Source organism: Plecotus auritus (genome assembly GCF_963455305.1).
Source record: "Plecotus auritus genome assembly, chromosome: 15".
In the NCBI taxonomy this organism is placed as follows: Eukaryota; Metazoa; Chordata; class Mammalia; order Chiroptera; family Vespertilionidae; genus Plecotus; species Plecotus auritus.
In genome coordinates, this window is record NC_137781.1 from 12712675 (window position 1) to 12961966 (window position 249292).

Sequence of the window (249292 nt, forward strand, 5' to 3'; positions counted from 1 at the left end):
ATTCTAATCAAGGTCAAGTACCTTGGTTGCAGGCTCCTCCCCAGCCCAGGCCCTGGGGCTCGTTCAGGAGGCAACCAATCAATGTGTTTCTCTCACATTGGTGCTTCTCTGTCTTTCCCTCTCTTTTCCACTCTCTAAAAATCAATGGGGAGCCCTAACCGGTTTGGCTCAGTGGATAGAGCGTTGGCCTGTGGACTGAAGGGTCCCAGGTTCGATTCCGGTCAAGGGCATGTAACTTGGTTGCGGGCACATCCCCAGTAGGAGGTGTGCAGGAGGCAGCTGATCGATGTTTCTGACTATCTCTCTCCCTTCCTCTTTGTAAAAAATATCAATAAAATATATTTTAAAAAAATCAATGGAGAAATATCCTCAGGTGAGGATTTAAAATAAATAAATAAATAAATAAATAAATACACATCTTACAAAGTTTTCAATAAACAGGATGAAGTCTAATTCCAGGCATTGGTAGGGTAATTGATCCTCATGGCAGTTTCCCGTCCCTAGTGGTCTTTAGCCATCTGGGGGCGGGTCTGGGGGAAGCGATGTGGAATGGACCCAGGAGAAGGTGGTGAGCTAAGGGGCTGGGGCTCAGCAGTTATTCTAGGCATTTGACATCCGCTCGCCCATTTAATCCCTGTGAGGTGACATCCCTAATCCTAGATTTACAAGGAGGAAAGCTGCTCAGAGAGGACAACCCGAGGGCTGGGCTTCAGACCTCAGGATGCAGGCGCTCTCCCCCTTTCGGCTGCTTCCAGCTACTTCCACAGGGAGGAGTAGGAAACTGAGGGCCAGGGGCATGTCTTTGAATGCTAACCCCTAGGTGGAGAAGAAAGTGAAGCCAGGAGGGAGAACGGTTGTTTAAAGGACTGGCTTAGCCCTAGCCGGTTTGGCTCAGTGGATAGAGCATCGGCCTACAGACTGAAGGGTCCCCGGTTCAATTCCGGTCAAGGGCGCATGCCCGGGTTGATCCCCAGAAGGGGGCGTACCAGAGGCAGCCAATCAATGGTTCTGATCATTGATGTTTCTATCTCTCTTTCCCTTTCCCTTCCTCTCTGAAATCCATAAAAATATACGGCGGGGGGGGCGGGGGGAGCGGCCAGCGGGGGAGGACCGGCTTAGGTGGAAGAGGTGTAGAATCCGACAAGGTTTTGATTTTAGATGAACAAAGCTGTGTGGTACCATGCATTTTCATGTCTCTGGTAAACTGGTGAGGTGGGCTGGGGGGCTGAGGAGTCCCCTGGGAATGGACTGTGGCAGAGGGGTGGGGGGCTGGGCACAGGCTGGCATCTGTTCCTTTGGCTCCCTTAGCCCCACTGATCTCATGACTAAGTCCTAGGAATAAGAACTGCAGCCAACATTCAACTGTGACTCTGAGCCATGTGGGGGTCAAGCCGATCAGTTTGGGGGTCCCCACAACCAAGGGGAATGGACTAGAGGAGTGGAGGTATGTTGTGTGCCACAGAGCTTCGAGGTGCCCACATGGCTGGCATAAAGGGGGTTCCCCTCCTCCAGCAGGACTGGCGCCATTGAGCTCCTGAGACACCTCCAAGTGATGGGATTCTGCCCGGGGGCCTGAGAGTCCTGGTGAGCTGGTGGGTAACATATGGGTTACTTTAATCAGTGTTCTCTCTCTCTCTCTCTCTCTCTCTCTCTCTATATATATATATATATATATATATATATATATATTTACTGATTTCAGAGAGGAAGGGAGAGGGAGAGAGATAGAAACATCAACGATAAGAGAGAATCATTGATCGGCTGCCTCCTGCACGCCCCCTACTGGGGATCAAGCCTGCAATGTGGCATGAGCCCCCCACGGGGAATCAAATAGTGACTTCCTGGTTCATAGGTGGATGCTCCAGCAGGCCAAGGTGAACGCTTTTGTGTCCACTGTCGCTGAGGCCTGGGGACTGGTTTCACACGGTAGAGAAGTATTCAGGGACCTCAAAGTGCAGGTTACCGCCAGGCCAGGGAAGAGGAGGCGGTGGAGTGGAATTGATGTCAAGGGGTTGAAGCTGAGATGGGGGCTGTGACTTCTGGAGTGTCCCGGGCTGGGTTCCTGAGTGTGAAAAAGTGTGCGTGTGCGGGGTTGCTCTCTGCGACTCCAGAAGCTGGCAGGTGATGTCTACCTTTGCTGTCTGCTCCTGTGTAGTTCTCAGCCTTAGGTCTCTAAGTCCAGGGCCCCAAATGGCCCATTTCAATGGGGAAGAGTAGGAAACTGGGTGCCAGGGGCACAGTGTTTGATTGCTAACCCCTGGACTCCCAAATCAGTCAATGCTGCTATCCGGCAGTTCTCTGGGAACAGAGAGGGTAACTGACCAGCTTGGGATGGCACAGGGCGGCCGAAGGACAGTGAGGTGGGGGCGGGGAAAAGCAGCCGCACCGCCCACATGAGGGCAGGGCTCAAGGATTTCCAAGGGGAGCCAGGGCGCCTGCGAGGGGAGGGCCCAGAGGTTGCAGCCGCCTGGAGCCCCAGGGGAGGCAAGGTCAGTGGAAATCATCAAGGCCAGACTTGTCGGGAAGGCGGGGAGGGGAGGACAGAGGGCGCAGGGTCCACTGCTGTGCACTCTGGTGGTTCAAAGCGTTTTCTTCATGAATTCCTCTTTATTTTATTTTATGTTTTTAAATCCTCACCCAAGGCTATTTTTCCATTGGTTTTTAGAGAGAGTGTGAGAGAGGGATAGACAGAGATATATCGATGTGTTGATTGGTTGCCTCCTGCAGGAGCCCTGACCAGGGCCCCAGGCTGGGGAGGAGCCTGCAATCCAGGTGCATGCCCTTGACCAGAATCGAACCCGGGACCCTTTGGTCCGCAGGCGGAGGTTCTATCCACTGAGCCAAACCTGCTGGGGCAATTCCTCTTTATTTAAGAGTCCAGATTCTGCCTGGAAAAATTACCTTCGAAAACCTGCCCAGAACAAAGGTAGAAAACACTCTACAATGTAGGTGGAATAAGGGGTGATAAGTAAAAATCTCCGGAATTTTTCCAGACCTCTTCCTTGATCAGCTGCTGCTTTGATAAGGCCCAGAGGCATAACCATGACTATTGTTCAAAGTGCTTAAACCTGATAATGGAGTCACGGCGCTGGTGGTTCCGGCAGCCAGTAATGAACGTGAATGGCACAGGCTGCTCTTGGGATCCTGGGCCTCCCTGCTGTGCCACTGTCGGGGAACCACAGCTGTTGGGGAACCACCTGGTGCACACCTCGCACCTCAGCTGGAAGATTGAGGCTCGAGGGGCCCTGGGCTGCGGATCTTAGGGGTCCCCGGAGCCTGAGCCACCACCAGAGACCCAGCCCCTGAGCTGTGAGCAGCCTCCGGGTCCAGGGCTACGTTAGGAAAGGCGAGGACTTTAGGGGTGGGAAGGTGAGGGAGTGGGGAGGGTGGGGGGGCAGGGGCCAGCCCTGCGGGGGTCTTTGTGGACCCACAGTCGCAGGGAGGGCAGGGGTGGGTCCAAGGTGGGCCCGCTCTGGGGTGCCACGCCATGGACACTCAGGGTTGCAGCCCTCCAGGCACAGGTTCAGTGACTCGCCCAAGGTCACTCAGCAAGTTGGTCAAGGGGTGTATGAGGGTACAGTCTGCTCAGCCTTGGGCAAACTACGGCCCGCGGGCCGGATCCGGCTGTTCTATCCGGTTCTCTTGCTCTCCCCTCCGCTCCTTTACTTTGAATTTATATTAGTTCACACAAACACTCCATCCATGCTTTTGTTCCGGCCCTCCGGTCCAGTTTAAGAACCCATTGTGGCCCTCGAGTCAAAAAGTTTGCCCACTCAGTCTTCACAGGTCTCTCCCTGCACAGCAGAGGCCTGGCTCTGCTCCCTCAAGCAGGAAGCCCTTGGAGTCTCCAGCGCCTGGAGTGACCAGTCCTTTGGTTAAAATGCGAGGAGGAAGAGGGAGTGGGATGGGGGGAGGGGGGACTGGCCTGCCGCTAACGCTAACTAGATTCTAAGGTGCAGCAGCCTCCCCGTGGCAGGTGCAGCCTGGCATGGTGCTCCAGGACTTGGCTTTAGGGGTCGTATGGCACCCTCATGGCCCTCTCATGGCCCCCCCTCCCCAAACGGGGATCCTTCCAGGGCCTCTCTGACTCAGAGGTAGCGGCCTGATTGAGGTCATGCAGCTGCGAAGGTGCAGAGCTGGGATCTGAACCCCTGCTGGTCTGTGTGCCAGGCTCCAAACATTCGAGTTTTGCGTGAGGAAAGGTTTATGGATGGAGAAGGCGCCAAGAATATGGGAGCCCTAGGAGTTCCTCCAGTCCCCCTTAAAGTACAGACCGGGCTCAGGCTTCTTTCAGATCCCGGCAAGGGGAGAATGGGAGGGGCGGTTTGGTAAAACTCAAAGGAACAAGATGGAGTCAGAGAGACGGACTAGTCTCCCGGTTGCAATCAGGGTTTCGGTGGCTCGAGGTCACCGCCCTCCGCGCCGCTGATGTCCTTGGGCAAGTCCCTTCCCCGCTCCCCGCAGCGCCCGCGCCCGCCCCTGCCCCTTGGGCCGCGCATGCGCAGGGCGGCGCGCGGGAGGAGGCGGCGGCGCGGCGGCGGCGCCCCAGGTGCTGTGCCCAGACGCCGGCTCCGGAGGCTGCCGCTCGGCGCTGGGCGTGGCGCTGCCTCCAAACCCGCCGGAGCCCGCGGCTCCCGGGGGCGCGTCGTTTCTGCGGTTCTCGACGGCGCGGCCCGGGCCGCCTGGATCCGCGCTCCCTGCCTCTCAGCGGGCGGCCGCCCGACGGGCTCCCCTCAGCCCCGGCCCTCAGGGCGGGCGCCGCGAGGCCGCCGGGGCGGTTCTTTCGGGGCCGGTGGCCCGGCGGTCGGAGCAGCGAGGTGTCGGGCGCCGCGGGACTCCCGGCGGGGAGAACGCGAATCTCCTCCCCGGAATTTCCCGGAAGCGCGGCCGGCGAGTGGGCGATGTGAGGGCGGCCGGGCGCCTGGGGAGGGCATGTTCGGCGGGGCGTCCGCGGCGCCCCCGCCCCAGCGCCCTCTCTGCGCCGCCGCTGCCGCCCCGTGATAAAAGCGGCGGCCGCGCTTCCTGACGTGAGACCCGCGCTGCCGCCGTCCGCCCGCCCGCGCGCCCAGGCGGCGATGACACGGCGCTGGCGGTGGCCGCGAGGCGCCGGGCGGGCCGTTTGCTGACCGTTTGCTGACCGGAGAGCGGCCGCCGCCAGCGTGTCCGCGGCGCCCCGCCAGCATGGGCTGCGCCCCGAGCATCCACATTTCCGAGACCCAGACCGTGTACCCGGGCGCCCGGGAGGCCGAGGACGCGGAGGGCCCCGCGGTGCTGCTGCCCCCGCCGGGCGGGCCGGGCGCCCTGCTCCGTCCGGAGCCCGAAGCCTTGGCCGCGACCAGCGGCGCCCTCCCCGCGGAGCCCCCCCAGCCTCGCGACTCGAAGGTAAGGGCGCCGGGCGGGCGGGAACTCTCCCTCCGGGCCGGGCGGGGCCGGCCCTGGGTGACTGACGGACGCCCGCAGCCCGTCTTGCCGGGTAGCGACCCGGTCCCGGGCCCTAATGAAGGGTGTTGTGGGGTGAGGACGCGTCCGAGCCGTGGCGGAGGTTTTGGGGAGACACCAGACGTCCCGACCCCGGGGTCCTCTGTGAACTTCTCGAAGGCGCTTGAGGCCGTTCCCTCCCTCGGAGCGGGACGGGGAGCGGGAGCCCCCGGAGCCTTGTCGGAGTGAACTTTGTTCTCGGTGGAGGGAAGGGAAGAGAAGGGAAGGGAAGGGAAGGGAAGGGAAGGGAAGGGAAGGGAAGGGGGGCGCCGCGCGGCCCGCGCGCTGCCCCGCCGTCCTGCTTTGCGCTCCGCGCGCTGCTGTCTGTCCTTTGCGTGGGGACCATTACCCTGTGACAACACCAGTTTTGCTTCGCCGCGCGTGCGTTTGAGGTTCACGTCTCTTAGCATACATGCGTGTAAAGTGCATGGGATTACAGAATCCGACCAGGAACGCAGTTTTTGAAACATCAGAACAAAGTTAATTTTCTGAATTGAGCAATCTGACTGGTGGAACACATTTTGACTTTTTTTTTTTTAATTGCATGTCTTCTCCAACCTGTATTGCCTTGGCTATGTTTTGTCAAAGTTTCTGGGCCTTAATCTTTGCTAAGTTTGTTTTGTTTTAAGAATGATCTTTAAAAAAAAAAAAAGGGAAAAAATAAAGTTCAGTAGGGCACGCAGCAGCAGTTTTCCAGGGCTCTGACTTGAAATATTACAGCTGGAATGTATGCGTTGTTGATGTTTTACTAAACGAGAGAAGACAAATTGGTGCGTATGGCCACAGGTGGTTGAGAGCATCCCTCTCACCGCAGCTGCTCGAGTCATTTGCAAACTTAACCTGCTTTTCTTTTTAACTGAGGACTGCGAGGCCTCCTGAGCGTGAGAGCTATAGTTCGGCTCGCTTTCTGTCTTAAGTTTGTATCAATAGTCATGATACTTTTTTTTTTCTATAACATAGGTGGAAGTGATTTTCCCCACCCCCCTCCCGTACATCACGTGAGAATCACCTTTTTCTCATTATCAGAAGGTGTGCGCTCTTTCGGTAGATTCTTCAAAGACACACACCAGCAGTGGTTTAGACTGTTGACCCGAGCTGCTCTGAATATCCGCATAATGCTTATACATTAAGCCTACCTAACTGGCTTTTTTTTTTTTTTTTTTTTTTTTTTTTTTTTTAAGCATTACACAAGTGAAGTTGAATCTGGAAACTTTTAACAGCTTTCAAGTGTTTCAAGGAGTCTGATATTGGTTTATCTTGCATTTAACTAATATTAAGCTTTTAGGTCATTACAGTAGCCTTTTTAGAAAGAGGCCTTTTTGTGGTGGTGTGGATGTCTTTAAATTCCCCTGGTGTCTTATAAGCATCTCCAGTGCAGCAACTTACTCATCTGTTATACAGTGTCCCGATGTTTCCTGAGTTCCCAAGAGTCTTAAATTTTCTGTCCTACTGTCAGACCATTGTCTTGATTTGGGTCCCACAAAAGTAATCTTAATCCAGCGGCATGCATATAGTAGGTGCTAAATAAATGTTGACCGAGTTTGTATGTGGGTTTTTTTTTTATTGGTAACTGAATGATGAAACATTTTCAGTCACTGGAATTGATTCTGTAAAACCTCCAACATAGGGTTTAAGACTATATTATATTATTATATCCAGAGGAGGGGTCAAATGATAAGTAACAACATCACAACCACAGAAATAATAGTCTCATGCTTGTGACTCACGAACTGTACGTGTTGATACCACATCTCAGTTACAGGTATTTATAATTAGACATTTCCGGTAGTAGGGCAGAGGTAAATATTGGCCTTTTTTTTTTCAATATTGTTTCTGTAAGGGAATATATTAAATACACTCTGGAAATATAAAAATGCATGCTTAGAGAAGATAAACTGCCAGCAATTTAGCAAAATCATTATTTTACAATTAATTTGAATTCTTTTTATTAACATATCAAGATCCAATTTCTGTTCATTAAAATTTTTATTCTTAAAAATACAGTAAGTCAGCATATTGTTGAATGATTTTCAGTAAGAAATTCATTGGGGGAAGTTTTTATATTCATATAGCAGTTCATCAGCATGCTTGGGAGAGTGATAATTAATTGCATTTTCAGATTAATTATTAAGCAGTGTATCCTCTATATTATAGTGTATCCCACATGTGTTTCCTAAAGCAAATTGTGTACTCTTAATAAGTATTAAATAAAAAAATGGTTCATGGTCAAATAAGTTTGGGACATACTGGCTCAGACTAAGTTCTGCAGAATTCTTTCATGCAGGATTTGTCATAAAAGTGAGTTTTCAAAAACACACTGTGAATCCCCAAATCATTTAGAGCATGCAACATTCCCCAAACTTGTTTTGATTATGGTGCCCTACTGTTGAGGTGTATCTTAGGCAGGCCGTGTATTCAAAGTACAAGGAATATACTTAACAGTAAAGCTCAATAAACGTAATATGCTCCTTAATGATTCCAAAGGTACTTTAGGATCTTGCAATACACTAGGCTGGGTCATCTTTATGAACTTCATTTAAATATAACTAAAAATACTCTATGTCTGTTGATTCATTTCGGGAGTTACAGTCTATGTGGTTACAGATGATGAATGCTGTGTTCAGTTTTGTTTTTAATTGGGGTCAGCATTAACTAACATTTCAGTGTTTTCGTGTCAGTCTGTGGATTTCCTCTGTTTCCCCTTTCCTTAGCTAGGACTTGAGTTGCCCTTAAAGGAGCTGAGTGTGGGGCACGAGTGTCAGAGGAGACCCTATGCTCACCCTCCCTCCCTTTTAGCAAACACCCAAAGCACTGCCAGTGATTGATACCCCCCGCCCACTCTGTGTCACTAGTCAGCTGTGTGGGTGGCAGTCACGTCTGTTTCGTTCACTGCTGTACCCCAAAACCTCTGACAGGTCTTCACAACCATTTGCTGAAGTGGAGACTTGTGTGCACCAGGCTGTAGAAGTGGAAAATCCACCCAGTCCATAAAAAAGGAGAAATAGAAACCAGCGTTAACCAGAGTGGAGGCTGTAGACTTTGGATTTGATTCTGAGGAAATCTCTGGTTATTTGTACAATCTGTTTTCACCTTGGTGAGCAGAGTAGATTTCCCTATAGAGATTTAAGGGTTAGTATAGTTGGATGAACAGGGCACAACAGGTGACAGATAATAGCATAGCCACACACTAACCTGGGGTCACTGCCTCCAGCACTTGGAATCCTCTCAGATGGATTTCTGTTTTGGCCATGTCGAAACAGAGTCTTTACTTCTGTCATTGTCTTTTCCTCACCTCCTGTTCTCTCTCTTTTTCCCCACCAGCTTCCCCATCTTCCTCCCTGCCAGCCCCACCTTCCTCCACAAAGCTGGCCAAACTAACCATCTTAGTCAACCAACGTTGAGTAGTTTCTCAGTGTTTCTTGGCTATGGAATAAAATTTATTTCCTGCTCTTAATATACCAAGTGGATTAATCAAATCTTTATATTTCCCTAAACTAAAGCAGATGTCTCTTTTTGTGTGACCTGACTGATTTTCCCCCCACTAGAGGTCATTGATCCTTGGTAGATTATATGGAAGTAAAGAAAATTTCCCTCTGAAAACGTAATTGAGAAAAGGAGACACCCTTCTGTTTCTGAAATAAGTGACTGCAATTTATCTCTGGAGCTCGTGGGCTGTGAGTTCTCTCATTATTGTGCACTTATACCTTTCGGTATGCAGACTCTTATTTTTTTGCCAGGCCTAGTTATAGAGATTTGGCTTTTTATATTTTCTTCAATACCTATTCTATGTATACAAAAATCTGCATTTGTACTACATATTATTTTAGTGCTTGATATTACCACCATAATTTTAACTGTGGCTTTTAAGATAGATGTTACAAATGTCACAACTCTATTTTTTATTTTTTATATATTTTATTGTTTTTTTACAGAGAGGAAGGGAGAGGGATAGAGAGCTAGAAACATTGATGAGAGAGAAACATCAGTCAGCCGCCTCCTGCACACCCCCTACTGGGGATGTGCCCGCAACCAAGGTACATGCCCTTGACCGTAATCGAACCCGGGACCCTTCAGTCCGCAGGCCGATGCTCTATCCACTGAGCCAAACGGGTTAGGGCTGAATGTTACAACTCTTATCAGCTCAGACCTGCCCTGGCTGGCCTTGCCCCTCTCCTTGCTGAAGGGGACCACAGGCCCCTTTGGCACAAGTGTCCCCTATAAAGTATCTATGACACTGGTTTTCCCTTGGATGGCTTGCCCATTTGGCTTGGGTTCTTCCGTAGAGAAGGTTCCTGATGTGAGGCCACAGGGTGAGGCAGACATCTCAGAATAACCCAAAATGCCTTAAAGGACCAAATATTTAAAAAAAATTTTTTTTTAAAAGATCAAAGAACAGAGAGAGAGGTTGCTTAGGACTTGAGTAATGCCCTGGTCTTTTCCAAGGTCAGTGACTTCAGCCTGGTTTCTCAGTGCACTAAGACAGGGGGAGGCATTGGGCTCTGAAGTTCTTAGGCGCAGACTATTCGTATTAGTAATACCCACCATTTCTTGGATGCCTTCTCTGTTGCAGGCGCTGTGCTGCACGCCTTACAGATGTTGCCTCGTTTAATCCTTGCCGCCCTGTGAGGTGGCTGCTACCACTTCCCTTGTGCAGACCCACAGCTGATGCTGGAAACTCGCCCAAGGCCATAGCCTTAAGCTGAGATTCAAATCCATTGTTCTCTCACCCCCTGGGTTGTTGCTCTCTTTAACTACCTGTCTCCACTACATCTCCCATTCTCTGGCTGGCTGTGAGGCTGCAGATGTCAAAGGTCACCTGGGTTTTAAGCAGGTGTCCTCAATCTACATTGTGGGGATTTTGTTAAGTCTTGACTTCCTGGGGAACTTGGTTCCAGCCCTACATTAGGTTCCCATGTTTGTGGAAGTCGAAGCTGTATTCAGCCGTGTGCCAGTAGAGAGAAAAAGATAGAAACATGGATCTTCTGCCTCCTGCTTGCTCCCCACCAGGTATCCAGTCCGAAACCCGGAAATGGGCCCCAACCAGAAATTGAACTGGTGACCTCTTGGTGCATGGGTCGACACTCAACCACGGAGCCACACCAGCTGGGCTATGTTGTACGTTTTTTTAACAAAAAGCCAATATATCCTAAGCCAGTGATTAATCTGGGGTGGATAGTAAAGTTTTGCCTCTAAAATTTTGGCCATATTAGGGTTGAGCATTCTTCCTGGGTCCCCGCCGCCTTCTCTCTCTGTTCTGCTCTGGTGAGAAGTGTGGTTGAATATGTTGTCAGAGAGCTGCTTTGACACGTTTTTCTTTGTTTCTTTTGACACGTTTTATATGGCAGTTTCTCAGCTGCAGGCATCATTTGCAGTTTGCTCATCCACACAGACAGGAAGGATGTTATAAATTTCCCCAAACTTGGAGGGTGGCCCTGAAGAACCCAAGGAGGGGTGCTTGCCAGTGCTTGTATTCTGTACGGCTGGAAATAAACCTTTTGTGTGTTCGATCCATGCTCGTTTGGTGTCTCTGGTCTCCCCCTTTCATGGCGCGCTAATGAGTACAGCAGCCACTTCAGTTTTTCTCACTCCGCTCCTGGGACAACCCCAAGGGCTGGTGGCACGTCAGTGTCCACTTTGTCTTCAAATGTTTGGAGTTGATGGCAGCCCCCCACAGAGATGTGTTTGTAAGGATGCAGGTGAAGGAAGAGCCAGAGACAAAGGGTTAGGTCCAGGTCCATCAGGTGTTGGTTGTGGGAGGTTTGCCCACTTCTGACCCTAAGTTTTCTCGAGCATAAAATGGGACTAGAATACCTGGGTCCTGGTGAGGATCACTTGGAATAACCTGTGTGAAAGTGTATTGTAAACCCCAAGGCACTGTCACATATAAGGATTGGTCCTTTCTTTCACTTATCTTTCTCAAAGGCAAACTTGGCTCAAGTACATTTGCTTATTTTTAAAGAAATTTAAATTCTTTATTGTTTAAAGTATATTAGCTTATTTTTTTTAAAGCAGATCTCTTCCTTTTTAAAATATATTTTTGTTTTGTGGCTAAGTTGGCTAGTTCAGTTCCCAGTCCAGGCACATGCCTAGATTGCAGGCTTGATAACTGGTAGGGGATGTGCAGGAGACAGCAGATCCATCTTGGGCTCTCACATCGATGTTTCTCTCTCTGCCCCTGCCCTCCCCTCCCTCTGAAAATCAATAAAATGTGTTTTGTCTTTTCCCTAATATTTTATTGTGAGAAATTTCAAACATACAGCAAAGTTGAATTACCTAGCTACCACCTGAATTATGCAGCTAGCAGTTTCCTATATTTGCTTTATCACATCTCTCCATTCCTTAGTCCATCCAGCAGTCTGTTTTATTTTTGGATGCATTTTAAAGTAAATTCACACATCAATATACTTAACCCCGAAACACTTTATTATGCATATCACTTAGAGTTCAAATTTTGTTTGTTTGTTTCTCTTTTTTTTTGACAAAGGTATACATCTGTTTAATTCAAATTTGGCAAGGTAATACAATATTACCATTATTCCAGAAAGTTCTCTGTGCTTCTCCCCCATTCCTACTCCCACCCAGTGGCAAACACTGTTCTGATTTTTTCCATTATAAATTTTATTTGCCTATTCTAGGCTTCACATAAGTAGAATATTCAAGTATGTATTTGGTGTAAGGCTTCTTTCACTCAGCGTAGTGTTTTTGAGATTCATCTATGTTGCATGAATCAGTAGGTTTTTTTTTTCTTCTTGCTTAGTAGTCTTTTGTATGAGTAGGTCACATTTCACTTATCCATTCTCTTATTGATGGACACTAGGGCTGTTTCTATTTCTGTGCACTATCCTATATAATAAAAGGCTAATATACAAATTGGCCGAACAGCAGAATGACAGGTCGCTATGATGTGCACTGACCACCAGTGGGCAGACGCTCAATGCAGGAGCTTCCCCCTGGTGGTCAGTGTGCCAGAAGCCAGGCTCACGGCTGCCGAGTGAGCAGCAGTGGCGGGAGCCTCTCCTGCCTCCGCAGCAGCACTAAGGATGTCCGACTGCTGGCTGCTGGCTTAGGCCCGCTCCTTGGGGGTATCGGGCCTATGCCATCAGTCAGACATCCCCTGAGGCCTCCCAGACTGCGAGAGGGTGCAGGCTGGGCTGAGGGACCCTCTCCAAGTGCACGAATTTCGTGCACTGGGCCTCTAGTTAAGAATAAAGCTGCTATGAATATTCTTCTATGTATTATTTTGTGGACATATGCTTTCATTTCCCTTGGGTAAGTACTATGAAGTGGAATTGCTGGGTATAGGATATCTATCTGTTTAGTGTTTTAAGAAATTGCTTAAACTTTTTCCAAGATGGTGGTACAATTTCACACTCCTGCCAACAATGTATAATAAAGTTCTGTTGCTCTACATTCTTGCCCCCATTTGTTGTTACCAGTCTTTTAACTTTAGCCATTCTGGTGGGTGTGTGATGGTATCTCATGGTTTTGATTTGCATTTCCTTAATGGCTAATAATTTTGAGTACTTTTTATGTGCTTATTGACCATTTATATAACTTCCTTTTGAAATTTTAATTTTAACACTTTTTTTATTAAAAGGAAATATAAGTATTGTCATGACCTCTGGGTACGGAAGGACTTATTAAACAAGTTACACAAACTATTTACCAGAAATAAAAGGGTTCATAAATTCAGCTACCTTAGAATAAAGAACTTCTCATCAAAAGAGAGTGAAAATGAAGGAAAGCCATGTACAGGAAGAAGAAATTTGCAACACATAATACCAATAAAATATGAGAATCCAGACTATACATATAACTCCTATAAGTCAATAAGAAAAAGACAGTCCATTTGAAAAATAGGCAAAGACTTGAACAGGCATGTCATTAAAGAGGAAGCCAGATGGCTAATAAATGTATGCAAAGATGTTCATCCTCACTGGGGAAATCCAGATGAAAACCACAGTGAGGTAACATTTTACACCCACCAAATTGGCAGACATTAAAAAGCCTGACAGTGTTTTGAGGAACTCTTTAGCACTGTCGGTAGAAATGTCAGTCAGTGCTACCACTTGGGAAACCACTGTCATTATCAAGTTGAGTTGAGCATATGACCTAGCAGTGTCACTCTTAGGAGCTTTTACACAAATGAACTGAAAACATGTACAAGAATGTTCATAGCAGCATTCCTTTTATTTATTTAAAAATTTTATTGATTTCAGAGGGAGAGGGAGAGGGAGAGAAACATCAATGATGAGAGAGAATCATTGATTGGCATGTACTACCAGACATTGAGCCTGCAACCTAGGCAGGTGCTCTGACCGGATTTGAACCGTGACCTCCTGGTTCATAAGTTGACACTCAACCAATAAGCCACACAGACTGGGCAACAGCATTGTTTTTAATAAGCAAACTTTTAAAAAATACATGTTTTTATCGATTTCACAGAGAGGAAGGGAGAGGGAGAGAGAGACAGAAACATCAATGATGAGAGAAAATCAGCTGTCTCCCCTCTTCCCCCACCGGGGATCAAGCCCATAACCGATGTGCCCCAATTGGGAACTGAACCTCAACCCTCCAAGCCACATTGGCTGGGCAAGCAAACTTTTTGATTAAACCCAAATGTCCATCAACCACGTAAATAAGTTGTGATATGCTTGAACAGTGGACTGATTAGTTTACAGCTTTGAAAATGAATGGGTTGTAGCCACAGGTATCAACACGGATCAATTTCAAAAACTTAATATTGAGAGAAGTTATATAAGAATTTATGAAGCAAAATTTTATTTAAATTTTTAAAATCGTTTTATCTTTTTCATTTTTATTTTTTGTTTTTTCCTTTTATTTAAATTTTAATAGCTAAACTATATTATGTGGGGTATCTATAATATACACATAGATATTAAAGCTATAAAGAAAAAAATTACAAAATTCAGTTAGGTAAAGAAACTTTATTTCAGGGACTAAAATGATTAGCAGGTTAATTTGAGTGCCTAGTATAGAGAGTATAGGAGGCTATACCAGGCCTTGCCTATACTCCTCTCTGGGAAGGTGTGGCAGGCCTCCGCCCTGGAAGTGATGGTAGTGCCACTGGAATGGATGGGTGCTCAGAGAACAGCCAGGAGCTTAGTCTGGATTGGTCATAAGGTATAGAGACAGGACGGGAGGGAGGACTTTGACCTGGGCTAAGAAGGCTGGGGGGGACCTGGATAGGTAGACTAGTGTGAGGGTGGAGGGGTGGCTGCTTTGCAGACTGGGAGGGGCTGACCAGGAATAGGATGGAGGGCCTGAAAGCCAGGTTGAGGCGTTTGAAGTCCCTCCTGTAAACCTTAGCTCCCAAAGGCTTTTTCACTTTCATCAGGGTGAACGTATTTTATAAAGATTAAGTTTCAGAGGAAATTGCAGCGCTTGGAGTGAGGAAGAGCTCAAGGTGGGCCCTACTGTAGGCACGAGGTGTGACCAGGCACAACTGATGTCGTGGGGTGGCTTGGGAAAGGAGGGGATGAGGGAAGGAAAGCTGGCAGGCTAGAGGCAGACTGGATGGGGGTGAGGGATGCGGTAACTGGAGGGCGACTAGGAGGTTGGGTTTTACCAGCAGAGGAGGACTGATAGATAGCATGCCACAATTTGTGCAGGGCTTCATGGTTTACCAAGCGCTATTTTTATACAGCGTCTCATTTGATGTTCCCCAAACTCCTGTGACGTAGGAAGGAGGGATTTTATTTTCCCTCTTGAAGACCTACAGAAGCAGAAATTTAAGGAGATCAAATGACTTGCCCCAGTTTGTGGTGACCGCTTCCAGAAACAGGTTCACTGTAATAGCATAGGGCAGAAGCCAGAGGAGAGAGGTTAGGGAGTTCTTTAAAAAGCCTTTCTGGTCTCTTGGTTCTGGAATCATTTTATAAAAGTAAACTTTTATTTTTCCCTTATTAAGACAGTAATGTTCATTGTGGGAAACTTGAAAAATACAGAAAGGAACAAGGATCACTTCAATTGCACAATTACTTAAGTTGCATATTTGGGAGAGAGCGTCCCATAAAATGGTGGTATGCTTCCTTCCTCCATGTAGATTATTTTATTTTATTTTTATGTATTTATTTTTTAAAATACATTTTATTGATTTTTACAGAGAGGAAGGGAGAGGGATAGAGAGTTGGAAACATAGATGAGAGAGAAATATCAATCAGCTGCCTCCTGCACACCTCCCACTGGGGATGTGCCTGCAACCAAGGTACATGCCCTTGACCGGAATCGAACCTGGGACCTTTCAGTCCGCAGGCCAACGCTCTATCCACTGAGCCAAACCGGTTAGGGCCATGTAGATTATTTTAAATAACTGTAATTCAAAATGATTTTAAAAATTGTTTTGTTCATTAGTTCTAGGAAACACTTAGCTGTTATTTCCTCAAATGTTCCCTTTTCCATTTCCTCATTTTCTGTCTTTTGTAGCTCCCTCCAAATGATAGGGTTTTTTGTTTGTTTGTTTGTTTAATATATTTTTATTGATTTCAGAGAGGAAGGGAGAAGGAGAGATAGAAACAGCAATGATGAGAGAGAATCATTAATCGGCTGCCTCCTGCACACCCCCCACTGGGGATCAGGCCCGCAACACAGGCATGTGCCCTTGAGCAGAATTGAACCCAGGACCCTTCAGTCCTCAGGCCAACGCTCTATCCACTGAGCCAAACTGGCTAGAGCCAAATGATAGGGTTTTGACACATCTGGGTCTGCCCTCCATGTCTCTGCACTGTCCTCTTCCCATCTCTGCACCACAATGTGGAAGGATTTTTTAGTCCACTCTTCCAGCTACTGACTCATTCCTCAAGGTCTGCACAGCCCTCGAGCCCACTGAGTTTTAAAATTGGGCAGTTTTTGTGTTCAAGATTTATGGTTCTCTTTATAACTTACACTAGAGGCCCGTTGCACAAAATTCATGCATGGGGGGGGATGTCCCTCAGCCCAGCCTGCACCCTCTCCAATCTGGGACCCCTTGAGGGCAGTTGGACATCCCTCTCACAATCTAGGACTGCTGGCTCCCAACCGCTCACCTGTCTGCCTGCCTGATTGCCCCTAATGGCTTCTGCCTGCCAGCCTGATCATCCCCTAAACACTCCCCTGCCACCTTGATCGATGCCTAACTGTTCCCCTGCTGGCCCGGTCACCCCTAACTGCCCTCCCCTGCTGGCCCGGTCACCCCTAACTGCCCTCCCCTGCAGGCCCGGTCACCCCTAACTGCCCTCCCCTGCATGCCTGGTCGCCCCCAACTGCCCTCCCCGGCATGCCTGGTCGCCCCCAACTGCCCTCCCTTGCAGGCCTGGTCCCCCCCAACTGCCCTCCCCTGCAGGCCATCTTTGACCACATGGGGGTGGCTATCTTGTATGTTGGAGCGATGGTCAATTTGCATATTACCTATTTATTATATAGGATGTTTTTTTTGGTTGTAGCATACTACTCCCTTATCTCTTTGAGGATATAAATTATACACATTTGGAAGTCCTATTCTGATTGCTGTTTATTGAAAACATTTTTTGTGAAATAAGAAATGCAGTCAGAAAAATGTAAAGCTTGATAAGATTTTACACATGGGTGTAACTGTCACCCAGATCGAGATAAAACATGGCTAGCACTCCAAAAGTTTGCCTCATGACTGTTCACTATTTTCCAGTATTTTTAACATTTTTAAAGAAAAATCTCAAATATACAGCATTCCCAGAAGAATTTTATATTAGCATTTTACTGTACTTGCTTTATCATCCATCTATCTAATCCTGCCACCTCCTTTTTCTTTTATGCATTTTAAAGTAATTATAATCATCAGTACACCTCCCCTTCAGTATTAATAGCATGAATGTCATTAATTAAGGTTCATTATTGGTTTAGATTTTTTTCTTTTGTAGTTTATGTACAATAAAATGCACAAATATTTATTGTACATTTGCTGAGTCTTGACAAATCCATACATTTGCCTGTGTAATCAAAACCTCTCTCAAGTTATAGAACATTGTCATCACCCAGAAAGTTCCCTCGTGCCACTTCCCAGGCCGTTTCTCCCCACCATCCCTGCAACTGTCCTTCTAATTATTTTCAAAAATGCAAAACAAGCCTGGCTGGCGTGGCTCCGTGGTTGAGTGTTGACCTATGACCCAGGAGGACACGGATTGATTCCCGGTCAGGGCACATGCCCAGGTTGCGGGCTCGATCCCGAGTGGGGGCGTGCAGGAGGCAGCCAAATGATGATTCTCTCTCATCATTGATGTCTCGCTCTCTCTCCCTCTCCCTTCCTCTCTGAAAGCAATAAAAATATATATATTTTTAAAAACAAAACAAGAGAATGACTTAATAAGCAATGATATATGAAATCAAATTGTATATTATCACCACATAAAATATGTGCATATGAAAAAAACACGAAGGTAATACACACCAAAAATGATAACAGTTGTACATTTGTGTTAATTTTTTCCCATTGTAGATTAGCTTTGTTTGTTTGTTCTAGGACTTCATATAAGTAGAGTTATATACTATGTACAGTACTCTTTTTTTAATTTTTTAAAAAATATATTATTGATTTTTTTTTTTTTTTTTTTTTTTTTTTTTTACAGAGAGGAAGGGAGAGGGATAGAGAGTTAGAAACATCGATGAGAGAGAAACATCAGTCAGCTGCCTCCTGCACACCCCCCACTGGGGATGTGCCCATAACCAGGGTACATGTCCTTGACCGGAATCGAACCTGGGACCCTTCAGTCCGCAGGCCGACGCTCTATCCACTGAGCCAAACCGGTTAGGCTACAGTACTCTTTTTATGTAACAATTCTTTCACTCAGCATTATGTGTTTTGAGATTTATCTGTTTGATATATCAGTAGTTCCTAGTATTCTATTAACTTTTGAAAGCTCATGGTAGATACTGTTAAAATGGCCCCCAGTGTTTTGGTGGCCTCGTAGTCTCGCTTCTCCATCACACAGAGAGCTCCTGTTCGGTAAGTTCTGTGATAGGGAGGGCACTCGTTCTTTATTGGATCAATGAAGTGTTCCTTCCTTCATTCAGCACACATTCACTTAGTGCTCACCGTGGACCAGGAGCTGCACTTGGCTTTTGTAAGGAATGTGGAGATGTAAGGTTAGCCTTCTTGCCCTGGCCGGTTTGGCTCAGTGGATAGAGCGTCGGCCTGTGGACTGAAGAGTCCTGGGTTCAGTTCCAGTCAAGGGCACGTACCTGGGTTGCAGGTTCCCTGGCCCTGGTCAGGGCACGTGCAGGAGGCAGCCAATCAATGTGTTTCTCTCACATCGATGTTTCTCTCTGTCTCTCCCTCTTCCTTCCATTCTCTCTCAAAATCAGTGGGAAAAATATCCTCAGTGAGGATTAACAACAAAAAGATTAGCCTTCTTTTTGGATGATGCACTCATTGGAGAGAAGACTTGTCTCTAATTGCCCTGTCCCCCGATTGTCCAGGGCCTGTTCAGAAATCTGAACATACCATTGACTGTGGTACAAAGAGGGCAGGGGAATTGGAGTCAGAAGGCTTGGGTTCGAAATCTGGCTTTGGTACTTGTTTAACTGTGAGCTGGGCAAATCACTGGTCTGAGAGCCCGGGTTCCTTGGATGTAAGATGAGCATGTACACGAGAAGGTATGGGAAGAGCCCATAGAAGTGTCAGACTTCCCTTGTTTTCCTGTGGTTATTAATCAGAATTGTTTTCTCACCACCGGGTCGTTAGAGAAGGAAGCTCTGTTCAGTAATCGTTCAGTGCGGCTAAATACACTGATAATGGAAAAATAAACAGGGGTGTACTGCTTTGCTGGCCTGTAAACCAGAAAACAGTTATCGGCGCCAACGCTGTGTTTGCCTTGAGAGGCCAAGAATGTTTCTGCCGTGTAGGTCAGCCCCGATCCCACAGTGACGCTTGGGTCATGGCGTGGTTTTGGTGTAGGCTCAGTTGTTCCTGGGGCTGGCTCTGCTACAGTGAGAGTTCGGTTTCTGTGCTGTTTCTGCCCGAGAACAGTGATGTAGGCCGGCTGGAGGCGGTCTGCTGGTCAGGGCTGCTATGGACTGAACTCGTGCTCCAGGGTGCAGGCACTGGCCCGCTGGAGCAGCATGCGGTCCCACACCAGGCTCCTTCCCACCAGGTTGCTTTGGAGTGAGCAGTGTCTAAATAATCAGGGGTCCTCAAACTTTTTAAACAGGGGGCCAGTTCACTGTCCCTCAGACTGTTGGAGGGCCAGACTATAGTTAAAAAAAAAACTATGAACAAATTCCTATGCGCACTGCGGGCCCGGGACTAGTCGGCTGCTAAGCAGGACAGGCAGCGGCACCCGGCGGGCTGGATAAATGTCCTCGGCGGGCTGCATGTGGCCGGCGGGCTGCATGTGGCCGGCGGGCTGCATGTGGCCGGCGGGCTGCATGTGGCCCGCGGGCTGTAGTTTGAGGACGCCTGGAATGATGGCGTGAGGGCTTTGCCCCTGTCCTCCGTGTTCTTAGCCTTTGCTAAGAACAGCCGGATTGCTAAAGTGATCTACCTCATTATTATTTCTCCCTCGTGAGGACATTTTTTGGAATTTCTACCCCACCTAAGCTATTCTTTTGAAGAACATATGTTTAGACCTAATTTAAAAAATATATATACACACACACACACACACACACACATATATATATATATATATATATATATATATATATATATATATATTTTATTTTCAGGGAGAAAGGGAGAGGGAGAGAGAGAGAGAAACATCCATGATGAGAGAGAATCTGCTATTGGTTGCCTCCTGCACACCCCCGACTGGGGATCGAGCACACCACCTGAGCAGTGCTCCAACCGAGAATTAAAACATGACCTCCTGGTTCATAGGTCGATACTCAACCACCGAGCCAGGCCAGACCTCATATTTTAGTTTCTAGACAATCAGACCCCATATACAGGAGGTCCAGATTTGCTGCTCTAGCAGCAGAGTTTCAAAGAGGAGGAGCAGAGTGATCAGATGTCAATCCAGCTGTGCCATTTCCTGCTCAAAGCCCTCTGCAGCTCCCCATCGGCAAATCCAGACTCCTTCCCTTGACCTTCAGCGCCCAGACTGATGTGGCTCCTGGCCCTCTCCGGCTTTCGCCCATGCCTTACACACCAAACGCCTCCAGTACCCACACGTCAGGGACTTGATGCCCTCCTGGACTTTTGACTGGGCAGTTTCCTCACAAGCGCTTAGCTGAGAATGTCTCCCCAGCGTAATCAGCAGAATTAGAAAAAGAGCCTGGGTGAAGGTGGGGCTCTGAGGAGGAAGTAGGTAACTGCTGGAGGAAGTATTTTATGTGTGGAACAGATGCCCTCAGATTTTTGTGTTTGTGGAATTCATTCCATTAAAAAACAGATTAAGATAGGATGCTGGGTTCAAACTGTCAAGGTCATGCCTGCTCGGAGGATAGAGAGGTCCCTGTGGGCTGCTCTGGGACAGCGTTGACCCTCCCGGCTGTTCACTGTGGCCCTGAGGCCCCAAGGCGTTGAAGGACTTCCTTCCTTCCGCAGAGAATGGATATCCTAGGGACCAGAGGAGCGAGCTGGTGGCTGGTACAGCTTCTCCTTGCTGAGCGCCTGGAGGGAGTCTGACTGCACAGAGAGGTTACCCAGTACGAACGGAAGGGCTTCTGGGTTTGGTGGTGCCCCGCTGAGTGCGGGTTGTGTGGGACAAGCAGGCTTTCCTATGATCACCTGGACACCTATGTTCAGCTGGCTTGTTACACTGAAACCCACAAAAACATGGTCACTAACCTAGAAATCTAAGATCGCTGTAACAAACAAATGACCAGGTGTTCGATGTTTACCACATACCAGGTACTGTTCTAAGCTACTTCCATGTATTACTAACTGAACCCCTAAGAAAACGCAGTGGGCTTGGTATTACCTAACGGCTCACCTTTAGCAATGAGAAGACTGAGCCAGTGGGAGGTGAATTTGCCCAAGGTGTCCTAGCCAGTAGCCTGGTTTCTGAGTTCGCACTAGATTTTGCTATTTCTGTCGTTTTCATTTTACTTTTTGAGACTCATAAGATGCCATGAATGGTTTTGTTTGTTTGTTTGTTTTGAGACAGTTCCCCTGATTATATTGGTCAGGATGCTTTTGACTGCATGTGACAGCAACCTCATCTAGCTGAGGCCAAAAGGGAAATCTGTGGGCCACTACAGCCGGCCTTACGTAACCAGACCAGGGAAGGACAGGGGCACCCAGCCTCTGGGACAAACGAGACCAGGACTCTTTCTCCATCTTCCTCTCGCACTTGCTGTCATCTCCCATTTTCTTGGGCTGATTTTTTTTCTGCTCAGCAGGAAACAGGCCCAACAACAACAGCTCCCATTTCACAGCTTCATCAGTGGAGAATCTCTCCTTTCATCCCCACGTGAAAGTCCTGGGAAGGACCAAGACGGGCCTAGCTTAGGACACCTGCTCGCCCCAGCAGCCAGTGGTGGCTTCTGTGATGGGGGGCCAATGGTGGCTTCTGTGATGGGGGGCCAATGGTGGCTTCTGTGATGGGGGGCCAATGGTGGCTTCTGTGATGGGGGGCCAATGGTGGCTTCTGTGATGGGGGGGCCAATGGTGGCTTCTGTAATGGGGGGCCAATGGTGGCTTCTGTGATGGGGGGCCAATGGTGGCTTCTGTGATGGGGGGCCAATGGTGGCTTCTGTGATGGGGGCCAATGGTGGCTTCTGTGATGGGGGCCAATGGTGGCTTCTGTAATGGGGGGCCAATGGTGGCTCCTGTGATGGGGGGCCAATGGTGGCTTCTGTGATGGGGGCCAATGATGGCTTCTGTGATGGGGGCCAATGGTGGCTTCTGTAATGGGGGGCAGTGGTGGCTTCTGTGATGGGGGGCCAATGGTGGCTCCTGTGATGGGGGGCAGTGGTGGCTTCTGTGATGGGGGGGCAGTGGTGGCTTCTGTGATGGGGGGTTTGGATGGGGAGGAGCAGCTCTCAGAGGAAGGGAAGGTGCTGGGCACAGAACAGCCGATGCTCCTGCCCTGGGGTTCAGCCCAAGCCCCTGACGCTTTTCATCTTAAGAATTTATACCACTTTTATGTGTAATGAGGGTTGATCTTAATTCTGATTGTGAGACAGTTTGTGTTCTGCGTTATCAGAGGAACTTTCCATTATGTTTGCTAAGAGAAGAAAATTTCAACCAGTTTTGACATAGAAAGGGCTTCCCAGTGGCCCCTCCCCCTGTGCATTCTGCTTACGGCTATTTAATGACTATTGCGCATTACTTCTCTTCTTATCCGTTGCTTTCAGGGTTATTACTTGTTTTCAATTCTGTTTTTGCATTCCAGTGGTAAGATCATCGCATCCTGTGTTTTGGAATTTCTTTTCATCAGCTAACTGTATCTTGGGCAAGCCACCCAACCTTGTGGGCCTTAATCTCTTCACCTGTTAGGATAGGCCAACTGTCGTAACACACCCAAAGGTATATGGAAGTCTCAGCCTTGAAAAACGTTTCTCAGTCATGTCACATTGAAAGGGTGTTCCCGATTAGTGGAGGACTCTTCTCGAGGTGGCGATTCAGGGTCTGAGGCTCCTTCCATCTGTGGCTGCCAAGGTCACCGAGCATGTCTGCGCGGACAAGCTGGCAGGAGGGGTAAGAGCACGAAGGGTCGTGGGTCACACTGACGTGGTCCATGTCAGTTTGTTCCGTTGGTCCCTCGGCCACACGTAGTTTCACTGAAGTCTGGGAAATGGATCTGTGTGCGCCCCGGGAGAAGAGGAACTGGGCTGGACAGCCCGCCCTGTCTGCCACACCTCTTTGGTACTATTTTAATTCTTCCCCTTTTCCCTCTCCCTTGCACAGCATTTGTGAAGGTTGGTCCCTGACATTGTCTCAGTAACAGATACATAACCCAGGCCTGAGTCAGGCGTGGCATTCCTCTGGTCCCAGTTACTAGTCCTGTTGAATCTCGCCTGAAGCTCACAAGATCTCACTCTGGGCTTCGCATCTACATGAGTCAATAAACCCACCTTATGGCTTAGTAATTTGAGGTACAAATTTTTTAAAATATATTTTTATTGATTTAAGAGGGGAAGGGAGAGGGAGAGAGAGATAAAACATCAATGATGAGAGAGAATCATTGATCAGCTGCCTCCTGCATGCCCCCCACTGGGGAGCAAGCCTGCAACCCAAGCATGTGCCCTTGACCAGAATTGAACCTGGGACCCTTCAGTCCACAGGCCGACACTCTATCCATTGAGCCAAACCAGCTAGGGCTTGAGGTCAAATTTTTAAAATTTGCAACCAAAAGCATCCGGATTGATATAGCTTATGAAATGGAAGAGGATCAGGGAGAGAGGAAGGGTAGGGTCTGGATCTCAAAGTCCTGCTTCCTGCTGCTGCCGCTGCCACATCTGTGAATGCTTCTTTGAATACTCGAACCCCAAGCAGGGTCTGAGTTGATGTGATCCTAGTTTGACTTCCAGTTTCCTAGAATTACAGCTGGGATAACGTTCTTCTGTCCTTAGACAATGATTTGTCTTTGGATTGAGTGATAGTTTCATTGAAGAATAAATAACGACATTTTATTTGTCTTTCACCAAAATGAACGGAACATAGTTCATATGCTTTCTTTTCTCACATGTTTTTTTAGCAGCTTCTCTAAAGTTTGCCTTTACATCGGGAAAATATATGAAGTAAATATACACACTGCAGAATGCATTTGGCTTATACTTGGGGGTTATCTCTATTTATGTAGGAATTCTGTATTTCTTGATTTGGAATGTTCCAAGCCCTTTTGTAACTTGAACAGTTTGTCAAATTTGTTGATTTTGTAGCACCTCCATCTGGAAAAATTGCCAGAGCAGTTAGTGGCCCAGAGAAGTGTCAGAAGCCAGGTGATCTTTTCTGTGTTGTGACACTGAAATGCAGGTGAATTATGTCTGTCTGAGTGTAGTCTGAGTCTATTTGCAGAATTCCATCCTCAGTCTGCTGATACCTATAGCGGCCTGCCTGGCTCCCTGTCGCTGCCTTTCTCCTGACACCTTGGCCCCACCAAACCCTCTCCTAAGTGTGTTACCCGCGCGCCCCCCCCCCCCCCCCCCCATTCAGTTGGACTTGATTCTAGTTCCACGCTCTGGGACTCAGTCCTGTTTCTAATGATGGGGCCTTGTTGGTGTGCACACAGTCTCACCTTAAATTCTTACACCCTATCCTGGCTACCTGTCAGCGCCTTGCTTTCCCCTTTTCCTGACTCCAGAAATCCTGCCCCCTGACACGGGTTTCCTCCCACTGCTGATGTGTCTGCCTGAATCCTTTCCTACCCCCTTCACCCCTCCCGCCCCCACTCCTCCTGCCCTTGCTTGCCGAACCATCTGCCTTTTGCTAAAAGTCCCTGAAGCAGTGGCTGGCAGCATGGTTCGCTGGGGGTACGGTGGCAGCCTCTCTCCCCAGTGTCGGAGTAGCCAGGCACCCATTCCACCTTAGAGAGCCTGTGGGGCTGCGCAGCCCTCTCCTTCCAGGTCAGCCTGCCTGTCCCCAGGGCTCCTGTTCTGATAATGGGCACACGGGAGAGGCAGGCGTGGAGTCAGTCCTGTTGAGAGGAAAAGGAAGGAAGTGTTCTTCACCCAACTTCTGCCCCCTTTTCCTCATTCTTCCTGGGGTGTGTGTGTGGTTGTGGTAATGCTTTGTTGCTTAGGGCAGGGAGAAGGGTGGGAGAGTCGCAGAGTAATTTTTACTTTGTGACCAGGGAGGAAGTCTAAAAGCCAATCTGGAGACCACATTCTAGCTCTCGTCTCTCTGCCTTCTCATTTAACACTATGGATGTAAAAACCAGGCCTTTTTTCTTTTCTTTTCTTTTTTAAAATATAATTTTATTGATTTCAGAGAGGAAGGGACAGGGAGAGAGAGATAGAAACATCAATGATGAGAGAGAATCATTGATCAGCTGCCTCCTGCACGCCCCCTACTAGGGATTGAGCCCGCAACCAGGGCATGTGCCCTTGATTGGAATCAAACCTGAGACCCTTCAGTCTGCAGGCTGATGTTCTATCTACTGAGCCAAACCGGCTAGGGCAGGCCTTTCTTTTTTTTTAAAAAAAAATATATATATTTTATTGATTTTTTACAGAGAGGAAGGGAGAGGGATAGAGAGAGTTAGAAACATTGATGAGAGAGAAACATTGATCAGCTACCTCCTGCACACCTCCTACTGGGGATGTGCTCATAACCAAGGTACATGCCCTTGACTGGAATCGAACCTGGGACCCTTCAGTCCGCAGGCCGGCACTCTATCCACTGAGCCAAACCGGTTAGGCCCTTTTTTCTTTTGAAAGTGACTGTTAGAAAGTCTTTTTTGGCTGCAGGTGATGTAGAATGTTTTATAATCAGGCCAACAAGAAACTATACCTGTACATTTGTTTTCTATGACCTGGGAATAAGGATGTTACAGATCTCTTTTTGTAATGGAATTTGTTGTCCTAAGAGCTTACCCATTGTAAAATTTAGGCATTTTGAGTGACAGATGATAAAATTCGTCTAAAGGAGTATATTTGGGGGTTTCAGGGTGGAGAGGGATCCTTACCATTGTTTTTACGTGGCCAGTTTTCATCAGAAGTTTAGATTTTCTCCAGACAGTGGTGGGTTATCTTGTCTGTTATTACAAAAACCAGCCAAACAAAAAACAGATGTCATATGCTGTTGGTAGGAATGTGAATTAGTAAGGTTATTTTGGAAAACTTTGGCAGTATCTGCTAAAGTTGAACATACGCATATTTTGTCTCCCACCCATTCTGCTCCTTGGATATATACCCAGTAGAGGTGTGTACATATGTTGGCCACAGTCACATCCTAGAATGTTTAGAGCAGCATTATTCATAAGAGTGAAAAACTAGAATTCCAAAGTCCACTCAAAGGAAAAGAAGTTGTGATAAAAGTATACAATGAAATGCTCTGGAAATGGCAGTGGAAATGAAAGAACTATTGTTATATGCAACAGCATGGGTGAATTTCCCAAGTAAAGTGTTGAATGAAAGAAGCCAGACAAAAATGATCCCATACTCCTACGTGATTTGATCTACGCCAAGTTCAGGCCAAGGTTGGTGCTGGGAGCTGTGATGGCCCTGGCCTTTTGGAAAGAACACGAGGGCTTCTGAGTCTGGTAATGCTGTTTCTTGACCGGGATGGTAGTTAGACGGGTGAGTTTACTTCGTGCACTTCACCAAGCTACACACTTAGGATTTATATACTTTTTTCCGTATGTTAACTTCCAATAAAAATGTGTGTTAGAAACCTCAGCATGTATCCTGCTTGAGCCAGGATTTTCATGAATGTCCTCTTGGTCTCTGGACGTGGCATGTGCCTTTCCCTGGGTCTAAAATGTCTACTTGCTTCTCACTCAGTTCCTACTCATGCTGTGGGTCTCCCCTGAGGAGCTGTTTCCCTCTTGCCCCACACATGCAGGGTCCAGTTTCCTCTTACGTGCTCCTTCAGCACCATGTCCTGGAGCCCAGCATGGATTTTACATGTCTGTGTGTGCATTTGATGGCCTGTCCTGATATGTGTACGGTCCAGGAGAGGGGCGGGGCCTTCCTTTGCCAGCCATGTGTCTATACCTCCTGGTATTTGTCAAATGATTGAACCGGGTGGGCTGACTTCGCAGGGAGCAGCCTTTTTTCTCCACCCTTCTTCAACTTTTAGTTCAGGGAAGCGTGAGCTTGCAGGGGTCATGAGGTGGAAGCCTCCATGAAGATGATGGGACATTTTGGAGAATATACATAGTGACTTTAATAGCCTTAAGGTGTGACCTGTAGGAAAACTTCCCAGCTGGAAGAGCGAGGCAGTGTTAGTTAATCGGTCAGTGTCCCTTAGCCTAGTACTGTGTTCTGTGCCCACTAGTTACATTCTTGAGAACAAACAGTTTATATGTGACTTAATTTGTTCTGCCTTTTCTCATGACAATTCTAAGGTCAAGCCTATTTTAAGCCTGAGAAATATGCCCTGGAAGTTAGCTCCAGAGTCCCTACTTCCTTTTTCTTTCCTCAGCATGGAGATCTTGGCTAAACCCTCTCTCCCCTGCCCATGAAACTCTTCTCAGAAATAGCTCTGAAAGTAATGTATATATCTTCTAAATTCACTTTCTCTGCACTTCCGTTGTTCTTTTTCACCTAGATACAGGAAAATGGCATGTTCTCATTTGCCATTCTAACCTGACAGAATGAAGTGAAAAGTGGTCAGGAGCCATAGCTGGTTTTAGAGCCTTGGCCTGTGAACTGAAAGGTCCTGGGTTTGATTCCCAGTCAGGGCACATGCCTGGGGTTGTGGACTCGATCCCCAGTAGGGGGCGTGCAGGAGGCAATCAATTATTCTCTCTCCTCATTGATGTTTCTATCTCTCTCTACCTCTCCCTTCCTCTCTGAAACCAATAAAATATATTTAAAAAAAGAGTGGCCAGGAGATGGGCTTTGGAGCCAGACAGTGTGGTTCGAGCCCTAGCCCTTGACCTTTGGCAAGTCACATAACCTCTGTGGGCACCGGGCCTCTAGTTTTACAAGGCAGGAGAGGCTCCCGCCACCTCTGCTGAGCTCGCCAGCCGTGAGCCGGCTGAGTGGCGCACCCCCTGTGGGAGCGCACTGACCACCAGGGGGCAACTCCTGCATTGAGCGTCTGCCCCCTGGTGGCCAGTGCACGTCATAGCGACCCGCTGTTCCACCGTTTGGTCGATTTGCATATTAGCCTTTTATTATATAGGATGGGTGTAGTTGTTAATTTGATTAAATTGTGAATATAAACAACCTGTTCGGTGCCTAAAAATTATAAACACTCAATGAATGTAGATATAGTAATTATCTATAATGGGAGGTTCAATTTTGTTACTAGAAAAATAATGGCTTTAATATATAGTATTTATTATACTCTAAAAAGTATTTAGGGCTTTTTTTTAAAGAATATATTTGGAAGTTAATTTTGGTGACTTAAACGATTATACAATACCCAGTTATACAATTTACCCATGGGAACAAGGAAGGAAATAGAGCATCATTATATTGGTTTGTATAACCCTTCACCTCCCCCCATTAACTTGAAAACAGCAGAGTGGTGGAGAATTTTGGAGAATCTGAAACCATTTCCTGAAGAACAGCCCCATCCAGAGTTGCACAGAAATCTGGGATGTGAACTGGAGCTTTGAGCTCCTGTCATTTTGCCTTCCTTCAGCAATTTCTGGTTGCTTAGCATTCACGGTGACGCTAAATGACACTGCATTTGTTGGTGGGAAAAGGGGAAGCAGAGAATTGTTTTGCACAAGATGGTAGATGGTATTGACACACAAAATTTACAGATTTAGACCTTAGCAACTTTGGTCCTGAAGGGAGATGGAGAAATTACAAGGTCAGAAGGGCTTTGAGATGTGGAAAGAAAAGAGTTTCTGTATCCTGCCTCTACCACTGTGTAACTTGAGCCAGTTGGTAATTTCTCTGAGCATCAATTTTCTCATTTGCAAAATAGGAATAATACATTCTACTTTAAAGATTTTTAAATAGGATTAGCTGAGATATCATATAATGACTTTTTTATAGAGACAGTGAGATATACATAAAAGAGTGAGTTTTTATTAGCTCTTCCTCTCCATTTTAACCTCTTGTCTGTTCTGACAGAAATAAATGAATTCTATTTAACAGATTCTCTAATTAGTTGGCTTATTATTTTGAAATGTTTTATTGTGGAGAATTTATAATATGTGTAAAAGTAGAGAGCACAGTGTTACATTGGTTGCAGAACAAATTATCCCCAAATTCTGTGGGTCAGGAATTAGAGAGTAGCTTGGCTTGGTAGTTCTGGTCCACAGTCTCTCACAGCCAGGTGTTAGCTGGGGCCACAGCCACCCAAAGGCTTCACAGGATTTCCTTTCCAGGTGGTTCCCTCACCTGGCTGGTCAGGTGAATGCTGGATGCCTTGGGGTGGGGCTCAGCTCCTCGCCATGTGCACCGTCTTCACAGGGCTGCTCAGGTATCCTCATGACGTGGGTGCGGCTTCCCCCAGAGCCACCCAGTAGGCCGAGACAGAAGCTACAGTGTTGATCTAGTCTGGAACTTGTATATGGTCAGTCCCACCATATTCTGTTGGTCACTTAGGTCAGTCCTGATTCAGTGAAGAAGAAGACCACATAGATCTTGTGGTGACCATCACATCTTTAATTCGTTCAAAGTTGCAAACAGTAATATTCCAATTCTATCACTCCTTTTTCATTTGGATATTATCTCCAGTGCAATGGTAAAAAGTAGAGATGATAGTATTAAATTAAAAAAAATTTAATTGATTTTAGAGGGAGATGAAGGGGGAGAGAGAGAGAGAGAGAGAAAGAGAAACATCGATTTGTTGTTTCTTGCATTCATTAGTTGATTCTTGTTTGTGTCCTGACTGGGGATGGAATCCACAACCTTGGCGTATTGAAATGACACTCTAACCAACTGAGCTGCCTGGCCAGCGTGAGAAGATAGTGTTTTGTTTTTATTAGGCCCGGTGCATGAAATTTGTGCACAGGTAGGGCCCCTAGGCCTGGCCAGCGATCAGTACCGATTGGGGCCTTCCGGCTGCTGGCCAGGGCCTTCCTTCCGGCTGCTGATCGGGGCCTTCTTTCATTCTGCGCCACTCGCTGGTGGTCAGTGCATGTCATAGCGAGCAATCGAACTCCCTGTCTCAGTCGAATTCCTGAAGGGACGCTTTGCATATTAGCCTTATATATATCGATAGCATCTAGCATCTTATTTCTAACTCTGGCAGGAAAGTTGTCATTTTTCTCCATCAAGATTTAGTAGACTTTTACATTCACTAAAACAGTGGTTGCCAACGGGTGGTCCGTGAGGTCTGAAAGGTTGGCAACCGCTGCACTGAAAGGAACAGTGGAAGGAGATTATGTAGAGAAAGTGTTTGGTTTGTTTTTTTGTTGTTGTTTTTTTTTTTGCTTTTTTTTTCAAAGTATGAGTGAGATATACTCAATATTTGGTAGTAAATGTGATTATACTACTCCCAACTCTATAGTATATTTTTCTCATTTTCTCAGTAGTCGATGAAATTAGTTATTTTTTACTACTTGCCAAGGAAAATAATATATTTAAGTGATAAATATATTGGAGGACTGTTACTATGTATGTAATTCTGATTTTGAAAGTAATTGCATAGGAAAATAAGATGAAAGGAGGTTTAAAAATGAGCCCCCAGAGACTTCACCGTCTTGTTACTGCCTTCTCAACACCTAGTCTCAGGGTTTGCTGTGGTGGGGACAGAAGATACTGGAAGGCTCGAACACCATCAATTAAACACTTCAGAGACACATGTCACTTCCACCCATTCTAGTCAATGACTTAACTACAGGGGGTGGGAAGGGTAGTCGTGCTGTGCCAAGAAAGAAAGGACGGGTGTGGGTGGGGAAACATTAAAAGTCCTTGCCACTCCCTGGCCGGCATGGCTCAGTGATTGAGCATCAACCTATGAACCAGAAGGTCACGGTTCGATTCCTCCGGTCAGGGTACATGCTCAGGTTGCGGGCTCAATGTCAGTGTGGGGTGTGCAGGGGTGATGATTCTTTCTCATCATTGATGTTTCTCTCTCTCTCTTCTCTCCCCCCCCCCCCCCGCTTTCATTTCTGAAATAAATTTAAAAAAACACAAAAAAAGAGCTCTTATGTCGGGGAAATTTGTGATGGATGATATTAAGAGCTCATTTTTAAATTTTATTAGTTGTTATAATGGAATTGTGGTTGGGGAGAAAAGTCTGCACACACACACACACTAGTATTTAGGGGTGAAAAATGTCAATTTGCTTTGGAACACTATAGCAAAAAAAGGGATGAATGTAGCAAGTATGTTAGAATTATAGTGATTATTGAATCTGGGTGATGGGCATATGGAGATTCTTTATACTTTTTTCTATTTTGTGTATGTTTGAAAATGTTCATAATAAAGATTTTGAAGGGCCTTGGGCCTTTGGAGTCCCTTTGGCGGGGATTCTCCTCTTAGCTCCTTTGTCCTGGCACTCTGAAAGGGCCGCGGTGGTCCACACCACGGATGGAGCCACCCTTACCGTTAGGAATGAGTCCAAGAAGGAGGCTCATTATTGCCCCTTATTTAAATGTCTCTGGGCATTTGCAGATAACACATATTCTCTCACAGGTACAAGGTTCTATTTCAGTTAAATCAAGCTCATTAACCTTCCAGATCCTGTGTCTGTTTGTTTGGAGGGGCCTAGTTTGCCAAAGAAGGAAAGAGGCATTTTCAAGTCTTCAACCACAGCTTTGGTTTGGGACGATTTCTCTCTGTGCCTCCCACAATCCTGGGCTTTAAAAGAAAAGGAAAACTCTTTTTATTTTTAAAATATATTTTATTGATTTTTTTACAGAGAGGAAGGGAAAGGGATAGAGAGTTAGAAACATCGATGAGAGAGAAACATCGATGAGCTGCCTCCTGCACACCCCCTACTGGGTATATGCCCTTGACCGGAATCGAACCTGGGACCCTTCAGTCTGCAGGCCGACGCTCTATCCACTGAGCCAAACCAGTCAGGGTGGAAAACTCTTTTTAAATGCTGAAATAATTTCAGACTTACAGAAAAGTTGAAAAAAGTAGAGTACAAAGAATTCCCATCTTACTGTGGGCTTTCATCATTATTCTCTATCCATATTGTTGTTTGTGAGACCATTTGAAAGTCAGTTGCAGACATGATGCCCCTTTACCCTTAAATACTTCAGTGTGTATTTCCTAAAAACTGAAAATTTCTATAATCAATACAATGATCAAAGTCATGAAATTCATATTGCTACAGTACTGTTATCTAAGCCATAGACCTTATTCAAACATAACCAATTATCCCACTAATTTCCTTTATAACAAAAAAATTTATTTTCTAATCTAGGATCCAATCCATGTTGTCATGTATATTAGTCTTCGATGTGAGGAATCCCTGGGTGTTTGTCTTTTGGGATCTAGGCATTTTTTAAGAGTAGAGGCCTGTTATTTTGTAGAATCTTCCTTATTTTAGGTTTATCTGCTGTTTTCTCATGAAAGGTTCTGGCTGTGCATTTTTGGCAGGAATGCCACCGAAGCGATGTCGTGTCCTTCTCGGTGCATCAGATCAGAGGGCTCATTGTGTCTCTGTGCCCATCACTGGTGCTGTTTGCTGGGATTCCTGGATTAGGCTGGTGGCTGCTGGGTTCCCTTTGAAATCAGTGACTGTCTTATGGGCAGTCACTAGTACTTTGAGAGTATGTAACTATCCCTTTCCTCATTAAACTTTCACCAATTAGTTTTATCATCCATTGATGGCTTTTGCCTGAAACAGTTATTACCATGATGGTTACCAAATGGCGAGTTTTAAATCCTGGGTAGCATGTGTTTTTTGTTTAAATTTTAAAAAAATAATAAGAATTTATTTGAGCCAAATTGATGACATATGTCAGGAAGCAAGATCTCAAATGCTCCCTTGGGTAGCATGTTTTGACAGTTTGTTATTCAGCTACTCATACAGCAGCTTTGTGGAAAAGAACAGCTAGATCTCAGCGTTGGTCAGGACACGTGGTGCTTTGCAATTTTCCTTCGAGAGAACTTGGTTCGGTCCAGTTCTCACCCCTGCTGCATGGTTTGGGTACCAAGTTGCTCTGCCTCTCTGCTGCCCTTTTAGCTCCAGTACCAATCCACAGTCTCGGCAGCAGTGTCTGGATATTGGGAGTGGTTTTGTGTGATGTCTGTGACTCAGATGGTATCATATCAACTAGTATAAACCAGCCGAGGCTGCCTTTTCCAGAAAGGCCTATGGCAGGGTAGCATGCCATGGATTTATATCTGATGGGTCAGAGGAAGATTTTGTCCTGTATAAGCATGTTGACATGCTAAAGGGAAAGAGAGAAGGAGTTAGTGATTAGGACATAGGGAACTATTGTTGGGATCCTTGAAGAGGTGGGCCTAGGAGGTACGATTACCTGATTACCTGGGGGCAAGAGGAAGGACGATTCTTTTAGGAAGACTGAAGGAAGGAAGTGAGCATGGGAATGAACACTTGTTTTTGTAGGTTAGGAGTAGGTACAAATTTTAAGGAGTTATTGCCTGATTGTGTCCTTTTTCATTATGAAATGGTGAGCTCATAATCCTGAGAGTAAGGAGTTCAGTCCCAAGAGGGCGGGGGTACGGATCTTGAGGACATCACTGAATAGGGAAGGGTGTAGGGAATGAGAGCTGTCGGGCTCATTGGAAGAGTCCCAGCTGGGGGTGGAGAGCATGAGTGTTCGGTGACCTCAGTCTACAAGGCCCTGTGGTTTTCTCCAGCAGTACCCAGGGGCCCAGGTGTAGAAACAAGGAAGTGGACAGTGGCATTGATTTGCCACATATTCTATTGGAAAGACAAGGAAGGGGAAGTGGGGATGGGAAAGCAGAAGGTGGGACGAGAGGGTGAAACTTTGGAGAGGTGGTTCAAGTAGTGGATCACGTGGTCTGTGCAGGATGGGAGAGGTGGTAAGTTGGGGCAAAAGTAGAAGAATGAAAGGATTGGAAGTGGGAGGATTGTAGGAGAAGGAATACGAGTTCCTGAGAGCTGGCAGGATAGAGTGGTGGATGTTGGAGTTTAGTATTTCCAGTGTGAGGCAGTCCTGGCTGATGAGGGGCTGGAGTGAAGGAGGGTGGAGGTGAAGGTCACGGCATTGTAATAGAACTTGTTGAAGGTGCTGATGGGCTATTTACATGGACGTTGACACCCCAGATTGGTGGCAGGACCTTGGTGGACGTTGGTGGAGAGGGGATGACTATGATCCAAATGTTCAGGGAGGTGCTAGAGCAGTGGTTCTCAACCTTTTTAATGTCGCGACCCTTTAATACATACAGCTCCTCATGTTGTGGTGACCCCCAACCATAACATTATTTTCGTTGCTGCTTCATAACTGTAATTTTGCTACTGTTATGAATCGTAATGTAAATATCTATGTTTTCCGATGGTCTCAGGCGACCCTGCTAGCGGTTCTCAACCTGTGGGTCGTGACACAGGTTGAGAACCACTGCTGTAGAGCCTAAGACCATCGGAAAACACAGATATTTACATTACGATTCATAACAGCAGCAAAATTACAGTTATGAAGCAGCAACGAAAATAATGTTATGGTTGGGGGTCACCACAACGTGAGGAACTGTATTAAAGGGTCACAGCATTAAAAAGGTTGAGAACCACTGTGCTAGAGTATTCTGGGAAGAGGGAGAGTTGAGCAGAAATGAAACATGGTAGTAGAATGCCATGGCCAACCCTAAAGGAAGGTGGCATTGTGTCTGCCAAGGGATCAGGATGGCTGGATCTGGAGGTGTGCTGGCTCTCCACAAGCCTCCATCGATGCCTTGAAGCTCATGGAGAGAAGCATTTGCTCAGGTTTCCAAACAAAGGTTGGTCTTGGGTCTCTCCTTGTATTATTTCTTTCTGTAGTTAGTCCCCTTCTTAACCTGCTGCCTCCTGCTTTCCTTCAACAGTCAGACCTGAGCTCACTTCTTTCAAGACTCTTTCTTGAAGCCTCTGGTTTGTGCTCACCTGTAACTTAACAGGTCGCTCCCATGTCATCGTTGTCTGCTTGCTGCTCTCCTCCAGACCACGACTTCTTGGTCAAGGGAGGGACTGCGTGTTTGCTTCCTCGACACTGTCTGACACACGTTTTGTCGAACTGTATGAAATTGCCACTTAGGAAACCACATAAGGCTCTTCCTTAGTATGGCCTCAGCCATATTCCATGAGAGTTGTTTTTCTTTCTTTTTTAAAAAATATTTCTTTTATTGATTTCAGAGAGGAAGGGAGAGGGAGAGAGAGATAGAAACATCCATGATGAGAGAGAATCACTGATGGGCTGCCTCCTGCATGCCCCCACTGGGGATTGAACCTGCAACCTGGGCATGTGCTCTTGGCTGGAATCGAACCCAGGACCCTTCAGTCCGCAGGCCGATGCTCTGTCCACTGAGCCAAACCAGCCAGGGCCAGAGTTGTTTCTTGAGAGCCAACTAATTTCTATGTTTGCCACAGTCCATCTGTTCACCCTGCTTAGCTTTTGTTTTTTGTTTTGTTAGCTTCCTTTTTGCTTTTCTCTACACATGATAGAAGAGGTAAAAAGAAAACAGTTTGTATTCCGTCTTTGTCAACTGCCCTAATTTTTCCAGCCTGTTTGTCCATGCATTTCATTCTCCCATTGGTTATTACTGGTTCCCACATGCCTGGCAAAAATCGGGACTCACTCTAGTTTCTCTGCTTCTAGTATGTCTCATGTGGTGCTTGTCAGCTTGAATGTGTGCAGGGGACTGCTGCTGCTGGCAGTCCCTCCTTACCAATTGCCCAAGACACAGTTTTGCAGAAACCAATGACCTGATTGCACTACACATTAAAGAATGCATGAGCAACATGAAATCCAGATTAAAAACAAAAAACCCTCAGGTTTATCTGATGTAATGGTAGAACATTTTCATTGATAAGTCAAGGGAAGTCATGCTGTGACTAAATTAAGTTTAGGTCTTTTTTAGTTGTTTCCAGTTCTCCTTTCTGGTTGGTCTTTCGAGGGGCCTTCCCTTGAGCCACTACCTTGAGATGACTAACTCTCATGAGGAGTGCTTGCTTGAAGATCTTTCCTTCCTGCCTGGCCTGTGTTGCTCAGTGGTTGAGCATCAACCCATGAACCCAGAGGTCACTGGTTTGATTCCCAGTCAGGGCACATGCCCAGGTTGCGGGCTCCATCCCTGGGGGGGTATGCAGGAGGCAGCTGATCGATGATGTTTGTCTTATTGTTGTTTCTCTCTCACTAGCCCTGTCTCTTCCTCTCTCTCTAAGCCAATAAAACATATTTAAAAAAAAAAATGTTCCCTTCTGGGAGTCCTATCCTAGTCATGAATTTCCTGTGTTTTTTCCCCTCAGGGCCAGTACTAGAACATTAGCATAACTAGTGACTTTAAAATAAAGAAACCAAAACCCAATTAACCAATTAAGGTTAAGTTTCTGACCCCCAGGCCTGCTGGGAACTCTCCATCTACCAGAAATGCTTCTTCACTCCCGCTCCCCCCCCCCCTTTTTTTTTTTTTTAAAGAATCTGCTAATCCTTAACAGATTGATCTGAGTTTTATATTTAGAAGAAAGTTATCCATTAACAGAAAAGTTTGAAACTGTTGACAGGGCTGACAGCATTGAAGGATAGAAGTTAACAGGCAACCTTCAGACCGAAATGTTCCTGTGCTCGGAGCCTGGGCATCTTACAGATCGGTTACTCAGGGACGTTGGACCATCCTTAGGAAGCTGGGATACCACGGGACTCCGACCAGAACAGCATGACCCACCTTTGCACTTCAGAGTTTGGCCCCAGAGAGTCGAAGCCTTTTCCACTTCACCCATCCCATCCATTGCCAGTTACAAAAATGTCAGCCTGGGTATGCGCAGACTCAGGGGGACCATGGCTTTGCAGGGTTGAGCGCCAGGCTCCAGGCATTGAATTTGTGTCCTCTGAACCAGCGGTTGTGAGACTGCCACGCCTGGGTCATGGCATCAGTTTGGCAGGTTATGCCCAGCACCGTCGTCCCAGTTATTGCTGTGTGACAACCCTCCATACACTGAGCACCAACCTTTTTATGATGCTCATGGATTCTGCACAGGAATTTGGACAGGGCTAGAAGGGCGTGGCTTGTCTCTGTTCCTGGATGCCGGGGCACTGGTGCGGCAGGAAGTGATCTGAATGGCTGTGACTTAGAATTGTTGGCGGTTCCTTTACTCACATGTCTGGTCCTTGGGCTGGGGTGCCTTGAGGCTGATGGGCTGGGCTGATTGTTGACCAGGGTGCCTCTCCCTGTTTGGGCATCTCACAGTGTGGTGCCTGGGTTCCAAGAGAGAGGGTCCTAAAGCAGGTATCTGGAGAGCAAGGTTCTCTATTGGTTGAAGCAGACAGGAGTCCTTCAAAACCTTTGCAGCTGCCTTAAAAGCTACTATAGGTGACTTTTTTTTTTTAAAATATATTTTATTGATTTTTTCACAGAGAGGAAGGAAGAGGGATAGAGAGTTAGAAACATCGATGAGAGAGAAACATCGATGAGCTGCCTCTTGCACACCTCCTAGTGGGGATGTGCCCGCAACCAAGTTACATGCCCTTGACCGGAATCGAACCTGGGACCCTTCAGTCCGCAGGCCGACGCTCTATCCACTGAGCCAAACCGGTTTTGGCTATAGGTGACTTTTAAATGAGATGGGATATACTAGTAAAATAGCAGAGTACCGTGTATGTAGTGAGAATAAGTACTATGAAACGTGTGTTTCAGTTATGTGTGTCAGTATATTCTGGTTCATGATCTAACATTTTCCTTGCTGTGCATTACAAGTGTTTTTTGTTGTTGTTGTTGTTGTTAAACTCTACCTAACTGTAGTAACATCTGATTTGGTTTATGAACAACAAATTTTGTAGGTAAGGACTGTCAGCCCTTTCTCAATTAATAGGTTACTATGATGTGTTTCTTAGTCACTTTGAAAGATGAGATCCCAAGGAATTGGTTGTCATTTGCCCGTAAGGACAAAAGAATAGTCTCTCCTTTCTGCATCCGTTGTCATCACCTTCCAGAACTTCAAGGCCCCATTGGAGCGTCTCTGCACTTTCAAATGAGCTGTGGTCTGGACTGGCAGCCAGACTTCCCGGAAAAAAAATTTATTTATTATCCTCATCCCAGGATATTTTTCCATTGATTTTGAGAGAGTGGAAGGGAGAGGGAAAGAGAGAGAAACATCGATGTGAGAGAAACACATCAATAGGTTGCCTCCTGCACACGCCCTGACCAGGACCCAGGCCAGGGAGGAGCCTGCAACCAAGGTACGTGCCCTTGACCAGAATCGAACCCGGGCAGCTTTGGTCCACAGGCCAACACTCTATCCACTGAGCCAAACCTGTAGGGCCCTGCCGAAAATTTTGATCTAATATTTGTCAATCTGTTTTCTAAAAGAGTAGCAAGCAGCCCTAGTTAGTTTGACTCATTGGATAGAGCATTGGCCTGCGGACTGAGGGATCCCGGGTTTGATTCTGGTGAAGGGCACATGCCTGGGTTGTGGGCTCCATCTCCAGTAGGGGGCGTGCTGGAGGCAGCCAATCCATGATTCTCATCATTGATGTTTCTATATCTCTCTCCCTTCCTCTCTGAAACCAATAAAAATATACTTAAAAAATTAAAAGTGTAGCAGGCAGATATGAAAGGAGCAGGGTGTACTGCTCTTTGCAGATGAATATACTTAAGGATCAGGAGGCTGAATAATCAATCCACATGGAGAGACAGCCCCCTCCCTGAGGAAGGTGGTGTCTTAGGAGAGGTGTCCCACCATCCATGTTGAAAACGGAATTAAATGCTGAGACTGGGCTCTGCTAAAGCAATCTGTGTTCGCTCCATCCTCTGTAGCTGCTTCTACCCTTTCAAGGAAATGTGCAAAGATGACTGAGCAATGGTATTCACTGTCACCTTATTAAATGACTACATTTTTACTCAAATAGCTTACAAAATTTGCATGATTTTAAAATGTGAAATGATATATGTTCACTCTAGGCAATTAGAAAGTACAGATAAGCAAACATAAAATAAAGATCATCTGTTATTTTACCACTTAGAGAAAATGGTTGATTTTATTGTTGTTGAATATTTCCTGTGGATATATATACTTAAAAAACAAACAAACGATGGTCTCTTGCAGTTTGTTATTCTAAACTCTGCTTTTAAAACTTATTTCATATTCTATGTCAATTAATGTACTTCTATCATTGCAAATACATCATAGTATTACATTGCATACAGATTGTATTTAACTACTTGCTCGGGGACAACATTGGACTATTATAAACAACTAGAGGCCTGGTGCACGAAATTCCTGCATGGGGGGGTCCCTCAGCCCAGCCTGCACCCTCTCCAATCCGGGACCCCTCGGGGGATGTCTGACTGCCTCTCGCAATCTGGGACTGCTGGCTCCTAATCACTTGCCTGCCTGCCTCCTTGATTAACCCCTAACCCCTCTGCCTGCCTGCCTGATTGCCCCTAACCACCTCTGCCTGCCTGCCTGCCTGCCTGCCTGCCCGCCCCTAACTGCTCCCCTGCTGGCCTGATTGCCCCTAACCGCCTCTGCCTCGCCCCGCACCCAGGATTCCGTCCTCCGGCCGGTTGCAGGCACCCAGGACCTGGGCTTCGCTCCCTCTGGCCGGCTGCAGGCACCCAGGACCCGGGCCGGCTTCACCTGGGCTGGCCGCAGCCGCAGGGGACCGTGGGTGGGTGGCTTTACCCGGGCTGCAGCTGCTGGTGCCCAGGACCGCAGGGCGTGCGGCTTGTCCCTCTCCAGGGCTGCAGGTGCAGGCACTGCTGCTGCACCCGGGACCGTGGGGCAGACAGCTTGTCCCTCTCCGGGGCAGCAGCACCAGCTGCTGGCGCCTGGGACCACGGGGCAGGTGGCGTGTACCTCTCCCGGGTCGCAGCCTGGCCGGTCCCCATTCCTCTCTCACAAGCTCATTTGTGCCTGGCTGGTCCCCATTCCTCTCTCCCCAGTATTGAGTATCTGAGGGTGTGACGACCATTTGCATATTATCTCTTTATTATATAGGATGTTGTAGGGAACATCCATATAATTACATAATTAAATATTTTTCCCTTCACCATATTTATTCTTAAAGCTTTTCTAAGTCTTTTTTAAAATATGCAATATATTAGTATGCACCTGTACAAAATATCATTATTTTTCTTCAGGAGATGTATGTCTAACTTGAACTACTAAATCAAAGAGCTTGAACGTTTTAAAATCTTGATGTACATACTGCTAAATTGTTCTTTACAAATGTATCAGTTTATACCCCTACTGAGAGTGTTATCTAGTCCTAGTATTTGACGATTTGATAGGAAAAACAGTCATACCTTGCTCAATTTTGGGATTTATTTGGGTTATAACTTCCTCTTTGCCGTTTTTGCCTCTCAAAATCTGCCTGTCCTTCAAGGCACATCTCAAATGCCACCTCCTAGCTGGCCCCTCCTTTACACCTGCCAGAGAGTCTTGTCCTTTTCAATTAGTTGTTGCTAGTTTACTAGCTGCTGGTGTCTGTCATCCGTTGTGACCTAGTATTTGTACCTGGTTACCTGACTGCAGCCCTTGAGACCTGCCAATGAACTGGGTTCTCTGGCACCTGCCCCTGCCCCCTCTCTGCAGCCTCATCTATGGAACCTTCCATCTCAACCCCACTTAGCCATCTACTGTCTCTGAGCATCCTGGGTGAACATAATATTTGCACATAATATTTTCTCTTTCTACAATGCTCCGTTCCCCCTTCTAACCTACAGAGCCCTACATTTTCTACAAGATTTACCTCAGCAGGCATCACTCTTCTGAAAACTTTGCTGATTTCCCTCACCCCCGCCCCCCCTTGCAGAGTTAATCAGTCACTTCTCAGTCACGCTCTGTACAAGCATTTGTTGTTAAACATTCACAAAGTGTTGTAATTATTTGTTAATATTTCTCTATCCTTCGATATTTAGTTTCCAGAGGATAGAATTCATATTTTTATTTCTATAACTTTAGCACTCATTATAGGTTTAGTTCATTTAAAAGTGCTCTACAAATATTTGTTGAAATTAATGAGCAAATGACAATTTCACAACCAAACCTGCTGATTGAACAGCTACTTTATATCCTCCTTACAATAGGAAATCTATATGTTAAAAGATCATCTACACTAATAAAAGAGAAACATGCAAATTGACGATCACTCTGCTATGCCCACCAGCCAATCAGAGCAAGTATGAAAATTAACCCAACTAAGATGGCGGCCGCCACGGAGCTGGAGCGAGCAGGAGGCTTGGGTTGCCCCCGGCGATGGAGAAAGCCAAGCTTCCCACCCGCTCTGGCCTGCCCTGGCCTCCGCTCAAGGCTACAAAGTTTTAATTATAGAAGATAGATAAATCCCAGATACCAGGGCCTCCGCTTAGGTGGCTGGGGGGCGTGGCCGGCCTGCAAACCACCATAGGCCCCTTGCCCAGGCTGCCCCACACTCCAAGGGAACCCCCACCCTGATCCGGGACACCCTTCAGGGCAAACCAGCCAGCCCCCACCCGTGCACCAGGCCTCTATCTTATCTAATAAAAGAGTAATATGCAAATTGACCATAACTCCAACAAACAAGATAGCTGCCCCCATGTGGATACAAGATGGCTGCCAAAAGATGGCCAGCAGGGGAGGGCAGTTGGGAGGGACCAGGCCTGCAAGGGAGGGCAGTTGGGGGCGATCAAGCCTGCAGGGGAAGGCAGTTAGGGGTGACCAGGCCGGCAGAGGAGAGAAGTTGGGGGCGACCGGGCCTGCAGGGAAGGGCAGTTGGGGGGGACCCAGGCCTTCAGGGGAGAGCAGTTGGGGGGTACCAGGCCTGCAGGGGAGGGCAGTTTGGGGGGACCCAGGCCTGCAGGGGAGGGAAGTTGGAGGGGGGAACCAGACCAGCAGGGGAGAGCAGTTAGGGGCAATGAGGTTGGCAGGGGAGGGCAGTTAGGGGTGACCGGGTCGGCAGGGGAGGGCAGTTGCGGGGGACCCAGGCCTGCAGGGGAGGGCAGTTAGGGGTGACCAGGCTGGTAGGGGAGGGCAGTTAGGGGCAATCGGGCTGGCAGAGGAGCAGTTAGGCATCAATCAGGCTGTTAGGGGAGTGGTTAGGGCGTGATCAGGCTGGCAGGCAGAAGCGGTTAGGGGCAATCAGAAAGGCAGGCAGGCGAGCAGTTGGGAGCCAGCAGTCCTAGATTGTGAGAGGGATGTCCAACGGCCCGTTTAGGCCCGATCCAGGATGTCGTGACCCACAGGTTGAGAACAGCTAGCAGGGTCGCCTAAGACCATCAGAAAACACAGATATTTACATTACGATTCATAACAGTAGCAAAATTACAGTTATGAAGCAGCAATGAAAATAATTTTATGGTTGGGGGTCACCACAACATGAGGAACTGTATTAAAGGGTCGCGGCATTAGAGAGGTTGAGAACCACTGTGCTAGTCAGAGAAAGACAAGTACTGTATGATTTCATTTATACATTCCTTTTTGAAAACATTTTTTATTTTTCAGTGACAGTTGACAACAATATTATGTTCGTTTTAGCTGTACAACATAGTGTGATTAGACATTTATATAACTTACAAAGTGATCATCTCAATGTCTAGTACCCATGTGGCACCATTCATAGTTATCACAATATTATTGACTATACTAGAGGCCTAGTGCACAAAATTCGTGCACTGATAGGGTCCCTAGCGGCTGGCGGTGGCCAGCTGGGTACTCCCTCCCTTCCCCTGGCCGGCCCCACCCCCTGGTTGAACTCCCGGAAGAACTCCCGGTTGAGGGGACAATTTGCATACTACGCTTTTATTATATAGGATTCCCTATGCTGTACTTTACCTCCCCTTGACTATTTTTTATAATTGCCAATTTGTACTTCTTAATCCCTTCACCTTTTTTCCCCAGCCCTACAACCCCCCCCCCTCTTCCATCTGGCAACCATCAATTTGTTCTCTGTATCTATGAGTTTGTTTTTGTTTTGTTCGTTCATTTATTTTGTGTGGTTTTTTTTTTTTTTTAAGATCCCACATGTAAGTGAAATCATATGGTATTTGTCTTTCTCTGTCTGACTTATTTCACTTAGCATAACACCTCTAGGTCCATCCATGTTGTCGAAAATGGCAAGATTTCATTCTTTTTATGGCTGAGTCATATTCCATTGTATATATATGTACTATATCTTCCTTATCCATTTGTCCATCGATGGACACTAGGGTTGGTTATTGTAAATAATGTTTCAGTGAACACAGGGGTACATATATCTTTTCAACTTAGTGTTTTGGATTTTTAAAAAATAAATACCCAGAAGTAGAATTGCTGGGTCATATGGTAGTTCTGTTTTTAATTTTTTTGAGGAACCTCCATACCGTTTTTCATAGTGGCCGCACCAATTTACATTCCCACCAACAGTGCATGAGGGTTCCCTTTTCTCCACATCCTTGCCAATACTTGTTATTTGTTGATGTATTGATTGATAGCCATTGGTATTTTGATAGGGATTGCATTGACTCTGTAGATTGCTTTAGGTAGTATGGCCATTTAAACAACGTTAATTCTTCTACACATGTGCCTGGTATATGTTTCCATTTAGTTGTATCTTCTTCAATGTCTTATAGTTTTCCAAATAAGGTCCTTAACCTTCTTGGTTAAGTTTATTCCTAGGTATTTTATTGTTTTTGATGCAATTGTTTTCTTAATTTCTCTTTCTGATAGTTCATTATTGGAGTATAAAAATACAACCAATTTCTGCATATTAATTTTGTATCCTGCTAGTTCATTTATTATAATAGTTTTTTTGTGTGGAATCTTTAGGGTTCTTTCTATATAGTATATGCCATCTGCAAATAATGACAGTTTTACTTCTTCCTTTCTAGTTTGGATGTCTTTTATTTCTTTTTGTTTCTGATTGCTGTGGCTAGGACTTCCAATAATATCTATAATAATAAAAGCGTAATATGCCAATCTACTGAATGGGCGGACAGCGGAACGCCTGAACGACCTTCTGGACGAAGCCAGGGCTGCGAGGGCCGACCCAGGCAGCTGGGTTGTGAAGGCCTACTCGTGCACGAGTTTCATACATTGGGCCCCTGGTGTTCAACCAAAGTGGTGAAAGAGGACCTCATTGTCTTGTTCCTGATCTTAAGAAAAACACTGTTGAGTATGATGTTAGCTGTGGGTTTGTCATGGATGGCCTTTATTATGTTGAGGTGTATTCCCTCTATTTCCTACTTGGTTATGGTGTATGATCTTTTTAATGTATTGCTGAATTTGGTTTACTAATATTTTGTTGAGGATTTTTGCATTTATGTTCATCAGGGCTATTGGCCTGTAATTTTCCTTTTTTGGTACCATTACATTCTTACTTGGCACCCTAGACTGAGGCCCAGAGTGGTAAGTGATTTACCTCAGGCCACATGATGATGAGAGGCAGGCCTGGGACAGGCTTCGGCCTTTGTCTCTCACATACCTTGTCTCCCAGTTTCTGTAACACCACCTTGCCAGGTAGTTTTGAGCGGGTGGCAGAGTAATTAGCATCATCCATGTGATTGTCAAAGACTCTGCTCTGTTCTCTTCTCCTGTGTGCTTTGCTCACATGGACCATTGTCTGCCTCTTTGCTACCCAAGTCCTACCTGCCTTTCCAGACCCAGCCTGCTTCCTGCCCTCTCTGCCTTCTTCAGTCAAAGCCGCTGACCCCTCTCCTGTGTTCCCATTGTTGTGTAGCTCGTGAGGCAACACGGGCAGTGACAGGCATGGGCCTTGGGAGTCATACAGACCCGGGTCCAAGTTCCACACCCCCACTTCCTAGCTGTGTGACTGGCAGGTAGGTTAACCTCGCCGAGTTTCTGTTTTCAGATATAATTAGGACGAAGGATAGCAGTTTCTACTGTACATGGTTGATGTCAGGATTAAGTTAGATCCTCTTGGTGCATAGTAAACAGCCATGTGTTCCCCGCGGTGGTTGGCGATGGCTTGATCACCGGGAACAGGTCACCGGGGGCTGACGCTGGCCTTCCCCGGCTCCCGTTCTCCTCCTGCCTGATCGCTCACTGCTGAATCCGCGGCTACCCGGCTTTGCAAGGAGCATCTCCTAACTTAGAGGCCGCTTACCTCCACATACTTGTTGGAATATTTTTTGGAATATTTTTGTGGATAACACTTGCCTAAAGTCATTGTACCCTGGCACGTGCCACTCTGCCATCTGTAGTTTTGCTCATTTGTGTGGGGGATGTTTTGTTGAAAAAAATTGTTGTCTCTGTGGTCTGCTGAGAGAAGGAACAGAATGTATTCTCTCTACTTCACTGCCACAACCAGCTTTGAGGCTCAGTGCTTGTATAGCTCTAAGTCTCCATTAATTAAGGAAGTGGATTAGAAAAGACAGTTTAATGAAACTCACATTGCAGGCAATGGCACACATTCCCTCGTTTGACTCCTTCGTACGAGCTCACCTCAGGTTGTAAAAGCAGCAGTCTGTGCTCCTCCTGACTGTCCTCCTAATGAATGACCTGTGGCGATTGTCTGTCCTCAGTGTAAGACTTGGATAATTTGGTTGTTTGGATTTTCTCTGTCTTGTAAATGAAAAACCAGAAAACACAGTGTATTTATTATACCAGGAACAAAGGTCGTGGAAACAGTAACTTTTAAAAAAGAAGCCTTACTTACCTAGCTTTTAAAGACCCAGGTCTGCTTGTTGTATTTCTAAAAGCTGGTGGAATAAACCCTCATTTTCTCTGATTTACAAGGAAACTAAAATGTGAAAAATTTGATCTTTCAAGGGCATGACTTCTGGTTTATGGGACTGTTTATTTTAAAAATTAAACATTCTAGTGTCTCATGATACTCTAGGTAAAAGGAAGTTCTCATGAATATTTTGTAGCTATTAAAATTATAATTTAGATATTTTTTTTTCTTCAAGAAAATAGTTTTAAGATAAAAAGGCGTGGGAAAAGGCTGATTTATATGCATCAGAATGTGTGCTCCTGTGTTAAACTGGGATTACTTCAGGTCAGTGGTCGGCAAACTGCGGCTCGCGAGCCACATGCGGCTCTTTGGCCCTTTGATTGTGGCTCTTCCACAAAATACCACGTGCGGGCGCGCACGTACAATGCGATTGAAACTTCGTCGCCCATGCGCAGAAGTCGGTTTTAGGCTCTCAAATTTCAATCGTTGTACTGTTGATATTTGGCTCTGTTGACTAATGAGTTTGCCGACCACTGCTTTAGGTTAATGAGATTTCAGGTAACAGCATTTTACTTTTTTCTCTTGCACCCTTTCTGTACTGCCTGGTCTTTGGAATGATCATGCATTACTTTATATTCAAGGAGATTATAAAGTGGTTTTCTTTTTGGAGGAAAAAGAAGTAGAACTTAAGATGTGAACATGGTAAAGTCAGCCTTTCTCCATCCTGCCCTGGAAAATTATTCCGAGCACCTAGGAGAAGAAGAAACAGAAATGCAAACTTTATATTTGAAGAAATTAGATGTCTGAAACCCAAGCCAGGTTGAACTAGGAGTATGAGAGGAAGTGGACAGAAGTCACTTGCAGCTGCAGATCTCGGGAAAAGAAAAGAAAAAACAACAACAACAAGCACATCACCTTTTCCAAGGTGAGAGATACACCCTGGGGTTTTATTTGAAATAGTGGCCATGCGTACATGAGCTGGTGGCAGAGCTGCACAGGGTCCGGCTTGACCCCAAGGTGCAGAGGAGCTGGACTGAGTGAGGACTTGTGCAGTGGCATTTGCAGGAAGCATCTGACCTGAGGTGGCAGGAGGAAGAGACTCTCCAAAGCCTCATTTATTATCCAATCCTTGCTTTCCTGGAAGTAGTGTACGTATGTAAGAGACAGTAGTACACACGGGGATTGCAGTTTAAGTGACATCTAGCAGTTTCTAATACTAGCTCCCCATATCTTCAACTCGACTATTTGAGGTTGAAAATTTACGGCACCAGCCCTAGCTGGATTGGCTCAGTGGAGAGAGTGTCGGCCTGCGGACTGAAGGGCCCCAGGTTTGATTCCAGTCAGGGGCACAAGCCCGAGTTGTGGCCTCGATCCCCAGTGAGGGGTGTGCAGGAGGCAGCCAATCAGTGATTCTCTCTTATCATTGATGTTTCTATCTCTCTCCCTCTCCCTTCCTCTCTGAAATCAATAAAAATATGTTTGAAAAAAAAAAAGAAAATTTACGGCACCAAAAACAGGCCAGTAGGCCCTTTGTGGGTGCTGCTTTTAGTAACAGGCATTGAATTCCTTTTCTTCCTCCAGCTTCCCCGTTGTGTTTTCATCTTACATTCATTCAGACTGCAGCTCTTGACATATGTCTGAGCAGTGGATGGAGATCCTTTCTTGGAGGTCCGTATAAGTATAAAATGGGGTGTAAACAGAAGATACCCAGACATTAAAGAACAGAGTCTTCACCTCAAGCAGCAGAGCCACCACCTGCCTGAAAGCCTATTGGGCTTGAAGCTGAATGTACCACCTTCCCTCCCACGAAGCAGTCACTGGTGCCAGAGAGCAGAGCTGTGGGCACAGCGTGGCTTTGGCAGGTGCTGGATCTAGAGGGAATGTGGACATGGGGTCCTTCTTAAAGGGTTCCTGCCCTAGATGTTAGCCTACCAGGCAGAGGGGACCCCAGCACAAAGGCTGAGAGTCTATACCAGGGTAGAAAATGAGGGAAGACTGGAAAAAATCTGGAAGAGAGGCACTGCCCATCTGAAGGGAGTTGCAGTGGGAGGGACACAGCAGGAGAGTCTCCAGAGAAACGACAAAAATGCTTTAAAAATCCATCAGGCCCCAACAGTGAGAGATTGTCTAGTAGTACCTCCCTGGTCCTGTCCTCTGCCCCTGCCTCAGACACAGCAGCCAGCAGGTGAGGGAGGGAGGGAGGGAGGGAGGGAGGGAGGGAGGGGGAAGCCGCCCCCACCCCCTTCCCCAAAGGCGTGCTGCCCTGCCACTGGCCCTGCTGCTGGAGAAAGAGGACTTTTCTTCCAGTGAAAACTGAAGTGCTGATAAGGTATCTTTTTAAAGTAAATCTTTTAGAAAGTTAATGCAGTTAATATATAAATCATTAGTGTACAACTTTATGAATTTTTCTCAATGTAACCAGCACACAGATTAAGAAATAGAACATTGCAGCCCGGCTGGCCTGGCTCAGTGGTTGGGCATCGACCTATGAACCAGGAGGTCATGGCTTGATTCCTGGTCACAGTACATGCCTGGGTTGTGGGCTTGATCCCCAGTGGGGAGCGTGCAGGAGGCTCTCTCATCATTGATGTTTCTAGCTCTCTCTCCCTCTCCCTTCCTCTCTGAAATCAATCTATCTATACTAATAATAGCCTATGTGGTGTCACGCCCTTATGTCATCACAAGATGGCCGTCACAAGATGGCCACGCACACAGCGGAGGCAGGGCCCAGCGGCTGCTCCGCACGGTGAGGCCTGGGGGTCCTGCGGCTCTGCGCTGTGTGGAGGAGGCCGGTCCCGGTGTCTCTGCCACCTCATGTGGAGGAGGCGGGTCCCGGTGGAAGAGGTGGGTCGTGGCAGGGCAGGGCAGTTGTGGCCGATCAGGCAGGCAGGGGAGAGCAGTTGTGGTCAATCAGGCCTTCAGGGGAGCAGTTAGGCGTCAATCAGGCCAGCAGGGGAGCCGTTAGGGGCCAATCAGGCAGGCAGGCAGAAGCGGTTAGGGGCAGTCAGGCAGGCAGGCAGGAGAGCAGTTAGGAGCCAGCGGTCCTGGATTGCGAGAGGGATGTCTGAACTCCGGTTTAGGCCTGTGAGATTGGGCCTAAACCAGCAGTTGGACATCCACCAAGGGGTCCCAGATTGGAGAGGGTGCAGGCAGGGCTGCGGGGGACCCCCCCCCCCCGGTGCATGAATTTTGTGCACTGGGCCTCTAGTATATATCTAAAACCTAAGTGACCGTGACGACCGGACAACTGGCTGGTAGCTATGACGTGCACTGACCACCAGGGGGGGCAGATGCTCAACACAGGAGCTGCCCCCCGGTGGTCAGTGCACACCCACAGCCAATCTCCCACAGCTGGCCAACCTCCCATGGTCCCTCCCCCTGGCCGGCTGGCCCCGATCGGGGACTGGGCGAGATGGGCTGATTGCCAGCCAGGCCCAGTGACCCCACCCGTGCACAAATTTGTGCAACAGGCCTATAGTAAAAATATATTTCAAAAAATAATAAATAGAACATTCCAGGACCTTATTTGGCCTTGAATTTTCTCTCAGTCACTCCATCCCTACAAAATATATTATAGATTAGTTTTGGCAGATTTGAACTGTATATAAATGAAGTGGATTCATCACTTTTAATTAGTTAATTGAGGTTGCACTTGTGACTTAATGAGTGTACTGGGTCCAGTGGTATCCTCCCAGACTTAATGTCCACTGGATCCTCAGATTGTTGACCATATTTGAAAATAGAGCCTTTGCAGATGTAAATCGTTAGATAAGGTCATACAGGGTTAGAGTGCACCCTAAATCCAATGACTGTTGTCCACCTGTTCTCTTGCTCTTTTTTTTTTAATCCTCACCCGAGAATGTGTTGTTTTTTTGAAACTGATTTTTAGAAAGGAAGGGAGAGGGAGCGAGAGAAACATTGATGTGAGATACATCAATTGGTTGTCTCCCTTACGCACCCCCACTAGGGATTGAACCCACAACCTAGGTACGTACGTAACAGATTTCCTGACTGGGAATCGAACCCCGTGGCCTTTTGGTGTACAGGACGATGCTCCAACCAGTTGAGCCATCCGGCTAGGACAGTGTTGTTCTCTTGAGAAGGCCTTGGTGTGCTGGAAATCTGGGTGCTTGCCCAAGTCTTTCAGCTCTCTGTTTACTGAGGACTTTCGGAAAAATCAACATGTAGTAAGTGAAACCAGCCACTTGCATGAGTGGTCTGCTTTATTTCATTCTCTGAGGGTAATTATAACTTCGTGTTTTTGATTTATTCATTATCACTGCCATATATGTTTGATGCCTTCTCTATTTCTAAGTCCTCTTTTTGTTAGGAAAAATTTTGTACACTATTAAATCAGCATGAAAAATGTGAGTTTCATTTTGCTTGATAGGTAAAAATATTTGAAGTGTATATAGATGTACATTCAAAATTTATTGTTAATGTACAAAATATTTTTGCTTTTATTTGTTGTGGTTTTACACTTTTTGGGTGTTTTTTTTTTTTTTTTACAAAATCACAAGATGGTATCCTAACTTTTTTTATATGAAAATTGTGCCTTTGATTGAAGTAGAAGGTTTACTTCCTGTTTTGTGCATCATGCTTCATATCAGATTCAGTTATGTGTGCTCAAAACCAGTGCTGTTTTTCACTTGTTATAATTTAAATGGGAAATAATTTTTCAAAGGAGGCACATTCTAAAATATCTAAACAAAACATGGTTGAAAATAGCAATTGATATGAGGAGCCAATATGCCCAAAGTAGCAACAGATGAGAATCTGGTCACACAGAATTTTGTTTGAATACTAGTATTTGGTTAATTGAGGATATACTCAACTGTAACTAAATTAAAAATTGCATCATTTCTTTGGAGACCTTTTTTTAAAAATTGAATAAATCTTTATTGTTCAGATTATTACAATTGTTCCTCTTTTTTCCCCCATAGCTCTCCTCCACCCGGTTCCCACCCCACCCTCTGCCGTTACCTCCCCCTCACTGTCCTCATCCATAGGTGTACGATTTTTCTCCAGTCTTTTCCCGCACCTCCCACACCCCTTTCCCCCGGAGAATTGTCAGTCCACTCCCTTTCTATGCCCCTGATTCTATTATATTCACCAGTTTATTCTGTTCATCAGATTTTTAATTCACTTGATTTTTAGATTCACTTGTTGATAGATATGTATTTGTTGTTCACAATTTTTATCTTTACCTTTTCCTTCTTCTTCCTCCTCTTAAAGAATACCTTTCAGCATTTCATATAATACTGGTTTGGTGGTGATGAACTCTTTTAGCTTTTTCTTATCTGTGAAGCTCTTTATCTGCCCTTCAATTCTGAATGATAGCTTTGCTGGGTAGAGTAATCTTGGTTGTAGGTTCTTGCTATTCATCACTTTGAATATTTCTTGCCACTCCTGTCTGGCCTGCATAGTTTTTGTTGAGAAATCAGCTGACAGTCATATGGGTGCTCCCTTGTAGGTAACTGTTTTTCTCTTGCTGCTTTTAATATTCTCTCTTTGTCTTTTGCTCTTGGCATTTTATTTATGACTAGAGGCCCGGTGCACGAAATTTGTGCGTGGGGGCGGGGGTGTCTCTCAGCCCAGCCTGCACCCTCTCCAATATGGGACCCCTCGAGGGATGTCCGACTGCCCATTAGGCCTGGTGGGATCGGGCCTAAATGGGCAGTCAGACATCCCTCTCACAATCCAGGACTGCTGGCTCCCAACTGCTCGCCTGCTTGCCTTCCTGAATGCCCCTAACCACTTATGCCTGCCAGCCTGATCACCCCCTAACCACTCGCCTGCCAGCCTGATTGATGCCTAACTGCTCCTCTGCCAGCCTGTTTGCCCCTAACTGCACCCCCCTGCAGGCCTGGTCACCCCTAACTGCCCTCTCCTGCAGACCTGGTACCCTCCAACTGCTCTCCCCTGCAGACCTGGGTCCCCCCCAACTGCCCTTCCTTGCAGACTCAGACACCCCAACTTCCCTCCTCTGCCAGCCTGGTCACCCCTAACTGCCTTCCCCAGCAGGCTTGATATCCCCCAACTGCCCTCCCTTGCAGGCCTGGTCCCTTCCAACTGCCCTCCCCTGCTGGCCTGATCGCCCCCAACTGCCCTCCCTTGCAGGCCTGGTTCCTCCCAACAGCCCCCCCCCTGCTGGCCATCTTGTGGTGGCCATCTTGTGTCCACATGGAGGCAGGATCTTTGACCACATGGGGGCAGCCATCTTGTGTGTTGGAGTGGTGGTCAATCTGCATATTACTCTTTTATTAGATAGGATAGAGGCCTGGTGCACAGGTGGGGGCCAGCTGGTTTGCCCTGAAGGGTGTACCAGAACAGGGTGGGGTTCCCATGGGGTGGCCTGGGCGAGGGGCCTGTGGTGGTTTGCAGGCCGCCATGCCCCCCGGCGACCCAAGCAGAGGCCCTGGTATCTGGGATTTATTTATCTTCTACAATTGAAACTTTGTAGCCTGGAGTGGAACCAAGCCTTCTGCTTGCTCTGTGGTGGCAGCCATTTCTGTTGGGATTTATCTATCTTCTATAATTGAAACTTTGTAGCCTTAAGTGTAGGCCAAAGCAGGCCAGGGCTGCAGAAGCTTGGCTTCCTCCGTCGCCGTGGGCAACCCTAGCCTCCTGTTCTCTCCAGCTCTGTGGCTGCCGCCATTTCTGTTGGGATTTATTTATCTTCTATAATTGAAACTTTGTAGCATTGAGTGGAGGCCTGGGCCAGCAAGGGCAGGCGGAAAGCGTGGCTTCCTCCATTGCCGGGGAAACCCAAGCCGCCCTCCTGCTCTCTGTGGCTGCAGCCATCTTGGTTGGGTTTATTTGCATGTTAGCTCCTGATTGGCTGGTGGGCGTGGCTGGTGGGTGTGGCTGGTGGGTGTAGCAGATGTACGGTCAATTTGCATATTACTCTTTTATTAGATAGGATGTGTCTTGGTGTGGTCCTCTTTGGATTCCTTTTGTTTGGGGTTCTCTGTGCTTCCTGGACTTGTAAGTCTATTTCTTTCACCAGGTGGGGGAAGTTTTTGGTCATTATTTCTTCAAATAGGATTTCAGTATCTTGCTCTTTCTCTTCTTCTGGCACCCTCATAATTCTGATGTTGGTACGCTTGAAGTTGTCCCAGAGGCTCCTTACATTATCTTCATATTTTTGGATTCTTTTTTCTTTTCCGGTTGAGTGTTTTTTGTTTCTTTGTATTTCAAATCTTTGACTTGATTCTTGCGATCCTCTAGTCTGCTGTTAGATCTCTGTATAATATATTTATTTCAGTCAATGTATGCTTAATTTCTAGTTGGTCCTTTTTCATATCCTTGAGGGTCTCGCTAAATTTATCGGCCTTTTCTAGAAAATTCTTGAAAAACCTTATAACCGTGGTTTTGAACTCTATATCCAGTCGTTTGCTTTCCTCCCATTTCTTTCATTTGTGATCTGTTTCTTTGTCTCTGCATTTTGGCTGCTTCCCTGAGTTGATAGAATGGCTTTGTGTGCTAGGTGTCCTATATGGCCCAGTGGCTCAGCCTCCCCAGTTACCAGAGGTGGACACTCTTGGTGCACCCCTTTGTGGACTATGTGCATAGTCTTGTTGTAGTTAAGTCTTGATTGTTGTTGGTATCACTGGGTGGAATTGACCTCCAGGCCAATTGGCTGTGAGGATCAGCTGTGTCTACGCTGGGAGAACTTCTGTGCTGGAGACACCCTTATGGGAGAAGACTTGCAAAATTTCAAAAGCCTCTGTGCTCAGCTTGGATGGGGCAGAGTCTCAGGGCGGAGCAGACAACATTGGTTTCCTGTCAGCCCTGCCCTAATAGGCCCCTGTGTCTCAGTGTCCTGTGGTAATAGCTGCAAGCACCTCTGAGAGAAAGCTGCCCTCGAGTTTCGCCCACTGCCAGACAGTCCAGTTTCTCCCCGAATGAGTCTGGTCCCCAGAGTCTCACCCAGAACTGGAGTGCATTGCAGTCGGGACCTTTTGTCTCCCTCCCGCTTGAGAAAGCCAGCCACGTACTCAGTTGCCCGCCCTCGCCGCGCTCGTGCGCCTCTGCCTTCTGCAGTTCCTCTGAGTCTCAGTGTGCTTTTCTCTTTCCTGACAGTCCAGTTTCACCCCGTATGAGTCTGGGTCCCCAGAGTCTCGCCCGAAACTGGAGTTCAGTGCAGTGGGAGCTTTTGTCTCCCTCCTGCTTGAGAAAGGCAGCCGCGCACTCAGTTGCCAGTCCTTTCCGCGTGCACGTCTCCGTACCTCTGCCTCCTGCAGCTCCTCTGAGTCTCATTGTGCTTTTCTCTTTCCTTCTAGTTGTAGAATTTCCACTCAGCCAGCCTTCCTGTGGTTCTGGATGAAGTCCGTTTTGTCTTTTAGTTGTAGTTTTGAAATTGTTGTGCAAGGCAACAGTTTAGGTGTTTACCTATGCCGCCATCTTGGTTTCTCAAGCAGATCTCGAGACCTTTGAGAATGAGATAGAATATTCATTCACTGGAAAGATTGCACAGTGAAATGAGAAAAAGAGCAGAATGATGTATAATATAAACCAGTCAGGATACCTAGCCCATCTTCATTCTACTCTAACAATTTGGATTATCCTTTTTTCTTGGCTATTTCCTTTAGGAAGATATATTATCAAAACGTGCAACAGCGTTGGGGATGTCAGTTACTCGGTAATGGGTTCATTCGGCCTTTACCAAACACTGCACTTTTTTGGGTGCCAGTTTGATGCAAGTGAATAGAACTCAGAAGCTCATTTCGGTAGGGGAAACAGAATATGATTCACTGTGATGCCGAGAAACCAGGCCCCATGGGGGCACCTAGGCGTGACACCTCCTCCAGATGGAGGTTGGGGCCAGAGGCATGGGTAGAGCTTAGCCTCTCTTGAGTCTTGAAAGATGAGGAGGAGTTAGGAAGAACGCAGGAGTGTGCCACGCTGAGGGGGCCACATGGCCACAGCACAGTAGTGAGAGACGGGCTGGCAGGAGTTCTGAGTGGTGGGGACAGTTGGAGCCTTGAATGCCGTCTCACAGAGTCCAGGCCTTCTCTGGGGCAGTGTGGAGCCCCTGAATAGACTGTATTTATAGATCATCTATTTTGCTGCTTTTGAAAGTTAACATTCTGATATTTTTGTGCATCAGATTAATAATTTCATGCACTAGTGTACAGTTTATCTGTTGAATTCAGGTAGTAATGGCAGAAGGCAGACTAAATTAACTTTTGTCTATTCAGACAGTGAGTACAGGGAATGCTTAAGTGTAATAGATGTGAAATGAGCAAAAAATATTTTTAAATATTTTGTGTTCAGCATTTTTGTATATCCTGTAGAAAAATCTGTCATTCACTACATATTTTGAGGCACTTGTTAAATTGGGGGGTATGAATTCCATTTTAGGACTGTGTGGATGTATTCTCATGATTAATTATTACTGAAGTAAAGAGGAAATGATATCAGCAGATGTGCGGAGCTTTTATTCACACTGAATACACCATTCACTTAGACAAAAAGATCATTTCTCAATTTAAATCGGAATATTCTAATTTAAGTTGTGTCATAATCTCTATGGAAACAAAGCGTTCCACTGTGTAGTCGTTGTGTAAGTAACTCATTTCCCCCATCCACACAAGGAAGAGGCAGATGCTTCTTTTCCCATGTTTTTCTCAAAACTCTTACAATAGAGGAGACTAACTGGTGACATTTGTTTCGTCAAATTTAAAATATCTGTTCAGATTTCCTGCTTAAAACTTTCTTATAAAATGGTTAAAACTTAGAGATGGTTGATGAGTTCCCTTTCTTTTCCCAGCCGAATCTTGATGCAGAGGATTATTATCCTTCTCAGTCCTTAGATATCGGCGTCATCTGCTTGAGCAAGGCTGTCTCCGGCCGGGTGGTCGGTTTCTTCTTACTGATCTTCAGTCGTTTTTCATATACTAGAGGCCTGGCGCGTGAAACTCGTGCACTTCGGGGGTTTCCTTAGTTTGGCCTGTGCCCTCTCGCAGTCCGGGAGCCCTTGGGGGACGTCCAACTGCCGGCTTAGGGGGAGTGGGCCTGAGCTGTCAGTTGGGCAGCCTTAGCGCTGCAGCGGAGGCGAGAGAGGCTCCCGCCACCACCACTGCGCTTGCCAACTGTGAGCCCTGCTCAGGGCTTCTGGCTGAGCGGCGCCCCCCTGTGGGAGTGCACTGACCACCAGGGGGAATGTCTGCCTGCTGGCTTAGGCCTGATCCCTGGCAGTCAGACATCCATCTCTCAGTCCCGGGCTCTTGCAGTCCAGGACCCCTCCCTCCTTACCACCCGCCTGCAGCTCCCTGTGGGAGCGCACTGACCACCAAGGGGCAGTTCCTGCATTGAGCGTCTGCCCCCTGGTGGTCAGTACACGTGATGCGACCGGTCATTTTGCCGTTCAGTCGATTTGCATGTTAGCTTTTTATTATATAAGATTATCTGAGTCCTTTGTTGGTTATATGTTCTGCAAATACCTTCTCCCTTTCAGTGGCTTACCTTTTCATTTCCTGACTCTAGGGGGGTCTTTGGCCAAGAGACGTTGAGGAACCTTAAATGCACGTTACTTACGAAGTGAAAGAAACCAATTGGAAAAGGCTCATACTTGAATGATTCCAGCTATTTGTCATTCTGGAAAAGGCAAAACGATGGCGACAGTAGGAGGATCAGTGGTTGCCAAGGTGGGGGCTGGGAGAGGTGAATCCCGAAGGAATTTTAGGGCAGTGAAAAAACACTGCGTGATATTTTAATGGCAAATACATCTCATTCATTATACATCTGTCCAGGCCCACAGAATGTACATACCAAGAGTGAGTCCTAATGTAAAATATGGATTTGAAGTGATTCTGATGTGTCAGTATAGGTTCATCTTTGGTAAAAAAAAAAAAAAAAAAATGTCCCATTCTGGTGAGTGAGATTGATGATGGGGGGAGCTATGCATGTGCAGGGACAGGAGGTATAAGGGAAATCTCCGTGCCTCCCTCTCAATTTTATTATAAGCCTCAAACTGTTCCTTAAATAGCTCATTTAGCCCGGCCGATGTGGCTCAGCAGTTGAGCATTGACCCAGGATCCAATCGGCCACCGGTTCAATTCCTGGTCAGGTCACATGCCTGGGTTTTGAGCTCAATCCCCAGTAGGGGGCATGCAGGAGGCAGCTGACTGATGATGTTTCTCATCTCATCAGTGTTCCTCTCTCTCTAACCCTCTCCCTTCCTCTCTCTCTGAAAATCAATAAAAACATACTTTTTAAAATAGCTCATTTAATCCAGACACCATTTTTTGCCCAACACTGTGGCTAGGGGGAAAGGGTCTGGGTGATTTTACCCTGGCATGCGACTCAGTTTTGTTGTTCAGTAACATATAAGAGGCTCATCGTAAATATTTGCTGTTTAAATTTACTGAAGAGAAAATCAGGAGCAGGTGAGGGGAGAGGAAGAGAGATTGGACAGTAGGCATGGATATGCAGCGCTTTGCCTGCTTGGAGAAGGACCAGGGGAGGGTTAGAAGCTTTGCCTCAGCGTAGATCTTAGTGCCATCTTGTGGGTGGATCTGGAAAGGACCAAGCAGACCCACACCAGCTTCTATTAGGATGCCGTGCAAAGCCTCAGATTTCTACGCAGTAGTGATATAAAACTGCAAGTCACATGTCAGCACTCTGGTCTGATTTGACTGTGTCCTTCCATCAGCAAGTCCTAATCACTCTGCCTCCATGGACACTGCCAGGCCCAGCTGCTACCCTCTGTCCCTTGGCCTTCTCTGGAAGCCTCCTTACTGGTATCCTCGCCTCTATTCTCATCCTCCCGCTGTCCATGCTCCACCGTAGCCAAAGGGATCTTTAAAAAAAATAAAAATTAGGTCATGTCACTTCCTTGTATAAAACTCCTCAGTGGCTTTTCATGAAAATGGAATGAAACTCCAGTTCCTTGTCCTGGCATAGAAAGCTCTGATCTACAGCTCCTGCTGAGCCACCACCTCACTGCTGCCCTCTTGCTCTTCCTTCCCTGCATTGCTCTTCCTGTTCCCTCCCTGTCCCCCGTCCCCCGTCCCCCACCGAAGGTCCTGTGCACCAGCCGTTCCGTTCCCTCCGCCTGGTGCTCCTTCCTCTGTCCTTTGTGGCTGGCTCCTCCTCGTCATTCAGACCTCTCCTCCTCCATTGCTGCTTCAGAGGGGCCTTCCTTGACTTGATTCTTGACTCTGTCACATCTCTCCTTGTTGTCTGTCTTGTTCTCTGTTGACTGCTTGGTGCCTAAAAAACCATCTATAATAATAAAAGTATAAGATGCTAATTAGACTGGATAGCCGAACGACCTTCCGGAAGTCCTTCCGAACGACCTTCTGGACGAAGCCGGGGCTGCAGAGGCTTACTCTTGCACGGATTTCGTGCGTTGGGCCTCTAGTTTAACGTAATGTGGCTGCGCAGCAAAGATTTGTTGAGGGGATGGATGCTGCTTTCCGGGTCCTTGGGCTTATTTCAGCTAGACACAGGTTAGGGTCGGGTGGTTTGGGGTCTTTCTCAGTGGAGCATGAAAAGACCACGGGAATTGCCCTGGCCTGTTTTGCTCAGAGGATAGAGCGTCAACCTGTGGACTGAAGGGTCCCAGGTTCGATTCCAGTCAGGGGCACATGCCTGGGTTGCGGGCTCAATCCCCAGTAGGGGGCATGCAGGAGGCAGCTGATCAATGATTCTCTCTCATCATTAATGTCTCTCTCTCTCCCTTTCTCTTCCTCTCTGAAATCAATAAAATAAAATAAAAAGACCACGGGAATTAAATTGTAGTGAATGGTGTCCCGTCCCCACCATTGCCCCTTACCAGCTGTTTAACCACCTGCTCTCAGCTGCAGTTTCTTCACCAGTGGAATGGAGTTAATGAGCTCACCTTACTCATAGGGTAAGGACTAAGTGGGATTTAAATGTGATTGGAAGCAAGGCATTTAGCACACAACCTCTGTCTCCGTAAAACTGAACCACACTGTCATTGTTTACTCACCGCCAGGGTTAGACACTTGTTCTTTACACTCCCGGTACCTAGCATAGCAGTGGGTGGTGTGTACACACACACACATACACACACACACCCGGTACCTAGCATAGCAGTGGGTGGTACACACACACACACACACACACACACACACACACACACACACACGGATTAATTTTGACTTTTCCCTGCTAAGAACTGGTGTCCCCTGATTCCTGTCCAGGCTGTGTCCCTTTGATCAAATGCCCACTCTTTGTTGAGAGAGAGAGAACGGCCGCTGGCTGTACAGGCAGAGCCTGGGGAGATGGTACGGCTTGGGACAAAGTCTGACTTCGGTCTTCACTGTAGTTCCTAGGTTTGTATGCAATTAATGTAAACTCATCCTAGCATAACTTCAGTTCCTAATAAAGGGGATGCAGGGAACAGAGAGAGAACTTGATTCTCTTGTGGTAAGATTCCTTCCTTCATTTCCTTTATGAAGTATACTCTGAATATGAAAATATTCTGAGAACAGGAAGTTCTATAATATGTACACATATATGTAAAAGCTGGCATGAATATGATTTCTAGATGGATTCAAAAAGAGTAACTGTTGTGTAAGCACTTGTTCAAAAATATTTTTTCAATGCTTGTTGGTGCCAGGCTGTTTTGGGTATTGGAAATAGAACAATGAATAAAGCAGATAAACCGCTGTCTTCATAGATCTTACATTCTAGTGGGAGAGACAGACAATAAAGAAGCTAAATAATAACATTAGTAGTGTGGTAAGTGGTGACTGAGAGCTACAGAGAATAAAACAAAGGCGGCAGAGGAATAGGGAGGGTCAGGGTGTAGGAGTTTTAGACAGGTTGGAATTAATTATTTCCTCTCCCACCCCTACCACGATCAGGATTCATAACCTAGTAACCTTGCCTTCTAGAGTCACATCTAAATGATAGGTCAGTTAGGCAAAAAAAAAAAGAAAAAAAAAAGCAAAAAGTTGATGTGTTTCATCAAAACTTCTAATTTAGTTCATGTTTTTGTCAGCCATATTCAAAGAAATTACTCTAAAATATTAAAAATACAAAAGGACATCATCCTTATCTGATATTCCTAATTTTTTACAATCCTTTTTATAACTGGGTCTTAATAAATACATAAATATTTAAAAATCCAAAAGACTAAACACAACAATTTGTATAATTTACCTGCAACAGCCTATGAACATACTATTTGTTTCTATATTACTTAAAAATATCAGTTGCTTTTGAAGCTGAAAGATTAAATCCAAGCTACATTACTGAAATTAATTGGAAAATGATTTTCCCTTCTAAATGTTAGCGTAAAAGTAAATATTATTAAGAGGACTGATTCGGCCAGTTCGATACTGATTTTCATGCACAAAGAAAGGGCAAACAGGAGGATTCCAGGAGTTCTGAGCCCCAGTGCAGAGCCGCTGCGAAGTTGTTTATCCTTCGAGGGCCCACGGCTGACGTCCGCTCACTGAGTAATATCATCACATTTCCTGGTGGTGGTTATTTTGGGGGGGCGGCTGGGGTAAGCAGTTGTTGGACTTGACTGGGCCACTGCTCCACAGAGGGCCCGAGAGCCGGATATACCCTCTAGACAGGATGTAAGGTCAAAATGCAGTCTCACCGAGTAAATAAAGTGTTCAGTGGTAAACTAGAATCGCCAAAACAGTAACGTCTTAAAAAGATATTGCTAAACTTATACTGAGGCAACTTTCATCCTTCCTAAAAAATTAATCTGTAGCTTCTTTTGTGTCTTACACTGGATGCAGCGGTGAGTCGCTGTCCTAAGTCGAGACAGAGAGTGGTGCTGTGCTTGGCCTGTGCCAGCTGTTATTCACTTTCCGTGTAACACGTGCAGTTGTTTCCCGGGGCGGGGGGGGGGGGGGTGGGAGGGGGGGAAGCAGTGGCCCTGAGCCAGCCACACTTTCATCTGGCCCTCAGCTTGTGACCAACACTGTATACACACAGACATGTATTTTTTTAAATCATACTAGTCATTAGCATTTGATATTTTCATTAATTATTGCCTTTAGCTTTATTTTTTCTTCTGTTCTCCTTAATTTTGTTCTGTTGACTTTCTAAACGGAGACTCGAAAGCTTGCTTACTTAACTCCTGTTTCATGGAAAGTCACACACAGTTAGGAAAAGGAAAGCCGGGACCCCCTCGTTCCACGTCCCCTCCCTGCGCTCCACCTTCCCTGGGTTCTGCGGAGACCCCTGGGTTCCTCTGGGTAATAATTATTCACTCTGTAACTTTTCTCTGGAGCAGGAGTTTCCGTCCCATCTGTAGCTCCGATGGAGACAGAACGTGTAAGCAAATCTTTTTCTTACAGGTATCAGCATCAGCATCGCAGGTGCAGTTTGGCCCCATGAGGTTTCATGCAGATCAACTCCAGGTAATTCTAAGCCACGCTGTTTCCTTATGTTGATTTTCTTTAAAGAGGCGGGAGGGAGAGGGCCTAAAGTTATACAATGAAATTGTCTTTTGTGTTAGATAACAGTATCAGTACTAGAGTTATCTAAGAGAGCGTACGTTTCTTAGAGATGCACATTGAACTATTCATAGATGAAGAAATGTCTGTGACCTACTTTAAAAAGTTCAGCAGTAAAATAAAGAATGTGTATAATTGGGCATGTGTGTAGTGAGGGAGTGGTGGGGGAGTGAGTAAAGGTGGCAAATTTTAACTTTTTTTCTTATTTCAGAGAGGCAGGGGGAAGGAGAGAGAGATAAGAACATCAGTGATGAGGGAGAATCATTAATTGGCTGCCTCCTGCATGCCCCCAACTGGGGATTAAGTTTGGAACCCAGGCATGTTCCCTGACTGGGAATCGAACTGTGACCTCCTGGTTCATAGGTTGATGCTCAACCACTGAGCCACACTGGCTGGGCAAAAGGTGGCAAAATTTTAACTGATGAGACCAGAAGAAGTGTATACTAGCGTTCATTATCATTCACAACTTTTCTGTACGTTTGAAATTTTCTAATATAAAAATGTAAAAGCATGTCCTTCCTGTGTTTCTGAATAGCTGTTATCAGAGAAAAATACCTGTAAATTATTTAATCCAAAATATTAGACAAAAATAACCAATTGAAATTTAGCCCCAAAGTTCGTTGGTGTTTCCCGCACACAAACACATGTTCACTGTTCCGTTTTTTTAAATGTGGCCAGGCCTGGGGACAGCCAGCGGCATCTGGGGCACAGATACTGCCTCTTAGACCTGGTGCTATTCCTGTGTCACTGCACTGACAGGTTTTGAACTATAATATTTCCATCTGCTTTAAATTTTCTCTCTTATAATCAAAATAAATTTTTTCAACTTGGAGGTATTACATTGAGTCAGAACATTTAAACACATTATATAAAATATTAAGTGTTCTAGGAGTTTGACTGAAATATTAGCATTTCCCATCTAAGGACTGCCTAGTTAACTTACTGTTAACTAAAACAAATATTTGTGTGGTTTAATTGGTTTAATCCTATCTAATAAAAGAGTAATATGCAAATTAACCATCACTCGCTACATCCACCAGCCACACCCACCAGCCAATCAGGAGCTAATATGCAAATAAACCCAACCAAGATGGCTACGGCCACAGAGAGCAGGAGGGAGGCTTGGGTTTCCCCGGCAATGGAGGAAGCCAAGCTTTCCGCCTGCCCTTGCCGGCCCAGGCCTCCATTCAAGGCTACAAAGTTTCAATGATAGAAGATACATAAACCCAAACAGAAATGGTGGCAGCCACGGAGTTGGAAAGAGCAGGAGGCTACGGTTGCCCCTGGTGATGGAGGAAGCCAAGCTTTCTGCACACCCTGGCCAGCCCAGGCCTCGCTTAAGGCTACAAAGTTTCAATGATAGAAGATACATAAATCCCCCCAAAAATGGCTGCCGCCACGGAGCAAGCAGAAGGCTTGGCTCCGCTCCAGGCTACAAAGTTTCAATTGTAGAAGATAAATAAACCCCAGATACCAGGGCCTCCGCTAGGGTCACCGGGGGGCGTGGCTGGCCTGCAAACCACCACAGGCCCCTCGCCCAGGCCGCCCCATGCCCCAAGGGAACCCCCACCCTGATCCGGGACACCCTTCAGGGCAAACCAGCTGGCCCCCACCCATGTACCAGGCCTCTATCCTATTTAATAAGAGAGTAATATGCAGATTGACCATCACTCCAACACACAAGATAGCTGCCCCCATGTGGTCAAAGATCCTGCCTCCATGTGGACACAAGATGGCTGCCACAAGATGGCCAGCAGGGGAGGGCAGTTAGGGGAAAACAGGCTGGCAGGGGAGCAGTTAGGCATCAATCAGGCTGGCAGGGGAGTGGTTAGGGAGTGATCATGCTGGCAGGCAGAAGCGGTTAGGGGCAATCAGGAAGGCAGGCAGGTGAGCAGTTGGGAGCCAGCAGTCCTGGATTGTGAGAGGGATGTCCGACTGTCCTTTTAGGCCCGATCCCACCGGGGCCTAAATGGGCAGTCGGACATCCCTCAAGGGGTCCCAGATTGGAGAGGGTGCAGGCTGGGCTGAGGGACACCCCCCCCCCAGTGCATGAATTTCGTGCACCGGGCCTCTAGTTTTAAAATAAAGTGTTTGGTCAATCCTTTGTTGTGTTCTGCCAGAGGTTTACTAGCAAAAGAAGGAAGTATGTGTTCCATACCCTGTGGCTTCCAGATAGAATAGCCCAGGTGTCCTGGAGCCGATTGACCCGGCCCCTGAGTTACATGGGGGAGACAGGTTTATATCAACAGATTATATTCACATCTGTGTGCTTGACTTAAAACATGTGGGAGTTTTCTGTGGCTTGTTAAGAAATGATATTCCAACCTCTTTTTTTTATTTTATTTAAGTGTTTATGCTTTTTTGATTCAGGTACTTTTAGTGTTTATCAAAGAAGATAGCCAGTGTAAAGGATTCCGTAAGGCGTGTGAAAAAGCAGGGTTTAAGTGCACAGTGGCCCAGGAGGTTCAGGTTGTCCTGACTTGTTTCCTGGCTGCACATCACGACATCATCATCATCGACCACAGAAACCCCCAACAGCTGGATGCACCGGCGCTGTGCAGGTAAGCCCGAGACGCAGGCCTGAGTGCTGAGGGGCCCAGGTGCCACCCAGAAATACATTAAGTTAAGTTCAGTGTCCTTTAAGGTGCTTTCCATGCATGTAAATAAACAAGACGTTAGATTACAATAGCGTTATGTCTAGGACTGATCTTTGCCTCTGGCTTTATCTTTGCTTTGTTAAAAACGGTAAGAAAGTAGGAATCCTAACCATTAAGTGTTAGGACGAAACCCAATATGTAACTAACCACAACTGTCACCTGCATATTACTGCAACAAGTTATTATAACTTTATATATGTTTGACAATTGTCCTCTAGTGTTAGGTGAATGTGCCTTGTTTAAAATACTTGCAGAATATCAATAGCATGAGAGAATTCTGGGTAGCAAACAAATAAAAGAAAAGTACTTTTTAAAAAAAAAATGTTTTTATTGATTTCAGAGAGGAAGGGAGAGGGATAGAGAGAGAGAAACGTCAGTAGTGAGAGAGAATCAAGGATCGGCTGCCTCCTGCACGCCCCCTACTGGGGATGGAGCCCACATCCTGGGCATGTGCCCTTGAACGGAATCGAACCCAGGACCTTTCAGTCCGCAGGCTGATACTCTATCCACTGAGCAACACCGGCCAGGGCAGAAAAGTACTTTTTAAAGAAAATTATTTGCTGCTGATGGAAGTAAGGCAAAGGGAAACATCCATTTTTTTACTTAATAGAAAACTTTATTTGGAGGAAGATAAATCATAATTTTAATGTAACATTTTATAATATTCATTTTATGGACATTTAAATCTACACTTTTAGGAAATAGAAAAGATTTAAACTAAATATAACAAGGGTTCACATTTTATTAAGAGGTTGTTTGCAGAATCGTGGTGATTTTTATGCACTTATTTTCTTGGTCGGGGGACCCCAGCTTTTGGGCGGTCAGACTGGGCGGCTTTCACGGGTGTGAGCCACCTCTGGTCTTGACCTGGCACCTGTGTTCCGTTTCTGTCTGGCTGACTGCAGTAAGCCATCGTCACTGTAGCCAGGTTTGTCTGACGTGCCATCTGGCCTGTCACCTGGCACACCCACGAGGGATTGTGGCCCAAGAGATGTGGAGAGAGCTCTGGCCCACGCGGAGGGAGGCCCCAGCCCTGCGCCCAGCTCTTGCCCTGACCAGCTCCTGGCCTTCTCTGGGATATGTTTCTCAGCGGCAAGTTCGGGACACGTGGCTTCCCGGGTCATGGTGTCTCCTCCGTTAGCAGGCTGTCACTCGGGAAGGGAAGAGCCTCTCTGAGGCCCATGTGCTTGGTCGTCCTGGTGGGAAGCTGCAAGGCAGAGGCAGCACCTAAGGGGCCAAGAGCCTGATAGCAAAGGGGGTGAGTGCGACGCCCAGGGAAACGTGGCTTCTTCCCCATCCTGTCCAGACCCAGACCTCACCTCAGCTACGTCTGGGTGATGGAAAATCACCCCTGCTAGGTCATCCTTGTTGTAAAATAAAGGTCAGGCTATAGTCACGCTGCGCTTTTTATTGTGGTAAAATACACAGAACACAGAGTTCTGCTCTACCTTGTAAGGGAGGAAAATGTACAATTGTTACACATTTGGGGAATAGTCTAAAAAATTGGGTTAATTCATCCAGCACATTTTTCTTGCTATATAGATTAAAATTTTATATAATTTTAAAATAAGGAATGTGAACTGGGTTCTTACTCTGTGGTTTCCTAAGTCAGTTTCATCTTGATTCTGGCCTTTACCTGGTTTATTTCCAGCCTCTCCCTCCTGATCCGCTCGCTCGCTCTCTCCTCGCTGACTTACACAACTCCCGAGAGCTTAGCCCTGGCAGAGCCCTGCCCTTCCCGTCGGCCTCCGTTCGGGGTACCTGCTCACATGGCCTGTGGAAGGCCTTTCCTCAGTTGCTGACTTGTCTAAATGCTTAGCATTCACCTGTATCTCTTCGTTGGGGATGCTTATAACTCCTTACACTTTATCAGGTGTCTTGTGGAAGGCCAAATATTCTGCCTGCTATCCTTCCAAATCTACCAGTCGAGGAACCCTATCTTGCATGTCTCCTCAGTTCTGGGCACTGCATTTGGTATTAGAGCCACATAGGTGAAGAAGATGTGGGTCTTGCCTCTGAGGAGCAGAGGCCATAGTTGGCAGGACAAGTGAGTGATGTCAGTACAGGCACATACACCGAGTGGCCAGATTATTATGATCTCTGAACACATAATAATCTGGCCACTCAGTGTTTATACTATATAATAAAAGGCTAATATGCAAATTGTCCACTCGACCAGGAGTTTGACCAGCAGGCAGGCTGGCCAACCGCCCATGTCCCCTCCCCCTGGCCTGGCTGGCCGGACCCCACCCATGCACGAATTCATGCACCGGGCCTCTAAAATATATACATACATTGAGTGGCCAGATGGTTATGTGTTCAGAGATCATAATAATCTGACCACTCAGTGTATGTGCCCCAAGAGGATGCACATCCCAAGTGCTGCCGAGCCCGTGTCAGGGTGGCTCACATAGGACATTTGGGTGAGTCCTGATGGACGAGCGGGAGATTGGAAAGGAAGGGGGCGGGGGAACATTCCAGGTAGAGCGAGCAGCATTCGTAGGGACAGGCAGGGTGTCTAGGGCTCCCCTACTCCAGTGGGTTGGATGGCTGCTGGGCCAGGCAGAGATGGGACGGGGCTCCGGGTGGGGCTGCAGACATGAGCCCGGTCTTGTGCTTTGTGGGCTGAGCCCAGGCCTTGGACTTCACCCCTCGGCAGCTGAGAGCCTGGCGTGTTCTGCAGGTGAGTGGCAAGAGCAGAATGGAAGGTCCTTCTGGCCGCCCCCCGGAGGGGCAGGGGCAGGTCAGCCAGTTGTGCGGCTGTCACAGGCCACCTTGTGCGGTGCCTGTTATCAGCGCCTTCTCCCAGCTTCCTGTCAGGAAACCCAGGGGACAGGACTGACCCAGCAATTAAGAGCCAAAGTGAAGACAGCATATTAGTCAGAAGCTGGGGGAACAGAAAGGGCCAGAGCAGCCAAGAAGGTGGGTCCAGAGTGAAGGGGCCTTTGCTCCCCCTCGTCCTCTCCCTCCAGCTTCCCTGTTCCACAGAACTCCTACGTGTTGTCAGTTTTTAAAGAACTGTTTTAAATTCATTTTAAAATTTGTTTTTTTACTAGGTCTATTCGATCATCAAAAGTCTCAGAAAACACAGTTATTATTGGTGTGGTACGCAGGTAAGCTTTCTTTCACTGGGAAATTCGTGTGCGAACGTCATGCTTGCTCTTAACAGAGGCCTGAGTCTGCACGACCCTTCTAGTTTGGCCCTTTATTTTTTATTTTTTATTTTATTTTTTCTTATTTTCTTTTGCTTTGCCAGTTAATTTCGTATGAGAGTTTCTACTCTCGTGCTTGGTTTGTGATTTTGGACTGCCTTTTACGTCAGAAATAGGCACAGCACTAGGGAATTCCACGTTTCCCAGGGCTCTCTTCCTAGGGCACCTAACTCCAAATATATACAATGGAGATCTGGAATTATACATAAACGGAAGAAATCTTACATTTCATCCTTAAGTTGGAAGTAAGGAAAGGATAAAAATATGTGAGAAGGGCAGTATTCAAATAAATGTTACTTAACTTACATATTTTTATAGATAGGAGAAATGTTGCTGTGCCCTTTAAACTATTTTTCTGAGCCTTGTTGTGGGGGGAGAAGGGCTTTTAAAATTATTTATTTATTGGCTTATAACATTGTATACATTTCAGGTGTGCAACATCTGAAATTGGACATGGGTATATACCACATCTTGCTCATCGCCAAATTCTAGTTTCCTTCTCTCACCATAGTATTGACCCCTTTACCTGTTTTACCTTCCCTATGGGATTAAAAGAAAAATAAGCAGGCAGTTGAATAAAATAGGAAGAATTTAATTTAAATTAAAATGTTTACATATCGAATACTAGTAGATAATGTGGTTACTTCTGTATTCTGGCTGTTAATATGACTTCCTATATTTCAGCTATTAATATATACAGCCAAAAAGCTACATATGAAACTAAAACAGAAAACTATTTTTAATGGTATACTTTTGATTTGTACATTACTCTAATTTATCTAAAAGTACCCGTTATAGGACAGTTACAGTGTTACGTGCATCAGTGCATAAAGAGGTGAGCTTTAATTGATAAGAATCATCTCTAACCATATGCTCTGTCCTTTTGAAGGCGGGATGGAGAAGAGTCTGTGATGCCCCTCATTAGTGCTGGCTTTACGAGGGTATGTACCCCCTTCTTTATTATGCAAGTGTGGTTCAACATGAGGGAGTATTTTATCTTAGTTCAGAGCAAGCAACTGGATTAATTTGAAGAGAAAAATGTGTTGTCATTGTGCTGTGTGCCATTTTGGTTTAATTTTATGACCTGGTAATTATTAATCTACAATACCTAGCTTTCTTAATCTGTCAAAGGGATGCCTGTTGCCATAGCTGTGTGTCTACGTGGTTTAGCATGTTGGCCCGTGCACAGAAAGATGGCGGATTCAATTCCTGGTCAAGGGCACATACCTGGGTTGTAGGCTCAGCGTCAACCCCAGCCCCGGCCCTGATTGGGGCACACATGGGAGGCAACCAGTTGATGGGTCGCTCTCACATCGATGTTTCTCTTTCTCTCTGCCTTCCCTTCCTCCCCCCTTTCATCTCTTCCCTTCCACTCTCTGTCTAAAAATCAGTGGAAAAAATACCCTCGGGTGAGGATTAAAAAAACAAAAAAAAAACCCACACCTAATGCCTGGTAACGTCATCTTTAATGGCATATTCATTAAAAGTTATACCAGCCTGGCCGGTATGGCTCAGTGGTTGAGTGTCGACCTAGGAACCAGGAGGTCATGGTTCGATTCCTGGTCAAGGGCACATGCCCAGGTTGTGGGTTCGATCCCTGGTGTGGGGTGTGCAGGAGGCAGCCAATCAATGATTCTCTCTCATCATTGATGTTTCTCTCTCCCTCTCCCTTCCTCTCTGAAATCAATAAAAAAAAAATAGTTATACCACAGGAGTGTTGTTGTAATGCATTAAAGTCAGTTCAAGGATTCTGGAAATAAGGCAACCCAAACACATCTCCCTTCTCTCCACCCCCCAGATCCAGTCTGCCAGTTCCTCCTGAGCCCAAAGGCGGGAGGTGTTGGTCGGTTGGTTTCCTTGGGAATCAGGTGGAGAGACCAGATTTGTATCAGTGCAGTAGAGGTAGTCAAGAAACCTCAAACGATGAATTGCGTTTCAAGGGTTCTGGGTGATCGTGCCCCCAGGTCCCTGCAGGAGCCGTAAAGATCCTCCCCAGAGGCAGACCCTGCGTTGGCCTCAGAGGATCTCACCAGCAATGGTTGGAGGGCAGCAGGCAGCAGCAGTCACAGCTCACCGCCCACAAGAGGAAAGGCACTGCGAGTGAGCACTTGTGGGGAGGCGTGGGAACACACCCTCACGCTCCTCAGATACGAGGGTTATCAGACGTGACTTTAAAGCAATTATGCTTATTATATGTAAAGAAATACAAGCTTGGAAATAGCTGCAGGGGGTAGGAAGCTATAAAAAGTGACATAGCAGATTCTGAGCAGGCATGGAACTTTGAGAAACGAGCACATAATAAATGAAAATCTTAAAACTTAGTAAGTCAGAAAAAATTTAACATGTAGCACAGAGATAGACTAATAGCATATGAGTTAGAGCCTGAGAAATGTGGAGCTAGAGATACAGGCTTAACCAGTACAGAAGGACAGGATGGAGAATGGGCAGAGGTCATGTTTGAAGAGCATTTTCCAGGGTGGACAAAAGACTAGTCCACAGACTCAAAAATTCCAACAAATCAAAAAAATAGAGTCAATAAAAAGAGGATGCATCATAGTGAAAAAAACAAGTAAAATAGAAGAGCTTAAAATCAGCCAGAGAAAACAGATTAAAAAGAATGACAGACTAACAGCTAGCTTCTTAGCAGCGATAAATGAAAAATAGCACACAGTGAAATTATATTTTCAATGTGATAAAATAATTGCCAACTGAGAATGTTATACCTGGCACAAATACCTTTCAGAAATGAGGTTGAAGTACAGACTTTGAAGAACAGGAAACATGAGAGAGTTTGTAACTATAAAATCCTCACAAGCACATTCTAAAGGCTGTACCTCAGGCGGAAGGAAGGTGAATACCAGGAGGAAGGCCAGAAATGCAAGAAGGGGTGGCGAGCAAGAAAATGGTGACTGTGGGGTGAACACAGAACACATTCCCTGTGTGACACAGTGATGACAACGTCTAGAGATTATGCCTAGGAGAGGTGCAGACCGAGACGCATACCCCAGCCGGGCTGCTGGGCTGTTTCCCTCAGCCCAGTCTGGGGAAAATATGAGCAAGGACTCCAGCCACACAGCAGATGAACTAGAACAGGAACTTGAAGATGAGGGGGGATGCAGTGGCGAGGAGACGTGGTGAGTGACGGACCTGCCATGGGTACGTGCTCTGTTTCTTTTCTTCTCTGCATATGTACAAACACAAGTGTACATATGTGTTATACGTAATCATATGACACTAGAGGCCCGGTGCACAAATTCATGCCTGGGTGGGGTCCCTCTGGGTGGCCTGCAGGGATCGGGCCAAAACCCAGTCCAACGCCGCCTGCAACTCCTGCCTGCAGCTCGCACTCATCCCGGCCCCACTGTGCCTGCTGCGGGTTTGCACCCAAACAGTCCCAATCAGGAGAGGCTTGCACGGCTGCAGTGCTCACCAGCCATGAGCCCTGTGTCTGGCGCCCTCCCAAGGGGAGTGGCCTGCGGGATCGGGCTGAAACTGGCTCTCCAACATCCCCCGAAGGGTCCCAGATTGCGAGAGGGTGCAGGCTAGACTGAGGGACCCCACTGGCTGGGGAGGGACCGTGGGAGGGCTCCGTGGCATGCCCAGCCCATCTAGCTCAGTCCCTGATCTCTCGTACCCCAGCAGCAAGCTAACCTACTGGTTGGAGCATCTGCCCCCTGGTGGTCAGTGCATGTCATAGTAGCTGGTCGACCTGTCTGCCCTCTGGTGGTCAGTGCATGTTATAGCGAGTGGTTGAGCAGCTTTAGTATATCATTAGCATATTATGCTTTGATTGGTTGTTCAGTTGTTCTGCTGTTCGGTCTATTTGCATATTACCCTTTTATTATAAAGGACTAGAGGCCCAGTGCACAAAATTTGTGCATGGGTAGGGTCCCTAGGCCTGGCTGGCGATCAGGGCCAGTCTGTGTGGTGACGAGTGGGGTGATGCGGTGGGGGGAGGGCCCTGCTGGCACCTGCCTTGGCTGGCCTGTGGGCTGGGGGCAGCTCCTGCATTGAGCGTCTGCCCCCTGGTGGTCAGTGCGTGTCATAGCGACTGGTCGTTCTGCCATTCGGTCGATTTGCATATTAGGCTTTTATTATATAGGATTATATATAAACAAAGTCTATCTGTGTATAAAATTAGACCTAAGTGAAAAAATACAGACTGACATAAATAATACTCTTCTAACAGAAGGGACATACCAGAAGAGACATTTTAATAATAGCTCAATATTTAAATCCTGGACTATCTTAGCCAACCCTAGGTGTCTTCAGAGTTGTGGGAGGAGGTGGAGATGTACGTATTCTCATGGCCTTTATCGGGCAGACATGGAATGTGGATGGGCACGAGTGTTTTCTGACATTTCGTCTTTGTGGGAAAGGTGCAGACCACAGCATTGCTCTGGGAGCTACTTCGTAATTGCTATCTTGTTTTCAAGTAATAATGAAATCTCTGTCTGCTTTTGAGATCAATGAAAAGTAAGGTAACCATTAACAGAACAGAAATGTTTAATAAACCTTCCAAGCTAACAAGAGGACATATGGCCCTAGCTGGTTTGGCTCAGTGGATAGAGCATCGGCCTGCGGACTGAAGGGTCCCGGGTTCGATTCCGGTCAAGGGCACATGCCTGGGTTGCAGGCTCAATCCCCAGTGTAGGGCGTGCAGGAGACAGCTGATCAATGATTTTCTCTCATCATTGATGTTTCTCTCTCTCTCTCCCCCTCTCCCTTCCTCTCTGAAATCAATAAAAAAAATATATTTTAAAAAAAGGGAGGGAAATCAGGGACTGCTGGCCAGGAACATGCAGGTCCTCATTCATGCCTGCAGGCCAACACAGCCCTTCTCACCCGCGGAAATGAGAGCGAGGTGACAGGCCTGCCCGCCCATCTCCTGACGGGAAGAGAGCGCCGTCAGCCCTGACTTCACAGAGCACCCGGGGATCCGGCCTGCCTGCATAGGTGCCCGTGGCTCACCGCAGGGAGGAGAGATCCCTGGGCACGTTGCTTGTGCCCCTGCCCACACGAAGTCAAGGCGTGGGAGGCTTGAGGTGCACTGGGGTCTCCAGCCGTCCCAGGCCTTGGCTGGCCTACCTCCCAGGAGGTGAGATCTTGTGCCATGGAGACAGGTGTGCTTACATACAAGTCAACAGATGGCCTCCTGTGCACATAACCCGGGTTTTCACTGGGTAAGAAGATCCACGCTGTTCTACCCCAGAGGTGAATATCCAGGTTCGAGTGAGCACGTGTGATGAACGTACAGCCTCTTGCTCCCTCTGCTCTGGAGGGTAATCTTTTGTTGGCTTAGCTGGGCCACGGTGAGAGGTCAGCGAAGGACAATACTGCCTGAGTGGGGGTTATCTCGTGAAATCCAGGTGCAGAGAGAGATGCATGCATTTTTTTGCATATTATTGGTGTGTGTAACTTTAAAGAGGACAACATACTGCTCTTAAGTAAGTGAATATGCTCTGAAAGTTTATGTAGGACTTTGGTAAATTTCTTTCTACAGATTCTAGCCTCTGCGAGTGACACGTACATGACCCACATCCCCTAATTTCAGTTACCAGGTTGGGCAGCCTGTCGGACAGAATTACTTACGGGTAGACAAGTAACTGCCAGGCGCACTGTTTAGCCGCAGCCCCTTCTGTTGCAGAGGTACGTGGAGAACCCCAGCCTCCTGGCCTGTTACGCCGAGCTGCTCCAGCTGGAGTTCGGAGAGGTGCGCTCACAGCTGAAACTCAGGTACTCTGCCTCGGGAGGTCCCCGCCCCACACCGGGCGGTCGCCGGGGAGCACCTGGCGGGGTGGCTCCCTTTTGGGGTGACTGACCTCCTGCAAGATGGCATGGGGTGATGGAGTGGCTCCTCTCCACATACAGACGTTCAGAGTCGGCCTGGGTGTCTCAGTCAGTGGTCATGTTAGTAACTGGAGACTCAGATGTAAAGATGGGGCCACAGCCCGGCCAGCGCGGCTCAGTGGTAGAGCATTGACCTATGAACCGGGGGTCACGGTTCGATTCCTGGTCAGGGCACATACCCGGGTTGTGGGCTCCATCCCCAGGAGGCAGCCGATCGATGATTCTCATCATTGATGTTTCTCTATCTCCCTCCCTCTCCCCTCTTCTCTGAAATCAATAAAAAATATGTATTTTTTAAAAATGGAAACACGGGGTAAAAAAAAAGAGAAAGGACATGATCACGCAGTTCATAGGGGATGTATATTAATGGCCAGTAAACATGAAAAGGTGTTCAACTTCACTAGTACTAAAGCAAATGAAAATTACATACCATGTTTTATTTACCACATCTGTAGAAATTTAAAAAGTGATAAAACCAGTAGGGCTTCTCATAGATCCATCTTCTCTAAACTTGTTGCAACCAGAGGTGGGAACTTCTCCCTCTTTTTTTGTTGTTAATCCTCACCTGAGGATTTTTTTTTTTTTTTTTTTTAAGAGAGTGGAAGATAGGGAGGAGGAGGAGGAGAGAGAAACATCAATGTAAGAGAGAGACATCGATTGGTTGCCTCCTGCACACGCCCCACCCAGGGCCGGGGGTGAGCCTGCAGCTGAGATACGTACCCTTGACTGGGAATCAAACCCGGGACCCTTGAGTCGTGGCCGGAAGCTCTGACCACCTCACACACTGGCCAGGGCCGCCCTCCCTTCTTTTTTGAATTAGCATTCGTTACCTTTATAATCAGTCAAAAGACACCTTTAAATAAGTGAATGTAACACCCCAAGATTGAGTTAGATTCTGTAGTGTCTGCATTAACCCACCCTTTCCTCTCCACGAAGGGCTTGTAACTCAGTGTTCACGGCACTAGAGAGAAGCCAGGACGCCATTAAGATCACGAGTGAGGACAACTGCATTCAGGTTTGTCGCTCGGGCGGCTGTCCGGGTCTCTGGTTGTGCTTGTCCTTGTTTTTAGGATTGAAACCCTCCAGGAAGATTTTTCTTTTTCTTTTGACGTTCAGGAGACCAGTTTTCCCATAGAGGATGATCAGAACAGAATCTGTGAGAGATGTAATTTAAAATAAGTGCCCTGTAGGTACGAAGAGGTCTCATAGTCACTGTGTGTTTAAGGAGAGCCTTTGTCCGGGAGGGTTGTTACTGGGGCGGGGGACGCTGCAAAGGGAAATGGCTCTGACCATAGGCCTGCGAGTTCTCACCTTTCTCACGGCCTTTGATGGTAGTTTACACTTACAGACATTTCCGAGAAACTACTCAGAATAACGAGTAATATCCGAACAACTTGTCCATTATTAGCAAAGTGGATTTGTGTCAGTGACGGGAGACACTTTAGATAACAGGAGGGGGAGTTGTGCCAGAGAATGTTCCTTTTGTCTGAGAACAGCTCCCCTCTGGTGTAGCTCTGAGCACCCCAGGCCTCTCTAACCTAACTTGTGACTTCCTTGCTAAAGAGCTGATGATGCCGACATTCAGGAGCGTTCAGGAATCGGTGCCCTCAGAGGCAGCACAGGGGCCAGCGGGTGAGGGCACGGGCTTGGTGTCATACAGGCCTCACCCCTTCGTAGCTGAGCATCTGACCTACTCTGTCTGAATCCGCTCTCTCATCTGTACGAATGAGAGAAATATTAATACAGACAGCAGCCTCCCTCTTGTAAGGGTGCTGAGGACTAAATGAGTTAATGTGTGTGAAATGCTTGCTATAGGCCTTGGAAATAGGCCTTGAGCAGTATGATGATTTTGTCGTCATCCTCACATTATTATTATTAGTGGCCTGGTGCACGAAATTCATGCACGGGGGTGGGGGTGCGGGGGAGGGTGTCTGTCAGCCTGGCCTGCACTCTTTCCAATCTGGGACCCCTCAGGGGATGTCCGACTGCCGGTTTAGGCCCAGGGATCAGGCCTAAACCGGCAGTCAGACATCGCTCTCACAATCTGGGACTGCTGGCTCCTAACCGCTCACCTGCCTGCCTGCCTGATCACCCCTAACCACTCTGCCTGCCGGCCTTCTCACCCCAACTGCCCCCCCTTGCCAGCTTGATCACCCCCACTGCCCCCCCCACTGGCCTACTCACCCCCAAACCGCCCCCCCCCGCCAGCCTGCTCGCCCCCAACTGCCCCCCCTGCTGGCCTGCTTGCCCCCAACTGCCCTCCCCTCCTGACCTGATTGCCCCTAACTGCCTCTGCCTTGGGCCCGCCACCATGGCTTTGTCCAGAAGGACATCCAGAAGGTCTCCTGGTCTAATTAGCATATTACCCTTTTATTAGTATAGTTTATTATTATTAGCACATGTACAGCTTTCCCCATACATGTCTTCTAGGCCCTTTGGAAATTCAAGCATAAAGCCTAATATTTGCAAACCCTCCCCAGTTCACAGCCTGCTTCCCAAGTACATAATCCATTTGCCCCACAGGAGCGGGGAGATGTTTCCTTCCATTAAACAGATGTGCAGTGGGCGACTTGGAGGAGACCAAGGGAATGTGGGAATGGAGCCTGGCCGCTTCCGATCCCAGTCTGGTGCTCTGTCCCAGTTCCTAATCCCAGCAGCCCTTTGTAGCAGCCCCTGGTCTGTCCACGGGGACCTGCTAACTGCCTGGGGCCTCAGGAGAACCTGGGAGAAGCCCAGCCGGGACCGGGCAGCGGCTCTCCGCACTCCAGGGCCCTTTGGGGGTTGTGTTCTCATGGCTTCAGACCCGCGTGGTGAGCTCAGGCTCCTGCGCTTCAGGGGAAAGTGTCGGCTTAGGTGGAACAGTCAGTCTTCATTGTACCCTTTTCAGAATTTCTGTTAATTCACTTGATGCTTTTCTTTTTTTTGTCTCCCTCCTCCCCCATCCCCCCCCCCAGTATGTAAATCCAGCATTTGAAACAACAATGGGCTATGAGTCGGGTGAATTAATAGGGAAGGAGTTAGCAAAAATGCCTGTAAATGAAAGAAAGGCTGACTTGTTCACTACTATAAACTCATGCATGAAGATGGGCAAGGTAAGTAAGAGGTTAGTACCTTTTTGACTTTCCTATCACAGGCCGGGGTGCCGGGTGCCCTGCCTGCTCTTCCCAGCGGGCGGAAGCGGGTGGGGTTCTGCCTGTGGTTCCCAGTGGGCAGGTGAGGACACAGGCCAAGGGAGTAGAGTACGATTCGCCAGTGATCAGTCACCCTGCCTGGCACTTACGGTCACGGTTTTCATCTTTATCATACGCTGGTCTTTCTAGTAAGGGACCTAAGTGGTGGACATGGGCACACGGTTCTGGGTAAAGGATTGCCAAGGTGACACGCTCTCAGAACACACCTGAGCCCAGCAGGCCTCTGAGCCTCGTTCGTTCTCAGCATTTTTAAAAATGCCTGCTGTGTGGTCCTGGCTGGTGTGGCTCAGTGACTGACTAGAGCGTCAGCCTGCGGACTGAAGTGTCTCAGGTTGGATTCCTGGTCAGGGCACATGCCCAGGTTGCGGGCTCGATCCCCAGGAGGGGGCGTGCAGAAGGCAGCCAATCAATAATTCTCTCCCTGGTGTTTCTCTCTCTCCCTCTCCCTTCCTCTCTGAAATCAATAAAAATATTTTAAAAAATAAAACGCCTGCTGTATGCCAGGCACTCTGCTACATTCTGATACAGAAAAACTAAACAAAACATAGTCCTGCCTCTGAGAACTCCCATTCCAGGGCACAGAACGGAGAGGTAAGAGGAATCATTGCTCCGTCGCGTGAGAAGTCACGTCGTCACGGTGCTGAAGGCAGACAAAGGCAGGCTCAGTCTGCAAGACGGTTTCTCTCTCAACAGTAGCTTCGGACGCCGGTGCTAGGTTTCAGGAAGTGAGAAGGGGAAGGCTCCTGCTTACGTTGTTTCTGTTGGACGCATACTCGCTTTTGGAAGTTGGATGGGGACTGTTAATATGATGATTGAAAAAACAAAAAACCCGTGACCTGCCTTCCTGCTCCCCGTGGCGGCCCGTGCTCTCCTGTTGCAGAAATAGTCCGCCGTCGGGGCAGGAGGGCCGTGCCACGCTTAAACCCGCGTGCTCGGGCCCCTCAGAGACTCCGAGGGGGCGTGTGCCTTCGCTTTGCCACAGCTCTGAGCGTGCAGGACATCTGCAGGGAGAACGAGGACAGACGGGCCTGTGCAGACCCGTGGTCGGCATCAGGGAAATGGAAGTGGGCGCTGCTCCATCTCACTGTACCTTCCGCTCCCGGTCAAGGAGGGTGGTTCCTTACCAGAAAGAGATGCAGTCTGAGGCGGGTGCGGGGACGCTCAGGGGTCAGGCGCACCGCCTGGGTGAGAGCCGCGCTCCGTCCCTGGGGGCACGGCGTCCGCAGAAGGCAGGGGGAGGGCAGCCATCACCTGAGGCCCAGCGGCCCTGCGAGGGCTTTGCGTGGCCTTCCCGCCTGGCAGTCAGGTCCCGGCGGCTTTGCCGAGTCACCTGGGGGTGCAGGATGCTGGCCCTCGTGCCCTGGACCGGGCGGTGGTCACACTGCGCCTCCATCCTGTCACTGGGAGGGCAGGTGGCGGCGGGAGGAGAGGGGACACGTAGTGGACGGGCCCTGGGAGCCTCTCGACCCAGGTGAAAAGCGTCCCCGCCTGAGTTGTGCTGCTGGGCACCGGGTCCAAAGGGCCTCAGACTCGAACAGCAGGAGGCCTGTTCTCAACCAGCGGTCGCCGGCCTCCCGGACTCACTCTGAACTGTGAATGGGAGCAGAGAACGGGCAAGGTGGCGTAGTCGTGGCCTCTGGTGCTTTAGTTCAGAAAGGAGCCGGTTATGTCTCGCCTGTTCTGGTTCTTGGGAAGGCGGGGAAGTCGCCACGTGTCCTTTACCCGTCCGTCACCTGCTCGTCGGGCCACGGCAGCGGGACGGTGCGTGGCTGGGCCTCCACATAGGTCTCCCTAAGAACATCAGGGCCCTGGGCGACGGTGGGGCCCTGGTCAGCGGGGAGAGATTAGCCGCCGCTGGAAGCCAGACGGAGGCGTAGGAAGTGGGTAGGTGATGGGGTGGGGGCTCTAGGTGTCAGATTCTATGGGGCCAACAGCTAGTCTTTGGGGCAGAGGGATAATCCTGATGTTCAAGCACCACTCTCTGTACGTCCCTCTGCCCCGTCTCAGCCAACGGCTCCTCTTTGGGGGTAGCTGATACTGTTCGGTGCCTTGGTCTGCAGCCCCCACACTCACGCTTGCTTGTAGCCCTACGTGGACTCTCCTCCCCCCAAGACTTGTCCGTCGGGGCTCTAGCACCCTGTCACCCGTCTTCTCGGACACCTGGGCCTCTTCTTTCAGAAGGCCTCGTAGGCGCTGAGGGACAGTGATGTGGGGCTGTGGAGCCCTCTCTCTCCACGGCCTCCCTCCCCCGTCTGCCCCTCTTCTGCCTCAGTCCTCCCAGATCACCAGGCTCCCTGTCCCCTGCCGTGTTCCTCGCCACCCCTTTGTCACCGAGGCGCTGCCCTGCTCGGCATCGGTGTCTTGCTCCTCCCGCTTCAGCCCAGCCTCTTGGCAAGGTCTGGCTCAGCAAGCTGCTGCCATGTTGGAATCAGCATGTCGGACAGTGGCCTCTTCGCATCCCCCATCGCGAGAGACTGCCCCTGCCGGCCCACTGCCCCTGCTGGTGCCCCGGGCGCACAGCTGCCAGGACTGTGACTCCTGGGGTGGCTTTGTCCCCCCGCTTCGTCTCCTCCATGACATCCATCACTGAGCCTCCCACAGGGCCTTCTTCCCACACCCCGGGCCTGTGGTGGCTGAGTCAGGCGGGTGTCCCTGTCTCATGGTCCCACCTCCAGTCAGTCCACCAGCTACTGAGTGGTCAGTCTTTTTTTTTTTTTAAATGTACTCATTTCAGAGAGGAAGGGAGAGAGAGAAACATCAGTGACGAGAGAATCACTATCAGCTGCCTCCTGCACGCCCCCTACTGGGGATGGAGCCCAGTGACTTCCTGCTTCATAGGTGGACACTCACCCACTGAGCCGCACCCGCCGGACAACGATCAGTCATGTTGGCCCGTCACTCCCTCGGTGTAGATTCAAATCGCTGGCTGGGTGCCGGGATTCTGCCGTCTCACCTCGGCCTCCCTTTCCCAGGCAGGAACCAAAGCCCCACGCGTTCTTTCGCTGTTTACCGGGCACAGACACTGCTTGCCCTGGGGCAGGACAGCGGGGGTGGTGGTTGAATTCCCACGGTGATGGGCACTGAGGAGGGACTGTCCATAGTGGGAGAAGCCCAGCCCGGTGCGTGCTCGCGCTGAGGCAGGAGGGAGGTGCCAGGCCCCCCGCAGAGAAGGGTTCAGGATTGGCCGGATGTGAGGGTCTGGGCAGGAGACCTGAGCCACCACGGCTCCCCTACCCGGGGGTCCTCTGCCCGCTCAGCTCCATGTCCTGTGGGGCTCCGGGCCGTCAGGGAGGCTGTGGGGCACCCTGGGAGTCGTCCTGCAGCGGGTTTAGGATTTTTACAGTTCGGAGCCCTTGGTGACTCTTAGAGAATTCAGAACCTTTTAGGCGGGAACAAACCTAGCTCCACCCCGGCTTCTCTCCACCACCCGAGTGAGCCCCGCCCTCCCGCTGCAGCCCTGGCCCGCACACACCTGCCCTCACACCTGCCCTCACCCCGCAGTTCCCTTGGGAAAGAACCCCTGTTTTGTCTGATCTGAGAGCTCGACTAACCCAATTGCAGCCCTGGCTTGAAGCTCTCACCGATTTGTTCTGCCTGAGCCCAGACCTGGCTGTTACCCCGTCATCTTCCCCCCTAACCTCACCCCAATGCAGAGGGTCCAAAACCCTCCCACAACCCTGAGGGCGGTGGCAGCCCACCGTGCTAGTGGCCAGAGTGTTCTTCTCTCTAGTCCTTATTCTTCCCCGGTCCAGTGCAGGGCCAGAGGCCCCCCTGCCCCTGCCCCTCCCCCTCGTGGCAGGTGGGGGTGCTCCCCGCTGGGGAGCCAGCAGGCAGCCACTGAAAACGGCCGGCCGGCCTTGGAGACTGGCGGCCTGGCTTGTGTCAGCAACCCCAGAGGAGGTGACGGGAGGTAGAGGAAGAATTTGCAGATGATCCCAGTTGTGCTGGGGTCGGGATGACTTCTGTGCTTATTACTGTAGCCGTGGTAGATGAACCGGGGCCGGAGTGGAGGCTGTTCCTGGGTGTATTTGTGCACACAGTATAACGATGCTTGCATTGCATTTACAGGAGTGGCAAGGCGTCTACTGCTCCAAAAACGGAGATAACGTTCAACAGAATGTGAAGATAATACCTGTCATTGGACAGGGAGGGTGAGTGGAATGAACAAGCGCTCCAGTCAGCATACTGTGTTTGGCCGATGGTAAAATGTGCTTTGAATCCTTGCGTAAGTTAAGGGCTGCCTGCAGAAATGTGGGGGAAAGACGTGTGATAGGTCAGGGGTCACCCAGTGGCCTTCCAGGGGGCGCTCCTCAGGGCTGCAGCCTGACTCCAGCTGGCGACTCCGAGCCCCCAGACTCCGGGCCCTCTTGCTTGTGCTGCCCAGACACGGGCCTGACGCACTGAGGTCGGAAGATGAAATCAGTGTATTAGGCTGTGTGATAGCACACTGGCCGGAAGATTTCTGTCTAATCTAACAGCCTGTGTTACCGCTGCATAGACCTAGCACATTACATAAGAATAATTTAAACACCACCCTTTATGGAAACTCGAACAGATGTGACCACAGATCGGAAAGCAGTGTCTACAGGAGCCTAAGGGTCTCCTCTGGTTTGTCTCCGAATCTAGCTTAAGTAAGAGGAACAATGGGAAAGTACGAGTACGTTCTAGAACACCCAGCCCATTAGAAGTGATGATGGCAAAGGAAAGGACAAGGAAGATGCTTATATAAACGCAAAATCATACCTCGTGTGTGATCCCGCCCACGGGAGTGACGAGGAAAAAGGAAGAGGCGGTGTGGCAGTGCCGCTGGCTGGCCTCCACGCCATTTTCCAGACGAGGAAACAGGCTCAGTGGTGAGGCTCCCGGTCCCGGGCCGGCGGCCAGCGCTTGACGGAGCCGGGCCGAGACCTCTGCCCTGACCGCACCGCGCATGTGCGTGGTCGCCGGGCTTCGCTGCCGGCTGGCGATGCCTCGGGGAGATGGGTCTGTTGGGCCCTCCGTTCTGACTCTTTGCCTTTTTATGTCCTCTCCACATTTTTGTGTGGTAAGTTTATACGGACTCGATTATCAAGGGGGAACAGGAAAATGGAAGGAACAGGCGGTAGGGAGAGCCGGCGGCTTCCGTGAGGAGCCCCGGTTGCTTTGCCTTCCGCTCCCAGGGAGCCGGGGCCCCGTGGCCTCTGGCTGTGTCCACGAACGACGGGTCAGATGGCTCAGGGGAACCGGAAGCGCTTCAGCATATGGGGCCGTGAGCGCGACACGCGGTGATCGCAGGCTCCCGGTTGGTTAACATGCAGCTCCTTTTAAAAAACGCACTTTTAATTGTATGTTACGACGACCTGGAAGGGTTGTGTTGTGTTTACGGAAGAGTCGACTTCCTTGCTGCGGGCACCAAAGGGTGTTTGTGGAGACGCGTTCATGGTGGGCTTGGCGCGGACCACAGAGGTGCTTCTCAGAGCAGGTTGTGTGTGGAGAGATGCTCTCTTCATGAGACATAGCGACGCCTCCGTCAGCATAGAGCGCCGGGTAATAACCATGTTTTCTACTTGCAGAAAAATTAGACACTATGTGTCCATTATCCGAGTGAACAACGGCAACAGTAAGGTGTGTGCGGGCCCTGGGGCGGGACGGCTGCCCCGGCGGGGTGCTCCTCCGCCCGCATGCGGTCAGCACTAACGGCGTCTACGTTTCATTTCTAGGCTGAGAAAATAACGGAATCTGTTCAGTCTGACACTCCCACAGGTATGGCGCTCCGTGTTCTCCTCTGACCGCCTGCCCACTGCCCGCGGGTCTGTTTCCTAGGCCCCGTCCCAGGTCCTGAGCCCTTGAGGGCTTCCGACAGGCGTCCTATGGGGAGAGCCCTGGCTACCTCACATGCATGAGTTCAGTGTGGAAGCGTGTTGAGTGACGTGTGGGTTGTTGGCTGATCTGTGCTCTAGGACGCAGGTCTCCCGCAGGGACAGCTTTGTCTCCTGACAGTCGCTGCCGCCAGCCGACAGGAGGCGCCAGGCCCTTCAGACATGCCTCCCCGGTGTCCGCTCCCCCAGCTGGGTGACTGCACGTGGTTCGGGTCCCGGAGGAGACCGTCTCTGTCTCCTGTTCCTTCAGCTTTGGGGACGTGCTTCCCAGCACCAGGCAGCTCATTCCCTCAGGAACGGCCCTCGTGTTTCCTGAGCCGACTGCACCAGGCACTGTGCTGAGTGTGCTGAGTTGAAGCCTGTGTTACCCCGATGGGTAGACATTTTATAGACAAAGTTCCCTTTTCACAGAGAAGGAAACGGGAAGACTGGCTAGCCTGCCCTGGCACCGTAGGCCGTGGTGGGCTGGCACGTTGGCGCCTTCTCGTGGGTGCTGTGCCCAGGAGCACGCAGGGCTCGCGTGAAAGGCAGAGTCGTGGTGCTGAGGGGCGCACAGCGAGTGATAAGGGATGATCAGGTGGGCGAGGTGGGGCGGGGGCCGTGGCGCCTCAGAGGAGAGGGGAAGTCCAGGCGGGGACAGTGGATTTGAAGAAGAGGCAGTGGAGCCCTGGCCGGGAGCTCCGTTGGTTTGAGCGTCGTCCCGATGCACCAAGGTTGTGGGTTGCATCCCTGTCGGGGCTCATACAAGAATCAGCCAGTGAGTCATCAATAAGTGGATCAACAAATTGGTGTTTCCTTTTATTTTTCCCTCCCTCCATCTTTTCTCTTCTTCCCTCTCTTTCAAAATCGATTTAAAAAAATTTTTTTAAGAAGAGTGTGTGTAAGGAAAAGTGTTCCAGGAATAAGACAGGCACAGAAGACGGAAGGTCCAGTGGGTTCTGGAAAGAGCACGGGTTAGATTGAACTGGTATGGAGGGTCAGTGTGCGGAGAGGAGCTGGGGTCACGAAGGATCCCCGGGTGTTACATAGGAAAGGAGGGTTTTCACCTGCAGGCAGTGCAGCCTGAGCCTGTGGGAGCCAGGAGTAGCCTGACGTCTGAGCTCTTAGGGCAGGAGTGTGACAGACGAGGTGGAAGGAGGGACCAGACGAAATGCCAGCATCGCCATAGGCGGGAGCAGAGGCGCAGCAGCTGGTGACGGCAGGAGGAAGGCGGAGGCCAGATGGGAAGGTGGTAGGGACCAGAGCGAGGAAAGCAAGGAAGCGCAGTTGGGAGGCCTGGATGGTGAGGGGTGTGGCGGGCGGGGAAGGTGAGGTGAAGGCATGGTTCCTTGGGTTTGTGTGTTTCCATCGGCTCGTTCATTGTACAGTGTCTGTGGAGTGCCTGCTGGGCGCCGGGCCCTGGTTTCTGCGCTGCAGAGGAGGGCTGGGGCGTAAGTTTTGCTGCCAACAAAGCGTCTGCAGGTAGCTCAGATGTGGGACTGATGAGACTGAGCAGGGATGGTGGAGGATTGGAGATGGAGGGGATCCAGGAGGAGCTGGAGGGAAAGGCGGGGAGCCTGAGTCAGGGCTGGGGAGTGCAGAGCCAGAGGTGGCCTTTGCGTCCGAGAGCTCACTAAGACGTAGAGAGGTGCAGGCTCAGGAGGGGGCAGAGGCAGCTGGAGGAGGAGGAGTGGAAGCTGCCCGCATAGGTCCCACGTGACCATAACCCTTGCACTGCAGGTCAGGGAGCGCCTTTACTTGGATATCTATATAAAAGCCTACGTGACCAGCCAACCGAGTGACTGGTTGCTATGATGTGTACTGACCAGCAGGGGGCAGATGCTCAACACAGGAGCTGCTGAGCTATGGTGACTTGGCAGCTGCGGTTCTCAGGTGACGCACCCTGAACCAGAGAGGAGGGAGCCAGATTCCGGGGTGCGTCACCTGAGAACCCCCCTCTCGCAATCAAGGACCCCTCGGGGGATGTCGGAGAGCTGGTTTTGGCCCCATCGCCGCAGGCCAGGCCAAGGGATCCCATTGGTGCACGAATCCGTGCACCGGGCTTCTAGTTAATAAATATGTAGAACAGCCCTGTGAGGTGGGCACGGCTGTTATCATCATCTCTCTATTACAGAGGAAGAAGCTGAGGTTCAGAAGGGTTGGATAACAGCATGGAGCGGGCAGCCAGGAAGCGCAGAGCTGGGACTAGCAGGCAGATCAGGGCCATGCTCATGGGTGTCCAGCTGGGAGAGTCTAGGCCGCCTGCTGGGCTGTCATTTTACCAGATCACAGGCTCCAGGCGCCTGCATCTCACCCGGGTGAGCGGCTGGCTGGTCAGGCGCCTTCCTCTCAGCATCTAACCACTTTTTACCCACAGGCCCTGCCCACTGTCTTGCCTTGGGGGGCAGTGGAGTTACAGGCAGTGGACCAGCCAGGGTCCTTGGTCACACACCACAAACACCAGTTCTTCAGCAGAAAGAAGCTTGTTGGGAGGAGATGGGGGCCATGGTGGGACAGGGAGCCGGCGCACCGTTCTGAGAGACAGGGACCCAGGGAAGCCGGGCGCCCGTCCCTGCGGCCCCAGAAGCAGCGTGCGGGGCCACCGTGGGCTCTGCTGAAGCCCCGGCACAGCTGCTGTCCCTCCCCACCCCCCAGTGGACAGAATGGCTGCTTCACAGCCTCCCTCGTGCTGCCGTGGCTCTTGGGTGAAGCGCTCATTGGCGGCTTCCTGATGGGGAATGAGGCAAAGGCTCCACCCTCTAGTGGGAGGTTCAGGAAAGGAGCTCGGATCCTGGGTGTCCAGGAAACACTCAGGTCCCAGCACGTGTCCCCTTTAACTGCCCGTGCTGTTTCCACACAACACTGTCGCACCAAAGACACTCCGTGTGACGAGTGTCTGGTCCAGGCCCTGACCTGAACGCCGAGTGCACTGTGGTGAGCAGTACTGAGCACACGGTACTTTGTGGCACCACACGGGGTGGGGGGCGCGGACTGGAGACACTTCCCCGTGATGGCGACGGTGGGAATGGTGCCTGGAACAGACAGAGGTCAGTCGAGGACAGGAAGAGCATTGTGGAGGGCGAGTCCCTTTAAAATGCCAAGTAGAGATTGAAGCCTGCTTCGTCGCCCCCACAGCCCGGTCCTCGGTGCACATGCCTCCTGTTCGTAGCTGTGACCACCACGTGCTGCTCCACCTGCCGGTTCCTTTTCTTCTTGGCTCGTGCCTCTCCTCTCCCACCCCTCACCCCCCCGGGGCTCCTGCCCTTCACAGTCCTTGCTGTGGCCCTGAGTTCCCGGCCTGTGACCCCTCTAGACCACACCTTGTTCCACTTCCCACCCCAGTGCCTGGCTTGTGCCCAGGAAGTGTGTGTTGAGTGGACAAATGGAGAAGGACGAAGGAATAACCCAGTTCACAGCCCAGCTTTAAAGGAGCGGTGTGGCCCGAGTCTCCGGAAGCTGCGGAAGGAGACACACTGGCCTGTGGTTGGGAGGAGGAGCGATGGAAGAAGGGCAGTGCTCTCTGAGGTAGAGGCAGCAGATGTCAAGGCTGCTCCTGAGACGGAGGGGAGCCGCTGGCCCAGCCTCGAGTGGTCAGGCCGGTGAGAGGAAGGCAGGCTGTTGCACGCGCTGTCCCGTCCTGGCTGCCAGCAAGTTGCTCTGTCTTGGAGGTCTGGAGGGATTTGAGTGAGGGAGCCGGGCCGGCAGTGGCTGTATCCAGTGGTGCTCACCTGTGCACAGGACTGAGCAGGTGTTGGGACGGCAGATGTGTGTCTGTTGAGCATCTGTTATGTGCTGGGTGGTGCTGCCTCCTGGGAAGGAGAAAGGGAGACTTTGCTGCGCTTACTCATTCCCAGCTGGAGGAGGCAGACCGGAAGCTGCCGGTTACCGGCAGTGTTGTGGGGTCGGGGAGCGGTAGGGGAAGGTTTCCCAAAGGTCACACCTAGGCTGCATCTTCAAAGGAGGTTGGCAGTCAACCAGGTGGGAAGGTGGCCTGGGAGAGCACGCTCCCCTGGAGGAACGCGGTCTGTGCCAAGACGTAGAGGGTGGGGGTAGACGAGCACATCATAGGGGTCATGATGGCGAAGAGAGGGGCCCAGGGATCACAGGGCCCTGGGCGCCACACAGGAGCTTAAATCTTATCCTGAAAACCACGATGAGCCGTTGAGAGGTTCTGGTTGGGAGAGGGATTGGTCCAGTTATTTTAGAAGGCTTGCTGGGCTGCCTTTAGAGAGGGAGTTTGAAGGGGGCGAGGCAGGGGCCGTGGGACAGTGAAGGGAGCTGTCGTTATAATCGAGAGGATTGGGCGTGGCTGCGGCCTAGGGCGGGCAGATTAAAGGGGTGTTTAGGAGATAGAATCCACAGACTTACCTGAGCAGCAGAGGCCGTGGGGAGGAGGGAGGAGTCATGGATGCTGCTCCGTGACCTGGGACAGAGTGGGCTTGGGAGAAGAGAATGTGTTCCTTGGCGGTGCCTGCGGGTGGAAGTGCAGGTGGCCGTGGCCAGTTAGGATGTAAGCCTGGAGCTCAGGGCAGGACAGTGACACAGGAGTAAGTGACAGCGAAGGAAGGAGGGGCTCCTAAGGAGATAGTGTTTTCCAAGAAGAGAAGAAGGGCCACCAGACATTGGGACACAAGGGACGGGCTGGTTAAGGAAGAGGGACCAGGAAGAAGAGTAGGAGACGGAAGGCAGGCCAGGAGGTGGACTGTGCAAGAAGGAGTTTCCGGAAAGGGGTCGGGTGTGTCTTGGACCACAGGCTGTCGGATCAGAATGGACTTGTGTCCTTCAGCTGCAACAGCGCAGAGGCCAGCAGTGACCTGAAAGGCCGTGGTCAGTGCCCATGTAGAGGAGCGTAGCAAACAGCAAGTGAAGATGTGTCTCGAGGGGGAGCCAAGGGCCAGCCTGCAGGTCCTGCTCGCGGGCAGGGCTGGAGGTGAAGGGGGCGCGCTGCAGCGGGAACCTCCCCACAGGCGGCCCCCGGGCTCCTCCTCTGTGACCTGGGGACCGGCCGGCTGAGGGCTGGAGGGGCTCAGCGCCACCCATGGCGCCAGCAGGTGCAGAGGAGGGACAGGAAGGCTGCCTGCCTGTCATTGATTGGTGCGGGGGTCGGGGGAGGGGCCAGGCAACCCCCTTGGAGCCCAGAAGAGTCGTGGTGCTGTTCACAGAAAGGGGGTGGGGGGAAGAGATGACAGAGCCCAACCCAGTGCCCCCTGTGCCCCCTCGGGACAGGCACGCTCCTCCGAGGACGTCAGACCTGATGTTTGCATACAGGGTTTCTCCCCTTGGGGCCAAACGTGTCGGGGCTCAAAACTCCCTCCCGTTTCCCTCAGTTTATAGCAGCGTGAGGAGTTCCTAGTTCACATCTACTCGTCGCCACTTTCCATCGAGCAGGACCCTCATTACGGGACTTGGAGCCTGGGAAGCACTCGTCTGTGATGTCCATGTGGGGCTTCCTGAAGCCCTGACACCTCCCTTTCAGTCTTCTGTGCACCGTGTGGATTTTTGTTGCAACTTAGACAGTGTCCCAATTCTTAAATTGTGTTTTAAATGGTAACTGCCATTTTCACCCCTTGATGAGGCGATTTATCGCTTGTTCCCACAGATAACCAATCAGGTAAACATAAAGACAAGAGGAAAAGCTCCCTGGACGTCAGGAGTGTCGCCTCGCGAGCAAGCGAAGGTAGGTCCCCAAGACCGGGAGCCGGTACCACCTGGTGCTGCATGCACGGACCTGGCGCCTCCCCTCCTCATCCCCCGGCCGCTGCCCACCCCCCAGCGACCTGTCACTCCACTCCTCATCCCCCGGCCGCTCCCCACCCCCCAGCAACCTGTCACTCCCCTCCTCATCCCCCGGCCACTGCCCCCGCCTCGCTGCCCCCCAGCAACCTGTCACTCCCCTCCCCTCCTCATCCCCCAGCCGCTGCCCACCCCCCAGCAACCTGTCACTCCCCTCCTCATCCCCCGGCCGCTGCCCACTCCCCAGCAACCTGTCACTCCCCTCCTCATCCCCCGGCCACTGCCCACCCCCCAGCGACCTGTCACTCCCCTCCTCATCCCCCGGCCGCTGCCCACCCCCCAGCGACCTGTCACTCCCCTCCTCATCCCCCGGCCGCTGCCCACCCCCCAGCGACCTGTCACTCCCCTCCTCATCTCCCGGCCGCTGCCCCCTCCCCTCCTCATCCCCCGGCCACTACCCCCTCCTCGCCGCCCCCCAGCGACCTGTCACTCCCCTCCTCATCCCTGGGCCACTGCTCCCCACCCCCACCCCTAGCAACCTGTCACTCCCCTCCCCTCCGGCTCCTGCCAGTGGGCTCCATGCTGAGCCTTTGGAGGGAGTCAGGGAATGAAGGAAAAGGGACAGTTTACTGTCTGTTCTACGGTTGAGTTCCTAAAGCGTCACAGCAGGTCCTGGAAAGGGTCACTGCCTGTGTGGGGTGTGCTGGTTCTCCCCGGGACCGTGTGGGTTTCCTCCCACAGCCAAAAGCACGCTGGTGAAGTGTGCCTGAAGGTCCCTGTCCGAGTGGGTGTGGGTGAGGCCCCTCGGCGGAGAGGTCCTGCCGGGCCTTTGCTGGCAGGGGAGGCTGCGGGTTAGGAGGAATGACCTCACTTGTTTTTATTGACCTTTCTTACATATGTGTATCACCATGCTTATTTCAGTGTCTAATGTTAGAAGTGTTTGGGTTTTTATTTAGAAGTTTGGTGATATATTTGTGACCAGAAATATGTTGCAGGATCCAAATTTTGTTTATATCAATTAGCCGAGGGTAAAACTGTTTCCATTTTGCTGAAATAGAAATTTCTAAGAACCTATCAATGGAGAAACCAAGATGGCGGCATAGGTAAACACCTAAACTGCTGCCTCACACAACAATTTCAAAACTACAACTAAAAGACAAAATGGACACCATCCAGAACCACAGGAAAGCTGGCTGAGTGGAAATTCTACAATTAGAAGGAAAGAGAAAAGCTCACTGAGACTCGGAGGAGCTGCAAAAGGCTGAGGTACGGAGACACGCGCGTGCGGAGAGGACTGAGTGTGCAGCTGGCTTTCTCAAGTGGGAGGGAGACGGAAGCTCCCGACTGCGCTGAACTCCAGTTCCGGGCGAGACTCTAGGAACCCAGACTCATTCGGGGAGAAACTGGACTGACTGGCAGTGGGCAAAACTCGAGGGCAGCTTTCTCTCAGAGGTGCTTGCAGCGATTACTGAGGGACACTGAGACCCAGGGGCCTCTTAGGGCAGGGCTGACGGGAAGCCAAGGCTGTCGGCTCCTCCCTGAGACTCCGCCCCATCCAAGCTGAGCACAGAGGCTTTTGCAAGTCTTCTCCCATAAGGGTGTCTCCAGCACAGAAGTTCTCCCAGTGTAGACGCAGCTGATCCTCACAGCCACTTGGCCTGGAGGTCAGTTCCTCCCAGTAATACCAACAACTATCAAGACTTAACTACAACAAGGCTGAGCACACAGTCCACAAAGGGGTGCACCAAGAGTGTCCACCTCAGGTAACTGGGGAGGCTGAGCCACTGGGCCCTAGAGGACACCTAGCACACAAAACCACTCTATCAACTCAGGGAAGCAGCGAAAATGCAGAGACAAACATCACAAATGAAAGAAATGGAGGAAAACAAACGACTGGATATAGAGTTCAAAACCACGGTTATAAGGTTTTTCAAGAATTTTCTAGAAAAGGCCGATAAATTTAGTGAGACCCTCGAGGATATGAAAAAGGACCAACTAGAAATTAAACATATGCTGACTGAAGTAAAAAATATTATACAGAGACCTAACAGCAGACTAGAGGACCACAAGAATCAAGCAAAGATTTGAAATACAAGGACGCAAAAAACAGTCAACCGGAAAAACAAAAAGAAAAAAGAATCCAAAAATTTGAAGATAGTGTAAGGATCCTCTGGGACAACCTCAAGCGTACCAACATCCAAATTATGGAGGTGCCAGAAGAAGAGAGAGAGCAAGATAATGAAAACCTATTTGAAGAAATAATGACAGAAAACTTCCCCCACCTGGTGAAAGAAATAGACTTACAAGTCCAGGAAGCGCACAGAACCCCAAACAAAAGGAATCCAAAGAGGACCACACCAAGACACATCATAATGAAAATGCCAAGAGCAAAAGACCAAGAGAGAATATTAAAAGCAGCAAGAGAAAAACAGTTAATTACCTACAAGGGAGCACCCATACAATTGTCAGCTGATTTGTCAACAGAAACTATGCAGGCCAGAAGGGAGTGGCAAGAAATATTCAAAGTGATGAATAGCAAGAACCTACAACCAAGATTACTCTACCCAGCAAAGCTATCATTCAGAATTGAAGGGCAGATAAAGAGCTTCACAGATAAGAAAAAGCTAAAGGAGTTCATCACCACCAAACCAGTATTATATGAAATGCTGAAAGGTATTCTTTAAGAAGAGGAAGAAGAAGAAAAAGGTAAAGATAAATCAACATGTGAATCTAAAAATCAAGTGAATAAAAAATCTGATAAACAGAATAAACTGGTGAATATAATAGAATCAGGGGCATAGAAAGGGAGTGGACTGACAATTCTCGTGGGGAAAGGGGTGTGGGGGGTGCGGGAAGAGACTGGACAAAAAACATACACCTATGGATGAGGACAGTGCTGGGGTGGGAACCGGGTGGAGGGGAGCTATGGGGGGAAAAAGAGGAACAATTGTAATAATCTGAACAATAAAGATTTATTTAAAAAAAACTATCGATGGTTTTAGGTGAGCACCTACTGTGTGTCACTGTGGGCAGGAGTTTGCCATAAGCTTCCCTTTTGGTGGGGAGGTGAGCTGTATTTTGGCAAGTGAGAGGCTTATTCTGAAATATTAAGTTCTAATTGGAATATAATTTTTAAAGATTATGTAGATACGTGGCCTGAATGACCTAATAGTTTATTTATTATTTATTTTGTTAATCCTTACCCGGAGGTATTTCTTTTTTTTTTTTTTTTTTAAATATATTTTATTGATTTTTTACAGAGAGGAAGGGAGAGGGATAGAGAGTTAGAAACATCGATGAGAGAGAAACATCGATCAGCTGCCTCCTGCACACCTCCCACTGGGGATGTGCCCGCAACCAAGGTACGTGCCCCTGACCGGAATCGAACCTGGGACCTTCCAGTCCGCAGGCCGACGCTCTATCCACCGAGCCAAACCGGCCTCGGCTCGGAGGTATTTCTTTCATTGATTTTTAGAGAGTGGAAGGGTGAGGGAGAGGCAGGTTTATTGTACAGTCCAGATATGGGGCCGCTACCAGATATGTCAAAAGTAAATTTTCTGTGGTTTGCCTTTTCACTCTTTTAATGAACGGAGGCTCATAATTTTAATTTTAATCCAGTTCACTTTATCCGTGCATCTTCCATAGCTAGTGTTTTCTGTGTCCTGTTTAAGGACTCTTCCTCTGTTCCAAGGTCATGAAAAGTTCGCCTGTGTTTCCTTCTAGAAGCCTTTGTGCACTTTAGGTCTGTGATCCATTGCAAGTTAATTTTTTATCAGGAGAGAGTAGAGACCAAGGATGGATTTTACTCCAACATGGAAACCCAGTTGGCCCAGCACTGCATTGGAAAACAACAGTACACGTCTTTTGTCGTAGCGCCATCGTAAATCAGGGACTGTAACACAGGTCAGGTCCTGGATTGTCTGTCACTGGCTGTTAGTCTGTGCTGTAGCAGTGCCAGCGATTCCCGCAGCCTCCTGGGAAGTCCTGATGCCCGAGAGTGTGCGCTTCCTCCAGGCTCCTGGCCGTTACTGTGGGTTCTTCGCATTTCTGTCTGACAGACAGGATCAGCTTGTTAGTTCACACACACACAGCATCTCCTGAGTTTTATCTTGGAGTCTCTTGAATCTATAGATCAATTTGGAGGGAACTGAAATCTCAGTAATATTGAGTCTTGCAGACCATGAAATGCTGTGTCTCTCTATGTAGCTTGTCTTTATTTTCTCAGTAATATTTTGCATTTTCAGTGTATAAATTTTGAAATCTTTTGTTAGATTTATTACTAAACTAGAGTCCCAGTGCATGAAATTCATGTACAGGTAGGTCCCTAGTGGCTGCCGGCTGCTGGCGTGGCCTTCCTTCGTTCTGTGATGCCCCTGGTGGTCAGCACACGTCAGAGTGAGCGATCGAACTCCCAGTCCTCAGGATGAGGGGACACTTAGCATATTAGACTTCTATGTGTATACAAGGTACTGATGTTCTTCGGTGCTGTCACATGGTGTGTTTTTACCTCAATTTCCGATTGTTTGTTGCCAGCGTACAGAATTATAGTGGACTCCTGTACTGACCTCCTTCCGAGTAACCTTGACGCTCGCTCAGCGATGGTTGAGGTCTGCAGGTGCTCGGGGACTTTGTGCACACACCGCCACAACCATCTGTGCATTTCTCTCCCCGGCTTCCTTGCGTTTACACTGTGGTATGGCTTTTGTGAGCATATGTCACGATCACATTTTTAAATGAGAACAAGTCCTTTTGACATCGTGATAAAATAGTGGTTTATTTTTGGTTTAATGGCCACATTGGGAAAGTCAGCACCTATGCTGGTCACCAAATTTAGACTGAGTTTTGTTGGTCGCCAGCATTTAAAGCATTTGGGAGCCTGGGGGTGGTTCGCCTCTCGCGGTGCTGCTCCTGGGGCCTCCACTTGGTCACGGGAAGCCGCCTCAGGCAGGGGAACACTGTGACCCTGTAAGGCCTGACAGTGGGGCTTTCAGGGGGACACACAGAACTCTGTGTGATACTCGTCTTCCTGCCTGCGCACCGCCCGGCCCCCCCACCTCCGCCTCCCCCAAAGGAGCCACATCTGGCGGGACCAACAACGAAATAAACGGGAGCCTCGGGCTGCCGCTTGCCTGGGTTGAGGTGTTGCCCTAATTAGTCTAGATCAGTGGTCTGCAAACTCATTCGTCAACAGAGCCAAACAGCAACAGTACAATGATTGACATTTCTTTTGAGAGCCACATTTTTTAAACTTAAACTTCTTCTAACGCTACTTCTTCAAAATAGACTCGCCCAGGCCGTGGTATTTTGTGGAAGAGCCACACTCAAGGGGCCAAAGAGCCGCATGTGGCTCGCGAGCCGCAGTTTGCCGACCACGGGTCTAGATTAAGCAGAACAGTGGGAAACAGCAAAGGTTACTGCCTTGAAACCTTTTGCAGAAACTCATGGATTTCGGTTGACGGGGACTTGTGTTTTAGCTCCGGCGTGTGTGGCACAGAGAGCCCTGTGGCATTGTCTCCAGGGCCTCTTCCTCCCGGGTAGCAGCAAGCCGAGCAGTCATAAGGCCTCGTTATCAGAAACACAGGAGGAGGCTTGTGGCCTTGGCGTGCGGATTGTTTCCTGTTTTCTCTCTGACATCAGACGTTCAGTCAGGCCAAGTGCATCCTAGTGCCTGGAACCGAGGGAAGCAGAGCTGGCTCGTTAGGATGGGAAGGAAGCTCAGCGACCGGGTAGTTCTGCTCCTACCCCCTCACCATGCAGCTGTGCACACGGAGGCCTTGGGGAGGGGGGGTGGAGGGAAGACATGGAGCCCTGGCTCAAGACAGGTGCCCGAGGCTGTGCTGGCCCTAATCTCTGCTCGTGGGATCTCCCCACAGTGGCCAGCCAGAGACGACACTCCTCCATGGCCCGGATCCACTCCATGACCATTGAGGCGCCCATCACCAAGGTGAGGAGTTCGTGGCCCGTCTCCACTGAGCAGGATTGCTTCCAATGAGAACCAGGGGCCCGCAGCAGTAACAGCGCCCTCCTGGCCATGGAGCCCTTCCTCTGGAGAGAGGACGGGTGGCAGGAACAGCTGGCTGGTCTTGGGTTGGCCCTGAGCACCAGGCAGCCTGACTCTGGTTGCTTTCCCGTTGTTTGAAGGCTGTGACCCTCGTGTCTTTTCTTCCCATGCTGTAGGTGATCAATATCATCAATGCTGCCCAGGAGAACAGTTCCGTGCCTGTGACGGAAGCCTTAGACCGTGTCCTGGAAATTCTGAGAACCACTGAGCTGTATTCACCGCAGTTTGGGGTGAAGGACGAGGATCCTCACGCCAACGACCTCATTGGGGGCCTGATATCTGTAAGTGCGCTGGGGCTAATACACGGGGCTCGCCCACCTGCCGCCTCCGCCCAGGGCTTGGCGTGGAGCGAGGAGGCAGACAGTCTGCCGAGCCATGGCTCCATTTTTGCTTAAAGGTCCTACGAGCAATTTACTTAAATAAAACTTAATTGTTTTAAAGGTTTTGAAAACGGGGGCAGAAAAAAAGAAAAAAGCTCGATGCTGAATAGAAACAGAAAGAGGCCCCAGGGGACGGGCCCAGTTTCCCTTGACTCCCTGCACAGTCTGGTGGCTTCACAGGGAGAATGGCCTTGTGCCGTGGGCGCGTGAGGGGTCCCACGTGCCTCTTCGGCCCGTCTTGGATAGAGGTCTCACACGGGAAGAACAGCTGTGTGGAAAACAGATCAGGCTATCACTATCTGTCATCTTTGTGTTGGGCAGAAATAAAACTTACAGTTCCTGCTTTCTGAAGTCACTTGACATCTTTTTTTTTTTTTTAAACATATTTTATTGATATTTCACAGAGAGGAAGGGAGAGGGATAGAGAGCTAGAAACATCGATGAGAGAGAAACATCGATCAGCTGCCTCCTGCACACCTCCCACTGAGGATGTGCCTGCAACCAAGGTACATGCCCTTGACCGGAATCGAACCCGGGACCCTTCAGTCCGCAGGCCGACGCTCTATCCACTGAGCCAAACCGGTTTTGGCTCACTTGACATCTTAAACATCGGGCTGTAGGCAGGTTCTGGTACCCGCCTAAGCCCAATTTTCATGACAGGAGGACTGCAGAGAGAGCGAGGTTCCCGGTGATGGGAATGTGTGTTGAGACTAATGTCTAACATGGGTCTGGCCTACTGACAGGCCCCCCTGCCGTGCGGGGGGGGGGGGCAGGGCCACAGGACGGGGGGTGGGGAGAGAGGCCACAGTGAAAGAGGGGGCTGCTACAGGGCCTGGGAGCCGCTCACCCAGGCTCTGCTGTGCGGAGTCGGGCGCTTGGAGGGCCAGGAAGAGTGTAGCTTTTTCCAGAGGACACGGAAGCCTCGTGCCCCTTAGGGTGAGGAGGATGGGGGCGGGAAATGGTGGGGAAGAGGGGCGTTGTCCTAAGAAACCAAACCGTCTGGAGTGCTAGCAGGAATGCCGGGTCTTGGGGCCTCCCAACTGCCTAGCGCCAGGCGATGGAAGGGACGGGCCCTGGGGGTGCGTGAGGGAGTCTGCCCTACTGCCCTCAGGGAACAACTGTCTGGGGGCGCCAAGAAGTAAAGAACAGCTGTGACCTCTCTCTCGTCTCCTTGATTTCCATCAGGATGGCTTTCGAAGACTCTCTGGGAACGAGTATGCTCTCTCAACAAAGAGTGAGTTTTCCTTATGTTCACATTGCAGTCCAGTTTAGGTGAAGTTAGTTTCCCCTCTGTAAGGCATTTCTCGGTTTGTCCTAAAAGCCCTGAACCCGCACTGCGCCCTTGGGAATGTTTGCACGTAGAGCCTGCTAACGCCGTCCTCTCCCCAGACCTGCAGCAAGTCCCGAGCGGCTTATTCACCCCCGTGTCCCTTCACGACGTCCCACCGCGGATAGCTCAGGCCATGGAGAACGAGGACGACTGGGACTTCAATATTTTTGAACTGGAGGCTGCCACTCAGAAAAGGTGAGCCCACTTGGCGCTCAGCGAACAGCTCGATGCCAAGGGCTGGAGCGGAGAGAGCCCCGAGGAGTGGGTTTTGCACAGAGCTGGTCCCTGGTCCCGGGGCGGCGGCTCAGGAAGGAGTAGCCAGGCCGCGGGTGCCCGAGTGTCACCAGGGCCAGGCCTCGCGAGGGGTCCGTGGGAAGCCAGGGAAGAGGGCCTGGTCACGACCCGAGGAGACAGCAGACTCGGAAGCATGAGACTGAGCAAGTGGCTGACTTCTCCAAAGAGCAGGCGTTTTCCTGTAAGACACAGGTGTTGGTTTCTCCTGTAGGTAGGGATATGTTGGGATCGCAGCAAAGCGCCCCACACAGAGCCTGGAACCAAAGTGACAGCTATACCAACACCCGTCCGAGGAGAGCTAGCCCCAGGCCTCGGGTGCTGTGTTGGCGACAGGCATGGCGACGGGGTGTGATGGCAGTCGAGGGAGCGTGGGACTGCCTTTACTCCTGCACCTGCTGGGAAAGGACTGTTAACCAAGCGGGGCTGACGGGGCTCACAGGAGGCGTGTCACGGAGCTGGTGCTGGCCAGGCCGCCCTTCAGATGGAGGGCAGGGCAGTCAGGGGAGGCACGCTCCCTTGGGATCACCAGGAGACAGCCGTCAGGTCGCACCTCAATCTGGGTGCACTGTCCCCACGGCAGCCCTGCCTGCCTTTGCTCATGGTCACTGTGAGGCAGCCGCGGGTACATTCTCCTTCCACGTCCCCGGCGCGGCAGAGACCGCGGAAGAGAAAACCCACGACGGACAGAGCTTCAGCTCCGGTTGACGCTCCAGTGACCAGGCTGCCACGTGAATCGGGCTCAGGCAGGTCAGCTCAGGTCCTGCCAGCCGGTCGCCTCTGGGCACTGCCTCAGCCAAGCCAGATTTCTTGACCTTCGGACCAAGCCGGGTCATGGATTGGCCGGTTGCTCACCTTCTAAGGGGAACCTCCTCATAGACAGTCCACCTGCCGACTGTCGGGACCATCAGAGGGCGGGTGACTGTCTGCTCTTGTGGGGTCGTTGGAAACTGCTATATACTCAGGCAGGGTCCCAGCCAGTGGCACAGGCACAAAGGAGAAGGTCGGGTTCAAGGCGGCACCCGTTGAGCTTGGCTGCAAACACACTAGTTTTGAGGAGCCGAGCGCAGCCCCCGCCCAGTGTGCCGGCTCCCAGGAGGCAGGGCCCCGCTGCCTCGCCCTCTGACGTCTGACTCGGGCTTGCTGTTTGGGGTCTAGCACTTTGCTTTCCTGCTGTGACTGTTTCTCCTTACAGGCCTTTGATTTTTCTTGGTCTCAAAATCTTCGCTCGCTTCGGGGTCTGTGAATTCTTGAAGTGCTCGGAGACGACGCTGCGGCTGTGGCTGCAGACTATTGAGGCCCATTACCACTCCTCCAACCCCTACCACAACTCCACCCATGCTGCCGACGTGCTCCACGCCACTGCCTACTTCCTCTGCCAGGAAAGGGTCAAGGTGCGCTGTGTGGGCTGTCTGCTCCCCCCAGTTCCATGCAGTGTGGCTGCTCAGGAGTGACCCCCGTGTGCGGCCTGGAACGGGAAGGCTGCGGCCACAGGGGCCCGCGCCGTGGCACTGGGCAGTCATAGTGTCCATTCTGGACGTGACCCAGCCGTTCCACAGACGTACGAGGACGGGATTGGTCCCCAGGGAGAAAGGCAACAAGAACAGGAGGGGCTGTGATTCACGCCTCTCTGCTGAAGACGGCTGCGTTTGGGCAAGTCCTTAACTTGTGTGAGTGACAGTCCAGTAACGTTCCCTAAAAAACATGCACAGATACAGCTTTCACAGTAGCGACAGGGAAACTGGGTTTGCTCAACAAGATGCTTTTCTCAGAAATCTGAGCTCTTACCTTGAAGTAGGAGGGCAGGAAGAGAACCATACAGAGTCCTCACTCGGTGCCGTGCGGTTTCTAAAAGATCTCTCGCTTTCAGCAAACGTTAGACTCAGTGGACGAGGCCGCCGCCCTCATCGCAGCTGCCGTCCACGACCTGGACCACCCGGGGAGGACCAACCCGTTCCTGTGCAACGCGGGCAGCGCGCTGGCCGTGCTGTACAATGACTGCGCCGTGCTGGAGAGCCACCACGCGGCCCTGGCCTTCCAGCTGACCACCAGGGACGACAAGAGCAACATCTTCAAGAACATGGAGAGGTGAGGATAACGAGAAAGGGTGCTGGTCCCTCCCTCTCTCTCCACACACCATATACTGCTCACCCATTTGGAGTGCACGGTGGTCTTTATTCAGAGGGGTGCAGCCCTGACCGCCATCACTTTTAGGACGTTTTCATCCTCCGCTCAAAATATCAAACTCAGCCTGGCCCGTTTGGCTTAGTGCACAGAGCGTCGGCCTGTGGACTGAAGGGTCCCGGGTTTGAGTCTAGTCAAGGGCATGTACCTCAGTTGTAGGCTCCTTCTCGGGCCAGGCCCTGATCAGGGCTCATGCAGGAGGCAACCAATGGATGTGTTTCTCTCACATCGATGTTCCTCTCTGTCTTTCCCTCTCTCCCCCATTCACCCTAAAAGTCAATGAAAAAATATCGAGTGAGAATTAAAATAAATAAAATATCAAACTCATTAGCAGTCACTCCTCACTCACCCAGCCCTCCAGCCCAAGGCCACCACTGACCAGTTCCGTCTCCATGGATTGGCCAGTTCTAGACAATTAGTGAAGGGAAGCATCCCCACTGCGTGGGCTTTCTGACTGGCTTCCTCACTCAGCACAGCTCCTTTGCACCCTAACACTTGACAAGGAAGGGGAATGCTGACGTCTGGAGCCTTTAGACATTCAGAGCGCCTATCACCTGCCTGGGACACTCCCTCTGCCCAGCAAGTGTCTCCTCGGCTCGGTCCACACGTTACTTCCCTGGACCCTCAAACTCATTAGTCCCAAGTCCCTTTTGTGGCGCTTACCACATTTTTCATTATTTGTCTAATGTCTGATTCGATTCTTTTTAAAAGTTTTTTATTGACTGACTAGATTGAAAATTCATGCACTCGGAGCCGGGGGCGGGGGACCCTCAGCCCGGCCTGCAACCTCTCGCAGTCCAGGAGCCCTCGCTCCTTACCGCCGCCTCGGAGGCAGGAGAGGCACTTGCCTGGCTTCTGGCTGAGTGGTGCTCCCCCTGGGAACACACTGACTACTAAGGGGCAGCTCGTGCATTGAGCATCTGCCCCCTGGTGGTCAGTGCGCATCATAGCGACTGGTTGTTTGCCATTTGGCCAATTTGCATATTCCCCTTTTATTACATAGGATAGGATTTTAGAGAAACGTCGATGTGTTGTCCCACTTACTGATGTACTCACTGGTTGGTTTTTTGTATGTGCTCTGACGGGGATCAAACCTGAGCCTTGGCGTGTGGGATGACGCTCTAACCAGCGGAGCTCCCAGCAGGGCCGAGCAGATTCCTAAGGCCTGTAAGATCATGGGCCTCATGTTCCCACTGGCCCCTTGGTGTCTAGTGATAGGGACTGAACACCAGGGGGAGAAGGAAAACGTATTCTGTCACGAGAAATACGGGGTGGGCAAAAGTACGTTTATTCTTGTATGTCTGTTTGTTAATTATTGAATTATTTCCCATATGAACAGCTGTACTTAAAGTACGTATTCATTTGGATTTTTGAGAAAAGTTTTAATGCGGGATTTTATAAAAAAGAGACTCCTAATTGTACTCAACTCCCTTTTGCACGTTCCAGCATTTCAGAGCGGATTTAGAGTAGGTTTTATTCAGTTACTTGTGTGTGGATGCGTACGGATCAGTCACCCCAGGAAAAGGACACCAGGCTCTGACCACTGACCGTTTCCGGGGAAAGGAACGGAGTGACTGGAGAAAAGGGCAGAATGCAAGTTTCATTTCACAGTCTCTGCACCTTTTGAGGTTTTCATTATATGGTTGCGTCCTCAGAAAATAGAAATTTGAAAGTAATTAGAAGCCAGTGCTGGGAAGCGGCGTTGAGCACTCCCTGGGCGTGTTCAGCCATCAGGGCTGCGTTTCTGGGCACGAAAGCCGTTGGGTCCTCGTGTGGGGCACATTCTTCATAACCACAGGCTCCGGTTCACGGAGACGGGGCTCTGCTCACCCCGCGACCTCTTTTCTTCATTCTGAGCACCGGGTGCCTGACACAGGGATGACGACGTCATGGACGCTGCATCTGGAAGGTCTTGCCTTAAGCGTCTGATTTTAACTTCTGTTGGGGTTTCCCTTGCTAATGATCGGGGTGCTCGCCTGTAACTTGCCCATTCTTCTAAAGTGCGCCTCCCAGTGATGTCAGGACTTTAGCCCCAGGGGACACACGTGCCGGGTCACAGACTGGTTTCAGGAGTCGCTGCCTGTCTGGTCTGGGTGTGTGATCAGTAGCGGCCTCTCGTTTGTCGTCTGAAACAGGAATGAGTACCGGACGCTGCGCCAGGCCATCATCGACATGGTCTTGGCCACGGAGATGACAAAGCACTTTGAGCACGTCAACAAGTTTGTCAACAGCGTCATCAAGCCCTTGGCAGAGCTGGAGGAGAGCGAGGTTAGGGGGACCGGCTGCCGGGGGACCTGCGCGGGGCTCCCCCCCGTGTTGTTGGCTCCTCAAGTTTGTCAACCCTCACGATGGATCTAGGGGAGATTTTACAAAAAGCACCGATTCTTTCCTAGATCCTCTTCCTCCGAGGCCCCCGTATGCCCCCCACCTCGCTCTATGCACCGAAGCCCTTGCTGCCAGCACCCCGTCCTGTGAGGCTAGGACCCCAGTTTATCTCTGCGCTCCTGTCTCTCCAGCTTATTACCCTTTTCACGTCCTGTCGAGGATTCAGCTCCCTTCACTGGTCTCCCTGTCTGTCAGCCCGCCTTTGACTCCCCCTTCCCAAGGATGCAGACGCCCCTGCCCGGCCCCCAGGACAGAGCTGGTTGTGGCCTGTACCTGGTCCTGCTCCCTGCCCGCCACAGAGAGAAACCACATACGGTGCCTCGTGCTCGCAGTGGGGCCAGGCCAGTGAGGCGGGGCGCGGCACCCGGGGCCACTTTGATCGCTCTGAATGTCCATGTTCTAGGAGAGCGATCCAGACCCTGACGCCATACACACGATGCTCAGGGCTCCAGAGAACCGGACTCTGATCAAGCGGATAATGATCAAGTGCGCTGACGTGTCCAACCCCTGCCGGCCCTTGGAGCAGTGCATCGAGTGGGCTGCACGCATCTCGGAGGAGTATTTTTCTCAGGTAAGACACTGCCTCTTACGTGCCTCCATTTTCACTTCCCTGTGGTGGGGCCGTATCTGTGGGGGTGGCCGTAGATTCGCTCTCACCAGTCACAGCCTCTCAGTTCTGAGCACAGGTTACACCCCATTCACTCAGCCACTGACCTGTCTCAGCACCGAGGAGCCCGTCCCCCACGTGACAGCCCTTCCCGCTCTCGCTGACGGCGTGAGGGTGCATCGGTGTAACTGTGTTGAGGACCCGAGGTCCTGGACAAGGTCACAGGCGAAGGGCCCCTGCCACTTCTCACAGACCTTCTGTGGTCGGGTGGATCCAGCCTGGCCCTGCACTTGGGAAGTATTTTTGGGATGTAATGATGTAAAGCCTAGATAAATTCCATTTCTTCCATCAGTTCAGTGCAGGAGAGAGCAGAGAGGATCAATGGAATGAAAAAGTCTAAATATTGAGTGCTCAATCCTACACCCTCTCCGTGTTAAACATCCTCTTTTTTAGGAATAACACAAACATCCTCTTTTTTAGGAATAACACAAAATTCCTTAATCTGACCACGGTTCCAACATGCAACAGCCAAAACCAATGGCCGTGCCAGTCCCTGTATTTCTTTCTGTCCCCCTTGATATTCTGTTCCTAGTGAACCTCGGGCACCTCTCCCTCCCTCCTGTCAGTGTACGGTGATCTCGCCTCACCCAGTGGCCACTTCCTCCTGGATCCGCCCAGTCAATCCCGATCAGCACTGGCAGCTTCCGTGTTCTGCCTGACCCTGGCGGCAGGAGGCAGGGAAGGGCTTGTTATAAAACCTGTAGTCCTGTGCAGTGATGTGCAGCCTCACTCACCGCTCACCCACAGCAGGCCCAGCCCTGCCAGCTCCGTGCCTGCTAAGCGCCCTGTGGAGTGCACCATTTTTACCTGTCAGAGGTGCAGTTAGCATTGTCTTACGGTCCGGCATGCCCCACAGGCTGGTGGCGTAGGGACGGCAGCTGTGTCACCGAGGCCTGTGTACACGCGCTCTGTGACGTTCTCCTAACGACGCGTGAGTGCACATAAAGCGCTTCACCACCGAGCTGATGTTCGTCTGTTTTACTGCACGGATCTCAGGGTGTTCAGAATCTTCCCAAATAAGATAACGTGGCCAGAGGCGAGAACAGCCACCAGTCCCCGTGCTGTGAGGGGCGGTCTCCCACCCCTGCGTCCTGTGGCTGGGGGCAGGGTGGCAGGTAGTGGGCGCAGGTGCCATCGGAATCTTAACTGCGGAGCTTCAACAAGAGGCTTCCAGGGGCTGAGAACGTGGTGTGTCCTGGGCCCTCCTGGCACAGAGCAGGCCCCACTCTGGGAACAGCTGGCGGCAGGTGCTCGCAGTCGGCTTCTCACCACTCGCTCCCTGGGCTCGGAGTGGAGCAGGCACTGAGACTTGTAATTCTGGTATTTTCTGCTCTGCAGACCGATGAGGAAAAGAAGCTGGACTTACCTGTGGTGATGCCAGCTTTTGACCGAAACACCTGCAGCATCCCCAAGTCCCAGATCTCCTTCATCGACTACTTCGTCACCGACATGTACGATGCCTGGGACGGTAAGGACTCCAGAGGCCTGTCCTAAATGTCGGAACGGTGCAGCAAGTAGCACCTGCTGTGTTCTGCGTGTGACTCCAGGTGATGCTTGGGGGCTTAGACTTTCCAGAAAGACTGAGATGAACACGCTATCGCCTGGGGCATTTTGTGCACATCCTCGTTAACTGCCCCCTCCAAGGGGGGCGTTATACCCGTTTCAGAGACTTGAACTGGGGCCACACAGCGAGTAGCAGAGAAACTAGGACTCACAACCACGAACACTGACTCCACACCCCACGGTGTTCCTGGAGCCGTTTGCTCCCAGCCGCGGGTCCCTGACAGGCACATCCTTTCCCGCAAAAGGGCCCGTCAGGGGAGGTTTCGCAGCAGAGAGGACCCACTAAAGACCCCCTGGGAAGCTGCTCTGCCCGCCACAGGACTGCACGTAGGGGAAGGGCTGCAGGGAAGGCAGATGTGGTCTGCAGTGCAAGGTGGGGGCGGGGGGGGGGGGGGGGGAGCGCCAGCGCGAGAGGTCCTCACAGCCTGCTGCCTCCTGGCCACACCGTAAGGTGGGGGCTCTCGATGCTGTCCTGACACCCCAGCCCCAAAGGTCCCGGTTAGGGTGACTAAGCAGAAGTGCTCCCTGCTTTACTGATCAGAGTTGTCAGCTGAGCAAGTCCTGGAGGAGCTGCTGGCCTGAGTGCAGGACTTGCCTTTGGGACACCTGGGCTCTTAGCGTTCCGCGGGTGCCAGTCCTAGCCCTCCTTCCGAATGCTCTCTCCTTAGAAAGCCCAAAGCTCTAAGCTGAGGCTGTGAGAAGACCTCACATCCCCCTATCTCTTCAGACTTTGTAGACCTACAGGAGTTACTGCAGCATCTGGACAACAATTTTAAATACTGGAAAGGACTCGACGAGAGGAAGCTGCGGGGCCTCCGACCACCTCCGGAACCAAAATAGTATGTGAACCCTCTTCCTTGTGTTTTTAAAATATATTTTTATTGATTTCAGAGAGGAAGGGAGATGGAGAGAGAGAGAGAAACATCAATGATAAGAGAATATCATTGATCAGCTGCCTCCTGCCCGCCCTACACTAGAGATTGAGCCCACAACCCAGATATATGCCCTAACTGGGAATCGAACCCATGACCTCCTGGTTCATAGGTCGGTGCTCAAACCACTGGGCTGCGCAGTATTATACAGAATGAGAAAAGGAGGCAGCTGGGTAGTCGGTGAGAGCCACATTTTGTGGCCAACATTGACCTCAGACTCACTGTGGGCAGAGGGTTCCTACCTTTACCACTGTCACGTTCACCCACCTCCTACACCTTTGCCACCTCGATCCTCACTACTTTCCTTAGGAAAGTGTGGATCCAGGTGGAGGAGGTCAGGTACTGAAGGTTGTGGTGAAAAGGGGTGTTGGTGGTAAAGTTGGTTCAGGTCAAGATGAAGGAGGTGAAAATGGTGAATCTCAAGGTGCTGAAAGTCATTGTGAAGGTCAAGTTGAAAGCAGCAAAGGTAAAGGAGATGAAGGGGTCAAATGTGGTCAAGGTTGCAATAGTGAAGGAGGTGAGTGATGAAGGTCAAGGTGAAAATGGAAAAGTTCAATTGAGGATGAAAGTGAGGGAGTAAAGGTGGTGAAATTCAAAATGAGGGTAATATGGTGAATGTGATGCAGATCAAGGTGAAGAAGAAGGTAGAGGTAGTGAATGTGATGTTGAAGGTGGCAACAGTGAAGGAGGTGGTTGAAGGTCAATGTGAAGTGGCCACTGTGAAAATGTAGGTGGTAAAAATGGCAAGGAGAAGGTGGTAAGGTTAAGTTCAAAGTGAGGGCAAAGGTGGTGAAAGTCAAGTGCAACAGAGGTTGCCATGGAGAAGGAACAGTGTGAAGATAGTGTCGAGGAAGGTTGCAGCAGTGAAGGAGGTGAGTGAAAGGAAAGGTGGCGGTGAAGGCAGTGAAGATCACGTAGCAGGTGGAAAAGATAAAAGGTGTGAATATGAAGTTCAAAGTGAGGGTGAAGGTAGTGAAAATAGTTCAATTTGGTGGAAGGTGACGGTGGTGACATGATCAAGGTGGGGAAGTGTACTTCAAGGTGAAGGTATAGGTGGCAAAGGTAGGTTGCATCAGGGAAGGAATTGGGTGAAGGTGGTGCTGCTCAGGATGAAAGAGGTGAAGGTGCTGAAGGGTCAAGTGTAGATGGTGAAAATGGTAAGGAAGGTGGTGATGGGGCAGGTGTTGAAAGAGAACGTGGTGAAGGTAAAGGTGAAGTTGATATGCAAAGATGAAGGCGGTAAATGTGAAAATGAAAGTGAAGGTGAAGGGGGTAAGAGGTGAAACTCGGGTTAACAGTGGTGTAGTAGGTGGGTGAAGGTCAGGGGAATGGTGAAGTTCAAAGTGAGGGTGAGGATGGTGAAGGTTTGAATATCAAAGTGAAGGGTGCAATGGCAAAGGAGGTGTGTGGAGGTGAAGGTTATGAAAGTGAAGAAGGTGGCCACAACCGGTTTGGCTCAGTGGATAGAGCGTCGGCCTGCGGACTGAGGGGTCCCGGGTTCGGTTCCGGTCAGGGGCATGTACCTTGGTTGCGGGCACATCCCGCGTGGGGGGTGTGCAGGAGGCAGCTGATCGATGTTTCTCGCTCTCTATCCCTCTCCCTTCCTCTCTGTAAAAAAATCAATAAAATATATTAAAAAAAAAAAAAAAAGTGAAGAAGGTGAGGGAATGTTGTTTCTGTTGAGGTGGGTGAAGGTAAAGGTTACATGAGTAAAAGATGTGTTGAAGGTGATGAAGTCAAAGTGAGTGTGTCGGTGGTGAAAGTGGTAAAGTTCGTTAAGGTGATGGTGTGAAAGTCAAGTGAAGGTAGTGAATGTTGCATCAGTGAAAGTAAAGTAGTTAATTTGAAATTGAGATGAAGGTAGTGAAGGAGGTGACAGGGATGCAGGTCAAGGTGAATATAGCCCTGGTGAGGGTGAAGGTGTTGAAATTGAAGGTGAAATTCAAAGCAAGAGTGAAGATGGTGAAGGGGGCAAAGATGAAAGGTGTGGACAGGTAAAGGTGATGCACATGATGTTCAAGGTTGAGATGGATGAAGATGGTCAAAGTGAAGGTGGTGGGTAGTGAAGGAGAAGGGTGAAGTAGGTGAAGGTGAATATATTGAAGGTCAGGGTGAAAGTTGTGAAGGAACTGAAAACCTCTCAAACTTACCCTGAAACCCTGCATGTGGCAAACAGTTTCTCACAGGGTTCAGCACTGGGAACACCTTATGGCATTCTAACCTTTTCCCACATCACAGAAGGTACAGTCACTCCGGAATGCTACTGATGGTTACTTCAAGCACAGATTTTGAGGAGGATTACTAATACCAATTATTAAAGTGTTGGTTACAACTTCAATATTTTCTAAGAGTTTAAAAATACTTGAAAGCCAACTTTAAATGGTATGACCAAATTTACATGATTCATGTTCATTAAATATATAATGTGTACTTATTTTCATAACAAATTAATCCTCACATGCGTACGGATTTTAGAGAGGCAGGGAGAGGGAGAGAGACATCTGTTGGTTGCCTTCCACCCCAACACGGAATCAGACCTGCAGCCTTTTGGTGTTGGGAGGATGCTCATACCCACCGTGCCACACCCACCAGGGCCCTAGAGAGATATGTGTACGCGTGAAATTTTTATCCGATTTATGCTAATCAGGAAACCCTGGTTCTACAGGAGAAGGCTCCTTCTATATGGAAACTGGACCTCTAAAACTGCTCTACTCGCCTGATGTACTTTGCCAGTGATTCTACAAATTAAGAGAAATTAGGACTGAACACTTTTTTCAAAAAATTTTATTAATGACTTTTCCAGAAGTTTGCCTTACTTTGTAGTGTTTATACCAAATATTGTCATAGAAACATAGCAGAATATTTACTAAATTGACTTTTTTAAACCAATCTGTTTTTATCTTCCATGGTAATTTTAAATTCTAGATATTTATAAAGGTTCTGTATCTTCACACTTTCAATAAATGTAGTACTATAAAAAATGATGACACACCAAAGTACTTATTTCATTTTAAACTTACACTGCTTTTTTTCCAAGATAAAAATGAAATTAAACTATTTGTTTGTAAGAATTCACGTGTCACCTTTTCTTTGGTGTTTTATAAGACTGACAATATTTCATGTTTTTCGCCCTCTGAATGAAGAAGACTCCTTTATTGACAGAAAAGATTAATAGTTTAATGACTATTTCAACGTCACAAAAGGTCATGAATATGTTGAAAAGTTCTCAGAACTACCTTTAAGTCACCACATGGATATCAAGCACCCTGAAGAGATGACAGGGCCACCCCACAGGGGGGTCTCTTATGGAAAGAAAGACCCCGTTTTCCTGTTGGTAAGTGTAGGAACTCGGTCATGGGGAGGTAAGGGAGCAGCCAAGCACTGTCTGGAATCTGCACCACATACGTGAAGAGAGGAAACCTTAAGGTAAGCCAACGTAGTTTACAGAACAACAGGGAGATTTCAAAAAGGACCACATAGACATTCTAATATGAAGAACATCATCATCGAAACCAACACACCTCTACAGGTTTAACAGAAGATGAGATTTTATTAAACACAGAACCAGTGAATCAGAAGGCTTAAGGTATTCATCATGCAGCAGGGAGAGATTAAAAACAGAAGTTAAAACAGACATGTTTTCCAAAAGGGGAGAATACGTATGGACATGCACCACCCAAAGGAACCCTAAGAGGCCTTCAGGGTTTGACAGACATAACTCCTCAGGTTTAAAGGGAACAATAAAATAAATCCACATGACACACCGAGGTCAGAACATAACCTGAAAGCTGTGAGAAAAGACCTTGTTCGTTCTACCAACAAGGAACTAGTGTTAGACTGCCAGTAGACTTCTCATCTGCAGAAGACAAAGTAGTAACATTTTCAAAATCCTGAAGGAGACGGTCAGCCTAGAATTATATACCTAACTGAGCTAGCACTCAGAGAGAAGGTAAAATAAACGTAATTCCAGCCATGCACACACAGCTCATTACACACAGACCCTGTGGGGAGAAATGCCAAAAGATGTATAAAGTGAGTCCAGGAAGAAGAGCTAGTTACAGAAACCAGTGGTAAATGAAGAGATGGGAAAGCACATGGGCAAAGCTAAAAGTACACTGAGTGGCCAGATTATTATGATCTCTGAACTCATAATAACCTGGCCACCCAGTGTGTTTCTCTTGAGTACCTCATTTATTTGATATCAACGATACTATAAATCGTGCACCTGATCAGTCTTCCCCTTTGCACTGGCTGATAGAAAGCTCAGGGCAAATAGGTGATTGATCTCCAGCAAAAGTCTAGAATACTTTTGGTACCCATTTGAGATACAAATACACTGAGTGGCCAGATTATTATGCCTTCAGAGATCATAATAATCTGGCCACTCAGTGTATATTGAGTGGGGAAAATAACAGTGACGCATAATCGGGAGGAGGAGCAGGTAGCCAAAGTAGAATGAGCTAAATGTTCAGCTTATCCTAAAAGAGTTTTGTGTATTATAGATTAGACCTTCCATATGATTACTTACAAGTTAAGGGAAATTGTCAAAGGAACAAAAATGTATGGAATTTAAGCCATTGGTGAGGATGTGGAGAAAACCCTCGTGCACCACGGATGGAATTGTAAATTGGTACAGCCACCAAGGAAAACAACGTGGAGGCTCTTCAGAAATTAAAAATATAATAACCGTATGACCCAGCATTTCCACTTCTGGGTTATTTACCCCAAGAAATTCAAAACACTAATTTGAAAAGACCTATGTACTCCTATGTTCACTGCAGCAGCATTTACAACATGGATGCAACCTAAGATGGATAAGAATGATGTGGTGTGTATGTATACATGAGAGACTACTACTTGACCATGAGGAGGAACAAAGCTGCTATTTGCAGGGACCTAGAGGGTATTACACTCGGTGAAATAAATCACACAGAGAAAGAGGAATATCACGGAATTTCACTTACATGTGGAATCTGAAAAGTAAACTCACAGGTGCAGAGAACTAACGATGGCTGCCAGATGCGATGCGGGGGGGCGGGGTTAAAATACAAACTGGCAGGGCATACAGTCAGTAACACTGTGATAGCCTTGGCCAGTTTGCTCAGTGGGCAGGGCGTCACCCATGGACTGAAGGGCCGTGGGGCTTGATTCCCAGTCAAGGGCACGTACTTGGTGGCAGGTTCCCCAGCCCTAGTAAGGGCACGTGGGGGAAGCAACCAATTGATGTTTCTCATATCAGCGTTTTTTTCTCCTCCTTCCTCCCACTCTTCTATAAATCAATGGGAAAAAAATCCTCCAACAAGGATTAAAAATAACAATACTGGAATAACTATGGGTGGTGTGAGGTGGGTACTAGACTTCTTAGGGGATCACATCGAAAGGTATAAAAATATTTAATCACTATGATGTACACCTGAAAGTAATATAATACTTAATGTCAACAGTAATTGAAATTTTTTTTTAAATTTTGTCATGTAGGGTAAGCTTTGGAGGACCACAAACCACTGTTATATATGATTTTCTCCCTTCCTCCAGACAGATGGTACCTAACTGATTGCCTAGGGCCGTGGTCGGCAAACTGCAGCTCGCGAGCCACATGCGGCTCTTTGGCCCCTTGAGTGTGGCTCTTCCACAAAATACCACAGCCTGGGCGAGACTATTTTGAAAAAGTGGCATTAGAAGAAGTTTAAGTTTAAAATATTTGGCTCTCAAAAGCAATTTCAATCCTTGTACTGTTGATATTTGGCTCTGTTGACTAATGAGTTTGCCGACCACTGGCCTAGGGCTACTGTTATATTGTAAATCAGTGAGCTGAATAGGGGACACCTTAGTAAGCCAAATGTGGAGTCTTGATTATGCCGGCGGACTCAGAGGAATATTGCTTCCAGAGTCTGAGCCAAAACAATATGGAGGAGGTTTTCTTTTTATACTTTCCTAGGTTCTTTGTCTCCCAATATGGGGTTTCCGGACCTTCGTAGGCTTTGTAAAAAAAGTCTCATGTGCTGGGATGAGGGCAGTGTGCCTAGAAGCTATCTTGCAGGAAACTTGTGGCCTTGAGCACAATACGATTCAGGTAACTAGGAGGCCGTGGCATGGGAGGAACCAGGCCAGACTCTTACTTAGCAGAGATTCGAGCAAGCGTACTTACAGAAGCCAGAGAGAGCAGAATTAATTAACAGAACAAGGGACCATTGTTTTCGGTGGAAAACTTCTAAATAGCAATTTTAACAGGATGGGGTGCCTAGGGTTCACTACAAAATAGGGAATGACAGCTCCTGGACACAGGATTTTATTCGGGAGTGGGGCGAGGGACCAAAATGCCCTAAAACTACATCGGTGACAAATGCACAACCCTATGAACATACTGGAAAAATAAGGAGTTGTAAATTCTAAACGGGTGAACTGTATGTTATGTGAAGTTGTTAAAAAGAAAAACAATGAAATTGTGGCCTTAGAGTATGGTAACTAGTACAGTTTCAAAACGCTGCCAGTGACCCCTGCCTCCTGGAATTCACAGGTGGCTGGACCAAGAACATGGCAGCGTGGTGAAGTGTCACATCCCAGAAGTGGCTACAAAAGGCGGGGGCTTCATTTCCTAGGGCTGCCATGACAAATTACCAATACTGGTGACTGAAAACGAATCTATTTCCTCCTAATCTGGGGCCGGGAACTGAAATGAAAGTGTCACCAGGGTCATTCCTCGTAGCCTCAGGGAGAACCATCCATGCCTCTCCCAGCTCATGGCCACTGCCAGTAATCCTTCCTCCCTCCCTCCCCTCCTGGGGCCGTGATGTCTGCATCTGTGTGTGTCTGACCTCTCCTCCTCAGGGGGACACGAGTCATTCAGGGCCCGCTCTGCTCCAAATCTGATGATTTCATTCACAATCCCTAACTAGTTACATCTGAAAGACCCTGTTAACACATAGTTCTCATGCTGGGGTTCCGGGGATCTGAACTGTGGGGGACACTATTCCACCCATTACAGATCATGATGTCTATCTCGCTCACACTCTATTGTTCCTATTTGCTTGCTCGGATGAAGCAAGCTGCCATAATGTGAGCTGTGCCCTGGAGACGCCCACGTGGCATGGAAGCGAGGTAGCCCCAGCCCACGGCCGCCGTGGAGCCGAATCCTGCGCCCAGCACCCACGCGGGTGTGCTGGTCACAGACGAGACCACAGCTCAGTGGGCACCTTGATTCCAGCCTTAGAAACCCGGAGGCAGACTCCTACCCACAGACACGGAGAGCCAGTGGACATTGTAGGGCAATGGTTCCGCAGGGACACAGAACTAACACAGGTACCACACATCAGGGCTAGAAGAGTGAAGTAGACCTACAGATGTCAAATACCTAATACAGGTACCACACATCAGGGCTAAAGGAGTGAAGCAGACCTACAGATGTCAAATACCTAATACAGGTACCACACATCAGGGCTAAAGGAGTGAAGCAGACCTACAGATGTCAAATAACTAATACAGGTACCACACATCAGGGCTAGAAGAGTGAAGTAGACCTACAGATGTCAACTGGCTAGACTCAACTGAGGAAAGAAGGGGAAAGTCCCATATAAACAAAATCAGAAATGAGAGAGAAGTTACCACATCACAGTTATACAAAGGATTGTACTAGGATATTATGAAGGACTATATGCCACCAAATTCAATAAGTTTCTAGAATTATATAACCTTCCTGGTCTAAATCATGAAGAATTGGAATATCTAAATAAATCGATCAGTAGTGAGGAAATTGAAACAACCATCAAAAACCTTCCAAAAAATAAAAGTCCAGGACCTGATGGCTTCACCAGTGAATTCTACCAAACGTTCAAGGAAGATTTAAAACCTATCCTTCTCAAACTCTTCCAAAAAATTGAAGAAGAGGCAATACTTCCTAACATATTCTATGAGGCCAACAAAACCATGATATCAAAACTGACAAAGATATCACAAAAGAAATTACAGACCAATATCTCTGATGAATACAAATGCAAAAATCCTAAACAAAGAACTAGCAAAATCAAATACAACAGTACATCAAAAAAAAAATAAAAAAATACATCATAATCAAGTGGGGTTCATTCCAGGGGGGCACAAGGATGGTTCAACATATGCAAATCAACTAATGTAACACACGACATTAACAAAAGAAAGAATAAAAATCCAATGATCTTATCAATAGATGCAGAAAAAACATCTGATAAGATACCACAGCCATTTATGATTAAAACCCTCAATAAAATAGGAATAGAAGGAAAGTACCTCAACATAATAAAGGCCATATATGATAAACCCTCAGCTAATATCATACTCAATGGTGAAACACTGAAAGTTTTTCCTCTAAGATCAGGAACAAGGATGTCCACTCTTTATCACTCTTATTCAACACCAGAGGCCCGGTGCATGAAATTTGTGCACGAGGGGGGGGCGTGTCCCTCAGCCCATTTAGGCCCAATCATCCCTCTCACAATCCAGGACTGCTGGCTCCCAACCGCTCGCCTGCCTCTGCCTGATCACCCCTAACTACTCCCCTTCCAGCCTGATCGACACCTAAATGCTCCTTGGCCGGCCCAATTGCCCCTAACTGCCCTCCCCTGCCAGTCTGGTTGCCCCCAACTGCCCTCCCCTGCTGGCCCGGTCACCCCTAACTGCCCTCCTCTGCCGGCCTGGTCACCCCTAACTGCCCTCCTCTGCCGGCCTGGTCACCCCTAACTGCCCTCCTCTGCTGGCCCGGTCACCCCTAACTGCCCTCCTCTGCCGGCCTGGTCACCCCTAACTGCCCACAACTGCCCTCCCCTGCAGGCCATCGTGTGGCGGCCATCTTGTGTCCACATGGGGGCAGCCATCTTGTGTCTTAGAGTGACAGTCAATTTGCATATTACTCTTTTGTTAGATAGGAGGATAGTGCTGGAAGTCCTAGCCAGAGCAATAAGGCAAGAGAAAGAAATAAAAGGCATCCAAATAGGGAAGGAAGAAGTAGAAGTATCACTTTTTGAGGATTACATGATTCTATATATAGAAAACCCTAAAGACTCCACCAAAAAACTATTAGAAACAAATACAGTAAAGTTGCAGGATACAAAATCAATGTGCAAAAATCCATTGCCTTCCTGTATACTAACAATGAAAACTCAGAAAAAGATATGAAAAAAACAACAACACAATTCCTTTTGCAATTGCAACCAAAAGAATAAAATACCTAGAAATAAAAAAGAACATGAAAGACCTATATAATGAAAATTACAAAGCATTATGAAAAGAGATTGAAAAAGACACAATATGGAAAAATATCCCAAGTTCATGGATTGGAAGACTCAACATAGTCAAAATGGCCATATTACCCAAAACAATACAGTAGAACCTTGTTCCTCGAACTTAATACATTCTGGAAGGCTGTTTGAGAAGTGATTTCCTTGAAAACTGATTAAATATAATGTAAATATAATTAAATATAATGTAAATTGAATTAATCCATTCCAAACCCCCAAATGATTCCCTGTTTTAACCTTTCTTATATACCGTACACATCTAATGTACTGTCATTAAATCAACACTTCTTTTTTAAAATTTATTAAGCCATCTGTACTAACCTTAAAGGAAATTTTCGTCTATCACTGTCTCAGAAATGCCATCACCAGCTAACTGCTTTCCATTTATCCAATCAACACGTTTGTCTAGCTATTCAGGTGCCTGTGATTGTTGCTTTGTGAGCATTTTCACACCCTTAGCAACATTAGCACTCTGTAGACCTCTTCATGTTTTAAAATTGTGCTAATCATCTACTTCTACTTGCCAGCAACAACCAAGACATTTTCTCTGTGAACAACTTGGTTGAGAACTGAATTGTTCGAGATAGGAGATATTCGAGAAATGAGGTTTGACTGTATACAGATTTAATGCAACCCCCGTCAAAATCCCAGTCATTTTTAAAAGAAATAGAACAAGAAATCATCAGATTTGTATGGAACTACAAAAGACTCCAGATAGCCAAATCGATCCTGAGAAAAAAGAACAAAGCTGGAGGTATCACGCTACTTTGACTTCAAATTATACTACAGAGCCACGATAATCAAAACAGCATGGCATTGGCAGAGAAACAGACACACAGATCAATGGAACAGAACCGAGAGCCCAGCTATAAAACCACCTGCTTATGGATAATTTTGACAAGGAGCCAGAAACACACAATGGCATAAAGAAAGTATCTATAATAATAAAAGCGTAATAGGCAAATTGAACGGCTGAACAGTGGAACGACTAACCGGACAACCTTCCGGACCACCTTCCGCATGAAGCCGGGGCTGCGAGGGCCTACTATGGCACAAATTTCGTGCATCAGGCCCTAGTCTTCAATAAATGGTGCTGGGGAAACTGGAAAGCCACATACAAACATATGAAACTGTATTACAGTTTGTTCCCATGTGCAAAAATTAATTCAAAATGGATCAAAGACCTAAAATAATACCTGAAACAATAAGTTACATAGAAGAAAACATAGGTACGAAACTTACGGACCGTGGTCATAGAAAACACTTTATGAACTTGACTCCAAATGCAAGGGAAATAAAGACAAAAAAATAAATAAATGAATGGGACTACATCAAACTAAAAAGCTTCTGTACAGCAAAAGAAACTGACAACAAAACTAAGAGGCAGCCAACAAGATGAGAGATATTTGCAAACAGTAGCTCTGACAAATGTTTAATTTCCAAAATATATAAAGAACTCATAAAACTCAATACCGAACAAACAACCCAATCAAAAAGTGGGCAGAGGACTTGAAAATACACCTCTCCCAAGAAGACATATGAACAGCCAATAGATATATGAAAAGATGTTCAATCTCACTGGCAATCAGGGAAATGCAAATCAAAACTACAATACGTACCACTTCACACCTGCTAGAGTGGCCATTAGCAACAAGACAAGCAACAAGTGTGGGAGAGGTTGTGGGGAAAGGGAGCCCTCACCCACTGCCGGTGGGAATGTAGACTGGTACAACCACTATGGAAAGCAGTGTCTCACATAAATGTTTCTCTCTCTCCCTCCCCTCTATCTTTCCCCCTTCCACTCTAAAAACCAATGGAAAAATATCCTCGGGTGAGGATTTTTAAAAAATCCAGCCCGGCCAGGGGGCTCAGTGGTTGAGAGTTGACCTATGAACCAGGAGGTCACAGTTCAATTCCCGGTCAGGGCACATGCCCGGGTTGCAGGCTCAATCCCCAGTAGGGGGCATGCAGGAGGCAGCCAATCAATGATTCTCATCATTGATGTTTCTATCTCTCTCTCCCTCCTCCCTTCCTTTCTGAAATCAATAAAAATAGATTTTAAAAATCCAGTGTTAATATATACTAACAATGAAATATAAATATCCAAAAACAAAATGAAGAAAACATTCCCTTTGCAATTGGAACAGAAAGGATAAAATACCTAGGAATAAACCTAACATAGCATGTGAAAGACCTGTACATGGAAATTATAACACATGAAGGAATTTGAAGAAGACACAAAGAAACAAAGATATTCCGTGTTCATGGGTGGGAGGAATCAACATAGTTAAAATGGCCATACTACACAGAGCAATCCATAGAGTCCATGCAATCCCTATCAAAATACCAATGACATTTTTCAAAGAAATAGAACAAAAAAATACTCAACTTGTATGAAACCACAGAAGACCCCAAAGAGCCAGAGCAATCATGAGGGACAAAGAGCAAAACCGGAGGTATCCCACTCCATGACTTCAAATTACACTACAAAGCTACGGGCATCAAAACGGTAAGGTATTGGCAGAAGCACAGACACACAGACCAGTGAAATGGAATTGGGAGCCCGGAAATATAACCACACATAAATGGCAACCAATCTTTGACAAAGGAGCTCAAAACATACCAGGGAGAAATAAAGCCTCTTCAATAAACAGCGGTAAGAAGATTGGAAAGCCACGTGCAAAGGCCTGAAACTAGACTGCCATCTGACACCGTACATAAAAACTAACTCAAAGAGGATTAAGGACTTGAATATAAGACCTGAGACCAAAAACAAACAAACAAACAAAACCATAGAAGAAAACCTAAGTACTAGGTTCTTGTGAACTTGATTCCAAAGATAAGGGAAGTAAAAGCAAAAATGAATTGAACGGGACTACATCAAACTAATAAAACAAGCAAACTACTGCCCAGCATAAGAAATCATCAACAAATCAAAAAGACAACCAGCTGACAGCAGGTATGTGAAAGCTGTACCTCCAATGAGGGGCTAATATCCAGACGTATCAATAACTCAGAAAACTCAACAACATCCAACTTAAGGAGTGGATAGAGGACCTGAGCAGACACTGTTCCCAAGAAGACATTCAAATGGCCAACAGATATGAAAAGATGGTTAACTTCAGTAGCTAGAAGGGAAATGCAAATCAAAATCACAATAAAAAGGTTATTATCAATAAGACAAGAAGTAGCAAGTGTTGGAGAAGATTTGGAGAAAAAGGAACCCTCTCACACTGCTGGTGGGAATGGAAGTTCGTGCAACCATTCCGGAAAACAGGAGGGTGGTTCCTCAAACGTTTAACAATAGAGCTATACCCTATGACCCAGCAACCCCTCTTCTGGGTATCTACCCGAAAACCTGAAAAACGTCCATAAAGATGTCTGCATCCCTGTGTTCACTGCAAATTATCCATGGTAGCCAAGACATGGAAACTATTTGTGTTCCTCATCCGATGATGAGATATATGTCCACAATGCACCACTATTCAGCCATAAAAACTGATGTAATATTGCCATTTGTCACAACATGGATGGATCTTGAGTGTATCATGTGAAGTGAAATAAGTCAGATGAAAAAGGACAAGAACCACAGAATTTTACTCATATGTGGGATATAAAACGAAGCAAGAAATGAACAAACTCATAGACAACAGACTACAGAATGGTGGTGACAAGAGAGGAGGGGGTCGCGGTAAATGGGGTCAAATACACGGTGACAGAAGGGTACTAGACTCTGGGTGTTGAGCACGCAATATATAGACCATGTATGGCAGAACTGTACACCTAAAAGTTATATAATACTAATAACCAATGTCACCACAATGAATTTAATTTTTGACGAAAAGAGCTGAGCCTGGCCTGCATGGCTCAGTGGATGAGTGTTGACCTATGAACCAGGAGTTCCCAGTTTAATTCCCAGTCAGGGCACATGCCTGGGTTGTGGGCTCGATCCCCAGTGTGGGGCGTGCAGGAGGCAGCCGATCCATGAGTCTCTCTCATCATTAATGTTTCCCTCTTCCTGTCCCTCTCCATTCCTCTCTGAAATCAATAAAAATATATTTTAAAAAATTTAAACATAAAAGTACTAAAAGAAAAAAGCTCTCATCCCACAGAGCAACAGGGCTGACACAAACCCCGAGTTCAGGCACACATACTCTGCTAATTTTGCCCATTTTTAAGGGACAAGACCATAGGCCCCGGCCAGGCCCGGAGGGGTGGAGCGGATGCTGGGGTAGGAACAGCACTAACTCAGACCCCAGTCAGCAAGGTGGGACCAAGAGGAAGTGTCATGGGTGCTCATCCCAGCTCTTTGTGAGGCTGAGACATTAAAAACCACAATCCCCAACCACCGGTAACTTTTAAGGAGAAAAGTCTGGAATGATGCCACAGTCTTTGGAGTTCTTTGCAGCCACTAAACATGATGACTTAGGAGCTCATTCAGTGAAATGGGATGACCACGAGGCTGCATTTTTAAGTAAAAACAACTTGACCCGACGTATGTGGACTGACCCATTTGGGGGGGAGGCGGCGGTATGTGGGATTAGGGAACAAACTGAAGGAAACACACGGGGCATTTACCGGTAAACGTGGTTATCGCTGGAGGCTGGGAAGACGGGGGCTTTGCTGTCTGCCTGGGTTTTGCTCTGCATTTTCCTAAACTTAATACATTTGATTACATTTGCAATTAGAAAGTCCTAAGGTTTGAAATCTGAATGACTGAGAAGGTGGTGTGAGTCCCATAACTAGGAAAAGAGGAGGCAGCATGGACGGGTGAGGGCAGACGACAGTTCAGGTTTGGACGGAACTTAGTCTGAGGGTCTGTGGACCTCCAGGGACAGGAGGAGCTGGCTGGGGATGGACCCTGGACTCGGTGCTGTTAGCTCCATGGACGTGACACCAGCCTTGAATTTGTCAAGGGCAAGGTGGGGAGGGGATGGCTCAGGGGTGAGGCCCAGGACACCCCGGCTGCAAAGGAGCCCTGAGGGGGTGTTCCCCATGTCCCTCCTACTTCCTGCCTGAGCCCCTCACTGAGGACGCTCACCCCTACTGGGGGAGGACAGGGCAAATAACCTTCGCTATGTGTCCCTCAGCAGGTGAGAGGCAGGGCAGTGACATTTTGAACAGGAGAAAGGTGATCCCCTTGGAAAAAGACAGGTTTGCCTGCCCACCTCGCAGGAGCTGAACCTTTCCAAAGAGGGCAGGAAAAGATCGAAGAAAAGTAGGACGCCGTTTTGCTCCCCACTTTCCTACAAAAGACATCGTTAGAGTGGGCAAACTGGCTTTTTTTCTTATTATTATTTTTTAAAATAGATTTTTATTGATTTCAGAGAGGAAGGGCCTAGAGAGAGACTGAAACATCAATGAGGAGAATCACTGATCGGCTGCCTCCTGCACGCCCCACACTGGGGATGGAGCCGGCAATCCCTGACCACACCGGCAGGGCAGCAAACTGGCTTGAGTCACAGGACACCTTACCCCCCTCCCCACCCCCAGGACTGGGCTCAGAAACAGTGGAGCCAGGAGCCATGAAAACCATCAGCTCACCTCAAGCTTAGGAAGAAGCTGAACAAACTTGGGACAATGTGTCTCCCGCTGTAAAGAGAGGAAATTTCAGAAATTTAGGAGCCACCACACGGGACACAGCTAATTACATGCCCTTCACGCCACTCGCACGGCCTCGTGCCACGAGAGAGAGGGGTGTCTGGCTCCTCCCCAGGCCTGTGCCCTGGCGTCTCTAAGGGGCAGTGGACCAGCCTCCTGGCCAGCCCTGCTGCCCGGGACATGCAGGCCAGCCATCTGCCATCTGGGCCTGCACACAGGCTGCTGCAGGACCTGCTTTAGCCGACGCTTTCTTGGCACAATAAAGTGAGGTGTTTCCACAAGTCACCCTCCATTTCCTCTCACCCCATTTCACCAAAAAGCCTCAAATGCCAGCCGAAAGGCTCCCTCCTTGTCCCATGGACTAGGTCCAGTTTAATCTAAAAAAGGAGGAAATACACTCGGCCGTCAGGAAGCAATAGCTTTAACTCAGGGCCAAACACCCCTGCAGACTGAGAACAATGCAGCAGGCGGCCGGGAAGGTCGGGCCGCTGGACCCCGTGGTGGTGGCCGCTGAGAGAGACGGGCCCAGAGCAAATTACCCAGATGGAGGGTGGGTTGGCGGGGTTCTAAAAATAGAAGTAATGGTTTAAGAATTCATCTGAGGATTTTCAGATATTAAAATAAGTTTCCTCCCTGGCATGGAGATTGGCCTCAGATCTTAGCTCGAATCACCCCCAAATACCTAGTGACTTAGCCACAGACCTGAATTAAAGCCCCACTGCCCACAGGGGGCGTGGAACTCCCAGAAGGAAAATTATTTCAGAAGAATAAAAAATTATTTTCCTTCCAAAATGGTTTTATGAAGGGTGAAGACTCAAGTCTCCTGTAAAATTAACTTTTAAAAACTGAAAATTAAAAATATCATTTTTATTGTGCTCCATTCAAAAACTGATCGTTTCCAGAATTTCACAGAAGAGTAACAATTAAGAGGAAACAAAACAAAACAAAAAAAAACACAAATGAAGAGAAAGCAAGCTAACACAAGGATAAAAGAAACTCAGAGTTTCCTAGTAGCCGAAGTAAAAACAGAACAAGATCAGTTCAATAACAACAAAATAAGCTAGCTGTCTAGAAGTCTTTTGTTCTTTTAATCTTCTCCAGAGGATTTGTTTTTGCTGATTTTCAGAAAGCGAGGAAGGGAGAAAGAGAGAAACATCGATCGGTTGCCTCTCACACATGCCCTGACCTGGATCAAACCCGCAACCTTTTGATATACAGGACGATGCTCCAACCAACGGTGTGACCGGGTGTAGGAAATAGGCCTCTGTGATCCATCTCCAGCATAACTAATGGAAACCCTTACTGAATTTCCCCCGGCAAACAGAATGTAAGGAGGAGGGAGGAGGACCCAGCATCATGGTGGAAACCCCCGAGGTGCCTGCCTTACCTAGACAGGGGGAGGTGGAAGCAACTAGAAAAGGCCTCAGCCCATTTTTTTAAAATGGCCTGATGGGAGACAATAAGACCTAGGCAACGTATGAGGAAACAGGTGACCTCATAGTACTCAGCCAATGAGGAACCGGAGGAGACTGAATAAAACAGGCTGTGTTCTGTGAAAAGATCACTTTTTACCAACCTTTATTTATCTAAACTGAGAAAAAAGGAGAGAGAAGATGGAAAAAATCAGAAATAAAATCAGAAATAAAAGTGAGGGCATTACCACTAAACAGGAATAAAAAGGATTCTTTGCCAAAAATTGGGTAACGTAGGTGAAGTGGACAAATTCCTAGAAACAAATTACCTAAGTTGACTAAAGAAGAAACAAAAAAAATCCCACTAGACCTTTAACATGTAAAAATACTGCCTCAGTATCCAAAGCATCCCAATAAAGAAAATTCTAGGACCACAATGGATTCATTGGTAAATTCTACCAGACATTTAAAAAAAATTAACAGTTAAGCCATATTAAGATATCACAAAAACAATTAGAAGTCAATATCCTTTATGAATATACTAGAGGCCTGGTGCATGAATTTGTGCACCAGTGAGGTCGCTCAGGCTGGCCTGCGGGATCGGGCTGAAACTGGATCTCTGACATCCCCGGAGGGGTCCCGGATTGCAAGAGGGCGCAGGCCAGGCCAAGGGACCCCACCGGTGCACAATCGGGGCCAGGGAGGGACGCGGGAGGTTGGCTAGTCAGGGAGGGACCGCAGAAGGGCTCCAGGGCGTGTCCGGCCCATCTCGCTCAGTCCCAATGGGCCAGACCCCAGCAGCAAGCTCATCTACCAGTTGGAGCGTCTTCCCCCTGGTGGTCAGTGCATGTCATAGCAACTGGTCAACCGGTTTACTGCCCCCTGGTGGTCAGTGCACGTCATAGCAACTGGTTGACCGATCGACTGTCTGCCCCCCGGTGGTCAGTGCATGTCATAGCAACTGGTCAACTGGTCGACTGCCCCCCGGTGGTCAGTGCATGTCATATCAAGCAGTTGAGTGGCCTTAGCATATCATTAGCATATTATGCTTTGATTGGTTGAACAGCCAACCGAACGAATGGACACTTAGCATTTTAGGCTTTTATTATATAGGATATGCAAAGATCCTCAATAAAACATAAGCAAACCAAATCCATCAGCACATTAAAATAAATATACACCAGCCCTAACCAGTTTGGCTCAGTGGATAGAGCGTCGGCCTGCAGACTGAAGGGTCCCAGGTTCGATTCCGGTCAAGGGCATGTACCTTGGTTGTGGGCACATCCCCAGTAGGGGGTGTGCAGGAGGCAGCTGATCTATGTTTCTTTCTCACTGATGTTTCTAACTCTTTATCCCTTTCCCTTCCTCTCTGTAAAAAAATTAATAAAATATATATTTTAAAAAAAACAAAAAACAATTGACACAGAGATCAATGAAACGAAGAGTCAGAAATAAACCCACAGTCAGAAATAAACCCACATCTATATATTCAGTTAATTAATATAAGAAAAAAATGGCAAGAATATACAATATGGTTAAGAACAGTCTATTCAAGAAATAGTGTTGGAAAAAGTGGACAGACACACGCAAAAAAAAAACAAAAACAAAAAACTAGACCACTTTCTCACACCACATATAAGAATTCACTGAAAATTGATTAAAGACTTAAATGTTAACACTGAAACCATAAAACTCCTAGAGAAAACCTAGGTAGTAAGCTCTTTGACATCGCTCTTAGTAATATTTTTTTCTAATAATCTCCAAGGGGAACAAACAAAAATAAACAAATGGGACTACATCCATCTAAAAAATTTTGCAGAGCGCTAGCCAGTTTGGCTCAGTGGATAGAGCGTCAGCATGTGGACTGAAGGGTCCCAGGTTTGATTCCGGTCAAGGGCACATGCCCGGGTTGTGGGCTCGATCCCCAGTGGGGGGCGTGCAGGAGGCAGCCAATCCATGATTCTCTCTCATCACTGATGTTTCTCTCTCTCTCTCCCTCTCCCTTCCTCTCTGAAATCAATAAAAATATATGTAAAAAGAATTTTTGCAGAGCAAAGGAAACTATAAACAAAACAAAAAGACAACTTACTTAATGAAAAAAATAGTCACAAATAATACATCTGATAAGGGATTAATATCCAAAATACATGAACTCATACAACTTAAAACAGAAAAAAAAAAAAATGCCGAAACCGGTTTGGCTCAGTGGATAGAGCGTCGGCCTGCGGACTGAGGGGTCCCGGGTTCAATTCCGGTCAAGGGCATGTACCTTGGTTGCGGGCACATCCCCAGTGGGAGGTGTGCAGGAGGCAGCTGATCGATGTTTCTCTCTCATCGATGTTTCTAGCTCTCTATCCCTCTCCCTTCCTCTCTGTAAAAAATCAATAAAATATATTTAAAAAAAAATTAAAAATGGGCAGAGAGCCTGAATAGATATTTCTCCAAAGAGGACATTGTTGGCCAACAGACATATAAAAAAGATGCTCAATGCCACCAATCATCAGGAAAATGCAAATTAAATCCGCAGTGATATATCACCTCATACCTGTCAGAATAGCTATCAATAAATCAACAAACAACAAGTGTTGGTGAAGATGTGAAAAGGGAACCCTCATGCGTTGTTGGAGGGATTGCAAATTGGTGCAGTCACTATGGAAAACATTATGGAGGTTCCTCAAAAAATTAAAAATAGAACTACCATATGACCCAGCAATTCCACTTCTAGGTATTTATCCAAAGAAACCCAAAACACTCATTTGAAAAGATATACGCATCCCTACGCTCACTGTATCATTATTTACAACAGCCAGGATACGGGAGCAACCTCAGTGCCCACAGACAGACGAGTGAGTAAAGAAGAGGTGGTACAGCATATATACTAGTACAGTGAATGATGACTCAGCCACAAAAAAGAATGAAATCTTACCATTTCCGACAACATGGATGAGCCAAGAAGGTATTATGCGAAGTGAAACAAGTCGGACAGAGAAAGACAAATACTATATGATTTCACTTACATGTGGGATCTAAAGAACAAAATAAGTGAACAAACAAAACAGAAACAGGCTCATAGATACGGAGAAGAAACCGAGGGTTGCCGGATGGCGGGTTGGGGACTGAATGGAAAAGGTAAAGGGACTAAGAAGTACAAGTTGATAACTGCAAAACAGTCCCGAGGATGTAAGTACAGCCAATAATAATAGAGTCAATAATACTGTGATAACTATGGTGCCAGGTGGGTGCTAGATTTATCGGCGGATCACCTCATAAATCATACAAATGTCTACCCACTGAAACTTAGTAATATTTGAACATCTGAAACTAACCTAAATATTAGTTTATAGTCAACTAATGTAAATACTAGTTGAATGTCCACTGTAATTGTGAAAGACAATAAAAATTTTTTAAAAAGGGAATATATTCAAGAAGTAGTGTTGGAAAAACTGGACAGACACATACAAAAAAATGAAACAACCACTTTTCAATACAAGAAACTCAATCTATATAATACATCCGGTAGCAGGAGAACAAACCACATCATCATCTTAGTTGACACAGGAATGGCATTTCCAAAAGCCAGCCCTCTTTCATGATAGAAACTCTCAGAAACGAGGAACAGAGGGAAGATGGCCCAACACAATAAAGGACATTTAAGAAAAGCCCACAACGAACCTCATGCCCCACGAGGAAAGCTTGAAAGCGTTCTCTGTGCTCTCACCAGTGAGAACGGCATGCCTGCTTTCAGCACTGCTGCTTAACCTTGCCCCGGAAGTCCTATCCAGAGCAATTAAAACACAGGGAAGGCACCCAAACTGGAAACGAAGTAACACTACCATCTCTCTTTGCAGGTGACATGATCCCAGGCAAAGACAATCCCAAGGAACGCCTGCAAGAAAGCTCCTTGAGCTAATAAACAAATTCAGCAAAATTACAGAGTACAGAGCGATCGCACAAATTCAGCTGTGATTTTATACACCAGTAATGAGCAACTAGGAAAATAAATTAAGAAAGCAGTTCCATTTACAGTAACATCTATATGGGGGTTTTTCCAAACCAAGCAATCCCCCAATTCTCTGTAGACACAAACTGGATGGGCTACAGTTTAATTCAATTCTCCCTCTCTCTTTGGTTTTGCTTTGTTTTGTTAATCCTCACAGGAGGATATTTTTCCATTGATTTTTAGAGAGAACAAAGGAAGAAGACACAGAGAGAGAAACATCAATGTGAGAGAGACACACGCCTGGTTGCCCTTGACCGGAATTGAACCTGGGACCCTTTAGTCCAAAGGCTGATGCTCTTTCTTTCCTCTGAGCCCAACTGGCTAGGGCCAATTTAATTCAATTTTCACACTAACTACCCAGAGTTGGCACAGACCTCACAGGTTAAGAGCTCAAGACCGCTTGCTGTTTCAGATGCCAATCACAAGTAGTGGGTCCGCAGGTTACCCACACTTCTGACTGGGCTACAAATCGGGGGCTCCCATGATACTGCCTCAGGTTCAAAAAAGTGCTATAATGGCTCAGAGAACTCAGGGAAAAAAATACCATTACTGGTTTATTTTAAAGGACAGGAATAAACAGCTAGGTAAGTGGTCGGCAAACTCATTAGTCAACAGAGCCAAATATCAACAGTACAACGATTGAAATTTCTTTTGAGAGCCAATTTTTTTAAACTTAAACTTCTAACGCCACTTCTTCAAAATAGACTCGCCCAGGCCGTGGTATTTTGTGGAAGAGCCACACTCAAGGGGCCAAAGAGCCACATGTGGCTCACAAGCCGCAGTTTGCCGACCATGGGGCTAGATGAAAGGTTCAGCTTCTGTCCCCAAGAAATATTGGATATGCCACCCTTCCAACACTTCCACTGAAAGGGCGGGGAGAGACCGACTCCATGTTCCTTTTGTTCCATGTCCTCCACCTCCTGGAGTCAGGTTCCCACCCTAGAACCTCTCCAAGAGCCCAACCCACACTTTTGAATTAGCCAATAGAAATGCAAGAGGAAAGTAAGCCGTGCCCTGCCCCAATGTGCAACCTGACCCAACCAATCAGCAGAGGCCACACTACCTCACCCCTCCTACCTCTCCCAGGCCCCCTATAAATCAGCGCATTTGGGGGCTGACTCTCTCTCTCTCTCTCTCTCTCCACCTCGCCGCTGCGCCGGTGGGTGTGTGTGTGGGACTGAGCTCGAGCTAGCTCGATTAAAAGGCTCTTTGCTTTTGCATCGGACTCGGCTTCCTCGTGGTCTTTGGGAATCACGAAATCTGGGCATAACACCACTAACTCAGAAACTCTCCAAACCTCGTCACTTAGAGTTGTTATTGGAGGCTCCGTTATGCAGGCAGGATTGATTAAGTCACTGACTATTGGCAATTAACTCAATCTCCAGCCCCTCTCCCCTCCCAGCAGTCAGTGAATGGGGCTGCAAGTTCCAATCCTCTAATCACATGATTGGTTCTTCTAGCAACTGGCCCCACCCTGAAGCTACCTGAGCCCACCAAGAGTCATCTCAATGGGAGAAAATATTCACAAATGGTACATCCGATAAGCGGTTAATATCCAAAATACATAAATAACTCATACAATTTAACAACAGGAAAAACAATCTGGCTTGGCCCAGCTGGTGTGGTCAGTGGTTGAGCATTGACCCATGAACCAGGAGGTCACAGTTCGATTCTCGGTCAAGGCACATGCCCTGGTTGCAGGCTTGATCCCCAGTGTGGGTCATACAGGAGGCAGCCGATCAATGACACTGACGTTTCTCTCTCTCTCCCTTCCTCTCTGAAATCAATAATATATATATATATATAAAAGCAGCTCTAGCTGCTGGTGTGGCTCAGAGGATAGAGTGTGGCCTGCGGACTGAAGGGTCCCAGGTTTGATTCCAGTCAAGGGCACATGCCTGGGTTGCGGGCTCGATCCTCAGTGGGGCAGCCAATCAATGATTCTCTCTCATCATTGATTTTTTTTATCTCTCTCTCCCTCCCCCAAATCAATAAAAATATATATTTTAAAAATGGGTAGAGGACCTGAATAGACACTTCCAAAGAGGACACACAGATGACCCACAGACACATGAAAAATGCTCAATGTTAATTATTATCAGGGAAATGTAAATTAAATCCACAATGACATATCACCTCAGCTGTCCTAGAATGCACATCTTCAATCAATCAACAACAAAGGGATGTGGAGAAAAGGGAACCCCCATGCACTGTTGGTGGGAATGCAAATTGGTACAGCCACTACAGAAAACAGTATGGAGGTCCCTCAAAGATTAAAAACAGAACCGCCATGACATAACAATCATACTTCTAGGCATTTATCGGAAGCAATCCAAAACATTTAATTTGAAAAGATATATGAACCCCTATGTTCACTGCAGCACCCTAATATATAAAGGGCCAGGGTCCGTAATGTCCAAACGACTCAACAGACAACCGGACGCCAGGCTGGGTGCGCAGCAGGCTCGGGTGGGCGGTGACTGTCGAGCAGGCTGAACTGCTGACCGCTCGGTCCCTCCTGGGTCACGGGCGCTGCGGCAACCCAGCACTGACTGCCGCCGCCAAGGCAGGTGTGATGTGATTGGTCGGGGGGGCCCCGCCATCGCCCCATGATCGCCCTGCAGAGGGAGGCCCAGGCCATCCGGCCAGTGGCAGTGGGTGGGGCCTCCCTCTGCGGGTGATCAATCCCGGGGCTCCTGGACTGCGAGAGGGCGCAGGCTGGGCTGAAGGACCCTTCCCTGCCCCCCCCCCCCCGAGTGCACAAATTTCGTGCGCCGGGCCTCTAGTTATTTATAACAGCCAAGATACGGGAGCAACCCCAGATATATAAATGGAATATTACTTGACTATAAAAAAGAATGAAATCTTACCATTTCATTTGCAACAACATAGATGAACCAGAGAGATAATATGCTAAGTGAAATAAGCCAGACAGAGAAAGACAAATACCATATGATTTCACTTACATATGGTATCTAAAGAGCAAAATAAGTGAACAAATAAAACAGAAACAGGCCCTAACTGGTTTGGCTCAGTGGATAGAGCATCAGCTTGCAGACTGAAGGGTTCCAGGTTCGATTCTGGTCAAGGGCAAGTACCTTGGTTGCGAGCACATCTCCAGTAGCGGGTGTGCAGGAGGCAGCTGATTGATGTTTCTCTTTCATCAATGTTTCTAACTATCTATCCCACTCCATTCCTCTCTGTAAAAAAATCAATAAATATAGTTTAAAAAAAATAAAACAGAAACAGACTCATAGATACAGAGAACAAACTGAGGGTTGCCGGATAGGAAGAGGATTGGGGGGCTGGGTGAAAAAGGTGAAGGGATAAAAAGTACAAATTAGTAGTTATAATATAGTCATGGGGATGTAAAGAACAGTATAGGGACTATTTCAATAATACTGCAATAACTATGTATGGTGCCACATAGGTACTAGACTTACTGAAGAAATCACTTTGTAAGTTATACAAATTTCTAACCACTATGCTATACATCTTATAAAAGAATACTGAATGTCAACTGTAACTGAAAAATAAATTTTATTTTATTTTATTTTTTAACTAGAGGCCCAGTGCACGACATTTGTGCACTGAAGGGGGGGTCCCTTCAGCCCGGCCTGCACCCTCTCGCAGTCCGGGACCCCTTGGGGGATATCCACTTGCCGGCTTAGGCCCAATCCCCCCTGGGGCAGTCAGACATCCCTCTTGCAGTCCGGGGCTCTTGCAGTCTGGGGCTCTTGCAGTCTGGGACCCCTCACTCCTTACCGCCCGCCTGTAGTGGAGGTGGGAGAGGCTCCCACCACTGCCGCTGTACTCGCCACAGCCGTGAGCCTGGCTTCTGGCTGAGCAGCACCCTCCTGTGGGAGCGCACTGACCACCAGGGGGCAGCTCCTGTGTTGAGCATCTGCCCCCTGGTGGTCAGTGCGTATCATAGCAACCAGTCATTCTGCCATTCGGTCGATTTGCATATTACCTTTTTATTATATAGGATAGCATAGGTTTTAAATACCTCACACTTTTGCAAGGTTTTAAACCTCTCCAAATAAGTTCTTTCCTGCTCTACAGATATTCTTACAACCATCAACTCCAACATTAGTTCTGCCAATCCCCACTTAAGGTTAAACTAAATTAGTGATTTCGCAGCTTTAAAAATATTCTCACCTGTAGTGGTTCTACGCAGACTGTTCAGAGGCCAATTCTTCAATCTGCAAACTGCGTATTGAGCCCTGAATAAACAACTGATCAAGTGCCAAAAAAAACTATTCAAAATGGTTTGCCCTGTTTTTAATTAACTATTGATATTGTTTTCAATGTTCTCAACTCTTCAAGCAACCATTCTCATCCAAAGGCTAGTTGCCTTAAATAAGTTTATTTTCTCTGGGCATTTTTTTTCCCCAGAGAAATTAACTCAACATTGGTAAACAGCTTTCCATGTTTAGGGAATGAATGAGCTACTCATACCTTAAACATTCAAAGCCCGCTTTTTTTTTTGTCATGTCGCTATGCCCAATAATTAAAAAATAAATAAAAAATCACTCAAAAGACTTTCTAAAAATTGTTTATTGACTCCCAGAGAGGGAAAGAGAGGGAGGGAGGGAAAGAATTAACCCTAAATTGGTTGCCTCTGGGGGGTGCCCTGACCTGGCATCTAAAACGCGGGTATGTGCCCTGACCAGGAACCAACGCTGGGAGCTTCCGGTGCAAGGGACAATGAATGCTCCAACCAACTGAGCCAGGGCTTGCAACACTTTTTTGAAAATTAAGCTTTTTTTTTTTTTTTTTTAATATATTTTATTGATTTTTTACAGAGAGGAAGGGAGAGGGATAGAGAGCTAGAAACATCGATGCGAGAGAAACATGGATCAGCTGCCTCCTGCACACCTCCCACTGGGGATGTGCCCGCAACCAATGTATATGCCCTTGACCGGGATCGAAATCGGGACCCTTCAGTCTGCAGGCCAACGCTCTATCCACTGAGCCAAACCGGTTTCGGCAAAAAAATTAAGCTTTTTTTATTGAACTTTTTTTCTCCTATTTACATTATTGGTTTATTCATGGGCATGTATCATATTGTTATTTAAATCTCCAAACTTCTTTTGGTTAAAAATATTTTTTTATTGATTTCAAAGAGGAAGGGAGAGAGAGAGAGAAACACAATGATGAGAGAGAATCATGGATGGGCTGCCTCCTGCACGCGCCCCCGGCCCGGGGATCAAGCCCACAACCCGGGCATGTGCCCTTGAGCGGAATGGAACCCGTGACCCCTCAGTCCGCAGGCCGACATTCTATTCACTGAGCCAAACCAGCCAGGGCAGAATGTGCCTTTTTTAATCAGAACAAAACCATCACTGTTAACTGAGCATAATTACTATTTCTTACTATTAGAGCTGGTCCCCAATATTCTATTTCTGCCCCTATCAGTATTACCTATGTCCCCTGTTCCCCCGCACTGACCCCTTTTAGTCCACCCAGCTCCCCCACACACTTTTTAAACAACTTCCGGATGCTGTGAGACAGGTGGAAACACTATTGAGCTGTAAAGGTGTAGGTGCGACCTCATGCAAAATGATGACTCTGTCCTGGCAACCACTGAGGGCGGCCAGCCCAGCGGGCAGCAGCGGGAGCGACATGGAGGCCCGCGCAGCTCTCAGCGCGGACACTGCCGTGGACTTCGCCTCCGTCCACAGGCCGCCCTTCCCCTGCGGTGGCCGTGGCCTCAGGCCTGTTAGAAACGTGAAAACCACCCGCAGCTGGAGGCTCCACGGCCCGCCACGGAGGCCGATGCCAGCAGCCCGGCAGCCGGAGGGAAAAGGAGCTTTGTCCGCCTTCCTCACTTGAATGGGGTCCCCCCCGCCCCAAAAGCCAACGAGGAAAAGCAGCAACCTCAAGTACAGCAGCAAGTCACTTCTTATTTGTCCATTTATAAATTCACGTCAACATTCCTTCACTCCCACTCGTCCTTGAATTCTCTGAACATTTTCCTCAGTTCCCTCCTTGCTGTTTTTTTAAATATATTTTATTGATTTTTTACAGAGAGGAAGGGAGAGGGATAGTGAGTTAGAAACATCGATGAGAGAGAAACATCGATCAGCTGCCTCCTGCACACTCCCCACTGGGGACATGCCCGCAACCAAGGTACATGCCCTTGACCGGAATCGAACCCGGGACCCTTCAGTCCGCAGGCCGACGCTCTATCCACTGAGCCAGACCGGTTATGGCTCATTGGGTTTTTTTAATGTTTAATGTGTTCATTTTCTAGCTAACTGTGAGTCATTGCACTTCGAAAAGTAACATAAATAACCGAAGACGAAAAAACAAGCCAAACTGACCTGAGGCACTGTCCCCTCTGCGGAGCGGAGTCCCTGGCGCAGACGGAGAGCCCTCGGGTCCGTTTTATGCCAGGAGCCCTGGGAGGCGGTCCCCAGGGCCCGAGTAACCGGGGGCGGGGGTGGGGGGGCGCCAGCACCGAGGGCGAACCCGGCCCTCAGGCGGCTCCCAGCGCCCCGACCTCTCCCACCCGCGCGGCGCGCACGCCAACACCTGCGCCGGCCCCGCCCACTCGCCGCACGTGCGCGAGGCCAGCCCTCGGGGGCGGGGCTGCGTCGGCCTCCACAAGCCCCACCGGAAGTTAATGAGCGCGCCGGGGTCTCCAGATGAGGACCGAGGCCCATGGGCTCCTCTACAGGCGCCTGAACAGCACCTTCTCGCGGCGCGGGGCCTGCCGGGTCCCTCCCCGCCCCTCCCCACATCTAAGGTGCTCGGGGCGCCGGGCCCCGCAGGTGAGGCGGCTGATGTGACCACACTGCCTCCTGGTGGGGTGTGGCAAACAGGCTCGCTAGTTTTAGGGTTGATCTCATTAACCTGGCTCATTGGTCACCTGCACCAAAAGGCCACCCTTTCCTCACGACGGGCACCAAAAACCTAAGGGGGAGTGGGGAGGCTTTTCTTAAAAAACAAAAACTTTTGTGACCTTTTCAAACAATTTTAAAAATCTTCATTGGTATTACAGATGTTCCCCCCTTTCCCCCACTGCCCGCCTCCCTACCCCCCGCCCCCCAGGCCTTCACCACCCTGTTGTCCGTGCCCACAGCTAACTTACGCACAGGGCTTTATGAGCTGTTATTTAGAAGGCAAGAGGATTTGTTGAGAATACAACCCCACACCAAAAAATGGAAACCAGTTTGCTGTAAATAAGAGGCTCTTCCTTACAATACTAATAAAGGGGGTAAATGGAGTGAGTGCTAACAGCAGTGAGCAAAAAACTGACAAAGATACTTACCCTCAAAACCTCCCAAGTTACAAAGGGAAACCGGAACTTTGATAGATACGCCAACACAACTGCTCAGAGCAATCACTAAAAGTGGGTCCAGGCGGTAGTCTGCCTCAGTAGATGCCCAAGAACACAGCACCCCCTCTGTAACACTACAGAAGGCTGGAGTAAATCCAATTGCGAGGAACATCAGAGCCAAACTGAAGGACAGTCCACAAAATCAGCCAGTACTTTTCAAAGATGTCAGTCATGAAAGACAGGAGGCTAAAGGGCTATGGAATTATTAAATCAATGTCCTATTTCCTGGTTTTGACCATTCTGTGGGCACATGCCCAGGTTGCAGTCTCCTCCCCGTAGGAGGCATGTAAGAGGCAGCCAATTGATGTTTCTATCATCATTGATGTTTCTATCTTTTTCTGTCTCTGAAATCAAAAGGGCACCTGTTGCCCTAGCTGGTTTGGCTTAGTGGATAGACTAGTGTCGGCCCGTGGACTGAAGAGTCCCAAGTTTGATTCTGGCTAAGGGCACATGCCCAGGTTGCGGGCTTGGTCCGCAGTGGGGGGTGTGCAGGAGGCAGCCAATCAGTCTCTCTCACCATTGATGTTTCTAGCTCTCCGTCTGTGAAATCAATAAAAAAGGGGCACACTTGTCTATGCATATACACATTCTCCTAAACCCCTGAGAATCAGAAAAAACAAGTACATATACAGAAAATATAAAGCAATTGGGGCAAAATGTAAACAACCGGCCGAAACCGGTTTGGCTCAGTGGATAGAGCGTCGGCCTGCGGACTCAAGGGTCCCGGGTTCGATTCCGGTCAAGGGCATGTACCTTGGTTGCGGGCACATCCCCAGTAGGGGGTGTGCAGGAGGCAGCTGATCGATGTTTCTCTCTCATCGATGTTTCTAACTCTCTATCCCTCTCTCTTCCTCTCTGTAAAAAAGCAATAAAATATACTTAAAAAAAAAAAATGTAAACAACCGGAAGATCTAGGTAGAACATTTTGAAGCTCCTTTGTACTGTTCTTGCAGCTTCCCTCCCCCGCCCCCCCCGCCCAAGTTTGAAATTACAAGGTATTTTTAGAATGTCTGCTGCACCTGTCTCACAGCAGCAGGTGTACAGGGGATCCATGGACAGCCAGACCTGAGCTCTGCCACTTCTGTGCAGAGACCCACACACATGCACAGCATAACACACCCAGATCAGCATCAGCAGGAAAAAGACAAGTGTGCAGAACACACAACTGAACAGCTCCTTCCCCACGACTCAAGAGGGACCCCAGCCCAGTGCTCTCCCCACTCCCCATGCACCCACAGCCTCAGCAGAGCCACCTACCCCGCGGTCAGAGCCACCTACCCAGGACGCAGCCAGTGAGCGCCCCCTTCCTCGATAAGAACTCCTGCCCTTTGCTCCACCAGCACCCAACCCACAAACACGGGCAACGTTGTCCATGGTTTATTGAGAATATTACAGCATAGCAAAAGATTCAAACGGCTCCACGCGGTGTTTTGAAATTCATCCCAACTGTAGGCTGAGTGACCTGCAGGTTGGACAGACTGCCAAAGTCCTGGAACAACAAAATGGGTTCAGTGAGATCTGTGGTCATGGCTCCGGGACCACCGCCGAGCCTTGCTTCTCAGCCTCTACCAGCTTGCAGTGGGACCTCAAAGAAACCCAACAAAGGGCCTTCTCCTTCCTCCCCCCCCAGAATGACCTCAAGGACCCTGCACTCCAACAGGAGGCTGCCCCGTGCGCTGTCGGATGCTTAGCAGCACCCCTGCCCTCTATCCACTAGTGTCCGCTCGGATTCCCCAGCTGTGACAATGAAAACATGTGTCCAGCCCGGCCGGCGTGGCTCAGTTGAGCGTTGACCTATGAACCAGGTCAGGGCACATGCCCAGGTTGTGGGCTCGATCCCCAGTGGTGGGCGATCCCGTGTGGGGCATGCAGGAGGCAGCCGATCAATGATGCTCTCATCATTGATGTTTCTATTGCTCTCTCATTCTCCCTTCCTCAATAAAACTATATTAAAAAAAAAAAAAGTGTGTCCAGACATTACCAAATGTCCTGGGGTATGTATCTCTCCCTTTTCGAATCATTTCTCTAGGCATACACAGAGCCACTTCCTTTCCAGGACCAGCCTGGGGCAGGCTGCCTTACAAATGGCAGGCCCTAGGCAATCAACAGCTATGTAAGAAGTCCCAAGGTAAGCCACAGAAGAGACCCCTATCCACCTGTACTGAAGACAGCTAAGCTCTCTAAGTAGTGCCCCGTAATAAGCATCTGGAAATGAGACCACAGCTCACTCAAGTGGTCAGCATACAGACAAAGAAGGAATGAAGTCGGGGGTGGGGAGTCCAATGGGGGGACAAAAGGCGACATTTGTAACACTTTCGACAATAAAGATAAATTTTTTAAAAAAAGGAAGAAATGAAGTCCCTGAGGGAAAGCCCACATAATGAAAAAGAACCAGCTGGATGGAACCATGGGGGCAAATGTGAGGAGCCAGCCATAGAACTGAGGTCGAAAGAAAATGATGTATGGAAAACAGAACACCTGGAATTATTCCAGACAGTACGATGCTACTGGGAAGCCCTACTTTAGGAGCTGAGCACATGCTTACCAAGAGCTTCAGCATTTCCTTAGTGTCAGGATCAACTTCAATGATCTCCTGATCCAGGGCCGAGACCTAGAAGAACAGGAACCCCGCCAAATACCAATCAGTGAGTTATCTTTCACCTTCCCTGCCCTTCTCCCAAAATTCTTAAAAAAGAGGGACACTTGCACTAGGATCCCACTAGGTGAGCAGTCAGCTTAAGGATCAGAGGCCCAAAGATCACTTTTGAGTTTACCTTTGTATGTGCCCTTCGTTATTCTTACTGGTATTCAGGAAACCTTAAGACTATGTTCATGTTTTGGGAATACTTGTGGTAAGGCAAGTAATCAAACCAGAAGCCATGGCAAGGCAAGCAAACATGACAAAGGGCTCTCAGGTGAAAACCAGGATGGACTTAAATGGCCCCAATACCCCTGGCCGGTGTTGCTCAGTGGATAGAGCTTCAGCCTGCGGACTGAAGGGTCCAGGGTTCCATTCCGGGCAAGGGCACATGCCTGGGGTTGTGGACTCGATCCCCAGTAGGCGGTGTGCAGGAGGCAGCAATCAATGATTCTCTCTCATCACTGATGCTTCTCTCTCACCCTCTCTGAAATAAATTTTAAAATTTACAAAAAAAAAGGCCCCAACAGGGCAGAACAGAGACTAACATCCAGACAGGCAGGTTGTGGGCACCTGCAGCTGGGTGAGGGTTTATGGGTAAAGGACCTCCTTCTCAAGCTCAGCTGAGGTCCCTATGAAGCCAGAGAAAGACGGAGAGCTCACCTCGGGCACATAGTTGTCTCTCCTCTCCCTCTCCTCCTCCTGCAGCTTGATGGAGATGCCTCTCACGGGGCCCCTCTGGATCCGCTTCATCAGGTGCGTGACATAGCTGCAGCACAAGCGCCCAGAAACACACTGAGAACGCCCGTGCACCTTGATCCGGATCCACGGGCAGCAGTTTTAGTCCTCCTTCCTCCGTGAGGAGAGAGGACCCCCGTCCTAGGAGCCCCGACTCCGAAAGCGACACGCAGCGCCTGCCTGCCTGCCTGTCACCCCCTCTATCAAATTCTGCCAACGCATCAAATCCTCCCCTCAAACTCCCAGGACCCCTCCCCAGTCTTCATTTCCTCTCCTCCCAATGCACTGCAATCAATATTCAGTCTCCCGGAGGCCTGACCGCGGCCAGGTGTCACCGCCAGGTATGATACCAACACGACACCGTCCCAACCGGGACTCCCTGCAAACGCTCACCCGCAGCGAGCGCCCTTCTCCAGGGTGTCGCGGGGAAGAGGGGGAGCTCGCGCGGGCGAAATCCTCAGGACACGGTCCCCCCTCCCCGAGCCGGAGATGGCGACAGCAGACCCGGGACAGACCCAGGCCTCGCGCCCCACCTCCCGCCAGGCCCCGGCGGCTACCCTCACCCCGCGATCTTGTTTCGGAGCTTCTTGCTGGGGATAATGGCGATCTCCTCGCACACGCGCTTGTTGGTGTGGAAGTCGTTGCCCAAGCGTGTGTAGTACTTCTCGATGATGACCCGGGCCGCCTTCTTCACGGTCTTGGTGCGAACGCGGCCCTGCGGGGGGGAGAGACGGGGTCACCGCGAGCCGGACCCCCTCCGGGAAGGAGCGCGGCGTCACGCGCCGGCCGCCGGGGTCCGCGGGCTGGGGCCGCGCCCGGGAGGGAGGGCAGGAGCAGCGGGCGCAGCTGGAGCGCGGGGACCGACGCGGGAGCCAGCGGCCCGCGGAGGCCTCGGCCTGACGGGGTTAGAAGCCGCAGAAAGACGTGGATGGAAGTCGATTGCGGGAGATAACAGCTCCGGCCCAGAGTACCTACCATGGTGGCGGGTCCCTGGTGAAAGAGGAAACAGGAAGCACGAGAGGCCTATAAGGCGCCGGCTAGACAGCCGCTTCCGCCCTCCCTGGACGCGGAGCCAGCGCGGGAGGCCGGGCGTCCCCTGGCGGCGCGGGGCGGGAGCGCAGGCGGCAGCCGCCGGCGGGCGGGTCTCCGGCTTCCCAGCCCCGCCCCGCCCCGGCCCGCGAAGCCTTGGGCCCGCTTCTCTAGCCCCCAGGTTCTGGGACCAGGTCGCCTATTTGCTGTGCTTCACGAGGGAGGGAGGGAGGGAGGGAGGGAGGGAGGCGGAGTCCTTGGGAAGCCATTCGGGGGCGTGGAAAGGTGAGGAGGGAAGGAGGGCACCCTGCCCAGACCCCCACCTGGTCCACGGGTCAGCGATTTGTCCGGCCAGCCTGGTGGGGGCCCGGTACACCTGGGACAGCTTATCTCCTTTTTCCCCGGCCTTTGCTCAAACGTCCTTATGTGAGGGGCTTTCCCTCCAACTTACATAGCGTCACTATCCTCTTAAAGCTGCGCTAATGTTTCTTACTACTTGTCACTGTGATGTCCGAGTCTTCTCAATCAGGGGTGAGCTCCTCGGCGGCCAGGGCCCTTTGGTGTGGCTACTCCCCGTGCCCGGAACAGTGCCCAGCATAAAGCAAGCTCTCAGATACGTAAGCCAAGGGCCCAGCTCACCTGCAATGCTCCAGACAACTGAGGCACCTTCTCCAACTACCACCGTCTTCAGGCTGTTTCTGCCAAACCCATCCTAAAACCAGGCCCTCCAAACCACCAGCGCAGGCCGCCCTGGTGAACTCATTAGCCTTGGGCAGTGGTCGGCAAACTCATTAGTCAACAGAGCCAAATACCAACAGTACAACGATTGAAATTTCTTTTGAGAGCCGAAAACCGACTTCTGTGCATGGGCCACAAAGTTTCAATCGCACTGAACGTGCGCGCCCGCACGTGGTATTTTGTGGAAGAGCCACACTCAAGGGGCCAAAGAGCCGCAGTTTGCCAACCACTGGCCTAGGGAGTACCCTGCCCCCTCCCTCCAACTCTGTTAAAGGGAGACCCTAGCCACCCCCCTCCCCCACAACTGACTCAAGGAAAGGCTGGGCTGGCCAGGTTGGATGCATTACCTCATTCCTCAACTCCTCTACCATCACCTTGGTCAGTCCAGTCACTCTGAATGGAAGGCTGTAGGGCAGGAAGGCCCTTTCTGTGGAGGAGAATACAGCCTGGCCGGCATGGCTCAGTGGCTTGAGCGCTGACCTATGAACACGCCGCAGTTGCGGGCTTGATCCCCAGTGGAGGGTGTGCAGCAGGCATCGGATCGGTGACTCTCATCCTTGATGTTTCCATCTCACTCTCCCTCTCCCTCCCTCTCTGAAATCGATATATATATGGGCAGGGGAGAGGCAGACTCCCTCCGAGAGTTGCAGGAACTTATTTTACCAGCAAACTTCAAACCAAGCCACTGCTATCCAGGCCTCAAGTGGAAGGTGAGGGCTCTGCTTGGCTGAGGGACTCCTGACCCCACGAGTGGGCTCTTGCACCTGCCACAGGAGGGGTGCTTCAGAGGGTTTAGGGTTCCTGCACCTCAAACTAAAAGGCAACCTTCCAAAGGACCAGCCCAGCAGATGGGCCCGGCAGTCTACCTGAGGAAACCACAGACCCTCGAACCCGGGAGCCTGCGAGGACAAGGGCTGGTGATAGGGCTCTCCAACAGGAAGACACGGGCTCAAGGCTCAAGGCTCAAGGCTCAAGGCAAAGCGAGACGAAAAGCTGCCGAGCAGCTGTGGCCCAGGTCCTCCAAGCTGGACTGTGGCTGAGAGAGGAGGAGCTTGGCCTAGTGGTACCCACTGCCAGAGGCACCTCCACGGCGCACTTGACCACGGAAGTGACCAAGAGTACTCACAGGGGTAGGGCCCCCCATGGTCCCACCATCCACCTGGGCTGGAAACTCATCACTGAAAATTGGAGGAAATTTTTTTTGTTTTTTATTCATTTCAGAGGGGAAGGGAGAGGAAAGGGGAGAGAGAGATATAGAAACATCAGTGATGAAAGAGAATCAGTGATTGGCTGCTCTGCACGTCCCCCACTGGGGATCAAGCCCACAACCCAGGCATGTGCCCTTGACTGGAATCGAACCCGGGACCCTTCAGTCCTCAGGCTGACACTCTATCCACTGAGCCAAATCAGCCAGAGCGGAAATGTGAGTTTTTAACTCAAATCTTATTACCCCACTGCCCCCAGCCCCCACCCCTCAGTCACAGAGACACGAGACAAGAACAGAAGTCTGCTGCAACGTGTTTATTATGTGCCAAAAGGAACGACACCACAGCTTACTCCACACACCTGCAGGAGAGTGCAGTCTTGCCTGCATATACTACAATGAGGTAGAGACTTCACACACAGCTTCACAAAACCCACAGAGTAGCTGGGATATGCAACAATGCAAGGTCAGCTCAGCGAGGGGGGGGGGGGGGGGGATGACACTGGTTCTTTGGCACACAGCTTCCCAAAGAGGGGCAAGTCGATTTTATTTTAAAGAAAGAAAAAGTCAAGTTTTCAAATCTCAGTAGCATTTCCATCCACTGCAACGGTTGCTCCATACATTTCTCAAATCAAAGAAACAAGGAAGGATACTTGTCCCCTCTGAGAGAAAGGGCTCCTGTGAGCCTTCTTCTGCCCCCACCACAAAGCAGCCCTTTTAGCTCAGTTACAAAAGAAAGAAGTCCTGTGACTTTGTGATTAAAAACTTCTATCAACCCTCCCCCCCAAATAAGTGCAACTTAAGAAGGTGCAATAAACCGTTTAAACCTATACACGGCAGCTGCTCAGACACCTCTTACCCGGTCCAGTTTGCAATTCAAACACATTTTTTTTCTTGGTTGCAATTTTTTTCCCCTCTTCATTCGCAACTGTGAGAAACAGTGGCCAGCAGTCCCCCAGATACAAATTTGCTATAATGTTAAGAGCTGCCAGGAAAAAAAAAAACACAACTCTTGTTCCAAATGACTTAAAAACTATTTAAGGAGTGTAAAAACGAACCGGTAAAAATCCTTGAGCATAAAATATGAAATATGATTTTGGTTTAAATGAAGAGCAAAGTCTCCTTGTTGTTTACAGTAAAAAAACACCAGCTGAACACTCAGTTTATGCCGTTCAGGTGGGGGTTAAATAAATGGAAAGGCACTGTATGGCAACTGCAAGAATGAAACCAACAAGACCTGCGCATCACCACCATCAGTATTGCAAGGAATGTAAAAAAAAGCGCTTTTAATAAATAAACCTAGATGTAGGCATCGTGTCAATACCTTCTGGACACGTAATTCTTTTTTGCTTTTCATCGGCAAAATGAGGAACTAAAATCTGGGAAAACTACAGAGTCGCTTGGAGGGTGAGCCAGAGGGTCCTTGCCCTGGCCCCGCCCCTGAAAACAAACCTGACAAAACTCATTGTGCGTTAATTAGTGCAGAAACAAAGACAGACTCAGCAAGTGCAAAGGTGACTACGATCTTCCCTTGTCCTCAGGAAGCCGGCTCCCTGGTCGCCAGGTGCCCAGGTGGGGCAGCCACTGCCTGACCTGGCAGCCACGGGCGCTGCAGGCCACCAGGCAAGGCCGGCTCTCTAGCTGGAATCTCGGTTCTTCTGGTTCCGCATGAGGGGGCTGTGGTGGCGCAGGCCCTCCATGCTGTGCCGCCAGTGCCAGCAGCTCCGGCAGAAGTACTTGAAGCACACCTGCGTGGAGAGAGGGAGACAGGGCTCTCCGGTGTGAGCCGTAGGCTCCGCGTGCAAGGGAGTGGGGAGACCTGGGGCCTCCGTGGCGCTAGAAGAGAGGGTCTCGGGGAACCTAGAACCCCTAACACAAGCCTATCGACCCGGGAAACCTGCTATATTCCTGCAGCTGCCCTGACTTCATCCAACATTCAGGGCTCCCACTGTGTACAGCTTCCCTCACCCCTCACCACTGCAGTGGCTCCTCAGGCCCCGCCCTTCTCTCGCCTGCAGGCTGCTAATGTGCAAGGACATCTGAGACAGGGACTCCAGGTCCCAGTGTAAGGGACATGCCTTCTTCAGCCCAGTGAGGGCAGGTGACAGCACCTTGGGCTCTGTCCCACCTCCTGCTCTGAGTTGTGTAACCTCTCACAAACCACTGACCTCTGAGCAATTACCTAAAAATGGAGGGCCCCCCCAAAACCTGTGATGGAGGCTGATCAGAGAGATGCTCGTCCTCAGATCCAAGGCACTGCACACCCTCATCTGGGAGCCTTGGTTTAACCACCGTCTACCAGGGGCTCCGAACCTGAGCGACCACTGCAAACACTAGAGTGGACGCACTGCCAGGCCCCCAGCTCCCGTCACACATCACAGACCAGCTGCATGGGCACCACCTGGACGCTTGGCAGAAACATGGAGTCTCGGGCCACCCCAAACCCGCTGAGTCACAATCTGCATTTAAACAAGGTCCTCAAACGATGTGCACACACATTCAAGTGTGAGAAGCCTTTTTGCTGAAAAACACCCCCAGATGTGTGCACCGCCACCCAGAAACAGTCAACAAGAAGCTGCTGTGCTGCTGTCTGCCTGTGTCTGACAACGAGGGGTGCAAACCAGGGATAAACATAAAGCAGTCCAGGGTCCCTGAGTGGGGGAAGAGCAGCCTCGAAGGCCTAAGAATTGGAACAACACTGCCTGGCTCACAGGTCCCGCTGACCAGGCCCACCCAGGTTCCTGTCACCCTTAGAACCCACCGGTGATCAGCAGCAGGCCACATGTCTGCCAACACCGTGTAAGAGGAGAAGGCCCAAGCGTCACGACTCAACTTGAGAGCCTTCCCAAGAGTTTTGGGTCAAACCATCCCAGTGTGCCCCTGGTCTGATCACCAGCGCCTCCTCTGTGCTCAGACAACCACAAGGTACCCGAGAACCCCAACACTCTGTGTGACGAACCTGGCGTGACCATTTTTAATTAAGGGGGGACTTCCTAGACACCTCCAGGGCCCAGGGGACTCACCTGATCGCGACAGAAGAAAGGGCCAGGCTGAGAACTGCAGAAATGACACAGAGCATCTTCTAGGTAGGGGTCGATCTGAACCTGCACAAAGCGAGACAGGAGAAGGCAATGGCCGTACCGCCAGGCGGCCAGGAGCTGGGAGGGAGGGTGCACGATGGGGCTCTACACGTGAATGCAGGGCACTTCCTGGGTTAAAGGGGCGGAGAGTGTGGAGACCCCAGGGGACAGATGAGCTCACCACGCAGGGCCAGGCTGGCTGCCTCTGCAGTTTGGGTGACCACACACATTCCTGCCTGGTCCCCCAGCACACTGCGCCCCCAGTCTCCCACCCAGTAACAGGGAAGCGTTCAGAGGACACAGATCAGGAGAAGGAAGTCAGGCTCCGGCAATGCCCAGCCAGGGAAGGCGCCCCGCAGGCTGGGAAGGCTCAGCAGCCGCAGCCCCCTCTCCTGAGTCACCACAACCAGGCTCCCCACAGACCTGAACCCCGTGAGTCCCCAGGGCACACCCAGTCTCAGCTGCCCTGGTGATAACCGGCCCAGAGGAAGGGACAGATGAGCCCCTCACCTTCTTGGTGAACTTGGTGGTTTTGATCTCCACAAAAGCAGCACTGACGGCTTTCAGGTAACTGCGTTGATTACTGAAGGTCACGCGACCAGAGCCTGTTGTAGGAACAGCAGAACAAATTCCCCTTCTAACGGTGGGAACGCCCAGCCCTCAGGCTGTATAGGCCAGAGAAACCATGTGGTCTGGCCCTACCAAGGCACTGGGGGTGAGTTAATTGTTTGACCAAAGATAGGCTAATTTTTAAGCTGATAATTTTATGGCCCAAGAATGAAGTTCTAGCCAAATTCTCCCAAATGTCACTTGTCAACACTCAGGAAACCCTGTTTCTAGACCAGTGATGTCCAATAGAAATGTATTGTGAGCAACTTATGTAATTTTAAGTTTTCTAGTAGCCACGTTTAAGTGGGGGGTGGGGAGGAAGTGGTGGAATTAATTTTAATATATTTTATTTAACACAATATATACAAAACCTTATCGTTTGAACGTGTGGCACTAGCCGCATTTCCAGCGGCCCAGCAGCCACATTCAGTGGGTGGCTACCGACTCAGATGGCTAGTTACAGACCACAAAGGCACCGGCCCCACAGGAACACGGGCATGGGGAGGGAAGAGCCCTCTGGTGCGGGCAGGGGCACGGAAGACTACAGGGCTCAGAGCGAAGCCCAGATTTAGCTAGAGCCCCTCTCTGAAGGTGGGCCCAGCGGCCACACCCTCGTCCGAGGTCCTCGAGACCAGGCAGGGAGCCGCGAGAGCCTCGTCCTGCCAAGGGCCCCCTCCGCTGGCACCGCAGAAGGCCGCTCTGTCTGGGGTGCGGCACCGACGGCACCAATGCACACGGCTCCCTCCTGACCAGGTGTGTGGGGAGTGGGTCAGCCACGTCCCGATCACAAAGTTCAGGCTCTGCTCCACCTCCAACCGGCCCCCGAGATTCCTGTGCAGCATCTGGAAGTGACCTGCCTGCTCAGAGGGGCTGACCAGAACCCAGTGGCTGGACCCAGACTGCCCTGTGCTGGGGTCACCCACTGTTCTCCCTCAGCCTGGCACAGGAGCACTTAATAAAGGAAGCCAGGCAAGTTCAGGAAAGAACTGGCCTCTCAGTGAAATAGGACCTATTGTCTGTCCCAAACGGTTTGGCTCTGAGCTTCCCACTCAAGTTCCTGTCCCATTTTCACCTCCTAGGTCTCTGCCTCCGTGTGTTTCCCCCTTCACGGGAGGTGGAGGTGGGGGAGGGTGGGTGCAGAGGGGGGCTTAGCTAGAAAAAGACACTCTGCTGCTGGGATGTGTCCGTCTGCAGCCCCGGGCCAGGCCTCCCTCTCGCTCCCACGGGAATATCACGATCTTGGGCGACCTCCCAGGGGCCGCACGCTTCCCCACACGGAAGTGGGACACTCACCAATGGGATACTTGTGCTTATCTGTGTCAATCCCGGCGTACACCACTCCGCCAAACAGGTCGTTCAGGATGGCCGCCAGGGCCTCGGCATTGAGCATCCCGTGCAGGGCGCCCACAAACACCGTCCTGCGGGAGTCCATTCTCTGAGATGGGTTCCGCAAAAAGTTGCTGTCAGCCAAGACCCAGGGGATCACTTGTACCTGGGAAAGCACGCAAAGGTGTGTCACGCTGGCAGGGAGCGAGGCCAGCTCCTCCAGGGAGAGGCACGGCTCCTGGCCTTGCTGGACCGGGCGTGAGGCCCGGGCGGCGGGCGGGAGGTGCTGCCCCGGCACACAGGCCTCCCTCTCCCAGACCAACCAGCGCTGACTGTCACTGAGTCCATGTGTCCAAATGTGACAGCCAGTGGCCCAAGCACAGTCACTCATCCTGGGGAGCAAGCGAAGCAGTACCAAACCGGCACCTGTGTGGGTCCAACAGAGGGCCGTGGACACTGATGCGCAGAGAGCACGGGCCAGAGTCCCCAGGAGCACAAAGGGTTCACAGGGAAACTTAAGGACAGGAGCTGGAGGCAGAGGCTGGGGCGCTTAAGGTATGCGATGGCCACTGGCCCGGGTGCCAGCGCCGTGGGCGTGACAGAGGCAGGCAGGGGCCACTCACGCAGAATCACAGAGCAGACCAGCACCAGGGCAGGAGCTGACCATGTCTCTGCCTCGGACACAACCTGGCAGAGCAGGCAGAGATCCACAGTGAAGTGCAGACTATAGTGTTCTGGAAGATTAATGTGTAAAGATCTAAAAGGCTGTCTCAAAGCAGGAAGAGATGAGGTGGAAACCAGCAAAAGGCAGAAGCGAAGGAGGTTCAGAGGACGGAGAGGCAGACCTGCCGGGGCCAGGGCACCGGGAGCACCAGCCTGGGCAGCCACGCCCAGAAGACCCGCCGACGGAGCCCGGGCCGGGGCGTGTGGGACAACCAGGAGGAACCTGGCCGGGGTCCAGGCCCAGATGACCCTGGAAGAGGGGCCTGGAAGGAGTCACCCAGAGCCAATTGCACTAGGACAGTGGTCGGCAAACCGCGGCTCGCGAGCCACATGCGGCTCTTGGGCCCCTTGAGTGTGGCTCTTCCACAAAATACCACGGCCTGGGCGAGTCTATTTTGAAGAAGTGGCGTTAGAGGAAGTTTAAGTTTAAAAAATTTGGCTCTCCAAAGAAATGTCAATCATTGTTCTGTTGCTATTTGGCTCTGTTGACTAATGAGTTTGCCGACCACTGGGCTAGGAGATGCAAAAGCCCACTTTGCTTTGTCCACTCCCACGGGAGGTGCCACCATCTTGGTCCACATGCCAAGGGCCACCGGGCTCTCCAAGCTTCTTCTTACACTAAACAGAAGGACATTCCCGAAGAAAGGTCCCAGGGAGGCGGGCCAAGCAGGCAGGAGCCTGGAGAGTGAGTCTGAAGGTCAGAGCGGAGCCAAAAGGTGAATAATGTATCTGATCCGGGAAGGAGAGGGAGGGAGGGAGATGCTGACCACTCGGTGGTGGAAGGGACCTGAAGGAGGTAGAAGAGGCAGAGCGACAGGGCAGCCTACGGTCCCACACCAAGACAGAGGCTAAGTCACTGCAGGGCAATGAGGGAAGAAGGGACAGGACGGAGCGGCAGGGCAGCCTACGGTCCCACACCAAGACAGAGGCTAAGTCAGTGCAGGGCAATGAGGGAAGAAGGGACAGGACGGAGCGGCAGGGCAGCCTACGGTCCCACACCAAGACAGAGGCTAAGTCACTGCAGGGCAATGAGGGAAGAAGGGACAGGACGGAGCGGCAGGGCATGGAGGGGGCCGAGGGGCCTGGGAAAGCAGGACAGGCAGAGGAGCATGCTCACCACGTCCTAGGAGCAACAAGGGGTCACTGCGTGGCCCAGCGGAGAGAATGGCGAGGAGGGGGGTTCTGGTCACTGAGGGCGGCCCGAGGATGAGCCTGCCCTGTGACTAAGACAAAACGTGACTGGACACCAGGAAACAGCTATGAAACAAGGAGCCAGCTTCGGGACATGCCTTACTTTTCTTTAGACTACATATATGTATGTTGTGTGTGTGTGTGTTATGTATGTTGTGTGTGTGTGTGTGTGTGTGTGTATATCTACACTAATAAAGAGAAAGATGCAAATTGATCGTACCTTTGCGACGCCCACCAGCCAATCAGGAGTATGCAAATTAACCCAACAAAGATGGCAGGTTAATTTGCATACACAGGCGCCCAGAGGACGGGGGCGGGACGCTTGCATCGCCGCCAGGGCGACGACGCAGGTGTTTCACACCGCCCCAGCTGCTCAGGGCCTCTGGGCAGCATGGGAAGGTGGAAAGGCAGCTCCAGGCCGGAGCACAGACTGCTGGCAGCCAAGGTAAGGAAGGCCCATTCTGCGCGAATCTTCGTGCATCAGGTGTCTAGTGTATGTATGTATGTGTGTGTGTGTATGTATGATGCTCTCTGAGAGCATCATAATCTGGCCACTCAGTGTATTTGTATCTCAAATGGGTACCAAAAGTATTCTAGACGTTTGCTGGAGATCAACCTATTTGCCCTGAGCTTTCTTTCAGCCAGTGCAAAGGGGAAAACTGATCAGATGCACAATTTATAATATCTTTGATATCAAATAAATGAGGTACTCAAGAAAAGTACACTGAGTGGCCAGATTATTATGCGTTCAGAGATCATAATAATCTGGCCACTCAGAGTGTGAGAGTGTGAGAGTGGGTGTGTGTGTGAGTGTGTGAGTGTGTGAGTGTGAGTGTGTGTGAAGTCAATATCTTTTATTGATTTCAGAGAGGAAAGGAGAGGGAGAGATTGAAACATCAATGATGAGACTCATTGATCGGCTGCCTCCTGCACGCCTCCTACTGGAGATGGAGCCCACAACCGGGGCATGTGCGCTGACCAGAATCGAACCTGGGATCCTTCAGTCTGCAGGCCGATGCTCTATCCACTGTGCCAAACCAGGTAGGGCATGTGCCTTATTTTAATTCTGATGTGACCACCACAATAAAATAGACATTTCCCCACTTACCCTACAGATTTTACTTTCTAGAGCAGTTTTAGGTTCACAGCAAAGCTAAGCTAAAGTAGAGTTCCCTCATACACCTGCCCCCCCACCAGCTCAGCCCCCCCATCAACATCTGCACCACAGGGTGCATTTGGTAGTCAGGGAACCTCTGTGGCCACGTCACTGCCACCCCAAGCCAGAGTTCACATTAGGGTTCACTCTTAGTGTTGGATGCTATGGGTTTGACACATGTGAAAGGACATGTATTAACCTTTATAGGCTCACACAGAGGTGTTTCCCTGCCTTAAAGACCCTCCGTGCCACCTGTTCATCCATCCCCTCCCCAGGACCCTGGCAACTGCGCCTCTTCTTACTATCACAGGCATTTCAATTCCCCATTTGACAGAGGAGGAAACGACGTTTCAGAGATACTAAACATCTAGTCCAATGTCACAGCAGGGACATGTTCTGGAAACCAGGATTTTAAAAAACAGCAGCACTGGTCCCTAAGCTCAACAACCAAACCCCTTTAAGATATGTGAGGTCATGATGTGCCCTCGTGACCTAAAAGGTGTTTTGAGCTCAGGAACCAGTGCTGTTTTCAAAATCTGTTTCTCAAACGCCATCCGCTTGCTAGAACCGCATGGGGAGCTTGGCTGAAGAGGAGATCCCTGAGCTGCCCCATACTGACGCAGTGAGTCTGAGAAGGGCCCGAACACGCAATGAGGTCCAGGTAGGGAATCTGGGCTAGAGAGCCCTGATGCGGAGGGCACGCAGGCCGATACAGAAAGGGAGTGAGGAGAGAGATCACCCGTGGGGGGAACCACACGCTAGCAAAGGGCGGGAGAGAAGCAGGGACCCCTGGTGGGTGTGGGCCGCAGACTTACCCACCACAGGTCGGAAGGTGGCTGGGAGTCAGTTCGACCTCCATGGGCAGGAGACACACATACCACGAAGACCCAAAGGTCACTTTCTTCTTCTTCTTTTTTTTTTTTTTTTTTTTTTTTTTTAATGGAATTGAGAGTATTTTGCTGTATTTGCTGTGAGGCAGGAGGAGCTTCTTGCCTCCGTAGTGTCCTCCCACCCCAGGGACACTGGCCTCTGAGGCCGGCGGCCGGACCCGAGAGGACGCAGTGCTCACTCACCTCCTTGCAGCGCATCCTTCGGCTGGACATCTGGAAGTAGTACTCGCTCAGGCCGTCGGGGCTCAGCGGGTCGTGCGAGCAAGCCTGCAGCAAGGCCCGGACAGACTTCTCCAGTTCGAAGACCAGGTACACGTACCCTATTCCCAACCAAAGAGAAAGGGCTTCAGCACCCCTCGGCCCCTCCTCACCCTTGGTTCTGCAGCTCTTGGTTCCAGGAGAGGTGGCCTCGTGCGTATGACACAATCGTGTCCTGCTCCTAGGGAGTCTTGTTGAAGGGAGCCCCTGCTCTGCCCGAGCCCAGGCCCAGGGGGGCCGCGGGGACCTCCCCACCCGAGCTGGGGGAGGTCAAGCAAGGCAGGACAGGGCCTGTCATACAACACAGCCCTTAACCCGACCGGAGCACATGTTCCTGGCCCGGGGAAGGCTGGGGGAGTGGTGGCAGGTCTGCAGCCTACCTCCTGAGTGGGGGTGCTGCTCTAGAAGCCTAGTTACCACTGGTCCGGTTCCCAGGGACATTGCCAGTGGAGATGGGGAGGGTGAAAATAGCACCTGCCTCCTTTCTACAGGGAAGGGATCTCATTTCAGACCAGTGAGGGCTCGGGCCTCATTCCTGCCAACTCCAAAGGGAGCTCAGAATGAGGCCAGCGACAACGTAACGGGGCAGGGGGGCAGGCAATGGGGGGCCTTGCGAATGCCTGGCTCTGAGAGGGAAGCGGCTGGGTCCCGGTGGGGGAGGGCACAGGAAGTGTCACACGGGGGTTTCAGAGGCAGCTCCCACTGCAGATCAGTTTGCACAGACGGACCGTTAGCTCAGAAGAACAGAGGGGTGGTGCTAGTTGGGGAGCAGTGCTGACGGCGGAAAGCTGTGTGCTCCAGGTGCCTACGCCACGGTACCAGCATGCAGCAGTGACATCCCAGCATCCCTCAGTGCAATTATGTGCCAGGGAGGAAAGAAAAAGCTCCTACCATGTCTGTATTACCTTTAGGCATATTACCTTTGGGAGGACACCGGGGGTGCTTGCCATCCTTACCAGGCCACTCCACACTCAGAGAGCCAAAAACACGGAAGGTGTTAATCAATCCAGCTGCAAAGAGATAGAAGAGAGTGGCGGGCTGAGGCACACCCTCCCCAGGGGGCCGGCTCTCCCAGGCTCATTCAGCCCCACAAACAACTCTGAGAGGACCCTGGTCTCAGGGGCAGGTGCAAGTACCAACAAGAGCACAACAGGAGTCGATGAAGTGTCCCTCCCTCAGGGCTCCTGGAGCGCCCTGAGCTCAGAGGTCAGCCCAGCCTCCAGCCCCAGCGTCGTGCTCCTGAAGCAAGAGGTCTGGAGGCAGCTCACCTTCCGTGATATCCCAAGGAACACCTCCTAGGAACACTTTGCAGCAGTAGACAGGGTTCTTATAGTTCCGTGGAGGAAGCTGGCCACTCCAGGTACAGGAAGCTTCATTCACAGCTTTGGTGGAAGAGAAAGAGAAACGGGTCAGGGAATCACTGCCCTCCCCTGGGGTGAAGGTGTCCAGGAAGAACTGGACAGGCCCCAGGCGCAGCCAGGCCTGTGTCAAGGAAACCAAGCCTCCTGTCCACTCAGGCGATGACATGACATGAAGTCATTCCCTAAAAGGCCCAGGCCCGATAGCCGGGAGAACACCCTGCTATTCCGAAAGGCGGGAAACTTACACCTCACCATCAGCCCAGCTCTAGTCACTAATTCTGTCTCCACGAAAACTGAGGGATGTGTAGGTAAAAATGGTCACAACCCAGGCTGTTTTCAAACACATAACTGGTAACTTAACCACAAAGCAGTTTTGTGTAGTCATTGCTTACAATGCTAATTACAATAAAATTACTTGAATGTAAACAGAAAAATTTTGTGTACGAGATCCCAAAGGCTGACTGGTCCACACGGGCCTTATCCCGACATGTTCACACAAGAAACGTTTGCCTCTACTTTCCCTGCCTTTGCTCTGAACTCATCCATCACGGAAGTTCGGACCCTGCCAATAAAACCCCCCACTAGCAGCCCAACAAGACCAGAGTCCCAGCCGTTTCCAAGCCAGAACTAGCGCCCCCCACTCACAGCTATCTGTGTGACGCCCCAACAAACATGGGGCCTTCCTTAGATAATGGACCCCCCGGCCGCTCAGCATCCAAGGTATGCCAGTGACAAGCCCGTCCCAACCCACTGTGGCGTGTCTGACTCCGACTCAAAACTCCTTGGCTGCTCTTCTGTTCGGCCCTACAGTTTCTGGAGGCTGTTCTTGGTCACCAATTCGGCCTTCCAGCAGTCTTTGATGCTGTCCCCTCTCAGTCTGTGCTGTCCCAGACCCAGGAGTGACCTCGTGGGCATGGCCAGGCCTTGCCCACGGCACTCCCCGCCATAGCACCGGGACAGAGAGCCAAGGAAACCAAGCCTCCTGTCCACTCGGGCGATGACATGACATGAAGCCATTCCCTAAAAGGCCCAGGCCCAACACGGCAGCAGGAAACTGGCAGCCATCAGCAATGGTCTGTGGTAACAGAACTCGGTATGACGGCCATGTCCTAACACGTGGTAACGTCCCTTCGTAGCAAACAGTGGCACTGGAGAAAGTGCAAAGATGGGTGGCTGAGGCCACCGAGTGGACAGGGCAGCGGCACTATCAGGAGAATGAGATCAGCTCCGGCTCTGAGAGCAGAAAGTGAGACACACCGACACCTCTGGAAACACAGGGAAGGGGGACACTGAACGCCGGCCCCGTCATCAGCTCAGCACCTCCGAACCCGGGTCGGTGGGCGCGTGACGCCTCGGTAAACACTGACTGTGTGACTCATTTACTTCTGAGTGTGGGCGGAAGATGACAAACAGATGCAGTGCGTATTTCAGCTCAGGTAAATGATGGAGCGAGGTCTGTGGGAGACAGGACACCTGAGGACACCCCTCACCCTAGAGGCTGCCCACCCGTGTCCCCAAGTTTACCCATCAGAAAGCCTCGGGGAAGAAAGCTCCTGCCTCTGAGTTAGGAGGGGAAGGGAGACAAAGCCCTGAGCATCACGCCCAGGGTTTCCCGTGAGAATAAACAGGGACGGCTGCGCACGCCAGTCTCCAGGGAAAACACAGGTGAGAGGGATCCAACGCTCACCACACGGCCCCGCACGCAGGTCACCGCTCCCTCCTGTGTGCCAGCCTAGAGAATCCCTGACTTTCCCCATCAGCACTTACTGCAGTGGCCAGACCGTGCTTTGCAGATCCAGGGACTTCACCACGCAGCCAAGTCCTTTTCCAGTCAGGTCCCCTGTCGGGCCCAGGCCTGCCCACGGCCACACTCACCTGCCGCCTGCCGGTGCAGCCGGGCCTCTCTCTCTATGCTGAAGGGGTCTTTGGGGGCTTCCAGGAGGTCCCAGGAGGGCCACACGGAAGCTCCTGGCCATCTCTTCGACGCACTGGTTGGGGAGGGAGTGACAGCGGCAGCAGCAGCAGCAGCGGCGAGAGCAGCTTGCTCTTGGTCCATCTGGGACCCAACCCCCATCTTTAAGGAATCTCTGGGGCCACCCCCTGTCAGAGACAGGAAGGGCAGAGGGGGGGAGATGCGAAGGCTTGACTGGGGGAGGAAAAGGGAGACAGGTTTTCAGAGGACGGTCTGGTTTTAAGAGGAAAAACTGCACTGAAGAAATTATGAAAAATACCATTAAGCATTGGGTCTGCTTTCTTCCAGACTTTCTCCCTAAGCATTTTTTAAAAATATTTTTTATTGATTTTTTACAGAGAGGAAGGGAGAGGACTAGAGAGTTAGAAACATCGATGAGAGAGAAACATCGATCAGCTGCCTCCTGCACACCTCCTACTGGGGATGTGCCCGCAGCCAAGGTACATGCCCTTGACTGCGGACCCTTCAGTCCGCAGGCCAACGCTCTATCCACTGAGCCAAACCAGTTAGGGCCCTAAGCATTTTAAAAATATATATTTTATTGATTTTTTACAGAGAGGAAGGGAGAGGGATAGTTAGAAACATCGATGAGAGAGAACCATTGATCAGCTGCCTCCTGCACACCCCCTACTGGGGATGTGCCGGCAACCAAGGTACATACCCTTGACTGGAATCAAACCTGGGACCCTTCAGTCCACAGGCCGACACTATATCCACTGAGCCAAATCGGTTAGGGCCCTAAGTATTTTTAAGATTAGTGTCCTACCCTAATTTAAACAAATTCTTTTGTCCCCAAGTCAACATTTTTCTTTCATTTTGCCAGTCTTTGTAAACATTTTTAATTAATTTACGTTATTCTGTTTAGGGAACAAGCTACATTTCCCTGACCTATTGCCCCACTGATGAACATTCAAATACTCTCGCAGTTTTCAGGGCTATAAATAAGTACTTTAAGATGTAGCTTCATATCTTGTGTTTTCTTTGGTCAGATTCCTAAGTCTAGAATCAACATGCTTTCTATTGGGGGGGAGGGGGTTCTATCAGAAATATGTAAGAACGCGCGGTTTACTCTAAGCTTGTGCCAAAGCTTTAAATTCTACTGGTTTCAGTGGGTAAAATAATATCACATTATCATAAGAACAAACTAAATAATCACTCAACAGAGTATGTCCTAAAAGTTCAAAATACTGCCTCTATTACCTCTACTGTGAGGAGTGAAGTATCTGGGGACGTTCTATGTTTTTTAAATGTTTTTATTGATTTTTAGAGAGAGAGGAAGGGAGAGGGAAAGAGAGATAGAAACACTGATGGGAGAGAATCATCATCGATTGACCGTCTCCTGCATGTCCCCTACTGGGGATCAAGCCCAAAACCCGGGCACGTGCCCTGATCGGGAATTAAACAGTGACCTTCTGGTTCATGGCTCGACGCTCAACCACTGAGCAACACGGGCCAGGCCTGAGGAAATTCTTTCAACAAAACCCAAAAGATTAAAGCTTTATGAGGTAAATTTCCAAGACTGAGCCCCCATCTAAAGGCCATAACTAGAAGCACATCCTCTCACCCATTTACAAGAGGGAACTGCGGCCCAGGGTAGCAGAGCCCACTGTGGGGACCCCCTGGGAGCAGCCTGAGCAGGGCGAGGGGAGCAGGAGTGCCAGCTCCTGCTCTAGGTGAGCGGACAGGACCAGGGGGGTGCTAACGGCCGGGCTGTGAATGGGAAACTGTATCCACAACCAGGGTGACCAGTCCTGGGTGTGGAAGGGAAGAGGTAGGAAGCCAGCCTTCCATTCATCGACCAGCCAGTGTAGGGACCCAGAGTAGAGGCCGGGATGAGGAGGCTGCACGGCATTGTGCTCCTCACCTGACCCATCACCAGCTCCACGCAACCTGGGTGCCAAGGAGCCTGGGGGCCACGTTAACACTGGGGAGCACTTCACAGGTGCACAGTGGCCTCAGGCGGAGAGCTGACATGGGTCAGAAAGGCTTTCGGAGCCAGGGCAGTCCGGTCTAGGTTAAAACCCTGGCCCTGCCAACGACAGGCACACCCGGCGGGGCGGCGGGTCTGGCTCCAGACCACCGAAAGAAAGCGAATCATCACCTCTTGGGCTGGTGGAGGGTCTTGCCTTCGTTTGTCAACAATTGCAACACCTGGGTAGTGCAGTAAAACAGAGCATGCCCATAATTTTAAAAATCATCACTTAAGAATTTTGAGGTATCACACATAAAGGCACATAAACGATACTGTGTGAAGGCTGAAGAAAACCCCGTGGAGGCCAGGAAACAGAACTCGGCCAGGACTCCCATGTTTGCCTGTGAAGTAACTGCGACCCAGCGGCTCTTGGAGGAACTCATAAAAAGTGTCCTGGGCTCAGGTCTTGAAATGCATCGCCCAGTGGTGGGTGTACAAGGCATCCCCTATTCTGTCAAGGACGAAAAGCTCTATTATGTGCCCACAATGGCCTCCACACCTCCCAGCATCCTAGTAGGCACGTGCCCCCTGCCAAGCACGCTGGCCCTCCCACCCCACTCCCCGACAAGCGACATACAATCAAGTCTGAGAAATGATCTGATCCGGAGCTGAAGCCACTGGTGTCTGAGTCCGAGGGGCTGCAGGAGCGGGAGTCCAAGATGGGCCTCATGTCCAGGCGGGAGCCTCTGACTGAGGGTGCTGGGAACTTGTCCACGTCACATCCAAGGGGGTCCAGTGGCAGGTAGCTCAAGGGGGGCTTCCCCAGGACATTGCCCAGTGGGTTGTGGAGCATGCTCAGTACTAGGAAGGAAAAATAAAGGAAGTCCTGTGACTTCTTAGTTTTCTTCCCAGGCAGCCCTCCCTTCTTCTCCCACAGCCACGCAACAGGACACGCTGAGGCACAACCACGGAAAGCACGACAGAGCCACAGTTCGCGTGTCCCGAGCAGAAACACGTCCAGTACCGACACTGGCCCCCCAGGGCTGTGAGAGGCAGTTACAGGACAGCTCTGTGAAGCCCGGAGGTCCTGCTGTCTCAAAGCAACGACACTCCAGCTCTTGTCTGGCCGGCATGGCTCAGTGGTTGAGCGTCAACCTATGACCTAGGTGGTCACGGTTCGATGCCAGTCAGGACACAGGCCCGGGTTGCGGGTTCGATCCCCAGCAGGGGGCCTGCAGGAGGCAGCTGATTGATGATTCTCTCTCATCACTGATGTTTCTGTCTCCCTCTCCCTTCCTCTCTGGAAGCAATAAAAATATATTTTAAAAAGACTAACAACAACAAAGCTCCAGCAATCTGACACCTACACTTAGGGATCAGTGCCAGCATTTGGGAAACTCTGTGCCACTGGGGACCCTGGTCATAGCTATTTTTTAAAAATATATTTTTATTGATTTCAGAGAGGAAGGTTAGAGAGGTAGGGAGAAGGATAGAGAAATAGAAACATAAATGATGAGAAATCATTAATTGGCTGCTACCTGCAAGCCCCACACCAGGGATCGAGCTTACAGCCTGGTCATGTGCCCTGACCGGGAATGAACTGTGACCTCCTCATTCATAGGTCAATGCTCAACCACTAAGCCATGCTGGCTGAGCCATACCTGCTGTTAGTGTCTGGGTGCACATGCCCACGTTGCCACTGGAGACCCCTTCAGCGCACACCATGCTCTCCCCACTGCCTGGCGACCTGCTCACGAGAATCCCACCCCGACACCACACAGCTGGAGCGAGAACTCGGGCCACACCCCGAGGCCTAGGACAGGGTGAGCAGGCCTCTCCTCCGAGCGCTTCTGAGCCAGGGGCTAGCACGTGCAGGCTCTCTGCGCTGCACCCCGAATGTCAGGCGTTTGGGATGGAAGCAGAGTGACGTTCTGGTCAAGCCCGCTCTGGCTGAGACACACCTGGGCGCAGCCCTAGGTCGGCCCTCCTCCGTGTGGCCATGTGCTCTGGGAGGCTCTGCACGTCTCCACTTCATCAGGCATCTTGGGAGGAATGCCAACCCCTCACGACACTGTCTGAAAGCGTTCGGCACACAGGCACTGTTTACACGTGAATCGTCAAGAGAGCGACGCGGAGCCCAGAAAGACAAGGGAGCACCCACCAGAGACCAAGGAGGCGGAGGGCAGTGTTAGCCCTAGAAGAGGCGGCAGAGGGAGGGAGCACCCAGAGTCCTCAAGGGAAGCCCAGCACAGAGCAGCCGCACAACCCCCAGCAACTGCCCCAAAGGGCACGGGCGCGGTCAGCATGGGCCACAGCTGTGTTCACCCAAGGTTTTAAAAAGAGTGTGTTTGGCCCAGCCAGTGTGGCTCAGCCGCTGAGCACTGACCCATGAACCAAGAGGTTGCCAGTTCAATTCCCGGTCAGGGCACATGCCTGGGTTGGGGGCTCGATCCCCAGTAGGGTGTAAGCAAGAGGCAAACGATCGATAATGTTTCTCTCTCATTGATGTTTCTATCTCTCTATCCCTCTCCCTTCTCTCTCTCTAAAAATCAATAAAAACATATTTAAAAAAAATAGAAGAGTGTGTTTGAAAGAATCCAAAAGTAACAGGGGTGCCACTGCGGACCACTTCGCTCATGTATCAATCTGTGTTCACTACCGTTTTGGTACATCTGTGCTCCCAGGCACAATTCCAAGTAACCTGCAACTTCTTATTTTTTATTTTTTGCAATGTCCACCAAGAAATCTTGAGGCTTTGTCAGATTCCTGTGTGAAAGCTAGGAAGGATCTCTACCACATCCTCTCATCTGATAAGCCTGTCTAAACAGAAAAAGGCAGGACAGGCCCCGCCGGCCACCTATGAACTCTACGCCTGGAGTGCTCACCATCCATGGCCAGTCACCTGCTCTCCTCTGGACCAGGTTCAGCCACACGCCTACCGTTTGCTGCTCAGAACGTGCCAGACACCATGAGGAAGGAGCACTTTTGGTAAATAACCTCCACGGAACCCTAAGAAGTGGGCATTGTTACCCCATCTTAACAAAAGGAAACCAACACAAAGGGCAGCGTTTGTGTCAGTAACAGCCAGCGAGTGAGAGTGGGACCGGCTTCTCCCCGACTCCAGGCTATCATTTCTGGAACGCACCTCCACTAGCAAATTTTTAAAATATATATATATTTTATTGATTTTTACAGAGAGGAAGGGAGAGGGACAGAGAGTCAGAAACATCGATGAGAGAGAAACATCGATCAGCTGCCTCCTGCACACCTCCTACTGGGGATGTGCCCACAACCAAGGTACAAGCCCTTGACTGGAATCGAACCTGGGACCTTTCAGTCCACAGGCCGACGCTCTATCCACTGAGCCAAACCAGGTAGGGCCACTAGCAACTTTTTAAAAAAATGCCCAGAACTTACATCTCGTCTTCATGGTCCCGACACCTCTCCTGTGTTCAAATGCCTTTACGACCATCAACTACAGACAAGCTATCTCACCTACAGAGGTCAATGCCCTGGGACCTATGTCATCCGGGTCTGAAACCTTCTCCAGGGCCTGGCCACTGCAGGAACCTATTAACAGTGCATCTCGGGCCCCACTCCAGACCTTCTGGACAGACCCTGCATCTTAACAGGATCCCCAGGAGGTCTGTGTGCACATTAAAGCTGAGAAGCACTGATGTAGACAAACCCGCGGTGTGCTACTCTGAGGTTCTCATCAGTTCCCTTCGCCACACCCGAAAACCTTTAGCACTGAATTCTTCCCCTTGACTGAAGACTGCGGGTTATTTAAATACGGCTCTCACAGCCCAGTGCCAACCAATGCCCAAGAGAGAAGAGAAACCAACGTGGTTGCATGGGGCAGTTCCCAAGGAGTGTGATCTCTGGAAACACTGGGCAGGGTTTGGGCAGAGAAGAGAGGAAGAGACGTAGTCACCCAGGAATAAGTGAAGAATGTAAGAAAGAGTGGCATAAACCGTAATAATGATTTCAGGAAAGTGATGGCCAGAACAAGCTAAACTTTGTAAAATACATGCAAGGAAAGCAAAGATGTTTGTAAGCTCACAGGGAGCAAAAACCAAGGGAGCAACAAAGTCACTCATCATATGAGATGCCAATTAAAACGACAATGCGGTACCATCTCACACCTGTCAGAATGGCTGCCATCAACAAATCAACCAACGCCAAGTGCTGGGAGGATGTGGAGGAAAAGGAACCCCCGTGCACTGCTGCTGGGAATGCAGACTGGTGCAGGCACTGTGGAGAACAGTATGGAGTTTCCTCAAAAAACTAAAAATGGAACTCCCATTTACCCAGTGATCCCACTTCTAGGAATCTATCCTAAGAAATCGGAAAACACCAATCAGAAAGAATATATGCACCCCGATGTTCATCATAGTGCAATGTGTAATAGCTCAGACTTGGCAATAGCCCAAGTGCCCATCAGCAGATGAGTGGATAAAACAGCTGTGGCGCATCGACACAATGGAACACTACGTGGCAGTACAAAAGGAACTCTGACCGTTTGCAACAGCATGGAGTGACCTAGAGAGTACCATGCTAAGCGAAATAAGCCAGTCAGAGAAAAGACAAGTATCACATGATCTCACTCATATGTGGAATCTAAGAAACAAAACAAACTGATGACTAAAATAAATCCAGACACACGGAAGCATGGAACAGACTGACGAATTTCAGAGGGAAAGCAAAGGGGTGTGTGTGGAGGGGGTGGGGCGGGGGAGTGGACGGGAGAGATTAACCATGGAACTTACACACATACTAGAGGCCCCGGTGTATGAATTCTTGCATGGGTGGAGTCCCTCGGGGTGGCCTGCAGGGATCAGGCCCCAGCTTGCACCTGCAGCCCCGCCTGGCACCCTGCTATGGCCTGGCGCCGCCCCCTCACCTGCTCCACCATCCCACCTGTGGGGCGATCGATCCGGGCCAGGCCCCCGCCCTGATCCTTCAGTGCCTGGGAGCTGGGCGGCAGCCCTCCCCCCTCACACCCGCCTTGGCCTGGTGCCACCCGCTCACCTGCTCCACCATCCCACCGTGGTCCCGCTCTCCTCAGGGCCCATCTGGGCGGGCAGTGCCTCCACTGCCGCCTGCTGCCAGCGACGCCTCGCCAACGCCTGCCATGGTCCACGACACCCCGTGGTGGTCGGCGCATGTCGTAGCGAGCAAACTCCCGGTCACTCCTGGTCGAATGACCGCCCGAGGGGACAATTTGCATATTAGGCTTTTATTATACAGGAGGATACGCATAGCCCAGGGCACAGACAATAGTGTGGTGAAGGCTGGGGAGGGGCCAGTGCATAGTGGAGGAGGTCAATGGGAAAATACATACACACACAAAAAAAACACAAAAGGGACATCTGTAATACTTCCAACAACAAAGGTTTAAAAAACACCAACAAACCAAGGGAGCAAAAACTGAGGGAGCTAGGGACAGACACCTGTACGGAGAAACGTGCTGTGAAGGACACTGCGGGGCCACCGGACAAAATCGGATACAAACAGCAGTTTAATGAGGGCATTGTATCAGTTTTACATTGGCCACAGTTGATAACTGTTTTGTTATGTTCTTAACGGTTCAGCACTTGCACATATAGATACAGAGAGAGAATGTGCGAGGGACACAGCAAAGGAGGTAAACGTAAATAATAAATTTGAAATTATTTCCAAAGTTGTTTTAAGTGACAGGAAGGAAAACTAACCCGTTTCCATTTGACTTTCTTTGCCTTTCTGGAGGCAACTGATCTAACCAGAGTGAGTGAGAGGGACTAGAATCCCCTCTACCTAGAAGAAGAAATAATCTCCTTTAAAAAACCTCTTAAATGTGTTTGCACAGAAACCCGCAGGCACATGGGCTGAAGTCCTGCCTTCTTAAGCGAGCACCCCGACGGTAGCCCGCACCCACCACCTGGCGGAACACAGGGAAGGGTGTGTGCTGGGTGTGCCTAGAGGGACTGTCCCAATGCCTTAACGGGGACACACCCTTTCAATCTGGGTGACCCAATTTAAGGACACAATGCTGACTTAACTGCAGCTCAGAATCAGGGGGAGAACTCAGTTTATCCCTACCCAGCCCATCACCCAAACAGACAGAAGTACAATTACTTGCCACCTCAAATTTGTGACAGTACTTACTTCAAAGAGGACTAAATACTATCTATAGATCTGGGCTGCAGAGTCACTTCCCGGCCCAATCCTCTTCACCATCTACGGCCAAGAGCCCCACTGAACACTCTACCCCACACACAGGAAACGGGAAGGGCTTGGGCAATGCCACTTGGCAAACATGTAAGACTGGAGTGCCCCAGAATTAACACCCCTGGTTCCTGTCAGCACCTTCTGGATCAGTTTCCTGCAAATGTTAAACTGGACGGGCCAAGGACACAGTACCAGTGTGACCGGAAGACAAGAAAACCTAGTATCAAGGTGCCCGGAGTTTCTCAGGGAGTTTGACGTTTTCTTCAATCCACAGAAGCGGCCAAGTTTCGGGAAACCGTCACCCGTGGTCAAATGCCTCCGAGTGACCTCACTGTGCCCCTACAGGCCAACACCACACAGGGCCTGACCAGGTGGGTCTCTGAGGATCTCCAGGTCAAAGGAAGGGGAAGCAGCAGAGACTGTGGGTCCCAGGGAGGAGCCTTATTTCAAGAGAGGGAATCGCCTTATCCCAGCTCAGCCATGAACCCTGCCTCCCTGTGAGTGAGCAGCGCCCACTTCCTCCCGCTGGGAGTCAAGGGGAGGAGAATGCAGCTGGGAACGGTGGCTCCTCCAGCCTAACATGAAGGAGGGACCGTCCGACGGGGACTCTCATTAAGCCACGTATACACTGCAGGCCAGTGACCACATCCAACTCCACTCCCCAGCACAGAGCACAGAGCACAGAGCTGCATCACGGCCAGAGGCCAAGCATGAACCTTGATGGCTTAAGGGGGTGGGGGCTGTGGGAGTGAAGTCCCTCAGGCCCCCTCTGCGCGGCTCCTGTCCCTGGTGGCCAAGGACACAGTGGATCCACATCTCCCGAAAGTGACTCAGGGGAACAGCGTGCTCTTCCTGGGGCAGGCACCCATCCCCACGCACATGCTGGCAGGAAGCGGCACCAGCCACAGACAGGGAGTCACGGGAGGCGAGGGCCTGGCAGAAGGTCCCAGCTCATTAATGCTACCTCAGAGGGTACAGGAGACCACATCAGCAGTAATATTTTTAGACCAATTGTTAACTTTCACCCTTCTATGCCAGCTCCTGTGGGTTTCACCGCTGAGTCACTGCTGGAATTTTCTGAAGCCTTGCCCAAGAGGACAAAGGCACTCGAGCCTGGTGGCGGCGAGAACCTCGCACCGGACGGAGGCCTGCGTGGAAGACACTGAGCGAGATCTCAGCTTGGGAGATGAGGCCCAGACACACAGTCAGGGGCTGTCACATAATGGGAAGAGTCACGGGAGAAACGCGGGTGGGAGCTAGTACTCCTGCCCTGCGATAGAAGGCCGCGTACCTGGAACCCTCCCTCCTCCTCCCAACCTTTGGTTCTAGGCTGTTTGTCCAACATCACCCTGAAGGCACAGGTTGCAATGGGAGCGCGGCACTCAGTCCAGACCCCAGTCTTCAACTCTTCACCCACCCAACTCCGGGTGAGCTCCGAGTCTACCTCCCACCACTGGCTCTGGGTCCCAGGTCCAGATACCTGACATTGCCTTCCCCGACCTCGATCCCTGGAGTTGTTTCATTGACATTGACTGTCCTTGCAGCCACCCACCTCACCTAGGAGGGACCCACTGTCACATGGCTTCCCAGGAGCCCCTCCCCTCCCCACGGACCACCTGTCCATCCAGCTGATCAACACACACGTAGGAGTCAAGAGGTGGGAGAGACCTTGTAGTGCAAAAATGCATTGTCAGGCCTGCTACTCATCACTCAGTAAATACTTATCAAAGAGCCAGGACCGGGCACTGTGCTACGTGCTGGGAATACAGCTGTGGAGGCCTGGATGGCCCGGGCAGACTGCAGGAGACCTTGGACCCGGATGTCCATGCCACACACAGGAGGAACCCAGCCCCATTGTGGATGCTGCCTGAGAGGCTGTTTGGAAGTACAGCAGCAGCAGAAGCGAAACGCAGAGACCGTCCCTCCCAGCCCAGGCCATCAGCCTGCACATCCGTGGGGAGCAGCACAGCAGAGCACCCTGGTCAGCAGCTGGGCAGAAGCCGGAGTGTGCACAGGCCTGTCCCCCAGGGACCTCCACAGGGAGGGGAAGAAACAGGACAGGCCCTTGGCATTGCTGCCTGGGCACCTGGTCTGCCAGGCTTCTGCACAGGCATCACTATGAGCCCCGGTTTTCCAGGTAGATGCTCAGTCACCCCACCGCCTGCAGAGTTGTGCCACATGCGGAAGTCACCTGGGGAAGGCAGGAAGACGATCCATCGGGTAGCACAGTGATGAGCTGAGGCCTGCCTGTCGCCTGCCCTGGCCTCCGGGGACCTCGGCAAGGCCACACATTGCCTCTGGCGCAGGAGCCCCCGAGCTGTCCACGGAGATACCCTAACCCAAGTGCTCCTGCCCAGCATGCGAGGGTTCTGCACATGGGAACGCAGGTGTAGAAGGGCACCACAGAGCCTGGGCTGAATTCTGGCAGCTGTCGCTTTTGGCCCTTGGCAATGCCTGTGGGCCTACATCCTCGTCTTTCCAACAGGAACGGCTTCAGTACCTATTTCCCAGGGCTGTGATGCACTCAGTGCAGGAAGCAGTCGATAATGCTGGCTGGTCATTAGCCACTGTATCCCCATCCCAGGACACCGAGTGTGGCTTTCACAGGGCAGCACCGTCTAGAAGGAAGGGACCCCTCCAAAGCGCCACATGCCAAACAACAGTGGCCTGGAAGGCACAACACTCAAAAGCAGACTCCACTCCAGGGTCTTCCCGCGGGCCTGCGAGGCCAGCGACACCCACGCGGCAGAAGGCCCCACCCTAGAGGAAGGCCCGGGTCCCCGTCTCAGGCTAAGACCCACTGAAAGGTGTCCCAATGCAAAACGCCACCGCAGCAACCACCAAGCTGCAAGTGGCACACGGTCTCATCCGTCTTCCTTTAACGGTCACGGGGATTTTTGTTCCCTGAGGTTACCTCCAGTGCCTAACACAGTGCCTGGCACACAGCAAGCGCTCCATGTTGGTTGAATGAACTTAGCCAAGATTTCCCAGTCAAGAGCCCTGCTACCTCCAAGCCTGCTGCCCTCCCACGTGAAGCTATAGCTGCCTGGGGCCACACACCAGCATGCACAGCCCGAGGAAGAAGTCTCGCAGGGAAAGCAGGGTACCAGGCTGTCTGCAAGGACAGCTCCAGACTGCCCAGAGCCCCCGGAAGAAGAGGAGCTGCTGGTCTCCAGGCGGAGGCACGTGGGCACTGGAGTGGGCTGCGTGTTCCTGCACTGCTGGCAAGGGCGCCGCCGCAGCTGGCGGTGGGAGGGCCGCATCCCACGGCAGGAGGCGGCACCCTCGTGCGGGCTTCCCAGGAGGCCGGGAACACAGAAGGAGAGGACATGGCCATCCCCACAGCTCCACAACACAAGGACAATACGGGGACCAGGGACGGGTGTGTCTCCACCGTCAGGGAGAAAGGCATGGGCATGCAAACCCTGCCTATAGCCAGACCGCACCCCTGGACTCCCCTCCCCTGGCCCTGTGAATGCAAGGGCCACACTAGTCCCTCCCTGATCCACAAAACCATGTATGTTTACCACTGGAGTGCGTGTGGTGGAAGGAGGAGAAGTAAACCCATCCCCACTCAGAGGCAGCGGCAGCACAGGCCGCTGGGGGTGGGAAAGCTGGGAGTGAAGGCTGGACCCACGCTATTTTTTATTAAAGAATAGTTGACACATGCTATTATGTCAGCTTCAGGTGTACAACATAGGGATTCGACGTTCACGTACCTTACGACATATACCTTCTATACCTTAACAAGTCTAGTACCCATCTGTCTCCATGCAGTTATTACAATAATACTGACTATCTTCCCGGGCTGCACATTACATCCCTGTGACTTATTCATTTTATAACTGCAAGTTTGCACCTCTTATTCCCCGTCACCTTTTTCACCCATGTCCCAGCCCCTACCCCTGCAATCATCAGTGTGTTCTCTGTATGTCTGAGTCTGTTTCTGTTTTGTGTTTTAGAATCCACATATAAGAGGGATCACACAGTATATTTGTCTTTCTCTGTCTGACTTACTTCACTGAGCATAATTCTCTGAGTCCATCCATGTGGCTACAAATGGCAGGATTTCACTCTTTTTTTTATATTGCTGAGTAATAACCCAAGCTATTTTTTACAGCCCAATTTCACAGTCACTTTCAGGCCGAGCTCTCCCAGGCCCACGATGGCCCTCCTTCACGTCTGTGTGCTGTGGTTACGTTTCAGGAGGACCCTCGTAGTGAAGACAAACCGGAGCCCAGGAAGGGCCACACCCCAACCCGCCTCAGTGAAAGACACAGCCCTGGTCAGACGCCAACCACCACAGGCACGTGGCCCCTTCCTGGGAGCTCTTCTATCTTCTGCCCAGAGACAGGGGGGCAGAGCACAAGGTCAGCTTCGTGGGCCACCCAGGTTGGCTTCAGAGTACCACACAAAAGCAGCCACCCCGGCCTCCCAGCCAAGATCTGCAAGCACAGAACCGAACAGTGACACCACACTTCCTTCACCAGCCTTTCCGGAAAACCCGAGCCAGCTGAGGGCCAGTACTTCAAAAATTCTACCTTGACCCAGAGGCAGCCAATTAAGGTCAAGCTCTTCCCCACCCAAAACCAAATTAAAAACAAAAAATAAAAACCCAATCCCCAATCCAATGGGCTTTTACTGAAGTAAGTGGGCATTATATGTCAGGAGATGCAACAGTACCAGGCCCTGCAGAGTATACTAAGGAAAGAGCTGCACCAAACAGGGTGGAGGCCAGAGAAATCAACAAGACAGTACCTGGCTGCCATGGCGGCCAGTGTCGGAGCCGGGGAGGCGGGAGGCTGGCAGCTGAGTGACTCCCTGGGCACCAACAGCAAATGGCTGCCCCTCCCCCCCCCCCCCACCCTTGTAAAGTAGCTGCTGCCAGTATTCTTGTTATTGAGGCATAATTCACATAAAGCCAAATACGTAGATTTTAAGTATACATACAGCATTTCCTAAGTTCACATTGCTTCCTGACTACTCCAAGACTTGCATCTGGCCAGCCCTCCCCCTTGTACCACTAGAGGGAAATAAATGGGCAACGGGAAGGTCTGAGCAGAAGCCGTTCCAAGGGTGGCCAAGAAGCCCCTTCATTCTGTCCCCAGTGACTCCCTCATAGTGACAGGGGGTCATAAAGGGGAGTGGCTCTTCCTTTATCCACTTGGTTACCCCTAACACGAAGCGCCTCCATAGGCGAGTTACTCCACCCTGCTTACCCTGCCGACCCCCTTCCGGGATCAGTGCTCTTCACCTATGCGAAGCCAACTCCAACATCCTAGGATCACCCAGCCTCACTTGCCGTGACTCAGGGGACCACCCACCCTACAGAGAGCTCCCTGTTCCTCAGAGGCACCGAGACACAGAACCTAGACCTCCAGTAATCAGCCCTGGAGTCCCCTCCCCCGCCCAAAAATGTTTTGCTTCATCATCTCTAAGACAGGCCTGGCACCAAGGGGTTTGTCTGGGTCTTCTCTGCATGAAGCTGACACCTTGGGGACCTTTCTCAGGGCCACCCAGGTGCAGACTAACAACTCCAGGGAGTCTGTCAGGGTAAGTGAGGAGCCGTGCCTGCCTTTACGAGCAACCATCTGTCCTGCCCCCTCACAGCCAGCATTTCCATCTCTTGCAGAACAGCTCCATGTTGTGCGTGTGTGGTGGGGGATGCAGAGGGGAATGAACAACTGTTGCTGCGGGCATCTCCGCTCGCCACCCATGCACCCCCTCCCCCGGCCGACTCATTCCTGGCACTCACCGGAGTGTGTGCTGCTCTGGGCTGAGGAATCTGCGTCCTGGGTGCTCCAGATTCGGTCCCAGCCTGTGAGACTGAGGGACTGCAGGCCAAGGGACAAGTCATTTGCATCTGGGAGGCCCCGGGGAGAATCTTGCGCAGAGGTGGGGAAAAGCATCCTGCTTGTGACTGCGTCTTCAGAGTCCGGGAAGTCTGCTTCGGACAGGAGGACAGCAAAACCCCAGAGTTAAGGGCTGTTTGCCCCAGGATTATCGCCAATAAATATTAATAATAATAGTTTCCCCGAGCTTAAGGACCAGATACCCACAGAGGCTGGATGCTGCAGCTGCTGCCTCTGCACTTTTGGGGGCGTTAGAGCAAGAGCAGTGGCCATACAGCCCCCTCCCCACACACACACCCCTATCCCGTCTGCATTACAGGCTGGGCCAGCATGTGACCAGGCTGCTGATGCTTCCCGCTGCCAGTGACATCAGCCGGCTGAGCGTGCAATAGAGAACGGCACCATCCCTCACAGAATGGGGAGGAGCAGGAGGGGACGACAGGGAGGAGACTTGCCTCCCAGGGAAAAGACAGCACAACAGCTACTTGCAACAGCCGGGTGTGGTGCGCTGCCGGTAAGTCAGGGTCTCCAGCAATGGTGGCCAGTGACCCTCAGGCAAGACTGAGAGGTCCTCACTACCGAAGCTGCGACTGCTGGCTTGTGTAGCGCTGCCCTCCTGCCCCTCCCGTTTCTTCCCTCTGCTCTCCACCCCTAAACCCAAAAACACTCTAGTCCTGGACTCCCTCCAGCTGCTTGCTCAAGCCCTGGTTTTGCAGCCGAATGCAAAGCTCCGAGATCCTGCTGGCAAAAATCTATGTGCTGCGAGTGGCCCCGGGCAGCACCCTGACACAGCAGGGCTGCCACTGAGGAAGAGGAACCTTCAGAGAAACACCGCACACGTGCACCCAGCAACACCACCTGGTGCTCCAGGCGTGTCTACAGCAGCCGATCACAGAGAAGGGGGTCGGTGTGGGCAGCAGGAGGAGGAGTTACTGGGCTGTTTGAGTTATGGCCCACAGCCCACAGCCCACAGCCCACGGCCCAGTAAGATCTGCCCTGACTAAGATAATCTGGCCCCGGGTCCCCTCACCCCAAAAGGGAGGGCATTGCCATGAGCACATGTATCTGGTTCAGTGCCTCCCTCACTCCCCTAACTGTAGGCCTACACAGACTAAACACTCCCGTGTCTGACACACCGGAACACGAGAAACAGGCTCAGGAGTGGTCGAATGCCCCACAATGCCCAGTTCAGCACCTCGCATCACCCGCTCTGCCCTTCCAGGGGCTTCAGAGCCATCTGCCAGCTGTGAGCATTACTGAGGCCACCAGCTGCCTGCGTCCCCTCTCATCAGGGTGCTGCTAGGATCAAGGCCCTACTCCCGTGACCACTCACAGCTCCAGCAACAGAGGCTGGCTCTGCCCAGAGCTTCTGGAACCTCCGCCACCTCGTCCTCGCCAACATCCTCTCGGCATCAGTCTTTTTCCAACGTGACCCTCAGAAAGGAGGGAGACAGGCAGGCTGCACACCCCCAGCCCAGGCTGGGAGCACCCACCCTGCTGTGCCCCCACGTGACAGCAGTAACCAGACGTGGTAGGCCAACCTGGGACCACCCGCCTGCCTGCCTGTGACAGGGTCCGAGGTGGGCAGAGAGAGGAACAATGCTGTCAGCCACAGGAATGCTGGCCAGCGCCTCCTGGAGTCGGGCCGGCTGTGTGTCCACAGGCACCAGCCTCAGCCTACAGGGGAATGGCCAGTCTGTGTGAGGGACTCCTCCCTTGGAGGATTTTTTACAGCTTTGCTGCTGTGTCATCCATCCCGCTATTCCTGCCTGGCTCCCTGTCTGTGCCTGTCAAGGCCTTGGTCCAGCACTGCACAGGCTGGTGCTGCCCCCACTCAACCTGCTCTGCTCTCCACGGCCACTCTTCCCCCAAGCTAAGGATACACTTTTTAAAACAATCTATGTGTGTTAATTACAAGACATAATGCTTTCTTTAAAAACATCCACATTTAAGGACCCATTCCTCCCTAAACCAGCTGTCTGTATAGTCCCTCCCTTCGGCCCCAATGTGAAGGCATCTTTGTCCAGAAGCCGCTGGTCCCCGCTCTTCCTAAAACCAGGGCATCTGTGCATATGGTGAACCCATACCCCAGGTGGAGAGTCTAATCAGTGACTATTCTCTTGCAGCCCAAAGTCTAGGTGGCGGAGCAGCAGTTCCAGCGTCACCGGGAGCCTGTTGTAAATACAGAACCTCAGGCCCCACCTGAGACCTGTGGAATTTATCTTATTCCAACGGATTCCAATGTGGAATGCGCGCACATGAAGTTTGAGCATTACTGACCTATACAACCCACGCCAGCTTCCCACCCAACCGGAAGCCCCAGGCCGCAGCGGCAGGCCTGCTGAAGGATGCTGGGAACAAATGGCCACACTCACGCACCCAGGAGCTTGTGGGTCTAAGTTCACACCCCTCTGCCTTCACTGCAGCACCCCCACCGCAGACGCCACCTTATCGCGTCCTTCTCCCTCGCCCTGCTTCTTCCACACAAAGGACTCCCTCACTGCGTCCTAACATCAAGAGGCCCGGGAAAACAAACTCGCTTTCTAAGTCTGACCGACCTTGCTCTGCTCCAGGTCTGCGCCGTTTGAGCTCAGTCAAGTCCCTTAGCCTCTCTGAGCATCTTACCTGCAAAGCAGCAACAGCGGCCACCTTTCAGGTATTTCGTGAGGACTGCACAAAGCACTCGGTACTGGGGCTGGCACAAATATTTTCATCAGTATCTTACTCTCAGCAGGGTGACCGTATAAATGTACCACTCGAACCAAGACACTTCTGAGAGAGAAGGGGGACAAACTCATGGCAGGACAGCAGATTACACAGACAGTCCTGGGTGAAAAGCAGGCTTGATCGCTCTGCAGCCATTTGTGGCCCGAAATATTTTACTCAAAAACCTCCTTTCTAATGCCCTGCTGATCCTCTTTCCAAACTTACCCGTTCTGCTCCACTGGGACAAAGTGTGAGGAGCAGCTGTCAGCACAGGCTAACAGGCAGTGCGGTCAAAGGTCTGAAAGCAAAAGGCTGAGCAGAAGCCCGGCTTTGCCTCTTAAACTCACATCTGATGCTGGGCAGGAACTTGGCCCTTTTTCCTGGAGGATATTCTTTATCATCTTTTGCCGTGTACCAACTAGACATGCAAAGCTATCTTCGATAACCAGCACAAGAGGAGTGGTGATTCTCAGACTAAGGCAATCCATCTGAACAATGTCTCACCTTGAATGCTATCTCCTTCCTGTAAGGCTCTTTTATTAATATCTGCACGAAGTTTGTGATTTAAGTTCTTAATTTGGTGAGCTGGGGACTCTGGCTCCAGGGCTCAGAGTGGCGGTGCCTCTACCCTGACCTTCTGTGTCCTTAGCACAAGACCCCGTCTGCCCTTTGATGACCCCTGCTGCTAGCAAACTCAGCACACATTTGCTCAGGGTCCCCTGCAACCACCATTCTTGAGCATCTGACAAGGAGGGCAAGTTAGACAAGAGAACAGTGCCTTTAGGCCCCACCTGTGAAACCATGAGGACAGACTCCATTGTAAAAGGCAGGTGGTAACCGCAAGCAGTCAGGAGGAGCCGGGAGAACTGAGATGTGTCACGAGCTGGTCGTAGGGAACAAGAGATCCAGTTTTGAGGAGGTAACAGAGGAGACGTGGTGAGCCAGGTGTGTCTGGGCCAGCCAAGCCGGGAAGGGCCGAGGCTGGAATATCAAACTGATGCCCAGGCAGGTAGTGAGGAAGCTCTGTAAACTCTTGGAAAGGAAATAATGTGGTAGAGGCCCACGGTGAAGCAGAGATCAGAGCAGGGAGGCCAGGGATGAGAGGAAGAGGCACAGCTGGGGGTAGTGAGGAGATGCCCCTTATGCCATGGTTATAACTGGGTGAAAGTTCTGTGTGTTGATGGACAATGTTGATAAAAAAAAAACAGAAAAATGCAGCTACTGTGTGAGAGTAGCAGGCTCTAATAGATTTATTTTCCTTTAGTTACTGCACAAACATTATAACAATACAAAATAAAACATGTCCTCGGCTTTTTTACCTTTTTATATTTTAAACACACGCACTGTTGTGGTTTGTACAGCAAACACACTTGCGCTCTTTCACAAAATCTCAACCTCACCCCAAATTCCAGTCCCTGGGAACAGCAGAGACAGGACGCATGGGCCATGCGTCCCCATTAGATTCGTTCCAATGACTGACTTTACAATCAGCTCCGACTACTTAAAGGTTTAACAAGTCCATAAAGTAGCATTTCTAAGACTATTTCTAAAGGACTGTTTAAAGACACCCCCCCCAAAAAAAAAAAATGAAGAAAACCTGAAGGATGGTTTTGAAAATGAAAGAGCAAACACAGAAAGCTGACACCAGTCCAGGTCTTCAGCTGCTGTGCGCACTGCGGCCCTCGGTGCCAGGCAGCCTGCATGTTTCTCAAACCCTGATGGGCATTCGGATGACACGGGAATCTCTTTAAAACACTGATGCTCATTCAGTGGATCTAGGTCAGGCCCCAGATTTTGCATTTCTAACAAATGCCTGAGTGATGTCGACGCTATTGGTCTGCGGACCACACTTCGAGCAGCAGAAGATTGAAATCGTTTTTCTACCCCAGGTCCTCTCTTCTAGGTGATTCATCCCATTCTCACCCAACCTCTTTCTTCACCGTATTCATTCTCCTCAACAAGGCCCTTTCCAGGGTTCCCTGTGGCCCCTCCGATGAAAGCCCTGGCTCACCTATCAACTGTCTCTCACACGACTCACCGAAAGGAAAGATTGTTCTCCAGACCTCACATCCTAGAACAGTGGTCGGCAAACTCATTAGTCAACAGAGCCAAATATCAACAGTACAATGATTGAAATTTCTTTTGAGAGCCAAATTTTTTTTAAAAATATATTTTATTGATTTTTTACAGAGAGGAAGGGAGAGGGATAGAGAGTTAGAAACATCGATGAGAGAGAGACATCGATCAGCTGCCTCCTGCACACCCCCCACTGGGGATGTGCCCGCAACCAAGGTACATGCCCTTGACCGGAATCGAACCCGGGACCCTTCAGTCCGCAGGCCAACGCTCTATCCACTGAGCCAAACCGGTTTCGGCTTTTTTTTTTTTTTAAATATATATATATATATATATATATATATATATATATATATATATATATATATGTATTTTTTTATATATACATTTTATTGATTATTTACAGAGAGGAAGGGAGAGAGAGAGTTAGAAACATCGATGAGGGAGAAACATCGATCAGCTGCCTCCTGCACACCTCCTACTGGGGATGTGCCCGCAACCAAGGTACGTGCCCTTGACCGGAATCGAACCCGGGACCTTTCAGTCCGCAGGCCGACGCTCCATCCACTGAGCCAAACCGGTTTCGGCGAGAGCCAAATTTTTTAAACTTAAACTACTTCTAACGCCACTTCTTCAAAATAGACTCGCCCAGGCCATGGTATTTTGTGGAAGAGCCACACTCAAGGAGTCAAAGAGCCGCATGTGGCTCGCGAGCCGCAGTTTGCCGACCACGGTCCTAGAACAACCTCTTGGTTTGTCTGTGTGCCCATACATGCAACAGGGATTCAGAGGAGCAAAAAGGACAGCTGCCTTACCATTTTAACTGTACGTTCAAAATCACATTACAGGTTAAGGTATAAGAGAGAACATTAAGTTACCTTTGTACTGTACTTCCACCATAAAAATACGATTGTTGGGTTATTTTAGTGTGACTACTTCCAATAATCTCCAAATGAGTACTGTAAATTATTTCAAAGTGAGTTCTATAATGTTTCTTACAATAAATATTACAAATGTTTAGGTTTGACAATGTCATATACCATGTTCATATACTGGAAGATTCAATATTGTTAAAAAGCAAATTCCCACCAAGTTGATCTACAGTCAACGCAACCCTAGGAAGATACCTGTCTTCGAGCAAGTCAGGGGGAGAAACTTTAACAGATGGTATGAAACAGCCTATGGGAGAAAAACGAACCTTGACTCCCTACCTCACACCACATACAAACAGTACTTTCACACGATCAGAGAAAGTGTGGAAGTTAAAACTGTAAAGCTTCTCTAGGAAAACAGTGTCTTTGTGACTTGGGTGCGGTAACGCAGCAAGCAGCAATCATAAGGAGGAACTGTGGTAAACTGGACTTAAAATTAAAAACTTCTGCTCATCAAGACGCCATTAAGAAGATAATGAGGCAAGCTACCAGATGGGAGGAGGTATCTGTGACCATATCCGACTAATGGCTAATTTCCACAATACATAGGACGTCTTAACAAAAGTAAAAGAAAAGAACAATTTTAAAAGGGCACAACGTCTTGAAAAGGCATTTCACCAAGATGTATAAATAGCCAATAAGCCCCTGAAAAAGTGCTCAGCATCATTAGTCATCAAAGAAATGCAAATGAAACCACAATGAGAACCGCTACACACTCACCAGATGCCCCGTTAGAAACACGGCTGGGTGCTGTGAACGAGAACTTCACACCGAGGTTAGGGAAAACTAAGTCACTTTTTTTTCTTTCCCCTGACAAAAAGCAAGCCTGATGGAACTAATTGGTTTGACAGTAAGAACGAACTTCATTAAATTAGATTGTATGGTTGACATTACCACAAGCAGATTAAGTTAAAAATCTATAGACCCAGGGTTTTGACACAACAAACGTAAAGCAAGTAACAGGATAAAGAGCACTTTTAAGATAATGTATTGGCAAAGGTGTGTGTTTAAGTTAACAGTACCTCAACTTTCTCACTTCTTCAGGTAAACTGAGCTCAACGAGGTCTCAAAGTGAAAGAACAACAGACATAGTTAGTAGTCACCTGAAATTTTCACAAAGCATTCTTGGTATACTTCCAAAAAACCTGAGAAATTTGTGAAAGCTGACTTAGGTAACAAATCTTTTCACAGATTGGACGGTTTCTAGTTCCTTCTTCTCAACAAATATGAGAAAGTGGAACTATAAGCATGTAAATGACTAAAAATAAGGATGACCGATTTTTTCCTTTTGCACAAAACTCAGAGTTCAATCGAGCGATATTGTTCTAGCAACGCCTGAATGTCCCGTGTGCTTATTTATGTGAACAAGTTTACTCAGAGCCCCGATCTATAAACAAATAATAGGAATATATCTGGTGCTTAAAAGTCTGAGTCATTCCAGCAATAAGTGAGTCATCTAGTATTACATGAGTTTTTTAAATGCTTCATTTATCTCATTATGAAGCATTTCCAATAAAGAATGATTAAAGAATAAAATTGTATCAAAATCTATTGCATTTAGATTGTTTTAATCAATTGTCCTAGCAATCAACAGCCACAATCCAGATCATGTACAGCCTCTAGTCACAGGAAATCATTTAAAATTTCAGATTTAGCCCTAGCTGGTTTGGCTCAGTGGACAGAGTGTTGGCCTGAGAACTAAGGGTCCCAGGTTTGATTCCCGGTCAGGGCACATGCCTGGGTTGCAGGCTCAATTCCCAGTAGGGGGCGTGCAGGAGGCAGCCGATGAACGATTCTCATCATTGACGTTTCTCTCTGAAATCTCTCTGAAATCAATAAAAATATATTTTTTTCAGTTATATGTGCTATTTTTGTTGCAGAAAAAAATAACATGATCAACAGAGATTCCATAAAATATTACATAAGGATAAAATTCTGCAGGAGAAGCAGACTGGAAATATGAGTAAAACAAAGACAAAGAATAATGAGAAAATTCTCACTGTTAAAAAACTAGTTCACACATTTTAAAATAGATGATAGGTACCAATCTCTACAATTTCTGATTCCACTTGATACATTTTCACTCATGATGAAAATTCGATTATCAGGTTAAAGTGCCAGAGTACTTTATATTTTTTAAAGTATCATGGTAAAATATACATAACATTTTACCATTTTTCAGTGTACAATTCTGAGCCGTTAAGTACATGCACATTTTTGTGCACCTGTCACCACTACCCCAGAACTTTTTCATCTCAGGTTGAAGCTCTGTGCCCATGAAACACAAACTTTCCACTAGCCTTCAATAATCACTTTCTGTCCCTATAAATTCAATCATTCCAGGTACCTCATACAAGTGGAATCAGACAATATTTGTCCTTTGTGACTGGCTTACTTCATTTAGCATTAATGTCTTCAAGGTTCATCCAAGTTGTGGTTCAAAATTTCCTTGCCTTTTGAGGCTGAATAATATTCTACTATACGGATGGACCGCATTTTGTTTACCCATCTGTCCACCTTTTGGCTATTATGAATAGCACAGTTATGAACATCAGTGTACAAATGTGTCTTCACATCCTTGCACTCAGTTCTTCTCATATAAACCTAGAAGTGGAATTGCTGGATCCTAATACTAATTCTATGTTTAATTTTTTTAGGAACACCATGCTGTTTACCACGTGGCTGCACCACTTACATTACACAAAGCCCAAGTATTCCAATTTCTCCACACCCTCGCTAACATTTACTATATTGGTGGGTTTTGGGGGGTCAACAACCATCCCAATGGGTATGAATTGGTATCTCATTGTGGGGTACATTGTTTTTATAAAAACAAGATGCATACAAACGTTTGAAGATGCTGCTGCCTACTTTATGAATCCCCAAGATCATGCTTTTAAAAATCTCCCCCCCGCACCAGGTTTTTGATGAACTGTTTCTTCCTATGCCATCCAAGTGGACCTAAAGGCAAATGGCATTTTCTTGCAGGGTTCTGCCCGTGATCACTATAAAGGTCCATAGATCTGACCCAGCCGAGGCCATAACAACCCATGGCTGTGACTACAGAGACCCATCCAGCTATGTGCACAATGCAAGCCAAGCTAATTGGGAGACCTTCCTTGCGATTTTTCCAATTGTATCTAGTGGAGGAAGATCCATTTCCTGACTTTATGGCGCCAGGGGATGTGAACATAGCCCCTTTCTCAGATGATAGAAAATTGTGTGAAAGACAAACAGGAAACTCACTCAGAGAGAGGCAGCAAAGAGGCAGTCTTAACAAAATTGGAGGCTAGCGGATTCGGCTCCTGAATTTAATTTTTCAGGAATTTTTTCTTACCCTGTGACCTATATACCAAAGCCTTCCGACACATCCCACATTTTGCTAAAGTTAGCTCTAATTAGGTGTTTGATCATTTGCAAGTAAGAGTGTTGTAATTCAGGTCCCTGGTCTCCTGCCTCTCTCTTCTGTTCTGGGGCACTTGCTCTGCCCAGGTCTACACTCACACCATCCCACCTCAGACTTAAAAAAATAATTTCATAAAATTATTAATGGAACCTTTCTCTTTTCTCCACTTAGGCCCCCATGGAGCGTTGTACTAAATCCATCCCATCCTACCAGCATTTCATTTTTTAATACCAGCTCCTCCCCACTCCTACTACCCCCACCCCCTGCTTATTTAGCAGAATGTCCACTTCACATCCCAGTGTTTCCAAGATTCCACTGCCATGTGCATATACCATGTATACCAGTAGAGAGCAAACAGACCCAAGTCCAGCTCCACCTAACCTACGGCTCCCAGGATGGGAGTTTCTGAAGCAGAATGTCTTGAAGACTCCAGTCCTGGAATATAGCATGCTGTCCAAGTGGTGTCCCCAAATCCTTTCCTGTATAATAAAAGCCTAATATGCTAAGTGTCCCGTCAGCCATTCAACCAAAGTGTAATATGCTAATGATATGCTAAGGCCATTCAACTGCTCGCTATGACATGCACTGACCACCAGGGGGCAGGCAGTAAACTGGTAGGTTAGCTTGCTGCTGGGGTCCGGCTGATCCGGACTGAGGGAGAGGGCCAGACACGCCCTGGAGCCCTCCTGCAGTCCCTCCCCAGCTGGCCAACCTCTCATGTCCCTCCCCAGCCCTGACTGTGCACCAGTGGGGTCCCTTGGCCTGGCCTATGCCCTCTCACAATCCGGGACCCCTCGGGGGGATGTTGGAGGGCCAGTTTCGGCCCAATCCCACAGGCCAGGCTGAGGGACCCCACTGGTGCATGAATTCGTGCATCGGGCCTATAGTTTTTAAATAAAACTAGTATAATCCAAACACAATGAAATATTGCTTTACCTGATACTACAGTGTTCAAATGTCAGGTGTGCAGACATGACAGCAAATTCAACACCCCTGACAGTGCCAAAGCACAGTAGAGCCACAGAATATAAAACTTAGGGATTTTAAAAAGCAATTTTTTTTCCCAAATACTACAGAAAGGGAGTAAATTAGAACATTATTCCTGGAAGGTAATATCACAAGTGCACGAAAAGCATTAAAGATAAATCAACAAACAGTAAGTGCTGGTGAGGATGTGGGGAAAAGGGAACCCTAGTACACTGCAGCTGGCAATGCAGACTGGTGTGGCCACTGTGGAAAACAGCACAGAGTTTCTTCAAAAAATAAAAAAATGGAACTGTGATCCCACTTCTGGGAATATATACTAGGAATCCCGAACACCAGTAAGAAAGAATATTAGTATATGCACCCCTATGTTCACAGCAGCATTGTTTACAATAGCTAAGATCTGGAAACATCCAAGTGCCCATCAGTAGATGAGTGGATAAAAAAGCTGTAGTCCATTTACACAATGGAATACTATGCAGCTGTGAAAAAGAATGGATCTCTTTGACACAGCGTGGATGGACCTGGAGAGTATTATGCTAAGCGATAAGCCAGTTATAGAAAGACAAATATCACATGATCTCACTTATATGTGGAATCTGATGAACAAAATAAACCAACGAACAAAGTAAGGTCCCGAGGCATAAAGGCATGGATGCATGGAACAGACTGACTGATCTCAGAGAGGAAGGGGATGGAGAAGATAGGAAGAGATTAACCAAAGAACATATATGGACATATGCATAACCCATGCATACAGACAATGGTGTGGAGAAGGGCTGGGGTGGGGCGAGGGCTGGGTGGAGGGAGGCAAAGAGGGTAAACGAGGGGCATCGGTAATACCGTCAACAATAAAAAAATACTTAAAATGTTTTAAATTGACTTTAGCGAGACAGAGGGAGAGAGAGGGAGAGGGAGAAAGATCGATTTGTTGTACCACTCATTTATGCATTCATTGGTTAATTCTTCTATGTGCCCTGACTAGGGATCAAACCTGCAACTTTGGTGTATTGAGATGACGCTCTAACCAACCAGCTACCTGGTGAGGGCAAAATACAATTATTTGATGAAACAGTTTTACTTTTAGGGGTCTGTACTATGTCCAAATAATCACAGATGCAGGCAAGAGTTTTAACTTCAGGTACTTCTACTATTTAATAGACACCTATTTAAGCAACCTATCTCCAACAGTGTGGAATTATTAACTTTTGTACCATGAACTATTTGGCAGTCTGCTATAGCCCATGGATACCTTTTAAGAATAATGCTGCTAACTATGTAAAATAGTGATAATTTTGAAGTAGTGATGAGCATAAACAACATTTCAAAATATATGTGCAATGACTATTAAAGGAATCAGATTCAATGTTTGATCATCATACTGATGATGATGATTATTGCCAAAGTATTAGGTCAGGCTAATATTGTGACTTATTGCCTACATTTATAATAGAAATGCTACATTTCAGTTCAGCATTGGTGAAAAAAAAAATCTAAGTTCCTACCTGCCCAAGTTACCCGACTCCCTGAATTCTACCCAGGGACCCAGGCTAAAAATCCTATAATGCGTCTATCTATCTATCTATCTATCTATCTATCTATCTATCTATCTATCTAAAAGCCTAATATGCAAAGTGTCCCCTTGAGAGTTCGACCAACCAGGAGTTTGATCTCTCGCTATGATGTGTACTGACCACCAGGGGGCAGTGTGGAACAAAGGAAGGCCCCAGCAGGCAGCTGGCAGCAGGGGAAGGGAGGCCCTGGCAGGCAGCAGGCAGCCATTAAGGACCCTACACATGCATGAATTTCGTGCACTGGGCCTCTAGTCTATACAGTAAAATGCTATGTAGCCTTGAAAAATACAGAAAATGAATGACAGAGAAAAGATAAAGGGGCAAATTATTACACAGTATGTTCAGAAAGCTTTCACTTTAATAAATATATATAAGAAAAATACTGAAGAGAGATACTAAAATGTCAAGAGTAGTGGGGTTATGTATAATTTTTTCCTTCTAACTTGTTTTCTTCAGAAATTTTTTACAAGGAACAGATTGTAATAAGAAAAAAAAAAAAAGACAAGATTTAACATCCCCTAAATGAATTTGAAATTTTTTTCCTAATTTTTACAAAGAAAGATTTTAACTTTGACATTAGTTCACTAACGATTTAAAATTAGGTTGTACTTCTATTTTAATATAGTAAACCACAGAATAGACGGGAACCTGGAGTCCACTTAGTTCAAGCCCCTCATCTCAGAGCAGAAACACCCTTCCTAGTATTGATTCCAGAAGCGTTAGGCCTTGCTGGACCTCTGCACAGTGCCCTCTCCCCCAGCAAGTGTGCTCATTTCTTCTTCAGTCAAAAAGACGTAAAACACCTACATTCAGAAACTGAATGCACACACTCAAGTGGGAGTAATCCTACCTGTGGTTGAGGCATCAAGCCTTAAGCTCTCAGTGGCAAAGCCCTGACATTCCAGCAGGTGGGGATGGTGCCACACAGCCCAGGGCTTTTAGAAATCTCACATCACATTCCCTACACCTCACAAGAACGGAGACTAGAGAAGAGTCTTCATGGGCTGCTCCCCCTCCCCCTCTCCACTGCAGCTCTTCCAGTCCAAGTGCTGCTCTGCCCTCCTCTCTACAGGAGATCGCTCTGCAGGTAAAGAGCATCAGCTCTGCAGACCTGGCCAGGGTGAGGGACAGACACAGAGAGGGGGGCACGTTTCAGCTGGTGCCCGCTCTCCTCCACTCCACATCCAGTTCTCTGCCCTACAGCGGGCCCTGAAGACAAGAGCAAGCCCAAGCTCCCCACCAGGTGCAGATTCTCCACAGCTCCCTCCCCTTCGGTGCCTGGCTCCAGCTGTCCACCAATGCTTCAGGAGGGCTGATTGGTGACCCTTCTCTCATCTTTCAACCCCCACTCCTCCCTCATCTGTGCAAAGTCTAAGTCCTATAATAAACCCCTTAGTCCATAATACTCATCGTGGTTCTAATTCCTGATCAAACCCTGACTGAGAGTCTCATGACAGAACATCATATGGCATCCCCACAACATCCCACAGGAAACACAGTAACCAAGAGTTTCTCTTAGAAAGCTGAGGACATGCCCAACTGGTATGGCTCAATGAACCAGGAGGTCACTGTCTGATTTCCAGCCAGAGCATATGCCCAGGTTATGGGCTTAATTCCCAGTAGGGGATGTGCAGGAGGCAGCCAATCAATGCTTCTCTCATCATTGATGTTTCTATCTTTCTCTCCCTCTGAAATATATAAAGGGAGGGAGGGAGGGAGGGAGGACGGGCTGAGGACATGAGCAAACCTGGACTGGCTGCCAGGCTGAAGAGCCCTAAGACCCACAAAAGGGGAGTGATGCCACTCACTGGTCTGCCAGACTGTACCACAGCCTTGGTTCTTGGAAGCACCCTCAGTCTGCACAAACACTGCTCTCAGAGGACAGTCCTCCACTTTGTGTGACAGAGGGGGAGGGGATCACTCCAAATGCTATACCCCCCATCTTCTTGTACAGACTGCAATAAGGCCGAGGGAGTATCTGTGGGAGCGGGGACAGCTCTGGGGCCTCTTGGTAAGCGATCAGAAAAGAATATTGACCCCAAATGCTGGGGACTCTCAGTGGACCACAGGCCACTGAACATCTCTTCATTTTCAGCTTTGGCCCCTAGTGGCCAATCCTGAAGCAATGGGGAAAAAAATCGACTCAACATCCAGTTACGCTGGAATAACTTTTTCTTCAAAGCCCATTTCAATGGCTGCTTCATCCTAAAAAGTGTTTCCTGGTTCCCTCGTAGGTACCATCTCCCCTCCTCTGCCCCTGGCACAGCACTTCCAGTGATGCCTTGTCACCACTCTCACCGTGCACCACACAGTGGGGTATGGGTCACAGCTGGCACACAGACAGCCTTACCAGTCACAGACCGCAAACATTTGTCCAAATGAAAAACAAATGGTACGTAACGCCTGCTACGTGAGGAACACCTACACGAAACAAGTTGTGCAATTAAAATGAAATGCGATCGATGCAAAGCCTGTGTACATTTATGTCCATCACCCAGCCCTTTTCCATGCACATACACATACTGAAGGGAGTACCGTTTTGTACTCTGTCATTTCGTTTCAGATACTGCAATTACCTTTCTATATTAGTCTGCAGTCTTCTACAAGTATCCTGTTTAGACACTGCAGAACGTTCTCGCGTGTGCTCACTTAACCTTCAGTTGTTGCCATATTTTCCCTAGTCATAATGCTGTCATGCTCTGAATTATAAAAACTTAAGATTGTTTATTTTCTTAGGTAATACAATTACTTTACAATAGTTTATTATTTATTTTTTATAGAGGAAGAGGGAGACAGAGAAACATTAATGAGAGAGTGCAGCATCGATTTGCTGACTCCTGCACTCCCCTCACCTCCCACCCACCCCCGCCCCCGCCCACTGGGAATCAAGCCATAACCTGGGCATGTGCCCCAGACTAGGAATAGAAAGAGCAACCTCCCAGGGCACAGGATGATGCCCAACCAGCCAAGCCATACCTGCCATGGGTGTACATTTTCTTCGTGGAAATATCTTTATACACCCAGGTTTCCTTCCTCATTAGCCACAGGCTGGTTTTCCTGCAGGCCTGGCCTGTCAGGAGCTCTGCTGGGGAAACTTGGGAAAGCCGCCCTCTGCTCTGGGCCAGGCAGACTCTGAGCTAACATCTCGAGTGGGGATGGGAGAGAGCTGACCACATGTGGGGGCAGAGTGTGTGTGTGAAGGGCTCAGAACACCAGCTACTTGGACCACAGCTTTCTCTGTAATTCCTTGAGGTCCCTTGACACTGTAGTCCTACTTCCTCATCTGAGCCCAGGAGAACCTGTGAGGCAGGATGGGCAGGTACCCTTCTGTCCAACAGCTGGAAAACTGTCTACGTTATCTCACTGCCCAAGGCCTACCTTAGAACCCAGGTTTCTCTACTTTTTCAAGATCTTCTTCCCACTGTACCTCTTTGGATGTGCCCTGAGAAGGATGTGAAGAGGCCACAAAGTACACATACCTTGTAGTCTGACGAGCCACTGACCTGGGCAGAGTGCAATGGCAACACCTTCACCAGAGCCTGGCACCTAACAGGTGAGGTCACAGGGCTCCCTGGCCAATTGCAGACATACACTCCTCACAGCTCCCCTCTCACTAGCCATGGGCCCTTTCCCTTACACCAAGCATGTCAATCTTGCAGCCCGCAGGCCGCATGCAGCCCACAACAAGTATTTTTTTGCAGCTCAGCCAATATAACAGTATGTAAGAAACGTTTTAATAAATTTCATAACTTTTTACAATATCCTGTTATACATAATAATTAATAACCAACTACAATGTTCACTCATGACTGATTACTACAAATGTGTTGCATTCATTTCCCTTACGCATCTTACACGCAGGTGCACCATTTCTCTCCACTAACACCAGCAGCGAATATTTTAGCAGCCGATGGCCACGTCATTAGTCTTGACTGACTTGTTTGGTGTGCGCAACAGGAAATATTTCACTTTCAGAGAACAAGAAAAATAGGCTTGTGTGAGTTATGCTTATTCATTTGTGCAGTGATTCAGTGTCTGGTAAGTTAATGTTCAAGAAAAAATATTAATTTTTATTAGAATGTTCTATTATTTTATGTTAATGACTCATTTATTTCAGCCCTTTGTATTCAGCATGTCTCTATCGAAATAAACCTACGTTTCTATGAAAATTGAAGCTTTTGTTTTTTTTGTGGCCCACATAAACTTAAACCTTGTTTATTTGGCCCGTGTTAGCCTTTGAGTTTGACATTCTTGCCTTGGACAGTTCAACAACCTAGCATTAGCTCAAAAATATTTTGCTATAAACTACAAGTTTCCAGCATATGTGAAGTAATCCAGTGAGAATTAAGCCATTGTTGATTGTCATTCTTACTGGAATAGAATTCATACAATTTTCTCAAAGGAGAAAAACACAACATGTATATAGAACCAAGCAGATTCTCTGAATTCTTAACTCAGCATAAGCTAAAGGGGAATGAGGTTTAGCTCATGACTTACTCAAATTAACAGAAAATATAACATATCTATACTTTTTTGGAAGTTAGAAAAGACAGAACCCTCCAGTCCCCAGTGACATTCTCTCAACTGCCCTCGAGTATAATTTAATAGAAACAAATTCTACAATTACCACAAGTTGGTCTCCCCCCTAATAAACGTCTCCCTCAAACATTTACTAGCAGCTACTCTATGTTCACATACTCCTGCATCTTCCTGGGAATTATTTCCAAGGCCAAGTTAAAAAATAAATAAAATACTTATAACTAAACATCAGCAATCACTCGTCCTTGAAAAACCCTGTTGTTGCCACATTTTCCCCCCAAGGTCCACTTAAAAAATTGAAAATGTACACGTTCATATAAAATAAATCAAAAAAACATTCCACCAATGTTCTTAGAACATGCTGCACCTCCCACACAAAAGTATTATGAAGCACTATTGGCACATCCAAGCCTCCCTGGGCAGTGTCATCCTCAGGAGATGAGAACTGCTCTGTGGAGTCATCCTAAATACAGTATCATAAGAACTCATTTGTGTTGACTTGCACTCATATTTAAAAGCAACTAAAATATGCAAGAGCTGTGCCATCCAATACCATAGCCACTGGTTACATGTGGCTACTGAGCACTCCAAATGCATGTAGTTCAAACTGAGCTGTGCTGTAAGTGCACAATATACACTGGATTTAGAAGTCTTAATATTAACAAAAGAAACAATATTTCATTAATGGCTTTATATTGATTATACGCTATCAAAAAATTTTTGTATAGCCCTAACCGGTTTGGCTCAGTGGATAGAGCGTTGGCCTGCAGACTGAAGGGTCCCAGGTTCGATTCCAATCAAGGGCATGGACCTTGGTTGCGGGCACATCCCCAGTAGGGGGTGTGCAGGAGGCAGCTGATCGATGTTTCTCTCTCATCGATGTGTCTAACTCTCTATTCCTTTCCCTTCCTCTCTGTAAAAAATCAATAAAATATATTAAAAAATTTTTTTGTATATGTTGAATCAGAAAAAATATTAATTTCAACCTCTGAACTTTTTAATTAAAAATTTTTAATTTTTTTATTGATTGTAAGAGAAAGGAAGGGAGAAGGGGAGATAGAAACATCCTATCTAATAAAGCGGGAACATGCAAATTGACCATCACACCGTCACAAAAGATGGCAGCGCCCACAGCAGAGGCAGGGTTTCCGTAACACAAGATGGCTGCATCCACAGTAATGAGCCTTAAGGAGCAATAAGCAGCGACCTGAGGCTGTGTGGCACTGGGTTGGGGCAGGGGACCTGAGCCTGCACCCCCCACCCCGGCGTCAGGCCAGGGGACCTCAAGGTGCACTCCCCGCCCGGGCTGGGGGACCTCAGGCCACGCCCCACTGCCCTGGTGCCGGGCTGGGGGACCTGAGGCTGTGCCCCCCAACCGATGGAGCTTGACTGGGGACCTGAGGCTCTGCCCCCCCCCTCCACCTGGCGAGGCTTGACGAGGGTGGGGCCAGCTGGATCTGGATCTCACCCAATGCGGGTGGGGCTGGCTGGGTCTGGCGAGATTTTGAGGCACTGTGGGTGTGTGGAGACTTGATTCTGGGTCCCGCGGCATGCCCCAGACTCTGACAGGAGGAAGATTTTCATATACATTTTACTAATTTTCTTTCATCTCTGACACTTCTATTATAGAGAAAGGGCAAAAAGTAATATTAAAATATTTCCTCTAATCCCTTTTATGTGCACGAATTTTGTTCACCAGATTACTAGTCAATGATGAGAGAGAATCATTGATTGCTGCCTCCTGCATGCCCCCTTCTGGGGATTGAACCCCCAACCTAGACATGTGCCCTGACCTGGAATTGAGCCATGACCCCTTGGTTCATGGGTTGACGCTTAACCATTGAACCACACCAGGGGGGGCACCTTTTTAAAAATGGGGCTACCAGAAAATCTATAATCACTTGTGATATGCATTGTAATTCTCTATGTAAATAGTCCTGTCACTTCTGACCTATCCTTTCTTACCCAATCTTCTTGAGCATCATAAAATAGATTTCTATATTGTAATCAAAGGCAGTCTTTGCTCAGAGGGGGACCCACAAAGGAAACTAAAGGAGGGGCAAGTGTTGGCAGAGATTCAAGGCCATTCTTCACAGGCTTCGCAAGGAGGCTGCCTAGAAACAGCGCCGCACACAGGCCAAGAGCATCCGGTTTTCAAACCCAACTCACCTGGCAAATGATCATCAACTTCTGGATTGGTGGGTGTAGTGCAGACTCTACTGAAATTCAGAGAGTTATCCAATATGGCATTTATCTTCTGAAAGATACTGGCATTGCTGCATGTGGAGAGGGCCTGGGCTTCCTGGTGGTCGCAGCAATCTTTTATACTTCCTGCTCCCTCCTCCTAGACACGGAACAAAGATATTCAGGTTTACACTCCTTTAGGACAAATAGAGGCTTTCACCCCCTTTCCCTCAGCCCCACAGCAGGAGGTAAAGTAATAAGGATTTGGCTCTGGCTGGTGTTCCCAGTGGGTGGAGCGTCGGCCTGTGCACCAGAGGGGCGCAGATTCACTTCCCGGTCAAGGGCACATACCTGGTTTGCTCCCCAGGAGCGTGCAGGAGGCAACCAGGCGATGTGAGATCTCACATCGATGTCTGTCTTTCTGTCTGTCTCTCTCCATCCCTCCCTTCCACTCTCTCTGAAAAGCAATGGGGGAAAAATTCTCTGGTGTGATGATTAATGAAAAAATAATAGAAGTAAGGAGGGTTCATGTTTCCTGCTTATATATTAAAATACTTAATGAGTGTTTACTGTGAGCAAGGTGCCCTGAGAAACTGCCTCAAGAGCCTTCTACAGTAATGGGGTTTACCTTGGCAAGGTAGCAGTGAGGGGAGTTTTAAGAACCAGACAGATCTGGTTCAGAGCCTGGGGTATGTCTACACAGTAGTATATTATTTCCCAATAAAAGGGAATGAAGTCTGATACAAGTTACTACATTGATAAACCTTGAAAATATTAGGCTAAGTGAAAGAAGCTAGTCACAAAGGACCACATATTATATAAGCCCATTTATACAAAACGTCCAGAATAAATAGCAAGTCTAAAGCAGATTAGTAGTCTTCAACTGAGGGGGGGGGGAAGAGATATTAGGAGATGGTGGCTAATGGGTATGAGGTTTCTTTCTGAGATGATGAAAATACCTCATTGGATTATGACTGCAAAACTCTGTAAACATACTAAATGTCATTGAATTGCACATTGAAAGGTGAGCTTTATGGTTATGTAACTTATATCTCAATACATTTGTTTAAAGAGTATGGTTCCGGCCATTTATTGGCAGTTAACCCCTGTGCCTCAGTTTCCCCATCTGTGAAATGGAAAGAGTACTACCAACCTTCAACCACGAAGGTTTCCAAACTGTAAAGGGCCCCTCTTAATATAAAAAAATTAACCTAATTTTTATTTACTACAACAGGTCCTGGCCATACTTACAGGAAGGTCAATGACAACTGTATGTGAGTGTCAGAAGGGGACAATGAGCAACCCCATGAAAGATGGAGGCAGGAGGGCCAGGGAGGGAAGTGCCCCAATTGTCTGGAGAAAGATGCAGACCTGGAGGCCTCTGGGAGAAACTTCCCCAGGAAGAAGGGAAGGTCTGAGACTCTTACTATCTGAAGCAGTCTTTAAAAACCTAATTAGGAGTATGCCTGTCCAACTGTGCCCCATTACCAATCCTGTTAGGTACATACACCACTACCTCCAAACTCAAAGCAATGACATCTGAACGACTCCCTCCCTCCCTCCCCTCCTCTCATGTACACAAATGAGAGATGCAGAGGACACTTAAATTAGAATAAAGGTAGATGAAGTATTCCATTTATACCCAAACTAGAAGCCTGGTGCACGAAATTCGTGCACGAGTAGGGTCCCTAGGCCTGGCCAGCGATCAGGCCTGATCGGGGCCTTCCTTCCTGGCAGCTGGCTGTCAGCCAGGGCCTTCCTTTCCCGGCTGCCGACCGGGGCCTTCCTTCATTCAGCGCCATCCCCTGGTGGTCAGCGCATGTCATACCGAGCGATCAAACTCCCGGTCTCCCAGTCGAACTCCCGAGGGGACACTTTGCATATTAACCTTTTATATATATAGATGGCATAGTCACATCAGTAAGTACCCAACTGTTTGCCTTGAGTAACCAATTTAGGAGGGGAGGGGGGTAAAAAAAGACCAAAGCCAGCAATGTCAGATGGGAATAGACCTACAACCTCCCTTATGTGTACAACAGGAATAAAAGTAGTAACATCATCTCATAGGGATTTTGTGAATCAATAACAGAACATGCTAGGCACAGTACCTGGTACATGATTATGTGCTGAACAAATGGAAGTTGGCTATCAGGAATGTCATTATTATGACACCAAGGGGTCAGAGGCCACCAGAGGGACCCTTGAAGAACAGAATCTATTGGCTCATAAAGGAGAAAAAGGTACTAAAGAGCCTGGCCAACTATTCCTTTGTAGACCACAAGTCCTTCCATGTCTAATCTTGCTGGTCCATTGACTTTAAAAGTTTAATTCAAAGACTAGAAACATAATAGAAATCAGACTGCCTAAAACCTGAACCTACCACAGATTTCAGGGATCTTTTCAAACTCTCCAGTTAAATGAATTCAGTTTTCATTTTCAAAATATACCCATCTATCCACCCCTCTACCTACAGACCCATTACTTTGTATATTCTGTCTGACTTTGATCACTTTATAGGTCTGAATTCATACCCATGTTTTCCCCCAAGGAAATGTTTTTCCCCCATGGTTATCCTACTACTGCCTTATAGCGTTCTCTGGGATTTTTGGCATATCCTATACCAGTGGTCGGCAAACTCATTAATCAACAGAGCCAAATAGCAACAGTACAACGATTGAAATTTTTTTTGAGAGCCAAATTTTTTAAACTTAAACTTCTTCTAATGCCACTTCTTCAAAATAGATTTACCCAGGCCGTGGTATTTTGTGGAAGAGCCACACTCAAAGGGCCAAAGAGCTGCAGTTTGCCGACCACTGTCCTATCCTATATAATAAAAGCCTAATAAGCCTAATATGCAAATTGCCCCTCGGGCGGGCTTTCCACCAAGAGTTCAACCGCTCACTATGATGTGCGCTGACCACCAGGGGTGGCGCGGGTGGTGCCAGGTCAAGGCGGGCACGAGGGCCCGATCGCCCCGCTGACAGGGACCAGCAGCGGTGGCAGGACCCCCCCCCACACCTGCCCAGCTCCCAGGTGCTGAAGGGCGGGGTAGCCCTGACTGATCACCCCACAGGCAGGATGGTGGAGCAGGTGAGGGGGCTGCACCAGGCCAAGGTAGGGTGTCAAGCGGGGCTGCAAGGTTGGGGGCGCAAGCTGGGGCCTGATCTCCGCAGGCCACCCCAAGGGACCCCACCTGGGCACAAACGGGGCCTCTAGTATTGCCATAAATACTAGAGACCATTTGCAGCGTGTTTTTTTTTTTTTTTTTTTAACTTTTATTTGGTCTTTCACTATGGACAGGAAAGTAGGCTTTAAGACAAAGACAAGAGAAGGCAAACCTTAGTGCTATTGTGAATCACGGATCAACAGGAAGAAATAATCAGCAATGCTAGAAAAGAAACAATTCTTACAGTTACTGGCTAAAAATGGCCTCAAGGTAAAACTAGGTGTAAATGTCAGAAAGAATGGTTCATGAGGAATCTCTGCTAATACAAGCTATTATTTTAGCAGGTATCAATTTTCCTCTTTTCAAGCAGGTTAACAGTGGACACTCCCATCATGAAACAATGGTTTCCTCTGGTAATAATCCTTGAAGGAGAAGGGAAGAGAGGGGAGACTACCACCTGAAAAAAGCACCCCCTTTTTCCACAGGGGAAGAATTCTCCCCAAAACTGTGATTCACTGTTTTGCAAAACAGAAAAAACACAGGCTTTGAAGTACATATACTAAGTTCACCACTTAGGTATCTTCTCTGAGTCTTGGATGCCTTAGGTATAGAATGGAGTACCACCTAGAGAAATATATAAGGTATAGAATGGAGTACCACCTAGAGAAATATATAAAGCACCTGCATATGCTAAGTAAATAACATATTAGTGACAGATGTTCCCTGATTCCACACAGTTGATTAAGTCACTGTTACTCAGAAGCATGCTTTCAAGGTATTCACGGTTGTCAGGTTCACCAAGAAGCTTATGTACATGTTCAGAATATAACAGACGGTTTGGTTTTTTGTTTTTGTATTTGTGAAACACTCAGAAGGTTTAGCATTAAGAGATTTTCTTAAACCCACGCAAGAAAAGCAGCAGCAGCCCTAGTTCCGGTTTGGCTCAGTGAACAGAGCATTGGCTTGAGGACTGAAGGGTCCCAGTTTCGATTCCGGTCAAGGGCACAGGCCCCAAATGCGGGCTAGATCTTCACAGGGGGCGTGCAGGAGGCAGCCAATCAATGATTCTCTCTCATCATTGATGTTTCTCTCTCTCTCCCCCCTCCCTCTCTGAAATCAATAAAAATATATTTTAAAAAACAAGAAAAGAAAAACAGTAGGATGGTGGAGCAGGCATAACCTCCTGAGCAGCTAAATTCAGCCTCTTCCAAGTCCAAAACCCAAGGGAAGTTTGTGTTTCATCTTAAACTCCTGAGTTTAATCAAGCAACACCTCATAGTCATTCTGGTAAGGTGGGGGGTGGGCAGAAGGAGGGAAGGTAGGAAAAGGCCCTCTCATCCACAGCTTACCACTCAGCTTGGGGGATACAACCATCCATCAAGACCCAAGGACCCACAGTCAGAGGGACCGTCTGGGAGCTGGAGGACCACCAGCATGGCAAGGGCCCACCCAGAGTGGTGGGTGTGAACAGACAAGCTCAAGTGGGGCCTCTAGTGGTAAAAACAACCACCACCACCACTCAGACACAGTTCTTTCCCCAAAGAGGTCACTAGAGCACAGTTGGAAAAAACAGTAGACTAATTGGGTGGAGGGGATAGAATCAGATCAGCCCCAGGAGATGAAGCCATTGGTTCTGCTTTCAGACCGGGTGGGTTTAATATGCCTCAGATACACATATTATTCAGGAGGCCAATCAGAACCCGGGGTCCTGAGAACAATTGGAGCTAAAGAGCTCCACCTAAAACTTGATCAGGGAGAGAGAGAGCTGGTGCTATGGGAACACACAGGCCCTCTGTGTGAGAGGACAAGAATGAGCCAACAGAATGAACCACAGGGAATGTGGCATTCAGGGGGAGGAGGAAGCCTGTAAGTGCCAGGGCAAGAAAAGATCTGTCAGACAGAAGTGGGGGAAAAGGAAGCCAGAGTCTTATGAACCAAGTGGGAATTTTAAGTAAAATGAAATAATAGAGAGACCAACATAAAGGAGGTCAAGGTGCATGAATTCTAGAAATAGCACTAGTCTGGAAATGAAGAGACCTGGGTTCCAAATCTGGGTCTATCATCCACTCACTGCATAAACTTTCATTCTAAGCCTATCTCCTTGTCCGTGAAAATAGTCAGACGTTGCAATCTGGGCTTGATGTCAATTCCAAGGTATACCTGGGAGACAGGTCTCTAACACGTTTCAAACTTCCAAAATTACAGGTTAAAAAAAAAGTCTCAGGAGAAAGGGCAAACTGGGGAGACAGGTGGTGTCAGAACCAGAAGCCAGGAGCACAAAAGCAGAATGCAGAGAGCACAGATGTTTATTAAGAGATTAAGTGTTCTATCAAAACACACACACAACAACAACAATAAAAACCCCAACCTGCCCTTCCAGGTAACTACTTTCTTCCAACAGACTACTCCATCCACCTTTACCAAGGTTAGACCTCTAGCCAAGGTGCTAAGCCTGTCAGGATGGCACCTGTATCAGTATATTATGCTGCCCAAGAATAAAGAAACCTCAACGCTATTATAGTCAAGTTACTCAGAATCAACAGCTACAGGCAACCGTGACCCATTTTAGCACACAAATCAATCTGTAGACCTGCCCTCTGGGGATTCTCCAATTACCTCAAGGAAAGTCATCACCAAACGGGCCTCAAAACATCAAAACGGTGTTAACTCACCATAACCTAAAAGGGTGCTCCAACCATACAGGAATACAAAAACAAACAAACAAAAACAAAAACAAAAAAAACAACAAAAAACAAAGTAGAATTCAGAGGTTATCCATGCATGCCTAAGTGCTCTGTACAACTAAACGCAAAGCCCATTTCGTCAGGAATGCCCCCTTCTGGGCCTGTTATTTTAAACACATTATATATTAAGGAAGCAAGATAATCCCTAATAGGAGCCTTTTAAAATCCGAGAAGAAAAACTCACTGGGAATTATGTCTAAAATGTGAATTTAACAGTGAAATTTGGATACTGACTTTTTATGGGAAGTCGGATAATTTTCCTATAAACTAACCACAGATGTCATGTACCTTCTAGTTCAGTATTTTCAGCCAGTTTATTATAATAACTGAGAAATGCCTTACTGGGGGGGTCCTATGGAGCATGAAAACTTTCAGCATTTAGAATCCGTGCTTACAGAAGATGACAAGTTCTCACCACCAGGTCTAACTAACAACAGACTCAACAATGGCGGAAAAGGAAAGGAAAGGCATTTCCAAAGCTACAATGTGGGGGGCAAAAGGGAGGGAAACGCAAAAGGCTTAATAAAACCTGAAAGGGTTCATCAGCACATCCTGGTTTTAACGCAAAAAGAAGCAAAAATTCTTTATGTAACCTCCTCCGCTCCAACCTCAAGGTCCAACCCCTCTCCTACTCCTCACTCCCTAGCACGCTCTCCCCTGCTACCCTTGGGGGCTTGCTGGCAAGTTCTCCCCAGAGTCAGTACAGCTTAGATCCTGGCTAGGAAACGATTTGCAGAACAGGATGGATGGGATTAGCACGGCTCTTCCATCAGGAGAAAATAATTTGCGACTTGATCCCATGATTCTTTTACTGCCTCCACCACTAGCTACTGAAGACAGCAGCCTAAACATTAATCTACAGGTCTGGTACACATTCCTGTTCCAAACTTCCATCCAGAACTACAAATTCACTAATTAACTTGCCTTTTAAACAGACATAATTTTAGAAACTAGTCATTTGGCTGATGGGCCTGGAGGCAATGAGTGAGAAAGTTTGCCTACAGTGGTCGGCAAACTGCTGCTCGCAAGTTCTGCTGCTCTGTTGACTAATGAGTTTGCCGACCACTGCCTTAGGGAAAAACACTTAAACATTTTAATAATGTACTAATGTCTTTAACCTGAAGTCAAAACTTCTGGGTAAGGGTAATGCTGTAGCAGTGGTCGGCAAACTCATTAGTCAGAAGAGCGGCAAAGCGTGGCTCGCGAGCCACAGTTTGCCGACCACTGACCTAGCACATAAAGCATTAAAATACCAGGGAGAGCTCCTGTAACCAACCACCCTTTCCCTCCACCCTCAAATTCCCAAACACTGAACTCATAGCTGGGGGGCTTGGCCTGTAAAGGTTGCTTGAGAAGCAGCTGGGGACAGGTAACATTTTAAAGTTCCATCTTTCCCAAAACTTCCCTGACCGCAGGTTAAAAAGAAACCCACCTCTCATTTGTATGAGTCTGCATTCTCAGAGAAATCGCTTTGGCAAAGGCTCTGAATATGCTCTTTACTGTTTTATGCTTTAACTCCTTTGGGAATAAGATTCAGAAATAAGGTATACATCCCTGTACATGTGCTAGTGTGACTGTACACTGCTGGGATACTAAATTTTGCCTGGAATGACGGTCCAGATCCTCATTTCTGGCCCACGGCTTTTTGATGCCCTGGAAGCCCACCCCAGACTTTACTGGGATGCTGCTAAAACCCTTATTAATTCTTCCTGGAAATCTAAGAAACAGGATTAGGGGAATTTTAGCTAAGGCAGAAGAGGTGAGATTTAATAAGCCCCATTCTACCATTATGGGTCTTAAAACAATTATATAATTTCAAATTTGCCTTGTCTCAGAAGAAAAAAGTTGCTGAAACTGTTCTGAAAAAGGCAAGTCTCTGGTGCAGAGGCCTGGGAGGGTCACCCCCATCGTGGGAGGAGTCCAGCCCTCTGGCTCTCCGGGGACCAGCTAACTGCTCTCATACACACCGTGGAATGATGGACACAGCACATTCCTCCTGCGGTCAACACTGCCACCCTAATGCTCAGAAGACCCAGACTGCCCCCCGCCACCAGTCCCTCCAATGCAGCGGGTTCCCTGTGACCAGTCCACAGACCACTGCCCACCACCCCTGACCCCTCTGACTACCAGAATACAGTGTCCTAGGCTGAACAATGGCACCAGAAAGACCTAGGTTTACCCCCTGGTTTACCACTTAGTCGCTGTGGTATGATTTCTGAGCCCGTTTCTTCTTCTGCACAATGGGGGAGAGGGGGGGTTGAAAAGGGGTGTTTTAAGACACAACCCAGACTGGCCCTCAGGTGGCCAGTCTTGAGAGACATGTTACCTCCGGTCCATACAATGCTTACACTTTTTTTTCAATCGCCTCATTGAGGGGGGGGGGGATTGGGAGCTTAACTAGGAAAAAAGCCCAATTTCCATCAACTCTGGGCCACTCTTCTGCACGGCAACACCCCAACACCCGTTCCTGGCTGCTCCCTTCCGCGGGGCCACTCTTCCTTCCTCTCCCTCTGGTCCTTTAAGTTACCTCAGGCCCCTGAAGGGATTGGGTTTGCAAGCCATTTTAAGGATTCAAGGCAAAATAAAGAGCTGGAGAGCATTAGCTTGTTTGCAAGCTTGGTGTTGAGCCTGGAGTCTTAGCACCTCGATCCCCTTCCTCCGAGCCCCGCGGACACGGGGGTGTGTGCCACAGGGAAGGGGACCACAGAACGGACCCACGTCCAGCGCTCCAGCATCCCGTCCGCCGCACAAGCAGGCCCAGCTGCCCGTCACAGGGCAATGCCAGGGAGGGGGGTCGAAGGTGGACTTACACACGGGGCTGCCAACGTCCGAATCCTAGTTCTGTCAAGCGGGCGTGCACAGCCAGGCCGCCCGAGTTCCAGTGCAGTCACCGTGACCAGAACAAACCCGAGGGGCTCTGGAAAGAAAGCTACTTGAGGCAGGAGAGACCAGGGAGCCTGCAACCCCGCCAGGGCCCGCGGGCCTCCCCACAGAGCAGAGCTCCCGGAACACAATTCCCTTCCACCCCCGAGGAAAACTAGCGGACCAGGAACCACCAACTACGCCGACGCTTCCACGGTTTTGTTCTGCCTGTTTGGATTGGTAGCCAGGGAGACAAAGGAGGCAGTTACCAAAGAAATGAGGCACCACCAGGAGCCCAGGCTGCCGGGTGGGGTGTGGGGTGGTGGGGGGCGGCGGCAGGGCTGCTGGGTCCAGGGTCCCTGGTGCTGCAGACTTCCTTCACAAGTCCCCCCACAGGGCACCGTGTGAAGGGGCAAGGCCTGCAAGGTGCTTCCGTGCAGGAGAGCCTTTCCCGGCCCCTCGGGCGGCGCTGGGCCACTCACAAGGATACGGCCTCGCCTGAGCCCGCTGGGAACGCGGCAAGCAAGTCAGGGTCAGCCTGACCGTGGAGAACACCCACGCGCAGGAAAAGCCAGAGAGGAAAGCCAGAGAGGGAAGCCAACCGGGACAACCCAACCTTCGGAACTTCCCTCGGTCTGAGGCCCCAGGCCCCCGGGAATCACGGTGGGTGCCGCCTCCCTCACCAGCCTGTGGGTCAGGCTGGCAACCCCTGTGTCTCTTACAGCTGCTCCGCCAAACCCATGGCCACAGCCGGCCCTCACTGACCCGCCCCCGAACTGGGCCCTGGGCTGAGGAGGAGGATGGAGCCGCGGCCACGTGCACGCCTCTCCGCCGGCCGGCGCCATGCCCGCGCCGCCTCCTCAGCCCGGGTGTCCCCACGTCCCCAGGACCCACCTCGAGCCGCAGGATCCACAGCGCGAAGCTGAGCCGCACGTGGGCTCCCACCCGCGAGACACACCTGGCGAGCGCGGCGCCAGGGCCAATTAAACGTGTGAAGCCACGTGACCTCCCGGGCTTGGGAAGCGCGCGCAGCACGAGGAGCCAATCCTTCCACCTTAAAGGAGCCGCAGCTGCCGTCGTAGAGTTCATGGGGGTGCTGGTCGCCAGCGGCCCCGCCCCACCCAGGCCGCTCGCCCCAGCCCCGCCGCCTTCTGGGCACGACTGAGACTAGCGGGGGCCGGGGGGGGGGGGGAAGAGAGGGGGCGCTGCGAGGCGCGAGAGTTCCGGCGCCGGTGGCTTCGGCTTCGGGTCTCACATGCGACGGCTAGGAGAGGAAACAGCGTCCGGGACGGGACTTCTTTCCGTGCACTCGGCGCCCGTCTGGACGGACACTCAAGGCCACCGGGCGTCTGCAGCGCAGCGCCGAGGCCCCGCTGGCCGCCCCCAGAGGGCCGCGGCGCCTTTAAAGCCAAAGGCCCTGAGTCACGAGGCGACGCCCTGCCCCCCCCCCTCCGCCGCCACTCACCCCGCAACGCAGAGGCCCCACGCCCCGCGGACACGTGACCCGCACCCCGCGGGGGATCCAGCGCACCGGGACGGGGACGGGGGAGGGGGCGCCCCCGCGGGCCGGGCGAGGCTGCGCACGGACCGTTAGTTGCGGCTGCCCGAACGCGGCCCCGCCCCGGCGGTAGCTCTTACCAGCGGGTACGCCATGGGGCCGGTGCGGTCCTGCGGGCCGGCGCGGCGGGCCGGGGCGGCGAGGAACGCGCAGGCACGTGCGCTCGACTATTGCAGCAAGCCGCGAACAGCGCCACACCCGGACCCGCTTATAAAGCCCCGCGGAGCCGCCGCACCCCCACCCCCGCCCCCGCCCCCGCGGGATGCGGAACACCTGTGCCCGGACCCTCCGACCCCGCCTGCCCGCTCCGCCCCCTCCAGGGCTCCGCCGCCCACCAGATCGGCCCCGAGCGGGGGCGGCCGCAGCCACACACACCCCCTCCGAGGCCAAAGGCCCAGACCTGAGGGCGCCGCTCACCTAGCGACCCTGGTCCAGTCGCTCGTCTCGCCGGGCTTGTTTACCCTTTTGAAACGGGGCGCGATTGGCGAGCCCTGCGACGCGGCAGCGACGCTTTGGGGCAGTAAAGCCTGGAATTTCCAGTGTCCACGTTGCGCTCCTTCCAGGACCCCTTTGGGGCGAGGCCAACCCGGCGCATCCCCGCCGGAGTCTGCCCCTCGGTTCCTGCGGGCGCGCCCCGCTTGGCCGGCTGATCCGCGCTGGCACCGGGCGCGGCGGCTGGGATTCAGGAAACTTCCAAAGACTCCGGGGACCTCCGGGGACCGCGCTTCCCTGGGGAAACCGCTTCTGACCTGCCAGACTGCGGCCCGGAGGTTCACGGAGGAGGTACAGGGCGGGGTCTGCGGGGTGAGAGAGGCCACCGTGGGCCGGCTGTGCTAGGGAAAGGTGTCCAGGGTGGGTGGCTGGGGCCGGGCGAGTTTACAGGGGGTGGCGTTCCAGGCGGGGACCCCGGGCAAAGGCGGAGAAGGGGCCTGACCCGGGTGCTCGCTCTGACCACGGCGGAGGATAATGCGTGCTGATGCCGCTGGAGGGAAGCCTGGGCTCGGTGTGAGAAGGAAGGGCCTGTATGTTGCAGACAGCAGGGAACTACTGAGAATTGTAAACGGAGGATGGCTGTATCAAGTTCTTTTGAGATGATATTGGAGACTCAGTAGAGGTTGGACAGCAAAAGGGGAGAAACAAGGGACTGGAATGAGGAGGAAAGGGGCCAGCGTTTGTTGAGCGTCTGAGTGTTTTGCATGTGTTACCTCCTCCTCCTCATCCTATCTAATAATCCTTTCTAATAAAGAGGGAATATGCTAATTGACCACTCTGTCACAAGGTGGCTGCACCCACAGCTGAGGCCAAGTTCCCATCAGGAGCCTTAAGGAGCAATCAGCAGGGACCTGAGGCTATGCCCTCCCTCGCCCCTGTGGGGCTTGACAGGGGACCTCAGGCTGTGTCCCCCATCCAGCAGGGCTTGACAGGGGACCTAAGGCTGTGCCCCCCATCCAGCAGGGCTTGACAGGGGACCTCAGGCCACGCCCCCCCATCCTGCAGGGCTTGACAGGGGACCTAAGGCTGTGCCCCCCGCCCTGGTGTCAGGCTGGGGGACCTGAGGCCATGCCCCCTGCCTGGCGGGGCTTGATGGGGGATCTCAAGGTGCGCTTCCCGTCCTGGTGCTGGGCTAGGGGACCTCTAGCTGCTCCCTCTGCCCAAGCACAAGGCCAGGGGACCTGAGGCTGCACCCCTCTGCCTGGCTGGGCTTGACAGGGGACCTCAGGCTGTGCCCCCCACCCAGCGGGGCTTGACAAGGGACCTCAAGGCGCATTCTCAGTGCTGGGTCGGGGGAACTCAGGCTGCGCCCCCCACCCAGCGGGGTTTGACAGGGGACCCCAGGCCGTGCCCCCCACCCAGCGGGGCTTGACAGGGGATCTCAAGGTGCACCCCCAGTGCTGGGTCGGGGGAACTCAGGCCAAGCCCCCCGCCCAGCAGGGCTTGATGGTGGACCTGAGGCTGTGCCCCCCTGCCGATGGGGGACCTGAGGCTGTGCCCCCCTCCTGGTGCTGGGCCAGGGGACCTGAGGCTGCGCCCCCCCCCCACCTGGCAGGGTTTGATGGGGTACCTCAGGCCATGCTCCCCACCCAGTGGGGCTTGACAGGGGACCTCAGGCCACGCCCCCCCCATCCTGGAGCCGGGCCAGGGGACCTGAGGCTACGCCCCCTGCTCTGTGGGGCTTGACAAGGGTGGGACTGGCCGGGTCTGGATCTAGCCCAATGGCGGGGGGCGTCCGGGTCTGGGTCTCATGCAATTTTGAGGCACACGTGGGTGGGCGGGGACTTGACTCTGGGTTGTGTGGTGCGCCCCAGACTCTGACAGGAGGAAGGTTTTCATATACATTTTACTAATGTTCTTTCATCTCTGACACTTCTATTATAGAGAAAGGGCAAATAGCAATATTAAATTATTTCCTCTAATTAATCCCCTTTTAATGTGCACGAATTTCGTGCACCGGGTCACTAGTAATAGAATAATAAGCTGGCCTTTCCTGAGCATCTACTATGTGCTTGGCACAATTCTAAGTGTTTTATCTCTGTTAACCCATTTTGCAGATGAGGAAACTAAGGCTTAAGGAAGTTAGTGACCAGCCCAGACTCCTGGCTAGAGGTAGAAGAGTGAGGTTTCTGGCTTCAGAGACTGAAGTCCTGACCACGTAAGACAAAACTGACAGCAACCTTTTGTGTACACTTTGTACTGCCTGACCCCAGGGCTCACTGGCAATGAAGGAAGTTGTGGCTGAGTTCACATACAGTCATGGCCTCGTGTGTGTGAGTCCGTGCTCCCCACCCGTATTGGCCAGGCCCACGGGTTTACAGGAACAACAGTACCTCTGACCAGAAGGGCAGGCTGTGCAAAGTGGCCGAGGTGCCGATATTAAATAACGTGGTCAAGTCCCCACAGCTGGTCACTGGCAGAAGCAGCAGGAACAAACTGGCAGCATTATCCATTCTCCCAGTCAACAAACAGCCTTGGAGCCCAGCTCTGCCTGGCACCGTCTCTGCAGTCAAGCCCAGCGCTACAATGCAGGTTTTAAGTTAACTCGTTGGCCAGAGTGTTAAATGCACGTACTGGGGGACAGGGGAGACCCTGCCATCTTCTCTGTGCTCAGGTGTTCCGTGCTTCCACAGCAGGCAGCGAGCTGAAAGAAGAGAGGCTGCTGGGAGAAATAATTTTCCTGGTTGAAAAAGATCAGAAAAGGGGCATTCACTCAGGAACTCAAGACCGCAAGGTAAGGTGAGCTCACAGTGTTTGCTCAGCTTCTGCCAAGCTGTGTGCGGAAGAAAACACGTTCATTGTCTTGGGTGTGTGTGTCCCTTTTTTAGGTGGGATGAAAGAAAGCGGGTCAGCCCCACCTTTCATCCTACACAAATGTAAATTCAAAGTGCATATTGAAGAAATAAATATGAAAAGCATTACTTGGACATCTTTTAGAAGAGAATATTAGGAGATTTTTTTTTTTTTCTTTTTTACTTCAGAGTGTGGACGGGTTTTGTAAATATAGAACAAGTAAAGGATATAAATGAAAATCGATACATTTGAGCACATTGGAATTTACAAATTTGGTTTGTCAAAAGATACTTAAAACTTTAGCCGAAACCGGTTTGGCTCAGTGGATAGAGCGTCGGCCTGCAGACTGAAGGGTCCCGGGTTCGATTCCGGTCAAGGGCATGTAACTTGGTTGCAGGCACATCCCCAGTGGGAGGTGTGCAGGAGGCAGCTGATCAATGTTTCTCTCTCATCGATGTTTCTAGCTCTCTATCCCTCTCCCTTCCTCTCTCTGTAAAATATCAATAAAATATATTAAAAAAAAAAAAAAAAAAAAAAAACTTTAAAAGACAAGCCATAGACAGGAAAATGGTATTTGCAATATGTGATCTACAAGGTCTAGTTTCCAGAATATGTAAAAATTTCTACAATGAGGAAAAAAGACAACCCCATAGAAAAATGGGCAAAAGATGGGGACAAGCAACAGACAGGAGTAGAAACACAAATCGCCAACAACCATATCGTTGGTGCCTACCCTCACCACTCACCAGGAAATGCCAGGGAAACCTCAATAGGAGGATCCAGTTCACCCATCTCAGACAAAATAAAATCTCACTACCGGTCACTGTCGGTGAAGGTGTGGACTGCTTTGGCCACTTCGGTTTTTGCTTTCATTTTCTACATTTTTTAGAAAATTACTTATTGTTTAAAGTATTACATAAGTCTCCTTTTTCCTCCATTGACCTCTCCCCTCCTGCTCCCACCCCCCAACTGTCTGTGTCCATGGGTTATGCTTATATGCATGCATATAAGTCCTTAGGTTGATCTCTTACGCCTCCCCCCCCACTCCCGCCCCTGCCTTCCCTCTGAGGTTTGACGGTCTGTTTGATGCTTCTATGTCTCTGGATCTATTTTTGTTCATCAGTTTATGTTGTTCATTATATTCCACAAATGGGTGAGATCATGTGATATTTATCTTTCTCTGACTGGCTTATTTCGCTTAACATAATGCTCTCCATCCATGCTGTTGCAAATGGTAAGAACTCCTTTTTTACAGCAGCATAGTATTCCATTGTGTAGATGTTCCACAGTTTTCTAATCCACTCATCTGCTGTGGGCACTTAGGCTGTTTCCAAATCTTAGCTATGGTGAATTGTGCTGCTATGAACATAGGGGTGCATATATCCTTTCTGATTGGTGTTTCTGGTTTCTTAGGATATACTCCTAGAAGTGGGATTACTGGGTCAAATGGGAGTTCCATTTTTAGTTTTTTGAGGAAACTCCATACTGTTCTCCACAGTGGCTGCACCAGTCTGCATTCCCACCAGCAGTGCACGAGGGTTCCTTTTTCTCCACATCCTCACCAGCACTTGTCATTTGTTGATCATTTTCTACATTTCTTTTAAATTGAGGGATAACACACATTCAATGGAGTGCACAAGTCTTAAGTGTACAGCTTAATTTTTTTACCTACCCTCCTGCCTACCCAGGTAACCACCACCCATGGGGCCCCATCATGCCTCTTCCCACCTTACACCCTCTGCCTGAGGTAACTATTCTTCCTGCTCTCCTCAGATTCGTTCTGCCTAGTCTAGAACTTCATATAAGCACTTGGTTTCTCTCATTCAACGTGGTATCTGTGAGATTCATCCATGTTCTCACACATAGCAGTAAAATCCTTTTTTATTGCTAAGTAGTATTCCATCACATGGACATACCATCATTTCTTTCTCCGGTTTCCTGTGGATTGGCCTTTGAATTGTTTCCAGTTGGGATATCCCAGTGGTCGGCAAACTGCGGCTCACGAGCCACATGCGCCTCTTCGGCCCCTTGAGTGTGGCTCTTCCACAAAATACCACGGCCTGGGCGAGTCTATTTTGAAGAAGTGGTGTTAGAAGAAGTTTAAGTTTAAAAAATTTGGCTCTCAAAAGAAATTTCAATCGTTGTACTGTTGATATTTGGCTCTGTTGACTAATGAGTTTGCCAACCACTGGGATATCCTATCTAATAAAGAGGGAATATGCTAATTGACCATCACTCCATCACAAAGATGGCTGAACCCACAGCTGAGGCCAAGTTCCCATAAGGAGCCTTAATGAGCAATCAGCAGGGACCTGAGGCTACGCCCTCCCCCACCCCCGTGGGACTTAACAGGGGATCTCAGGCCACACTCCCTACCTGGTAGGGCTTGACGGGGGACCTCAAGGTGCGCTTCCCGTCCTGGTGCTGGGCTAGGGGACCTCAGGCCCCACCCCCCACCTGGTAGGGCTTGACAGGGGATCTCAGGCTGTGTCCCCTCACCCCAGCACTGGGCCAGGGGACCTGAGGCTGTGCCCCCCTGCCTGGCTGGGCTTGACAGGGGACCTCAGGCCGTGCCCCCCACCCAGTGGGGCTTGACGGGGGACCTCAAGGTGCACCCCCAGTGCTGGGTTGGGGGAACTCAGTCCGCATCCCTGCCCAGTGGGGCTTGACGGGGGACCTCAGGCCATGTCCCCCACCCAGTGGGGCTTGACAGGGGATTTGGGCCATGTCCCCCACCTGGCGGGGGCTTGACGGAGGACCTCAAGGCACATCCCCTGCCCTGGTCTGGGCTGTGGGACCTCAGGCCCACCCCCTGTCCTGGCGCCAGGCCAGGGGACCTGAGGCTACGTCCCCTGCCTGGTAGGGCTTGACAAGGGTGGGACTGGCCAGGTCTGGATCTAGCCCAATGCGGGGAGCCGGCCAGGCCTGGGTCTCACGCAATTTTGAGGTGCATGTGGGTGGGCGGGGACTTGACTCTGGGTCCCGTGGTGAGCCCCAGACTCTGACAGGAGGAAGGTTTTCATATACATTTTACTAATTTTCTTTCATCTCTGACACTTCTATTATAGAGAAAGGGCAAATAGCAATATTAAATTATTTCCTCTAATCCTTTTTAATGTGCACAAATTTTGTGCACTGGATCACTAGTTATGAATAAAAGCTGCTGTGAACATTCTTGATGTTCAGCTCACAGCTACTCTGGTGAGCAATTTGGAGACGTTGTCAAGTTGCAGATGTGTATACTTCATGACCCAGCAACTCCACCCCTGGGATAACATGTTATAGACACTTTCACACATGTTAAAAGTGGCGAGAGTAAAAATGCCAATGGCTATGTTATTCATAACTGCAAAAATACAATAAACTAACCTGAAATGCCCACCAACAGGAGAGTGAGTCAGTAAATTGTGGTCTAGTCATACAATGGAACACTAAGTAAACGTAAATGACATAAAGCTAATTGTATCAAGGTGATGGCTCAGAAATAATATTGTGTGAAGAAAGCAGGATCTAGGTGCACAATGCCACTTATATGCAATTTTAAAACATGTGGTACAGGCCCTAGCTGGTTTGGCTCAGTGGATAGAGCATCGGCCTGCAGACTGAAGGGTCCCGGGTTCAAATCCGATCAAGGGCACGTACCTCGGTTGCAGGCTCCTCCCCAGCCCAAGCTCTAGTCAGGGCTTATGCAGGAGGCAACCAATCAATGTGTTTCTCTCATGTCAATGTTTCTCTCTCCCTTTCTCTTCCACTTTCTCTAAAAATCAATGGAAAAATATCCTCAGGTGAGGATTTGAAAAAATAATAAAATATATAAAACGCGCAGTACACTATCATTGGCTAGGAACACATCTGCCTGCATGTAATGAAAGTACAAGGAAATGCATGGCGTTGATAAACAGGAAATTGAGAATGGTGATTCCCTTCAGGCGGGGATGGCAGAGCTTGTGCAGTGGGGAGTACAGAGGATCACCTGAAGGCATGAGTGCTTTGCTTCTTCAGCCAGGTGACCAGTACACAGGTGGTTGGTATTTTTAAGCTTGACATGTATCATCAGGGCCGTTCATTCAGGCGGAATCCTGGGATGGAAGATTTGAAAGGAGCTAAAATTGGAGGGTCCTTGGCACGAGGACAGGAAGTGACCAGTGAGACCTTCAGAGGGTTCAGCAGGTGTGGGCACCCCCGGCACTGCTCACCCTGCTCAGCACTGCCCCAGGCCCAGCTGTGAGGCCTCAGAGACCCCAAAGCACAGTCTGCACTGAGGGCCGTAAGGACGGGGTTCCCCGTGGTCAGGATCAGACAGTGGGGCCTAAGTGCTTACTCTTGGTAGACAGGTCAGCGGGATGGGACAGGGAAAGCCGGGAGGGCCAGACCAGCACCATCAAGTGGGTGATGCAGGAAGGTGTGCCCCATGTTACCCCATTCTCCATACCTCCTCCTGGGCTTCACCCTTCTAGGCACTGTTTGCTGTCCTCCTCTTGACCCTGGAAGACAAACTGACCAGGCCCTGTCACCACAATTCCCAGCACAGGAAGTGCTGAGTGAGGAAGGAGGGGCCTGAGGCAGGCCTTCACAGTAGAAAAGGGGTGACCGAGAGGACACAGATGTGGCCGGGGAGTCAGGGAAGACATTGGCAGTGAGGACCCTGGCTGTCCAGAGGCCAGGCCCTCTGGTGGGTTAGAAAGTTCCTGTTTTCCTTTCCTTGTCCAGTCGGACTAGGAAAGTCCTGTTACGCACCCAACCTCCACCCCTCTGATCTGCAGGCTGTGCCTTGAGGTGACCCTCAAGGTGCCTGGAGCAAGGTGCTGACTAGCACAGGGGCAGGATGGGGGTTCAGTGTGGGCACAGCTAACCCACCCCTGGGGTCCTCCTAGCTTCCTAGGTGTCCCTAATGGATCTGTTCCCCAACCATTGCAGCTAGCCAGTTGCTATAGAAACTGGAGCCGTTTCTCTTACCCATTTGCCAAGGCACCACCAGCAAGCCGTCCTGGGCTGGGCTCCTGTTCCCAGCCTCACCATCCTCTGACCTGTTGAGGCTCAGACCTCCTGGGTCCACGTTAATGCTCTACCCCGCCTTGCTGGGGGCACTTCCTGCCTCTGCCAGTCCCTGTGTGGCCATGACTTCTATCCTCCCCCCAAGCCCTCCCTGGGCTATTGTGTTTCTTAGAAAATAGCCCCCACTTTCTTTCTCCTGCACAGGCAATGCTGACTCAGAGAAAGGGAGTCCACCGTCCAGGTGCCCCTGATGGTGGGTCAGTTCCACCTGCAGTGACTCTGGGGCCCCCCAGGCTCTCAGAGGCAATGGCTCCAGCTGCTCCCTGGTGCCACAGAGCCCAGCAGGTCCCTGGAGCCAGAGGCAGGGGTGTGCCCCGGCACTGCCTTCACACCTGCTTCACCAGCTTTCCCCTGAACACACCTGCCCGGGAAACACGTTGATTGGCCTTTGAATTGTTTCCAGTTGGGATATTATGAATAAAAGCTGCTGTGAACATTCTTGATGTTCAGCTCACAGCTACTCTGGTGAGCAATTTGGCAGGGGTGTGCCCCGGCACTGCCTTCACACCTGCTTCACCATCAGTGGTGTTATCCCACTTTCATGTGGCAGGGGTGTCAGGGAAGACATTGGCAGAGCTTGGGCTGGGGAGGAGCCTGCAACCGAGGTACGTGCCCTTGATCGGATTTGAACCCGGGACCCTTCAGTCTGCAGGCCGATGCTCTATCCACTGAGCCCAACCGGCTAGGGCCTGTACCATATGTTTTAAAATTGTACGTAAGTGGCATTGTGCACCTAGATCCTGCTTTCTTCACACAATATTATTTCTGAGCCATCACCTTGATACAATTAGCTTTATGTCATTTACGTTTACTTAGTGTTCCATTGTATGACTAGACCACAATTTACTGACTCACTCTCCTGTTGGTGGGCATTTCAGGCTAGTTTGTTGTATTTTTGCAGTTATGCATAACATAGCCATTGGCATTTTTACTCTCGCCGCTTTTATCGTGTGAAAGTGTCTCTAACGTGTTATCCCAGGGGTGGAGTTGCTGGGCCATGAAGTATACACATCTGCAACTTGACAACGTCTCCAAATTGCTCACCAGAGTAGCTGTGAGCTGAACATCAAGAATGTTCACAGCAGCTTTTATTCATAATATCCCAACTGGAAGCAATTCAAAGGCCAATCAACCTGTTTCCCGGGCAGGTGTGTTCAGGGGCAAGCTGGTGAAGCAGGTGTGAAAGCAGCGACAGGGCTGGGGCCAAAGAACTAGGGACCTGGTCATGGCGGGTCAGATGGAGGCCCCACATCTCCAGCCGTCACTGGGCGTGTTCCTTGTAACCCAGTCCACCAAGATGTCCTGGGACGAAAGCATTCCAGGGTCCAAACCTAGTTGGGTAACACTGAGCTCTAACCCCTCTTGGGTGGGCGGGGTGTCACAGTGCACATGAGCATAGTAAAGGCTCTGAGAAGGCCTGTGGGAAATAAACTTGCTTTAATCCATGATTCCTAAATGGATTTGATCAGACTTTCTTTTTAAAAGAACATATGCTAGCCCTAGCTGGTTTGGCTCAGTGGATAGAGCATCGACCTGCAGAGTGAAGGGTTCTGGGTTCGATGCCGGTCAAGGGACGTACCTCGTACCTCGGTTGCAGGCTCTTCCCCGGCCCCTGATCTGGTCGGGCTCATGCAAAGGCAACCAATCGATGTGTTTCTCTCACATTGATATTTCTGTCTTTCCCTCTCTCTTCCATGTTCTACAAATCAATGGGAAAATATCCTCAGTTGAGGATTAAATTTTTTTTTAAATAAATAAAAGAACATGTGCTAACGGAACACCTCTTATGCCTTTTGGAAACACTGCTCACGCGGCCTCTTTACTCACCGGGAAAGGTATCAGCAGGGCCCAGATCCTCACTGCCACCCCCAGAAGCCTGTCCCAGGTGGAGGGCTCTGTATCCTCCCTACTCGGTGTCTGTGGGGCAACAGCATTGATGGCTGGGACCTGTGAGAAGTCCTGGACCTCGGGCCCCACCCCCACCTCCTGCTCTGAATCTGTCCATCCCTAAGGGGATCGGACAGTGTGAGCAGCTGTCCCACACCTGCTGTTCCTCCCCCTCCACATTGGCTAGCTGATCACCGCCCCGCCAGGTGGGGGCTCTGGGCCCTGTATCCACATGTAGTCGGCCTGTTTTGAATTTCGCACCTGATTGGAAAACTCCCCACATCATGAATTCTCCTTCCCAAGGACCCATGCGGGGACCCAGGGGGCCAGCCATCGAAGAGGCCTCGCTTTTGCAGAGGCTCAGAGGAAGGACCACGTGGCCTTTTGTCCCTGCTCAGATGTCTCTTCCACAGAGACACCTGAGGACTTGGAGACCGTCCTCTCGGGGGCTCCAACCAGAGTCACCCCTGAGTCAGGCCAGCCTAGTGGTCATTCACGAGGGTCTAACGGAACCCTTAGCCACTCTCCCCCAGCCCCTTAGAACCCAGGAGAAAGGAAAGGTGAGCTGGCCTCTAGGGAGAAGACCTTTATTGAGAAATTGCTCCATAAATAACTACAGAAAGCAGGGGTGGGGGGTAGATTCTGGGTGCTGTCTGACATGAGGAATCTTATCTGAAAGGGGGGGGAGAGAGAGAGGAGGGTGCTAACAGCCCAGGTATCATGAGGGAGAAACAAGTGGCAGAGAAGTCGGAGCACTTGGGGGTCACTGGGTCAGAGCTTGCACTACATCCTTCACCAGCATGGTGCCAATCACCATCTTCTCACTGTTGACTGTCAGCTGGGCAGGGCCAGGGGGCCGCGCGTCCAGGGTCAGCAGGACCAGGCTCCCGCTGGTCAGTGTCCTCCCTGCAAACCTGAGGGGGACGGAGGGAGGGGCTCAGCCCCTGCTGTAGGGGGCCCGCCTTCAAACCAGGCCCAACAGCCCATCTCCTCCGCAGGGAGGGGCCCGGTACCTGTACTCATCAGACGTCCCACAAGGGACACGACCCAGGTTGGCCGTGGCGGTCACTTTCTGCACCACAGTGTGGTCACTCCGACAGCTGTCCGGCAGTGTGAGCTTCTCTGTGATCTCGTTCATGCCCGTCAGCTTTCCTGGGGGCAGAGGTCACGATGAGGGCAGAGGCTGTGACGGGTTCACCTGGGTCTGCCCACGGAGCTTCCTCACCAACTTCTCGGCCTGGGCAGGCCTGAATCCCTCACAGCCTTGGGGAGGGGGACGTCCCCCTTGGGCCTTGCCCTCCCTCAGGAAACCTTAGGGGTCTCCCCAGCCCACCCAGGGCTCTGTCCATGTTACTGACTGAAGACTTGGTGGCCACTTAGAGGTTTCCTGCACCCGAGACCCCACACCCAACCAAGTTCAAATCCCTCCCGGCTCCTGTGGCTGAGTCCTCAGAGAGCACTGGTGGCTGCTGCCCTCCTGGCCAAGGCCAGGTCCTCACCGGGCAGGCCAGAGCCCAGGCAGTCTCACAGGCGGACCCTAACTTCACCTGGGGCAGCAGCTCCAGACCTGGCCAGGCGTTCCCAGCACCCAGGAACGCCTCACTCAACATGGCTGACCTCTCCGGTCCACTCACACGCTCTCGGGCAGCTGTGGGAGCCCCTTGTCCGCCCTCCCGCCCACCTTCTCTGCAGCCTCTCTCCTCCCGCTGAGATGCTCCATCCCCTCCGGGCCTGACCAGTGGTATTTCCTTGCCCCTGTACCTTAAGCCTCTCCGTGTCCAAGTCTCCTTGCTCCTAAGAAGTCCTCTCCAGAAGTCAGATGCTCATCATGCCAAGGCTGTGCCTCCCATTCAGGGCCCACGTCCTCTCTAGAGGACTCCCTTTCCTCAGTGGGTCGCCTTCAACCCACTGCGACTGGCCCCGCCCCCTGCTGATTACCCCTGCCCCCTTTTGACAGGCACCACCCACTTTGACTGGCCCCGCCCCTTTGACCGCCCCGCCCCCTTTCTCAATGACCTGCTCTCCCCAAGGCTCCTATCTGCTGGCTCTGAAGGTCTTTGAAGCATCTCCCCAGGGCGATCTCACTCACATTCACAGCTTCAGTTCCCACTTCTGTGCTCGGGACTCCAGCCCAGAAGTGCTTCCTGGGTACAGACCTGCATTCCCAGCTGCACACTCAGCACCTCCCCCTGAACTCCCAAATGCATTGCAAAACCAGCTTGTCCGGAGCTAACCTTGCTCTTCCCTCAGCCCATCCAAACCCATTCTTTCCACCGGATCAGGGGCTTGGCACATTACAGCCTGCAGGCGCTCCAGCTCCCCACGGGGCCCCCAAAGCCTAAAATACTGGCTTTATGGCGCATTTCAGAAAGAGCAAAAGTGTGCCGACCCCTGGTCTAGGTGAAGGGCACTGCCATTCTCCATACCATCCGAGCCCAAAATTCTAGAACAGCCTCTGTGCCTCCCTCGGGGAAATGCCGATGGCTTCCCTCTTCCGGGGCCACCCACCCCAGCCCCCACTCCCTCTGTCATGGCTCTAATCCTGGTCCTCACAGTCTCTGGGCCGATCCGTTGCAACAGCCTCACAAACGGTCAGAATTTGGCCCAAGGTCACACACCAAGTGAGTGCAGGTTCGGAACCTAACCCAGGGCTCACGAAGCCCGGGCCTCTCCCACGGGGCTGCCCGGCCTCCTCCAGCTGCTGCAGGTCCTCCCAGCCTCAGTCCCGGCGAGAACGCTGCCAGCTTCCTCTGCCGGAAGCAGAGGTCTGAACCTGGCCCGCCCTCACTCAGACACCTTCCCTGACGCCTCCGCCGCCAGGAAAACCGGATCCAAGGCCCTCCTCTCTAGCGATGGAGCTGGACCCACCGGCCTCTGCAGCCCCGTCCAGCTCTGAAATTCTAGGACTGAAACCCTTCAGCACCACGTTCGAGGCTCCCGGAAACGAGACCAAACATGCCTTCAGCTTCGTTCTCACCACTCCCCTGTGCTGTGTCCTCTGAGGGCGACCCTTCCTGGAAACTTTCACCGACAGGCACCCGCGATGTTCCCCCAGCTGGAGTGCTGGCCTAGAGTTCCCGGCCTGGCCAAGTGCCTACTCTCTCCACAGCCTCGCTGAGGTGTCCCAGCCCCTGCAGAGCCGCTGCGGAGCCCCAGTGGCGCGGCCCCCTGTCTGATGAGCTGAGGATCCCCCGCAGGGCTGTGAGCTGGAGCTGTCAGCCCTGAGGATGGCGCTGAGCCCCGCCCGTCCGCCCAGGGCGCACTCACCCTGTTCCTTCTTAAACTCATTCTCACTCATGAACACCGGGGCCATCAGCTCCCCAACAGGCGGCTGAATGGAGACGTAGAACTGCCGCACTTGGGTGCTGGGTGGGGGGAGAAAAGAGGGGGAGGCAGTGAGGCCCATCTCTCCCCTCGCCTCCCACTTTGGGGGCAGGGCTTGGGGGCAGCAGGAGAGGGAGGTGAGACCGAGGGCCTGGGACGACTTCCAGACCCTCCATATCATGACGTAACCCCCGGCTGCCACCACCTCCAGCTCCACTCCACCGTGATCCCACCTCTCCCCGACCCACCCTCGCCCCCACCACGAGGTGGATACGCACCACAGCTGGAAGTTGGCCGCCTGGGTGGAGTCACAGAAATTAATGCCCATGACAGCAGTGGCAGACTCTCCCGGTGCCAGGGACTCTGCAGGGGGTGAGGCAGGAGTGGGAGAGGGAGAGACACCCTCACCAGACAGGTCTGCATCCCAGACCCATTTTCCCTCCTCTGCCAGAGCCGACCACTCCCAAATGCCTGCCCTGGGGAGACTCTTCCTGGTTTTCTCCTGAAATCTAAACACCCTCCCCGCCCCCACACACTCATCCACTGAAGCCAGTCTTTTTGTTAATCCTCGCCTGAGCGTATTTGTCCATTGATTTTTAAGGAGAGTAGAAAAGAAAGGGAAAAACAGAGAGAAATACATAGATTGATTGCCTCCTGCATGCACCCCAACCAGGGCCTGGGCTGGGGAGGAGCCTGCAACCAAGGTACCTGCCCTTGACCGGAATCGAACCCGGGACCCTTCGGTCCACAGGCCGATGCTCTATCCGCTGAGCCACCCCAGCTAGGGCTGAAGTTAGTCTTGAAGTAACTGAGCCCAAGCACCGCCTGCCCTGATCAGGACCCGCTCACTTCCTAGTCTGTCATGCCCACTGGGCATGGATCGTGCTAGACGCCCTCTCTGTGCCCCCAGGGCCTGGCCCCTGGCCCGGCAGGGAGAGGGCATCAGCAGCTGCAGAGAGTGACTGCCCGGGAGCCGCACCGATTTCAGGGAACTCCTGGATACTGATGCCCGCAGGCAGTTTGGGGGTGCCCACATGCAGGCCCTTGATGGGGGTGTCGGAGCTGTTGGAGAAGTGGATGTGCAGAGACACCATGTGGGGGTCCCCGGAGAAGGGCTGGCGGCTGAAGGCGTAGTCCACAGCCAGGCCCTCGCCCGCCACACGGTGCAGCAGCTCCTGCCGCCCCACGCCCGACACCGGGCTCAGCAGCTGGACGGAAGGGAGAGGAGGATGGGAGTGAGCGAGCAGCAGCCTGCCCAGCCCTGTCCCCACCGAGGGTCACAGCCACAAGGGCTCAGCGCTTTCCCTTCCATCACCCCACACACAGATCCACACCCCAGGGCGCAGCACCGAACTGTGGGTCCCATCCCACTCACCGAGGGCACCAGCGGGGAGTCCGTGAGGGTCAGGCCCTCCAGGTCTGCGGCCAGACTGCTGGACACGACCGTGGGGGGAGACACAGGCTGGGCACTGGGCGGGGTGACTGTGGATAGATGAGGAAGACTATGGGGGGGAGAGGGAAAGTGGAACTGGCCGGAATTGAGCAGGGCTCAGGGAGCAGACTGTTCAGCACCATGGACAGCGGGGCAGGTGGCAGCCTGATGGCTCGTGTCTAACCCACTCTCCACCCCAGCCCCACACCTAGTGCCTCTCAGGCCTGAAGATGTTCTTTAAGAAAAAAATAAATATAAATATAAATATAAATATAAATATAAATATATAAATATATATATATATATATATATATTTTAAAGTTGATTTCAGAGAGGAAGGGAGAGGGCGAGAGAGATAGAAACATCAATGATGAAAGAGAATCATTGATCGGCTGCCTCCTGCATGCCCCCCGCTGGGATCAAGCCCGAAACCCAGGCATGTGCCCTGACCAGGAATCAAACCGTGAACTCCTGGTTCACAGGTGGATGCTCAACCACTGAGCCACGCTGGCCGGGCTGTCTGCTCCCCCCACGCCAAGCCCTGAGGACCCTAACCCAGAGCTCCCTCAGACCTTCCTAAGTCCCACTCCCCAGGCCTCCTTCCCCGTGACCTCTACCCCCAAACTCACAGTCCTCGAGATCCAGCAGGGAGACCTCCTTGGCTGCAGGGGCGGTTTTGCTGCTGGGAGGCTGCAGGAGAGCATGGGGTGTGGGCATGGAGGGAGTGCCCGGGTACAGGACACGTTGAGTGTTCCGGAAGGTGGGAGGGCCCTGTCCCTGAGCCCACCCCTCTCGACACCAGACTCTCACCGTCTTCTTCCTCCAAGACACAGGTTCTGCCTGCTCCTCCTCACTCTCCGACGACACCTCGGACTCTGAGGAGCTACTGCTGGAATCGCTGCCCTCATCTGAGGACGAACCTTCTCCTTGTCCCTCCGTCACCTTCTTCCTCTTCTTCCTCTTGCTCTTCTCACCTTCCTCCTCACTCTGTTCACTGCAGAATGGGGGCGGGGGCAGATGGTACTCAGGCCCAGCCTGGGATCCCACTCCTTGCCTCCCAGAAGAGTGGGAAAGCCCTGAAAAGTGGGGGTTGGGGGGGGAGCCTCGGCCAGTGGGGTCCTTCGCCAGCCAATGCCCGATTGCTTCTCCACGCTGCATCCTTGAGACCTCCTGCGGTTCCTGAGAGCAGCCTCGCAGGAGCTGGCCGGGGGTCTGCGGGAGCTGACTGGGAGTCTGTGGGGGCTGACTGGGGGTCTGCGGGAGCTGGCCGGGGGTCTGCAGGAGCTGACTGGGGGCGGTCTGCGGGAGCAAACTGGGGGTCTGCGGGAGCTGACTGGGAGTCTGCGGGAGCTGACTGGGGGTCTGCGGGAGCTGGCCGGGGGTCTGCGGGAGCTGGCCGGGGGTCTGCGGGAGCTGGCCGGGGGTCTGCGGGAGCTGGCCGGGGGTCTGCGGGAGCTGGCCGGGGGTCTGCGGGAGCTGACTGGGGGTCTGCGGGAGCAGGCCGGGGTTCTGCGGGAGCTGACTGGGGGTCTGCAGGCCCCACCAGCTCACCAGGCTCAGGGGCTCTAGGAGACTGGCCTGGGCTGTGTGGTTAGCCCTTCTTTCCAGGAGAGACCCCAAACCCCACCCTTCTCTTACCTCTCGCTGCTCCTCCCCTTCTCCTCATCCTCGTCCTGGTCTTCATTGTCAGACTCACTGCTCGACTCCCCAGAGCCGCTCTCGCTGCTGCTCTTGCTGTCCGGCTCGCTCTCGGACTCGGGGTCTGCAGAGGAACCATCTCAGGCTCTTCCCACCTCCCCCCAGTGCAGGCCTCCCAGTCCCCAGCAGGTGCCTTGGGCTCGCAGCTTCAGACTCAGCTCTGACGCTGCAACCCTCCCCCGACCTGCCCCTGGTTCCAGGTGCCACCCAGACCAACGGGGACAGAGACCTGCACACACACCCCCGGACCTGCACTCCCTCAGGCGAGTAAACACATAGGCAGGTGCACATCCCCTTGGATACACAAACAGGTCACACACACACACACACACACACACACACACACACACACGGGCCTCAGACAGCACACGTGTGGGCAGCAGCACAGGGCCCAGCTCTCAATCTCCTCACCACTGTCTGCGGACTCCGTGGGGCCCGACTCGCCCTCAGAGTCTGAGTAGAAGGGTTTCTCCTTCTCCTTCCTCTTCTCCCGATTTGAGCTCTTGGTCCATTCAGGTACCTGGAGATGGGGGCGGGTGAGAGAGTTATTAAATCGTGGTTGGGGCGGGGGAATGAAAGCACAGAGCCTCCTTATCCTTCACCCCACCTCTTCCGGGGCCCTGGTCCTGTCCCAGGAGGAGCTAGTGAAGGGTAGCTGCTCGCAGAGGGGGCACTGACAAACCAAGGAAGAGACAGAGAGGGGGGAAGGCACGGGGCCAGCACGCAGGGGAGGGGGAGAGGAAGCACTGCAGGCCGAGCAGAGGGCACACAGCACACGGGTGTGGGGACCTCAGTGTATTCGCCCAGCAGGCCCACGTGGGTCTCAATAAGGGAGAGATCTTCTTCCTGTGTGTGGGGAGGGTGTCAGGAGGGCGTGGCCAGCACCTGAGACACCAGGCTCCCTGCCATCTGTCCCTCCACCTGCAACTCAACCTCCACCACCACTGACCTCCACGTTGCGCACGGAGGGGTCCGGGGCTTCCTCTGGCCAGTCTGGGAGCTCCTGGTAGCCTGTGGCCTTGGCATTGAGCAGGTGGGACAGTGAGCCCAGCTGGAAGTGGTCCCGGTCTGGGGACAGGGTGAGAGGTCAGCCTGTGAGTTGTTTCCTAGGGGCCTGGTGTTGATCCTGGATGGGGGTGGGGAGGTGCCCTAGCTGGGTAGATGAAAGGGTGGATGTGCCCCTTAATCGCTCTTCCACCCTGACCTTCAGGCCCACATGCTGGAGGGAAGGTGGTCTGGCCCGACCAGAGCAGGCTGAGGGGTGGAAGCACGTGGGGGCAGAGGAGGGTGCTGGCCCACGGGTGCTGCTGGCCTGTCTGCTCGGGTCTGGCCCTGGGTGGTGGCAATGTGGTGTCTGCTCTCTTCCGGGGCAGCGGGAGCTGGGTGCTCAGCACTGCCAGGTTCCACATGGAGGCCCCGCAGGGATGAGCATAGCGACCAGGAGACCAGGAACGAGGCTGGCCTGGCTGGGTCAGGGCCCCGAGGGGTGAGCCCCGTGGGAGCAGGAGGAAGTCAGGGCCAGAGGAGGGCAGCACAGAGACTTGTGAGTGGGGACGGTGTTGAGAGGAGAAAGGGACAGTTCCCCTTCTCCCAGGAGATTTTCAAACCTGCCCCTTCCCTCGGATGGGGGTCCCCACTTCAGCTCCCACCTTTGAAGGACGACTCCAGGACGGGGGCTGGTTTGGGTGCCAGGAAGAGCTTCTTGGCGTGGCGGCTGAGGGCCCCGCCCTGCTCGGAAGGCACGATGAGCTGCCGGGTGAAGCGTGCGCGGTCACGGATGTCATAGTTCTGGTCGTACTTGGCCAGACTCAGCACGTACTGGGTCAGCAGCTTGGTCTTGGGGACAAGAGAGGGTCAGCACCAGTCAGGGAGTGGGGAACACAGGCGGTCCCAGACCAGGCTCTGACCGACACCTCTGCACGGTGCTGCCCTCCCTCTTAGACCGCTGCCTCCCCCTCCCCCCACCCCAGTCCTTCCCACAGGCTTTGGGTTCCCTCACCTCCCTGACTCTTGACCCCAACTTTTTTTTTTTAATCCTCACCCGAGGATATTTTTCCATGATTTTTGGAGAGAGTGGAAGAGACAGGGAAAGATAGAGAGAAACATCGATGTGAGAGAAACGCATCAATTAGTTGCCTCCTACATGCACCCCAACCAGGGCCCGGGCCGGTGAGGATCCTGCAACCAAGGTACGTGCCCTTGACTGGAATTAAACCCAGAACCCTTCAGTCCACAGGCTGACACTCTGTCCACTGAGCCAAACCGCCAAGGGCCTGACCCCAACTTTGACAGCTGCCTTTTGGACCTTGGATTCCATTCGTCCTCAGATTTGTGGTCCCAAGTTTGTGGTCTCCACGGCCACAGTCCCCCCCTGAAAGGCTCTACCGAGAGCGGAGCCAACTGCAGAGCCCGTGCCGTGGGCTGGATGAAGTCACAGAAGTCCCGGCAGTGCGCACTGCAGTGAGGCAGCTGTATCCCAGACCCCAGCCTCTCCATTTCTGCCCGGTCCCTGCCTAGTCTACTTGTCTTTTTTTGTTTCAATATTTTTTTATTGACTTCAGAGAGGAAGGAAGAGGGAGAGATAGAAATATCAATGATGAGAATCATGGATCGGCTGCCTCCTGCACCCCCTACACTGGGGATAGAGCCCTGAACCCAAGCATGTGCTCTTGACCGGAATTGAATCCGGGACCCTTCAGTCCGCAGGCGAACGTTCTATCTACTGAGCCAAACCGGCCAGGGCTAGTCTACCTGTCTTTACAAACGACAGTGGTAGCCACCGTTTATGGAGTGCCTCCTAGCATTAAGCACTCAGCACCACCCCAGGACGGAGCTCTGTGCCAGGCACAGCAGGCACTCGGGGAATGTCCTTTAATCAATCCGTCAGCAAAGGCGCACGTGGCGAACGCATGTGGCCAGCAGGACAACCTGGGGATAGGCATGTGGACACCCAGGCCTGGGAAATAGGCCGACATCAATGTCCGGGGCTCAGCACTCGGCTCAGTCCTGAGCCTGTCGGTTCCAACCTGTGTGGCTCCCCGCCCACATGACCTCACCCTGTCACACGTTCCTCCACTGCTCCTTGCTCCCCTCCGAACAAGGAGGCACACATATTGCTCAAGGACTGAACGCTCCCCATGGTGCTCCCTCTACCTTCTCCGCTCCAAGCTTCTGCTCCCACAATCCTGACACCCACAGGCCCAGGGCCCCACTGCTTCCACCCGTGACTGCTGTCCCTTCCAGCTCCTGATGAGTCCCAGACCCGAGGGCCCCGCCTCCCTAGCCTGAGTTCCTGGGGCCCAGTGAAGCTACCGTGGATCAGAGGAACCCCTGAAGAGGCACAGTGCCACCACTCAAAGACTGCCATGGGCTGCCGGAGAGGCCGCCTTTGTCCTACCGGGCCCTGGGCTGCCCGGAGGAAGCGTGCACACTGGGGAACATTGGCCACCTGGGCTACCAGCCACCTGCCTGAACTCTCTTCAGAAAGGGGCCTTGGCCCTGGCCGGTGTGGCTCAGTGCATAGAGAGTCGGCCTGGGGACTAAAGGGTCCCAGGTTTGTTTCTGGTCAAGGCATGTACCTCAGTTGCAGGCTCCTCCCCGGCCCGGACCCTGGTCAGGGTGCGTGCAGGAAGCAACCAATAGATGTGTTTCTCTCACATGGATCTTTCTCTCTCTCTTTCCCTCTCTCTTCCACTCTCTCTAAAAAATCAATGGAGCCGAAACTGGTTTGGCTCAGTGGATAGAGCGTCAGCCTGTGGACTGAGGGGTCCCGGGTTCGATTCCGGTCAGGAGCATGTACCTTGGTTGCGGGCACATCCCCAGTGGGAGGTGTGCAGGAGGCAGCTGATCGATGTTTCTCTCTCATCGATGTTTCTAGCTCTCTATCCCTCTCCCTTCCTCTCTGTGAAATATCAATAAAATATATTTTTAAAAAGTAAAAAAAAATAAAAAATCAATGGAAAAATATCCTCGGGTGAAGATTAACAAAAAAGAAAAAAAAAGGGGGGGGGCCTTGAAGTTCATGCCCACCTGGTGAGGGCTTGGCGGGTTCTGGGGACCGAGTGTTGAGGGGCACCTCTGATCTGTACCTGCTTCGAGTTGGTCAGGTAGAGCTTGGCTGCCAGGTTGATGACCTGCAGCTTGACAATGTCCTCCTCGGCTGTGAAGGACTTGGCCATCTTCCTGAGGACGTCGGGTGCGATCTTGGGGACGTGCTCACAGTACTCGCCGATGAGCCACAGGATGCTGGCGCGGGCCATGGGCACCTGTGGCGGAGGGAGAGGCGTTAGGACCTCGGTAAACATGGCGCGTGGGCAGGCGCGTGGCCTGCCAGGGTAATGGCGTCCTCCCATCTCCACCGGCTGCTGTGTGATGGGCTCCTCCAGAAACGGGAGGGGGGCAGTGGGAGAGGTATCAGAAGGTGGGCAGCCTGACCAATGTAGCTCAGTGGCTGAGCATCGACCTATGAATTGGGAGGCTGCGGTTCGATTCCCGGTCAGGGCACAGGCCTGGGTTGTGGCTTGATCCCCAGTGTGCAGCGTGCAGGAGACAGCCAGTCATTGACTCTCTCATCATTGTTGTTTCTATCTCCCTCTCCCTTCTCTGAAATCAATAAAATTATATTTTTTAAAAAGGTGGGCGTTTCCTGGGCAGCACAGCCCTTCTTCCCTGGGGTTTCACTGGCTTCTTTTCTTTTTAAAATATATTTTTATTGATTTCAGAGAGGAACAGAAAGGGGGAGAGAGATAGAAACATCTATGATGAGAGAGAATCATGGATCGGGTGCCTCCTACACGCCCCACACTGGGGATCGAGCCCGCAAGCTGGGCATGTGCCCTGACCGGGAATCGAACCTGGGACCCTTCAGTCCGCAGGCTGATGCTCTATCCACTGAACCACACCGGTCGGGCTCACTGGCTTCTTTAAGCCCTAATGTCAGTCCAGGTTTTAAAGACTGATTTCCTGGATCCGCTATGTCCTCAATGCTTTGCTCCACGTCACTCTTCCTGACTCTCCAGGAACACCTTGTTTCAAAGTTTCAACTTGCCAGGAAAACACAGGACTTGTCAACCAGCCACCCCTGGCGAGAGCGTTGGAGAAAACACGAGTGGGGCACTCAGTGAGGGATCCCCACAGGGAAGGCGAATCTTGGGCAACAAGGTCAGGGTCACATGGCCCCATCTTTCCCCTCCTTCCACCCGAAGACCTATTAGAGCCAGTGTGGGAGGTTGGAGGTTGATTTTGTTAATTATAGGGTCTTAGGATCAGGGAAGGACGCAGGGGTGGGCGGGGAGGGGAGGGGACACAGCATCACTGCCATCCACACCTGGATGTTATCCGTGAGCTTCGCCAGGTGCTTGATGATCTCCCCGTGCTGAGCTGGCTGCATCTGCAGCAGCTTCTTAATGACGACCACCGACTCTGCGACCACCAGCTCTGCGGGATGGAAAAGAGTGTGGGCCCCGGATAGCCAGATGGCCACGTGCAGGTGGACAGACCCTGAAATGCCCCAGACCCTGGCTCTCTTCCTCACCCCCTGCACTCCTCCAGTGGCCCTGAGAGATGCAGGGACACCTGGACACTCACTGAGGCAGACAGACTGATGGACACACCTTGTGCCTGGACAGACAGGTGGATACCCACTGGCCGTCGGACATGCAGGCAGACACCCACTGGTCATAAAGTCGGACACTCAGACAAGCACTGACCATCACGGTTGGACAGCAGCTGCACCAGGCCGTTGAGGCAGGTGTCACGGACTCGGCCTATGTTAGTGGCACAGCGTCCAATGGCCTGGATCGTGGCTGCCACAAAGTCCTTGTCCATGCTGCGGATGTAGGTCTGTGGAACATCGCAACAGGGTGACCCCTCAGTGACCCTGCAGGCTTGCGGTGACTGTCACACCTCATTCAATGACTCATCATGCCAGAGACTAAATTCTGGGAGAGGAAGTAGCACCCTCACCCGCTGCCCAGTGATTCCCTGGCCCAAGGCCAGCAGAGGGCATTGGGAGAGGACCTAAGATAACCGTTTCTCCACTCTGGACCCTTACGAGACGGTCTGCCCACAGGACGACTCTCACTGCCCAGGAGCTGTGGGCCGCTCTCCGGGCCCTCTGGATGGGACCTGCCCCAGCCCGTACCTGGAATTCCCGCAGGACCGTAGGGATGTTGGTCTCGTTGGCCAGGTTGGTCAGCACTTCCAGCTGCAGGAAGGCAGAGAGTGGCGGAGGGAGAGGCGTTAGGACCCTGGGGATAGGCATGTGGACCCCATCCTGTGCTTTCACACCTGGTCATTCCAGACACATTCCACACACCACAAACTCTCCTCAGGCAGCCCCCAGCATCCTGAGGCTGACCAGGGAACTGACAGGTCAGAAGCTTGTCCGCACTGCGGGAGGACCTTTTCGCCTCTTAAATGGATTCCCTGACAGATGCACTTACAGCCTGATCATGTCACCTCTCCCGCTCCATTGAAAACGTAAAGCCTGCCCTAGCCAGTTTGGCTCAGTGGATAAAGCGTCGGCCTGGGGACCAAAGGTTCGATTCTGGTCAAGGGCACATACTTCCGTTGCAGGCTCCTCCCCAGCCTGGGCCTTGGTCAGGGTGTGTGCAGGAGGCAACCAATTGATGTGTTTCTCTCACATCGATGTTTCTCTCTGTCTTTCCCTCTCTCTTCTACTCTCTCTAAAAATCAATGGAAAAATATCCTCAGGTGAGGATTGAAATAGTAATATTAATAAAGAAAACATAGCCCTAGCCCAGCGTGGGCAAACTACGTCCTGCGGGCCGGATCTGGCCCGTTCGGCTGTTCTATCCGGCCTGCGGAGCCAAAAGAGTGGAGGGTTCCCTTGCTCTCCCCTCCGCTCCTTTACTTTGAATTTATATTAGTTCACACACACTCCATCCATGCTTTTGTTCCGGCCCTCCGGTCCAGTTTAAGAACCCATTGTGGCCCTCAAGTCAAAAAGTTTGCCCACCCCTGCCTAGCCGGTTTGGCTCAGTGGATAGAGCGTCTGCCTGTGGACTGAAGGGTCCCAGGTTCGATTCCGGCAAAGGGCATGTGCCCAGGCTGCAGGCGTGATCCCCAGTGGGGGGTGTGCAGGAGGCAGTCAATCAATGATTCTTTCTCATCATTGATGTTTCTATCTCTCTCTCCCTCTCCCTTCCTCTTTGAAATCAATAAAGATATATTAAAAAAAAAAAAAAGAGCCAAAACCGGTTTGGCTCAGTGGAAGAGCGTCAGCCTGCGGACTGAAAGGTCCCAGGTTCGATTCCGGTCAAGGGCATGTAACTTGGTTGCGGGCACATCCCCAGTAGGAGGTGTGCAAGAGGCAGCTGATTGATGTTTCTCTCTCATCGATGTTTCTAACTCTCTATCCCCCTCCCTTCCTCTCTGTAAAAAATCAATAAAATATATTAAAAAAAGAAAAAAAGAAAACATAAAGCCTCCTACTGCTTTTAGGATAAAGACTAACATCTTCCCTTGGTCTGGAAGTCCCTGATCTCCCACCACTCCCCCCTGCCTTCCATGCCCCCCTCCCCCCCACCGTCACAAAGGCCCATTGTCAGACTCCTGCCTGCCTCAGGGCCTTTGCATGTGCTGTCTCCACAATGTGGCTGGAGTGCTTCCAGTCCCTGTCCCTGCCTTTACTTAGGTAATTCGTGTTCATTTCTCAGGCCTGAGTTCAAGCCTCCCCCTGACACCAGACTAGATCAGGTCCGCCTATGTATGCTCTTACAGTTCCCTGTACTGTTCTTTCATGCTGCGTTTCACAAATGGATTTTTACGTTTGTTTTAGGATTAGCTGCTAAACGCCTCCTCCTCACCCCAATTAGACTGCAGGCTCCACCAGGGCAAAATGCCTGATTACCAGTAGTTTGCTTTCTCTGAACTGTTTAAATTACTCAGTGAGGTAGCAGGCAGGAACGGGATGGGGTACAGTCTCCTGTGGGTATATATGTGCATGAAAGCCCGAGGGGGTGGGAGTGTGGGGGTGAGAACACCGTGGGTGGGAGACGGAGGACTGCACGGAGAAAGCATGAATTTTCAAGTCAGCAGAACTGACCTTGGGGTGGTTACCTCCTCTCCTCGGGTCCACATTTTAATAAAATGGAGAAAATGTGCACTTCCTGAGGTTGTTGTAAAAACTGGCGGGTATAGAACAGGTTGAGGCAAAGGTCAGTTCCCTTCCCCGTCCCCCCGCCCTCATTAGCCTGGCTTCCTGAGCAAACACTTCTGGCTGGGAGGCCACGGGCTCAGCCCCAGTCACAGGCAGGCGCCCAGGTGGCCACTGTGGATATCTGAGTGGGTCTGTGGGGACGGGGGACATGGCCAGAGAGGCCACAACCACTTCTGTATGTCACTCACCTTCAGGATCTTGATCTGGGTGGGGTCGGTGGACCTGATGTAGAAGCTCTTCAGGTAGGGCTCGAACATACCCTGGCACGGGAGAGGCAGCCAGGGAGTTCCCCCACAGCCTCTCTTCCAGGGCAACCCTCCTCCTGGCCCGGGGCCCAGTGACCTCCCTGCCATATCACTGTCCCCCACTCCTCAATTTCCCCTCCTCCCTCTAGATCTGGCGGGTCTTTCTTCATGGGCTTTCCTTCCTAAGTGGCCCCCAGGATCCTGCATTTGAGGTCTCCCCTCCCCCACGCTGCACTGCCAAAGCCCTTTCCCAGCCTGCTTCTCCCCGGAGGCCCTAGCGCCATGAGCTCATGGTGCCATGGAAGCCACCCCTTGGACGGGGAGGACAGTCTTTGGTCGCTTGCTCACCCGGCGCTTGATGGACATGGTGGCCACGTTCTGGAGCACCACGTACTGCACCTCACTGCAGAGGAGGGTCAGAGGTTATGGGGCCCCTCGCTGGGGCAAGGGGCAGCCGTGGAGGTAAGGAAAGTGGACCAAGTAGGAAGGAGGAGGGGACTGGTGTGGCCAGGGCACCAGTAGGCCATGGGCCAGTGTGGGCAGGTAGGGGGCATGATGGGCTGATGGGCTCGTGATCCAGAAGTGGGAGGGCCAGGGCGGGGGCGGGGCCAGGGGAGTGGGCGGGACCAGGGCTGGATGTGAGGGGGGTCAAAGGGCGGGGAGTGTGGGCGGGGCCGGGGCCAGGGCCAGGGCCGGTGTGGGTGGGGCGGGCCGCACCTGTGACTGCGCAGCAGGCGCACCAGCGCCTTGGCGATGACGCCCACCTCGGCCTTGGGCGCAAGGTGGAAGTAGAGCTGCGCCACGGCCATGACCACCGCGGCGCTGCGGCTCTGCAGCAGCGGCTTCGTGTTGCGCAGCAGCAGCCGGTGGTCGGGGTCCATGACATAGGGCTTCCGGGCGGGCAGCGCCGCAGCAGCCGCCTCCTCTGACCCTGCACCCTTGGCCTCGTCCTCCTCCGAGCCATAGAAGGCTTTCTCGGGGTTCTCCTCCAGCAGGGATTCCTGTAGGGCGACGGACGGAGCGGGTAGGCGGGCAGCGGGCGCCTGCTCTTGGCGACCCTCCTGCCCGCGCTGGGGGTGGGTGGGGCGGGTACTCACGTTCTGCGTGGGGCTCAGGAACTGCGTGCGCGCGTAGCGGGTGAGCATGCTGATAATGACCACCTGGCCCCACTCCTCCACGTCGATGAGCAGGTTGCAGAGCTTCCGGTAGTTCTTGTGGATCAGGTCAATGCGCTCCGGGCACACCTCCTCAAAGGCCATCACCACGCTACCCGCCACCAGCTGGGGAGCAGACAGAGGGGAAAGGGTCATGGGGAGGGAGAGCCGAAAGGCCTCTGTCAGGCACCTTCCCACCACCCAGCCTGCGCACCCCTAGACGCACCGTGGTCTTGTCGGCCAGGAGCTTCTCAATGACCTCGATCAGCTGGTCCTTCTGGTCAGAATCCAAACTGCGGGAGAAACTGTTGAAAGGGAACTGCCCCTCCCTTCTCCATCCTTCCCAGTGTCCGCCCAGGCTGTGCTCACTCCCTCACCCCAACCCTGTTCATGGGGAGGTGTGAGCGTGCTCCACGGTCTCCATCTCTGTCAGTTCCCAACACGGGGCCTGCAACCTGGGCATATGCCCTTGACCTGAATCGAAGCTGGGACCCTTCAGTCCACAGGCAGACTGAGCCAAACGGGCTAGGGCCCAAAACTGTCTTAAAGCACCTGAAGGGTAAAAACAGGAGGGCATGCCTGACCGGCGCGGCTCAGTGTTTGAGCTTGGACCTATGAACCAGGAGGTCACAGTTCCATCCCCTTGGGGGGTACATGTATCCCCAAGTAGGGGGCGTGCAGAAGGCAGCCGATCAATGATTCTCTCTTATCACTGATGTTTCTATTTCTCCTTCTCCCTTCCTCTCTGAAATCAATAAAAATATATTTTTAAAAAGCAAAGCAGCATGCAAGACCTGGGACAGGCCAGGGGTGGGCTGGGGACTTGGGGACCCCTCCCCCGAGGAGTGGGGGCAGGGCTGGGGCACACCTGTAGAGCTTAGGGATGGCATGGGCAGCCGTTTTCCGCACGTAGGGCGACATGTCCGAGGCAGCTTCCTTGATGGCCAGCATCATGATGGGCACTATGATGGGCACGCGGATACTAGAGAGGACGCGGAGGGCGCTGGCGCGGATCAGCTGGTTGGGGTCCTGAGGGCAGAGGGGGAGGTAGAGCTGTGAGAGGCCACCACCGAGGAATGCGCTGTCCCCGGCTACCACCAGCTCTAGCTTCCTTGCCCCGTTCTGACCCTGGAGGATGTGCCAGTGTTGGGTACCCGGGGGCACTGCTTGAGGGCACGGACTCTTGGCTCTGGCTGCACAAATCGGACATCTAAGCGGGTGTGGCACTGGGCTGCTTCATTTTCAGGAAGCGTGGAGAACTCTGAGCACCTAACTTCCGGAAACAGCCCGTTCCTCAGTTCCCTTGTGTTTATGCAGAGGCCACTCCCAGCAAATGCAAGCTCGTCTGCCTTCTAAGAGTCCGTCCTTCCATGCCTCTCCCCAACGAACCTCTCCCAAGCCGTTCTTCTTCCTCTTTTCCAACAGTGTTTTTTTTTTTCTTTTTAAATATATTTTTATTGATTTTAGAGAGGAAGGGAGAGGGAGACGGGGTAGAAATATCAATGATGAGAGAGAATCATTGATCAGCTGCCTCCTGCACGCCCTCCCTAGTGGGGATCGAGCCCACAACCCAGGCATGTGCCCTGACCAGGAATGGGACCATGACCTCCTGGTTTATAGGTTGACACTCAACCACTGAGCCACGCCTCCCGGGCGTCTTCTCCCACAGTGTTTAAAAGAGAAGAGTGTGGGGGCCCCTCCTCATTGCTCCTATAGCTTCCTGTACACTGAGAAGGACCTGGACAGTGTACTGCAGTCATGGGCTGCAGTAGAAGCAGCTGCAAGTGATGGTTCATCTTGGAGGGGGTTGGACAATGGCAGGGGTGCTGGACACGCAAGACAGATGCTACCCGGATTTTCTAAAATGAAGAAAGAGAAGATCCACAACATTACTGATAAAAATGATGGCAATGTCAAAATCCTGGAATTAATTTTTAAACAAAAGGCTTAAAAGGACTTATTTAAAAAAGCAGGAGTATAGCCTGGCTGATGTTGCTCAGGGGTTGAGTGTGAACCCATGAACCAAGAGGCCACCAGTTTGATTCCCGGTCAGGGAACATGCCTGAGTTGTGGGCTCGGGCATGCAGGAGGCAGCTGATCGATGTTTCTATCTCTTTATCTGTCTCCCTTTCTCTCTCTCAAAAAAAATCAATAAAAAACATACATTTTTTAAAATAGTTACTTTCAAAAAATAAATAAAAAGCAGAAATGTGCATTCTAGACAGTTTGGCTCAGTGGATAGAGCATCAGCCTGCAGACTGAAAGGACCCGGATTTGATTCCGGTCCAGGGCACGTACCTTGGTTGCAGGCTGATCTCTGGTGCCCTGACTGAGGCTGCATGTGGGAGGCAATCCATCAATGTGTCTCTCACATTGATGTTTCTCTCTGTGTCTCTCCCCCTCCCTTCCACTCTCTCTAAAAACCCATGGAAAAGTGTCTTCAGGTGAGGATTAACAAATATCTCTCTATATAAAAGCCTAATATGCAAAGTGTCCCCTCAGGAGTTCTACCTACCGGGAGTTCAATCGCTCGCTATGACATGTGCTGACCATCGGGGGCGGCAAAGAACGAAGGCAGGCCCCGGCCAGCAGCCGGCATCCGCTAGGGACCCTACCCGTGCACAAATTTCATGCACTGGGCCTCTAGTAAATATATAAATAAAAATAAACAAATAAAAAGCAGGAGTGTGTATTTTCTTTTTCTTTCTTTCTTTCTTTTTTTTTTTTTTTCTTGAGAAAGAGCTCACTTTATTGGGAATGGAGCGCTGTGCGTCAGGCTCCTGCACATGGTGCTCAGGAAGGTACACAAGGCACGGAATGTGATGCTAATGAAGAGCAACTGGAATGGGCTCCTCTGGGCAACTTCCCACCACCTCCCTCCCCAGGGTCGGCACTCCTGACCCTTTCCTTGAAGGCAACTGTGGTTCACTAGAGACAGAGCCCCTCAGGGGTGCCTTCTTGTTTTTTATACAGAACATTTTCTTCAGGTTTTTTGAAGACTTCATTTGCTGCTTTCATTCTACGTTCCCTCAAGGCCATCAGACCAGCTTCTGTGCAGAACGCCTTGATGTCGGCACCAGAGAGGTCATCCTTAGCCGTGAGCAAGTCGTCCAGTGTCACGTCATCAGCCAGGTACACGCACCAGGTACATGTAGCCAGCATCCTTCTGCTTGTGTGGACCTGGAAGATGAGCTTCTTGGTCTTTTCATCCGGCGGGGGGACTCGATCGTCCTTCAATGTGGCCTGGTCTGACTAGTGCTGGATCCAGAATTTCTGTTCGGTTTGTGGCCATGATGACTTTAACGTCTCCCCTTGAATCAAATCCATTCAACCGGTTCAACAGTTCCAACAGTGGTCACTGAATTTCTCTCTCACCTCCGGAGTTTGAGTCACATCTTTTTGTCCCAATGGCATCAATTTCATCAGTAAACACCATGGATGGTGCATTTCTTCAGCAACTCGAAACAATTCCCGAGCGAGTTTGGGGCCCATCACCTAGGTACTTCTGAATAAGTTCAGAGCCAACCACTCTCAAGAAAGTGGCTGGGGTTTGGTTTGCTACTGCTTTAGCCAATAAGGTTTTACCTGTGTCAGGTGAACCATAAGGAATGACCCCCTTACGGGGCTTTATACCTCTCATCTCTTTATAATATTCAGGATGAGTGAGAGGAAGTTCTACAGATTCCTTAATTTCCTGGATTTGGTGGCCAACACCTCCCGCCCCCCGTGTTGGCAAAGGTCTCCTGCGGGGCCTCTTTCACCTTCACCACCATGACCAAGGGATCCGTGTCATCCATCAGCACCCCTATCACGGCATGCACCTTGTGGCTGAGCAGGACAGAGCAGCCTAGTTCCAGCAGGTCCTTGTCAACCAAGGAAAGAATGTGGACATGGTGTTCTGAGCCCACCAGATGTAGACACGATGGCGTGATTGTCATCAAAGATCTCTTCTAAGGACCCCGCCGACATTGGGGTCCCCCTCAGATCATCCACCTTTGATCTTTCCTCCTCTTGCTTTTCTTCTAAGGGCTTCATTTGTTCCTGATTTCTAATGAATTCGTCCTCCATGAGAAGAGAGTCTTTAATTCTCTCTAATTTCAGTAATTTTAACTGGCACTGAATGTGAGGTGTCACCAGTGGCAGTTTGCTGGCAGCATCTGGTCCCTTTGTTTTCTTCTTCTCTTTCCCACTCTGGTTGGTACAGGAGGTTCGTATTTCTTTTTCTTGTCCTTGTCATCCTTCTTGCCACCTCCTGGACCATGACCACCACTCTGACTCCAACCCATCTTGCCAGTAATGTGTATTTTCTTAGAGTAAAATCATATCACATTCACTACTAAAACCTATTTTATTTTTAAAAAAACAAAACACATTTTATCTGGAAATGATTATGGATTCACAGGAAGTTACCCCAAATCCCCAGTTAAGTTGCGTATGGGAGGCAACCGATGGATGTTTTTCTCTCACATCAATGCTTCTCTCTCTCTCTCACTCTCTTCCCTCTCTAAAATCAATAAAAACACATTTTAAAAAATAAAATAAATAAATAGTGTGGGGGAAGCAGCCACCACTCCAGTATAAAGGACTTAACTCCTCCCATGTCCATTCTCCGGTGATTTCCTTTCCCAGCTGCCCCAGAGAGCGTTCCACCACAAGAGAAGGGATCCAGGTCTTCAAAGGAGCTGCTTTGCATACACTGGGCATCCGAGACAAGGCTAAACAGAACAAGGAATCTGTTCCAGCTCGAGGGAAATAGCTGGCTGTGCTGACCTTCCAGGAAATAGGTCCTGTGTCATGTCCTCTGTGCTCCCCTTGGAGTCCACCTCCATGTCTGAGGCAGCCCTCTTGCAAGGCCACCTTCATTGCTGTCCTCTCAGTGCGGCTCATGTGTTTCCAGTAAACGTTTTGTTCCTCCCTACCCAGTTCCAGGTGAAAAGATTCCAAAGTCACTGTTCTCTACAGACACCTGGGCCAGGTGAGCCTGCGACGACGAGGCTCTGACAGCCAGAGGTGAGGACCCAGGTGGGCAGCTCCCCTCCCCTTAAGGAGCTTGGCCTGTCTGCCGGGCTGTGGGCCCCAGCTCCGTTACATCAATGCAGGGAGGGCCAGTGGGATCCACTGTCAGGGGTTCAGGGGTTCATATCTGAGGCAGCCATTAACACAGACTTCTCAGGAGAGAAGAGACACCCACGTTACCTTTCCTGACTCTGACGCTCCCAACCTTGGGCAGGTAGGAAAGGACCCCAGAGCTCAGGCCCACCCCCGGGGCCCACTCCTCCAACACAGCACCATCAAGGCCCCGCCCCAAGGAAGCACACCAAGGCACTGACCTTGAGGCCACGCTGGAAGGTGGAGATGGACAGCAGGGCCAGGTCTTGCTGCTCCTCGGCGTAGCGCACCAGGTACACGTAGACCAGCTTCTTCACCTGGGGAGAGCGGGTTTCCAGCAGGGACTGGCGCCCCCACCCCGTGGATGTCCTCACCCCAGCTGGCTGCGGTCCTCAGGGACAGATCCCTCCAGTGGGGAAGAGCATCCCTGGTGTGCCCACCCGCCTTCTCTCTGACCCACATCTAGTTCAGGGGCACGTGGACAGGACCAGGGACATTTCTGAGCAGGGCAGGCCCCCGGGGGCTGGAGGGCGCCCTTCCTCACCCCTGACCAGCAGGAGACCCCTCGCTGGGGAGTGCTCACCTCTATGTTCTTACAGGCCACATTCTTCACCACAGCAGGAAACAGGTCTGAGGCATTCTTTCCCCTGGCGATCATCTGGATGGTGAGGTCAAGGTCAGGAGGAGGAGGAGGAGGAGGAGGAGGAGGGGGAGGAGGAGGAGGAGGGAGGGGGCCAGCACTTAATAGGAGATGGTCCACGAGGGGGACATGCTCTTTGACCCCAAGCTCCTTCCCCAAGGAAGGCCCCCTTTCTTCCCCATCACCACCACACTTACCGCCACAATCCTCTTCATGGCCTCCAGCTTGAGGGAATCCTTGTTGCTGTCCAGCATCTCCTTCAGGTCATCGTGCCTGGTGGGAGGCACAGGGGGTCAGCTGAGGGCACAGGGTGGGGGTGGGGCTATTAATCCGGAGGATCCAGGCAGAAAGAAGGGGTGTGGGTGGGGCTGGTTCAGGCAGGACCCCATCAGAGGGGGAGGGAAAACATGTGGGTCAGACAGTGATGTGGGTTGAACTGTGTCCCACTCAAAAAAGAGATGTTGAGCCCTAGCCGGTTTGGCTCAGTGGATAGAGTATCAACCTGTGGACCAAAGGGTCCCGGGTTCAATTCTGTCAGGGGCACGTACCTCGGTTGCAGGTTCTTCCCTGGCCTGGGCCCTGGTTGGGCTCATGCAGGAGGCAATCAATCAGTGTGTTTCTCTCACATGGATATTTCTCTCTGTCTTTCCCTCTCTCTTCCATTCTCCCTAAAAATCAATGGAAAAATATCCTCGAGAGAGGATTAACAACAACAACAAAAATAGACATGTTGAAGTCCTAATTCCTGAGCCCCAGAAGGTGACTTTATTTGCCATTTTAATTAGTAGTTAGGATGAGGTCATACTGGAGTAGGGTGGGACCAGTGTTCTTATAATAAGACTAGAGGCCTGGTGCATGAAATTCGTGCATGGGAGGGGGGGTCCCCTCAGCCCAGCCTGCACCCTCTCCAATCTGGAACCCCTCAGGGGATGTCCCACTGCCAGTTTAGGCCCGATCCCCGGAATCGGGCCTAAACTGGCAGTCGGACATCCCTCTCATAATCCAGGACTGTTGGCTCACCTGCCTGCCTGCCTGATCACCCCTAACTACCTCCCCTGCCAGCCTGGTTGCCCCAACTGCCCTCCCCTGCCGACCTGGTTGCCCATAACTGGCCCCCCTGTCGGCCTGTCGCCCCTAACTGCCCCCCCCCCCGCTGACCTGGTTGCCCCATGCAGCCTGCTGTTCAGTCATTTGATCATTCTCACTAACCCCCCTGCCAGCCTTGTCACCCCACGCAGCTTACTGTTCGGTCGTCCGTCTGGTTGTTTCGGTCGTGATGGCCCCTGGCTTTTTATATATTAGGATGGCCCAGGTGGGGGAGGAGCCTGCAACCGAGGTACCTGCCCTTGACCAGAATCGAACCCGGGACCCTTCAGTCAGCAAGCTGACTCTCTATCCACTGAGCCAAACCCTCTAGGGCTTTATTAACATTCTTAACTTCAAAAAGAAGCAACAAGAACTTATTCATTTAATTCATTCATTCATTCATTCATTCATTCATTCATCATTCAACAAATGCTTTGTTGCTAGGCTGCCCTGTGAGTATAGAGACTGAAACCTGGGACTCTGATCCATAGGCAAAGGCTCTAGCCACTGAGCCAAATCGGCTAGGGCCTATTTGAGATTCTTGATGATACATTTAGGCTTCTAGGTTCAGCTACATCAGCCTCAGGGATCCTGGGCTCTCCCGAGGAGCCAGGTGGGTGTCCTCACCTGTCACCCCGAGGTAGGTGCCATCCCTGGGAGCAGGGAGGTTGGAGGTTTCTTTAAACTCTGGGTGTTCTCTAGAGCAGAGCTCCTCACACCCAGGTGTCCTCGCCACACCCACAGATGCCACAGGCACTTGTCAGAGGCACACCCCCAGGCCTGTGCTGGGGCACCCACACCACTCCCACCCACCCAGCTTGCTGCACACACTCCAGGCCCCTGAAGGTCCTAGGCCCCGGGCTCCGGAGAACTGAAGGGGTAGAAAGGAATCACTGGGTGTAGGCAGGAGTTCAGGCAGGACTGTCAGATGCCACTAACACAGACAGACCTCCTGGGGCCCCTCGTCCTCGCTCTCACCAGCAAATGTTCCCCAGAGGGAGGGGACGGGAAAAGCACGGCAGCACCGAGGCCCTGAAACCTTACTCTCTGAGGTCAGATCCCCTTACACCACTCACTGACCTGACCCCTTGTCTGGCCTGAGGGACTCTCTGGGGTGAAACAAGCATCTGAGGCCAGTCATGCTCCCCCCTCACCCACACGTTCCAATTCACAAGCCGGGAAAGGCTGGCCAAACTCTATCCGAGCTTTATCCGTCCCTAAACCAGGGCCTGGGGAAGGGAAAAGGTCAGTGTGAGACCTCAACCCTTCATCATTTTACTATCCTCCTCCCCTCAGCGTTCTGGGGATTTACGCTCCTGGTCACTTCCTCATACGCAGTCCCCATACTGGGCCCCACCTGTCCCACCTGGACCCTAAATGCCAGCCCAGTCCTCCTCCCTCTGAGCAGGTGGGACTAATGGAGTGTGGCCTGAGTGGCAGCTGCCCATCCCTAGCCTTCCCGGGCGCTTAGGTGTGGTCCCTGGCGTTCCTCTGTACCGTAGTGGCTGGCTCTGACTCTGGCCTTGGCCAGGCTCTGGGCACGGTCCTTCCAGGGATGCTTCTGGGGCTGTGTCTTCCTCTGGGGCCTGTAGCCACCGAAGTTCCTCGGGCTGCAGGGCCTGGTACCAGGGTGCGGGCCCGCCCTCAGGGGCCAGCACGGGACTGGAAGCCTCCTGGTCAGCCCCGCTGGCCCCTCGGGCCCCCGTCCTGGCCATGGCTGCTGGGAGCTGCAGGAATCGCTGCATCGGGACCAGATCCTGCTCTGGGATGGGATGAGCTGACCAGGGAGGTGGGGACGCCTGTCACTGTACCAGACGGCCCGCCCCCGAAACTCAGAAACCAGACACTGGCAGGGAGAGAGGCTCTGGTTTCCTCTTTGCAGCTCAGAGACAAGAACTGAGGAGGGGAGGAGACTGGGCACTAAGCCAACCTCAATCTCTGAGCAGGAGGCCAGAGGTCGGGGGAGCTGGTTCAGAGGGAGGTTGAGGGGTGCCCTCCTCACCTCCACTCACACCCCAGTGGGACCTCTGCCCCCCAGAACTGCTCTTCAGAAACCTTGCACACCCTTTTTACTCTGACCCAACTTTTTGCCTCTTTTTTGGGGTTAATCCTCACTCGAGGATATTTTTCCATTGATTTTTAGAGAGAGCGGAAAGGAGGGGAGGAGATAGAGAAAAACATCAATGTGAGAGAGACACATCGATTGGTTGCCTCCTGCATGCGCCCCCACCAGGGCTGGGGATCAAGCCTGCAATCAAGGTACATGCCCTTGACCAGAATCAAATTCGGACCTTTCAATCTGCAGGCCAATGCTCTATGGACTGAGACAAACCGGCTAGGGCTTCTTGCCTCTTCTTATCTCACCTCCTGCCCTACCTGGCCGAGGCCTCCCAGGTCATCCCTCCACCTGCTCACTCATACCCTTGCCCCCTGGTCCTCACTGTCTCTACCCTGCCAGGAGTGGTTGGCTTTATTCACTGTATTTCAAATTCCCTTAACCCTCCTCAAGTTCCCACCCTCACCTTTGCCTTTGATAAAATCCCTCACAGCTCCCAACATCTATGCTCTCCTCTCCCCCCAGGAAGAGCTGGTCCGCCTTGAAGCCAAGCCATTCCTCCCACTCAGCTCTAGAAACACGTCCCTCCCATCACCTAAGGATTTGTGCCTCCTTCCATTCCCTTCAGCCTCTCCCACTCTACTGGCCCTTTCCCATCTGCAGTTACACTTGCTCTAGGCGCTCCCACCCTAATAAACAAACAAAAACAAAAATAAAACAGACTATGGAAAACAGTATGGAGTTTCCTCAAAAAATTAAAAATGGAACTTCCATTTGACCCAGCGATCCCACTTCTGGGAATATATCCTAAAAACCCCAAATCACCAATCAGAAAGAATATATGCACCCCTATGTTCATAGCAGCATTATGTACAATAGCTAAGATTTGGAAACAGCCCAGTGCCCATCAGTAGATGAATGGATAAAAAAGCTGTGGGACATTTACACTGTGGAATACTATGCAGCTGTAAAAAAAGAGGGCTCTCTTACCCTTTGAGACAGCATGGATGGACCTAGAAAACATTATGCTAAGTGAAATAAGCCAAACTGAGAAAGCCAAATATCACATGATCTCACTTATTTGTAGACTCTAATGAACAAAACGAATTGACCAACACCTCTTCAGCTCTTACAGGTGTACCGGTTAATAATGCGGATTTTTTTCACTAGATGGAGTTACACATATGTTGATATATATGCGATTTGATAGTATGTCAATACAGCAAAATTGACAGCAAGTTTCAAAACTTCATATGTCAAATTTTCTGAAGGTGTTAACATCATAGGTATTTTTACGCTTAAAAATGTCCAATTTCATGCCAAAAAAAAGAGCATTTGCAGGAAGCTTTAATTCATTATTTTGAAAAAAAAAAAGTGCTGCTAAAAGTTATCGTATACTTCGGGAAGCTTATAATGAACATGCTCCATCTCAAGATATTTGTGAACGCTGTTTTAAACGCTTTAAAAGTGATGATTTTGATGTGAAAGACAAAGAACATCCAGGTCAATGGAAAAAGTTTGAAGACCAACAATTACAAGCATTATTGGATGAAGATGTGTGTCAAACTCAAAAACAACTTGCAGAAAGATTAAACGTTGCTCAGCAATTTCTGATTGTTTACAAGCAATGGGAAAGATGTTAAAGGAAGGAAAATGGTGCCACATCAACTGATTTCCAAAGACAAATGGAAAACTGAAAAGTCATCAGTAAAATGTTGCTTCAATGGCACGAAAGAAAGTCTTTTTTGCATTGAATTGTGACTGGCGATGACAAGTGGATTTATTTTGAGAATCCCAAACACACAAAATCATGGGTTGATCCAGGTCAACCATCAACATCGAATGCGAGGCCAAATCGCTTTGGAAAGAAGACAATGCTCTGCGTTTGTTGGAATCAGGAAGGAGTGGTGTATTATGAGCTTCTAAAACCAGGTGAAACCGTTAATACTGATCGCTACCGACAACAAATAATCAATTTGAACCACACTTTGCTCGTGAAACGACCAGAATGGGCCAGAAGACACAGCAAAGTAATTTTGCTTCATGATAATGCACCATCACACACTTCAAAACCAGTTAAAGACACGTTAAAAGATATTGCCTGGGAAGTATTAACCCACCCGCCGTATTCACCAGACCTTGCTCCTTCAGATGACCACTTGTTTTGATCGATGGCACACGCACTTTCTGAGCAGCACTTCAAAACATACGAAGAAGTGGAAAATTGGGTCTCTGAATAGTTTGCCTCAAAACAAGAAAAGTTCTATTAGGACGGTATCCACAAATGGGGAAATGTGTAGCTAGCGATGGACATTACTTTGAATAAAGCACTTTTGATGTTTCTCTTGAAATTATCGTGTTTTCTTGGATTACAAAGTCCGCATTATTAACCGGTATACCTGTAAGAGCTGAAGCAGGGAGGCATGGAACAAACTGACATGCCTCGATGTGGGGTTGGGGGAACAAGAAGAGATAAACCAAAAAACTTATATACTTATATACATAGCCCATGGACAGGGGTAATAGGGTAGGGAAGACCTGGAGGGGTGGGTAGAGGCTGGGAGGAGAGAGAAAAGGCGGGGTGGGGGGGAATATGGGAGACATCTGTAATATTATCAACAATAAAAATACATTAAAAAATAAAGGACAAACTTCCCTGAACCTGTGTTCTCCTCCAGAAACTCTTTCCCTCCTTCCCCTTTCCACTCAAACGTCTTTTAAAAAATACATTTTTATTGATTTCAGAGAGGAAGGGAGAAGGAGAGAGATAGGAACATCAATGATGAGAGAGAATCACTGATCAGCTGCCTCCTGCATGCCCCCTACTGGGGATCGAGCCCACAACCCAGGCATGTGCCCTGACCAGGAATCAAACCGTAACTTCCTGGTTCACAGTTTGATGCTCAACCACTGAGCCATGCTGGCCACACCATTCAAACTTCTTGAAAGCAAAGTTCCCATTCACTGTGTTTTATTCATTCAGCTGCTATTCACTTATCTGTCACTTAAATCTGGCTTTAGATGTTGATTAGAATTAAGGACTGAGGGGTCATGATGTCTGCAGCTTATGTGATTCAGCTAAAAACAAGTATGACTAGGTGGCTGGACAAAGTGAATATGGCCCAAGGTCAACAATGGTTGAATCGAGGTGAAGGGTGTACACATTATTGCATTACTCATTCAACTTATTGGTAGGTTTAAAATGTTCATAATAGGATGTTGGGGGAGGGAAGAGAGGAACAATCGCTCTTCCTCTGACTTTGCCAGAACTGGTCTCCCAGGGCAGGAGGTGGGGAATGAAGCAAGGAGGGGTTGACCTGCTCTTTGTCAAACCAAGGATCACAAATTTCTTTCCTTGTCTGACTTGACTTCAATGGGCACCGACCATACTGGTCACTTCCTTCTTCTTGAGCCCATGTTTTATTTTCCTCCTACCTTTTTTAAAAAATATGTATTTTATTGATTTTTTTTTACAGAGAGGAAGGGAGAGGGATAGAGAGTTAGAAACATCGATGAGAGAAAAACATCGATCAGCTGCCTCCTGCACACTCCCTACTGAGGATGTGCCCGCAACCAAGGTACATGCCCTTGACTGGAATCGAACCTGGGACCCTTCAGTCCGCAGGCCGACGCTCTATCCACTGAGCCAAACTGGTTAGGGCCTTCCTACCTTTTTAAAAAAATATATATTTTCATTGTCTTCAGAGAGGAAGGGAAAGGGAGAGAGAGAGAGAGACATCAATGATGAGAGAGAATCATTGATCGGCTGCCTCCTGCACATCCCACACTGGGGATCGAGCCTGCAACCTGAGCATGTGCCCTGACAGGGAATCCAACAGTGACCTCCTGGTTCATAGGTTGACACTCAACCACTGAGCCACGCTGGCTGGGCCCTCCTGCTTTTTGGTTTACTTTCTGTTATCTTGAAACACTCCCCTGCTCTCTGGTCACTCCCAATATCGGTGCCCTAGTTGAACACATATACCCTCCCTGGGTTAATCTTCACTTCCTTCTGTGGCCTTAACACAACACAGCATACACACACACACACACACACACACACACACACACACACCTCCTGGAATGCTAATCCTAATATCCAGCTACCAACTGGACTCGAATATCTTGAGTTTACAACGTCAGTATGTCCAAAACTGGGCTCAACACTGCTTATCACATCTTTACTTCCAACCACACTGAATAGCACCACCATCTATCTGGCTGCAGTCACTAGTAACCCGAGTATCACCCTTATCTTCTCCCAGCCCCTTCCTCTCACCTCTTTCCAAATTAATCATCGGGTCCTGGCTTCTGCCTCCTCAAGAGCCCTCAAATCCTCTGTCCCTCCCCTATACCAGGCCATCACATATCCTCCCTACTTCAACACCCCCCCACCCCCCCACACACACACTTATCTCTGGACCAATCCAGCACACCCTTCAATCTCTTCTCCACAGTCCAGCCTGGGATCCTTCTAAAATGCAAATCTGATATCGGTAGCACCCCCTCCCCCCAAAAAAAACCTTGGCATCTCCCCACCCTCATTTCTGGTCACTACAATGGTTTGCATGGTCGTTTGCATGGGGATTCTGGCCCCACTGTACCTGCACCTACAAAACCTGTGATCTGACTCTGCTTCACCTCCCCCTTTTTCTATAAGCTCTTTGGTCGGACTGTAGCATCCCTCACTCTCCACCTTCCAGGCCAGGAACCAGCTCCTCCGGCCCTTCCCACTGCCCACACTACACTGAAAATCCTTTGTGCTCCCCTCTAGAGCAACTCGAGGGCAAGGATCGGCTCACGCTCATGGCCCATGGCTGTATTCAGTGACTAGGACAAGACTCCACACAGCGGGCCCTTATATATGCTTGTTACAGAATTTACGAATAAATGAATGAAGGAATAAGGTGGGGAGGGGCAGAGGGAAGTTAAGGTGGGGCTGAACTACAGGAGCAGTGCACCAGGTAAGAGATGAGGATGAGAACCTGGGGCTGAGAATGAGGGAAAATGGATTTGTAGGAGGAGCCAGGCCTGGAGGCTCCGAGTCTGTACCCCATCAGCTTCCTCTCCACCTCTGACCCCTCCAGAGTTCTTTTGGAATCAGCCTGCCTTGTGGGGAAAAGGTAGAAAACCTGTAATCCACAAAGCAGAGAAACCCCTGGGGCGGGAGGTCTGTCCAGGAACAGAGCGGGCTGCCCATCCCCCACGGCCTCCAACCACGTCGAGGGCCCCAGGTCCGCCCCTGGGTGGGGAGCTGGTGTGGGGACTGGGGCGCAGCAGACAGGGGCTGCGGGTTCAGTCTCGTCGCTAGGGTGGGGCCTGGTGCACGGTCGCTGTCCATGGTGCCAGCGCGTCTGCGAGGCCAGGCGCAGGCGCGGACCCGGGAGGCCCCAGCCCCTGCCCACCCTCCTGTCGGTTCCCTCACCGCTTGTAATCGGAGGAGAAGATGCCGCCGCTGGCCGGGTCGTGGCCATACTCGGGCTCTCCTGGGCCCGCGGAGCCACCCTTGTCCTCACTGTAGGCAGGGGCCACCGACATGGGGTGGCTGGGGCGCGCGGCAGCAGAGAAAGGGGGCGCAACGAGCAGGCGAGGTCTGTGGCTGTGGCGTGGGGTGCTGTACCCTGCAGGGTGCTGAGGCGCGGGGTGCTGTACGCTGCAGAGGCCCAGTCACGGAGGCGCAGGGAGTGAGCGATTTATCAATCAGGGCCCTGGCGGAGGTTCTTAAAGGCACCGGTGCCCAGTCGCGGAAGGCGTGTCCACGGAGGGTCTGCCCCGCCCTGCCGCTTCGCAAATCCCTCCTTCCCAGGAGGATGGTGCGTGCCCTGAGGGGATGCCTCTCCAGGTCTGCCAGAGGGTTCAGGCTGCTGAATTGAGGATGCGACTACGTTCTGGGGGTGCAGGCCGCCTTCGCCTGCCCTCCCCCACCTGGCCCTGGGGACCGGCCTCTAGGGGCTGTGCTGATCACCTACTCAGTGGAAGGAGAGGGGGGCTGAAGAGAAGGCTGTGCCTGAAGGCTGGGGGTGGAGCGGGGGGAGGGGTTTAGACCAGGCACCAGAGACTGACCACAGAGACCAAAGACGCCAGGGAAAGAGATGAGGACAAAATAGAGGGGCGGTGAACCCAGATTTCACCTTTGGAAAATAGTTTAACGACCATTTCTTGAAGCCTCCATGCGCATTCTGAAGGGCCTGAGGTCAGCCTAGTCCGGGGGCAACTCCATGTCCACTAACACTGAGGAGGGAAGGGAAGGAGAAGAGGCTGGGATAGGGTCTGGTGCAATCATATGGAGCCTCCAGCTCAGCTCCCAAGGTTCCAGGCACCCCAAGGAGAGACGACCTGGATCTAGAAGGAAAGGGATGGGACCTGGCTGGGCCTGAGTTTGAGGCACCAGGTTGGCTAGGGGGGTAGCTGGGGTCTCTTGGCTGGGCTTGGGGGAGGAGTTTAGAAGAGCTCCAAACAAGCTTCCAAAGAACATAGTACCCGTGAAAGAGAAAAATAAAAGAACGAAAGGACAGTTGAAGGACTGAGGAAGAAATCACTAAGAAATTGTTAAAAAAAAAAAAAAGATAATAATATGAAGTGATATGAAAAAATAGCAAATACAGTTTCAAAACATATAATAGAGAACTGAAATGCATAAATATGTCACAATATTTATGTACTGTATATGAGGCCCCTAGAACCATAAGAAATGCAAACAAATTCACTGTTAATAACTCATTCTCGAATTGCCCTCCTTAAAAATTAAATTGCCTCCCTGTGGGGCGTGTGCCCCACGTTGGGACCCACTGACCTATAGACTAGGATGCCTATGTCTCCAAGACCAGAACTGGTGAGCCTGGTGAAAATGGGCGGGGCCCAGACAGGTGGAGCAGGGCTGCACAGGAAGGTTCCCCAATCGCAGTGGGTTTGACCAGGACCAGGGCAGTGCCTGGAATGAGAGGCTGGGAGGCTGGAGGAGAGATATGGCCGGGATCTCTGAGCTGTGGGCAGGCCTGGTTTGCTTCTGGGGGACTTGATTCTGTCAGAGTAAAGCTGGCCTTGAGGCAAGTGGGCTGCGCGGGTGCAAGGGTGTGAATTTTGCAGGAACACAGTGGTGAGCTGCAGTTGTTAACAGGCTCTGGAGGCGGGTGAGGTCCTGAGTGGGTAGCTCACCAAGCTAATGGGACTCGGATCCGTTTGCAGGGTGTCCAGGCTGGGCCCCAGGTCGAGCAAGTACAGCGCAAAGTGCACGCAGTTGCTGCGGGTAGGGTGGTAGGGAGACTGGTCCGCGTCCATGGCTTGGCGCATGCGGCACTCGAGTGCCCTGCGGTCCACGCCACTGCGCCTGCGCAGCACATGCCACAGCTGGTCAGAGCGCAGCAGCAGGCGCCGCCCCTGCTTGGATACAAGGCCTTCGCAGGAGCCCAGGAGCATGTGCGGCCCGTGCCCACCAGGAGTTTTGCCTGCGGGAATGGCCAGATGGGTACGGATCACAGCCCGGCTTAGATCATGTGACCCCGTCCCGAGATCGTGCACCCCATTTCCCAGGACCCGGAGGTGGGTGCCTAAGCGCCTATTTTCAGAAACCTGCGGCCCCAGCTCGAACCACAGTCTCCCTTCCCCGGTGGCTCGCCCACTGGTGGAGCGGGACTCGGAGTCTTCTTTGTAGACTTGGCCTCTGCTTCAGCCAGAAACTCTTACCTTCGAAGTGGATGATCTCTCTGTGGCCGCAGTGCACACCCACGTGGGCCCCGCACAGGTGCCCCGTGGGGGAAATCAGCCTGAACAGGAAGAGGTCTCCAGGCTCCGGCTCCCTGCCCTTCAATTCCAAGGTCTCCAAGTGCTGACCCAGGAAAGCCTCCGAGCGGAAGAATTTAATGGTGCTGACTGCTCTGGTCACGGCCTGTGAGGAGAGAGGGACCAGGAGTTTGCACGGGCCACCTCCTCCCACTAGGCATCTGGTTAGATGGTCTGCCCAGGGTTCAGGGAGACCTGGCTCGGGGATAGGCCCAGGGTGAATGTCCTCACTACCCCACACCTGCCTTCTGTGCCGGACATGACGGATAAATCCTGCCTCCAGCCACCCCTGAGAACCCCTCAGTTTCCAGCAATTGGGACCTCCTCTTCAGCCAAGTCTTCTTCTCATCTCCAATTCCAGCTACTCCGTTATCTTCCCCTCCCCTGCTCTCGGACCCCCTCCCCAACCATCTCCCATCTTGCTATTCCCTGGAGGAGACACCATAGACAGTGTCAGCTGGTACCTGGGTGACAGATGTCCCGAAGGAACAGAAACCACAGAGAGATCTGCCCCCAGGACAGGCGCGCCTCCCAAGGGTGAGTGGGAAAGACCCCTCCACCAATCTCAACAGAAAGCATCTAGTGGGCAGTTGCTCATTTGATCCTTAACATAATCCCTTTGCTGAGTACAGTAGCCCATTTTCAGGATGAGGAAACAGACTCAGAGGTTGCCAGAAAGTACTCAGTATGTGTCTTATGCCCTTTATACTAAACACCAGTCACCTCTTACCTTCTCTTCCTCTACGAGGAAGTGAGAACGCATTTAGATCGCCTTTTTCCTGTCTTTACTGAGGGCTTCTGGGACTTGCTAGGAGGGCCTCACTCCCTGGGCTGTGCCAGGCCTTAGGTCTCAGCCTGGGCGAGGGTAAAAGAAGGGCCTGTTGGGCATGAGCTCTGGCAGAGGAGCTGAGAGGAGGAAGTGACCCGCCACCCCTAGGTCTCTGGGCATCTTTGCTGGAAGGGAGTGGGTTGACTTGGTGGGAAGGACCCACATAGAAATGAGGAGCAGGGCTGCCCAAGTGCACATGGCAGAGTGCCAACCGCTATGTTCCTCCCATCCCTGACCCCCTGGTTCCCTCTGGCCCCAGTTCACAGTATCCTCCACTTATTACTGGGTGAGTCTCATTTTCCCACACGGAGCTGTGGAGGATCAGGTGACCAACTCCTCCCAGGTGGCCTTGGGACTTTCCAGGTTTTAAAGTAGAAAGTCCCACATCCTGGGAACCGAGGAAAACCTGGACGGTAGCTCATCTGAAGCTCGGGTTTCCTCGCGTCCATCTCCCTTGACCTCAGGAGACCACAGGGAGGACCTGGTCTGTGCAGGCCTGTGGCCATGCTCTCTGCACTCCACCTTGGTTCCTGCTTCCCTGCCCCCCGCCCTGCCCTGTGCCCAATGGGTGAAGCAGCAGTCAGAGCTGTGGGAGAGGGTAAACTGTCCTGGCACCTGTGGGGGCAGCGGGCACCCTACCTGGGCAGAAGACAAGCTGAGGATGTCTGGTCCACTTTCCCTGGAGGAGAAGCTCATCTAAGGAGGAAAAAACAACAGCTGTCACATCTGGCTGCGCGGGAGTGAGGTCCAGGCTGCACCCCTCCTGCCTCTCCCCTCGGGCTGGGACTTCTGCGTGGCTGTGCGTGTGACAAGCCCATGAGTCTGTGCTGCAACACTGGACACAGGACTGGTAGACCTAGTCCTGGCTAAGCCACTTTTTTGTATAAGACATCTTGTTCCCTCTGGGCCTCAACTTCCTCATCTGTGCACTGGGGGCAGTAAGACTAAAAGGCTGGGCACCACTGAGAGCTCTCTGTGAGCTGGACGAGGGGAGACAGGCCAGGTTTGTTTATCTGTGGTTTGCTCCTGAGTGCGCAGAGTTGGGCGTCAGGGGAGGAAGTGGGGCGAGAAGGCATCCCCTCAGCTCAGAGAACAATGGGCCCTCAGAGGCCGGCTGCCTCCCTGTGACCTCTGCCCCGGAGTCTCAGGGAATCACCCAGCCGGAAAGGCCCTGGCTCTCCCGCTGCAAGTTCCCCAGGGGGAGGGGAGGGGGAGGTACCATGGCGAGTAGCAGCCGGGCCCCTGGACTCAGTCAGGGTCTGGGTGAGAAGATGCCCATTCAGATAGGGGATCTAGGTCCGATGTGTCGCTCCATCCATAACGATGACATTTATTGCCAGACCCTGTGCTGCAACCCATTTGACCCTAACAACAACGTCACGGAAGATACTGTTGTTGCCATTTCTGTTTTCCACACGGGGAAACTGAGGTTAGCAGAGCTTACCAATGTTACAAACTAGTAAGTGGAGGAACCAGGATTCGGGTCCAGGCAGTCTGGCTCCAGTGCCCATGATCCTAACCTAACCGCTGTACAGTACTGCCTCTTCCTGCTGCCAGCCAATGAGTGCTGCCCTTCCCCACACCCCACCACCGGGAGGGATGGACCCTTGTGCCCTTCCTGCCCTGGGGAGACCTTTCCCCTTGGCTTTCAGTGACAGGAAAAGGAGCAAGGCCGGGAGCTCTGAGCAAGAACCCAGGCACAGACATCCCCATCTCGGGCACTAGCCTGAGAATGCTGCCCACCCTGTCAGGGCCCTTGCTAGCGGCCCAAGTTCTTTTCCTCGCCCTGATGCCTTCAGAACAGAGTGGTTGGGTGGCCCTGAGACTGGGTGTGGGGGTGGCAGGCAGTCTCTGGGATCCAGGACCCTCTCCTTCCCCCAGTGGGGTCCTGTCACTAACACAGGTCTTGTGGGGCTTTCGTGGCAGCCCTGGGCTCTGTGGCTGTGCTCTGACCCGAATTTCCAGCCCCTCCCATCCCATTTCAGTCTCATCCTGGACAAAGGGTTCCTCTGTGAGAGGCAAGGTTTTGGGGTCAGTGCTCCCTGCCGGCTGGCCACCTTCAGTTAGAAAAAGGGCTGGGGCAGCCCTAGCTAGTTTTGCTCAGTGGATAGAACGTCGGCCTGCGGACTGAAGGGTCCCAAGTTTGATTCAGGTCAAGTGCACATGCCTGGGTTGTAGGCTCGATACCCAGTGGGGGCGTGCAGGAGGCAGCCGATGAATGTTTCTCTGTCTCTCTGAAATCAATAAAATATATTAAACTAGAGGCCTGGTGCATGAAATTCGTGCACGGGGGGTGTGTGTCCCTCAGCCCAGCCTGCACCCTCTCCAATCTGGGACCCCTTGAGGGATGTCCAACTGCCCATTTAGGCCCGATCCCACCACCGGGATCGGGCCTAAAAGGGCAGTTGGACATCCCTCTCACAATCCAGGACTGCTGGCTCCCAACTGCTCGCCTGCCTGCCTTCCTGATTGCCCCTAACCGCTTCTGCCTGCCAGCATGATCACTCCCTAACCACTCCCCTGCCAGCCTGATTGATGCCCTGCCAGCCTGTTTGCCCCTAACTGCCCTCCCCTGCAGGCCTGGTCACTCCTAACTGCCATCCCCTGAAGGCCTGGTCACCCCTAACTGCCCTCCCCTGCAGGCCTGGTCCCCCCCAACTGCTCTCCCCTGCAGGCCTGGGTCCCCCCCAACTGCCCTTCCTTGCAGGCCCGGTCGCCCCCAACTTCCCTCCTCTGCGGCCTGGTCACCCCTAAATGCCCTCCCCTGCAGGCTTGATCACCCCCAACTGCCCTCCCTTGCAGGCCTGGTCCCTCCCAACTGCCCTCCCCTGCTGGCCATCTTGTGTCCACATGGGGCAGCCATCTTTGACCACATGGGGGCAGCCATCTTGTGTGTTGGAGTGATGGTCAATTTGCATATTACTCTTTTATTAGATAGGATAAATAAATAAGAAAAGGGGCTGAGGCCAAGCAGGCCCTTCCCATGAGCCCCCAGCACACCCTTGGTGGCCTTTCCTTCCCTTACAAAGCCTCTGGTCAGAGGGGTCCCATCTGCAGCCCAGACCGAGCCCAAGCAGCTCACCTTGCAGCAGCCGTGCTCCACACCTTGCTAGGTGCTCTCCTTCTGTGGCCAGAGCAGGGAGGACGAGTGGTCCGCTCCGCCCCTCAGGCAGATAAAGGAGCCAAGCAGGAAGCCTGGAGGGCCTGTTCTGAGCACCAAAGGCTATAGGCCTGTCTGGTGGCAGCACTTCTTGCTCCTGGCAGCCTTGGGGGCAGGTGGCAGCCAGTTACCGGGAGGCTAGGGTTTGGAGTGGGTGACTGGTACCCTCACCCACCCTCTGCTCCCTCCTCCTGGTGTTCAGCCCCTGCCCCTTGTGCCTGCTCTCTGAAGGGGTCCTTCTCCCTCACTGGCCTCCTCAGGGAACTCAAATGCCACACCCACCATATACCACATCATACAATGTAGTTCTCTCTCTCTATAATATAGTTCTCATCATATAACTGAGTTCTCTATTCAGCCTTAATAGAGCAAATAATTCTAAATTTAAATTTTTTCAGACTATAGAAAAAATAACTCCTTAATTTAAGGGATCTAGTATAATTTCAAATATGCATGTCTGATTAACACAGTTCCAAAAAACCCTACATATCAATCTCACTCATAAAAGATGCATTCTATGTCAGAATGGCTATCATCAACAAACAACAAGTGCTGGCAAGGATGTGGAGAAAAAGGAACCCTCGTGTACTGCTGGTGGGAATGCAGACTGGTGCAGCCACTTTGGAGAACAGTATGCAGTTTCCTCAAAAAATTAAAAATGGAACCATTTGACCCAGTGATCCCACTTCTAGGAGTATATCCCAAGAACTCAGAAACACCAATCAGAAAGGGTATGTGCACCCTATGTTCATAGTAGCACAATGTACAATAGCTAAGATTTGGAAACAAAATATTAAAAGTGCCCATCAGCAGATGAGTGGATTAAAAAACTGTGGTACAGTTACACAATGGAATACTATGCTGCTGTAAAAAAGAAGGAACTCTTAACACTCGCAATAGCATTGATGGACATGGAGAGCGATATGCTAAGCCAGTGTTCGGCCAACTGCGGCTCGCGAGCCACATGCGGCTCTTTGGCTCCTTGAGTGTGGCTCTTCCACAAAATACCACGGCCTGGGTGAGTCTATTTTGAAGAAGTGGCGTTAGAAGAAGTTTAAGTTTAAAAAATTTGGCTCTCAAAAGAAATTTCAATCGTTGTACTGTTGATATTTGGCTCTGTTGACTAATGAGTTTGCCGACCACTGTGCTAAGCGAAATAAGCCAGTTGGAGAAAAATAAATATCACATGATCTCACTTATTTGTGGAATATAATGAACATAAACTGATGAACAAAAATATATCCAGAGACAGAGAAGTTTCAAATAGACCGTTCAACCTCAGAGGGAAGGCAGGGGTCTGTGTGTGGGGATAAGAGATCAACCAAAGGACTTGTATGCATGCATATAAGCATAACCAATAGACACAGACACTAGGGGGGTGAGGGCATGTGTTGGAAGGTGGGAGTGGCCGGGGAGAGGTCAATGGGGGGGAAAAGAGACATATATAATACTTTAATCAATAAGGAGCAAAAAGATACATTCCAAATAAAATGCCAATAAATGGTACCCAAAAGTGTATCAAAAGAATAATAATACTTTGACCAAATAGAGTTGTTTGGAGATGCTATCAGTATTTTAAAAGACACCATATCGCCCGGCTGGCATGGGTCAGTGGTTGAGTATCGACCTATGAACCAGGAGGTCACGGTTCAATTCCCGGTCAGGGCACATGCGTGGGTTGCGGGCTCGATCTCCAGTGTGGGGAGTGTAGGAGGTAGCTGATCCATGATCCTCTCTCATCATTGATGCTTCTATCTCCCTCTCCATCTCCCTTCCTCTCTGAAATCAATAAAAATATATTTTAAAAATAAAAAAATAATAAAAGGTACCATATCAAAATGTTTATTATTCGGTGATAAAGTGCTATCTTTAAAACACTGGATTTTCCCATTCTGGAACAGAAAGCTACATTTACTTGAGTTTTTTTTTTTTTAAATATATTTTATTGATTTTTTACAGAGAGGAAGGAAGAGTGATAGATAGTCAGAAACATCGATGAGAGAGAAACATCGATCAGCTGCCTCTTGCACACCTCCCACTGGGGATGTGCCCGCAACCAAGTTACATGCCCTTGACCGGAATCGAACCTGGGACCTTTCAGTCCGCAGGCCGACGCTCTTCCACTGAGCCAAACCGGTTTTGGCTACTTGAGTTTTTAAAACCTTTCAATAATATTTCCTATTTCCCATAAAAGTATTGTATATCTTTTGTTCGGTATATACATTTCTGCCTTTTATCAAGTTGCTATTTATCTATTCCCATTTTGCTAAGTGTTTTGTTTTAAATGAGATATTGAATTTTTTCAGGAAACACCCTATCAGTTGAGATGACCATATAGTTTAAAATCTCTTAACTGCTAATACAATGATTTACATCAACAGATTTTCTAATGTTATATCTTTGCTGGGATCAACACCTTCTTGTTCCAGATGGAATGCAGGATTAATTTGTTAATATTTTATTTTAGAGCTTTGTATCTATGTGCTTTGTGTCTAGTTTTTTCTTGTGCTATTTTTGTTAGATTTTAGTAGTAAGGGGATGTTAATGTTATAAAATAAGTTGAACAACACTCCCCTCCACCCCAATGCTATATATAGCACAACTTCCATCACAGAAAAATTGACAAGTCAAAATAATGTGGCTTGATGGCAGCGTCCTAGGAATAAGGGACAGCATGAGCAGGCACTATATTAACACAGTTCCAAAAAACCCTACATATCAATCTCACTCATAAAAGATGCATTCTATGTCAGAATATAGGGTTGAAGAGTAACACTAAGTAGGTTTGGCTTAAGCTGCTAATTAACCTTCAAAGTACAACTCCATTGCCCAAATACTGATTTACTCCTCACTTTATTTTTTAAATAATATTTTTATTGATTTCAGAGAGGAAGTGAGAGGGAGATAGAATCATCAATGATGAGAGAGAATCTTTGATCGGCTGCCTCCTGCACGCCTCCTACTGGGGATCAAGCCCGCAACCAGGGCATGTGCCCTTGACCGGAATCGAACCCGGGACCTTTCAGTCTGCAGGCCGACACCCTATCCACTGAACTAAACCAGCCAGGGCTCCTCCTCATTTTACATGGAGAATAAGATCTTTCTTATTTAACTTATTTTACATCTCAACCTGGGCTTCCTGGTCTGTGATGTTCGTTTGCCTGGAATGCTGTGATAGCACATCCAAATCCTACCCACCGATCAAGGAAGTAGCCCCAATGTCCACAAAAACTTCTCAGATCCAGTCGAACTACATTTGAATTCACTTGCACTACAACCACTTATTGTCAACTGTTGTCTTGCCTACTTCTTAAGCTCTTGACACCTGTACTGGGCTGGGCAGTGTCACCCCAAAAATTCATGTCCTCGAACCTCAGAATGTGACTTCATCTGGAAATAGGGTCACTGCACATGTACTTAGTGAAGGCAGGTTACACTGGAGTAGAGTGGGCCCTCGATCCGAGAGGACTGGTGTCCTTTCAGGAGAAGAGGCACAGAGAGGGAGAGGCACAGAGTGAAGAGGCCCCAGTGAAGTGGCTGCAAGCCAAAGAACGCCACGGATTGCTGGACACCACCAGGAACTGGCAGGAGGCAAAGACAGGATTTACCCGGTTGCAGAGGAAGCATGATCCTGCCAACACCTTCTTTTTGGATGTCTAGCCTCCAGACCTGTGAGAGAACAAGTATCTGTTGTCTAGGCCACCCGGCTTGTGACAGCCTTAGGAAACTACAACAGGGACTATGATGATTTCTAATTGGTCCGCCTGCACCCACAGTAGTGTGGAGGGCTACGCAGGTGCTATGTGAAACCAGACAACCAATGGGTCCCGGCTGCCTGTCACTATATGAGCCAATGAAGCAGAGACAGGGTGGAATCAAATACGAGTGTTTATTCCAATCCTGCTGGCAGTATGGAGAGCAGCAGGCCGTCCACAAAAATCTGCTCTGCCTCTCCCTGTAAGCCAGCTGCTTATATGGGGGAGAAGAACAGATTATATGGGAAAGTAGGCACGGTATAAACATGAGAGGTCACAAGTCACGCGGGCTTGGGTGTGGGGGTCGCAGAGGGCAGGTGCCCGCGGGCCCCGGGACCAGATTACAGGCAATAGGGACTGGGGATTGTAATGAGCAGGTGCTCTAGGACTAGATTGTTCCAGCCCCGAGGTTGTAAATCTTCCATAATGACAGGCAGTTCTTGGGACAGGAGGATGGACTGCATTCCCATGTCAGCTCCCCTGTAACAGGGCATGCAAATCCCAGCCAGATTAGACTGTGCTTTCTTTCTATTTTATTTATTTATTTTTTTTAAATATATTTTGATTTTTTTACAGAGAGGAAGGAAGAGTGATAGTCAGAAACATCGATGAGAGAGAAACATCGATCAGCTGCCTCTTGCACACCTCCTACTGGGGATGTGCCCGCAACCAAGGTACATGCCCTTGACCGGAATCGAACCTGGGACCTTTCAGTCCACAGGCTGACGCTCTATCCACTGAGCCAAACCGGTTTTGGCGTCTTTCTTTTTAAAAAAATATATTTTATTGATTTTTTACAGAGAGAGGAAGGGAGAGGGATAGAGTTAGAAACATCGACGAGAGAGAAACATCAATCAGCTGCTTCTGGGGTGTGCCCGCAACCAAGGTACATGCCCTTGACCGGAATCGAACCTGGGACCCTTCAGTCCGCAGGCTGACGCTCTATCCACTGAGCCAAACTGGTTACGGCTAGAGAGACTGTGCTTTCTTTAATCAGAACAGAACCATCACGGTTAACAGGGCATGATTAATATTTATTTTATTTCTTATAACTAGAGGCCTGGTGCATGAAATTTGTGCACTGGGGGTAGGGGGGTCCCTCAGCCCTGCGCCCTCTCGCAGTCTGGGCGTCCTTAGTGCTGCTGTGGAGGCAGGAGAGGCTCCTGCCACCGCTCCCCGCCTCCACCCCACGCTCACCAGCCAGTGAGCCCCACTTCTGGCTGAGCGGTGCTCCCCCTGTGGGAGCGCACTGACCACCAGCGGCAGCTCCTGCGTTGAGCATCTGCCCCCTGGTGGTCAGTGTGCATCATAGCCACCGGTTGTTCCGTTCTGCTGATTTGCATATTAGCCTTTTATTATGTGGGAAGGAGGATAGCTAGTCCCCAATATTATCTCTCTGCCCCTAACATATGTAGTCCCTCCCTTGGCAAAGGGATGAGTGAGCCACCAGCAGTAAGAGTCCAGAACAACCTGGCGCTTAGGGGCGCCTGGGGACAGGATGCACAGGCAATGGTCAGTAAGTGATGGACATTCTTTTTTTTTTTAATCCTCCATTAATTCTGAGAGAGTGGAGGGGGGGGCAAAGAGAGAGAGAAAGAAACATCCACGTTGAGACACATCTGATTGGTTGCCTCCCACACGCGCCCCAACCAGGGAATGCAACCTGCAACCCAGGCAGGTGCCCTTGACCGGGAATCCAACCCGCGACCCCTCGGTGCGCGGGCCGGCGTTCTTACCACTGAGCGCACCGGCCAGTGGTGGGCATTCTTACAGCAGCATGTGGGGCGACACGATACACAAGACACGGAGAAACGAAAAGCAAGGGGTAGGCGGCCGCTGAGGGGAGGTAGCCCCGAGAGACTGAGGGCGTTTTGAGGCGACGGAGTCTCCAAGCCGCTCTGCCGTGCCCCGCTGAAGGGCTCCCGGCCCTCTCCCCACGCCTCGCACCCAGGAACATGACCTCCTGTCCGGCTGTCCGTCTGTCCGTGCCCCGCTGAAGGGCTCCCGGCCCTCTCCCCACGCCTCGCACCCAGGAACATGACCTCCTGTCTGGCTGTGCTTCTGTCCGAGCCCCGGGGGTGACACCGGCGTGCCTCAGAAAGAGCGCCACCCGCCTCATCCCTTCTGAGTCCGCGCGCCCGCGTCGAGTCCTCTACGTCATCACGCTGTTGCGGGGGGGCGGGACTTCCTCCCCACGCCCCGGAAGCCGGGAAGGACTCTTTTCCGCGGTGAAGAAACTGGACTTGTGGTGGAGGTCAGGTACCGGAGGGCTGTCTGCGTCTGTCGCGTAGCGTAAGGCCGCTCTCTGGCCACTCGGCGGGGCAGGTGACAGCGGCGTCCTAGTAGGCAGGCAGGCGGGAGGGGCGGGTTTCAGGGGGTGCGGCGGGGACCCCGAGTTTAGGGGTGGGGTTGGCGACACCAGCGAGCGTCCTAACTCATTGTGCTCAGCTGTCTCGCCCTCTTTTAATAAACGAGCGGGTAGCGGTGGTGGGGAGAGACGTGGAAGGGAGAAGTACACAGAGTAAAGTTTAATTTAAAAAATTCAGTTGATGAGCTTCATATCGGTGATACCCTGTGTCGCGTAAGGGATGTAACGGGAGGGCCCGTAGGGACCCAGATATTCTGAATCTGTGACTTCTCGAGGCATCAGCATCTGTTGCATTAATTTGAACAAGGAAGACGAGCACCATTCTAGGTGCCTAGGGAGTCTGTGGCTGGTTTCTAAACTGTAAATTGTACATAAGACGGTGTCAGGTATCTTACACCTTTCTCCTTAGCTCCAACCTTACTTTTGGATAGTGCTCGTGTGTGTGTGTGTGTGTGGGGGGGGGGGGCGTGCAGGAGGCAGCTGATCCATGATTCTCTATCATTGATGTTTCTCTCTCCCTCTCCTTTCCTCGCTGAAAAAAAAAATATATATATATATATTTAAAAGCACACTGGGGTCTAGCTCAATGGATAGAGCGTCAGCCTGTGGACTGAAGGGTCCCTGATTCAATTCCAGTCAAGGGCACATGCCTGGGTTGCGGGGCTCAATCCCCAGTAGGGGGCGTGCAGGAGGCAGCCAATCAATGATTGTCTCTCATCATTGATGTTTCTCTCTCTCTCCCTCTCCATTCCTCTCTGAAATCAATTAAAATATATATATGTATATGTGTGTATATATATGTGTGTATGTGTGTGTGTGTGTGTGTATTTTTTTGTTTTCAATAAAGCACACTGGGAAACCTCAAATTTGTTTGGTGGATGCCTTGTATTTCCCAGTGGATGCATTATATTCTTAACTCAATCCAGTCTGTTTGAATCTAACAGCATCTCTTACGCTCCTTTCATAGGAGAGACTCACATCTAGGCTTAGGAATGAGCATGAGGGGCAGCAAGGTTAGAGTCCAAGATCATACTACAAAGAAAAGATGCCGCCTGGCTGGAATTTTCTTTCCGAATCCTAAATTCTTTATCTTGCATTTAGATTCACTAACCATTGACTGCAGCGAAGCAGGCAGATATGAGAGGTCAGGTCTCTTAAATAAGCTTGAAAAGAAGAGACGGCCATTCCATTAAAATCTTGACGTGCTAGGACAGTGTTTTAAAAGCTGGACTTGGTCGTGTTCCTCTGGAGACTAAGAAAACCGAGTCCTTGAAGTCAAGCTGACTCAGCCTTTAGCCTCCTAAATTAAAAGGTAGATAGAACAGGTCTTGTTTGCAAAGTAAATTCGAGACCTACTGATCTACCAACAGCAATTATGCACTTCCCATTGTCTTACCATAAGATAGCAATAGTAAGTTTATAGCTTAGAAAGGGTGGTAAAGACAGGCTGAACCCAGGAGAATCTACTGTACTCTGATAGGAAGTGATCAGGAATTGGAGATGTTTAAGAAAGGGGGAGAGGACCTTTCCTGTAATGTAGTATTGAGTGGGTCCAGGAAGTTTTCTGGTAGCTAAACATCCCTGGATAGAGAGAGACCCACATACCCATGCAGTTTCTCTGCTTCAGAAATATTTTATTGGATGTGCACAAGTGATTACATATCATTTGAACCTGCAGGAAGTCACTATTAAGCATACACTTTTCCAAATAAAAGGTAACGTAATTATACCAGAAACCAATGTCATTTTATGTGCCAAGTCTAACTTTCCAATCCCAGGTAATAAGGGTGCCTTACATTCTGAATCACTAAGCTCATGTTAGTTTATACCAAGATTCTGTGCTTTTTTCCACATATTCTTTCCCCTTTGTTGATGGAAGCCAAAGCTTATGTTAGTAACTACTCAGGAGTTATAAAGTGATAGAGGTAAAGCCAAGAAGAGAACAGATTTTGATGTCTTATTTTGACTACCCAGTGTCAGGAATTGTGGCTACAGTGGTCTGGCTTTTTTTAAATCTTTTTTTTTTTTTTTTTTAACAGGTTGCTGGTGAACATGGCCTTGAGGTAAATCCTGCCCCTTGGTGAAGTCTAGTTTCAGCAGATTATTCTGGCTAACATGGAATTGGAATATTTTACAAGAAACAGAAGTTTTATTTGCTTCTGTCCTAGACTTAGTTTTTCTTCTTGTAAAAGATGAGAAACAGTTTAAACAAAAATTCTTTATGGTAGATAATTATGATGCTTAAATTAAATGGATTTTAAATGTCAAAGCCACTTGTAGATGGTTTTATTCTTGGTCAAATAAAAATTTACTAAATTCTAGGTGTCAAGGTTTTATCCATTTTAACAATGTTCACATTGTTTGTGAAGTACACCATAAAGCCTACAAGAACCCTGAATTCAGCCCGACCTTATCTGTGATATCCTACTTCTTACTCCATAGTTTCTGTTGCAGTAGCTGAGAACATTTTTCAGTATACACATAATCTATATACATACTAGTAAAAGACTAAGCAACTGGCCAACCGGCCAGTAGGTATGATGCGCACTGACCACCAGGGGGCAGACGCTGAACGCAGGAGCTGCTGAGTGACAGCAACTTTGCAGAGTGCCCTCTGGCACTCCAGGGGGATGTCGGAGAGATGGTTTCGCCCGAACCCTGCAGGTCAGGCCGAACCCTGCAGGTCAGGCCGAGGGACCCTACCTGCTAGAGGGACCCCGCTCACTCCTCAGAAGCCCTTCGAGCCGCGGTGCAGCCCCAGGTACAGCTGGCCAGGGAGGGACCACCAGCCACGGGAGGTTGGCTCCAGGGCATGTCCAACCTGTCTTGTCCCACCCCACTGGCCACCTTCTTATTAATTTCCTTTCAATGTGCACGAATCCATGCACCGGGCCACTAGTTGTAATTGTTGACAACTTAAAGCATCTTTGTGCTTATATGGGCTGTACCTTCCATGTTTTAAGGTAGTGATCCACCTTGGCAGGGCAGGTGTATGTGTGTGTGTGTGTAAAGGTGAGTTGTTAATTCAGGAATCTGAGCTGCTGTTTATAACAAGAGGCAGAGTTGAGACAGATGAGAGGTGTTCACTGTGTCTGACTTTGAGCGTGCTGGAAAACATGAACGTTTTAGAGAAAGAAATTTTTAAGTTAACACAAAATCTTAAGTGATGAGGTGAGGGACTGTCGTTTAGAGGCATCCATGGGGCACTAAATTGCTTCTGAGAATTGCTTCACAAAAAGAAGCAACTACTCTGCATCTTGACTCATAAGCTTAAAAATGCTGTGTGCGCAAAGCTGATAGTAGCAACTGGAGAACCAGGAATGCGGCCAGTGGGGCCGGGCGCTGAGTCAGAGAACGGCATGAGAGCAGCGAGGCAGGATGCCCCAGAGCCGCTGGCTGGGGACCACTTCTGCCACCAGGCTCAGCTTTGCCCGCTGGTGGGCTGATGCTCTCTTTTAAGGAATTGTGCATTTGCTATATGCCATACACGGCTAGGCGCACTCACATGTGTCATGAAACCTCCCAATCCTATGAGACAAGAATGTATTATTTTTCTTTGTTTAAAGGGAAACATGAATAT

At 50.2% G+C, this 249292-nt stretch overlaps 5 protein-coding genes and 1 pseudogene across 26 annotated transcripts; 1 reads left to right on the forward strand and 5 right to left on the reverse strand.

Moving 5' to 3' along the window:
• The first annotated feature begins 4516 nt into the window (after positions 1 to 4516).
• Positions 4517 to 106489, forward strand: PDE8A (phosphodiesterase 8A). Of its 2 annotated transcripts, none has more exons than XM_080651499.1 (23): positions 4517 to 5382; positions 60989 to 61051; positions 63518 to 63708; positions 66861 to 66917; positions 67906 to 67957; positions 72664 to 72752; positions 73803 to 73881; positions 75821 to 75958; positions 80126 to 80208; positions 81610 to 81661; positions 81757 to 81799; positions 87494 to 87571; positions 93501 to 93571; positions 93805 to 93969; positions 95254 to 95302; positions 95458 to 95593; positions 96885 to 97083; positions 97560 to 97777; positions 100009 to 100141; positions 100662 to 100829; positions 102264 to 102393; positions 103216 to 103327; positions 106086 to 106489. In XM_080651499.1, coding segments are annotated over exons 1-23 (2508 nt in total). In that variant the 5' UTR covers positions 4517 to 5181; the 3' UTR covers positions 106087 to 106489. The 2 variants fall into 2 exon arrangements, with proteins under 2 accessions (XP_080507625.1, XP_080507624.1); XM_080651498.1 differs by having other exon boundaries at positions 4987 to 5382; positions 97545 to 97777.
• A 25922-nt stretch (positions 106490 to 132411) lies between these two features.
• Positions 132412 to 135598, reverse strand: RPS17 (ribosomal protein S17). Its single transcript, XM_080651697.1, has 5 exons — positions 135402 to 135598; positions 134990 to 135141; positions 134352 to 134457; positions 133596 to 133661; positions 132412 to 132539 (listed from the first exon to the last, which is right to left on the reverse strand). Exons 1-5 carry the CDS (start codon positions 135402 to 135404, stop codon positions 132459 to 132461), a joined length of 408 nt encoding a protein of 135 aa, XP_080507823.1. The 5' UTR covers positions 135405 to 135598; the 3' UTR covers positions 132412 to 132458.
• A 2101-nt stretch (positions 135599 to 137699) lies between these two features.
• Positions 137700 to 192870, reverse strand: CPEB1 (cytoplasmic polyadenylation element binding protein 1). 20 transcript variants are annotated; one of them, XM_080651518.1, is made up of 12 exons: positions 192749 to 192870; positions 182324 to 182498; positions 163841 to 164029; positions 152513 to 152736; positions 149867 to 150137; positions 147899 to 148012; positions 147551 to 147640; positions 146556 to 146692; positions 142380 to 142578; positions 140988 to 141082; positions 140421 to 140501; positions 137700 to 139145 (listed from the first exon to the last, which is right to left on the reverse strand). In XM_080651518.1, the coding sequence occupies exons 1-12, from the start codon at positions 192761 to 192763 to the stop codon at positions 139035 to 139037; spliced, it is 1701 nt and encodes a 566-aa protein (XP_080507644.1). In that variant the 5' UTR covers positions 192764 to 192870; the 3' UTR covers positions 137700 to 139034. The 20 variants fall into 20 exon arrangements, with proteins under 20 accessions (XP_080507644.1, XP_080507642.1, XP_080507641.1 ...); XM_080651516.1 differs by having other exon boundaries at positions 147536 to 147640; XM_080651515.1 differs by having other exon boundaries at positions 147536 to 147640; positions 163841 to 164032.
• Positions 192871 to 203466: 10596 nt separating this feature from the next.
• AP3B2 (adaptor related protein complex 3 subunit beta 2) lies at positions 203467 to 233792 on the reverse strand. Its single transcript, XM_080651817.1, has 26 exons — positions 233247 to 233792; positions 224877 to 224952; positions 224623 to 224697; positions 224261 to 224356; positions 219799 to 219959; positions 219157 to 219223; positions 218874 to 219056; positions 218494 to 218777; positions 218125 to 218179; positions 217720 to 217791; positions 215492 to 215554; positions 215058 to 215190; positions 214676 to 214785; positions 213438 to 213614; positions 210999 to 211185; positions 210299 to 210417; positions 209761 to 209869; positions 209290 to 209413; positions 208462 to 208645; positions 208281 to 208341; positions 207595 to 207701; positions 207199 to 207427; positions 206498 to 206582; positions 206163 to 206260; positions 203909 to 204047; positions 203467 to 203809 (listed from the first exon to the last, which is right to left on the reverse strand). The coding sequence occupies exons 1-26, from the start codon at positions 233357 to 233359 to the stop codon at positions 203659 to 203661; spliced, it is 3258 nt and encodes a 1085-aa protein (XP_080507943.1). The 5' UTR covers positions 233360 to 233792; the 3' UTR covers positions 203467 to 203658.
• On the reverse strand, positions 221859 to 223216 carry LOC308239174 (26S proteasome regulatory subunit 4-like; annotated as a pseudogene). The gene has a single exon. The product of its transcript is annotated as a 26S proteasome regulatory subunit 4-like (transcript).
• On the reverse strand, positions 233791 to 236363 carry LOC308239036 (uncharacterized protein; the record flags this gene model as incomplete). Its single annotated transcript, XM_080651586.1, has 4 exons — positions 233791 to 233835; positions 234977 to 235266; positions 235505 to 235706; positions 236331 to 236363. 4 exons carry the CDS (start codon positions 236361 to 236363, stop codon positions 233791 to 233793), a joined length of 570 nt encoding a protein of 189 aa, XP_080507712.1.
• Positions 236364 to 249292: the final 12929 nt, after the last annotated feature.

Excerpts from the sequence above, each read along its gene's own strand:
- PDE8A (XM_080651498.1), top strand. The coding sequence starts at position 5,182 with ATGGGCTGCGCCCCGAGCATCCACATTTCCGAGACCCAGACCGTGTAC. Across the intron at positions 75,959-80,125 it reads CATGCATGAAGATGGGCAAG|GAGTGGCAAGGCGTCTACTG; the intron begins GTAAGTAAGAGG and ends TTGCATTTACAG. Across the intron at positions 100,142-100,661 it reads CAGAGCTGGAGGAGAGCGAG|GAGAGCGATCCAGACCCTGA; the intron begins GTTAGGGGGACC and ends TCCATGTTCTAG.
- AP3B2 (XM_080651817.1), bottom strand. The coding sequence starts at position 233,359 with ATGTCGGTGGCCCCTGCCTACAGTGAGGACAAGGGTGGCTCCGCGGGC. Across the intron at positions 219,057-219,156 it reads TCCTGGCCGACAAGACCACG|CTGGTGGCGGGTAGCGTGGT; the intron begins GTGCGTCTAGGG and ends TCTGCTCCCCAG. Across the intron at positions 208,646-209,289 it reads AAGGGGAGGAGCAGCGAGAG|TGAACAGAGTGAGGAGGAAG; the intron begins GTAAGAGAAGGG and ends CCCATTCTGCAG.
- CPEB1 (XM_080651500.1), bottom strand. The coding sequence starts at position 192,199 with ATGAACTCTACGACGGCAGCTGCGGCTCCTTTAAGGTGGAAGGATTGG. Across the intron at positions 152,737-163,840 it reads CCAGAGCAGCACACACTCCG|TACTGAGCATGCTCCACAAC; the intron begins GTGAGTGCCAGG and ends TTTCCTTCCTAG. Across the intron at positions 150,138-152,512 it reads ATCATTTCTCAGACTTGATT|TCAAGCCTTCGCATCTCCCC; the intron begins GTATGTCGCTTG and ends TTCCTCCCCCAG.
- RPS17 (XM_080651697.1), bottom strand. Across the intron at positions 133,662-134,351 it reads GAGACAACTATGTGCCCGAG|GTCTCGGCCCTGGATCAGGA; the intron begins GTGAGCTCTCCG and ends CTGTTCTTCTAG. Across the intron at positions 132,540-133,595 it reads AGGAAATGCTGAAGCTCTTG|GACTTTGGCAGTCTGTCCAA; the intron begins GTAAGCATGTGC and ends TTGTTGTTCCAG.